The sequence below is a fragment of the Eschrichtius robustus genome, chromosome 13, assembly GCF_028021215.1.
Source record: "Eschrichtius robustus isolate mEscRob2 chromosome 13, mEscRob2.pri, whole genome shotgun sequence".
Classification (NCBI taxonomy): domain Eukaryota; kingdom Metazoa; phylum Chordata; class Mammalia; order Artiodactyla; family Eschrichtiidae; genus Eschrichtius; species Eschrichtius robustus.
In genome coordinates this window covers 62,750,930-63,039,287 of record NC_090836.1, presented here as the reverse complement: position 1 = coordinate 63,039,287, position 288,358 = coordinate 62,750,930, and the positions used below count along the sequence as shown (strand labels likewise).

The window sequence follows — 288,358 nt, the reverse complement described above, 5'->3', positions numbered from 1 at the left end:
GGAATTGAAACCAGAGATACTTCTTAAAGGATGAGGAGGAGTTATTTAGTGAATACCAGGGATGGAGATGGGAGAAGTGTGGAAGAGAAAGGCATGAGCAAATGCACAGAAGTAAGGACCAGCATAGTAGGTGGGGTGTGTGTGTGTGTGTGTGTGTGTGTGTGTGTGTGTGTGTGTGTGTGTGCATGCTCCCATACAGTTTAGTTTTGCTGGAATTTGACTAGTCCAACAAGGAGTGGCAGAAGCCCAGAGCAGGTCCTGGAGAGCCTTGTATGCATTATAAAGGGACTTGGATTTTATACTGAAGGTGAGTGGTTCTTAATCTTTGGATAATGTTCCCCTTTGAGAATCTGTTGACAGCACTGGAACCTCTCCAGAACAGCGGGGGGAGACTTACACATGTTCATAGATTAAAGGGCTTGCACTCAAGACACTTCTTATCTTCTGCTCCAAATACAAGCAAATGACAAAATATTAAATGAAATTAACTGACAATAAAGTTATTTTGTGTGTGCATTGAAAATAAAGAATAAGATGAAAACTGTAAACAACAATAACATTGTGCAGGAAGGGATTGTGAAAGATGACATGATTGGCTAGGGGTAGAAGTAGAAATACTGTTACATTTTGCTAAAAATTCTAGTTAAGTATTCATGTCAAAATTTTAGCAGAAGTCACCAAAAAGAATAAAAATGTAATCTACAGTTTTAAAATCATCATAGATAAAAGAAAACATAAAAATATTTATCAAATGGAAGGTAAGTAGGGAAGGAATCTAAAAAAACTTTGGATAAACAGAAACCACAAAATAGGATTGTAATAAAATCCTAGTATACTAGTGACCATAATAAATACAATTGGGCTAATTTCACCAGGCAGATTTTAACACATTGAATAAAAAGAATAAAAATTTTAGCCACATACTGCTTATAAGGGACACCCAAGTTAAATAATTAATTACCTAAATCAAAACCACACAGAAATGGATGAGGGAATATATACCATTCAAAAAATAACCAAAAGAAAGTTGATCTAGCTAAACTAATATCGGACAAAACAATGTAAGGCAAAAAGCATTTATGAGAATAAAGCAAGGGCACTACTTAAGAATAATAAGAAGATAAAAGGGAAGGAGATTAAAAAATATGAGGTACTGATGGAGTACTAGGTAGCCTGGGACAAGATGGGGTCAAGGGTACACAGGATGAACTTTAAGATTCTTGAGAAAGAATAGTGCAGTTGGTTGAGAATGGATGTAACCTAATTGTTGGCAGGCCTCTCTTGTGGTTAGAAAAATTGGGGTAGAGATGAGGAGGCGTGCATTTTCACTTGTGTCCAGTGGCTATTCAAAAAAAGCTCACTTTGAAGCTTTCCCAAGTTATTCTGGGAGGCTTGAAAGTGGTATTTCATATGCTCCCAGGACCATTCTCCCAGCTGCATTAACTGAGCTTATGGTCGACTGTTCAAGGATAAATTCCTAGTCTTAGTACTGGATCGGCTACCTCCTCTCAGGACCATGTGGTTCACATTTTTCTTATGGGTTTGCTGAAAGCAAAAATAGGAACTGCATGTACATAATAAGCACAAGGAGGCTGATTACTCAATGAAAGTTTACTACTCTTATTTTGACAAAACTACAAAACATCAACCAAGATTGTTCTTGTCACTGGAGGTTCACGTATTAAAGATCTTTCCCTGTATTAAAGAGGCTTACCCATTTTATATTCTACACCCCCCTTTTCTTGACATAGAATATATGGTTGTCAGTGGTATAGAATATATGGTTGTCAGTGGTCTATACCCCTTCTACAGAGGGCAGCCATGAATGGGAGCTAAGGAGCTGGTGAGCACATATTAAGGTGGCAAATGAATGTTAGGTTAGATTTAAATCTGGGGGGAAACTGAAAGCCTATTCCTTGAAATGACTGCTAGGCATCTACTCTTTGAACAGTACAAGCATTAGTTAGGACTTCTCCTCCAAATGCTAGCAGTCATAGTATGGGGCTGAAGTCAGCTATTGGGCAGATTTCAGGCATCAGGATAAATCCAGATTGGCTTTTCTCATTTGCTACATTGTTTCAATCCACATGACAGATGGTAGTGTCCTGGTATAAAATGATATCACTGGATTAGGATGACAGCTATTGGGGAGTTCAAATTCTGATCATACTTTGAAGGTAGAGTCAAAAGGATATTCTAGGGGAGGAGGAGAGAAGATGGCGGAAGAGTAAGACGCGGAGATCACCTTCCTTCCCACAGATACAGTAGAAATACATCTACACGTGGAACTGCTCCTACAGAACACCCACTGAGCGCTGACAGAAAACGTCCGACCTCCAAAAAGGCAAGAAACTCCCCCCGTACTTGGGTAGGGCAAAAGAGAAAAAAGAAATAACAGAGACAAAAGAATAGGGACGGCACCTGCACCAGTGGGAGGGAGCTGTGAAGGAGGAAAGATTTCCACGTACTAGGAAGCCCCTTCGCGGGCAGAGACTGCGGGTGGCAGAGGGGGGAAGCTTCGGAGCCACGGAGGAGAGCGCAGCCACAGGGGTGCAGAGGGCAAAGCGGAGAGGCTCCCGCACGGAGGAGCGGTGCCGACCAGCACTCACCAGCCCGAGAGGCTTGTCTGCTCCCCTGCCGGGGCGGGCGGGGGCTGGGAGCTGAGGCTCGGGCTTCGGTCAGATCGCAGGGAGAGGACTGGGATTGGCGGCGTGAACACAGCCTGAAGGGGTTAGCGCACCACAGCTAGCCGGGAGGGAGTCCGAGAAAAAGTCTGCAGCTGCCGAAGAGGCAAGAGACTTTTTCTTCCCTCTTTGTTTCCTGGTGCGCGAGGAGAGGGGATTCAGAGCACCGCCTAAACGAACTCCAGAGAAGGGCGCGAGCCGCGGCTATCAGCGCAGACCCCACAGCAACAGGGGCGCAGAGGGAAAAACGGAGAGACTCCCGCACAGAGGCTGGGCGCCGAGCAGCGCTCACCAGCCCGAGAGGCTTGTCTGCTCACCCGCCGGGGCGGGCGGGGCTGGGAGCTGAGGCTCGGCTTCGGTCGGATCGCAGGGAGAGGACTGGGATTGGCGGCGTGAACACAGCCTGAAGGGGTTAGCGCACCACAGCTGACTGGGAGAGAGACCGAGAAAAGGTCTGCAGCTGCCGAAGAGGCAAGAGGCTTTTTCTTGCCTCTTTGTTTCCCTGTGCGCAAGGAGAGGGGATTCAGAGCGCCGCCTAAACGAACTCCAGAGAAAGGCGCGAGCCGCGGCGATCAGCGTGGACCCCAGAGATGGGAGTGAGACGCTGGGGCTGCTGCTGCCGCCTCCAAAAAGCCTGTGTGTGAGCACAGGTCACTCTCCACACCGCCCCTCCCGGGAGCCGGTGCAGCCCGCCACTGCCAGGGTCCCGTGATCCCCGGACAAATTCCCCGGGAGAACGCACTGCGCGCCTCAGGCTGGTGCAACGTCACGCCGGCCTCTGCTGCCGCAGGCTCGCCCCGCCTCCTCCGTACCCCTCCCTCCCCGCGGCCTGAGTGAGCCAGCGCCCCCGAAGCAGCTGCTCCTTTAACCCCGTTCTGTCTGGGCGGGGAATAGACGCCCTCAGGTGACCTACACGCAGAGGCGGGTCCAAATCCAAAGCTGAACCCCAGGAGCTGTGTGAACAGGGAAGAGAAGGGGAAATCTCTCCCAGCAGCCTCAGAAGTAGCGGATTAAAACTCCACAAACAACTTGATGTGCCTGCATCTGTTGAATACCTGAATAGACAACGAATCATCCCAAATTCAGGAAGTGGACTTTGGGAGCAGGATATATTAATTTTTCCCCTGTTCCTTTTTTTTTTGTGAGTGTATATGTATACGCTTCTGGGTGAGATTTTGTCTGTATAGCTTTGCTTTACAATAGCTTTATTTTGCTTCACTATATTATAGCCTCTTTCTTTCTTTCTTCCTTCCTTCCTTCCTTCCTTCCTTCCTTTCTTTCTTTCTTTCTTTTTTTTTTTTCTCCCTTTTACTCTGAGCCGTGTGGACGAAAGGCTCTTGGTGCTCCAGCCAGGCATCAGGGCCGTGCCTCTGAGGTGGGAGAGCCAACTTCAGGACACTGGTCCACAAGAGACCTCCCAGCTCCACGTAATACCAAACGGTAAAAATCTCTCAGAGATCTCCATCTCAACATCAAGACCCAGCATCACTCAATGACCAGCAAGCTACAGTGCTGAACACCCTATGCCAAACAACTAGCAAGACAGGAACACAGCCCCATCCATTAGCAGAGAGGCTGCCTAAAATCATAATAAGGCCACAGACACCCCAAAATACACCACCAGACGTGGATGTGCCCACCAGAAAGACAAGATCCAGCCTCATCCACCAGAGCTCAGGCACTAGTTCCCTACACCAGGAAGCCTACACAACCCACTGAACCAACCTTAGCCACTGGGGACAGATACCAAAAACAACGGGAACTACAAACCTGCAGTCTGTGAAAAGGAGACCCCAAACACAGTAAGATAAGCAAAATGAGACGACAGAAAAACACACAGCAGATGAAGGAGCAGGGTCAAAACACGCCAGATTTAACAAATGAAGAGGAAATAGGTAGTCTACCTGAAAAAGAATTCAGAATAATGATAGTAAGGATGATCCAAAATCTTGGAAATAGAATAGACAAAATGCAAGAAACATTTAACAAGGACGTAGAAGAACTAAAGAGGAACCAAGCAATGATGAAAAACACAATACATGAAATTAAAAATACTCTAGATGGGATCAATAGCAGAATAACTGAGGCAGAAGAAAGGATAAGTGACCTGGAAGATAAAATGGTGGAAATAACTACTGCAGAGCAGGATAAAGAAAAAAGAATGAAAAGAACTGAGGACAGTCTCAGAGACCTCTGGGACAACATTAAACGCACCAACATTCGAATTATAGGGGTCCCAGAAGAAGAAGAGAAAAAGAAAGGGACTGAGAAAATATTTGAAGAGATTATAGTTGAAAACTTCCCTAATATGGGAAAGGAAATAGTTAATCAAGTCCTGGAAGCACAGAGAGTCCCATACAGGATAAACCCAAGGAGAAACACGCCAAGACACATATTAATCAAACTGTCAAAAATTAAATATAAGGAAAACATATTAAAGGCAGCAAGGGAAAAAAAACAAATAACACACAAGGGAATCCCCATAAGGTTAACATCTGATCTTTCAGCAGAAACTCTGCAAGCCAGAAGGGAGTGGCAGGATATACTTAAAGTGATGAAGGAGAAAAACCTACAACCAAGATTACTCTACCCAGCAAGGATCTCATTCAGATTCGATGGAGAAATTAAAACCTTTACAGACAAGCAAAAGCTGAGAGAGTTCAGCACCACCAAACCAGCTTTACAACAAATGCTAAAGGAACTTCTCTAGGCAAGAAACACAAGAGAAGGAAAACACCTACAATAACAAACCCAAAACATTTAAGAAAATGGGAATAGGAACATACATATCGATAATTACCTTGAATGTAAATGGATTAAATGCTCCCACCAAAAGACACAGGCTGGCTGAATGGATACAAAAACAAGACCCATATATATGCTGTCTACAAGAGACCCACTTCAGACCTAGAGACACATACAGACTGAAAGTGAGGGGATGGAAAAAGATATTCCATGCAAATGGAAATCAAAAGAAAGCTGGAGTAGCAATTCTCATATCAGACAAAATAGACTTTAAAATAAAGACTATTACAAGAGACAAAGAAGGACACTATATAATGATCAAGGGGTCGATCCAAGAGGAAGCTATAACAATTGTAAATATTTATGCACCCAACATAGGAGCACCTCAATACATAAGGCAAATACTAACAGCCATAAAAGGGGAAATCGACAGCAACACAATCATAGTAGGGGACTTTAACACCCCACTTTCACCAATGGACAGATCATCCAAAATGAAAATAAATAAGGAAACACAAGCTTTAAATGATACATTAAACAAGATGGACTTAATTGATATTTATAGGACATTCTACCCAAAAACAACAGAATACACATTTTTCTCAAGTGCTCATGGAACATTCTCCAGGATAGATCATATCTTGGGTCATAAATCAAGCCTTGGTAAATTTAAGAAAATTGAAATCGTATCAAGTATCTTTTCCAACCACAACGCTATGAGACTAGATATCAATTACAGGAAAAGATCTGTAAAAAATACAAACACATGGAGGCTACACAATACACTACTTAATAACGAAGTGATTACTGAAGAAATCAAAGGGGAAATCAAAAAATACCTAGAAACAAATGACAATGGAGATACGACGACCCAAAACCTATGGGACGCAGCAAAAGCAGTGCTAAGAGGGAAGTTTATAGCAATACAAGCCTACCTCAAGAAACAGGAAACATCTCGAATAAACAACCTAACCTTGCACCTGAAGCAATTAGAGAAAGAAGAACAAAAAAACCCCAAAGCCAGCAGAAGGAAAGAAATTATAAAGATCAGGTCAGAAATAAATGAAAAAGAAATGAAGGAAACAATAGCAAAAATCAATGAAACTAAAAGCTGGTTCTTTGAGAAGATAAACAAAATTGATAAACCATTAGCCAGACTCATCAAGAGAAAAAGGGAGAAGACTCAGATCAATAGAATTAGAAATGAAAAAGGAGAAGTAACCACTGACACTGCAGAAATACAAAAGATCATGAGAGATTACTACAAGCAACTCTATGCCAATAAAATGGACAACCTGGAAGAAATGGACAGATTCTTAGAAATGCACAAACTGCCGAGACTGAACCAGGAAGAAATAGAAAATATGAACAGACCAATCACAAGCACGGAAATTGAAACTGTGATTAAAAACCTTCCAACAAACAAAAGCCCAGGACCAGATGGCTTCACAGGTGAATTCTATCAAACATTTAGAGACAAGCTAACACCTATCCTTCTCAAACTCTTCCAAAATATTGCAGAGGGAGGAACACTCCCAAACTCATTCTACGAAGCCACCATCACCCTGATACCAAAACCAGACAAAGATGTCACAAAGAAAGAAAACTACAGGCCAATATCACTGATGAACATAGATGCAAAAATCCTCAACAAAATACTAGCAAACAGAATCCAACAGCACATTAAAAGGATCATACACCATGATCAAGTGGGGTTTATCCCAGGAATGCAAGGATTCTTCAATATACGCAAATCAATCAATGTGATACACCATATTAACAAATTGAAGGAGAAAAACCATATGATCATCTCAATAGATGCAGAGAAAGCTTTCGACAAAATTCAACACCCATTTATGATAAAAGCCCTGCAGAAAGTAGGCATAGAGGGAACTTTCCTCAACATAATAAAGGCCATGTATGACAAACCCACAGCCAACATTGTCCTCAATGGTGAAAAACTGAAACCATTTCCACTAAGATCAGGAACAAGACAAGGTTGCCCACTCTCACCACTATTATTCAACATAGTTTTGGAAGTGTTAGCCACAGCAATCAGAGAAGACAAAGAAATAAAAGGAATCCAAATCGGAAAAGAAGAAGTAAAGCTGTCACTGTTTGCAGATGACATGATACTATACATAGAGAATCCTAAAGATGCTACCAGAAAACTCCTAGAGCTAATCAATGAATTTGGTAAAGTAGCAGGATACAAAATTAATGCACAGAAATCTCTTGCATTTCTATACACTAATGACGAAAAATCTGAAAGTGAAATTAAGAAAACACTCCCGTTTACCATTGCAACAAAAAGAATAAAATATCTAGGAATAAACCTACCTAAGGAGACAAAAGACCTGTATGCAGAAAATTTTAAGACACTGATGAAAGAAATTAAAGATGATACAAATAGATGGAGAGATATACCATGTTCCTGGATTGGAAGAATCAACATTGTGAAAATGACTCTACTACCCAAAGCAATCTACAGATTCAATGCAATCCCTATCAAACTACCACTGGCATTTTTCACAGAACTAGAACAAAAAATTTCACAATTTGTATGGAAACACAAAAGACCCCGAATAGCCAAAGCAATCTTGAGAACGAAAAATGGAGCTGGGGGAATCAGGCTCCCTGACTTCAGACTATATTACAAAGCTTCAGTAATCAAGACAGTTTGGTACTGGCACAAAAACAGAAATATAGATCAATGGAACAGGATAGAAAGCCCGGAGATAAACCCACACACATATGGTCACCTTATCTTTGATAAAGGAGGTAAGAATATACAGTGGAGAAAAGACAGCCTCTTCAATAAGTGGTGCTGGGAAAATTGGACAGGTACATGTAAAAGTATGAAATTAGAACACTCCCTGACACCATGCACAAAAATAAACTCAAAATGGATTAAAGACCTAAGTGTAAGGGCAGACACTATCAAACTCTTAGAGGAAAACATAGGCAGAACACTCTATGACATACATCACAGCAAGATTCTTTTTGACCCAGCTCCCAGAGAAATGGAAATAAGAACACAAATAAACAAATGGGACCTAATGAAACTTAAAAGCTTTTGCACAGCAAAGGAAACCATAAACATGACCAAAAGACAACCATCAGAATGGGAGAAAATATTTGCAAATGAAGCAACTGACAAAGGATTAATCTCCAAGATTTACAAGCAGCTCATGCAGCTCAATAACAAAAAAACCAACAACCCAATCCAAAAATGGGCAGAAGACCTAAATAGACATTTCTCCAAAGAAGATATACAGATGGCCTACAGACACATGAAAGAATGCTCAACATCATTAATCATTAGAGAAATGCAAATCAAAACTACAATGAGATATCATCTCACACCGGTCAGAATGGCCATCATCAAAAAATCTAGAAAACAATAAATGCTGGAGAGGGTGTGGAGGAAAGGGAACACTCTTGCACTGTTGGTGGGAATGTAAATTGATACAGCCACTATGGAGAACAGTATGGAGGTTCCTGAAAAAACTACAAATAGAACTACCATACGACCCAGCAATCCCACTACTGGGCATATACCCTGAGAAAACCATAGGTCAAAAAGAGTCATGTACCAAAATGTTCATTGCAGCTCTATTTACAATAGCCAGGACATGGAAGCAACCTAAACGTCCATCGACAGATGAATGGATAAAGAAGATGTGGCACATATATACAATGGAATATTACTCAGCCATAAAAAGAAATGAAATGGAGGTATTTGTAATGAGGTGGATGGAGTTAGAGTCTGTCATACAGAGTGAAGTAAGTCAGAAAGAGAAACACAAATACAGTATGCTAACACATATATACGGAATCTAAGGAAAAAAAAAAAAAAGGCCATGAAGAACCTAGTGGCAAGACGGGAATAAAGACACAGACCTACTAGAGAATGGACTTGAGGATATGGGGAGGGGGTGGGGTGAGATGTGACAGGGTAAGAGAGTGTCATGGACATATATACACTACCAAATGTAAAATAGATAACTAGTGGGAAGCAGCCGCATAGCACAGGGAGATCAGCTCGGTGCTTTGTGACCACCTAGAGGGGTGGGATGGGGAGGGTGGGAGGGAGGGAGATGCAAGAGGGAAGAGAAATGGGAACATATTGTATACGTATAACTGATTCACTTTGTTATAAAGCAGAAGCTAACACACCATTGTAAGGCAATTATACTTCAATAAAGATGTTTAAAAAAAAAAAAAAAGGATATTCTAATGTTGCAAATGGTATATGGCATTACCTATTGCCCCCCAAACCACCCATATGTACACTTATGACGTTGTCCAATGTTTTAGAAATATCAACAGTTAACTACTGAACCCTTCCAGTTAAGTTTGGCAGATTGACCACCCTTGCCCATCAGCTCTCCCTCCAAAAACTTCATTAAAATATCAGTGAAGAATCAAAAAAGTATTAACCACAAGGGTAAATTCAACATAAGGGAAAACCATGGATGAAAGATTTCAAAAAATGTTTAGACAACAAACTGATGGAGGAGATTTAATGAACTTACCAGACTAGAAGAAGTAGAAATCCAAATACCTGCAAGAGGTGGGGTACCTATAAGAATTTATCTAATTTGCCTTGAAGAATGCCTAGAACATGGGCTGAGGTGTGATTGGCAACATGATTGGTTTAATATCTGTACCTCAACTGGTTGAACTTGCCTGCTCCCCTGCACTTCCCTGAGCAGTCAGAGAACGACTCTACCCACCTCCATCGTATGCAGCAACAGGTTTAGTCTGGAGAAACTAAGCCCAGGAGCTCTGGATTCAGAGACAACAGACATAGGATAAGATAGGGGAGAGTGTTTGAGCTAAGAATAGTGGAATTATGTAAACATCTACGTATTGAAATACTGGACTAGCAGGCAGCTTCTCCTGCTTTGCTCCTAGAATCCTAGACAGCCAGGTAGCTACCCTCCACCAACACACACCAATGCACTTCTTCCAATCAGCTTCTCATTTTTACATATAAAGGGGACGCCGATAATCACTGGACATTTGAGAAAAGACAGCTCAAGAGGCAGAGACAAAAACAAACAGAAAACAACTTGGACAAAAACAATCAATGGAACAGAGAACCAAAAAAAGTCATAGTTAATATCATCAAAGATAGAAGAAAAGATTATCTGTTTATGAAACCAAAACAGGATCTTTTAGAAAAAGAAAAATCAAAGAACAATTTTTAACTTTGGAAATTAAAAATATGATGAACCAGAACAGGTTTGCTTCAGCTTCTGCTGATGGCATGGCATGGCCCAAGAGCTTCTGGGAGACCAGAGTCTGCAGGAGGAGGTGCTGCCAGTAGGAGGGTGGGCATGGGCAGCGGTGTGAAGCTGGGCTGTGAGGCTGCAGAGGAGATGGCAGAGGCGGTGGAGGGTTGGATGCTTGTTGGGGGCACTGTTGAGCTGGTGGGTCACTGACCCAGGGAAGAGTCCATCGTGTTCTTCTGTGCTCAGCTCTCCCCAGGCCAGATGCTGCCTCTCCCACCTAGTGAAGGATCTGGGGGCTTAGGTCTTGGCAGTCTGGAATAAGTTCAGCTCTCTGAGCTACTGAAACTCTACTTGGAATAGGAACAGAAATTCCAACCACAAAAAAAGGACTGAGCTTGACGAAGGCTTCCCCTGAGAACAATAACATTGTGTGTTAAGGACAGAGACAGGTCAAGATTTAAGGGATTTAACCAACTTTTTTATTTTCAATCTTGCACATAAACTTTTATCTTGGTTGTCAATATTTTGGACAGATCCTTGGCTTTTATGAAGGTGAAACCTAAAATTTGTCTTGCACTGGAATCTGTTGTTTTTGCTGCCTGCCAGAAGAGTTGAAGAAGAATGCAATGATTCATCTTCTCATGAAGTAATCTGGATTAGTCAATGTAAATGCACTGCTTCTGACAGAAAATGAAGGAAAATAATAACTTTGGAAGAAAAATTAGAACTATGAAATGGAACATACTGCTGTATTAAACTTTTTTTTCTTACACAAGACTATTATACTTCTTCATATTTCAGAAAGGAAAGAAATATTGAGCCTTGATAAACTGGAAGCTCAGCTGAAAGCTTGCAATTTTCTACTAGTCTTTGCAAAAGCAAAGCCATCTGTATTAACTTTGTGTCTTCTCAATTTGGAAGTAGAAACATAATTTATTAAGTTATTGCAGTTTCTCCAGCTTGTTATAAAGTATTCAAAGATTGATGATACTGAGTCCTTTTACTGGAGGTAAGTAAATAGTTTCTAAATGACTAGCTGGATATTTTCTCTTGAATGTTGCAAGAAGTTGGTTTGGATTGTCTATAGGCACAGAGCCTACACCCTCCAAGACAGCAACTGTGATGTTCCTGAGTTGTCAACAATACCAGAAGATTGTTGTCTTGATGAAAGTGAATCCTTGGAGGATGTGAGTTTTAGAGAATGAAGTCTCAGCAGTTCTCTCGCCATCTCAGTGATCAAAGATGCACTGTCTTTTTCAACTCAAAAGTGGCACACTCTCTGTGTTTTCCATTCTAGAAATCTAATTACATTGTGTCAGAATTTAAAGTATACACATAGTTTATAAGCAATAAATGGGGAAGTAGGTAGTTTTTGGTCCAGCCCCTATCTAGGTAGGAATACAAAGACTGGAACACATGTTGTCTATAATTATTCAGATCAGATCTGGTTTATTTTCATATGCTAAGCTATCAAATGGGTTAGGACCTCTCAAATGATTGAAAATGATTTAAATTTTGCACTTTAGTTTTTTCTTTGAATAAAATAATTTTTAGTTACTTTTCCATATGGATAATATATTTTGTTGGTAAGGATGTAGGGAGGTAAAGAGAGAACCTTTTTTTTCCCCATGATGAAATATAAAGTAGAAGACTTTGATATCTGCTGAGAATAAAAGAGTCGAGTCTGAGTGAAGATGAGGTTTGAGGGGAGTGGTGCAAGTTCTGAATGTGTTTTGAGGGGAAGGTTGGAGGGAACTAATCAAGGAAAGTAAGAGTACTGAGGTTGATGCTGAGGTCCTAGCCAGGGCTGAAAATCATGAATTTATAGTAGTGCAAAATCAAAGAATTGGGAGATTTTTATCCAGTATTCTCAACTATCAAAATGTAGAAACAAAAAAGGTTAACTGTTACTGCTCCAGGATTTGGGTTTTGCAGTTGCTGCTGTTGCTGAACTTCTGAGGTCCAAGCTCAGTAAGGAAGGAAGTTAGCCTAGGATGGAACTGATAAATCCAAAGAAAATGGGGAATCCAGGGACTGGAGGGTTTGTGGAAATTGTTGTGCAGATTTGGTGGGAAGGATAGTAGGAGAGAGGTGAAAAAACAAAAATCTGTTTACAAAGTATAGAATATGAAACTTTGAAATTTCTGAGTGAGCTATTAAAATGTGTTCTTTAGAGGAGCGCTATAATGCAGAGGAGGAAAGGGTAAGGTGAAAGTGGTCTAGGGAATTTGAAACTAGGATGCCATCCTTTGTCTACATGAACCCTAAAATCTCCTAGAATTATGGCAGAAGTATGGCAGAAAAATACTGTGAGCCAGGTCTGAAAGTCTACATTCAATGAAATGAGCTTAACAAGGATGATACACAATAAATAGCCTTAAATGAGGATGGACTTTTACAGGCAGATGGAAGAGTAAAAGTCAGGAAGAAGAATGAGGGAATCAGGAGAATGTCACTTCCACTATCTCTCCATATATCCACTTTCCTGTGGACATCGGAAAAAAGAATAGCTTTCAGTAGAGAGGCTTACGGGAGTACTAAAAGTCACAATTAATCAAGGTCTGTCTTCCTGTAGCATCAATTTCCATGCTTGGTAAACAATTTCATACATCTCAGATTAATAGAAACTCAGATCCATTTTGAAGTAGGATGCTAAATTTATGTACATTAATGATAAAACAGCAAATGACAAAGAAAATTTACACTTATGAAATGCTGCTTTGGGCTAGTCCTATGGTTCCTTCCAAAGACTCTCTTTTCACTGTCACGTATGTGGAAAACTTTAGAATTATCTAGGAGGTAAGGGGAGGGGAAGAGGTCCTCAAAGAGAAGGACACAAGGCAGTTCATTATCCACAGAAAGGACTCTTGCATGGCAACGAATAAGGTGGAGGTTGTGTTGTTTAATAGAGAGAAAGATCAGGAAGAGACATTTGAAAACAGTAATAGTGCAGGTGCCCAGGAAAAGAAAAGAGGAGAAAGTGTAGGATGTTGCAATTTTTCAGTGATTAAGAAAAACAAGAATGAAGATTGTTCACAGGTGATTGTTCTCAGATATTTTTCCATTCTAACTTTTGCACAAGTCATTTTTGTGTGGGAAGTACAGTACCCTGCTTGTCTTAGGCATGTGGTAAGGACTACATGTGAGGAGATTTCAGCCAGTGTTAAGAGAGTTGATAAATCCAGGGTTTTTCATGGTGTTAGAAGCCGTGAGTCATTAGTTTAAGTTCCTTCATCATAACCCTCCATGTATCTTATAATTAATTGAAATGGTGATGAGATGACTTAACTTTAGCTCAGTAACTCTTTTCTGTCAGGTCAGAGATAACCAGTGAAGACCCCAAGACACGATTTTACTTTTTTAAAAAATTGGTTTTCATAATGCTTGTCTCTTCCACCTCCTTAGGAGAGACAATAAATGCATGCAAACTGCTAACACCGAGTTTCTCAGCAAATTTAACTTTTAAGTGCCCAAGTATCAGATCTTTTGGCCTTCAGCTCACAGTGTCTTAAATCCCGGTTCTTTTGTTGGAACTATTTGCTTTTATCAAAAATTACAGCAACACTGGTATTTTTTCCTCCTTAAGGGTTATTTTGTCCTCATGAGAGATCGCTGAAAATGCATCAGAGTAAAGACATAACCTCAGAACCCTTGAAGCTCTTTTCCTCTTTTGCCCAAATGATCCTGCTATTTTGAAATTTTGCAGCATTTTTCAACCAGAAAGCTTTGTGAAGAATACTTCCTTCCTCAAATGTTTTTGGATATTGAATTATAGTCCCTGTTTTCCCTGTCAGTGAAAGTGATCACATTATCTTCAGATAAACTAATTTCATGATTTATTAATAATCATATGGGGGCTTCCCTGGTGGCGCAGTGGTTGAGAGTCTGCCTGCCAATGCAGGGGACACGGGTTCGAGCCCTGGTCTGGGAGGATCCCACATGCCGCGGAGCGACTGGGCCCGTGAGCCACAATTGCTGAGCCTGCGCATCTGGAGTCTGTGCTCCGCAACAAGAGAGGCCGCGATAGTGAGAGGCCCGCGCACCGCGATGAAGAGTGGCCCCCACTTGCCGCAACTAGAGAAAGCCCTCGCACAGAAACGAAGATCCAACACAGCCATAAATAAATTTAAAAAAAAAAAAAAATTAAAAAAAAAAAATAATAATCATATGGCAGTAATTTGACCTGGTATGGCTATGAATGGTGAAATAAACTTTTTATGAGAAACTTTGGAATTTAAAGACGTATATTTTTGATCTAGCCTGAAAGAGCAGCAGTCATTTCCAGAAGGACTGAAGGCAAGCCAGTTGAAAAATATTGTGAGTTTGGAGCCACTGATAAAAGGGAATTTTTCTAAAAAGGCAGGCAGTGGCCTCAGGAAAGGAGACTTGCTAAGGGTACTGGGTACAGACAGGAAATAATAGAATTGCCAAATTGGGTTTTTGAGGATATCAGGATGAGACTTAACCTGGAGTTATTGAGTTTAAGTCTAGGAAGAAAGGACAGAGTAACACCTGGGGCTGTTATCAATGGTCTGCTAGCCCGAGAGGGTAATAACAAAGTAATGCTAACCCTAGCATAAACTGTTTAATTTTTATTTTTAAGAGATACTCTTCTCACCTAGGTACAATAAAGCATCAGCTGACATCTATTAAACAAAATCCATACTTAGTCATTTAAGCATCAACTGATTTACTGAATTTTTAAAAAGACTTAAAATTGTCCTGGAAAATTTCCCAACTGTATTGAGAGGTAGTGGTGATTTGTGGTGGATGGTTAAAGATGATGAGACTTAGATAATTTGAAAAAGAAACTGTGTGACATAAGGACTAGGATGAAGAAAGGCTATAGCTAAAAACAAAGCAGTGAAAGTCATATTATAAATATTAGAAAGATATTTGAATGATAGATTGTTTGGATTTTTTTCGAATGGTCACAGAAAAATACTATACATCCTCAAATAGAAAAGTAGCACTGATTTAGGAATCTTAATCAATGATGTCATGTTGGATGGGCGAGGATTATATAGACAATAGGGTGATGGTGGTGGCTATTGCAATTACATAAATACTACGTGAACCTCCCTTGCAGGGCAAGCTTTGCGATTATGGAAAAGTAAAGAAGGAATAGGTGTGAGAGGCTGTGGTTGTAGCTGATTTAAGCAAGCTGTTTCCACCATTGGTTTAAGATAGATGTGGTCTGTGTGATGGTGATTAGGTCTACCAGAGTCTATCCTGCCTAACTGAGGAGGCTTCTTGGATGAAAACTTCACCTAAGAGAAGAGGGAGTCAATGACTCAATCTGTAGATATTCAGACCAAAACCAGGCATTTTTCATCCTTGAGGAATAGTGATGCTGAGTACACATCATTTTTGCCAGTTACATTTGTCTCCTCTATGGATCTATATTTTAAAGTAAAAACTAAGTTTTTAAAAAAAGTCTCTAAGATGGGAACAAGCAACTCTACTGTGTTATCCTTTAGTAGAATATAACACAAAAAGTGGAAAGAAGCATTTTCCTCCAATTCAAAAATTTGATGCTTCTGGGATTTGAGTGCCACTATTGCAGCATCAGCAGAAATGGTGGGCAAGGCTGGGAACAGGGATCGTGATCCTCCAAGGCTACATCACTAACCAGAAGACACGCTAGTATTTAATGAACAAGGCTAAGGAAGAAAAGAGGGATAACAGTACAGGTGAAACGTTAAAAAATATGACTTGGTTTAAGTACATGCGAGGTACCTGGTGGAACTCCCAGAATTGCTTGGAAGGAAAAGAATTTTGCATAGCATTTGTCCTAAATTATGAAATAAGGGGGAAATAAGCAAAAAAAAGAAAAAAAAAGGGTGGGGGGGTGATATTTCAATTGATTTGGATTAGATAATGTGATAGAATAATGGCTCCACAAAGATGTCTAAATCCTAATCCTCAGAAACTGTGAATGTTACATGGTGAGAGGGAAATTAAGGTTGAAATTGGAATTAAGATTGCTAATCAGCTAATGCAGGAAATTATTCTGGATTATGCAGGTGGGTTCAGTGTAATCCAGAGGGTCATCGAGGAAGAAGGAGACAGAAAAAATAGAACCAGAGAAATGGCAGCATAAAAAAGATTCAACTAGTCATTGCAGGCTTTGAAGATGGAAGGGGACCATGAGCCAAGGAAGGTGGGTAGCCTCTAGAAGATGGAAAAGGCAAAAAAAATGAATTCTTCCCTAGAACTCTCAGTAAGGAATGCAGTCCCACTGACACCTTGATTTTAGCCCATTTCAGACTTCTCTCCTCTAAAACTGTAAGATAATAAATTGATGTTGTTTGAAGCCACTAAGTTTGTAGTAATATGTTACAACAGCAATAGGAGATCAATACAGATGTGAATTTATGGGAGTTGATGTGATTGATCAGGGAAGGAAAAGAGAAAAACAAATATATGAATTTTTTCTTTTTTTTTTTTAATTTAAGTGGTCAATTGGGATAACAATGCATCCAGAGAAGCCAGCCGTAATTGGCAATGGGAGATGTTTTGGGGTAGAAGATAATGAGATTCAACTGATTTATGTTGAGTTTGAGGTAGTAGAATGCTATGAAAGCGTAAATATCCAGATGAAAAAATAGATTTGGATTTGGAAATTGACAATATAGAGAAGTATAAGAATAGAAGATTAGTCTAAAGAGTATTTTAGGCAAAAATATGGTTTAATTTTAGAGATTTTCAGATTTAGAGGTAGATCAAAATTATAAAAAATAAAATAATAGAGCAATCAGAAGTGGAAGGGGAATCAATAAAGGACAGGGATGAATTTTAAGAGAGTTTGTGGAATGTAATTGGAGTCTGGTAAACATCTGTTGAATGAATAAAAGAGAAATATCTTAGAAACTAGATAAAGGCTAAGACTGGGGTGGTTAAACGTGGCCTTGATAGTCAAGAGCGGTGAAATTGCTCCTATAAAATAATATAGACTTAGAAATTGACTAGTTTATTACACATTCCAAAAAAACACAGATTAGAGTTTATGTCCTGAAAAGTATCATCTAATAGCAGTATATGTGAGTGCTTGTTTCACTATGCCCTTGCCCATGTGGAATGTTATAATTTGAGAAGGAGGATCTCAAGTGCATCCAACTAAATTGAGGTATATTTCTCGGTATGTTATCAGTCAGTCTATGACAAATTTTTATTTTGTATTTTTATACCCTTCATCTCCCAGCACGATCCCATCCCCTTATGCTTTCTTTCCTTTTGTGCTTAATTTTTGTCCTGCCAATTCATACTTCCATAAATGTCTTTACATGTGTCAAGGTAAAATATATAGTATTGCTTCATATAATGCATATATACTTATATATGTATATATAAATTATATGTTTCATATAAATATTAGATTCATATATTACTACATGTGTTGCATTACATTTCTTACTTTTTTCATTCAGCCCATATGGAACTGGATTAAAAAATAAATATATTGGAATTATCTTCTTTTAGTACTCACCTAGGTTATCTAGTCTTCTATTGATTGATACCTAGATTGCTTCCAATTTTTTTCTACTGTTGTACTTCAATGAGCATTTTTATTCATGCCTATTTGTGTACCTGAGCAAGAGTTTCTCTAGAGCTTGTTTTTGATTCTAGATGTACATACCCTTATTTAACTAACAGATTTTATTTCCAAAATGAATGCTACTGATTACGTCCAAAAATAGTGCATCAGGGTTTTTGCTTCCCTGAATCTGCAACAATACTTGATATTATTTGAATTTTTGCCAATATGATGAACATGCAGTGTAGCCATTGTTATTTTTACTTGCACTTCTGTGATTACTACTGAAGCTGGTTTCCTTTTTGTATATTTAACGGTGTTTGTGTCTATAAATTGCCTATTCATATCCTTTCTCAATTTTTTGTGGTTTCCTTATTTCTTTTATAGCCTTTTTTAAAAAATTGAAGTATAGTTGACTTACAATATTGTGTTAGTGTCAGAAGTACAGCAAAGTGACCCAGATATATAATTTTTTTTCATATTATTTTACATTATAAGTTATTACTGGTTTCCTTTTTTCTTGATAATTTTTAAGACTTCCTTGATATTCCAGATCTTAATCCTTTTGTCACTTTTGGATGTTGCAAATACCCTCTTACTGCTAACTTTATCTGAGGGGGCCTTGTCTGAGGAAATCTTTATTTTTGATGTAATATTATACATGATTTTTCTTTACCTCATTAATGCCTTTTGGTCTTATTTAAAAGTCATTCTCCATAGAGAGAGAAAAGATGTTAGAGTACACTTTCCACTAATTCTGCTTTTCTTTTCGCAATGTATCTTCGATCCATGGAGCTTATTTCTGTGAAGAGTCGTAATTCCTTTGTGTTTTACATAGTATAGTGAACCAATTATTTCAACATCCTTCACAAAATAATCCATACTTTATCCTCTATATAGTACTTTAGTCTTTTATCTTTTTACATCCAATGTTGCTCTTTGGGAACCTCAGGCCAATGATTCAAATTTAACATTACCATTTTACCCTACAAATGTTGAGAATTTCTCTGTGTTTAATGTTTTAAAATATTTCTGTACTATTTATAAATATGTATTATTTTATGTTTTCTGGTCTGCTTTGTACTCTATGAGGCTTCTCACCTGAGGGCATGTATTTTTCTTTAGTTATGAAGATTTCATGACTATTATATCTGTAGTTCTTTCCTCTCCATCATCTTTTCCTTTTTAAATTTTTGGCTGCGTTGGGTTTTCGTTGCTGCCTGTGGGCTTTCTCTAGTTGTGGCGAGCGGAGGCTACTCTTCATTGTGGTGAGCGGGATTCTCATTGCGGTGGCTTCTCTTGTTTGGGGCATGGGCTCTAGGTGCACGGGCTTCAGTAGTTGTGGCACGTGGACTCAGTAGTTGTGGCACACAGGCTTAGTTGCTCCGTGGCATGTGGGATCTTCCCAGACCAGGGATCGAACCTGGGTCCCCTGCATTGGCAGGCGGATTCTTAACCACTGCACCACCAGGGGAGTCCCTCCTCTCCATTTTCTTATTTATTTTTTTCTTTCTGGGATTTCTATTAGATGGAAATTGATACTTTGACCTTTAGTGTTTGTATCTTGTAACTTCCATTTTTATAGAGTAGGGCTGAGGGTTTGTACAAGTACATAAAAGTCTATCTCATTCATTTAAAAAGCCATGTAGGGGGAGGACCTTCAAGATGGTGGAGGAGTAAGATGTGGAGATCACCTTCCTCCCCACAAATACATTAAAAAATACATCTACATGTGGAACAACTCCTACAGAACACCTACTGAATGCTGGCAGAGGATCTCAGACTTCAAAAAAGGCAAGAAACTCCCCATGTACCTGGATAGGGCAAAAGAAAAAAGAAATAACAAAGACAAAAGAATAGAGACAGGACCTGCACCTCTGGGAGGGAGCTGTGAAGGAGGAAAAGTTTCCATGCACTAGGAAGCCCCTTCACTGGTGGAAGCAGGGGGTGGGGGGGAAGCTTTGGAGCCGTGGAGGAGAGCACAGCAACAGGGGTGCAGAGGGCAAAGCAGAGAGATTCCTGCACAGAGGACTGGTGCCGACCAGCACTCACCAGCCCGGGAGGCTTGTCTGCTCACCCGCCGGGACGGGTGGGGGCTGGGAGCTGAGGCTCGGAATTCAGAGGTCGGATCCCAGGGAGAGGACTGGGGTTGGCGGCGTGAACACAGCCTGAAGGGGGCTAGTGCTCCACAGCTAGCTGGGAGGGAGTCCGGGAAAAAGTCTGGAACTGCCTAAGAGTCAAGAGACCATTGTTTTGGGGTGCACGGGGAGAGGGGATTCAGAGCACCGCCTAAACAAGCTTCAGAGATGGGCGTGAGACACGGCTATCAGCACGGACAACAGACATGGGCATGAAATGCTAAGGCTGCTGCTGCTGCCACCAAGGAGCCTGTGTGCGAGCACAGGTCACTATCCACACCTCCCCTCCCGGGAGCCTGTGCAGCCCGCCACTGCCAGGCTCCCGTGATCCAGGGACAACTTCCCTGGGAGAACGCACGGCGCACCGTGACGCCAGCCTCTGCCGCCGCAGGCTCGCCCTGCATCCGTACCGTCCCTCCCCCCGGCCTGAGTGAGCCAGAGCCCCCTAATCAGCTGCTCCTTTAACCCCGTCCTGTCTGGGTGAAGAACAGATGCCCTCATGTGACCTACATGCAGAGGTGGGGCCAAATCCAAAGCTGACCCCAAGGAGCTGTGTGAACAAAGAAGAGAAAGGGAAATTTCTCCCAGCAGCCTCAAGAGCAGCGGATTAAATCTCCACAATCAACTTGATGTGCCCTGCAACTGTGGAATACCTGAATAGACAACTAATCATCCCAAAATTGAGGCAGTGGACCTAGGGAGCAAATGTAGACTTGGGGTTTGCTGTCTGTGACTGACTTGTTTCTGAATTTTATGTGTATCTTAGTATAGTTTTTAGCGCTTGTTATCTTTGGTGGATTTGTTTATTGCTTTGGTTGCCCTCTTTTTTTTTATTACTTAAAATTTTTTTTAATTTTAATAACCTTATTTATTTTATTTTATTTATGTATTTTCTTTCATTTATTTCTCCCTTTTCTTCTGAGCCATGTGGCTGACAGTGTCTTGGTGCTCCGGCCAGGTGTCAGGCCTGAGCCTCTGAGATGGGAGAGATGAGTTCGGAACATAGGAACACCAGAGACCTTCCAGCCCTACGTAATATCGATCGGCGAGAGCACTCCCACTGATCTCCGTCTCAACACTATGACCCAGCTCCACTCAACGACTAGCAAGCTCTAGTGCTGGACACCCCATGCCAAACAACTAGCAAGACAAGAACACAACACCAGCCATTAACAGAGAGGCTGCCTAAAATCATAATAAGGTCACAGACACCCCAAAGACACCACTGGACATGGTCCTGTTCACCAGAAAGACAAGATTCAGCCTCATCCACCAGAACACAGGCACCAGTCCCCTCCACCAGGAAGCCTACACAAGCCACTGAGCCAACCTTACCCCCTGGGGGCAGACAACAAAAACAACAGGAACTACGAACCTGCAGCCTGTGAAAAGGAGACCCCAAACACAGTAAGTTAAGCAAAATGAGAAGACAGAGAAATATGCAGCAGATGAAGGAGCAAAGTAAAAACCCATCAGACCAAAGAAATGAAGGGGAAGTAGGCAGTCTACCTGAAAAAGAATTCAGAGTAATGATAGTAAAAATGATCCAAAATCTTGGAAACAGAATTGAGAAAATACAAGAAACATTTAACAAGGACTTAGAAGAACTAAAGAGCAAACAAACAATGATGAACAACACAATAAATGAAATTAAAAATTTTCTAGAAGGAATCAATAGCAGAATAACGTAGGCAGAAGAACAAATAAGTGACGTGGAAGATAAAATAATGTAAATAACTACCACAGAGCAGAATAAAGAAAAAAGAATGAAAAGAATTGAGGAAAGTCTTAGAGACCTCTGGAACAACATTAAAAGTACTAACATTCGAATCATAAGGGTCCCAGAAGAAGAACAGAAAAACAAAGGGACTGAGAAAATATTTGAAGAGATTATAGTTGAAAACTTCCCTAATATGGAAAAGGAAATAGTCAATCAAGTCCAGGAAGCACAGAGAATCCCATACAGGATTAATCCAAGGAGAAACATACCAAGACACATATTAATCAAACTATCAAAATTTAAATATAAAGAAAAAATATTAAAAGCAGAAAGGGAAAATCAACAAATAATATAAAAGGGAATCCCCATAAAGTTAACAGCAGATCTTTCAGCAGAAACTCTGCAAGCCAGAAGGGAGTGGCAGGACATATTTAAAGTGATGAAAGGGAAAAACCTACAACCAAGACTCCTCTACCCAGCAAGGATCTCATTCAGATTCAACGGAGAAATTAAAATCTTTACAGACAAGCAAAAGTTAAGAGAATTTAGCACCATTAAACCAGCTTTACAACAAATGCTAAAGGAACTTCTCTAGGCAGGAAACACAAGAGAAGGAAAAGAGCTACAATAATAAGCCCAAAACAATTAAGAAAATGGTAATAGGAACATACATATCGATAATTATCTTAAATGTAAATGGATTAAATACTCCAACCGAAAGACATAGACTGGCTGAATGGATACAAAAACAAGACCCGTATATATGCTGTCTACAAGAGACCCACTTCAGACCTAGGGATACATACAGACTGAAAGTGAGGGGATGGAAAAAGATATTCCATGCAAATGGAAATCAAAAGAAAGCTGGAGTAGTAATTCTCATATCAGACAAAATAGACTTTAAGATAAAGACTATTGGGGCTTCCCTGGTGGCGCAGTGGTTGAGAATCTGCCTGCCAGTGTGGGGGACACGGGTTCAAGTCCTGGTCTGGGAGGATCCCACATGCCGCGGAGCGACTGGGCCCGTGAGCCACAATTGCTGAGCCTGCGCGTCTGGAGCCTGTGCTCCGCAACAAGAGAGGCCGCGATAGTGAGAGGCCCGTGCACCGTGATGAAGAGTGGCCCCACTTGCCGCAACTGGAGAAAGCCCTCGCACAGAAACGAAGACCCAACTCAGCCATAAATAAATAAATAAATAAAAATAAATTAAAAAAAAAATAATAAAGACTATTACAAGAGACAAAGAAGGACACTACATAATGATCAAGGGATCAATCCAAGAAGAAGATATAGCAATTGTAAATATTTATGCACCCAACATACGAGCACCTCAATACATAAGGCAAATGCTAACAGCCATAAAAGGGGAAATCAACATTAAAACAATCCTAGTTGGGGACTTTAACATCCCACTTTCACCAATGGACAGATAATCCAAAATGAAAATAAATAAGGAAACACAAGTTTAAATGACACATTAAAAAAGATGGACTTGATTGATATTTATAGGACATTCATTCCAAAAACAACAGAATACACTTTCTTCTCAAGTGCTCAAGGAACATTCTCCAGGGTAGATCATATCTTGGGTCACAAATCAAGCCTTGGTAAATTTAGAGAAAATTCAAATGATATCAAGTATCTTTTCCGACCAGAACGCTATGAGACTACATATCAATTACAGGAAAAAGCTGTAAAAAGTACAAACATATGGAGGCTAAACAATACACTACTAAATAACCAAGAGATCACTGAAGAAATCAAAGAGGAAATAATAAATACCTAGAAACAAATGACAATGAAAACACGATGACCTGAAACCTATGGGATGCAGAAAAAGCAGTTCTAAGAGGGAAGTTTATAGCTATACAAGCTTACTTCAGGAAAAACACAAACATCTCAAATAAACAACATAAGCTTACACCTAAAGCAATTAGAGATAGAAGAACAAAAGAACCCCAAAGTTAGCAGAAGGAAAGAAATCATAAAAATCAGATCAGAAATAAATGAAAAATAAATGAAGGAAACAATAGCAAAGATCAATAAAACTAAAAGCTGATTCTTTGAGAAGATAAACAAAATTGATAAACCATTAGCCAGACTCATCAACACAAAAATGGAGGAGACTCCAATCAATAGAATTAGAAATGAAAAAAGAGAAGCAACAACTGACACTGCAGAAATACAAAGGATCAAGGGAGATTACTAAAGCAACTATATGTCAATAAAATGGACAACCTGGAAGAAATGGATAAATTCTTAGAAAAGCACAACCTTCCGAGACCAAACCAGGAAGAAATAGAAAATATAAACAGCCAACTCACAAGCACTGAAATTGAGACTGATGAAAAACCTTCCAACAAACAAAGCCCAGGACAAGATGGCTTCACAGGCAAATTCTATCAAACATCTAGAGAAGAGCTAACACCTATCCTGCTCAAACTCTTCCAAAATATAGTAGAGGGAGGAACACTCCCAAACTCATTCTACAAGGCCACCATCACCCTGATACCAAAACCAGACAAAGATGTCACAAAAAAAGAAAACTACAGGCCAATGTCACTGATGAATATAGATGCAAAAATCCTCAGCGAAATACTAGCAAACAGAATCCAACAACACATTAAAAGGATCATACACCATGATCAAGTGGGGTTTATCCCAGGAATGCAAGGATTCTTCAATATATACAAATCAATCAATGGATACAACATATTAACAAATTGAAGGAGAAAAAACACATGACCATCTCAATAGATGCAGAAAAAGCTTTTGACAAAATTCAACAGCCATTTATGATAAAAACCCTCCAGAAAGTAGGCATAGAGGGAACTTAAATCAATATAATAAAGGTCATATATGACAAACCCACAGCCAACATCATTCTCTGGTGAAAAACTGAAACCGTTTCTTCTAAGATCAGGAACAAGACAAGGTTGCCCACCCTCACCACTATTATTCAACATAGTTTTGGAAATTTTAGCCACAGCAGTCAAAGAAGAAAAAGAAATAAAAGGAATCCAAATCAGAAAAGAAGAAGTAAAATTGTCACTGTTTGCAGATGACATGATACTATATATAGAGAATCCTAAAGAAGCTACCAGAAAACTACTAGAGCTAATCAATGAATTTGGTAAAGTAGCAGGATACAAAATTAATGCACAGAAATCTCTTGCATTCCTATACACTAATGATGAAAAATCTGAAAGAGAAATTAAGAAAACACTCCCATTTACCACTGCAACAAAAAGAATAAAATACCTAGGAATAAACGTACCTAAGGAGACAAAAGACCTGTATGCAAAAACTATAAAACACTGATGAAAGAAATTAAAGGTGATACAAACAGATGGGGAGATATACCATGTTCTTGGATTGGAAGAATCAACATAGTGAAAATGACTCTACTACCCAAAGCAATCTACACATTCAATGCAATCTTGATCAAACTACCAGTGGCATTTTTCACACAACTAGAACAAAAAATTTCACAATTTGTATGGAAACACAAAAGACCCCAAATAGCCAACGCAATCTTGAGAAAGAAAAACGGAGCTGGAGGAGTCAGGCTCCCTAACTTCAGACTATACTACAAAGGTATAGTAATCAAGACAGTATGGTACTGGCACAAAAACAGAAATATAGATCAATGGAACAGGATAGAGAGCCCAGAGATAAACCCACGCACATATGTTCACCTTATCTTTGATAAAGGGGGTAATAATATACAATGGAGAAAAGACAGCCTCTTCAATAAGTGGTGCTGGGAAAACTGGACAGCTACATGTAAAAGAATGAAATTAGAACACTCCCTATCACCATATACAAAAATAAACTCAAAATGGATTAAAGACCTAAATGTAAGGCCAGGCACTATAAAACTCTTAGAGGAAAACATAGGTCGAATGCTCTATGACCTAAATCACAGCAAGATCCTTTTTGACCTACCTCCTAGAGAAATGGAAATAAAAACAAAAATAAACAAATGGGACCTAATGAAACTTAAAAGCTTTTGCATAGTAAAGGAAACCATAAACAAGATGAAAAGACTACCTTCAGAATGGAAGAAAATATTTGCAAACAAAGCAACTGACAAAAGTTTAATCTCCAGAATATACAAGAAGTTCATGGAGCTCAATAAGAAAAAGAAAACAAACAACTCAATCCAAAAATGGGCAGACGACCTAAATAGACATTTCTCCAAAGACGTACAGATGGCCAAGAGGCACATGAAAAGCTCCTCAACATCACTAATTATTAGATAAATGCAAATCAAAACTACAATGAGGTAACACTTCACACCAGTCAGAATGGCCATCATCAAAAAATCTACAAACAATAAATGCTAAAGAGGGTGTGGAGAAAAAGGAACCCTCTTGCACTGTTGGTGGGAATGCAAATTGACCCAGCCACTATGGAGAACATTATGGACGTTCCTTAGAAAACTAAAAATAGAACTACCGTATGACCCAGCAATCCCACTACTGGGCAAATACCCTGAGAAAACCATAATTCAAAAAGAGTCACATTCACAATGTTCATTGCAGCACTATTTACAATAGTCAGGACATGGAAGCAACCTAAGTGCCCATCAACAGATGAATGGATAAAGAAGATGTGGCACATATACACAATGGAATATTACTCAGCCATAAAAAGAAATGAAATTGAGTTATTTGTAGTGAGGTGGATGGACCGAGAGTCTGTCATAACGGGTGAAGTAAGTCAGAAAGAGATAAACAAATATCATATGCTAACACATATATATGGAATCTAAAAAAAAAAAATAAAAGGTTCTGAAGAGCCTAGGGGCAGGACAGGAATAAAGTCACAGACATAGAGAATGGACTTGAGGACACGGGGAGGGGAAGGGTAAGCTGGGACGAAGTCAGAGAGTGGCATTGACATATATACATTACCAAATTTAAAATAGCTATTGGGAAGCAGCCACATAGCACAGGGAAATCAGCTCCTTGCCTTGTGACCACCTAGAGGGGTGGGATAGGGAGGGTGGGAGGGAGACGCAAGAGGGAGGGTATATGGGGTTATATGTATACGTATAGCTGATTCACTTTGTTATACGGCAGAAACTAACACAACATTGTAAAGCAATTATATTCCAATAAAGATGTTAAAAAAATAAAAAATAAAAACCCATGTAATACATTACAATATTATTAAAAATAATTTATTGATGGACACTTAGGTTTCCAATTTTCACTATCACAAGAAAGAAATCGTTCTACTACATACATTTTGATGCTCATCTGTGAATATTTCTCTTGAATTGTTTCTGAGACGTAGAACTGCTGAGACAATGGATATGTAAAATTTTATTTTGATAAACTGTCAAGTTGTTTTCCAGAATGGTTTCTTCAATTTATACTCTCACTAAAAGTGTACAAAAGTACTATTTCTTGTATACTTGCCAAGCCTTGATATTGTCACTGTAATTCTTGTCAAATTTATGAGAAACAATTCCTTTTAATTTGCATTTTTCTTATAACTAGTCAGGGTGAACATCTTTTTATATATATTTATGTAGACATTTGTTACTATCCTTTGTGACTTGCCTCCTTATATCCTGCCTATTATTTTTATTTTATTTTATTTTTTAAAATTGACTTTAGGAACTCTGTATATATTCTGGACAGCAATCTTTGTCAGTAATATAAGGTGCAAAGTTTTTCCCAGCACTTTGTTGAAATGTTAACTTTATTTATGATTTATTTTGTTTTAGGGAGGCTTTAGTTTTTATGAAATAAAATCTGTCAGTCTTTTCCTTTGGCTTTTGTGTTTTACTTAGAAAATATCCCTACCAATATTAACTTGTATTTTCTTCAGTGACTTTTGTAGTGTTAATTAACCTGGAATTTACACAGGCACACAGTTCTATTCTATTTTTTTTAAATATGTAAATCCAGTTGTTCAAATTCTAGTAATAGAATAGTCCACATTTTCATTTTTACTTGAAATACTGTCTTTACCACAAACTAAATTAAAATATAAACATAAATCTGTTTATGGATCCTCTTTGTAATGTATTTTAACTTCTGTCTTTCATGTCCTTCTTCATTAATTAGAAAAAGTTATAGCTATATTTGTCATAGAATTTCTACCTTATTCCTTTAATGAACTTTAGAATTAGTTTTTGGTTAATTTCTTTTATCATTGGTTGAGGTGATATTTAAACATAGGTTTATTTATTTGTTCCTCTATATCTCATGATACATCTCTTCCTTTTCCAGATCTTTTAGGTCTTCAGTAAATTTTCATAGTTTTATTCCTCACTCTTTGGGGTTTTTTAGCTTTTCATTATCATCCTTGATTATTTGTATTTTTAAAATTTCTGATTCTTCTTCAGAAACATTTGATAATTAAATGAAAATCCTTTTAAAAATTTATTAGATTAAAATGTGTACAGTGTATTTCTTATAATTTATAATCTCCTCAGGGTATTATTTATTTTATTTATATGCTTGTTTTTCTTTTTTTTTTTGATAAGGTTTATCACTACATTTTTAATTTTACTGTTATTGCCTCAAAGAATCAGCTCCTGATAACAGTCAATTCTGTTTTTGTCTTTATTTTAATTAACTTATTTATAATTTTTGTGTTTATCTTTTAATATTCTGTTAAGGATTATTTTATAGTGATTTTAGAACAAGAGATACATATGTTTTTAACTTATTTTTATTCTATATTTTTAAATAATGAAAGCTCTGAAATTCATACTTCTGTTATAGCTTTGCCTCCTATATGTTTTATTGTTAGATCTTAAGGATGTATTCTTCTTTTTAAATTAAAAATGTATAATTTAGTGTTTTAATATTATTTAATTTAAGCATGGGCTATTTAAATTAAATTAGCATTAGTTTATTCATTCACTGACTACTTGAGAGTCTACCATATGAAAAGTATTGAAATATGAAATTATGTGACATTTATAATGAACACTTTTGGAAGGTAAAAATATATATCTCACTGTGATTTAAAATTTCATTTCTCCAATTACGAAGGGAGTTTACCATTCTTCATGCATTTTATTGTCATTTTAACTTACTATTTGGGAAAATACATGTTTTTATTGTTTTTCCTTAATCTTTTATTAGAGAGGCATCTTTTCCCTATTGATTCCCCAAATTTCCTGATAGCTAAGATTCTGACACTTTGTTTGTAGGCTGCAATTTTTTTCATTTTGTTTTGTTTTTACTTTTTGAACTATTTCTTTTTAGTGCAGATAATTTCTATAACATTATAAACTGAGCTATACTTTACCTACAGTGAAATGCACAGATTTTAAGAGTACTATTAGATGAACTGGCAAGTATATAAATCTATGTGACCAACATTCTAATCATTGTAGAGTTCAATTACATCACCAGAGAAAGTCCGTTTCTACTACCTTCCAGTTGATCACCCCTCCCCTGCTTCCCGCTGACCACCATTGTTCTGATTCCTATATTCATAAGTTAGATTTCTGTGTTCTAGAAATGCATGTAAATAGAATTTTACTATACCTACTCTGACTATATCTACCCTGAATGGTGTCCGACTCTGTTCATTCAACATATGTCTGTGAAATTCTTCTATGTTTTTGAGTGTATCAGCAGTTTGTTTCCTTTTATTACCGAATAGTATTTTGTTGAATAAATATACCAAAATTTGACTATCCATTTGGATTGTTTTCCAGTTTTTGGTTACTATGAATAATTGGCTTCATCTATGGCCATTACCATCCTGAATGCACCTGATCTCGTCTGAATAACTGGCTCTAATAATTTTTTGTTAGAGATTTTTAGGGGACATATTGGAATTGAATTAATGCAAAGAGAATTTCAATAAATCACTAGAACCAACTCAGAAATTGCACAGATGATGGAATTAGCAGACAAAGACATCACAACAGCTATTTTAATTACAATCCATATGGACAAGAAGGTATAGAAAAACATGATCATGAAAAAGAGACAGCTGAAAAACACAAAGAATTAAATTGAACTTTTTGACATAAAAAATACAATATCTGAGATGAAAAATAAAATAGATCATAATATAGGCTGTTGATTTCCCCCCAAAATTCATATAGTGAATCTTCATCCCCAATGTAATGGCATTTGGAGGTGGGTCCTTTAGAAGATGATTAAATCATGAGGGTGAAGCCCTTATAGAAGAGGATTAGTGTCCTTATAAAAGAGACCCCAGAGAGCTCCTTTGCCCTGTCTACCATATCAGGCCCATCTAAGAACTAGGAAGTGGACCCTCACTAGACATTAAGTCTGCCAGTCTTGATCTTGGACTTCCCAGCCTCTAAAACTATGAGAAATAAATATCTGTTGTTTAAGCCAATCGTCTATGGTATTTTTGTTGTATTGCAGCCTGAACAGACTAAGACAAAAAACGATCAGTGAACTTGAACACAGAGCCATAGAAATTCTACAACATTATGCATAGACAAAAAAGGATGGAAAAAATGAACGGAGCATCAGTGACCTACAGGATAGTATCAGACAGTCTAGCATACATGCAATTGTGGGCTCAAAAGGAGAGAAGAAAGAGAGGGAATAAGAGAAAAAAATTTGAAATGATAGCTAACAATTTCCCAAGTTTGAGAAAGACTACAAACCTACAGACCTAAGAATCTCAACAAACTCCAAGCAGGGTAAACTTTTATGAAAACTAAACTAATCAAACTGCTGAAAACCAGGTAAAGAGAAAATCTCAAAAGCATCCAGAGGAAATAAAGAGAGAGGACTTCACTGTGGTAAAATTTAGATGAATATAACATTTGTGATTGGTAGCAGTTAATTGACTTAATACTTTAAACATAGATTATAATAAAAGTACAAAATGCAAATCCACACTTTTTTAGCCATGTACCATTATTATCTCATAAAATCATCATTAAATTACCAAGGGAATATAGTATAGTAAACAATATGTATCAACAATGAAACTTGGAAAAGAATATGGTTCTTGTTTCAAAGATTTGAGGAGTCTACAGGCCAGAGAGGAGGTGAGAATGTACTGAGAAGCCATGTCACCCCATAATTCACTGCATATTAAACTTTAGCCTATCTTAGAAAGAACTGAAGGAATTATTACCACTACCTCATTTTGAATGACAAGAGCTGGATAAAAGTGTGGGTTGCGGAGCAGTTGGTAAGAAGTATAACTTGGTCCTAATTAAACATACCACCAGAAATTTTCTGGATGCCAGAGTTTATACAGGGGAGGGAACCTGCTGTACAGATTATTGCCACATTACACTTTTAACTAAATCAGGGAGGCAGCTGAGGCTCGTTCCCGGTGAGAGCTGTCAAGCCAGTGAGAATAATTTTATGAAAAGGGCTAGGACTACTCCATAATTACAGAGGAGAAGCTCTTTAGCAATGAAGAGAAAATCCATGCTCTGATTGCATCCAAATATAATGTCCTTGATCACTAATCTTCCAAAGTAAAATTATAATAAACCTATGTTTTCCTTTTCTTGCTTTTATGATTTGCATAGGGACTCATTCAATTTCTTACAGTTCATCTCAACCTCAACATTATTCAAACACAAGCTTACCTCTCTAAGGTTAAGTAAACCAAAAAGCTGGCCAATGTATTGAAAAGTGTACACTTTAAATTGAGACTAATCTGAGGAAGTAAAACAAACACCCACTTATAAAATAAACTTACTCATAAGAAAATAGAGAAACTTTAAAAAACCTATAATCTATAAATGTATTAAAATTCAAGAAAACTAGAGTAAGGAGTCATTAAAGATGCAAGAAATATATTTGGAGATTAAAAAATATGACTGCTGGATTTTGAAAACGCAATAAGGGAAAAAAACTGTGTATTAGATTATACAGAATACTGATAATGTATTAGTATTTTTATCTTCCCAAATTAAATAGCAAACAATGTAATGATAAATGGAACACATATTACCTGAAAACACAAAGGACTAAACTTATACTGCCCATCTTTTCTATGGGTATGCTGCAGCCAGATGTCTTAAGATAATGTGTCAGTGTTTCATTATGTTAGTGATTACAGGTACATAGGAACTTCCCAAACTGAAATTCACAGAGAAAAAGAAAAATAAAAAAAGGCCAGAACATTCAAGACTATGAGACAACTTCAAAAAATATAACATACTTGTAATTGGAATAGCAGAAGGAGAAAAAGAAAACAAAGCAGAAGAAATATTTGAAGTAATAATTTCTGAGAACTTTTCAAAATTAATGACAGGGACTTCCCTGGTTGTCCAGTGGTTAAGACTCTGTGCTTCCAATGCAGGGGGCGCAAGTTCAACCCATGGTCAGGAAACTAAGATCCCTCGTGCCGTGCTGCAAGGCCAAAAAAAAAAAAAAAAAAATTAAAAAAAATTAATGACAAACACCATGGATCCAGGAAGTTCATAGAATACAAAGCAAGATAAATATTAAAACTCCACCTTGAGACATATTATATTCAAACTTCAGAAAATCAAGAGAAATTGAAAATATCCAGGGAGAAGAGGTGGGGGAATCTTACTACAGAGCAATAGGTATAAGAATTATGGTTGACTTCTTCTCAGAAACACAACAGAAAACTCCACAACGATGAGGTAGCTTGTACTGGTCAAAGCCAGAACAACTTGAGCAAAGAAATAAATAAATATTAGATTATAAGCCAAGCTATGAAATGTCCATGAACCATATGGATATAAATAAGTAAATCAATAAAGAAATGGGGAGAATAGGCAAATTTTCCAAGCAGAGGAATTCCAAGTAACTTATGGAAATACTCTGCTCTCAAGGAGTTGGGACATAATTCCTCACTTCTTAAGTGTGGTCTGTTATAGTGACTTCCAAAGAATACAATATGGAAACAGGGGAAAAAAGAGTAACTTTACAGTGGAAAAATCTGACAAAGACTACCTCAGCCGAGGGATCAAGGTTAACATCAACAGTGATAAGACATGTTGATCCTATGTACCACTGATATGATGGGATGAGAATGGGACTTTACCTCTGTGGTCTTTCTCCCCAAAACCCATAACCTCAGCCCAATCATTAGAAAATAATGAATCAGAAAAATCCAAATTGAGGGACATTTCACAAAATATCTGACCAGTACTCCTCAAAACTGTCAAGGTCATCAAAAAATAAGGAAAGCCTAAGAAATATCACAGTCAAGATGAACCTAAGTGAATATAACAACTAAATAAAATGTGGTATTCTGGATGGGACCCTGCAGCAATAAAGACAGGTTAAAAACTAAGGAAATATGAATAAAATATAGACTTTAGTTAATAATGATAATCAATATTAGTTCATTAATTGTGAAAAATGTACCATAATAATGTATGATGCTATTAGTAGTGGAAATGGGGTATGGGTATATGGACACTCTCTTTACTAATGTCTCAATTTTTCTGTATATCTGAAACTATTCTAAACTAAAATGCTTTTTTAAAATAATCTGTTCTGAGAGTAAATTTTTTTCTCCCCCCCCACAGTAAAATGTTTTCTTCTACCTGTAATTTTCTCCTGCATGTCATTTATATAGTAGCTTAAAATAGAAAAACCACCAAGATGGAGTCTTACTAATGTAGTTGGTAACTGAATATGCCTGAGAGAAAAAAATCAATGAGAAAGAATGTCCTTGTGTTATTACAGTCAGAGACCCTGCTGAAAACCACAAAATTCTTAGAAAGTGTCCCTATGGACAGAGCACAGAGAACCTCATGAACCTGAATTGCTGGGATTGGGGTCCTGAGTTTACCTTTTTTTGGCAAGTACAAAGGTGATTCTTATTTACACTAGAGATAGTGAATTACTGCTTTATCATGTGATGTGACACTGGACACATAATATATACTGCTTTAGAATCTTTAATCTCTAATCCTCAGATATAGTCATTTAACCCAAGGTTGCTATTCAGTCTAATAGAACCATGACCAGCTCATATTCCTCTATCTTTTCTGAGATTTCTGTAAAAGACCTTGCCTACATCCACAAACTGCCCTAAAAAGAGCTTATGATCCGTAAATTTCCCTGACCTGGATGCCTGGAGTATAGAGATGAACAAGACAGACATGCTTCTCATACTGATAGAGGTTTAGTCTGGTGAGAAAGACAAATATTAAACAAATAATTATACAGACAACTAATCAATTATAAAAGTGATAAATATTATGAATGAAGAACTAAGGCTATAATAGGGGAATCTGTCCAATGTTTATGTTTCTGTGTGGAGAGTGGTGTTAGAGAAGAATTTCATAATAAATAATGCTGAATTTGAGACATGAAAGGTGAATTGAGTTAGCTAGGTTAAAGCTGTTGGGCTTAAGGGAGTTTCAATCAAGAGAGTGAGTGGTTTACAGGCAGACAGAACAGCATGCGCAGAACCCATGTATGGAAAAACCCATTGGAGGATATCATATTAGAGACTGAGAATGAAAATTTAGTTATCCACTCAACAAAAATTTACTTGGTTTCTATTATGTGCCAGGTTTTGGGATGAAAGGTAACCCTCTATGGTAGGAGCACACAGAGCAAAAAGGGAAGGAAAAATATGTTAGCATTAAATCGCTTGCCATTAGTAACCTTGCTACTATTTCCTAATAATTACAGCTTTATTTCATAAAGCTTATAAATTATACCATTATAACTTGTTCTAGAAATGTTCTTCAGGTAAGACAGTCTTCTGGATTTTTCACTTTGTTCTCTGCCTTTTTGAATATTAGAGAAACATTAGCTTCTCTCCAGGCTTCTGGAAGCTCACATACCCACCAGAATTTCTCAAAGATTTAATGCCCATTATACATCCTTCAGCAAATTCCTTTGCAAGTTATTTTACCACTCTGGATAATTCATCTGGTCTAAGAGAACTGGCCTCATTTTGAGATGTTGCTATGTCTCTTTAAATATCTTATGTTCTGGCTTTCAACCTCCTCTTTTTGGTATATTTATTCTACCCTTTACATATGGTTATTCACCTTGCAGGAGAATACAAGTGCAAAACAGTTGTTTCATTTTCTTTTCATAATACCTATTTCCCCAAGCTGTTCCTTTTTTGGTTGTCTTTTTGCTCCAAAAATGAGCAAAAAGTTGTTTTAGTTGTCTTTAATATTTTTGTAATTTTAAATGAATTGTGAACAAGACTTCTTCCAAACATTCTTAAGTGCTACTATTTTATCACTGTCACTAATTTATTTGTTTTTTAAATTGAATGTATCAGAAAGCTTTCTTTGTGGAAATATCATTTTACTGTTTTTGCCCCCATATTCTTTCTCATCAGTATCTCTTCTGTATGATGTAAGCAGAATTACATCTTGTGGAGCATTTTGAAAACTGTTGATGTCTTCCTTTGTAGGTTCTGATGGCCTGCATTCATTTTCACTTTGTTATTAAACAAACTAATAAGCTTTTCTTCAAAATCGTGAAGAATGTTGTCTGAATATGCCCAGGATTTTCTTTTGTCATAATTTTAAACTCTAGGGTAGCATTGTTTCCTGTCCCCAAGGTTCTTGTCACTTCTACTTTACCAACCAATTTTTCCTTCTTGGTCATTATTAAGTTCAGAGTAGCAATTTCCCAAGTTGCTTCTACTACCCTCTAAAGGTAAAATTATCAGTGGAAGCAATTCAGTTACTAACTATTTTGACAGTCCAGGCTACTCCTACCAGTTTAGTGGCCTGAGAGAATCTTTTTGTAGCCATTTAAGTAGAAATATTATGATAGTTAACTTAGCTATAAGTTACAGAACAAAGACGAGTTATTCTTACTATAGCCCAGAAGGTTCTACATAATCCAGACTCTTTCTTTCCAACTTCAACTCATACTAATCTCCTGCTCTCACACTTTACTTTAGACATGATCTGTTGACACAGCAAGTGTTTTTCTTTCTTGGGGCATTCATTTATTTACTTCCCTCTGCCTGGACACTGTTTTTCCAACACTCTGCAGAGCGAGTTCCTTCTCAATCTTTAAGTTTCAGCTTAACATTTACTTTTCTATAATAACCTGCTGTTTATTCCCTTCATACTACTTATTATTATCTGAAGTTATCATACTTACCTGTTTGTTTACTATATTACACCAATGAGAAAGTAAATGCTAAGAGGTAGGAAAATTTTGTGTCTTTCCATTACTGCATACTCATGCATAGTAAATCCTCAATAAATAAATGTTAAATAGGTAAGTAAAAGGTATCCTGAAATGGTAAGTTCTTTGCAAAAATGAATTAAATAAAATTGTTGAGAAGTTCTTTGTTATACGTAATTACTCAATCAGAACAGCCAATTCATACTCCTTTTGAGTAACCTTTAGCAAAAGGTCATAGAGAAATGATTCTGGTAATATCAGGCAAAGAAATGCAGGCCCTATAGAACATCTAGAAAATTGGATAAAATGTAATATCAAAATTACTTGAAGGCACAGAAAATTAACAAGGTTGTGAAGAATTATGAAGCAGACAAGTAATCCTGACATTTGGGGCGCTACTTCTTTGGGTGATATATGCCAATTTTGAGAAATGGGTCTCAGAGGGTGAGGGGTGAGCAGAGCTTTAAACAGTCTTACAGGACTATAGAGACAAATTGGTATCCAGAATTTGTCAAGAAGGAATAGCATTGGCAAATCTCCCATCTTCAGTTAGAATTTGAAAGAATATACCCTAGAATAAGGTTGAACCAAAAGTAGAAAAGCCCGTCAAGAAAGCTGAACCCAGCATCAAGTCATTTTAATCCCTGTAAAGGGATGTAAGTGATCTATTATTATTAGCTTTCTTTGATGCATGAATCTAACAATAATTAGATGAATAAAGGATATCCTAAAAATATCAGATTTTTTTTCAAAATGAGCTAAATAAAATAGTTGGACACTTCTTTGTATAATTGCTAAATTAGAACAGCCAATCCATATTTTTGAGTCACTTGTAGCAAAAGATCATAGAGTAGTAACAGAGAAGCTAGCAAAAATAATTCCTCTGTAGAGGAAGTTAATGTCATCATAGGCCTCAGGTTATTTCCATAAAATTTCATTTATGATGCCTGTAAATATGATTTCAATAAAAAATGGAGTAACTCATGGAGGCAATCAACATAATTTAAAACCAAGAGAAACAATAAAATATAGAAATAGATCAATAAGAAATAGAGATAATGGAGTTACAGACATTAACTATGCTGTGCTTGTTCAAGTAATTAAAAAAAAGATTGAAAACTTTGACAGAGAATTTGAAATTATAAAACATAACAGAATGCAAATTTAAAGAAAAATTATAAAAATCAAAATTAAGTACCTAATGTATGGATTTAAACATGCATATTGTAAGAAAATTATTGTGATGATTGGTCAAAAGAAAATGTTCATAACAAACCAAGGAGAAACAACATAATGAAAAAAATACAGAAAGCAATACAAAAGATATAGGAAATACAGTGATAAGATCTAACGTAAATGCAATTGTATTAATGGAAGAAAATAAATAAGAGAGCAGAACAGAAACAATATTTCAAGACCTAATAGCTACAAAGATCTAAAATTAATGAAAGTCATCAACATACAAGTTCAAGAAGCCCTTCCAACACAGAAAAGGATGAATAATAAATAAAAAGAATTATCAAGACCCATCAAGGTAAAATTGACAGAATATAAACTGCTAATATATATAAATAGAAAGTTTTCAAAACAGCAGAAAAATAGAACAAGAATGACACCTGATTTCTCAATAGCAATTAGAAATGAGGATATAATGGAATGACAGCTTCAAAGTAATGAAAGGATATAATTGCCAAACTAGAATTCTAAGTCCATCATCAATAGTAGTATAATTGGTTATTGCATGTTTTCAGATGTGATACAATAAAAAAGTATGCTATATCATCTATTATTTCCAAAAACTGTAGTTGAATCTAATAATAAGAGAACAATCAGACAAATTCAGAATATGAGACATCCTGCAAGACAAATGGCCTCTTTGAAAACATCATGAGAAACAAAGGAAAGGCAACAAGTTCCAGATGAAAGGAGATTAAAGAGACCTAATGAACACATGCAAATGTGTAAACATCGATTAGATCCCAGAATGGGAAAAATTCAATATTGAATGTTTATTAGACATTATTGAATTATTGTTAATTTTCTTAGATATTATGGACATATAAGAGAATGTCTTCATTTATAGGAAATACATATTGAAATATTCAGAGGTGAAATGTCAAGTCATCTACAGCTTATTTTCAATTGATTCAGTAATATACACACACATATACACATACATATGTGTGTATATTTGTATATATAATGTAAGTCCTTATACATATAAATGTAACTAAATACATATTTAATGAGCAAGTTAAATTCACTGATAATAAAATAAATATAAGGTAATAAAACAATAAAGTATTTTCCTTCCATATCAATAGAGAGGATAAATTATGCTTCTTCACACAATTTACTAAGGCAGAAAATGTGAAATACATTTTAGGTAGCTTTTCTTAAAATATTGAAAAGAAAATATATGAAATCTAAAAGAACAACTGCTACATGTGTTGAAAATGTGAACAATCACAACATTCACCAGCTATCCTAGATATTAGAAACAAAATCTTAACGTTATTATATGTTAAGTGAGAACTGACACTTTTTTTCTGGAAGTAAAATGTTCAAGCCCTGTGGAGTCTCTTATCTCTTCCAGGGTAGCATATGTGTAGTGGACATGTTGTAGTATCATTTGACAAATTATATTTCTGGCTGTCCTTTCTGGCCAGAGTTCCATCGTTCCACTTTCATTGCAAGTATTTGTGCTCCAATAAAGTAATTTTATCTTCACAGGAAGAGAGTCAAGACTTTTATTTTGCTAGCCTGAGAATGGGGCTTCCGGGTACACTTTCTTAATGGATTATACAAAGTTACTAGCTTCACCTATGCTTTTTAGTCTAGCAGTTGCACAAAGAAATTTCTGTATTGCTTTTTTTCACTGTGTAATAGTCTAGTATGATTCCCATGAGGTAGATTCTGTGGAAACATTTTCCTTACTAAGAAAAAATGCATGTGAAATTAACTTGCTTCTAAATCCTGGTGGAAGTGATGAAACTTGATGTTTAATGATGTTCCCTTGCGATTTAAAGTGCACATTTCTAAGACAGGGACAAGACTACAATTAAATTTCTAGTTTCCTCTATTGCCTAGAGGGAGAGTTCATCCAAGTTGATCCAGGCATTGCTTTCTAATAATTTCTTTTGCATCTGCTATGACAACACAACACATCGTACTTTCTTATAACCACGGAAGTCAGAATTTTTCCCTGTATGTCTAATGTAATTTCCAAGCTAGCAATTTCATTTGGTGTTCTATTGTTGCAGATGAGAGACAGAGTTTAAGAAATAGTATTTGAATGAACAAAAATGCATAAGCATTTGTTTCATACTGGACATTTTCTCTATCCTTCATACATTGTTGCTGTTGCTCAGGGTATGGGAGTAAAACAAAACAGGAAGATGGTAATTGACACAGTTAATGGGAGGAAGGTTGAGGGGTTTTAGGGCTGAATATTCTGCTCTATCATCCCCACATTTTAAAGCCTGGATTCTAACGTATTTTTTCTATTTATAATTACAACTTCCCCAAACCTATTAGGTGAAGGACAAGAAAAAAAGGGGTACATGATTAGACTGTGAATCATTTTGCTTTTCATAAAACCACAAAGATTCAAGGAGGGGGAAAAAAAAAGTCAGGAAAAAAATAAAGTCATGGGCTTCCCTGGTGGCGCAGTGGTTGAGAGTCTGCCTGCCAGTGCAGGGGACACGGGTTCGAGCCCTGGTCTGGGGGGATCCCACATGCCGCGGAGCAACTGGGCCCGTGAGCCACAACTACTGAGCCTGCGCGTCTGGAGCCTGTGCTCCGCAACAAGAGAGGCCGTGATAGCGAGAGGCCCGCGCACCGCGATGAGGAGTGGCCCCCGCTTGCCGCAACTGGAGAAAGCCCTCGCACAGAAACGAAGACCCAACACAGCCATAAATAAATGGATAAATAAATAAATAACTTAGGATTTCGTTCCAAATAAATAAATAAATAAATAAATAAAGTCATAAGTAATTGCAGTATCTCACCGCCTGCAAAAGAGGGTTCTCTTTTTCCTTTTGACCTCTCCGCTGCACACCCTGCATCACATTAAGAAAAGTGACATGCTTCCCTGGATTCTGGGTGACTGATGCAGGAGGTGACTATGTCAAGACAGTTTCCATGTGATGATGAGTCTGAGCAGAGACTTGCATGACATAAAGGGCAATCCAGGAAGAGATCCATAAGAATAGCAATTCAGGCAAAGGAAACAGTTAATTAAATGGTCTCAAGATAGGAACTAGTTTTAGTACATTATGGAATAGAAATAAAACTACTAGGACTGGAGCTTAACGTTAGGTTTGCAACATCACAGGAATCCTTATAGTTTCTACCATGATCTATTGGATTTATTGCTTTTGAAGCTCTGAGCTTCAATGTAAAGTGTATGACTCCCCTGGGCTGCTATACTGGAAAAATTACATGGAGACATCCCATGAAAAGACCCTGAGACTATGTAGATGGCAAACTCTCAGTCAGTCTCAGCAGGTCCAGACCACAGTCATTTCAGTCTTCCCATCTGAGGCCTCAGATATCATGGAGCAAGGATGAGCCATCCTTTGCCATGGTACCTGACCCACAAAACCATTAGAGGTAATAATAAGATGGCTCTGGTTTTAAGCCACAAAGTTTTGGAGCAGTTTGTGATGCAGCTCTAATCGGAACAGAATTTGGTTCTGGAAGTGTAGCACTGCTGCCCAAAGCATTTTCCATTGGCTTTGGGACCCAGTGGTAGACCAAAGCTGAAAGGGTCTCAAGGAGACTGTTAGTGGAAGCTGGAAATAACCTTGAGGAAACCATTGGCGAGGGCTTGAAGGAAAGTGAGGAAAATGTTACTGGAGATTGCAAACAGAGGATTCTTGTCATGTAGTGGCAGAAAGTTTGACAGTACTGTTGCCTACGGTCACATGAGAAATAGAAAGGAAACCTAATGAACTCATAGATCTGGCAGGGGAGATTTTCAGGCAGAATGTACAAAGTGACAACTGGCTTCTTTTTGCTGCCTGTGATAAAATAGGAGAAGAAGAGATGCACCAAAGAAGAAGCCTCTAAATTTTTGAGCAGAATTTAGAGAAATTACATGAACCAGAACCTGCTGGATTTGAAAGTAAAACTATTTCTTTTCTCAATCTTTCCCAGCAAAAGAATACCAAAGTAAGAAATCAAATTCAGATAGGGCTGTAAGATCCTTTGTTAAAATCCCCAAAAGATATAAGTTGGTATGTCTCATAGATACTTTCAGTTAGACAAAAGCCATCTAAGGAATTTAAGGGCATGCCACATAGGTCTTCCCTGTTAAAACAATAGAACTCCTAAGACTGTGAAGGGTTTTGTATCCTAGCAGCCTCACAGGGAACCCAAGATTTAGATGGGCTTTGAGAAAAAATATATGAATGTATCTTTTGTTTAATGGAATAGATCCTAATTTGATGCACAAAGATTTAAAAAGAATTATATTAGATTGGACTAAAAGGGGCAGGGAAAGTTCAAAATGAAAAGAGACTTTTGGATTCTAACCTGCTTCAGATAAGAAGCAGGCTGAGAAGCATCCTTATATTTTGGAAGATTTTCTCTTCTTATGTTTTGAATATAGATGACATATTAGAATAGGACATTAATTGAAAAATAGTGTCACTAAGTTAATTTTAAAATTAGAAGGACATTGATCTATAAACTTCTGAATACCCATTAAAAACCTTTTACTTTGTAAACGTATTGTATATTATGGGTTTTGTAATTTTCCAAGGAAATAATACATTTCGAATTCTTAAGAAAAGGAAGCAGAGCTGAGAGCACTAGGATTACACTGTGAATGAATAAGATTGAATCATCAGAAATCCAATGGGAAAAGAATCCAATATCTAAAATTCTCAGTTGTAGAAACTCAAACTCATAAAGAGCAATTTCCTCCACATGGCTTGCAGCATTCAATAAAATTCAACACAAATATTATTGAAAATGACAACCTTTGCAGGCAAAACACCTGGATTCAAGTCTTATTTCCTCCAATTACTAGAGGTTTCATTTCAGGCAATTTTAATAACCTTTCTATACCTACATGCCTTTACCTCTAAAATGGGAATAGTCATTATCTTTAAAATGGGAATAATCATAGTACATATACTAAAGGATTGTTGTGAGAATTAAATGGAGGAATAAATGTAAATCATTTAACCCAGAATCCGGAAGATGGTAGTTACACAATAATATAATTATAATCATCAAATGCAATATAGTCACCATTGAAGTTATTTCATCATCATTATCATCTTCATTATCTTAATCATTGATCATTGTAAAGCAGGCATGAACCTGGGCATTGGGGATATAATTGTAGCCAAGAAAGCCTTGATTTCAGCCCTTATAGTCTAGCATGGGAGATAAGCAATTAAGCAAGTAATTGCAATTCTGACTTCTAAGTGTCCCGATAGAGAAAATAAAGCATGCTATGTGCATATGCATAGTACTGAATCCACAGAACACAACATATTTTAGAGCATTGAGGAAGCCTGCGAGGAGATAATAATGTTTAAACTGAGATCTGAAGGTTGAGTAGCAGTTAGACATGTGAGGAGAGATGGGAAGGTTCTAAAAAAAAGAACGGTACCTGAGAATATCCTGAGGTAGTTCGAAGAAGGAGAAAGCATCAGAAAGAAATGACCCAGGTGAGATGGACAGGGACATCTTAAGGAACTTGGGTTTATCCTAAGCGCAGGAAATAGCCATTGGTAAGTAATAAAATAGGGCAGGGCATCATGAGTGTCTTTATTCTCTGAAAGACCATTTTGACTGCAATAAGCAGAATAGATTTTTTTTTTTTTTTTTTTGGTATCAATACTGAGGGCAGAGAGCTCTGTTAGGGAGCTGTGGATATTATGCAGATAACACATGTTGACTGCCTGGACAGTTAAGAATGGAAGGAAGTGAGCAGACATGAAAGCTGCTTAGGAGAAAGAATTTTTTGAACATGGTGACAGAGTTGATCTTGGATGTGAGATAGAAAGGGATTGAGTCATGAATGTTTATTTTCCAAGTTTTTAGCTTGAGAATATCAATACCACTCATAGATTTCAGGAGGAAGTTGGAAAAGCTGAATTGGGGATTGAAGATAATGGATGATGAGTTTAGTTCTAGGTGTTCTGTTTGCAAAGCCTTTGGGACAATTTTTTTATTTTTTATTTTTATTTTTAGTTATTGTCCTCAACTATGCTTTCTAAGTTGGTTCTACTGCCTAATGCTTTTTTTTTTGTCATTGCCTAAAAGGGGACAAAATAATTGAAATGACTACTAGTAAAAGCAGAAAGTATTGTCTTTAGGGTTAGGGAAGACTTATGTATTGTGAGTATTCTCTTGGTTTAATATTTCATTAATAAATGTGTCACCCATCACAGTAATGAAACGAAATCAACTAAAGATGCTCTTAAATCTATTTAACTAAATGTCCAAATTTAATTATGGCAATAAAAAAAGATTCAGGACATTCAGAGAATACTGGACTTTTAAAAGATTATATATTATACTATGGAGTTAAAATTGATGCGTGTTTTTTTTTTTTTCTTGACAGAAATTTGAAAAGTGTTTTATATCTCTTGGAAACAATTAACTGTGTGTTTCAGTATGGGGCTTAACATTTTCTCTGAGAGGTTATTTTGTCATGCTAATTCATATGGAGTATTAAACTATTTTTCACCTCTGTTCCCAAAATTGCATGATATTCTATGCTATCCCATAGTTCCATTTCTTTAAAAAAAGAATAAAAATAAATTGAAAAGCAGGTTTCCATGCTCTGGTTAAAGAAGAATTTCAATAATATTTGTCTCTGTCTGGTTGCTTTTTAGAACTGCTCCTTTGCCCTGATATTATTTTCACTTCACTCAATTCTGTTTGAAACCTGCATATGGTAGCTTTTCAGAAGCCTGCTTTTCTACCTGTCTAGCTCTATTTCTAAATAATGAAGCTAAAATGGTGTGCTTATATTTGCTTTGGTCTTATTGCAAGTCTCTTTCAGCTTTCCTCATTCTTTGAGCTCATAATTTTATTTCCTGGGGAAACCCACCAGATTATTTCTGACCTTTTGCAAAACAATATTTGTGACTCATGGTTTCCATTCTTCTCCTCTTGTATTAAATAAATCCAAACAAAGTCCTTCTTAAAAATCTGGTTTACTTCCCTACTTTGATTTCTGCTTTTTTTTCAATATGCTGTTTTTTAAACAGAAGGAAGAGATACAGCTCTGAGATATTGTGATAATGGGTTATCAATTCACTAAACAATTGGTATACTTCAAATTTGGTATTTATTTTTTGTTATGTCTATTTTCTTCTATTTCCTATTCAAATCATGGTTCTACATATATTCAAATCATGGCTCTACTATTTATTCTCTGACTAGGACACAAGCATTGAGATTAAATGCCTGTGTGTTTGAAAGTTACCATCTGTGTCTTATTAGTCACGTGACACTGGGCAAGTTATTTTAAAATTACAGAATCTCAGTCTCCTTATCAGGTAAAATCATAGGTTGAGGATCAAATGAGTTACATCTAAAGCTCTCGGCCTTTTATTTTGCTCTTAAGTACTTAAAAATGTTTTGACTACTGCAGTTGCTAATAATTCTTTTTCCTTAATCACTCTGACAATCCCTGGCCTAATGTGAAGAAAACAAGTATTTCAACACTCGCTTCTTAGACTTACTGTAATAATAATAAAATAATACATATGTATGTCTATAGCTTGTCCTTAATAAATGTTAGTTCTCTTCCTGTTCCACTCCTCTCTAATGTATTCTGCAGATGCAATGTTCAGCTAATTTCTTGTTACATATTTATAAACATTCACTTCCATACAGCTTCCCATGGACATTTCATAAAGTGTAGGATGCTTTTTAAAAACACACATTTCCAACTGCAGAAACTGGTGCAGACCAAACCAACTGAATCAAAATCTCAGGGTGGAGACTTGCATTTTAAAAGCCTTCTTAGGGGAGTCTGATGCACTTTAAAGCATAGAACTCTCCAGCCTGGAGAGAGGGAGAACATGTAAAGAGAGGGAATCTGTAAATGTATACAACGTAGTAGAGTAAGTCACACAGATATGAAATAATTAGCAGGAGAAGGCAGGAAAGTACTAAAAATACAGATTATAAAATTTTAATGAAATATCTTATCTAGCATCCATGACCTATTGAGGAACATGGACAATAGGAAGTAAAGTGCACTTTATTGGTATCTGCCAATAATTTAACCCTTAGTAGTAAAACAGTTGGTTACTCAAGGAGAAACTACTGCATATTGACCATTTTGTAAGTTAAAATGACATCAAGTAGTGCAGCGTGAATAACGGGCTGTTCCATTTACCAAAGCTTACCTATCTATCTATCTATCGTCTAACTATCATCATCTATTTAATGAATGGTTGGCACAGAGGACTATGACCCAGAATTTTTCATAACGAGAAGGCTATTTTCAACTCTTGCTTTTAATGCTCACCAGTCAACATGATCCTATATTAGTGGGAAATTTTTCTCATCCTTCAATCTAAATGCCTTTTCTTAGCACTCTTGCATATTAATTTTATAAGCATACAGTAAGCTCAGATTGGCTAAATGTCTATGTTGTTATGCTGAGTATTTACGCAGAGCCTCTGGCTCTTGATAACCAATGCAAATATTTCTTACAAATTAAACGACCAAGTTGTAAAACTAGTAACCCATGAATTCTTTGTGTTTAGGTCTATCTTATCATAATTGTCACAAGTAACTATGTTGGGTAGTAAAAAAAAAAAGTGTCATTAAAAGATGGTTAATACATATATTTTTAAATTAAAATAATTTGATAAGAATACAGACATATTGCAAGGATTCTAGAGTTTTGGTTTCATTGTATCTTTATGGACTATTCAGTATTTGAGCTAGTTTTGACCTCTCAACAAGGCAGTGTGCTGTAACAGATAAGAGTTAGGATTGCCATCAGAAAATATAGGTTATGGTCCTGCTTCTGCCAATTAGTAACTATGTGATTTTGGGGTGAGACTTCTTCCTCATTTGACAGGAAAGTTACTATTCATAGATGCTTAAAATATGCCAGAAACTTTTTAAGTGTTTTATTGGCCTTATGCCATTTAATTCCCATAGTAACTAGAGTGTCATCTTCCTCATTCTAGAGAAGAGAAAAGTGAGGCTCAAGGAGATGGGTAATTTTCTCTAGGTCCGACATCTAGTGAGTGACACTCAGAAGATAAACTCCATTTTATCTGTCTCCAAGGCCTGTGGGATTAACCACCGTAAAATATTACCTCTCAAAAAAGTTATAGTTTAAGAAAATATATATCATATATTGTTAGGTTTTTTAGAATTCACAATACATGATATAAATGTTAGTTATTGTTAAGAGGTCAGGTAAGTAGGCTCCTGTTTTTTACTTTTCAGATGAAGGGACCTTAGAGGATGAATCAGCTTGTATAACAAACCATTCCAAAACTTAGTAGTCTCTACATAGTCTTTTCTTTAGTTCTTGATTCTGTGGGTCAGTGCATCCGGGCTAGGTTCAGCTGGACAGCTCTTCTGGACACATGCATAAGGGCAAGGCAGTTCTACTTCTGGAGGTTAGCTGGGTATCCTCCAGGGGCAGAGATGAGAAGTTTTAGCTGTTGGTGCGGGGTGCTTTATATCCTTTAGGGGTTTATTTCTTTTAAATCCTTATTGTATTATGTCCTCTTACTTGTTTTCTAGTACTATTTTTCTTTGTACCAAAGACGTGTGTGTGTGTGTGTGGTGTGTGTGTGTGTGGCCGGGGGGGGGCAGCTGGTATATATGTCTCTCATCATCAAGTAGGCCAGCTAAGGCTTGTTCTCGTAGCACTAGGGTAGGGTTCCAAGAAAGAGAGAGAGCAGAAGCACACAAGACCTTCTGAAGCCAAGGCTTTGAACTGGTACAAAATCACTTGCACTTTTTCTATTGGCCAAAGCAAGTTACAAAGCCTGTATAGATTCAAGGGCTGGAGAAACAGACTTTATGGGAGAAGATGCAAAATCACATTACAAAGGGGCATACCTAAAGGAGGGGATGGGAACTTCTGGCCATCTTAAAAATTTACTGCAGAGAAATTTTGCTTATGAATATATTGCTTTCTGAAGGTGAATAATATTTAAATAATCATTATACTGGACTTTAAAAGAGTTAATTCGTTAAGGTGTTAAAATTTGACAAGTACGTCATTCTGACAGTCACCATGTGGCTTTATGAGATCAATCCACATTTCTGGTGGTGATGTAGCACAGTTTCTGTAGCCTTCTGTGATGCTGACTCAAGGATATAAAGGAAGCAGTATTTCAATTGCTTCTCTGCCAGAGGTAATGTCCATACAGTCTTTTAAATCCTTGCTCTACACAGACCAACAAAGGAAACCACAACTGTTTTTTCCTCCTCAGTTTTCCATTGCCATCTTTCAAAGATTTGCTTCCCTGCCGTCCCACACACTTTTATGTGTCTTTTACAGCAGGATCAGTAGAGTTAGTTAGCTGGAGGGGTTTTCTGTTCTCTCCTGTCTTATATAATGAAACCTGGATATTTGTCTTAGGATCTTCCCCTCTTATAATGACCAGAAACAAAAATGCGAGACTGTTATTTCATTAATTGTTTCATTTATCAATTCTCCATTGATAAGGACATCTCACCCTTTTACCTTCCCACATCCTTATTTTCAAATTTATCCAAAATCTTCTCTAATTTCACATCTATTTCTTTATGAATCACAAGAAAATTCTGAATTCTTCTAAAAGATGATCCTTTTGCCAATGTGATTATTTCCAGAGAGCTTATATAACCTCAACTCAACTCATTAGATCTTTGTTTTCTCCTTTCCCCCCATGAGTCCTTTGCATCATTTTTCACTTTTCTTTTGGTTTCTATATAGAGCCTTTATAATACAAACTTAACATTATCAAGCTAAAAGCTTTCATTATTGATTTCTGCCATCTGTAGGAGTTAACTTTCTGGAAGTCTTGTAATTTAGTGTAAATATTTCCTCCATTTAAATTAACAGGAGTGGGCTTCCCTGGTGGCGCAGTGGTTGGGAATCTGTCTGCCAATTCGGGGGACTCGGGTTCGAGCCCTGGTCCGGGAAGATCCCACATGCCGCAGAGCAACTAAGCCTGTGCGCCACAACTACTGAGCCTGCGCTCTAGAGCCGCGAGTCACAACTACTGAACCCGTGTGCCACAATTACTGAAGACTGCACACCTAGAGCCCATGCTCCGCAACGGGAGAGGCCACCGCAGTGAGAAGCCCGCGCACCGCAACAAAGAGTGGCCCCCGCTCGCCGCAGCTAGAGGGAGCCCGCGCGCAGCAATGAAGACCCAATGCAGACAAAATTAGATGGGTAAAATAAATAAAAAAAAAAAAAATTAACAGGAGTAATTTATGTAAAGCATTTTGCACATAGTAAGCTCTCAATAAATGCTATTATAATAAATGCTGCTGCTACTACACTTACTATTACTAATTTATTTTAAAGCAAACCATATGCCTTTTTCTCCCTATTGAATTTACATTAAGCTATATAAGGAACTATCTAGACAATATGAGAATGCATGTTAGAATCTGAACATAATTTTTCTTTGCAAATTTTCTGGCAATTGAATTTACTATCACTGTTACTTTTAGAAATGCCTCAGTGACTGTGCAAAACTAGAATCATTCCCTCAGTACTTAAGCTTTACATTTTTTTTTTTGCATGTTAGTAAAGTTTATATTTTCACAAGGCTAGGTAGGTTACTATTACACATTTACTGTCATATTGTTAGTAAATTTCTTATAAATGTATACTTACCATATTTTCTTACATTAGTTTCCTAGACATTAGTGGCCTTCCAAAGACCTTTTAGTTCTTCACTTTGTTTAGTTATTTACTGTCATAACAGGTGGGAGTTTTCTTTCGTGAATTGTTTATATTTAATTGCCTGCCTTGCAGCCCTCTATATTGCTAAAACTTTTTCATTAGTAACTCATAACTCTTGCTCTTTCCATAAAGTCAATATCAGTATCTGTTTTTCAAAGAGACTTCCTCCTACATACAACCTGGTGTTTTACCTACTCCATGTTCAAGCCTATCAAACTATCTCCATGGACTATGGTCTCTCCCTTCCTTCCTTTCTTTTCTTTCTAGAAATACACACACAGACACAGAAACACATAATCCATTGGTGGTAAGGTCTGATATGGGTTGCTCTGTGTCTCAGCCTTCCCCTCAAGCCTCCCCTCCCCCCAAAAAGAGAGTCCTAACCTCCAGTACCTCAAAATGTCATCTTATTTGGAGATAGGGTCTTTACAGAGGTGTCAAGTTAAAATGAAATTATTAAGGTGGTACCTAATCCTATATGACTAGTGTTCGTATATAAAGGAGAAATTTGTTCACAGAGACAGGCACGCATAAAGGGAAAATGATGTAAAGAGACACAGAGAGAAGATGGCCATCTATAAGCCAAGGAGAAAGGCCTTGAAGAGGTCCATTTCTCACAGCCCTGAGAAGGAACCAACCCTGACAACACCTTAATCTGGAACTTCTAGCTTCCAGAACTGTGAGATAATAAATTTCTGCTGTTTAAACAATCCAGTTTGTGGTGCTTTGTTATGACAGCCCTAGCAAACTAATACAAGGCGCAATAAAAATTTGAGAAAGGGAGAAATTGGCTAAAGAGATCATTGCTTTGTTACTTGGATATCTGTAGCTTGTCTTTTTAGCTTCTGATAAACCTGAATGTTTACTTGCTAGAGCATTATGTTCCTGGAATAAACTTTTAAAACTTGTTTTGTTTTATATAACCATGATGTGGTGACTGGAGACCTACATTTCACTGAAAAGAGCAAGCCAGAGCCATGGATAAGACGCGAGAAACCGGACACACTTGTCACCTGTAAGTAGAGCTCTCTCCCTTCAGCTGCCATTAAGAAAAAAAAAATGCAATTTGTCTTAGATTTTCTCTCTCACTTGTTGGGAGGGGTGCGGCAGCGGGAAGAGAAAGGGTGTAGACAGTGGGGTGTAAATAAGGCAGACAGACGCTCCAGAGAGGGTGGGAATAGAGCTTCACTGAAGAAAAATAGATGAACCTGGTTGGTACAACAGAGCTTCCCCAGGTCCACCCACCACCCACCACCCACCGTTCCCTGAGCTCTGGGCTCTGGCGGCGGGGGCTGACGGCGAGCGGCGGAGAAGGGACAGCTCCAGCCTCGGCTGCTTAGCGGGGAGAAGCGAGACCTGCAGGTCCAAGTCGGAGCCGGGTGGTCTCACCTTCGAGTGGGTGAGCTCTCCGGACCTCGGGTCAGCTCCGCGGCAGCCAAGGCCGGCCGCTCTGCCGGCTCCCGGCGGGGTCGCGGAGCGTCGGCTTTACCCGCCCCGAGCTCCATGGTCCGCCCGGCCCCGCGCGATGGTGACTCTGGGCGCCGAGGTCGGCGCGGAGCAAGTCCCCAGCAGCTCGCACAATGAGGGCGGGCGGCGCGGCGCGCGGCCAGCGGGGGCTGTCTCCGCGAGCCCAGCGCCACGGGAAGCGGCCCAGCCACCTGAACCCGAAAAACGCCAACAAGTAGTTTCTCGTTGGAGAGGGGCGGCTCGGCTGGGTGTCGGGACTCCGTCCGGCTGCCCGGAGCACCTCGTCCACTCGGACACCATAGCAGAACCACTTTTCTCTCGGTCTCGTTAAGGTACCTAGAGGCGGGAGGGCAAGGGGCTGATTTGCCGGGAAGGGCGTGCTGACCCTGCAAGGCAGGCATCCCCGCTCCGTTCTACACTAGGATTGGAGAGGTGAAGCCCAGGGGAGAGGTGGCTGGGAGATCGGAAACGGGGACACTGTCAGCCAGGACTCCCAGCTCGGGGATGCAGGGGGTGTGCCTCCAGCAGCTTTTCCCCGGGCCTCGCTCCTCCTAGAAAGCACCCCTCCGCCCGCAAGACGTTTGTTTTTCTTGGGAAAGGGGGATGGGGTGGGATGCACTGATCACTTCTGCTCCCCAAAATGGATCCTAGTCAGTCTTTTCCTTTCCCAAGTAATAATAATTTCAACAACAGCAGTAATGTGAAAAGGAAATTGGATCAGGAAATTTGGGAGAGGTCTCCTTGGTGAAAGGCACCAGCGGGGACGTTTTTTTTGCTCTGACTTCCGCGTTCAGTCTATTTGCCTGGCCCGGGAAGGGGAGTAGAGGTCGCGCAAGGGGCACTTCCCGCGAGCCAGGCAACAGCGGGCTCTCCAGAGTTCACCGAGGGCTCGCGTTTAGTGGGGGCTCGCCGCCCAGCCTGGGGGTCTCTCACCCAACACTGCCAAGTTGCCTGGGCAGAGAGAACTCCCTGCCTAAGGGAACAGCCTCCCGGAGAGGGTAGGAGGGAGAGGGTCTCGGAATATGAGGGAGGAAAGGGACGGGGCCCCGCAAGAGGACGGGGGTGGGGAGAGGGGGAGGGGAGGACTTAGTAGAGAAAGATAAGGGGTTTGGGGAGAGAGAGAGAGGGGGAGAGTTAGGGGCTGGGAACAGGTTAGACTTGAGGGAGGACAGAGAGGAGAGAGGGTGAAGGGTGAAAAGACGAAGGAGACAGAGCAGAGGGAGAAAGGTGTGAGGCGGGTGAAAGGTGTCAAGGAAGGTCAAGGAAGATTCGGACTGCTATCTCCTCAGTTCTCTAGAAACCTGGGAAAGGTATGATGCTTGAGGCGGGGGCAGGGCTGGGCGCCAAACTCATCCTGGGAGGGCCCTTTGCCCCTCGCCTCTCTGTCAACCCTGCATCTTGGGACTCTCGGGCTGGGAGTGGGGGTGGGAGTCACAGCGCGGCTCCGCCGGCCGAGATCTTTAACTTAGCGCTGTGTTCGCCTCCCCCCAGTCATGTCTAAGGCACAGAGATGGGCAAGATCGAGAACAACGAGAGGGTGATCCTCAATGTCGGGGGCACCCGGCACGAAACCTACCGCAGCACCCTCAAGACCCTGCCCGGGACGCGCCTGGCCCTTCTCGCCGCCTCCGAGCCCCAGGGCGACTGCCTGAAGGCGGCGGGCGACAAGCTGCAGCCGTCGCCCCCTCCGCTCTCGCCGCCGCCGCGACCGCCCCCGCTGTCCCCCGGGCCGGGCGGCTGCTTCGAGGGCGGCGCGGGCAACTGCAGCGCCCGCGGCGGCGGCGACCACCCCCGGGGCAGCCGCGAGTTCTTCTTCGACCGGCACCCGGGCGTCTTCGCCTATGTGCTCAACTACTACCGCACGGGCAAGCTGCACTGCCCCGCCGACGTGTGCGGGCCGCTGTTTGAGGAGGAGCTGGCCTTCTGGGGCATCGACGAGACCGACGTGGAGCCCTGCTGCTGGATGACTTACCGGCAACACCGCGACGCCGAAGAGGCGCTCGACATCTTCGAGACCCCCGACCTCATCGGCGGCGACCCTGGCGACGACGAGGACCTGGCGGCCAAGAGGCTGGGCATCGAGGACGCCGCGGGCCTGGGGGGCCCCGACGGCAAGTCCGGCCGCTGGAGGAGGCTGCAGCCCCGCATGTGGGCCCTCTTTGAGGACCCCTACTCGTCCAGAGCCGCCAGGGTAAGGCCTGAGTCGCCCCCTTCCCTGTTGCGCCAACTTCTCCCAACTCCTTTCGCCACTTCCTGTTCTTTTACGCCGAGGCCTCTGGGATGGGGGCAGGGGGAGAAGAGAACAGGGTTCCCTAACCAGGAGGCGAGGGGCTCCTCCCGTGCAGGGTAAACTCAGGGACCCTGGCCCCGATCCTCCCTGCTTCCTGCCCCCCGCCCCCCAGCATCCCCCTCCTCTCCTTCTCAACTGCAACTGAGATTTACTTCAGCAGAGGGGACCGAAAGGGCAAATGTCAGCTACTCTGGGCGAGTCTGTCCGGACCCTTGTTCGGAAACCACTATCACACTTCCTGTTGAGTTTCTTTTTGTAACTCTTTTGTTCCAACGTTTTCTTTACCTCGGATGGCCCTTCAGGCCTTCTGGTCATCACGATTTGACCTTTCCTGTGAGACCTGACACTGCTGCACACCTGACTCCCCCAGAGCAGTGGCTCCAATTAGGGATCTAATCTGAGGGCAGTAGAGGAGAAATGGAATATATGTCTGTGGTTGGGCCGGGAGAGGGTGTGCCAGGAGGTTCATTTTGTGAAAATCTCCTGAATGTTGTTTGCGCCTGTCTCCTTCCAAGAGAGAGCAGTGCTGGGTTTGCTTGTCCCAGTGAGTTTTCACAAGGCTAGGTAGGTTACTATTACACATTTACTGTCATATTGTTAGTAAATTTCTTATAAATGTATACTTACCATATTTTCTTACATTAGTTTGTTTTCAGACTCATCCTGTAATTTTCTTATTTTATATGGTATAAAAAAAGACAGGAAGTTTTATTATCTTTCCTGATAATAATAGAATACATTTTATTGTAGACCGGGTTGCACAGCAAAAACTTTAAGATGTTCAGTTTTTATTATTGCTATGGTAATTGATTCTATTGATTATTGGTCAATGGTTAGACCATTAAACTGAAAATAGTTTTTTAAAAATCTTACTAAGATTTCATTGTAGTAATATTAAGGATTTGACCTGCATCCCTTTTAGGTGAGGAAAAGAACACAGATAGATTAGAGATTAATACAAGGTCAAAGAGCCATTAGAAGCAGAATCAGCTGAGAATCATAGACCTGGAAAATTTCTTTGAGGTCACCTCGTGAGGACCCTGTATTTTGTGGATGAGGAAAATGAAGACTGCAGATGCTCAGTGAGGGCCAAGGTCATACAACGAGTTATTAGCAGAGCCAAAATTATGCTGGAGGTCTCATGACATCCCCCCCCAGGCCCTTTCCACCACAACCACTGATTATAACTGACTGTCTGGCTTGTGAAATCTCTGCAAATAGTGTTGCTCTTGAGATTTAATGCAGCATAGGACAGTCACTAGAATTCTAACTTTGAAAGGTCATCTATGACATGTGTGTATATATATATATATTTTTTTCCAGGTCTTTGGCTGCATCTCCCAACATTAGAGTGCAAATATGGGATTCCAGTTTTCTTAAAATGAGCCCTGTTTTAACTTTCCATTTTTATTGACCAGTTGATATGTAATGTTTTCCTTTTTTTTCAGATTGGCTAACATTTGTGGGACTTGTCTTCAAGAAAATCCCTTTTCAAATTATTAGGGGTGGCCTGAAGAATACTCAGAAGTCACCATTCTATTTAAATGTGATTTAATATTTTTATATGGACCCTTTTAGTTCAGATGATTGACAGACAATGTTATCTGACTAATTTGATAAATAGAATTACATTGCGAGGTCACTGGATGAAATTATATTTTGCATGGACATGATTCTAGGAGACATAAAATCAATTATCAAGTGGTTTGTTTCAGCTGTGGTCTTACTGCCACAAGTCTCATTCTTAATAGAAGTATTTAACTTCTATAAGCCCTCTTACTTCTCATTTTACATTAGTTCATCTTTTATTGATATACTTGAGATGAACAATTTTAACTGTCCAAATTCTATTTTCAATTTGTTATACCTGTTTCAACATTGTCCTTATCCTTTCCCAACATTGAGGAGATTGGCTCAATTATATAATAGACATGTTTAATTTCTAACTTTTATGATCTAAAGTGGCAGACTGAAACAAGAGTGATAGGAACTGGATAATTAATTGAATTCTACAACATTGCATTTTTGCCTTTTGTTTTGGTTGGCATTTCCCACTCCTCTATTACTTTTAATTTATGATGTAAATACATATTTGAGAGGTCTAAATTGTTCAGGTTAACTTGGTAAATAAGTTTATAGTTTTCATTTATGAATTGTATCCTTAAGAATAGTATTCCAAAATAGAAATTTTTAAAAATTTAAATATAAGTTGTCATGGAAACCTGTTGTTCAGAAAATGAGATCAGGAAAGAAAAGGTGAGATTATTCCGTTGATGCCACCGAGTGATATTTACAAATAGTAAAAAGCAAGGAGGCATAGATGTTTTTGTAAAAATGTTCTGCATTGCATATTTCCAATTTAATGTCTAAGTTTTAGAAGGAAATGAAGCTTGTATGCGCTTTCCTCTGAAGGCATATAATAGTAAGTGAACAGGCACCAAGCAGAAATTCTTTAATAGAACTTCTAGATTTTTTAGAAGTTTGAAAAATAGTATAAGGGCAACATACTAGAATAAAAATATTTTAAATGATTTTTCCCAAGATTACAGAGCTAAGAGTGGTTATAAGTTTCTACTTCTCCCTCTTCTTTTCACTTATTTTTTGGGGGAAGGAGGGAAAGTGATTGAATTAGGTTCTGGTCTAGAGTGTGGCCCTTCTTTGGCAGCATGTATATCTTTGATTACCTGATAGACTTTTTTTTTACTCTCAAAGAGAACTTTAGAAAAGAAAAACAAAACAAAACAAAAAAACTGCCATAGAACCATATTTAAGATGTTGGCTCTTTGGTGTGGGTCTGGATCACTTCATATATGTTCTCCAGACCTTTATCCATATGCCACTATATGCAGATAATCCTGAACTGTACTTGGATTATGATAGTGAATCCACCATTTTTATAATCTTGAAAATATACACTTTATTAGTATTTTAAATTATTTTATTTCCACAGCATTACTAAAATATACTCCTTAAAACTATTCAAATTTAAACTTAAATATCTAGAATTGGATTCAGAATTGCAAATATGTAATTTACTTTTTATGGGCCATTTTTTCCTCCACCTCAAAGCACAAAACAAAACAGGAAAGAAATTATCTAAGTAGCTGTTTGCTAGCTTTAAGTGTAACATTTAATTTAAAAAAATTATAATAAGGCAAAGACAATTTGAGTCATATATTAAGATTAAAGAAAGAAAATGTATTAATTCTTGTTTTGTGAGCCTTGCTCCAGTTAAAAGAATTAATGGTCAAATATAGCTTGTTTATAAAATATTGTTCTTAATTATTAAAATTTTAGAATGTTTATTTAGTCAGTGAATACTGATTATGCAATCACTGTACCAGAAACTATGTAAGCTACTGGGAATGCATGAGAAGATATAGTGCTTTGCCCTCAATAAGCTCGCCACTCTATTTATAATAAAATATTTCCTAAAACATCTATTCAATTAAAAATGCAACAAAATAACAACAAACAAAATTCCAGAAATATTATAGATGTTTTCCTCAAAAAAAAATCTCACATGGAAATATTGCCTAGATGTGCAGGAAAATATTCCATCTAGAAATGATGGTCTCAGGAATTCCCTGGTGGTCCACTGGTTAAGACGCCCGTGCTTTCACTGCAGAGGGCCTGGGGTTCAATCCCTGGTTGGGGAACTAACATCCCACAAGCTGTGGGGCGTGGCCAAAAAAAAAAAAAAGAAATGATGGTCTTAAGGTATTGTTAGTCTTTATTTTATTATGTGAAAATGTTAGGCTTTTTCAATCTTGATTTTTCTGTTTTTCAAAGTGATTTATACACTCTCTTTTTGCAACATTATTGAAGAATATGGTAAAGGATGTACTTATACCAAACAACTGAATTATTTGCAGTGTGGTCGAGTGTCTTCATCCCTTCCATTTTAATTACAAGTTATGACCAACCATATGACAATGCAAATCCAAACTTCAGGCCCCTAAAAAGAGTCTGGTGTAATAGTCTGGTGTGTTTGCATTTGCTGTATAAACATCTAAGTGTCCTTTGACCTTTTCCAGGCCACTAATTGTATAGTTCACAAATTAATTTTATTCTTATATTCTGAACATTGGATAAGATCAGAGAGTGCCTCATTCAACATATAATTTTAAAAAAAGGTAACTCTAATAGAATTGTATTTTCAATAGTGTATTTGATCACAAACTAGGTGATCTGATCCATTGCTGGGGCATTAGGCATGCCAAAGGTGAATAGCTGGACAGATTAGGTATGACTATTTTCCGTTATGCTTTCCCAAGAGCTCATTTGTAGACCTGAGTTGAGAATACTAAATGAGAGTCAAGGAAATTTTTCTTCTCTGTCAAGAAGATTATTTTCAAAGCAACTGAGAACAAGGAAATGTGTAGGATTATAAAGAAATGCAGGTCAACCTTTCCCATTAGAAATATGTATCATTACTATTTATTTTTACTACTGCAAATAAAGTAAATGCAGTTTTCAGATCTCATATATTTTCCAAATTCTGAGTCATTTATCCTTTTTATTATGGCAACCTTTAAAGCATATCTAAATGAAATAGCAAAGGACACTAAAGGACTGATAAAATATAAACACAGATCTCCATAAGGAAATATATAGTGGCAACATAATCTAAACAATAACCATCAATATATGATATAAACTTAATTCAATTCTTTTTGAAGTATGAAGGGCTTTTCTTTAGGAAGAGCAGTCAAGATTTTTTTTTTTTATGACAAGATAGCATTGGTTTTTTGCTTTTCTCATAGGTTGAAGGGTGGTGATTGATTTTAATACCCTGTAGTCAATATTTTCTCAGAAAGTGACTAAAATGTGGGTGTTGGGAGGAGAAGAGACTAGAAGTAGGGAATATATGGAAACAGTATTGGAAAAATGCCTGAGCTGGAATCCATGAGACCTAGGCACTAACCTTGATTTCACAACTAGCTGTGTGACCTTAAAAGAATTTACTTCATCTTCCTGAGTTTTGATATCCTTCAGCCTTATTCTGAAAGAAAAAAATGGGGATGACACATTGGACTAGATAAGTATCCAAACTTCTTTCCAGCTCTAAGATTTTGAGGTTTGGAGGAAAAATAAGGATAGTGATTGCTAAAAATCCCTTGGGTGGGGGGAACAGTACGTCTGCACTGGTTTTGATTGTACTCTAGGGACCATCACACTAATAGGGTAAACTAGTATGGATTTCTTTTGTTTTCTGCATTTTAACTTTCTGCCCTTTTTTTTCCCTACAGCTGTTGGGTAGCTGCTGCTCTGGTTACCATAGAAACAGGTTAGCTCCTAGCTTCTTGTTTCCATTGAAAACAGCTTTCTCTCAACCACATATTGATCTCAGGAAATCATTTTGCTGTGGCTCTGTCATGAAACCCATAAAGATGATCGGCTCTGTCATTTCCTAAGTCTAAGATTCAGTGCAGGTGTATACCCATCCACCCACAAGGATAACTGATTAGATAATCTCTGTTTTATTTCCATTTGAAAAGTGCCTTGTCAAAGACACCAGCCTTTTCCCCTTCCCGAATCTTATACAGAAGGGAAAGTCTTATTCACTTGAGGATTTACAGATATGCCTAACACACTGAAGTGTTTACAAAATAGTGTCAAATTATTTAGTCCTAATCTCTTTCACAGCTCATTCTATCAGAGTAAGCATAGAGAATGGTATGCTGTCTAGCACAGTTCATAAGCTTGTATTTTAATGTACTCATTAATGAAGACTATTTCAAGAGAAATATATGTATGTATTATATAGGACACCATATTTCTCTTTTGAGAAAAAATAGTTTTTCTATTTCAGTATATACATATTTACATAAAAAGATATATTCGCTGTCATACTGTAGATACACACTCAGGGTTTGTATATGTTTGTATATGTTTATAAAATTTTGATATGGATAAATGAAGGAAGAGACTCATGGGAATATGGCTTAAAGTTTTGATTGAGAATATTAATTTGTGTGTGTGCATGTGTATATTTATATATATATATATATAAAATATATACTCTTGGAATGAGATTGGTATATATAACAGACTTATAGTGTGCATGAGACTTAGAATTGGAAGGAAACTGGTGATCACCTGACACAATTACCTCAACTCACAGAAAAAGCAGCTGGCTTGTTCATAGCCTTGGCTAGTTAGTGACAGTAGCAGGGCTAGAGTTTAGATCTTCTGACTCCTGGCGCTCTTCGCATTCAATCTTGATTGCTTAGTCTGGGTTGGGTTTAACGTTAGGTGCACAGATTTTAGATTTTGGGAAGCAGTAAGAATGTTGGGAACAGTTGGGGTAGGGTCTGTCCTCTTCCATGTCCTGTTCAGCAATAGCAGGGAAATTGTCACTGTTTTAGATATTCTATTTCCAGATCCCCTCCAGATGAATCCTTCCATTGCTGCCTTCTCTACCAGTTCTATATCTTAACTGTTCTACTACCTTTAAAGCCTCAAAACTCACCTGCCTATGCACTTACCTCCTATTTTTTCCCTTTATCCCTGTGTGTGTCTTTTGTAATATGTTTTTCTACTTTTATTGGACTTATTGCCTTTGGAATTTTTTAATGCAACCCTATTTCAACCTATTGGGGATGGTTAATGTGTTTTATAGAACATTCTCTTCTCACATGTAATTAACCAGATCATGGTTGGCTTTACACAGGAATAACTGGTAAATTAGAGTGAAAGATACTTGGAGTGGTTTTTAAGATCTGAAAATGAGATTATATATTGTTTGAGGTCAGCAAATATGGGACAGAAAAACTTTTCCTTCAACCTTTTTTTAGTAGACAGTTAGCCAAAGGTGGTGTTTCCTTCCCTGTGATGGGATGTAAAGCAGCATTATAATTTTGGGAGTGTTTGAAAGAATGCGTTTTATAGGAATCAAAACAGAAGTTTCTGGTAGTATTGGGAAAAAAGTACTCTATAATTGCTATGGTTACTTGACTGACCTTTTCTTCTGAAAGCTCATAATGATAGAGACATCTTTGTAATCTGACATTTCCTCAGTGTTCATGTATTAAGAAAATCCTATGCAGACACCTCAGTGTCATCTTCATTTTCTGTTTGAATACTCTGCTGGGTTTGCTATCAGATCTTGGAGCTTTGCCATTCTTTATGTATCTGACAAGGTTGCTGATATCTTTAAAAACTGGAGCAAAGGTCAAGATAGCCCTTCTTGGCAAGTGATCTGTGATTTAGTCTTAGCAATGGAAGGTGTTCTCCTTTGAGTTGTCTCCACGGAGAAAGTCCAAGTGACGAAAATAATGCCACCTTTTGACCACAGACATTCTCTTATTTTACACCAATACATTGTCCAGAATTTGAAAGTTATTCACTAAATGATAAAACGCAAAAATTTTTTTAATAAAATAAAGTGATCCTAGATAATATTGTCATGATATCCAAATAATATTGTTAATTCTAAATTTAAGACAACATGTTTATGAATTATGTTTAAGCAAAAACAATTTGGATGAATAGAACATTATTCACTGAGTAGTTTGTCAGATTGGGCTTAATGAAAGGGACAGAGATTATTCAGAATTGCTGTAAATTTTGTATTTGTGTTTGTAAATTATACAACAGAAATTCAGGTATAGGGTTGCTTATTTTTCTGTTTATTGATTAAGGATAAAATGCCATTTGCTAAAAGTGAATATTGTGTAATAACTGTATTGGAAACAATGGCAAAGTAATCATAGCAAGAGGAAGCTTCCTTACTATTGGGTTGGCCCAAAAGTTCGTTTGGATTTTTCAGTAAGATGTTACGGAAAAAACCGAACGAACTTTTTGGCCAACCCAATATATTAATTTGAATAAAATTGATATTTAGGAAAACAGAACAATGCATCATTATAGTTTGATTTACTGTTTAAATTGTCCTGTTTCTCTCTTGGGGTGAACAGCGAGAGGGCAGTTATGAAAATTATTAAAATACGCTTAATGAAACCCATCTTTCATATAAATTGAGTAGGAAATGGACAGAACAGAGATTTAGCTGGCCCTTTGTTTGTGCAAACAGAATCTAAAGTAGCAAGTAACATTTTTTTTTTTTTTTTTAGCTGGAACTTTATTATCAGGCCTGAGTGACCTATGAGGGTCACATAAAATGATTAGTGGGTGCATCAAAGTTGAACAACCATCATATTTGTATCATGATGGAGAAACATTTGTGAGCTTATGCTTAATTCCTAGGTTCAAAATGGTGTTGACTGTGCTTTGATATTTGGAGTACAATGCTAGGGATATAAAATTCATGCAAATTAATGAAATCAAATATATTTTAATGTACTAATAGGCTGCAATGACATTCAAAATGGATTAGTCTTAATTCAGACACAAGATTCTTTAGTTGTTTCACCTTCTCCTGAGAGTCCAGTGCTCAATTTTTAGTTGTAACATGTGCATACTATCAGTTCTTTAGTTTTTTTTAATTTAGTGATTGTTTTCAATACTCATTTATTTTTCTATTTATGTATTAATCATGGATTTAATTCATCTTAAATTTCTCTATATAGGTGATTTCTTGGTAACTTTACTTTTGAGTACTTGACTTTGTGCTTCACTGCTAGGTTTCTTTGTCAACAACATTTTGTGTTTCCTCTACCTTGGCTTGCATCACTTGGTTGATGAAGTAGTGTGCTGTCACCAGGTATTAGTACATTTTCCTCAGCTAAACAAACTGGAAGCATCAAAGATGAAAGTTTTCAAATGCTTTTGAATCTCTCTGCTGACAGTTATTGAGCTTCAACTATTGGCCAAAACTAGGTTAGTACTGAGAATGCAAGGGTTAAAATTTGGCATTTACCTTCAAGATGCTTGTATTCTATTGGAAAAGAACAACTGTATGTCCATAGTTACAATATAATGCATTAACACTATAATAGAGATATTGGTATAGTGTGGACACACAGATTTGGGAGGGACCCACTCTCCTATACAGAGGAGATGAGATTTTAGTTAACGCGCAAGAGATAAAGTTTTTTCCAGCAATCAAGGATTAGGTTAGGGGGCGGGGCCACAGGCTGCCCTGAGGCGTAAAGGCAAGAATGTGAGCAAGTCCTTGCTTTCCCAGAGTGCGGATTTAAAAAAAAAAAAAAAAAGGATTAGGTTAACAGAGTAGTGTGCAAACATGGAAGTTTGACAGAGAATACCATGCCATGTTATATGGGGCAATAACAGGATCAGAAGGCAGGAGAACAGGCTTCAGAGGAAGAGAGGGCTTCTGGGCTTATAAATGAGATTTTCTAATGAGATGGATATTCAGTCCAGGGCAGGAATAAACACTGTTATCTCAGTTTATTCCAAAATAGTGCTTCTGAAACTTAGATAGGAGTAATTTAAGATGATGACTAAAATTTTTACTTCACAGGTCTCACTGCAGTAGGATTTGGATAGGATTCAGATCAGATGAACATCTTTGGGGTTGTAGTTGGCTACTGACCCAGTACATGACAGGACTGTGATGTGACTGCTGCCAAAGCAAATACAATTTAACAATGAATTAAGATAATAGTCATGCTTGGACCATTATCGAAGTGTGTTTTCTAGATCTGCAGCTCTTCAGGGTGTTAACAGATGTTGTTGCCCCTCAAAAGAGTTCCATGGACAGATGAACTCGGAGACTAGTTTAGAACAAAGTTAAATAGGTTTTTATTTTTTAATTTTATTATTATTATTAATATCATTTTTACTACAGCTCTTTTTCAGGGCAAAGAGTTGAAGGACTAGCTGACAGTTGGTTTTGAGATGGGAGTGAATGAATGCGAAGTGAAGTGGTGTGAATAAAAACTCAGTTGGCTGAGTTCGAATCCTGACTGTACCACTTGCTTGCTGTATAACTTTCACAAAGTTGCTTCTTTAAGCCTCCCTCTTTTCATCTGGACTGGGGAGATAATAATTGTATCTGACTCAAGGAATTGTTAAAAGGGTGGATTGAGCATATTCATGTTCAGAAGCCAGCGTAGTGCCTGGTTCTCTAAATTTTAGCTGTAATATTATTATCATCATTGTCATCATCATCACTATTCTTTATGACAAGCATTGCTTATTTTGGGGGCTAGCGTGGTTGCAATAGCCCACCTTAAGGGAACTTTCTAGCATTTAGAATGTTCATAAAAAAATAAGTTCTCTGTTCCTGAAATTTTTCATATGGGTATTGGATTACTGTCCGGAAAATTGTAGGAGTAATTCTATCCCTAATGAGTAAAGGGTGATTAATTAGAACAATATCTAACATGTATGTATTATATACCAGGCATTTTACGAGTGGCAACGTAAAGCCCTATTTCCTGCCTTTAAGGAGTTGTGGTGTCCTGGAAGAGAACAGAAGGGAAATGATAGTGCAATGTCAGGAGAGCTCCAGTAGAAGTTAACATAGTCTTGCCAAGGTGGGAAAAAGACTTCCTGGAGGAAATATGCTTCTGTTGGTACCAGAAGATGAAGAGGAGGAAATAGCCAGACTTTTTAGAGAGAAGAGCTGAAGCAAAGTCCTAAAAGGGAAAGAAGGCAAGGCCTGTGCAAGATACTGTAAATAATTCAGGACAGCTACAGCACTGCTTTAGGGATGCGGAGATAGGGCAGGAGACAGAAGCTGAGGTTGGATCCAGAGGCTTCATAAGCTCTGTTGAGAAGGTCTGGTCTTCCTCTGGTGGTAGTGGGGCGCTTTTGAAGGATTTTAAGCGGAGCAATGGCATGCATATTTGTAATTGGGAATATTATTCTGAAACCTTTATACTTGAAGAGGGGATTGGTCTGGGGAAAATGAGTACCAGTTTCTCAGAAGAGCTACAGTTTAGCATGTTATTGCAGTAATCCAGGTAAGAGATACCCGTGATCTTAATTAAAACAGTGGCCAGAGGGATGAAGTAAAATGAAAATAGTTAAAGTGGAATTGTCTATTAATTACATGCAGTGAATGAGGCAGAGAGAGAAGTCAAGAATGTCTCCCTAGTTTCTGTTTGCACAATGGAACAAGACAACCTTTATGACTTTTTTCTAATTCAAGAGTCAGTGGTTATATGATTTGAGAAATCAGTAGTTATTCTTTCATGGGATTTAACACTATAATATTTTGTATTATGTTTTGTGATTTATCTTTTATACTTCAGTACCAATTACTCGATTATTAATAGCTATTTCATAGATTTTATAGTTGTGAAATTAGATGCAGAGTATGCCCCTTAAATTTTTTGGTTGCAGTAATTCACCACCATAAAAAGGTGGTGAGGAGTAAGAAGTCCTCTCTACAAGAAATGTCAGCTTTTTTGGTTTAAAGCCCAAGAAAATAATATTAATTTTTGCATAATTTCTATGAAATGGAAATGACTAGTTCAATATAGTAGCTCATGTAGACTCCAAAGCTAGAAGCTTAAAGTGAACTGGGGATTTAAAAAATATCAATAAGATTCTGTGGCTTTAAAATACTCTTTGGAAAATTGCTTTAAATAAATATTTCCTTTAGATAAAAGTCCAGGAAGGAGCAAAGGTAGTGAGGAAGAAAAACAGAAATGAAAACAGGCACCAAGGGAGTTAAACTGGGAAGAAGATGGTGTGTTCAGATCCAAGGCAGAGTAATTCCTTCTAAAGCATTAATGTGCCATGCTATTTTCTGGCTTACAACCTTGTTATCCCTTTCCGTTGGCTACATATTAAACTATATTTTCCTTAGCCTGGCTCTCCAGAATCTGCCCATCATCTATAAACGTAATAATAGCCCTCACAGCTCTACCAGTCAGACTGCATGCTTTGCCATTCCTGAATACGAGATGCATTCGCATTGTTGTACATTCGTGTACACTGTTTTCACGGCCTAGCATACTTTCTCCTCCTCGATTTAACAGGTTGATTCAATCATCTTTCAATAGCCTGTATAATTATCAAGTCTTACTTGACACCTTCTAAACTCTCTCAAAAGCAGTTCATTTCTTCCTCTGAGTTTCTATATAACTTTGTAGATACAGTATTACAGCATTTAACTGGCTGTATTAGTTTCTCTGAGTTGTTGTAGCAAACTACCACAGACTTGATGTCTTGAAACAACAGAACTTTATTCTCTTATAGTTCTGGAGGCTAGGGGTCTGAAATCCAGGTCTCAGCAGGATTGGTTTCTTCTGAAGGTTTTGAGGGAAAAATCTGCTCCATGGCTCTCTCCTAGCTTCTGGTGGTTGCTGGCAATCTTTGATGTTCCTCGGTTTGTAGACACGTCACTCCAATCTCTGCCACCCTTTTCACAAGCTGATCTTCCCTGTGTGTCTCTCTCAGTTTTCTCTTATAAAGACACCAATTTTTGGATTATAGCCCATAATAAACCAGTATGACCGCATCTTAATTTAATTAATTACAATACCTCTGCAAAGATGCTATTTCAAAATAAGGATATTCTGAGGTTTGGGGTGAACATGCATGTGGGTAGATACCATTTAACCCAGTACACTGACTTTTCCATTTGGGCAACACTTTTGTAGTATCCAATAAATCATTTGTTTTCTGACTTCTCCTTTTCCATTTCAGTATGTTCTCAGTTAATGGCTACAGTGTCTTCAGGAATCTCTGTGAAGATACTAGTTAGATAACTTTTAAAGTTCTGTCTCATTTCTGGTATTAACTCTGGTCCCTGTATGGGTATTTTTTTTTTCTATTCTTTCACCTTTGTTCTTTTTTATAGTATTTATTTTCTTGAAATATCTTTTCCTTTGAAAGAGAGTGGGGGTGATTATAGTGTTATGTGGGTAGATAGGCAGGATCATGCAGAAACAAGGAATTCCCTTCAGGGTGGGTAGGGAGGAGCAGGTGGGCAAACTAGGGATCCTCTCAAGGTCTAAGAAAGGAAGCTGTATTTGGGGAAAGAAATTTAGTGAATTTCAGTTAATGCAGAGTGACCTTTCTCTTTTCTTTTTCTCCATGCTCTTTGAGGAAATCTGAGGTACTAAGAAGTTTACTTTACTTTTCTCTATCACACCAACACACCTAATAGAAACTGTCTTCTCTTCTGTTGATTCTCTACATAATTTAGAGAGCTATTCTTGCTGGCTATATCCTGAGGGAAAATTCTGTAGCCAGCCACTAAAGTAATTTGGGAACTTGCAAGGAGTTGTCCCACAGCCAGCTCCTTGTCTTAGGGCCCGTTGCCTCTGAGTTTGAGGTTTCTCTGGTTTCTGGATCTCTTTGGGAAGAATTGGACCAACTCCCAGAAAAGCTTTCTCTTGCACCTGTATTGAATTCCATTCTCCCGCTCCCCTGAATCTGCATCTCGATTAGTTCAATTCTGTTTGCTTTATATCTTAGTATTTCTGGGTCAGTGATAGCAATGTTTCCTGTTTTCTATCCCTGTGATATTTTTTCATCATTTTTAATGAGACTTGGCCAAGGAGATGAGGTATACTATCTTCCACTAGAATTTGATTGTATGTATATAGGCTTCTTGCCCATCCTAGTTATGAACTTCTGCATAGGGGCACCATTCCGTTCTTGTTGTTGTTCTCCAGAGTAATGCACAGTGTCTGGTAGTTTTCTCAGTGGGTTTTTATTACCATATGAACAATTCCATTAGTTCTCTTGTCTACAAGGATGTATTCCTCTATGATTCTTCCCTAAAAAGTCATTGTTTCTTCTTACCTTCTTTGGGCCCACCTTCTTTATCTACTTTTTGTCTATTCTGGTCCCCAAATATATAATCCTAGTGAAGAAATTCAAAGCCGACGTATAGTGTGTGACTTTATCATTGCTATAAAAAGCTTGTTAGACTAACATTAATACAAAATCCTAGAAAATTATCACTTGGAGAACAGTGACACTTTAATTTATCATCTGCCCACTGAAAATACATTTGTAAGAACATGAACTTTGATGGTTAAACAGATGTTTGTGGTACTTAAAGTTCCCCAATAAAGTAACAACATCAAGCTGAAATAATGTTTACATATTAGTGTGCTTTAATTTTTTACACAGAGACATTGCCAATGGGACCAAATGCTTAGTCCTTATTTTATAGAGAAACATCTGACTGACGATAATAGATGGCACTGATTGTCCTGCTTATTACATGGAAACGGGGCCTTCAGTGAAGGGTGCTGTGTTCTAAGAAAAGACACTGAAGAATGGATGTTGTAGCAGCAAGAAAATTAGACAAGGAGAGCAGAAAAAAAAAAAAAGATGCTTATTCATCACAGTATTGTTATCTCATTTCATTTAATATAATGGAAATATCCACAGGTGACTTTTTCCTCATGCTACCTAGAATACACTTTATCAAACCAGTGCAGTAATGAAGACCATTACATCTAAAACCTAATTATGCTCAGATAGTCTCTCTAAATTGTGGTGAATATGAAGACTGAGAAAGACATTTAAAGAAACATATATACATTATAGTGGTCATGCAAATAGAAGGAATGAGAAAAGCCTTCATTTATACAAATATATTGTATATATTATAGAGATCAAGTAAAACTGTATTGTTTTTAGGAAAAACCATTGTGAGATAGTAGATAAAATAAAAATTATAAAATAAATCATAGTATTCAAAATGGTATAATTTTAGGACAAATTTATGTTTTTAAGCTAAGGGGTCATTGTAGTTTATTTATTTTTAAAATAAAAAATAGTCTTAAATCATAAAAGTAAATGTTCTTATTATGGATAATTAAGGGAGTATATAGTATACAAAAAAAGAAAATAGCCCTTTTGTCCCCCAAAGGCTATTAGAAATTTATTTATATTTATGTCCTCCAAGATAATTTTAGCCATAGGGGTATAGAGAGTTTTTTTATCCAATATTTAGTCTTTGTAAGCAGGAACACAGTACCTTCCGATTTTATTCAAATCTGGTTTTACATCTCAAAAAAGAATTTTATCGTTTACTTCATATATGTCCTATGTGTTTACTTCAAGTATTATACTATATATTTTATGTTTAGTTGGTATTGTGAATGGGATCTTGCTATCCATTACCTTTTAACTAGTTATTGATGGCATATGAGTAAGCTACTACTTTTAGTATATTAATCATATGTATAGTTATCTTACTGAATCCTTATTGATAGAAATAGTATTTCAGTTTATTGTTTTAGGTTTTGCAGATATGCCATATATGTAAACAATAATTCATTTTACAATTAATATATCTTTTATTTTTTTATTTTTTATTTTTATTTTTTATGTATATAATTGGTAACTATATTTATGATCATAATTTTCAGATATATTTGTACCTGTTTAAAAAATTACCACTATTACTTTCTGTCATTATTTCTCATTTTTGAGTCAATCTGAAAACACTTCTTTGTGATATGCTATATATTTTAAAATTTATTTTTGAAGAATGAGTTGAGTATGATATATTTTTGTGGGTATTCATAGATCTGAGGATATCTTTCTGTTGCATTGACCTATGAAAATTATCTTGGCTACGTTTAGAATTTTTGGATACACAATTTTGATTACTAAAATCTGCGATTTCTGTCTCATATTTAGAAATAATGAAAGTAGAAGAAAAAAGAGAATAGGGAAATTCCCTGTGCTATAAGCACAGGCAGGAGCACTAAACAAATCTTGGCCCCAAGAAGGACATCTCTTGCTGCAAGTTCCACTTCTACTTCCACCCTTAGTCTCCAGTTCTCTTGGTATTCTGCAGCCAAGATTCAGAATTGTCCTGAATTTCCTCCTAATCCATTTATGTTGTAGCATAATCTCTCTTAAGAGGCAGCATATTGTGATGGCTAAGAGTAGAGATCTTGGCATCAGACAGAGCTGGATTTGGATATGGCCCTATGACATATTAGTTGCATAACCTTGGATGATATAATTAACTTCTTTAAGATTTTGTCTCATTATTTGTAAAAGAACCTCCTCATAAGATGGGTATTATGAGGATTAAATGATATGAGAACTAAATGAGATACTGCATTTAATGTGTGTAGCAGAATGCCTAACATAAAGTAAGCCTTCTGTAAATGGTAACTATTATTATATGAAGCTTGAGAGCAGGCTGATGTGCAAAATCTTTAGTCTAATAATTGGTGGCATCTTTCAGATGCTTGTAGTATGCCTAGATCTGGGGACAGGAGAGCCTCTTTTCATTGGATCATAGGTAGAAAATCCAGGAGGCTGTGGGAGAGTTTCCGAGATTATTTGCATTTTTGTCAATAGCTTGTGGAGCACAGCTGACAACTTTCTATCATTGCCTTGACTATAATTCCACTAAGTTTAGACCCTGTGTTGAAATGATGTAAGATAATATTCCTGATACCATTGCTTACTTCTCTGAAAGACATGAAGGGAGTAAAGATCATGAAGCACAGGGGAGACTGAAATCACTTTTGTTTAGTGAATTATTGATGCCTAGGACAGACTGGTGCACAGAAGGTCCTCAAAGAGGTGTTTCCTGACAGACTGGCCACTGATTATTTCGTAAGTGGTGAGGTATACTTCCCAGCATGCAGTGCTCCAAAGGCTTCTACTGCTTCACCTGCAAATGCATCTCTGAGGGGAGCAACTAGAAACCTTTCTTCCCTCAGCTCTGTGGCTCCCTGGGATGGTTGTCAGACAAGAAGGAACAAGAGGGCCCTTGAGCATTGTTACACTGCTGGTATTGGAGAACATCACCACACTGGCAACTCTCTCCACTTCTGAGCTATCAAAAGAGTAACGACTAAGTAACTAATATTGTTACAGAAGTAGAATTCTCCCCTCTTATTAAGTAGTTCCCATTCCTTGAAAGATTATTGGTGGGCTGATTTGCCAAGAATCAGTCTACCAATAATCTTGACCTTCCTAGTCAGAGGTAAGGCCTGCAGGAACTGTAACTTTTAAGCTCAAGGGAGGTTTCATGTTTCTCTAATCCTGGCCAGTCTTCACTTCCCCCAACCCCCATTTCAAGAGTTTGAGCACAAGACACTATGAATGTTGATTCTTAACTATTCTCATCAGTAAATATTTTAATTAGTATAAACTCTTCCTGGATCCTGGCATGTTGTGAGTTTTTGTCCTTAATTTTCTGGGCTATTGTAACATATTATATGTTTTTATGCCTGTAGGGTTGTCAGATAAAATATTCAGTACAACACCTAGTTAACTTTGAATTACAGATAAACAAAAAATAAGTGCTTTTAGTATAAATGTGTGTACCAGATTGTGGGTCATACTTCTACTAAAAACATTTTGTTTCTTATCTGACATTCAAAGTTAATCAGGTAACCTATATTATTATTTGCTAAATCTGGCAATGCTACATTGCATTTTAAAGAGAATTCAGAAAAAAAATGTTCATGCTTGCATTTTGCAGTGTTTCTCACTGTTTTAGCTTTAATTCCAAACACAAATTTTCCAGCTGAATGTATTCATAGTACTGTACATTGTCTACTGTAGCTCTAGCACTAATTTTTGAAGCAGTTAGTGTTCAAATAGAGACAGATAACTTCTCCAGCTGTCCAGTGACACCACTGCCAGAACAACAACAAAGATGGTTGGGTCCTTGCCAGAGGTGATTTCTGTGGTCCCAGACATGGAGAAAGGGTAAAATTTAATACCATTTTCATTCAAATGTTATTGGACCATCATATCCCTGTATTTTTTTCTCTTCTTGTTGGCTTTTATACAACTTCTGCTTGCATGTTAATAGTCTCTTCCTAGTATATTTTACTCAAAAAAGGTATGATGATTGCAAAAAAGAGGACTTGTAATTATTACTAAATAATTGCTCATAAAGGCTATGTTATTTGAGGAAAACTCAGTAACTGCTAATGAGCTATATAGAGATGCATCTTATTTCAGGTGTGTTTTAAAATATATGGGTATATGCATTTTTAACTTCTGGAAATTTGATTTCTCATAATTTTATTTTATAGTCCTCAGGTTATTATATTTATGTTATTAGTTGTGCTATTTTCAGGCAGGCAATAGTCCGTGGGCAATTAAACTTAAATTAAACAGTCTGTTCCATGATGTACTTGGGGCAAAGTTGCATCTTGCCTCTGCCTTCAGTTTGGTTCCACAGTCATTCCCTTTGGCCTTCACCGTGTCTCTTCTGCAAATACCTCTCCTTGCAAGCAGAGCCAGCATGCCCCACTGTGAGTTCCGCATGGTTCAGTAAGTGAGGAATAGGCGGGTGAAGGAATACAGCCGAGAAAATAAGGACAAAGAAAGAGGTTGGAACAAAAGAGCATACGCTATAACTGTAATTCAGTAAGACTGATTTTTCTGGTGTTTGGTAACTTGTCTCTTGAAGTTGGTTCCAACAGAGGACTTCTAAAAATGCTTTAAACAATGGCAATGTCATACTAAGGGCATAATCTCCCCAATAGGAAGTGTGTTCTTCAGTACACAAGTCCTTTGAGATGGTGCATCATAAAAAACAAATTCTGCTTGAGAAATGAGTCACACTCTATCTCCACCTGTCGATTCACAGTGCACATTGTGCATTAAGCCTCTGAGAAATCCCATTTAAAACAAAAAGGAAAATTGCCTCTCTTCCAATTTTCTTCCCCAAAACATACAGTTTCAAGGAGTATCTTTCATAAATACTGTCCTTTGGGCACTTTTTAAAAGGAGGAGATGATATCATTGCTTATCTGAGTTTTGATTTGTGTGTTTTTAAAGCCATTGCTGTGGAGTCACATATTGCAGGAAAGGTGTTAAAATGGCTAATGAAAGGAAAATGACACCTGTGATTCAGGTATCTAAGTTAAACTGCAGGACTGAAATGGGAAAATTTTATGAAATGAGGATTCGGTTCAACTCTGTGTGCCTTTGAATTTGGCCACCATTCAAGATAATGTTTGAGGGGTTTGATCACATGGCTCCATAACAGAGTAAGGAATCAAGAGCTAAAAAATAAAAAAAAGTAACATGAAAGGAATGTCTTCATGCTTAACAGCAGACCTTTCAATCATAGAAAAGACTGGTGAAATGCTGTCAACTCTGTAAATAACCAAGATTGTTTCTCAATCTAGTAATCTTACTTTTAGGATGAATTATAAGAAAGTGTATTCAATATGAAGAAACTAATCTTTGCACAAAAATATTCCTTGAATAATTATTTTATATTAGTGAAAAATTTGAAATAACTTTAATTTCCAATAAAGGGAGATAAAAGAGATATGTAAATTATGACAATCCACATGATGAAATATTACTGTACTGTGAAAAATAATATATATGAAAAAATCTTAGTAATATGGAAAAATATTTATAAAATATTCTCAGAGCAGGTTTAAATTTTACTTATTTCATATATTATTAGCAACTTAAATATATGGTAAATAAATTCTGAGAATTAGTGAAAAGTTATTTATATAACTGAGCTATAGAGATTTGAGATCATTTACTTTTTCATTCTAAAAGGATTATGTATTTCTAAGTTTTGTACGGTGGTCATTTGTTAACTTTATAAAAAATATGAACGCACGAGTTTTAAAGAGCACATTTCTAAGGTATACCAGTGTGCACAAATGAAGCTCTTAGCACTGAAGATGTAGCAGGTCGGGAATTCCGTAAATCTTTCTGCTTTAAAGGAATGGGTAAAATTATCAAAAATCTCACCTCTAATGTCTAAACTCTAATGCACACCACAGAGAGAAATTATCAGTGAGAAAAATTGTGTCCAATTTAATTTTTATTTATTCATTGATTAGATATTTATTGAGCTTTTTATGCCTCCTAAGCGCTATTGGTACTGGAGATTATCTCTAGCCTGAAGAATCATACAGTCTAACTGGGATTTGGAGGTGCAGCAGACAGGTAAACAAATTACACAGTTTGGTAAATTCATGAGAGAGATACACAGAATGCCTTAAGAACCCATAGGATGAACATCTAACCCAGACCTGAAAATCAGGAGAGATTTCCTTGAGAAGGCAATACCTGAGCTGAGTCAAATGACAGGTTCAAAGTAGGCAGAAGAGTAAGAAGCAATATGTTCCTGATAGAGGGGGCAACACTGGGAATGCCTCGAGTTTGAGCTCCCCATAAGGCAATCATTTTGGCTTGAGTAGAGTACGGACGCATAGAGGAATGGTGAGGGAGAGCCCAGTGTTTTTCCTTAAAATGCACTAGATGGTTCTAGAACTCCAAGAATCATTCTCAAAGAGGCCTAAAGAAAATTTCCAATAGTCTAGGATTTGTAGGCTCTTTTGTACTGTGACTCCACTGATAATACCTCTATTTTCTTTATTGGCATCACAATGAAATTGAAATTAATAACTAAAGTAACATTTATAGGAGACTATGATAGTACATTTATTTAGTAGATAGCAGATTTTATAGCATTCTGTTTTCAGAAATACATACAAATTGAATAAGTATGTAAACTAATAAATCACATAAACTTAGTAACGTGTTACCATTGTGCCAGTCCAAAGATGTCTTTCATAATTCTGTCCTCTATTATCTGGTTAAATATAGCATCTGTTATAGCATTCCTATAAAGGGTTACACATCAAGTCTTTTTGTAACTCTTGATTATTCTATTTCTTCCATGAGAATTCGACAGATCTTATATCATTTCAGATGTAGAATTTGCTCTTAACATTCCAGATATGTTCTCTGTATCCTTCCAGCTCTATACCTCTGTCACTTCAGAGATAGCCTGCATTCACGTATCCATTAATGGATATTTACATACTAAAAATTTCCTATGAGAATATCAGCCGTGATTCTGAATAGTGAGGATTGGGCACGTAACCACCACAAGTATTTGAACTCTGTTTTGTCTCCGTGGATTCACAGATCATTTCACAGGCAGGCACTGAGATACGTGTGTCTCTTTAATCAATGCGTCTTACAGGACTAGATGAATATTTTGAATATAATCTTTCTTAGGTGCTATGAGATAATTAAAAGAGATCACTGTGAGATAATTAAACGAGATCACTGTGCCTGGTGACTCCTACCTACATTTCCTTAATTCAGAAAAAAATGCTGTGTGGCAGCACATTCTATCAGGCAATGTAAGGGAGTAAAAAGAAGTGCCTGGCAGAATTAGACCTGGATTTACATATCAGCTCTGCCAATTAAATTATTGATTTCCAGGGAGTTACCTCACTTCCCTTGCTGAAAGGGGAGATGTAGTAAGGGTTAAGTGAGAAAAATATATAAATTGACTTCACATAGAAGGTACTTATCTAATGGTTGATATTATTGTTAGTGATTAAATCCGGTGCTATTAACCCAGGTTCCCTTAGCCTAGCCAATCGACATCTGTGGAGACTCAACTAGATGATGAAGTTGGCACTACTAAGTATCTGCTCTTGACCAGTGCAAAAAATGTTCGGCTCCTACAAAGGAATGTATGATTATTAAAATTATTCATTTTGTGTTTCTACAAAATGGAAGACTCTGTGTCATTAATGGGGCTACACAAGTCCTTGTAGAATTTACATTTAGAAAACATGAACCAATTATTACAAGCAAATATGATGTATTATAACAGTGTGTATACAGGGAACATATAGAAAGTGGATCTAACCAAGCCAGGGTAATCAGAGAAAACCTACAGGAATTAAACTTTATATAGATTTTTTTTAACATCTTTATTGGAATATAATTGTTCTACAGTGGTGTGTTAGTTTCTGCTTTATAACAAAGTGAATCAGCTATACACATACATATATCCCCATATCTCCTCCCTCTTGAGTCTCCCTCCCACCCTCCCTATCCCACCCCTCTAGGTGGTCACAAAGCACTGAGCTGATCTCCCTGTGCTATGCGGCTGCTTCCCACTAGCTATCTATTTTACATTAGGTAGTATTTATAAGTCCATGCCACTCTCTCACTTCGTCCCAGCTTATCCTTCCCCCTCCCCGTGTCCTCAAGTCCATTCTCTACATCTGTGTGTTTATTCCTGTTCTGCCCCTAGGTTCTTCAGCACCATTTTTTTTTTTTTTAGAGTCCATATATATGTGTTAGCATAAGGTATTTGTTTTTCTCTTTCTGACTTACTTCACTCTGTATGACAGACTCTAGGTCCATCCTTTGAAGGAAGAGTGTGGATTAGGAGAAGTGGGTGTGAACAGGAAATGTGTGTGAGCTATGAGAGGGAGGGTATCAGGGGGACGAGGGATGAGTGCGATACTCTTGAGGAAGAGAATGGAGTTGAGCAAGGCTGGAGCTCTGAGAATCTGAGAGGGAGAGTGGGTGGCGAGATTGCAAAGGCAGATGGAGATAGTGGAGAGCCTGGTAAGCCACTTAAGGATGGATAAAAGGACAAGGGCAAGAAAGGAGGAACAACCAGTGAAGGAGGCATTACACAAATCGAGGCAGGATTCTTCTGTTTGAGCATTTTAGTGTACTTCCCCTTCATGGCTAATTGTCATACAGTGTTTGCCTATAGAAGTGCACACAGTGAATAGCAAACTTGAACTACAAGTTTCTTAAAAACAAAGCAACTTTTTACTGGACAATCTGGACTTTACTTATATTTTCTTAACTGGGAAAAATAGTAGCAGCTTCACTTTTTTTTGATCAACAAAATATTTTAAGACAAGAATATTATTCAGTTTACTTTCACATTCCAGGTTAAAATAGATTTCTGTTACTAAAGTTGTGAGACCATCTCAAGGGGAGCTGACATTTCATATTCTTACATCTCTTTATGGTGAGAAGAAAAAGATATCATTCAGTTGGACTTGAAAAGAAGCATAATGATTATGCTGAAATTCCTAACGTGTAGATAATATTTCAAAGACACATGAAAGCCTTACAGAAATTTCAGATGTAGTTTACTTTTATCTCTAGGATCTTTTCGTTTCCTGGTCTTTCCAGTCACTGGTTATTTTATTCCTATGACTGATAATTTTGGTGCATTGGGCACAATGGTTTTTGTATTTTTTTACTTTTTGGATTGGACACTGAAAAGAAAGTTTAAATATTTTTATTATGGTGGATATCTGCTATAATAGACTACAATTTGTTTTAGAAATGATCATGGTTACAGAAGCTCCTACTTGCTTAGCACAAAGGATTTGTCAAATCCAGGTTTGAGATATATGTATTAGTAGTTTGTGGAGAATATTTGAGCTAAGGTCACCAAAATCTCTGCATTATGTTACTTTATTACGAAACTTGTTGTAAGAAAACTTCTAGTAGTGGAGTCACTCCTTTCAATTAATGCACTGTGATTTTGGAATGTCTCTGTTAACATATAAATATGTTTCCTGAGAGGGGTAACATTGTTGGGTTCTTTTTAGCCATAAACACTACAACAAATTAGTGATCAGATTGCTAACTGTTCCATCAGTGAGGGTCTGGAAGAAGTAAGAAGCAAAAAACAATCTGTTTGGGGATAGAAGGTCCAAATGATAACTTCTTCATTCTGTCTCTCATGGTCTGCTGTTAGACATCGCGTGTCCCTAGCACCCAGTACAGTTCCTGGCACAAAATAGCCCACAATATCTTGTCCTCAATTCTCAAATCCTGGGGCAGAGGGGGAAGCTCTGGAAAGAGAACATTTTTTTAGTAACTGATTTGCAGTAAAACTTGTCCTGAAGTGAGGTGAGGCTATTTATAGTCTTCTTTATTTATCCCACTTAGTGTGAATGTTTTGATGGCTGCAGAAATATTAATGTGCTTGATTATGGTGTGCTGCCCCAGACCCTGCTGGAGGTGTTACATAACATGTGTTAAAGGTACTGTATTGCCTTTCTAAAATCTAAAAAAAAATCGTAATTCTGGAGTACATCTGGCCCTAAGGGTTTTGAGTAAGAGACTGAAGATCTTGGAAAGTATCACGTATTCAGTGCTTCCCACGAGTCAGGCGGGGCACTATGTGCTGACACCCGTCACCTTTTTAATACATGAGAGGCAGCTGTTGCAGAGTGGAAAGAGCAGGGATTTGGAAACCAAACTACCTGGGTTGGAATTTCAGCTTTATTCTTTAACCACCTGTATGCCTTTGGGTACTAGTCTTTTCCTCCCTTTACCTCAGTTTTCTCATCTCAAAATAGAGAGGTAACATTTCCCTAATAGACTTGTAATGGAGATAAAATGACTTACGAAACGCAAAGCAATTATAACTATGCTTCAGAGAATTATTATTGTTAATCATTTTGATAAAACTGTGATGTTGGCACAATGATCCTCATTTTATAGATGAAAAATTGAGATACAATGAAGTTTGATAACTTGCCTGTGTTCACACAGCAGGAAAGTCATTGAGAAGGGTTTGAATCCATATCTGTGATGTCATCAGATCTGCATTTTTCACTGTTGTACTCTATTGCTTCTCTGCAAAAAATGGTGCTTTAATGAACTGCTTGGAATGAAAATATTGAGAGAAAGAGGCTGCTTGGAGAAGGTCAAGTGGTAGGTACTCCAGTGGGGGGCCTCAGCAGCCATGAAAAGGTGGATGGGTATACTTAAGGGAGGAGACAGAAATCGAAGGCCGAGATAAAAGTAGTAAACAGTTTTTGCTGCTGTACAATACTGCTTAGGATTGGTCGCAGCTGCATTGCTGTGGATAGGCAGGTATGTCCTGTAGACAGAAGGAGACTGGAAAAAGGGCGATTTAAACATTGGAAAAAGTGAAAAAGCAGTATTGTTAGAAGTAGCGAACCAGTTTACTTTATGAACACAGTTCATTATTCTTAAAGTAAGGGTAAGGAATTATTATTTTCTTAATTCAAATGAGGTCCTCAATCCTTGTACCTGGGATCATAACTCGGTTGCATTTTAAATGAATTGACTTTTTTTTAAACATCTTTATTGGAGTATAATTGCTTTACAATGGTGTATTAGTTTCTGCTGTATAACAAAGTGAATCAGCTACACATATACATACATCCCCATATCTCCTCCCTCTTGCGTCTCCCTCCCACCCTCCGTATCCCACCCCACTAGGTGGTCACAAAGCACTGAGCTGATCTCCCTGTGCAATGCAGCTGCTTCCCACTAGCTATCTATTTTATGTTTGGTAGTGTATATATGTCCATGCCACTCTCTCACTTCATTCCAGCTTACCCTTCCCCCTCCCCGTGTCCTCAAGTCCATTCTCTACATCTGCGTCATTATTAAATGAGTTGACTTTTGAGTTTTGCCTTACGTTTCCATGGGAATCCTGAAAACCAATTCGTCAAGTTCCTTACTTTACCTTGAGGATCATTATCTTCAGTATTGAAGACTGTCCACGAAGGCTCTCTTTTCAAGAATTTATTGTAAAGCATTGTACTCAACAAGTTATAAGAAGAACAAAAAGTGTGCAACTATGTGTGAGTAAATAAGAAAATTGTGAAGAAATTTATGTTTTTGGAAAGGCATGAATTATCAAAAATACTAACTATGGAAGACCCTGAAAATTGCCAAAAATTACACTAAGAAGGCTTGAACCTGACTAGTTTCATAACAAGTTCTTCTAAACTTTCGAAAAATGGTAATTTTCACAATATATAATTTATTTCAGAGCATCAGAAAAGATTTTATAAAAAGATACCAAGTAAACGTATGAAAATCTTCCAGTTTTAAATCTGACAGTAAACCTTATACAGCAAACTTACCTACAAGTATAGAATGCAAAATTACTAAATGGAATACTTGCAAATTGAATTTAAAGATATTAAAACATTGATCTACCACAATCAGGTTGCATTTATTATAGGCATTATAAGGGTGAAAATCTATTATTAAAACAAGTCAAACCAACACATCAAATAAGAAATAATAAACAGCTTGCATGCCTTGAAATCAAAAGAAAAAAAAACAATTAAAACTTAATTGGAATAGTGTTTAACAATAAATTGAACATACCAAATTCATTAGTTTTCCTTATACCAAGAAATAACTTGTGATGAAACAGAACTAGTTTATACACGGACGTAACATATAAAAGAGGCTTCACATTGTTAGAAATTAATAGCACCGATTCAACTACATGGAGACTTACATGCATAAATTAACCAAAATACATTAGTAGGTCTGGGGGAAAAAATCAAATTGACTTCAAATCTTTTTTCTCATATAATTGGAATTGATATCCAATTACGTGGCTTTTTTTTTTTAATGCTTTGTAAATTTCTTCTTGTCCTCTGATTTAAGGAACATTTCTTTAGCTAGTTGTCATATTTCTTCTTCTATATTTTAACCAAAATAGGAAAAATAAAACTGAGATTGATAAAAATGATAAATGGTCTTTTTTCTAAGGAGCAATTATTTTCACTTTTTAAAAATTATTTGCCCTCTGAATGTTTATACACAAGTAAAACACTGTATCATTTCCTACAGAAAGCCTAATTTTTACTAGTACTCTGATTCAACCTTAGAACTGATTTAATTTTGTAGTAGTATATACATCAAATATTGTTGGAACACGTAGGTAAAATTTTTTAGAATTATGGGATTTAATTCTTACTGTTTCATAATCTTCTTTCCTTTAGTGTATTTCTGTGTATCATAATTAATCTTGAAGTGAGATTTCCTTCTGGTTTGTTTGTTTCCTATAGGGATGAAACGTTCAAGCCTAAAGATAAAATATGCACTGGGTTCCTATTACCTGATCTATTAGCTCATCTGTCCCAGAACTTTACTATTCATGACTTTTTTCCTTTTCTGAATAAGGAGATCTGAAATGCTTGCACCTTTATGAAATGGCAGTGATACTGACTATATAATGTAATTATTGTTAAAGAATAGATGGGGTGGATATGTTCCTTAACTCTGAATTGCTTGCTTCATGCTGGCAGTTTGGATCCTTCTGTATCAAAGGCAGAATTATCTTAGTGCTAAGCTGTGCTCCTAAATGTTTTCATTTATACTATCCCATTTTTCTTTACTACAGTTCTGTGAAAGCTTTTTTTTTTTGGAGGGTGGTGAATTTTTATTATTGTTATTATTCTGTTTGATTCAATTCCCATTTGAGGGTTACAGGGCTCTGAATAGTTGCATGCTTACAAAGTTGGTAAGCTGCAAAACCAATTTTCAAACTTGGTATATCTTGCTCCAAATCTAGGGTACTTTTTACTCTACAATGAAGTGTTTGAAAAGATTTTTAACAGTCAACAAAACACAATGTCAAGAAATGAACTTTCCACACTGCCTTCACCAACATAACCCTGCTAAATGAATTTGATGTCGATTACACTAAGCGCTTCAAGAAGCATTTTGTCATCCCCGTGGATCAATTTTCCAGTTTAATTCTTACCCACCACCTGATTTCTTTTTGGGAAGGCCTAGTTTCTAGTGAGAGCTAGTAGGCCTATGTATCCACACTAATTTGTGTGTTACAGTAGAACTGTATCGCTAAGCTTAGATGTAGGTTGTGATGAAAATAGAAGAGAGTCTTGACTACTTCATTAGTATTTCACGTCTGGGCCATACCTTCAGTGTGTTCCTGGGGATAATTGTATTACAAAAGTTGAGAGGATTAACCAGTATTCTCATTGGGCACTCCACATTCCAGAAGACATGGGCATCAATGGTAGGCCTTGTCACTCGATTCTTGGACAAGGTTTTTACTCTGTCTGCATATCACCTTTAGTGTGTTAATATGCAAGTCTGGATATCGTCTTTAGTGTGTTCATATGCAGACAAGGAACATTGTTGTTTACCTCTGTCCTCCACTTTGTTCCTTTATAAAATAATTCTGATTATTTTCAGGTAGACACCATTCTCTGTATACAGCTATATGTCTCAGGTGATGTTGACTCCAACCCAGATACAGTGGTGGACCTGAATGATCCAAGAACAATCCCATTTCTCTTATCAATGAATGGTTCAATAAAACAATGAAATTTTAGGGCAAGTCTCTAAGGAAACTTTTGGAGAAATTGTCTTCCTTCTAAAGAGTTTGCCTCAAGATTAGAACTTAATTTTTCTTTTCTGTATGACATTATGTCCAGATATCATGACTGAAACAGTTGTTTGATGAAGGATGAAGTGAATACAAGGGATCTTAGAGCAGAAAAATTGAAGGAACCTGGTCACTAGGGGAGCTGCTGAGTCAACCAACCTTGAAGCCACTCCTGGTTTGCATAAAGTTTAAGATGAATTTTCCTATATTTTAAGTCAGTTTTAGTCAGTATTTCTTGTTTATTGCAGCTGAAAGCATCTTAATTTACACAATTCCCAAATTTCCTTCCACTAATTCTTTAAAATATATATATATATATATATATATATATATATATATATATATATATATATATATATATAATTGATATTCCACAGTAAACTTATAGGATTAAAAGCACATTTCCTGAACCCTGTGTCTATTCATGGAATAATATTACTTCTTCTTGGTGTTTCTTCACTGCTCTTTTTGCCAGGAAGTAGGGAAAGAGATCAAATTTTATTAAATCTCTAATGTAAGTTTATTAAAACTTCTCCTTAGTTCTCACTTCATCCCATAGCAACTTGTCTTGGAAAGTAGCTCTTGTTTTTTATGTTTTTATGTTAACACTTGATTGTCATATTAACAAGACAAAATAATAAAAAAAATTTCAACTATAATTCCATTACTTTATGTTATGGGCTGAATTGTAGCCCTCCACAATTCACATGTTGAAACCCTAACCCTCAGTACCTCACAATGTGACTATATTGGAGATAGGGACTTTAAAGAGGCAGTTAAGTTAAAATGGGGTCAATAGGGCGGACCTTAATCCAATATGATTGGTATCCTTATAAGAAGAGGAAATTAGGACACAGAGACACCAAATAGGAAAAGAACCATGTGAGGACCCAGTGAGAAGGTAGCCATCTGCAAGTCAAGGAGAGAGGTCATGGAAGAAACTGAACCTGTCAATGCCTTGATCTTGGACTTCTAGCCTCCAGAACTATGAGAAAATAAATTTCTGCTGTTAAAGTCGCCCAGTCTGTGGTATTTTGTTATAGCAGCTGTAGCAAACCACTATACTCTAAAACAATTGTTTTCATTTCTTCCTGTTTTCCAATGTGTAAAGTCGAATTGCAGTGTATAATAATTTGGAGCAATGTTTTACTTAACTTTCTTAACACTTTCATATTGATGCAGTCTTCCTCTTTATACTTTCTGAGAGACACAGTATCCCATCAATATATTTCTTTTTTCACTACTGTGAATTAAATTATTGAGAACATTACTGAGGCATTAGTGTTAAGAACATATTTGAAAATACACATTTTTTCCATTTGAATTTTTTTGACAAACTCTCAGGACTTGGACTGCTATTTCAGAGGTCACAAATATTTTTAATGCCCTTTAATAAGAACTGCTAGATTAATATACAAAGAGATTATATAAATTTACAATATCATTTGAAATGAATCATTCTATCTGTTTCCAAAGTCGAGATGGTAGGGATTCATTGTTAACAGAAGTGGTGGAAGAGACAGTTCAATCAGATCAATAGATCACTCTTACTGTAGTAAGGAGAATGGGTTTATAGAAATTAAGGCAAGAATGGCAGTTGGGAAGTAGAAGGCTCCACTAGTGATTTATGGGGCCATGATGATTATTCAATTAAGGCAATGCTAGTGAATATGGAAAAGGGACTTGGATTTGAAATGTGTTAAGGACATGATCTTAACACGATGTCAAAGTGATTATGTGAAAGAGAGTCAGATAACTCCCAGGTTTTGGTCTGAGTGACAGGTGTCATTAATTAAGATTGTAAGAAAAGATGATAAATACAATTTAGACATGCTGAATTGATGTGTTTGTGGGACGTGCAGATGCATGTGTCCATCAGGCATTTGAACATATGCCTGAGGCTTAGGGAGAGTAAGGGCTGGAGTATATTAGAGGGTTCAGGAGAGGCATGTAGACTAATGAGAATAGCACCCCAAAAGTAGAACCCTAGGAGATGGCAAAATGTAAAGAGTGGGCAGAGAGGAGTCACAAAGTAGCTTGATAAATAATGGCCATGGAGGTAAGATATCATCATCCAAGAGAGAGCCAACCATCAAACGAAGGGGGTAAAACATTTACAAAGGATTCAAACAAAGGTCAGCATGACCTGTGCAGTCTAGAAGTCCAATAATATAAGGCCTGAAACGTGCCTATCCAATTTATCAACATGGAGATTATTGATGACTTTTGGATGAGCAGTTTCTGTGTGGGAAGCTTCCATATTCCAGTGGGATGAGAGGAAATAGTAAAGTCTAGTGTAAAATATTATTTCAAGAAGATTGTCTAAGAAAGGAAAGTAAAAGAGTTTTAGTAAGAACTGCAAATTCAGAGAACTGTGGATCTGGATTCAGGGAGGATATTGTTTGAAGTTGGATATGACTTGAACATGTTCAGAGCCAGGAGAGATCAAGAAATTGAAAAAGAAGGAAAATAAATAGATTTTGAAATGAGTCAAGGAAAAGGCAGAAAATGAAATGACTTACAGTAGACTCTCAATTAATATTTCCTAAATGAATAAATGAGTTGATACCAGTGGAGGGATTAATGAATCACACAAGAATCACTCATCCTCTGAGAATGAAGGTAATTGCATAGTATCAGGTTTAAATGTAGATAAAATTCTAAATGGGTCAGGAGATGAGCCAGTTTATGTCTGCGGTTTTGGTTTTTATGATGAAGTAGCAGGTGAGAATAGGACATTTGAGAGGATATTAAAGGCTTGTACCATATATATTAAATTACTGAGAAAAAGAGAATTTATCAGGAGGAAAGATTACTACATAATTATATGATTTGGGTTTGGAGATTTTTCTCAATGAAGAGAGATGAGTGTGGACAGGGGTGGAGAGGAGGGAGATCAGGGCAAATCTCTTGATTCTCATCTTTCTCAGTAAGATGACAACTAATGGGCATTGCCATGGGATATGGTATGTTGTGTTATTTTTCTTCAGTGTATAGTGTTGTTACCAGTTTTTGTATTTTTTAATGAGAGGATTTGAATTCAAAGCTGCAAAAATTGTGAATCTGGTAGAGTACAGTACATTGGGTACAGTTATCTGTTTTTTTAAAAAAATTATGGTAAAATATACATAACGTAAAATTCACCATTTTAATAATTTTTGTGTGTACAGTTTTATGGTATTAAATACATTCACACTGCTGTGCAACATTCACCACCATTTATCTCCAAAACATTTTCATCCTCCCCTACTGAAACTCTGTACCCATTAAACACTAACTCCCCGTCTGATTTTCCCCCACCCCTGGCAACCACCATTCTACTTTCTGTCTCTATGGATTTGGCTACTCTAGGAATCTCATATAAGAGGAATAATACAATATTTGTTCTTTTGTGACTGGCTTATTTCACTTAACATACTGTTCCGAAGTTTTCATTCACGTTACAGCATGTCAAAATTTCCTCCTCTTTTTAGGCTGAATGATATTCTATTGTATGTATGTATCACATTTTGTTTATACATTCATCTATGGGTGGGCACTTGGGTTGCTTCATATTTGGCTATTGTGAATAATGCTGCTGTGGACATGGCTGTACAGTTATCTATTCAAGCCCTTGCTTTCAGTTCGTTTGGACCTATACACAGAAGTGGAATTTCTGGATCATATGATAATTCTATGTTTAATTTAGTGAGAAATTACCATACCATTTAGCAGCTGCACAGGTTTACATTCCCATCAGCAATGCCCAAGGTTTCCAATATCTCCACTTTCTTGCTAACACTTGTTATTTTCTGTTTTTCTGATAATAGCCATTTTAAATGAGTGTGAAGCTGGTATCTCATTGTGGTTCTGATTTTCATTTCTCTAGTGACTAGTGATGTTCAGCATCTTTTCATGTGCTTATTGGCCATTTGTATATCTTCTGTGGAGAAATGTCTATTCAAGTCCTTTGCCCATTTTTTTATCGGGTGGTTTTTGTTGTTGTTGACTTGTAGGATTTCTTATATATTCTAGATATCATTCCCATGTCAGATATATGCTTTGAAAAATATTTTCTTTCACTCTGTGGGTTGCCTTTTCATTCTGTTGATAATATCTTTTGATGCACAAAAGTTTTAATTTTGATAAAGTCTAATTTATCTAGTTTTTCCTTTGTTTACTGTGCTTTTGGTGTCATATCTAAGAAATAATTGCCGTATCCAACGTCATGGTTCAATTCTCCTATATTTTCTTCTAAGACTTTTATATTACTTTATCTGTTTTAATGGTAAATCATCACACTAATTATTTTTTAATACTATGAATAAGAAAGTATAATGGCTGGCTGAAATAAAATTATAATAAATAATATCTAAAATTAAACTAATAAAAATGAAAGTAGCATATCTCATGGAAGAATTTCCCTACTTATTGAAAATCAGTTTACAATAAAACTGCACTTATATTCTTGCGATAATGCAAATAGTTTGCTAAACATTGATATGGGATAGGGATGAGCAAAGTTGACTGGGACATGGTCTGCTAAGAGACAGTAGATTTTGGAATTTAGTAGGTGATTAAAATAAAGCAGGAGTGGCCCATAAGGCTTGAAAATTCCAACTTTCAGTAAAATCACATGGGTCTCAAACTCCACAGTTATCTTGAGAATTTTTCTACAATTTTCTCCTTATCCAATTGATTGCTGCATTTAAAAATGTTTATCTTACTATTACCTCTTACCTACATATTTTTCCCATTCGCACACTGCTGCTCTTTTGATATTACAGAAATAGCTTCCACAATGAACTTCCTATCTCCCCTGCATGGATTATTCATGGGAAGATTATGGCATTGGGAAAGTTGGAGCATGTATTTTTCTTAAAAAATTTGGTATTAGGTATTTAAAAAATACATTGAAAGAGGCATTTTGGAAAAAAATCATAACTTTATTAGACTTCCGTACACTTATTTTATGGTTCAGGTTTTTTTCTAAAGTTATTTATTCGGGGTATGCCAACTACTCTTACACTATGTTGTTAATCTTGCTAAAGCACAACTCAGATAATATGCTTACTGACTTCAAATCATCCAAGGCTATTCTTATCTTCCACAGCATTTATGCATTTATTCATTTAAAAATATTGAGTAACTTCTATGTGCAAGTTGCTGTTTTGGGCACTGGAGATGCAGAAATGAACAAATCAGACAAAACCTTTACTCTTGTGGATTTTACATTTTATTGGGGGAGCAAATAGAAAATAAATGAATAATTAAATACTGCATATTATGTGGTGATAAAAGTATGAAGAAAAATATTTGACAAGAGATGAGGGCTTCAATGTCATAACTATCAAGAAGGGCTTCAGTGAAAAGAGGATATTTGAGCAGAGGCCTGAAGGAAGTAAGATAGGAAGTGGGGCAAAAAAAATTATGTGAAAAGTGTATTCAGGTAGAGACAGCGGGCAAGTGCACAGGTTCCATGCTAGAAAGTATGCCTGGTGCATTTGAGGAGCACCAGGGAGGCTGTTTGGCTGATGCAGGGATGGAAGAGAGCAGCGGTAAATGGAGTCAGAGTGTTTGAAGGGCCTGTAGGCTGTTATAAGGACTTCAACTTTTACTCTGAGTCAGACTCCATTGAAACATTTGAGCAAGAAGAGTGACATGACCTGGCTTCTGTTTAAAATGATTACTGTGGTCACTATTGTGAAACACATTGTAAGGTTGGGAGCAAGGGCTGAATCAGGGTTAGGGGGCTATTGTAAGAATATAGGCAAGACGTGGTGGCTCTCAACAGAGAGGAGGTTATAGAAGTGAGTTACAGCCCAACCTACATTTCTTGTCCCATTCCAGCTCAGATGAGAGGATGGCAGCAGTGGATGACAGTGCTTAGGGCAAGCATGTACAATAATGAGAGTAGTACCAAGGATGGAACCCTAAGAAACAGCAAAATGCAAGGGTAACTGCCATCCCAGGTACACAGTGTTTCAGTTAAGTCTGACTTCCTGATCTTTGGCCATTCTTCTGTACTTTTTGCTCTTTGGCCCTTTACCTGAGCATTGGCTTATATTTCCTACATGTCAAAATTCTATTACTGATTTAAAATTCATCTCAGAGCCACTGCCTTCATAAATAGGGTTGTCAAATTTAGCAAGTAAAAACATAGGAGGTCCAATTAAATTTGAATTTCAGATAAGCAATGAATACTTTAAAAATATAACTATGTCCCAAATACTGCATGGGACACAGTTTACTATTTTTTCATTGTTTATTAAAATTCAAATTCACCTGGGAGTCCAGAATTTTATCTGGCCAACCCTATTAATAAGCTGTACTTGAACACCGAAGTTTGTCAGGATAGGTTTTGTTTTGCCAAGGTAAAATGAAACTCCAAAGTCTTTGAGACTTTAGACAACAAAGTTTTGTTTCCTGCTTATACTACATGTACTTTGTGGAGCAGCAGAGAAGCCCTGTTAATTGTAGTTCTTCAGAGACTACCATTTCAAAGTTGCTTCTTACGATGCCAGAGGAGGAAAATAGAGAGCTTTGCAGAATCTCACATTAGCAATTAAATGCTCTGGCCTGGAAGTAACAAACATAACTGCCACTTGCAACTCATTGGCCAGAAATAGTCCTTTGGGCCCATCAGCTAAAGAGGAACCAGAGTCCAATTCTATCATGTCCTGGGAAAGAGGGGGCTGGAACTATGTAGAGAAAAGCACCAAAGGTGTAATCTCTATGTACAATTCCCCATAGGTGTGATCTCCCCTTTCTTGAGCCCCATAGGGATTTATTTGTTATTCCCGAATGATATTTATCTTATTTTAACCACTTTCTACTTATTTAATCCTTTTGGGATAAATTATTTGAGAGGCAGAGCTTAGAATTATATTGACAGAGAGTAGAACTTCAATTCATGTGTGTTGAATTGTTCTTACATTTTGTGCCTCACTTACCTCTCTCTAGTCCCAGCCCTGTGTGAAGGTGGGATTTCATCTGAACGTTGCTGTTGAGATGTCCAGTGTTGTGGTCTTCATTGGTCTTTCAGGTACACAGGCTCTCCTCTGCTTCTCATTTGCCTGACTGTTTTCCTGGAGGTACTGTATGGCTGGCAGGAAGCAGATTCCTCTGCTGCTGGACACTACAGATTCTCTGCTCCTTGCACCTCTTTACTACTGCTGTCTCCAGTTTGGAGGAATTAATTTGGTATTAATTTCTTTTTCTTAACCTTTTTCTTTTCTGCTATCCTTTCAGTCAGGTTGGACAAACAGATGTTCACACATAAGCACATGTGTACAAAACCACAGTTAATTCAATAGAACATATAGGAAAATATGTTGACTACTCAAATGAGAAACTTCTTTTTGAATCCATCTGGGATAAATAACCAAATTTTGGTGGATTTCTGCCAGAAATAGACTTCATTTTCTAACAACTGAGAAGACACATTTCAGTAAATACCAAGAATTGGGGAATGGAAGAAAATTGAGAGATTCAAACTCTAAGTGAAGACTGGATTTAAATGACCACTTTCATGTCTGAGGAGTGGATCAGAGGCAACACATGTACTATGTCAAGGAAAATTCGTTTGTACCAATAAGAGATTCAGACTGTACAACAGTGCGGCAAAGTTTTCATCTTTCTTGTGGTGAGAATGAGGCAAAATAAGATAGGTTCTTGCTACTCTTTATTTTATATTCACTAGGGGAATCCACGTGCCATGGAGAGCATCAAAAGTGATTAAGATGGTCATCCAATTATATTTCAGAACATTTAAAAAAGTAGTTTTATATATCAGCACCCATTTTATGACAGTTTAGTTGTGTGTTTAATAATTTTTAAGAATTCTGATCAAGCTTAATCAATGATCTAGAATATTCAGGTTTGCTATGATTTTGATTACCAGTTAAATTAAGGAACTAGGTTGGAAAAATGTCAGAGCTATGAGGAAGAATAATATTTAACCAAAATTCAATCAAAATCTATATTAAAGAAGTTACTGTCTTTAAAATGACTTTTTTGTTGTTGGGAAGGATTACGTATATTATGAAGATTAAAAAAATGAAACTCAGAAGAGGAGGAAATGAAAGTACGCTGAAAGTGATTGTATTTGTTAAAATTCTTTCCAAACTGGTTTTTTACCTTGTTGCCCAGAGAAGATAAAGTACAAATGAAGTTTGGTTGGTTAAGAAAATTATGTATATATTTCTTTTGATTTCACAAATTTTAAAAGAGAATTTTTATTTTGCACCCTAAATGATATTATCATTACTAATGGGACATCATTGAAGGTCTTGTTGTATACATTTTGAATAATTTGTGCTATTTCATTAGTTATAATTAATTCTACTAGTTTTTTCAGAGTTGTTGAAGTCTTACATCTATTTTGTGATAGTCAATGATTCATCCATTTATTCAAAAATATTTTTGTTCAGTGCTTACTGTGTGCCAGGCACCGTGCTATGTGCTAGTGTAGAGATTTACCTGGGAAAGACTATCAGGGCCAAAGACAAAGGCAATCCCAATTAGCTTTATGCTTGAAACAGATTATTTTAATTACTATGATTTATTTTTGATCACATTGGTTTCTGGGTTTCAAAAATGGAGGCTACACATAGTAAATTAACTGCCTGGTGGAGAGATAACTTTGACAAAAAATGTTTGCTCTTTCCTTTCTGGCATCTATCTCAACAGAAGATTGATGATTAAAAACGTCATCTACTTGACTTTTGCAAAGGAAAGCCTTTCTGTTAGTCTTATTATTTGCATTATATTTTTGAGCAAATCTTTACAAATAGTCATAACAATGGCTTAAACCAAGTAAGAGAATCTTTAAATGAAGATTGTGTAATCTTTTCTTCCAAAAATATTGAAACAGATTTTTAATATTTATTTTGGCTGAATTAAATACATTTGGACAGATTCTAGGTTCTAGCCAGTCATACATTATTTACAACCCCTACTTATACATTGAGTATACATTATTACATTATTTACAACCCCTACTTATACAGAATTATTTGGGAATAAGTATGATGAGGGAATAAACATTTTAAAAAATATTTGAGCAATTCTCCTTCTGCCGATATGGTTTTAAACAGAAAACGCGGTTGTCAAAATTAAAGTCAAACGATTATATTTATCATTTTTGAATCTCAAAACCATTGTGTTTTGGTTTTTACTTAATTATATTTTCCTAGTAAGTTTACGTGAAACTTACTGTTTGTATGGAAACAATGCAGTTTAAAATTATAGAGCATAGGAGTTAAACCAACTCTGGTTCTGCAGCCTGGCACCACCACTTTCTAGCTTCTTTATGACCTTGGGCAATCAGCTTCTCTGACTTAGTTTTCTAGTTTGCAAAACCGGGCTAGTGCTCTTATTTTGCTTTAGTAAAGGACTAAACACAGTACCTGGTAAGTAGACAAGTGCATAATAAACAGTCCATTATTATTTCCTATCGAATATATTTACCACGTATACCTACTAGACTTACGCATAGTAAATACTCAAAAAGAGAGATATAAAAGTCATTAAAGAATTTTTTTTCTCCAGTGCTTGATTGATTTGCCCAACATAACCATGACTTTCAGTTTTCTCAAATCATTCACTGAAAAAAACAAAAACCAGCATTCATTTTGTCAATTACAGGAGGGTAAATGATGAACAGCAAGAAGAGATTAGATTTTTGGAGACAGGTATTCCAAATCACTTGGATGTGGAACTCATTTTGGCCTTTGGCAATCTCATATAATACATTTTTAACAAAGAGTTGTCATTCAAATATGGAAGATAAAATGTAGAGATTAAAGCAACATTGGAAATGATGATTGAGAATTTAAGATAACTTTTTTAATGCATTATAGATTAAAGGCCATCAGAATGTCAGACGATCTTGAGATGCTGATTAAATTCTCTATAAAATAGGAGTTATCCGAAAAGAAAGAAGATTTAAAAAGGGAAAATAATAAAAAATTTACCCTGTAGAATGCATGATTTAATACCTCAGTCTTTCTCGCAGTACTTTTAAGAAAACAGAAATGCCCAAAGTGTAGAGCTGTAAACACAATGCATCAATTACAACTCAGATTGGTGAAAGAAAGACCTCTCTGCTAAGACAACTCTAGTTATCAAACTTTGTTTATTCCTAATTTCATGTGTCTTTACATATGTTAACCTCCAGGTTATTTTGTTTGTACAGTTTTCTCACTGTGTCATTCCAGTATTTACCTATGATTTTCTTTTCGTGTGTTATATTTATGAATGGTTCCTAGCTTGTAATTATCATTATTTCTAAAGAGGAAAATGTGACCCATCAGGAACTTCTATTTTATATTTTTGAGAAAAATGTTAGATTTTTAATCCATCAATTTACTCTTTGTAGTATTTATTAAATGAATTTTATTTTACAAATGAAAAAATTAAACAGTAAATAGATTGCTAAATAGAAACAAAAGGAGAAAAAACAAACAGATAATAGAGTAAAAATTCATCCATTGCCCTATGCTTGCTGATAACCACGATTACTATTTGGATGTATATTGTTTTATATTTTTCATATGTTCACATGTACATTAATGCACATACTACACTGTTTTATTTTACAAAAATTAAACCATATAATAGTTTTGTTCTCTCTCGCTCTTTTTTTACTTTACAATATACATGTACTCTCATTTCTGCCTGAATATACACCTACATGGTAATTTCAATGGTTACATAATATTCCTTAGAAAGCTACATTATTTAACAAATTCCCATTTTTGAACATTTAGAACATTTACGAAAGTCAGTAATAGATGTGTAATGGTTAAGAGCATGGTCCCTAAATCTAGATTTTCTTTGTTCAACTGTCAGCTCCGCCACTAATGGATGAGTAATTTGGGGAAAGTTTTTAATAATTCTCTTGCTGGGTTTCCTCTCAGGGTTAAGAGGATTTAATGGATCAATGATAAAAATCATAACATTTGTAAAATTGAGATTAATCTTGGGCTGGAAAAGCAGAGTGAAATCTTGTACACTGTCTCACTGCTGATGCAACAAAATCCTTCTAGAGGGAGAGGCCTGAAATAAACATTCTACAAGTCTCACCATTAGACATTTAAATCAGAGATGTATTGAATTGTACAGACAATGCAAAATATCCCTGATCTATTGCAGATCCTTATTGGATTAAGTATTTAACCCCTCAAACTATCTGCCTAACTGTGGAAAGGATGAAACTGCTCTGGGGAAGAGATTTTCAACTTCAGCCTATGTTTTCTTTCTTAAATATACAACTTTTGATATATAAATGAAAACTTAAAAGACAAGTGAAAAAGCAAGAAAATCAAGGGAAAATTACTAGACAGTAGAAGCAGACACACAGATAATTCACACGGTAGGGTTAGCAGACAAGAACTTTAACTACAATGGACATATTTTAAAAATAAAAGAAATATGAACTTTAAAAAGATGAAATTTGAAAAATGGAGAATTTTATATAGACTTTCAAACCATCAGAGAGAGTCAAGTGGATATTCTACTAATGCTAAACTTAGGAACTCATTAAGTTGGATTAAAAACAATTCGAGATATCAGAACACAGGTTTAATGAAATCAAAAGGCTGATCAATAAAAAACACATCTGGAACACAGAGGGGGAAAAAGAATAAAAAGAACAGAAAAAAACTTAATAGATATTTCGGGCATAATAAATGGTGTAAACTTTGGGAAACTAGAGTACTAGAAAGAGAGGGGAATGAATGAAAGAAACAGTATTTAAAGTGATAGTGGCTGAGGATTTTCTAAAACTGGTAAAACTTAGGTTCAAAAGCACATGAAAAATGCTCAACATCACTAATTATTAGAGAAATGCAAATCAAAACTACAATGAGGTATCACCTCATACTGGTCAGAATGGCCATCATCAAAAATTCTACAAACAATAAATGGTGGAGAGGGTGTGGAGAAAAGGGAACACTCCTACATTGTTGGTGGGAATGTAAATTGGTACAGCCACTATGGAGAACCGTATGGAGGTTCCTTAAAAAACAAAAATAGAGCTACCATATGATCCACCAATCCCAATCCTTGGCATATATCTGGAGAAAACCATAATTCAAAAAGATACATGCACCCCAGTGTTCATTGCAACACTATAGCCAGGACATGGAAGGAACCTAAATGTTCATCAACAGATGAATGGATAAAGAAGATGTGGTATATATATACAAGGGAATATTACTCAGCCATAAAAAAGAAAAAAATAATGCCATTTGTAGCAACATGGATGGACCTAGAGATGGTCATACCGAGTGAAGGAAATCAGACAAAGACAAATATCATATGATATTGCTTATATGTGGAATCTAAAAAAATGGCACAAATGAACTTATTTACAAGACAGAGTCACAGATGTAGAAAGCAAACTTATGATTACCAAGGGGGAAGGGCAGGGGGATAAATTAGGAGATTGGGATTGACATATACACACTACTATATATAAAATAGATAACTAATAAGGACCTACTGTATAGCACAGGGAACTCTACTCAATACTCTGTAGTGACCTATATGGGAAAAGAATCTAAAAAAGAGTGGATATATGTATATGTATAACTGATTCACTTTGCTGTACAGCAGAAACTAACACAACATTGTAAGTCAACTATATTCCAATAAAAATTAATTAGAAAAAGAAGTTCAGAGAACCCTAAGTGAGAAAATTAAACACACCTAGGAACACAATATTCAAATTTCTGATAATGACAGATAAAAAGAAACAATAAATATGATTTAGCTGGGTTTAAAAAAATAAAGAAATAAGACCCAACTGTATGCCAGGCACTGTTCTGTGTACTTGTGTAGCATCTAAAAAGCCATTACCTAACTCCAGACCACAGAGATTTACTCCTATGTCTAAGAGTTTTATAGTTTCACTCATACACTTAGGTCTGTTATCCATTTGGAGTTAATTTTTGTATAGGGTCCAAGTTAAAGAACTAACTTCCTTCTTTGCATGTGGATATCCCAGCACCACACGTTGAAAAGACAATCATTTCCCCCATTGTATTGTCTTAACACTCTTGTCAAAAATTAATTGACTGTAAATATAAGGGTTTATTTGTAGAATCTCGATCCTACTCCATTGATTAATATGACTATCTTTATACTACACTGTCTTGGTTACTATAGTTTTGTAATTAAGAAGTGTGAGTCCTCCAACTTTGTTCTTTCTCAGAATTATTTTGGCTATCCTAGTTCCCTTGAATTTCCAAATTAATTTTAGTATCAGCTTATCAATGTCTGCAAAAAAGGCAGCTGGCGTTTTGTTGAGTCTGTAGATCATTTGGGAAGTATTGCCATCTTAACAATATTAAGTCTTCTAATCCATGAACATGGGTTATCTTTCCAGTTTTTAGAAATTTTTAATTTCTTTAAAAATATTTGTAATTGTCAATGTACAAATCTTGAACTTCCTTTATTAAATTTATTCTCAAGTATTTTTTGATGCTATTTTAAATGGGATTGCCTTCTGAATTTTATTTTTGGTTTGTTTGTTGCTAGTGTATAAAAATGCAAGTTGATTTTTGTATATTTATCTTGTATACTGTACACTTGCTCAAATTGTTTGTTATAATTTTTTTCAGTGGATTCCTTATTATCATGGTATGTCATCTGTAAATACTTTTCCGATTCAAACGCCTTTTATTTCTTTTTCTTGCATAATTTTTCTGGTTAGGACCTCCAGTTTAATGTTGAATAGAAGTGGCAAGAGTGGACATTCTTGTCTTATTCCTGGTACTGGACTGTTCCTGATCTTAGGCTTTTGCCATTAAATATAAGGGGTTTCTTAATGCCCTTTATCAAGCTGAGGAAGTTCCCTCTATTCCTAGATTTTTTTGAGTGTTTTTTTATCATGAAAGAGTGTTGGATTTTGTCAAATGCCTTTTTCTATATTAGTTAAGACGATCATGTGGTTTTTGTCCTATATTCTATTAATAGAATGTATTACAGTGATTAATTTTTAAATTTTATTAAATTTTAATAGATTTAATCTAGCCTTGTATTGCTGGGATAAATCCACTTGGTCATGATATATAATCCTTTTTATATTTTACTCAATTCAGTTGTCTAATATTTTTTCTAGGACTTTTTTTTTTTTTGGTCTATACTTTTAGGAAGTATTGTTCTGTAGTGTGTGTGTATGAGTGTGTGTGTGTGTGTGTGTGATGTCTTTTTCTGGTTTGGGTATTAGGGCAATAATGGCCTCACAGAATGGGTTGGAAAGTGTTCCTTTCTCTTCTATTTTTGAATAATTTGTGAGGGATTGGTATTAATTTTTTAAATGTTTGGTGGAGTTCACTAGTGAAACTATGTAGGTTGGGTTTTTTGTTTGTTTTTGTTGGGGAGATAGTTTTTAAAATTACTACTTCAGTCTCTTTACTTATTTTAGTTCTATTGAGATTTTCCATTTAGTCCACTGATAAAATATGGGAAAAGAATCATTAAAGGATAGATATTATAAACACTTCTAATCAGACTCAAAGATAACAATGCAGACTTCATTTTTTCAGTTTCCCTTAGAATTTTCATAAATGGGCCCCATGGATTTGGGGGACACTACTAGGAAATGTACAAGTTCACTATCTTGACCTGAACAAGTTAGAATCACTAAGAATAATTGTTATAACTGCAGTAGGTTGGTAGATCTTTTGGTGGTGAAGTTAGGGAAACACATAATTGAAAAATTGACAGAGTTTTTAAAATGGGCTTTCTAAGTATTAATGAATATCCAACAAAAATTTTGAATAATTCATGCAGATGAAGATACTTTTATTTCAATCATTTCTGATCTATGAATAATACATAGAAAACTCCAGGTGCCATACTATTGGGTGTCCTCATAAATAAAAAATAGATTTGGGAGGGGAAACAAAACATTTATTACAGGTCCGTGTTTAAGGAACTCTAATTGACTTACCCAGAGAACATTTATGTTCTTCTTGCACATGACTGGTGGTTCCATTACCCAAATTCTACCTGGCAGCAGTTTGGTCCAGAGGAATGCACTCCAGTTAAGGATCAACAGTTATGCCCAAATGCATTAAGTGAAAGCCTGCAGGGACAGTGGCTACTAGCAAAGGATCAGAAATTCAAATTGTTTCCAGGAACCAGAATTTTCTCGTTAGGGCACAGTGTGAAATGTGTTAGAATATGTGTGGAGCTGAGAGTATAATTTGACCTGTGATACCCCAGGATAGTCATGTGATAATATAACCAGAGTAGTCCCTAAAGTGGATGCTGACTTATTGTTCAAAATGAAGTGAATCAAATTCGGTTTAGACGGTGGTGTGTTGCATTGGGCTGAGTGAACATAAGAAGGGTCAACACACACACAAAGTCCAAACCATTTCCTCCACTGAAAATATATTTTAAAAATACAACAAAAAATAAGTGTGAGGCTAACTAATAATGTTCAGAGGCTGGGCTTGTGTTCTCCTCAAATGACCAAAGAAAAGCCGGTTATACAACAGGGAGCTTAAGTCATGTATTAAAGGTAATTCTTTTTGAGAGTTTTGAGAATTCCTGAGTTCAGGTATCATTCTGTTGCCCTTCTTTCATATTTTTCTTGCAAATTCCAACATATTTTTCTTGCAAATTCCAATCAAGGGGAGTGTGGGATTTTCCCCAAGGTAGCTTTAGAATAACTGGGGTTTGCTTCACAGTAGCAGCAACAGTCTTTGCAGGAAGTCTGATGGCAGTTTTGAAATGAGGTCACAGTTTGGAGAAGTCTAGCAAAACTATAAGTGTTGTAACATAAACACTTAGCATTTCAAATTTTTAGGTTTCAGGAAAATAACTCATCTTTCCTTTTACTTAATGTAATTTATATTTTTCAAATCATTGACGTTGCAGTTCTCCGAGTGTAATGGTGAGATTTTCTAAATTACATTCAAGATTATATCAACAGCTTTTTAAAAAACAAATGGAGCAAAAATGATTGGAATGAGTAAGTAGCAATAGATATTTCTTATATGGGCTATATATCTATCTCATATTTTGAAGTTTAACAATCCATAGACCTATGTGTGTGCTTAATGCATATTTAATGCTCAGAATTTTTCAACTGTAAGTGACTGGTATTAGAACAAATTATTAATGTGTAGAAACTAAATGCAACTGTTCCCAGTGAGAAGTGTTCTTTTTCTCCATCTGGTAGACTTTTGGCTTAGAAATCCCACTTGAAAAATTAGGTTTCTCCCAACAACTCTTTGTTTATTCCCTGCAGTGATTTCACAGTAACATCTCTTTTACCTGGAGATGACCTATCAGTCATTTTTACTTTGGGGTTTCTGGTCAAGGAATTGCAGACAAAAAGGAAATAAAATATCAGCTTTAGTGATTAATGGAAAAACACAGGATGACAGCAACTCCCACTTTTCTTCTTTCATCTCCTCCTTATCCCCTCTCTCCCTCCTTGCTGGGCTTCTCAGGGAAGCTACAATACGAGCCTTAGGTTTTGAGGCAAATGGAGCATGTTATCTTCCCCTGAACTGAAAGCAGACTCACATGCTCAGGCCCGCCTGCATGGGGAGAGAGAGACAGGTCTGGATCTGCAGATCCACTTTTACAACGAGTTAAATAGGTTGGCTTTGTGAGGACAAATTGTAAGCGATATCCTCCTACCTTTATTTACAGGAAATAAAGAGGAAGTAGGTTGTGGCCTTATCCTTTTAAATCTCTAGTAAAATACGCCTCCCATGTGAATGTCTTGAGATGGGGACTGCTAAAGGCGCTGGAAATATTTTCTTCCACTAATCTGCAAGTAGGCAGAGCGGGTGAAGTTACCTCTTCTGAAAAATGAAGCTAAAAGTAAGGGAGAAAGAGAGGTTTTCTGATGATGAGGAGGCAACACAGATGTCATTAAGTCTGTTCTTTCTCCTCAAAATCTAACACTGCACAGGACAAGCCTCTTTTCGTAGAGCTTTAGCAGGCTTGGTTGTGTGTAAGTGTGCATATGATTTAAGGTGGGAAATCAGTCAAGGCAAAGGGACTTAACAGTGTTCAACAGAGCAGAGCATGGCCTCTGACAGTGTGATAGCAGGAGAAGAAAGAACAAAAGTATAGAAGTAATCTAATATTTCGAAAGGCATTTGCCACCAGGTGCCACTTTGTGTGCTGGCGAAGAGTCCCATAAACTTGAGCCAATGCTGGTGGCCTCAGGATGTCATGGAAAAGAGTTATCATTAGGTTGAAAGCAGCAAACCCTGATCATTTAGAAAAACTCGAAAAGCAGACCTTGGAGTCCACATAACCTAAATCTTTCTTAAGTGAAGAAACTGAGGTCAAGCATTCTGTTGAAGAAGCTGTATTTAATAAATTTTAGAAAGATGTTTATAAAACATTAATTTTTTTAACAAAAAGTTTAGTTTTGAGACAGGTAAACTGGCTCAGTGGAATACTTGGTCATGCGGAGAGACCCACTATCAGAGAGAGCGAGAGAGAGGGGGTATCTTAGTCTGTTCGGACTGCTATAACAAAAATACCATAGACTTGGTGGCTCATAAGTGACAGAAGTTTATTTCTCACAGTTATGGAGCCTAGGAAGTCCAAGATCAAGGTGCTGGCAGAAAGAGGTGTCTGATGAGAGTCTGCTTCCCAGTTCATAGATAGCCATCTTCTCAGTGTCCTTACATGGTGAAAGGGGTGAGGGAGATCTCTGGGGTCTGTTTTATAAGGGCACTAATTCTTTTCATGAGGGCTCCATTCTTATGATCTAATCACTTCCCAAAGGCCCCATCTCCAAATACCATCACACTCAGGGTTAAGTTTCAACATACAAATTTTGCAGGGACACAGGCATTCAGTCTATAATAGAGAATGAGAACATGACTGCAATGTCTTTGTTTATTTTCTATAATCCCAAATAGAACCTCACATAGCACTCTACTCATTGTGGGTCCAGTCATTCTTGGCTGATGAATATTGGATGGTGTACAGGTTGGGAATATTATAAGCACAGAATTCACAACTTTGAAGGCATTTAGTTACTGTAAAGTTTCAGTTCTATTAACGGTATCACTTCCCTTCTTCAGCATGTTTTCGTATCTCTGCCTGAATATTGCTTCTTAATTGCCAGTGCCTCTCCCCTCCTCCTACACTTTAAGTCATAGTAATCTACCATGGGTAGGGGAACAAGGCTGTGTTTTCTTAGTAAGAAAATTAGAGTTAAAATGTATTTCCCAGTTAGAAACAGCATTACATGACTCCAGGGGGTTGCAATTCACATTCAAGTCTCTAGAATTGGGCAGCTGACAACCTCCGTGAGTGTATGTGACAGCTCTAGACTGTAAAACTTGCCAGAACTATAAATTTTACCAAGGTGTTTAGAGTAATCACTTTTCTTTCTTTACATTGCTGGAGGAGAAAAGGCAATAAACTTCCCTGCTGAGCAGAAATCAGGATGCGTTAACTTCATGTTGTTCAAACTTTGCAGAACTTTATTCTGTAAAAGACCCTGATGTTCGATAAAATGAAGTTTTCATTTAAGTGATATCAGTGTGCTCCATTTGACAGATTATTTTTATTTATTTGAACTCTTTGTTTTGGGACTACTACTTGAAAGTAGCTTCCTATATGGCTTTGGGTAAAATTAGTTCCTACTTGAGTAGTTATCAGTTACATTTTAAAAGTGTGCTTGTAGGATGAATCCACAGATGTTTACAACAATAGTTTAGATTTGATACTTTGGTTTAACTCTGAAATTACAAAGTTCTACACAATATTTATTGTTGCTGCCATCAGGCTTTTTTCAAAAGCAAAAGCAGTCCTGAGTTTATACTTTAAGATATTGAGTATCTGTTAATCTCTGAAACATGAGATCTAATTTATGGATGTGTCTAAAACCTTTAATGATGTGGGCTTGTTAAAACCCAAATATGTAGGTTTGCCACCTCACACAACCTAGTAATAAACAGGAATGAAACTTATTCTGTTTTTACTTTTAATTTTATTGTATTTCCTGTTTAAGAATAGACACAAATTCCATTAAAGTTGTTTTGGTCTCATTTGCTTTTCATGGGAGATGCAAAATTTTCAAATCAATAATGTCCTTGAAAGTTATACTGCATGTTTTAAAATTGTTTCTTGTGGTTATTATCACCTACCATACATATCACTTGTGAAACTATGATAATGCATTTAACTGAGATGTTAAATGCATGTATTTCTTTTATATCTTAATGAAGCCTTGAGTACATTTATCTTATGATTTAGCAAATGAGGATCTGAATAGAGAAGATCTCAATGTGTATTTGACAACGATGTTATCCGAAAAGCATGCTGTTTCCGAACAAATCACCTTCATGTTTTTGCAGATTGGATCCTGCTTTAGAAGTTGGTTATAATTCTGGATTTATTAATAGAAAGAGCACATTCCATGCCATAGTACAATGGGTAAAGTGTTTGAATTGTGAGTAAAGGTCACATTTTCACCCCATACTTCTAAGCCTTTTAAATAAGAATTTTTGTCATTCCTGTTTCATTTCTTGGGTCTGATTAGGACAAGACCAAATTAAATTTTGCTCAGTATTGACTCTCTGACTTGATTATATTCAAAGTCTCAGGGGACTAAAATTAAATCTGTAGAAGATAGCCCTGCTGTTAATAAAAAGCCTCTTATGTGGCCTTTGCCTTTGAAGTGTTACTAGATCCATTTTCAGATGAAGCTTCTGAGAAGGTTTTTGGGCAAAAAATATCAAAGTAACTTTGTTGGCTGAAGCCTTGTTATGGTTTCAACATTTCACAAGACCCTGTTTCCAGTGCTTGAAAAGCCAGATTGATTTTTTTTTTTAAGGAAATGTCATAACCATGAAAAACCCTTGGTTTGGATTTCAAAGTGCCAGGCCCTCTTGGTAAGGAAAACCAAGGCTTTACGCAATGTAAGGATCAGAGGATATAGACTGTTACTTTGTTTTTGCCATTAACTAAAAAATGTATGGCTGCTTCCTTTTTTTCTCTTTGAAGCATATCTAAAAATATAATCTTCAGTGATATAGTGAATGATTTCCAAATATACGTATGGTTTAATTCTTACTAAAGGTGGGCAGCAAAGTTGTGTCAGTAACTTTTTTCCCACTTTCAATTAAGGTTAAAAGTTAGATTCTATCAGTTCAGAAAATTAGAACTACAGTTTTTTGGCTTATAAAGCAACACTATTTTATTACTGTTCTATTTCACAGCTTGAGTTTGGTGGATGACAGACTTAGATTGAGACAATAAATTGATAAACTAAAAGATTGGTAAAAATTTATGTATTCATTACCGAACCCTGTGAGAAAACATAAATAAGTCTCCCACTGACTTCTATTGACTTCAAATGTAAATTGTATAAGTTAGGTCCATAGGATCAGATTAATGACAAAGATTGGCCAAATTCAAATGTAACTTGAATCAGTGATCTGCCTGAGTGAGTTATGACTTAGATGGACTTGACATCAATAAAGCCTCCCTGTCATTTAATCTAGTCGTTGTAAGAGAGAGAAGTTTCCAGAGGAGTGGGTGAATCAAAGGTTTATGAAGTTTGAAGTTTCCATTGAAAATGTCTCTAAGTGATGAAGTAATTATATTGCTGATTTGCAGGACAGAGTTCAAGCTCCCAAATCAGAGATGTCAATTAAGATCACCACTGTCAGTAGTCAGCTGGCATGGAGTCTCATTTAAAGTTCAGCATCTCAGATTCCTTTTCCCTATTTCTTTATCTTTTTCCCTCACTTTTGATGATTGGTGCTAGTAGATTACATAATATTACTCAGGCATAAATGACCAGAAGCTGATTAAAATGGCTAAAGTGTAGTCTTGTTATTTGGATGCCTAGACCCAAAGAAGTATGTAGATTAAAGAACTCCTTGAGGGTGGATATATTAGTTAAGATTGGATTTGGCTATAAGAAACAGAGTAACCAAAAGACAAATTAAAGGCTTTATTTTTCTGATTTGCCAAGAAGTCTTGAGATAGAGCATTGCTGGTTCAGCAGCTCAAGGATGTCAAAGCCTAGGTTTCTGCAAATTTTTAAGCCTTTCCCCCATAACCACAAAATGACTGCTAGAGCTCCAGCCATGATGCCCACAGTTCAGGGAGGAGGAAGGACATGAACTAAGAACAAAAAGCAGAAGGGGTAATACATCCAAAAATGGATCTACCCAGTGATTCCCACTTACTTCTCATTACCACAATCATCCCTACCTTCAAAGTTAAGTAGGAAAATGTAGTGCTTTGCTTTAGCTGGGCACATTGCTACCCCCTACAAAACTGAAGTTCCGTCAGTGAGGAAGAAGGGAGAATGCAACCATCAGGCTCTGCACAGGGAGGAACCAGGGTAGCACCTAGGATCGTCCCTGGACCATGGTGGACTCTCAATAAATATTTCTGAAATTAAGTTGATTTATATGGAATAGGTGATACCTTACAGAACTTTAGTTTTAGCTAAACCACCCCCTGGCTCATAACACACTGGCTACTTTCCTGGAAAAGGACCACATGGTAGACTTATTTGGGTATGATAATGATATTGAAAAATTCTAAATGGGCTTATGGAACCCATGACATATTATACAATTGGTAGGCTGTAAAGTTACATAAGGAGCTTAGACTTATCTGAGCAGGGTATCTATACTTTTTTTGAGTTTTATTATGTGCAAGATACTAGGTTAAGTGCTTTAGATAGTTTATCATTTTGTTTCACAATAAACCTTCAAGGTAGGTATCATTTAAAGATGAAGACATGAGGTTTAAAGAAATTAAGTGAGTTTAGCTGAACATAAATCAGGATTTGAATTCAAGACCCAACAACTCAGAGCAGGGATGAAAAACTTTCTCTGTAAAGGGCCAGATGGTGAAGATTTTAGACTGCAAGTGTCATAACTCTCACGTGTGAAAAAATATTATTTTTGTTTTCATATTTTTCAACCACTTAAGAATGTATAAGCCATTCTTAGCTTGTGGACTGTCCAAAAACGGGCAGGAGTGTCAGCTTTGGTCCATGGGTCTTAGTTTGCTGACCACTGCTCTAAATCCTGTGCTTTTGACCTTGGTGCTATACCTAACTGCTATAGATATATCCAACTGGCATTTCCTAGATGTCTGCACTGTCTGTGACATCTCCACCCTCAAAAACTACGAGGAGGAAATATACAACTACCACTCTTGGTGACCTGAAATCAGACCTTTAGAACATTTTTTCTAGATGTTGAAGCCTAACTCCACTTTTAAAATATACATAGTGCTACATCATAGGTACATATTTTTTGTTGATGCTCCCTGATGACAACATTTTCTCCTTTTTCAGATATAAGTAGTCCCATTTCTTTGGGATTTCATATTGTCCTCTTCTGTAAATGTTACCTACCTTGAAGCCTTATTGCAAGAAGAAATGATAAACTATATCTAAAGCACTTAGCCCAGTGACTTGAACCTTCCTAACCTTGTCATTATGTAATGGTGCTCTGCTTCTCTTTAACTGCTTGGCAATGTTTAACTTATTAATTCTTCTCCCGTCTTCTTCCCTGCTAAGCACCCTTTCAAGTTAGGGTCACCTGCAGTCTTAACAAGCCCTCCCGTTTTCTATCATCAGTGGGTAAATACAGCATATGAACTCATATGTCAGGATTAGATATAAAGCCTTGCCAACATAAACACACATTATCTTCATATAGTCCTAATTTCTCAGCTATGAACTGTAACTTTGAAGGAAATCTACATTAATTGGTTGGGACTCCATCTTTGTGCAATCATGCTGGTGCTGAGTTTATTCCCTTGAATGATGTGAGTTTATTTTTCTTTGTCTTTCTTGTCCCTGACATTTGTTTAAAACTGGATTTGAGACTAGCTTTTGGGGGAAAAAAGAATCACAGCTATTCTTAGTTTTCCTTTGTTTCTACTTTGTTCCTCTGCCCCCAAATCAGCTATTCAATAGTAAAGTGCATGAGAGAACATGGCTTCATTACAGACACCATAGAATACAATTTCCTCAATTTATATAATCGGCCCTAACCCAATTTGTGCATTGATAGTTGTTATTGCAATATTTGAACCAGGGGCTTGTGCAAAAGAGGGGAAATTTTCTTGAAAGAGAGTTGGAAGACAGGACTGAATCTAGTGTCTTTAATTGCCCTGAACTTGTGTGAGCTCCAAAGTGTTTGGTGATAGTGTTGAAACTCTCTTTATACTTAGCACACAGCATGGCATATCAGTGAAAAAGTGTGTTGGAACTTGAAAAGTACTTCTTGATATAGATAATAAAGACAGAACAATTGACAGAAGCAAATATTAGTTTTTCAAAATGCTTAAAATGTGAAAGAAATATCACATAGCAGTTGCCATGTTGTAACTATTGTAGAAAACCACAGACTTCTCTATTATCTATTTATATACTGTGTATTTAGTTTTATAGCACCAGTACCATATGATTTATGAAATGACATCAAACAAAAATAGCTCAGAATTATAAAAGCTTTAAGTGAGTTTTCCTCTCCTGCTTATTTGGGTGACCAGCTCACACATTTCATGACTCAAGACACACCATTGCCAGTCAGATTTCTTTTTTAAACCATGATTGCATCTATCTCTGCAGCAGCAGTACCAGATGGGATTGGGAAATTTAGTCAGTCTGATTTATCGTCGCTTATCCTACACACGTCACAAATGCCAGAAACTAAGAGTCCTAATGCCTTGACATTTGCCAAGGTGTAAAAGCTGGATAATGTGAGAGCCCCTGAACCTCCAAGAGAGAATCAGGCTGGGAGTCTGTAAATAGACAACTGTGAGGACAGGTGTGATGATCCTTGGAAAGGAGATCTCAACTAAGGCCTCCCAGATCTCAGCTGCTCTGTCTGTAACAGCCAGTTTTATCTCAAGAATATGGCTTGTTTGAGACGCCAGTCTTTCAGATGCTCCCATCTAAATCTTACACAATTATTTCTCCTGATATGACAAATGCAGTAATTGCACGTTTTGCTAAATAACTAAGTATTAGGATGGACCCCAAGGAATCATCTACTTCAATGTACTCTACCCAGTCAATTCTCTCATGAAACTACTCAATGGAATGAAAGTAAGTTTCCTTTATGAAGAGTCCTGATAGTAAAACGTTTTTATTGTGAAATACACCGTCCCTATATGAGTGTGTAAAGTTACATGCATACTTCAGAAAAAAATGATAAAATAAGCATCACTGTCACATCACTGAGACTAAGAAATGGAAAATTGCTTGTATGCTAGGAACCCTCCATGACCCCTTGTCCCGTCACATACCACTGTATCTTCCTCAAAATATCTATTATTCCAAATCACAGTTCCTTTAAATGCATCTCTACAATATATGGTTTACTGTTGACCTATTGTGAACTCTAAATAAATGAAAAGTATCTTTTCTTTTGACTTTATCTCAACATAATATTTTGAAATTCATCCATGTTTATTGTTGTTGTTTTCCCCGCTCTCCTTTTGCCCCACCCTCACCCCTACCCTTGCCCCAGTCTTTTGGGATAAATGGAGTTTTCAAATTTATTTTTCTTATTGTATATTTCTCCTCTAATTTTTGGAAGTTATGTGTACTATGACTATTTTTCTAGTGGCTACCTTAGTACATATAACAGGCATACTTTACTTGAGGCCTCTAAATTCTTATGCCATGTCTTTTCTCTGCAACAAATCAATACCTTAGAATTCCTTATCTTGAACACTCTTATAACAACTTACGTATTATTATGGCTCAATATTTTAATTCTAGCCTATTTACCCTCTACCCCACACAAACATACAATTAGTGATTTTTACTGCTAATGTAGACAATCAATGTTTGTTTAAATTTACCCAAATATTTATTAATATGTTACCTTACCATTCTTTTTTACATCTCAAATCTCACATCTGAGATAATTTTCCTTTGGCCTGAAGGATATAGATGAAAATTTCTTTCAGTGAGGGTCTTTTAGTACTATACTTTCTCATTTATTACTTGTTTGAATATGACTTGAAATCTACAATACTGGAAATAGAACTGTGTTAACCATTATTTGTTCTCAGTAAACCAAGGGATCCATTCTTATCTGGATTCTATTGTTGTTCAAAAACCAGCAATTATTTTAATAATCATTCTTTTGAAGATTGTCTCTATTTTTCTCTCTCACTGATATTAAGATCTTCCCATTCATTTTGGTACTTTTTATTTTAGCTGTATCTCTTTTTATTTTTCTGCTTAGGATTCATTGAGCTTCCTGGATCTGAGGATTGAGTCCTTAACCATTGTCTTGGAAATGTCTTCAGCATTATCTTTTTGACTATCATTTGCTCCCCTTTCTCTTTATTGGCTACTTTTATGACCTACAATTATACATACATTAGATTTTCTTTCACTCCATGTCTCATATTCTCTTTTTCATATTTTCCTTCTCTTTAACCCTCTGCATTATATTCTGGATGATATCTCAGGCGTTTATTGTGGTTCACTAATTTTCACTTAAACTAATGCATTTAGTTGATCCATCCAGTAAGTTTTTAATTTCGTTACTATATTTTCCATTTCTGTAAGTTCTGTTTGTTTGTTTTTCAAATATTCTTGATTCATCGTCATATTATCAAACATTTTATTTAGGATTTTAATTGCTTTAAATGTGATAAATAAGTATATGATAATTCCAGAATCCGTTGTCTATTTTAATTTGTGTATTATTTATTTATCTGTATATTCATCTATCTAATCTACTTTCGCTCTCCCTCCCTCCTGCTCTCCTTCCCTCTTCTGTCTATCTATATATTACATTCCGCTGGTTCTTGTTTTGGCTCAGGTTGTGAATTTTGACTGTGAGCTATTCATTTCTCTTGGAATTTTTACCAGTGGGGATTCTTTGAGGTCTGGTTTGAAGTTGAACTCTTCCAGAGAGATTTTATATTTGTTTCTGCGAGTCATATGGCAGTGCACCAAGCCAGGACACCCTGACATTCTCTACATTCTCTACATTCTCAGGATCTTGGGTCTAAACAGATAGTGTGAATTCCAACTGCAGACCTGGGTGAAAACTAATCTGTGGCTACAGATCCTCAGGAGAAATTTTAATTTTTCTCTTCACCCACATCCAGCAGCTAGACAGTCATGTATCTTTCCAAATGTAAGGGTTTATTTCTCCTGTACTTAATCTTCTTATTAGTTTCCCTGCATTGTGAGAACCTCAGGTTTTACCAGTCTTGTCCTTTTGTGCACTAATCACAATGGAAGCTCAAAGTCTTCTGGCTTCAGGTAAAAATTGTCCAGGTAAAAATCATCTTTGGTATTTGCTCACCCCCCAGAGCTCTTGCTTCCTCTTTTGTATTTTTCGCATGAGCTCAGTGATGTGTTCAACATAACATTTATTACACACACATGCACACACACTTTTATATATAATTTTAATTCCTCAGTCAGGAGTATCAGGCAGGGTATATAATCCATCATACAGATGGAACTAGATATCCTGGGTGTTAATTTAAGGACTACAAATGCATACAAGATTGATTTTACCCCTAATTTTACTGTAGGGTTTTGAAGGTTATGTTTTACATAGCTGAGTTGCTGTTATAAGGTGCATTTTATTCTTGTAACCATATGAAGACAAATTTAGCGAATGAAGTAAAATTTAGTGAATTGTTGATATTCAGAGGGGCATAACATTAAAAGTGAATGTATAAAGTATTGATATATTATTTATATTAAACAATATAATATATAAATAATTTATAATATATAAATATATATAATTTATATATATTATTTATATATAAAATCTTTATTAGAATAATGTGGTCATGTAATATTTTTTGTTGTTGTTGAAGCCGGTATTTCGTATGTATATGCGAAGATATGCTTGGCCAGTAAGCCTTTACAGAATTTTTAAAACTTCTGTTAAAAATCAAAGAATTGTGAGGATTACACAGTTTCATTTGTTTTCTTTTATGAATGATATGTTTATGATGCCCATAAAAAGGCATTATTTCTATGCTTAGGTTCAGTAGTAAAAGTAGCTAACTTTTGTTGAGCACTTCTATGTGCTAGGGACTGTTCTAAGTTTTTAAAATTTATTTACTCAGTCCTCATCATGAATCTTTGAGGAAGGTGCTTTTTAATACCTGTTTTATATATGAGAAAACCGAGGTCAGAGAGTCTGAGTAGCTCACCCATATTTACACAATTACTTGCAGCCACGTCAGATTTAGCACCCAGACAGTATGGCTTCAGGATCCAGTTTTCTTAAATGACAATACATTTACTAATTTACAATGCATTTACATTACAAATATTCATTCTCTGAGTGACTTGGAAGATTGAGGATATTATTTATGTAACAATTCATTCCTTCTTTTGAAAATTATTTCTTGAATGCTTACTATGTCCCAAGAATTGCTCAAAGCACTTCGGATGTTCCTGTTTTGATGAAGCTCACAGTTTAGTAAATGGATAGCCATGCAATCAAATAACTACATACCTCAAAATGCATGTACATATTAATGGTGCTTAGAGGAAGGATCAACTCAGTCTGCCTGTGAAAATCAAAGAAATTTTAAGAATGGTCTTGAGGGACTTCCCTGGTCCAGTGGTTAAGAATCCGCCCTCCAATGCAGGGGACACAGGTTCAGTCCTTGGTAGGGGAACTAAGATACCATATGCCGCGGGGCAACTAAGCCTGCCCGTCACAACTACTGAGCCCGCATGCCACAGCTAGAGAGCCCGCGGGTCGCAACTACAGAGCCCGCGCGCTCTGGAGCCCGTGTGCCACAACTAGAGAGAAGCCCAAGCGCTGCAATGAAGAACGGGCACACTGCAACAAAAGATCCTGCATGCTGCAACTAAGACCCAATGCAGCCAAAAATAAATAAATAAAAATAAATAAAGAAATTAAAAAAAAAGAATGGTCTTGATATTTTTAATAGGCATTTACCAAGTTAATAAATTGGAGATGGTGGTGATAATAGTTTATAAAAGCATTTTGTGCAGAGCAGTATAATATAGAACTCTAAGCTCACTATTACTAGAGACTATACAGTGTGTTAGTGTGGACGATGAGGGTGTAGTGAAAAAGGAATAAAGTGTTAAGCAGAGGTCATTGAAGTTATTTTATTTTTTTGAATCACCCAAATAATTGAAACTGAATGATTTTCTGATTTTTTAAAAAGCAACATAGGTAATAGCACAAAGCCAAACAGAAATACATACTTAGCAGAAGTGAGCTCTAGTAGACTCTGGATAGAAGTGCAGTATTTTGATTTATGTTTGAGGTTGTGATAAAGTTGCCTTCAGGGGTCAGGCAGGTAATAGGCAGTGGGTTATAGTAAGATATGAGGGCACCGTGGTCAATTAAAAAGTCCTTGCCCAACCTAAAGATATTTAAATTTAGTGTTTCAATAGCACTGTATCTGCTTGTTGAATAAAATGGCAATTCTTACTGAATTTTCTCAGTAATCCTCATTTGTACCTCTTAGTTATGATGCCCATGATTTGAGTAAGAAGGTGTTGAGTTTTTTCTGTCCAAACTTAATAAACATATGTATGTATTTTGATTTATTATCTTCCTTTTAAAACATTATTAGGTAATTATACCTGATTTTTTATTTCTTAGCAGATAATTAAATGTCTTCCAATGAATATTTTAAATTCTGGGACACAGGTCAAAACATAAATTAAAACAAATATTTGCTATTTCACTCACAAATGTGGAGCACTAATGAAGATTAAAGATGACTAATATGAGATTTGAGCTAGAATATCTGTGGAAAGACATGCCACAACTAGTGATAACTTTTTTTCATTTGTATGGCTTAGAAGACTAGTAAAGAAAACTTCCACAGATGTAGGTTCTATCCACTTTTAAATGGTGTACATTTTCTTGGCTTTTACCATATTACAGAATAATTTTTGGAGGAGAGGAAAATATGTGATCTTCAGAAGACTAAAAGGTAATGAGAAATAGACAATATACAGTCTTGATCTGTGAATGAAAATGTGTAGATGCAGGATTTGCTTATTTTCTACACATTAATATTATTAATACAAGGAGTAGAGTAAGTGGGAAAACCATAAAATAAAATGCATACTTCACACACACACGTACATACACAGTTCCTCCAACTTTTCCACACCATTACCTTTTTTAGTGACTAGATAAAGATTTCCTTAAATTACATCCTTGATTCATTGAGTTACTGGGAATTGGTCATTCATCACTTGCAGTTCACATTTTAATATTCTGGTAGACAGTGATAAGATGATATCAATTTTCAATTTCCACCAAGAATCTTTTTTTTTTTTTTTAGTAAATCAGTTATCAAAAAGCTTTTCACACTCACTGACGTCGTGAAATGCCATGAGACATAAGAAGTTTTATAAGAAATAATGCTGCTTTAAAAATGTTTGCATTGGCAGACAGGAAATCCTCGAACTGTTGAGTTGAAATTGAGGCAAAAAAACTGAATTGGTAGTGCTGATTCATTCTTTCTTCTCTAGATAGATATTAAAGAGAATTAAGCCAAAAAAGGATTTCACTGTTCTTTGAAGAATTGGACCAAAGTTTGATGAGAAACTATAAAACTACAGCAGTGTTTGCCAGTGAACTTGCATTCTGCTTTTGGTAAAAACAATTAAATAATGCAATTTTATTTTACCTATAAAATGCAACATAAAACACATAAGAAGTCTTTTTCTTTTAATATGCTAAGTGGAAATATTAAAATCATAGTCACCAAGTTAATTTTTTGATTCAAATGACTATTTTTAACATTAGGAAGATATATCCAGAAGAAAAAAAAAAACGGACAAAACAAAACACTTACTCTGTGTTATGCATACAACTAAGGCAAGGCAGACCTCCTGACCTAAGCATACATAGTTTAAAAGCAAGTCAAGGAGGAAAGACATTTCCTGAGAGCTCATTTTAAGTGAATAATAGGTACAGATTGGATGTCAGCCATAGAAGAGCTCTAAAGTTTTGTCAGTTTTGGATGGAGGTTATCTCATTTACTTTTTTACTAGCCATGCAAAGGATTGAATTGGGACTTTGTTAAATTTACATGTGACAATGAGTCATAGATTTGTTTCTTTTTAAGGATGTGTGGGGATAACAGCCATGTCTTTCGATAACTTGTATTCCAGAATATTTAGATCCCTGTGGATACTAGCACATACTAATTAAAAATACCGATGATAATTAAAAAAATAATAGTTATACTCACAGACAATACATTTGATGACTCTTATCTTTGTACAATAAAACTAATATTCTCCTTTTTTTGTTTTAGTGACAAGTAAAACTATTATAATTATTAATACAATGTCAGCCTTATAAAAATGGGTATTCACCATGAATTGCAATGTTTTCTTAGGCAATCTTTACTCCCACACAATAATTCTTTACCTTCTGTGTCATTTTTATTATCAGATGAAAAGTATGTCTACATGCATATTAGAAAAAATATTGCTGACACTTAAATTAGTTTTATATAATTAAGACTCCCATCAAAACATATCATGCATAATAGGAGTTTTCAAGCTGACTTACGGAAATTTGGGGAAGGTTTTTGCTACTATTTTTGCAAAAAGAAGCAAAAATCAAGGTGAAAAATACAAGAACTCACTAGACACTTCTGTTAAAGGCAGTGATGGAAAGAGAAAGGAATATAAAATAAACATGAGAACCCAAGAACAGATGGCACTGGGGAATTCTAAGCCAGAAAATCAGAGATTTCTCTTAGAACCTTCTTGGGCGTGTGAAGGTCAAGGAGAGCAGGGGATCAAGGATGGGGCCTGCTATTCTAGGGAAAGGTATGCAGAAGTGAATCTGAAGATAAATCTCTGACAAGTCAATCTACATAAGGAGCAGGCTGCTAGGACCTCATCCAGATCAGTTACCAAACCTAGCCTCTACCATCCTAGTCATTTGGGACAGCTGAGTGACAGAGTTACATGTGATAGAAATTCTGGAAGGCAGGCTGTCCTCTGAGAGGGTTGTAGGACCAGGTACTAGGTGCCTAGTCACAGAGGTAGATTTTCAGAGGCAGACAAATTCTGTATCTGGGTGGGCACTAGAACATGAGGTATGGGACATAAGTATGGGAGTTACTTTCATCATAAATCTCAGAGGTTTTGGAGGTCACCTAGATCAACAACCATTTTACATATGAGGAATCTAAGGCCTGTAGAGTCCTTAATCATAAAACAGGATTAAGGAAACTCCTGGAATGAGATCTTGGATTGCCTGATTTCCCGGATGAGTGTTCTTTGAACAGCATGACTGCTTCTATAGGCCTGCAGGTCTGACTCTTCGCAAAGCCACTGAACTGCTTCAGCAGGGCTTTGTACATCCTCTTTACTAGAGACAGAGTTGATCTGAGAGTTGAGAGTGGGACTAAAGTTATTAATTAGGGTTAAAGGACTGTAGCTTTTAAAGTAAAACGAGTGTAAGAGTTTAATTACTTTATCACTTTGACACTCCTCCCAAGAGGTGGGTGGCCATGTTTCCATCCTTTGAATATGGGCAGCCTGACTTGTGACTACAGCAAAGTGTCACTATGTGACTTCCCAGGCTAACTCTTAAAAGGTAATACCAACTCTATGTAGTTCCTTTGGGACCTAGCTACCATGCCATGAGAGAACCCAAGCAGTCCAGGAAGGGGCTTAATATCCCTGGCTGAGGTCCCAGCTGACAGTCTGCACCTATCTTCAGGCTAAAGAACCATCTTGAAAATAGACTGTCTAGTCCCTGTTCAAATCTCCAACAGCTGATGCCACATGGAATAGAAGTGGAGTGTTCATCTCCAAACGGCAGGTCCATGAGCAAAATAAATGACTGTTGTTTTAAGCCACTAAGTTTTGGGGGTGGTTTGTCACGCTGGATGCCATGTGCTTGCTTACTTGACTGAAGTTGTCAGTGAGACCCTATATTCAAGAGAGCTTTAAAAACTGTTTAGCCTACAGCTTTCATTGTTTCTATCATTTTCTTTTCAAAACTTAAAGTTGGACTTGTGAATGACAAGTCTACCCAGACAGCGTAACAAGAAATTTACATTTGCAGATTTGTGCTTTCTGGAACCACAGTTGTTTTACTATTTTTTTGTTGTTGTTTTATCCTGAAGCCAGACTGCCCTGGGTTCAAATATTTAATCTGTCATTTATGGTGGATCTTGGATAAGTTATTTAACTTTTCCTCGTCTCAATCTACTCACCTACGAAATAGAGCCAATATCTCTCTTACAAGACTCTTTTGTGGCAGTTGTACAGGAAATTTATTTAAGGATTAGAAATTCAGTTTCTAGAGTCTGACCTGGATTTAATTCAAACATTGACACCTAAAAGGTATGCAGCATTAGGCAAGTCACTCAGCATATCTAAAACTGAACTTCCTCATTTGTAAAATGAGAACAGTATAAGTACCTACTACAGCATTGTAATTTTGTGAGGATAAAAGAAATAATTCATGTAAATTGTATAGCACAGTATGGTACATAGTAAATGCTCAAAGCATGTTAGCTATTATTTATTATTACTGGAATTAAATCAGATGATCCTTCAAAGCATACAACTATTTTCTCCTCAGATACATAGTAACACCTGCTAAAGAGTACTGTCCTTCTTCCAACTCCTTCTCAGGACCTCAGAGCTCACTGAATCCACAACAGTAAATTTACATTAGTCACAAACTTACTCAAACCTGGAAAAATTGCTTTAAAAGTGAGAAGATAGATTCAAATTCCGAATGACTTTGATAGTTGAATAAATTTTTAAAAAATGGAATGCTTAAATGGGAAATCACTGATTCAATCCGAATAAAAGTGAAGAAGAGCTAGTAGCCATAGTGGCTGAGAAGCTCCATATTAGTCAATAATATAGTACATACTGTTAGTAAAAATGCCCATACTCGAGAAGGTTTAAAATTAATGTGCCCAGCAGCTACTATAATTACTGCTTGCTAACGTATTTTATACTACTTACTATTTAAGCTCATTCTAAGAAACTGTATCAGTTTATTTAATCTTCAAGATAATCTGAGGTTGGAGAGGTTAACTGCATTATAGTTGTCTCTGGCTAATCATAAGCTAGGTTGAAGGAGCCTCACTCCCTTGAGATGAATGTTGAAATTTTTGAGAGGATTTAGAAGAGTGCAGTGAAAGTGATTCAAGGGTTTGAAAATAAAACATCTTGAGGAACAGTTTAGAAAACTGAAATTTAGTCTACAGAAGGGAAAAAAAAAGAGATGTCATTAGAACAGCACTCAGGTGAATGGAGGGTTATGTGGTTGTGTGAAGGCGGTAACCAGTTTTCACGAGGATTACCCAGAGACAGGGGCAAAGCTAATAAGGGCAAGTTTTAGCATGAGTAACATAGGTTGGATGCAAGAAATGTCTTTCCCTCACTGAGACACTACTGAGTGGAGCTAATGGAAGAGACAGAACTTTTTCTTCACTTGTTTTAAAGCATAGTTTTATTTTTAGAATGGCATTAAGTGGTGTTCTAGAGGAGATAAACAATCTCTTATTTATTTTTCTCATCTTTCTGGGTCTATGACATTAATCATTCCATGTTTTTTAAAGATTTATTTATTTATTTATTTATTTTTTACTTTTGACTGCATCAGGTCTTAGTTGAGGCATGCGGGATCTTCGCTGAGGCATGCAGGATCTTTCCTTGTGGCACGTGGTCTTCTCTCTAGCTGTGGCGTGCGGGTTTTCTCTTCTCTAATTGTGGCACGCAGGCTCCAGGGCGTCTGGTCCCTGTAGTTGTGGCATGCGGGTTCCAGAGCTCGTGGGCTCTGTAGTTTGCAGCATGCAGGCTCTCTAGTTGAGGCACACAAGCTCAGTAGTTGCAGCATGCTGGCTTAGTTGCCCCATGACATGTGAGATCTTAGTTCCCTGTCCAGGGATCGAACCTGCGTCCCCTGCATTGTAAGGTGGATTCTTTACCACTGGACCATCAGGGAAGTCCCAATCATTCCATTTTTTTAAGCAATGATAGATTATATATCTCTACTTCTAACTTTTATTTCACTGAGTTTGTGATTATTCGTTTGTCTAAGGTTTTTATTTTTCTTTTTTGCCTATTAAGTAGCAGATATCTTCTTCTGTTTGCCTGCCTTTTGGTCCTTTATTCTTGAGCAGATATGTATCTCAAATGTGTTTCCACTGACATGTACTTCAAAGGGTATTTTTAAAAATTGATGAAATCTGAATCAATCAGATTTACTACATTGTAGGAAACAAGGTCAATTGCCAAGGACGGAAGGCATTGATAGACTTAGTCCAAGTTTGCTTTTATAATTTTTTTTTACTATTTTTATTATTACTTTTACTACTTTACTATTTTTAATGTTATAATTCTTATATTCATATGATTCTTTATAGTTACTAAATAACTGTAATACATTTTTGTTAGATTGTGATAATTACTATCCCTGATGAATCACACCCCTGGCTTCTACATGTTTGTACAATCCCCTGCTATAGTGACTCTAGGCTTGGCCATGTGACTTGCTTTAGCCAACTGGATATTCATCTGTGTGATGCAAGCAGAGGCTTGAGAGATGCTTGCACATTGTGACTTGCTCTTTTGGAACATGCTGGAAAAGTTACATGGAGAAGAGCAAAAGTGCCCAGAACAAAAGTCCCAGTGGAACACCAGACACGTGAGTGAGATGGCTGTGGACCATGCATGCCCAATAGATCCCCCTCATGAGTGAACATAGGGGAGACGATTAGCAGACTCCATTCCAAAGCAGAATACTAAGTCAATAGATGGTTTTTGTTTAGACGCCTAAATTTCAGGGTGATTTGTTATACAGCAATAGGCAACTGATACACATATTGCTATTTGAAGTATGTGGGGATATCAACTCAGTGAAGCAGTTAGGGAAGATTTTGTTGTCTCAATTTTATACATGAGAAATCTATAAGGTTGCTATTAGGTTTTCTTCTGCTATGATACTTTATTAATTCCTTCAGCAGATTTAGAAGAAAAACAAAGTCTAATAATTATGTTATAATTAGGTTCTTTAGAAATTTTTTAAAATTCTAGGACAAAATATGAATCATATTTCCAAGGTCAAAGTTATTCTATTTTATATTTGAAAAAGTAGCCATATTTCTGCTAAGACATTTCTTCCTCAGTGCTGGAAAAGAGTTGTATTAGCCACCATCAGAACATACACTTAGAGGAAAAGAGAGAAAACCTGAGTGAGGGTGGTATTTATGGATGTGGAATAGCAGTTAGAGTTGAACTAAATTTACACAGAAAGTTTTGTTCACATAAGAAAATTTCACCCTCAGTCATGATCTCTTTTTTTGAGAGAATTTTGTGCTCTTCCTGCCTGCCAAATTGTATTTCACTTGCTGCTGTTTTTAAAGTAGAACATTGCTTACAATTTTATCAGCTTATTTCTAACCATAATTCACAGCTTCCTTTGAGGAAGAGGTAAAATTTTGATTCATGTTTTATTCTTTTTCATTTCCTTTTCAAGGCATGGCCTTATTATTATATCTGGGCCAACTTGGATGCTTGAAGTGACTGATTTTTGTGCAGCAGAAGGAAGTGAAGTGAATTGGTTATTTTAACTCTAAAGAGAGCAAAGGCAGTCAAGCTGCTCTTAAAGATGTAGACAGTAAATAATATGATTTGTTAGGTCCCGAGGTCTCTAGGACATCATGCTAGAATGCCTTCATTGCCTTGGCTTTTTCTCAGGTGAGGAGCACAGGCAGGAATCTCCTTGAACCTTTTCTAAATGGGATCCCATTTTTTTTTAAAGTGAAACATTTTTGGCAACTTCCTCTGCTTTCCATCGCTCTGTCTGATTTCTTGTTCAAAGTCAACTTAGTAAAAGCAATGAGAATGTCTTGTTTTCAACTTTAGTGTGCATAAGGATCACCTGGGAAGTCTATTAAAACATAGATTCTTGCTTCACTGAAAATCTTCTGACTCAGTGGATTTCCTGGGGGGTCCAGGAATCTGTTTTGTTTTGTTTTTAGAAAAGCATCCAGGTGATTCTGAAATGGCCTAAACCATAGTTTCATAAACTCAGGTATAATTATATTTTTGTTATCTTCTAATTGGTATTGGTAAGTCACACATGTGTATAAACAACATTTTAAGACCTATGATAAAGATAGTGAGAACAATTAAGTGATAAAGTTTTTTATAGTGGATACAAAACAAGCAAATGGCTAAACAGTGGATATTTTTTCCCTTGGCAAAGACAAAATGCAACAGCAAAAATTCAGGTGGTTGCTGCTCTCTCATGTCAGGAAATAGTCCAGATATGCAGTCCTCCTAAAATAAGCATTGCTTTTAGAAATGGAATTAGCAGGATTGTGTTTATGTCCATATCAGTGAGTCATTCCACATGAGGGCACAGCATGGGTGACTACTGATTAATGACAACCCATTCTAAGCAGCCACTACATTCCCATAGTGGCCTTTCAGCAATACTCATAATCTTGATGAATTAGATTTTTCTTTTTAGAAAATGAACTCAATGCTGTATTTTCATTTTCATAGCTATTAAAATAAATGTAAACTGCTAACAGGCACATTTTTGTGTACCAAGGTTAAATCAGAGGTATTGGCACTCTGTTTCTTCCCATGCTGAAGAGGTGAGAATATTTGATGGATGGATATTTGCTAATGGAAATGTGAACTGAGGAAGAAAATTTAAGCTGACTTTATGTCTCATTTATATCCTTTTTTAAAAGGTCATATTGACTGTAAAGCTTTCTTCATTCAGAAATAAGAGTGATCTGTGCAGAAATGTTTCAGCATAAAGATATATGTAAAAACAGTGCACTGGGACAAAATATTAATGATAATCCTGCTATTTTTAATGGATTTGACCATGTCATCATTTCTTTTATCCATACAATTTTTTCAGAAATATGATTAGTTCAGTTTTTTCCTTGGTCTTATAAAGAATTTAGTTATGACAGATAAACAACAATAACAAAAAATATACAGACTATTCACAACTGAACATAAGATCCTGGGACTTTGGGGAGAAGCCAGGAACACACTGATGCAGTTGTAAAAAGCCTTTATTATAGGGATGGTGCATAAAACCAGTAGGTTATATGATTTTCCAGGTGGTGCATGCAGTGTGTGAAACGAGTTGAGGACGGGATCCTTGAGAAATTAGTATTCGACAAAAGGAAAAAAAGCCTACTGCTGGAGACTTAAAAGGAATGATCAGTGAGATAGGAAAGATCTAGGTGAGACAGTATCCTGAGGGCCAAAGAGAGAAGAAAAACCCTAAAAGAGTCCATTAGATTTAACTATTAGGTGATCACTGGTGACTTTGGCAAAGGCATTTTTGGAAGAAACTTACTGTAGTGAGTTGAAAGAAAAAAAAGGAAGACAGCTAGAGTAAGCTATTATTTTGATGACAGTGAAGACAATGGTTATATATCTAGAAGAGAGAAAGGATGATAGATGGAACTGAGTCCTAGATGATATGGGGAGATCTGAGTGCTTAAATTGACAGACTAATCTTAACTGGAGGGGCAGCTTTCCTCTGAGATTAAAGGAGCTGAAGCTAAGTTTAATGTATATAATGAAAAATGCTTAGTTTTTTCTCGATAGATTACACACTTGTCAAAGAAGAAACCATGTTAAATTAGAATATCAACATGCTCAGGGTACAGGTAGGGTGCAATTATCCCTTGTACATAATTAATGACCGAAAATGGGGAATTATAATGAGCCAATTACTTTAAAGAGCTAAGATAAGTCATTGGTCTGAGGAAATGAGTGGACAGAGATATGTCCATTGTGATAGCCACAATTCTGTGATGTGTGGAGAGGGGAAGCCATTTGTCACAGAACAAATGTAGAATGTCCTTACATTTTCTTCCTTTGATTTTCAATAATAAGCTCTATCAAAAGTTCTGCAATTATAAAACTATTGCTGTAACATCTACAATATTTCTTAGTTTATAAATTCTCTCTTGGACTAAAATTTATTTTCAGAAAGATGTCTGAAGTTTGGATATAAGCATTTGTTTGTTTAGCTAGCTATTTCTTTCTCTCTCTTATTTTCTCTAGAGAGAATTTTAGGACTTTAATATGAGGAAAGTTGGATATTGAGTCTCCATGCGGTAAATGTTTGAATGTCTGATTGAAATAACACAAACCTGCCCTGTAGCAAAAAGGACACATTAATTTAACTACTGCCATTATCACATTCAAGCAGAACTGTGAGCACATAATGGTCAGGGATTCAGTGGCATTTTTTTCTTGCATTTTTGCCAGAAACAAACACCTGGAATGTTGCCTAATGAACCCAGCTACTCTCCAACTGTTTTGTCCTGGACTTATTCCCATTTGCTATGTAACTGTGGATAGGGATTCTAAAGAAAACAGGTATTTGTGACCCTAGGTCATAAGAATCAGTATAATTTTGACTTAGTGACTTGGGCTGTGTAACATTTGAGAGAGCAAATAGGAAAATATTTTCTATTTATTTAGAGAAAAATGGTCTGATATTGGTTATGAATAAGTTTACTAGAAGCCATTCTTTTTTGCGAGTGTAATTATAATTATATGAAACCTGGTTAATCAGGCTAACTGGGGAGAACTCCAGTTTGAATCTGAATTTTAGAACATTTAAAGCAAATGTGATTTTGTTACTTGCAAATGAACATTGCATTTAGTATTAGACTGAAAGTGTTTTCTAAGGGTAAGCTTTAAGAAACTTCCTGTATTATAAAATGATTATAATTTTATCAGTAAATTATCTGTGAATAGTTGTTTCTAGAAAGACTGATACTACTTTAAAAGAATTTATAATCTTAGTGCCTTGCAAAATCCATTCTGAGTCTAACCCAAAACATTGGATTGGTCTATGAAAGGAGAATAATAATGTCCTTTATGGTCTGTGGATGGGTTGGGACTGGCAATGTTATAAACATGTGCAGTACATATTTATGTACATTGCAACAGCTTCCAACAATGAACTTAGACATTGAATCATTTTTAAGTCATCACAAAGATATCCATGCTTATTTTTCTGCCATTCTAACATCACGTTTAAAAAATAATAATTTATGCCCAATAGAACTGCATTTTTCTTGTTTCAGAGAATACAGATATCAGAACTTCTGTGTTATAAAAAATTCATGTGTGTCTATTAATCATATGCTTTCATGGTATGAGTAGAAACATAATGTAAGTATATATTTGGAGTATCACAATACTTTATTCAACAAGTAATCACTTGATGTTTATTATAGGCAGTTCATTATGCTTTAATTTTAATTATACCATTTTAAGTGGATAATGGTTAACTTGCCAGGTGACTCTGACAACTGTCCAGGCACATTTTAATCACCATTGAAGATAATAATAGACAGCTTTTCATTTGTATGACAAGTTTTATTTGTTTGAGGAAATTAGGATAAATATTAACAAACACCCACTATTATATGCTCTTGTAATAGTCTTGTATCCCTTCACCTCTGCCACCTTTTTCCTTTTCTTTCTGTTTTTTGTTTATTACTATTATTATTATTATTATTTTAGTTGTTCATCCCAACTATTCTGCTTAAGGCAAGAGCCATGTCTGCTTGGTTTATCACTACGTCACTGCTGTCTAGCCCAGTTTCTTGCACAGGGCATAGGTTCTGTAATATTTGTTGGATGAATGTATTCCCATTTTATCAAAGAATGAATTACAGAGAAATCAAAATATGTGCTCAAATTTACAGAGACAGAACCAGAATCTATTTCTTATATTTCTGGTTCTTATTTCCCCCCCCACCCCATTGGGCCATATCCATGCTGTTTGCCTAAAATTGTAACCAATAAAATTGGAGCTCCAATACATATGGAGCTCAGTGACTGATCTTCAATTGTTGAAGAAGTCTCACAGAAAAAAGTGATATTATTTGTCATCTCAACTGAGAGAAAATTGAGGAAAATGATTCAATTCTAGCATTGGAAATATGAAAGGGTACATAAGGAAGGTCTTCCTGGTAGTGTCTTAGTGTAAACTTTGGAATTGGTTTGAGTGGATTCTTGAAAACTTTCCTTTTATAGACATCATTAATTGCAATTAATGCTCATCTATCCTAAATGATGGGGAAGTAATGCCATTGAGCTCTGAGCTTAGCTACAAAACCCCCTACATAAACAATACTCAAGCAATATCAGTATTGGTTTATAAATCTTTCTGTAACACAAGTCTTAATTTGTATGATGATAGCAGCCAGATCTTGAAGACATTTTTTTAAGCATGAAAGACAAATACTGGACAAAATCATTTCCTCTTCTATAAACTTGTATAAGTTGTTTTATTTGAAGTTATTGAGTCTTGTACATTCTTTAAAGCTGAAAATATTAATTTAGTACTTTTTATTTCTAAAGGTAGATCCAAATAGATATTTCTTCAGTGATCGATGAAATCAGGAAGTCATTTATATCTTGTAACAAATGTTCATAATTCTCCAGCCAGTAGGAGTTCTAGGGGGAATAAAAGCCAGTCAAATAGAAAACTCCAAAAAAAAAAAAAAAATCACTGTTGGATGTCTGTAGTACAGTGTTGCTGAAATTCTCATCATTTGTTTAAAAGATCATGATCTGTAAATGTATGTCTCCATGGCTCTTAGACAAATTGAAAATCTCTAAAGGAGTCTTGCAGCCAGAAATGAACAGTTGGTTAATCAGGGAAAGGTTTTGGCCCTCCAGTCTAAATATTGGTTGAACTCATTTTCCTTTGATAAGGGACAAAAATTTAGATCAGGGCAATTTTTATGAATTATAGTCCTCATTCAATACAGGAGCTAACTTGCAGTGCCTGTTGCATTTAGAAGAGAAGATATTACAGTTTGGGGAATTATCCAACCCCTAGCACATACGCTTTATTTCCTTATTTTGTTTTTGCCCAGAATATCTTTCAAAATTCTCTTCCTGTTGGAAAAGAAGATTTTATTTTATAATTTTGTCTTAACATTGCTTTAAGAATCTGCTTGAGTAAGAGTCATCTTTTAATTTAGTTTGTTCAAAAATTCCAACACTCTCCTTAGGTATACTGACACTTCTGCCAAAACCTCACAAATAGACTCAAGGGAGATGAAAGCTGATCCACACTGGTTTCAAAGCAGAATTTTGATGCATCCGAAATTGAATTGTGCTTCAATTAAAACAGATGATCAACAATTGGGCAATTATTATCATAAGGAAATTACTAATGAATGAGGCTTTAGATAAGGCTTATAAGAAATGAAAATTCATTGTTTAACAAATTCCAGCCTTTTCCCATTATATAATATAGGATAACCAAATAAAATACAGTACCCACAGATGTCAAAGAGAAACATTTCGGGGTTTTAATACGTGTAGCTTTGTATCACATAGAGTGCCTAACAGTGTATATCCTGATTTTAACTATTTAACTTCCTCCCCCATAAAAAATATTCTTCCTTCTTTTGCATTCCTTAATGCTTTCTCTAGAATCATTATCACCAATTTTCTTAAGCTACAAAACGTAGCATCACCATGAACTTCTTCCTTTGTGTCATTCTCCAGAGTCAATGGTATACACATCAGAATAAGTTTATTTCTAGAGTGATTTTTAAATGCAATCCTTCAATATTTCAACAGTTTTCACCCTGTTTTAGGCCCCAATCATAACTTTTACCCTGTAATCCATCTATTACACTGTTACTTGGTGATTTTCTCATAACATAACTAACTGATTATGTTCCTTTTTAGGAAAAACAACACAAAACAATAAAAATAGTAGAGGTAAATTTCTTAGTATGGAATTTATGCTTTATGACTTTCTAAACACATTTTCCAAACTCTTGATTTTCTCCTAATTTAACTATATCCAGGCCATAGGGTACTGATCCCTGAGAGAAGGAAGGTGAGTTCTACCATTGCCCCAGATGATTCCCTGGAGATAGTTTCCAGGCCACAGGCAAGGAGTAAGAATTCAAAAAGAACCCAATAATCTCTTTCAGTAGAGGATACAGAGTCTAATGTGTGGGGATGTCAGGGCTGCTGTAATTTGCAGAGCAAAATATGAAAGAGGGTGGAACTGCACAGATTGTCTCAGACATATGCAAAGGAGCTTCTTTCAATTTTTGGTTGAGTACTCATTTGCATATGCAGGGAAAGAACTACTGGAAAGTGGAAGGTGGAACAATCCCAAAGGTCACATAGGACTGGGCATAGCTCATGCTCCAACAATGAAGAATGGAAAGACCTAATACACAGGGAATTCAGTAGAATCACCAAAAATCACAAAGAAGTAGGATAATACAGCCCAATAATCAGGGGGAAAAAATCAGTGAAACATAACGAAATAAATAAGTGAAAATTAAGTCATAAGAAAGTAAAAAGGATAACCCACATATTTAAATAAAATATTTGCAAACTAAATATCTGATAAGGGACTGGCATCCATGATACATAGAGAACTCTTACAACTCAGTAACAAAAAGGATAAATAAATTTATTGATGGGCACAGGATCTGAATAGACATTTCTCCAAAGAAGATTTACAAATGGCCAATAAGCACACCAAAAGATGTTCAATGTCATCAGTCATTAGGGAAATCCAAATCAAAACCACAATGAGATAACCACTCTACATCTATTAGGATGTCTGTAATAGAAAAAATGGACAATAACAAGTATTGATGAGGAGACTGGAGAAATTGGAACCTTCATACATTGTTGGTGAGAATGTAAAATGTAGCCACTTTGAAAAAGAGTTTGGTACTTCCTCAACTGGTTAAACACAGAGTTACTATATAACTTAGCAGTTTCACTCCTAGCTATATACCCAAGAGAACTGAAAACATTTGTCTACACAAAAATGGAGACATGAGTGTTTATAGCAGCATTATTCATAATAAACAAAAAGTGGAAACAACCCAGATGCCCATCAACTGATGGAAGGCTAAATAAAATGTGGTATGATTTGGTCATAGAAATGAGTGAAGTACTGATATGTGCTGCAACATGGATGAACTGTGAACACTTTATGCTAAGTGAAAGAAGCCATATACAAAACACCAGGAGAGCTTCAAGATGGCGGAGGGATAAGACATGGAGATCACCTTCCTCCCCACAAATCATCAGAAATACATCTACATGTGGAACAACTCCTACAGAACACCTACTGAATGTTGGCAGAAGACCTCAGACTTCCCAGAAGACAAGAAACTCCCCACGTACCTGGGTAGGGCAAAAGAAAAAACAGAGACAAAAGAATAGGGGGCTTCCCTGGTGGCGCAATGGTTGGGAGTCTGCCTGCCAATGCAGGGGACACGGGTTCGAGCCCTGGTCTGGGAGAATCCCACATGCCGCGGAGCAACTGGGCCCGTGAGCCACAATTACTGAGCCTGCGCGTCTGGAGCCTGTGCTCCACAACAAGAGAGGCCACGATAGTGAGAGGCCCGCGCACTGTGATGAAGAGTGGCCCCCGCTTGCTGCAACTAGAGAAAGCCCTCGCACAGAAACGAAGACCCAACACAGCCATAAATAAATAAAAATAAATAAATTTAAAAAAAAAAAAAAGAATAGGAATGGGATCTGCACCTCTGAGAGGGAGCTGTGAAGGAGGAAAAGTTTCCACAGAATAGGAAGCCCCTTCACTGGTGAAGACGGGGTGGGCGGGAGGGAAGCTTTGGAGCCATGGAGGAGAGCGCAGCAACAGGGGTGCAGAGGGCAAAGCGGAGAGATGCCCGCACAGAGGATCAGTGCCGACCAGCTCTCACCAGCTTGAGAGGCTTGTCTGCTCACCTGCTGGGGTGGGCGGGGGCTGGGAGGTGAGGCTCAGGCTTCGGAGGTCAGACCCCAGGGAGAGGACTGGGGTTGGCTGCGTGAACACAGCCTGAAGGGGGCTAGTGTGCCACAGCTAGCCAGGAGGGAGTACGGGAAAAAGTCTGGAACTGCCTAAGAGGCAAGAGACCATTGTTTCGGGGTGCTCGAGGAGACGGGTTTCAGAGCACCGCCCAAACGAGCAACAGAGACAGGCGCCAGCCGCAGCTATCATCACGGACCCCAGAGACCGGCATGAGACAGTAAGGCTGCTGCTGCAGCCACCAAGAAGCCTGTGTGCAAGCACAGGTCACTATCCACACCTCCCCTCCCAGGAACCTGTGCAGCAAGCCACTGCCAGGGTACCGTGAATCAGGGACAACTTCCCTGGGAGAACACAACGGCATGCCTCAGGCTGTTGCAACGTCATGCCAGACTCTGTCACCACAGGCTCGCCCCGCATTCTGTACCCCTCCCTTCCCTGGCCTGAATGAGCCGAAGCCCCCTAATCAGCCGATCCTTTAACCCCGTCTTGTCTGACTGAAGAACAGACACCCTCAAGTGACCCACACGCAGAGGCGGGGCCAAATCCAAAGCTGAACCCCAGGAGCTGTGCGAACAAAGAAGAGAGGGAAATTTCTCCCAGCAGCCTCAGGAGCAGCGGATTAAATCTCCACAATCAACTTGATGTACCCTGCATCTGTGGAATACCCGAATAGACAACTAATCATCCCAAAATTGAGGTGGTGGATTTTGGGAGCAACTGTAGAATTGGGGGTTGCTTTCTGCATCTAATTTGTTTCTGGTTTTATGTTTATCTTAGTTTAGTATTTAGAGTTTTTTTTTTTTTATTTAAAAAATTTATTTATTTATTTATTTATTTATCTGGCTGTGTTGGGTCTTCGTTTCTGTGCGAGGGCTTTCTCTAGTTGTGGCAAGCGGGGGCCACTCTTCACCGTGGTGCACGGGCCTCTCACTATCACGGCTTCTCTTGTTGCGGAGCACAGGCTCCAGATGCACAGGCTCAGTAGTTGTGGCTCACGGACCTAGTTGCTCCGCGGCATGTGGGATCGTCCCAGTCCAGGGCTCGAACTCATGGCCCCTGCATTGGCAGGCAGACTCTCAACCACTGCGCCACCAGGGAAGCCCTAGAGTTTATTATCATTGGTAGATTTGTTTATTGATTTGGTTGCTCTCTTCCTTTTATATATATATACATATATATATATTTTTTCTCCTTATTCTCTTTTTGTGAGTGTGTATATGTATGCTTCTTTGTGTGATTTTGTCTGCATAGCTTTGCTTTTACCATTTGTCCTAGGGTTCTGTCTGTCCTTTTTTTTTTTTAGGATAGATTTTAGCTCTTGTTATCATTGGTGGATTTGTTTTTTGGTTTGATTGCTTTCTTCTTTCTTTCTTGTTTTATTACTTTTTAATTTTTTTAGTTTTAATAATTTGTTTTATTTTTTATTTTAATTATTTTATTTTATTTACTTTTTTCTTTCTTTCTTTTTTTCTCCGTTTCCTTCTGGGCTGTGTGGCTGACAGGATCTTGGTGCTCTGGCTGGGTGTCAGGACTGAGGCTCCAAAATGGGAGAGCCGAGTTCAGGACATTGGTCCACCAGAGATCTCCTGGCTCCACGTAATATCAAACAGCGAAAGCTCTCCCAGAGATCTCCATTTCAACGATAAGACCCAGCTCTACTCAACAACCAGCAAGCTACAGTGCTGGACACCCCATGCCAAGCTACTAGCAAGACAGGAACACAACCCCACCCATTAGCAGAGAGGCTGCCTAAAATCATAATAAGGTCACAGACAGCCCAAAACACACCACCGGATGTGGTCGTGCCCACCAGAAAGACAAGATCGAGTCTCATCCACCAGAACACAGGCACCACTCCCCTCCACCAGAAAGCCTACACAACCCACTGAACCAACCTTACCCACTGGGGGCAGACACCTAAAACAATGGGAACTACGAACCTGCAGCTTGCAAAAAGGAGACACAAACACAGTAAGTTAAGCAAAATGAGAAGACAGAGAAATACACAGCAGATGAAGGAACAAGGTAAAAACCCACCAGACCAAACAAATGAAGAGGAAATAGGAAGTCTACCTGAAGAAGAATTCAGAGTAATGATAGTAAAGATGATCCAAAATCTTAGAAATAGAATGGAGAAAATACAAGAAACGTTTAACAAGGACCCAAAAGAACTAAAGAGCAAACAAACAATGATGAACAACAAAATAAATGAAATTAAAAATTCTCTAGAAGGAATCAATAGCAGAATAACTGAGACAGAAGAATGGATAAGTGACCTGCAAGATAAAATAGCAGAAATAACTACTGCGGAGCAGAATAAAGAAAAAAGAATGAAAAGGATTGAGGACAGTCTCAGAGATTTCTGGGACAACACTAAATGCACCAACATTCTAATTATAGGGGTCCCAGAAGAAGAAGAGAAAAAAAACGGACCAAGAAAACATTTGAAGAGATTACAGTTGAAAACTTCTCTAATATGAGAAAGGAAATAGTCAGTCAAGTCCAGGAAGTGCAGAGAGTCCCATACAGGATAAAGCCAAAGAAAAACACACGAAGACACATATTAATCAAGCTATCAAAAATTAAATACAAAGAAAAGATATTAAAGGCAGCAAGGTAAAAGCAACAAATAACATACAAGGGAATCCCCATAAGGTTAACAGCTGATCTTGCAGGAGAAACTCTGCAAGCCAGAAGGGAGTGGCAGGACATATTTAAAGTGATGAAAGGGAAAAAGCCACAACGAAGATTACGCTACCCACCAAGGATCTCATTCAGATTTGACGGAGATATTAAAACCTTTACAGACAAGCAAAAGCTAAGAGAATTCAGCAGCACCAAGCCAGCTTTACAACAAATGCTAAAGGAACTTCTCTAGGCAGGAAACACAAGAGAAGGAAAAGAGTTACAATAACAAACCCAAAACAATTAAGAAAATGGTAATAGGAACATACATATCAATAAATACCTTAAATATAAATGGATTAAATGCTCCAACCAAAAGACACAGACTGGCTGAATGTATACAAAAGCAAGACCCATATATGTGCTGTCTACAAGAGACCCACTTCAGACCTAGAGACACATACAGACTGAAAGTGAGGGGATGGAAAAAGATATTCCATGCAAATGGAAATCAAAAGAAAGCTGGAGTAGCAATTCTCATATCAGAGAAAATAGACTTTAAAATAAACACTATTACAGGAGACAAAGAAGGACACTACATAATGATCAAGGGATCAATCCAAGAAGAAGACATAACAACTGTAAATATTTATGCACCCAACATAGGAGCACCTCAATACATAAGGCAAATGCTAGCAGCCGTAAAAGGGGAAATCGACAGTAACACAATCATGGTAGGGGACTTTAACACCCCACTTTGACCAATTGACAGATCATCCAAAATGAAAATAAATAAGGAAAAAAAAGGTGTAAATGACACATTAAAAAAGATGGACTTAATTGATATTTATAGAACATTCCATCCAAAACAACAGAATGCACTTTCTTCTCAAGTGCTCATGGAACATTCTCTAGGATAGATCATATCTTGGGTCACAAATCAAGCCTTGGTAAATTTAATAAAATTGAAATCGAATCAAGTACCTTTTCCGACCACTACTCTATGAGACTAGATATCAAATACTGGAAAAAAACTTTAAAGAACAGAAACACATGGAGGCTAAACATTACACTACTGAATAACCAAGAGATCACTGAAGAAATCAAAGAGGAAATTAAAAAATATCTAGAAACAAATGACAATGAAAACACGATGACCCAAAACCTAAGGGATGCAGCAAAAGCAGTGCTAAGAGGGAAGTTTATAGCAATACAATCTTACATCAAGAAACAACACATATATGAAATAAATAACATAACCTTACACCTAAAGCAATTAGAGAAAGAAGAACTAAAAAAATCCCAAAGTTAGCAGAAGGAAAGAAATCATAAAAATCAGACCAGAAATAAATGAAAAAGAAATGAAGAAAACAATAGCAAATATCAATAAAACCAAAAGCTCGTTCTTTGAGAAGATAAACAAAATTGATAAACTATTAACCTGAGTTATCAAGAAAATAAGGGAGAAGACTCAGATCAATAGAATTAGAAATGAAAAAGGAGAAGTAACAACTGACAGTGCAGAAATACAAAGGATTATGAGAGATTACTACAAGCAACTATATGCCAATAAAATGGACAATCTGGAAGAAATGGACAAATTTTTAGAAAAGCACAACCTTCTGAGACTGAACCAGGAAGAAATAGAAAATATAAACAGTCCAATCACAAGTACTGAAATCGAAACTGTGTTTAAAAATCTTCCAACAAACAAAAGCCCAGGACCAGATGACTTCAGAGGCGAATTCTATCAAACATTTAGAGAACCACAGCCAACATCGTTCTCAATGGTGAAAAACTGAAACTGTTTCCCCTAAGATCAGGAACAAAACAAGGTTGCCCACCCTCACCAGTATTATTCAACATAGTTTTGGAAGTTTTTGCCACAACAATCAGAGAAGAAAAAGAAAAAAAGGAATCAAATTGGAAAAGAAGAAGTAAAACTGTCACTGTTTGCAGATGACATGATACTATACATAGAGAATCCTAAAGTTGCTACCAGAAAACTACTAGAGCTAATCAATGAATTTGGTAAAGTAGCAGGATACAAAATTAATGCACAGAAATCTCTTGCATTCCTATACACTAATGATGAAAAATCTGAAAGAGAAATTAAAGAAACACTCCCATTTACCACTGCAACATAAAGAATAAAATACCTAGGAATAAACCTACTCAAAGAGAGAAAAAACCTTTATGCAGACAACTATGACATTGATGAAAGAAATTAAAGATGATACAAACAGATGGAGAGATATATACCATGTTCTTGAATTGGAAGAATCAACATTGTGAAAATGATTATACTACCCAAAGCAATCTATGGATTCAATGCAATCCCTATCAAGCTACCAATGGCATTTTTCACAGAACTAGAACAAAAAATTTCACAATTTGTATGGAAACACAAAAGACCCGAATAGCCAAAGCAATCTTGAGAAAGAAGAACAGAGCTGGAGGAATCAGGCTCCCTGACTTCTGACTATAGTACAAAGCTACAGTAATCAAGACAGTATGGTACTGGCACAAAAACAGAAATATAGATCAATGGAACAGGATAGAAAGCCCAGAGATAAACCCATGCACATATGGTCACCTTATCTTTGATAAAGGAGGCAAGAATATGCAGTGGAGAAAAGACAGCCTCTTCAATAAGTGGTGCTGGGAAAACTGCTGGGACAACTACATGGAAAACAATGAAATTATAACACTCCCTAACACCATACACAAGAATAAACTGAAAATGGATTAAAGACCTGAATGTAAGGCCAGACACCATCAGACTCTTAGAGGAAAACATAGGCAGAACACTCTATGACATAAATCACAGCAAGATCCTTTTTGACCCACCTCCTAGAGAAATGGAAATAAAAACAAAAATATACAAATGGACCTGATGAAACTTAAAAGGTTTTGCACAGCAAAGGAAACTATAAGCAAGATGAAAAGAGAACCCTCAGAATGGGAGAAAATATTTGCAAAGGAAGCAAATGACTAAGGATTAATCTCCAAAATATACAAGCAGCTCATGCAGCTCAATATCAAAAAAACAAACAACCCAATCCAAAAATGGACAGAAGACCTAAATAGACATTTCTCCAAAGAAGATATACAGATAGCCAACAAACACATGAAAGGATGCTCAACCTCACTAATCATTAGAGAAATGCAAATCAAAACTACAATGAGGTATCACCTCACACCAGTCAGAATGGTCATCATCAAAAAAAATCTACAAACAATAAATGCTGGAGAGGATGTGGAGAAAAGGGAACCCTCTTGCACTGTTGGTGGGAATGTAAATTGATACAGCCACTATGGAGAACAGTATGGAGGTTCCTTAACTAAAAATAAACTACTAGATAACCTAGCAATCCCAGTACTGGGCATATACCCTGAGAAAACCATAATTCTAAAAGAGTCATGTACGACAATGTTCATTGCACCTCTATTTACAATAGCCAGGACATTGAAGCATCCATGGACATGGAAGTGTCCATGGACATATGAATGGATAAAGAAGATGTGGCACATATATACAATGGAATAGTACTCAGTCATAAAAGGAAACAAAATTGAGTTATTTGTAATGAGGTGGATGGACCTAGAGTCTGTCATACAGAGTGAAGTAAGTCAGAAAGAGAAAAAGAAATACAGTATGCTTACAGATATATATGGAATGCAAAAAAAAAGAAAATGGTTCTGAAGAACCTAGGGGTAGGACAGGATTAAAGGCACAGACATAGAGAATGGAGTTGAGGACACGGAGAGGGAGAAAGTTAAGCTGGGACGAAGTTGGAGAGTGGCATGGACATATATACACACTACCAAATGTAAAATAGATAGCTAGTGGGAAGCAGCTGCACAGCACAGGGATATCAGCTCGGTACTTTGTGACCACCTAGAGGGGTGGAATAAAGAGGTTGGGAGGGAGACTCAAGAGGGAGGAGATATGGGGATATATATATAGATATATATATATATATATGTGTGTGTTATGCTGATTTACTTTGTTATAAAGCAGAAACTAACCCACCATTGTTAAGCAATTATACTCCAATAAATATGTTAAATAAAAAGCAAACACCATAAATATATTGTATGATCTATTTATACAAAATGTCCCGAATAGGTAAATCCATAGAGACAAAAATTAGATTAGTAGTTGTCATCTGACTGAGCGGAAGATGAAATGGGAAATGTTTGCTAATGAGTATGGAATTTCTTTGTGGAGTGATAAAAATGTCCTAAAATTAGATAATGGTTATGGTTGCACACTGTGTAAATATACTAAATACTATTGAACTGTACACTTCAAATAGTGAATTGTATTAGTTGTGAATTATTTACATAAAATTATCATTGAAAATAAATTTATAGTATGAATAGCCCAAAATTTATTAAAGAAATTAAATTTATACCTAAAAAAATCTTTCTATCAAAACATTCCAGACCCAGATACCCTCACTGATAGAGCCTATAAATCATTTTAGGAAGAAAGAGTATCAATTCTTCAAGAACTTTTCTGGAAAATAGAAGAGGAGGCAATGTTCCCCACTTCATTTTATGAGGCCAGTTTTATCCAGATTCAAAATAAAAGACATTACAAAATAAGAAAACTACAGATCAATATCTCTGGTGAAGAATCATTATAAAATATCGGAAAATTGGATTTAACAATATATTAAAAATATATATGCTGACCAACTGAGATTTACCCCAAGAATGCAAAGTAGTTTTAACATTTGAAAATGAAACAATGTAATTCACCTTATTAACAAACTGACAAAGGAAAATGATATAATTTTCACAATAGATGAAAAAAAAAAAGCAATGACAATTCATGATAAAGATTTTCCCCAAATTAGGGATAAAAGAGAATATCCTCAATCAGTTAAAGTGCATATAAGAAAATTCTACAGCTAATATCACTCTTTCTGGTGAAAACATGAATGCTTTCCACTCAGATGGGGAACAGTTCCCTTTTACCATTTCAGTTCAATAGTTTACCACTTTGGGAGAGGGCTGAGTATTGAACCACTTGATTTAGCCTCTGGGGGAGAGCAGTAGAGAGCTCTACTGCCATGTTTTGCTTCCTTCTTAATATTTTTGCTCATCCCTCTCTTGTGTACCGTTTAAAAGAATGAGTCATATTGTGCAATTGGAAACATGTAGGATATCTTTGTTTGCCTCTCACGTCCTCTTCCCGACCTCCCCCTCCTAGAGATGTCTTCAATGGGCTCCTTCCTTGCTCTTTGTATCCCAGTAGGGTTCAGCCAGTTGGAAGTATTGGCAAGAGACCAGAAGAAGGCCAGAAGTCTCCGTATTTCCCTCCTTGCTGGACCTTAATTTGGTAATAGCTGTATCCCTTGACCAAAGGTTTCTCCCCTGTAGCTGCAGCTCTCCCTGACACTGTCCCTTCATTTGTCTTCAGGCCTAGGGATAGTAACCACTTTCTGCTGTTGCCAGCTTCAGGTGATTCAGCATCCTTCACGGATTTCCTGAACCTTTCCCACAACTGTATAAATAGCCCCCCATTCCTGCATTAAATGATCCTCAATTATCCAATTTTGAATGGTCCATCTAACTGATACAGAGAGAAATTAAGATATCACCTAGTTCAAATGCAGAGGTACTAATTACAATTCAAATACATCTGGCTCTGATGTTAGCTTTGCTACTATTCATGCGAAAATGTGACTAAAGAGAGGACGATATCACCGGTATGTTCATCCCATGGCTTTCCCCAACTCACTGGCTGAAGGTGTTTCTGGGGTCAGTACAGTCTTAGGGTTCTGCTTTGCCCCTTGCCCTCCCTACTTATTTACTATTTGTAGAATTAATGCTCCTGAGCTAGGAATAGAGCTGATTCACTTGGCTTATATGTGCTGTCTTTCTACATACGGAATGATTACTGACTTGGTCCTAATGGTCCCTGTACAAGTGAAATGTGGTTGTACCTAGGAGTACATTTGAAAAATTGAATAGCATCTGCATTCAGTTTTTAGCAGCTAGGTTATTTTTGCTCATTATGATCAAGTTGAACTTCATAGAATCAATGGGTTTCCTTAACACTACTTTAATTATGATGAAATATATTGTCCTTGGGGTTAAAATTTGTCTTTACATTTTAGCTGATTGTGGGAATGTATATTTTAAAGAAAATCTAATGAATAATCAATCATAATCACTGTAATATAAACACTAGAAATATCCTTTCCCCCATTCATCTGGGAGAGCAACTAATTTATTATAGATGAATTAGAAAAATGTCAATTTAAATTAGTTTTCTCCACATGTATCTTGAAAAGAGTACATATAATCTTTTTTTCTACGTTATACTAGAACTAGGTCTACTGAGTATTATTCTGAGGATTATTGAAGGAACCAGGTGAATATCAAATCCAGTGCTTATACTTTTTCATCTTGACTTGCTTTTGCAGTCTGGTGTTTTACTCATTTATCTATCAATTCTTATAGTATCCAGAACATGCATTACATAGACTGAATTTTGTAATTATCACTTGATTATTAAAGCCCATTAACTTTCCAGGTTTAGTATCTATTTCGCTCATATATAAGGCCTAGACTATATTTTTTGGTACTAAATTTCAAAATTATATCAGATTTAGTAAAATCTGAAAGGAAAAATTTTCCATTTTATGTAAGAATACTCATATGAAAATCCAACTGCTAAATGGTAGAAATTTTGTATACAGTCTACACATGAGTGGTAGGGGTCATGCTAAGATATTTACAATTTCAGAACCCTTAACGAAACCATCTATGATAAATGAAAATAAAAATCCTTGGTTACAGGTAGCTAACTATTAAAAGAAGAATTATTAAGCTTTTTGGTGTCTGGATAAAAGTGAGGTGTATAATACATTTGATAAAGACTACAGTCAATCTTGTAGTAACTTTATTCATTTTCTTTAATAATTCAGAATTTACAGTGATTCAGGATTCAAAACAACCTCACATGCTAATTCATCAACTAGAGATTCAATGTGAGAGGGAGTCAGTAAGGAATGAACGAGAGCAATGCCGAGCAGCAGTGATAATGCAGTGGCAGGAAGCATGGATTAACAGGGGAGCTCTCATTAAATTTATGTTACATTTCTTCAGCAGTGTTGCAGAATCATTTAATTTGATTTAATAAGCCTATTTTAGAACATTCAATGTATCACTTCACTTTGTGAAGAATTATTAATTGTATAATAAAAATATACCATATAACGCTTTTATTTTGCGTTGAGAATTTGCTTCCCTTGTATAATTTGATTCTCTTAACATCTCAGAGACAGGACGGGGAGAAAAAGCAAGGGTGAAAACCAAGGTTTCTTCTCAAAACTTGTAATTTTGCTAATAATAATAACTATCTGTTTCACCTTAACATAGGATGTTTCCTTGGTCAAATGCCACTGGCAGAATTTTGTTTTGTTCCAATGCTTTTGTAATAAAAATTGGCAAGCATAAAAAAATTGAAGCAATTTCACAGTGAGCATCCATGTATCCACCACCTCCCTTCTGCCATTAACAATATATTATACTTGGTTTGTCACATATCTATCCATTTATCCAACCCAATGTCTATCCATCAATCTGCTTATTTTTGATACATTTCAAGGTAGATTACAGACACTTACACATCCGACTAAATATTTCAGTTGCATTTGATTTTTAAATAGAAATAGCTAATATTTGTTGAGCATATATTTTAGACCAAGCACTAGGCTAACAATGTTACTTGCAGTATCTCAACGGTACTCCCAACAAAGCTATGAGGAAGGTATTGCTTTTATTAAATCAACTTTCCAGGTGAAAATACAGAGCCTTAGCAGGGAGACATAATTTTCCCAATGTTTTGCTTAGTTGTAGAGGTTGATTGACTTGCAAGGTTGATTAGAAAACTTATACAAGTTGATTAGTAAACTTTCTGAGATTATATCTTTGCGGTAGGGCTGGAATTTGAACCTAGAGAGTCTTGATTCCAGAACCAGGGCTTCTGTATTAGTTTTTTATTGCTGCTGTAACAACTGACCACAATCCTAGCAATCTTAAAACAACATCTATTTATTATCTCACAGATTCATGGGTCAGAAATCTGTGTAGAGCATACCTCATCTGGGTCCATTGTTCAAGATCTCTCAAGGCTGAAATCAAAATGTCACCTGGGCTGGTTACTTATCTGGAGGCTCTGCAGGAGATTCTGTCTCATTCACGTGTTGGCCAAATTAAGTTCCATGCAGTTGTAGAACTGAGGTTTTCCTTTCTTTACTGGCTGTCAGTCAGGACCATTTTTGCTCCTAGAGGCTGGCTGACTTCCTTAAACTTTCTATATAGCCCCACTCCAGCAATGATGAGTTGAGTTTCTTTCACGCTTTGAATATCCCTTACTTTTCTTCTACTTCATCTCTCTACCTCCAGCCAGAGAAAGCTCTGTGCTTTTAATGACTCATTTGATTAGATTGGATCCACTCAGATAATCCAGAATAATCTCTGTATTTTAGTGTCTATAACCTTAATTACATTTGCAAAGTCCCTGTTGTTATGTAAGGTAACATATTCACAAGTCGGAAGACACTGAGGAGTTCATTCTGCCTGCTACAATCACAGTTACATGCCATTGCTTTCAGAAGTCCTCTATTTTGAAAAAGAGATCCTGATTATCCAAAAATTTTACTAAGAGTGAACTATAAAGAATGTAATTAATATTTGAGGAGAAGATCTGTGAGAAATTATTATAATGTTTACATTTACCTTTTGATTTCTGCATATATGTTGAAAACCGAATATACCAAGATATCAATAAAAATTTTGGTAATCTTCCTTGTAAAATACTCCCTTCCATAGGCTATGAGTCATTTTGTATTTATTTGAGGCATTCTAGCTGACTTGTTGCATTGCACATCTGAAAATTTATAATCATCTAGTCTTGTTTATTTTGGTGGAAGTATACACAGTACCACAGCTGCTCTGAAGCCTGAGGTCTTTTCTCAACATATGTTTATTCTAGTTATATCCTGAAGGGTATTCTACACATAATTGCATTGGTGCATCCAAGCAGCAATAATTTAGAAGGCACAACAGAGGGAAATGATTTTATCTGTGAATGGAAGATATTGGTCGTTCATTCAGAATTGCCAATGAACTAAAGTGGATTCTAGGGTGAACTAAATCTGAGCTTCCCTATGTGGCTTTCTTACCTCACTTTACCTGCCCAGCATATGCATTGTTTTTTATTAGTAGGAGATCTTTCACAAGATATGAAAATCCCTATATGATTTTAAAAGTGAAAGTATCCAAGTCAAATAAAAAATTCTTGCCTTCACAAATATGGATAGCATATGCTTTCATTATCCACATCGATGCAGATGAATTAGTTCTTCCCACATCCTTACAATAATTTCTTGTTGATGGTTTTATCGCTTTCTATGTTATAATAATCTCTGTAAGCTCATTTAAGTCATGACTTACATGGCTTTCATATTTACAGCCCTAACATTTCCTAATACTGATTCTAGTAAAACATGTGCTCAATTTTGATTACTTAATCACATCATTCATTTTTGCATAGGGCTATTGTGGACCTATGTTATGTTAGTCATTGTTAAGTCCTGGGATGAGAGAGATACACTGGAAAAAGATACTTTAAAACTTTGTGGAGTAGCAGAAAAGAACAACATATAAATAAATTATTATAATACAGTAATGAGTGCTATGATCAAGAGTATTAAAGAAACATGGAGGAGAAAGACCTAACTGAGGCTAAAGACTTGAAAGATATAAATATATGTGTGGTGTGTGCACTTTAATACAGGTATACGAACTAAGACTGAAAATGTGTTACAAGCACCTCAGAACTGTTTAGGACCATTCCCATACTTTTGAAAATTAAGCCTACTGGCATATCATGGATACTACACAGAACTTAAATAGTGTTATATAGACTTAATGATTTTAGGACTATGCATGAGATTTATTTCTGCATATGTCTTTAGGTAAGTTATTTACCCAGTCAAGCAAATATGTAATCAAATTATTATTCTACCATAATTTTTTCTGCCTTCTATAATATATTAAAGTACAGTAAGCTCTTAGGCATCATACCATTCTACAAATATCTTATTAGTATAATGATTATCAGGACCATTCAGAATGTTCTGTTTCTAGCAGACACTTCCTATCCCCATTTTTTCTGCATGATTTCCATATAGTGGTACAGATTACAGAAAATCATTCTATTTCTTCTCTCAGTCCTTTTTCTGTTTTCTCTATTCACTTTCCTTTATTTAAGATGTATATATTAAACACTTCTTGTGCATCAAGCAGTGTGGTATACATTGAAAAGGGAGCCAAAACAGTGAGAACACAGTCTTGCCCTTAAGGAAATTAGAATGTAGGCAAGAGTCAAAATATAAACACCAATGAAAGCACAATGCTCTCTACTACTTAATATTCGGCACTTAGTAAACTGAGTGGTAGGGAAAAGTAAGCTCAATGTAAGCCACTTTATCCATGAAAACTATCAGTGGATATATGTGCTGACTTGTTACCAAGGCTAACTGGCAACCATGGCAGAGTTATAGTGGGACTCTTTCATAGAATGTTAGTGCCCTGACTCCCTGGCTGGAACATATGTTCCAAGAGGAGTTGTTCATCCCATGGTGTTGATGTGCTTGTTTGTGCTGATCTGCCACTATTTTCCCATTTCCCTTTGAGATCCATAGCCTGCCTTTATAAGGTAGTAGTTTTGCAAGAGTTATGGGTGAAGTATATAACCATGAGAGAGAGCAAGTATAGCTAGCTTTTGAGAATTTCAAGTTGACATCTTGGCAATCTCAGTGTGATTCATGCTTTAAATTCATTCATCCCTACTTATATCAATGGACAGATCATTCAAACAGAAAATCAGTAAGGAAACACTGGTCTTACATAACAAATTAGACCAGGTAGAGTTAATAGATATATACAGAAAATTTCATCCAAAAACAGCAGAATACACATTTTTTTCAAGTGCATGTAGAAAATTCTCCAGAATAGATTACGTGCTAGGCAACAAATAAGCCTCAATAAATTTAAGAAGGTTGAAATCATGTCAACCACCTTTTCTGACCACAATGCTATGAGACTAGAAATCAACTACAAGAAAAAAAACCGCAAACACTGCAAACATGTGGAGTCTAAACAATATGCTACCAAACAACCTATAGGTCACTGAAAAAATCAAAGAAGAAATTGAAAAATACCTGGAGTCAAATGAAAATGGAAACAGGACAATCCAAAATGTAAAGGATGCAGCAGAAATGGTTTTAAGAGGGAAGTTTATAGTGATACAAGCCTGCCTCAGGAATCAAGAAAAATCTCAAATAAACAATCTAAATTTACACCTAAAGGAACTAGCAGAAAGAAGAATAAACAAAACCCAAAGTTAGTAGAAGGAAAGAAATAATAAAGATCAAAGCAAAAATAATGAAATAGAGACAAAAAAAAAAGAATAGATCAATGAAACTAAGAGCTAGTTCTTTGAAAAGATAAACAAAATTGATAAACCTTTAGGTAGTCTCAGCAGGAACAAAAAGAGATGGCCTAGATAAATAAAATTAGAAACAAAAGAGAATATACAACCGACACTGCAGAAATATCAAGGATCATAAGAGATTACTGCGAACAACTATATGCCAATAAAATGGACAACCTAGAAAAAATGGATAAATTCCTAGAAATGTACAATCTCCCAAGACTAAATCAGGAGGAAATATAAAATATGAACAGACAGATTACCAGTAGTGAAATTGAAACATTAATGAAAGAGAAAGAAAACTCCCAACAAACAAGTTCAGAACCAGACTGTTTCACAGGTGAATTAAAAAAAAAAAAATTTAAAGAAGAGTTAACACATACCTTCTTAAACTATTCCAAAAAATTGAAGAGGAAGGAATGCTTCTGAACTCATTCTATGAAGCCAGCATCATCCTGATACTAAAACCAGACAAACTACCACAATAAAAGAAAATTACAGACCAATATCACTAATCAGCAGAGATGCAAAAATCCTTAACAAAATATTATCAAACTGAATTCAACAACACATTAAAAGGATCATGCACCATGATTAAGTGGGATTTATACCACAGATGCAAGGATGAGTTAATATTTGCAAATCAATGTGATACACTACATTAACAAATTGAAAAATAAAAATCATATGATTACCTCAATAGATGCAGAAAAAACTTTTGACACAGTTCTACATCCTCTTATGATAAAAGCTCTCAACAAAGTGGGTATAGAGAGAACATACCTCAATATATAATAAAGGCTCTATATGACAAACCCATAGCCAACATCATACTTAACAATGAAAAGCTAAAAACATTTTGTCTAAGATCAGGAACAAGGCAAGAATGCCCACTCATGCCACTTTTATTCAACATAGTATTGGAAGTCCTAGGCACAGCAATCAGATTAAAAAATAAAAGGAATCCACACTGGAAAGAAAGAAGTAAAACTGTTTTCAGATGACATGATACCACATATAGAAAATCCTAAAGATACTACCAAAAAACTATTAGAACTAATAAATGAATTCAGTAAAGTTTCAGGATACAAAATTAATATACAGAAATCTTTTGTCTTTCCATACACTAATAGCAAACTATCAAAAATAGTAATTAAGACAATTCAGTTTACAATTGCATCAAAAATAATAAAATACCTAGGAATAAATCTAACCAAAAAGGTCAAATCTGAAAACTATAAGACATTGATGAGAATATTGAAGACAATACAAATGGAAAGATATCATGCTCATAGATTGGAAGAATTAATATTGTTAAAATGACCATACTATGCAAAACAATCTACAGATTCAATGCAGTCTTATACCAAAGGCATTTTTTCACAGAACTGGAACAAATAATTCTAAAATTTTTATGGAAACACAAAAGACCCCAAATAGCAAAAGCAATCTTGAGAAAGAAGAACAAGCTGGAGGGGTCATGCTCCCTTATTTCAAACTAAACTACAAAGCTACACTTATCAAAACAATATGGTACTGACACATAAACAGACATACAGGTCAATGGAACAGAATAGAGACCCCAGAAATATTCACATTTATATGGTCAATTAATCTGTGACAAAGGAGGCAAAAATATACAACGGGGGGAAAAACAGCCTCTTCTACAAATGGTGTTGGGAAAAATAGACAGGTACGTACAAAAGAATCAAACTGGACTACCTTTTCACACCATATACAGAAATAAAGTCAAAATAGGTTAAAGACTTAAATGTAAAACCTGATACTCTAAAACTTCTGGAAATAAAGATAGTAAACTCTTTGAAATAGGTCCTAGCAATATTTGTTTAGATCTGCCTCCTCAGGCAAGGGAAACAAAAGCAAAAATAAACAAATGGGACTACACCAAACTAAACTAAAAAGCTTTTGCACAGTGATGGAAACTATCAACAAAAGGAAAAGGCAGCCTACTGAATAGAAGATATTAGCAAACAATATACCCAATAAGGGGTTAATATCCAAAACATACAAAGAACTCTTACAATTCAACATCAAAAAAATTCAATTAAAAAATGGGCAAAGGGCCTGACTAGACATTTTTCCAAAGAAGACATACAGATGGCCAACAGACACATGAAAAAATGCTCAACATCATGAATCATTGGGTAATGCAAGTCAAAACCACAATGAGATACACCTCACACTTGTTGGAATGGTTATCTTCAAAAAGAAAAAAAAGTAGTAAGTGTTGGAGAGGATGTGGAGAAAAAGGAACCTTTGTGCACTGTTGGTGGGATTGTAAATTGGTGCAACCAACCACTATGGAAAACAGTCTGGAGGTTCCTCAAAAAATTAAATGTAGAACTGCAATCCATAAATTTAACTTATGGGTATTTATCTGAAGAAAACAAAAACACTAATTCAAAAATATAAATGCACCCCAATGTTCATTGCAGCATTATTTATAATAGACAAGATATGGAAGCAACCTAAGTACCCACTGATCAATGAATGGATAAAGTGTTGTATATATATATGTGTGTGGTGTATATGTGAATATTTATAATTTATAATTTATATTTATATTTAAACATAATGGAATATTACTCAGCCATAAAAAGAATTAAATATTGCTATTTGCAGCAATATGGATGATCTAGATGGTATTAGGCTAAGTGAAATAAGTCAGACAGAGAAAGACAAATACCGTATGATGTCACTTATATGTGGAACCTGAAAAACAAAACAAAGAAACAAAACCAAAACCAAAACAGACATATAGATACAGAGAACAAACAAGTGGTCGCCAGAGGGGAAGAGGGTGAGAGGGAGAAATAAGTGAGAGGATTAAGAGGTACAATCCTCCATCTATAAAATAAGTAAGCCACAGGGATATAATATACAGTATAGGAATATTGTCAGTAATGTTGTAATAACTTTGCATGGGGACAGATGTTTATTAGACTTACCATGGTGATTATTTCGTAATGTATGTAAATGTCGAATCACTACGTGGTACACCTGAAACTAGCATTATATTGTACATCAACCATATTTCAATAAAAAAATAAACTAAAATATCTCCTATGACTCTTCAGGTTTTCTTTAAAAAAAAAAGCTATTTCTGCTACCTGGATAATAATTTCGCTTGTAGAAGTCAGTGAAGAGGATTTTCAAGTTGGTGACAATCTGACCTTAGTTTCATGAATCTATAAATGGAAATGCCGAGAGGCATGAAGCCACACATTTGATTAGCAGGTGAGAGGCTAATTGCATCTTCTCTAGAGAAAACAGGGAAATAAATAAAGCGTGAATCAATAGACAATGGGACTCACCACTGGTGATTATCTGATTGTATGCATTTCTCTTTGCCTCCTATATGAAATTAATTAGTTTAAGGCTTAACATTCTTTTTGAATAACATCACCAGGGTCTGAGAACCCTCTTGAGGCTTGAATATCTATTATTTTTCTCTTGTAGGATTTGAAAGACAAAACCCTAGATAGGTTTTCTTTTCTTATTAACAAAGAAGACTGGTATCGAGTATGCATAAATGTTAAAGTCTAAAATTCCTGAAGTGCAAATATGAACTACTCTTTTTGGTAACAACGTTTTCTTTGAGTCTGTAAATGGGGAGAGTAAGTGCTTACACTTAAAAGTACAAGGGACTTTCATTCTCTAAGCATTAATTGTTTTAAACAACACCTATTTAATGGTAGAGTTTGTTGACTTGCTGTTTTAACTGATTTTGTAAACTAGGTGTTGGGATCATGAAATTACGAGGAACTTTGAAAGGTCCACATACCCTGGCATGTTTGAAAGTATGCTGAATATGAAGCTGGCTTGTAAGAATTTATTTACACCCTTCAGTCCTCACATTATTTTGGTCATTGACAGTGTTCTGCAGAAATAGGCTTAGATAATTACATGCATTTGTTTTCTTCTATGTTGAATATATTTCTACTTATGAATGAGTATAATAGAACAGATTTCCAACATGGGCCACAGAGGATTGAACATCTTTTATTGACTAATTTTATGGTTATTATGCTGAAGATTTTCCTTTATCATTCCAATGCCCATTTAAAAATCTAAATTGTAAATATTTGGGGGTTAAAGATATTATAATAAGAAAAGTAGACTAAGTATGAGAAAAAGTAATAGAAAATAGACCATAGAGTGTACTCTGTAATACGAATTTTCTGCAACATTGTGTTTGAAGCTGGTACATCCTATTATATTACTAGACATTTTCATTGCTACACCACTTTAATATTGAGAAGTTTTTCATCATTATGTCCTTTATTAATGAAATAATAATGGTTTTGGCTTGACATGTTTCTTTCTTAGTTTAGAGAAAAGTCATATCCATATATTTTTAGATGATTATAGTCTTCGTTCTTCTCCAGGTAAATGCCATGAAAAAGTTTTAATATTTTACTTAAAGATAAGAAGGGAACTCCATTAGCAATTCCATAATTGATAATTTATTTGAAAAGGTACATTGAGTTGTGAGATAGAAATATTCCCTTGAGTTTTTTTTTTTTTTTAATGGACTCAACATTCTTCTCATTATATTTGTCTTCCAAACATGCTCACATCTGCATTTTTTTTTCAAATGTTAAATTCTGTCTTTTTCACTTGTCTCCTTTTTTTAGACAAATATGGTTTGCTCTCCCTTTTTTACTTCTCCATCATTTCTAGTCTTTATTATTTTCATTCCTAAGGGCAATGTGTATATTTGCCTCATCATCCTCTTTAAAGCTTTCCAGTTTAGGAATGAGAATCTATGTGTTTTGATTACTCAATAAAGGACTAGTTTTTTTCCCTATCCTTTTTCTTTATATTTTCCAATTCACATGTTCAATTATTATTTCCAAACCATCACAAGACAAATAAAACAGACCAATGAGACTACCAGTTTTCTCCATGGTTCTATAAAGCCACAGGCAATTTTCCTTAAATATCAAGCTCCTTTTTCTCTTCCTGTCAGCAGTTGGAGAACTGACCTTTTTCTCTGAAAGCAAGTGAGAGATCCTATAATTTTCTATATTGTTTGAATTTAATTTGAGCTACATTTTCAACTAGCACTGTTATGTAGCTACTAATTCTCACTTTGTTAAAGTGTGGCTTTCACTAGAACAGAAAGATTGTTACTACCTGTTTTCTGTAACTTCCATGGTGAGTTCTCATTCATAAATCTTTGAGACAAGTGCCAAACCCAAAACATTAACTGAGACAAACTAGAAAGCAAAAGTCTTTAACAATATACAGTATACAGTACATAGAATATACAGTATAATATACAATGGTATATTGTAGAGTAGGGAATGCTTAATACAGCAGTGCTTTAGTAGGCATGATGGAAAGTTTGTTGAAATGTTTGGTTATTATACATGAGTTTTTCTTTCAATATATCTGGGTGATTTTGAAGAATTGACTCTCGACCATGTGATTTAAGAACACTGGGAAATCCTTCCTGCCCCCAAATGCTTCTCCAAAGACATATTTCTAATCTTCCTACTGCTAAGAGTAATCTTTTTTGTAACAAAAGCCTTATCCTGAACTTTATTGTTTATAATCCTTGGATGTCCCCATAGGATTCAAGATAAAGTTCAGAAACTTCAGCTTTAGTGCATGACCATGACCCTTCATTTTAAGCCTCTACATTGAGCCTTGCGCATCATCCAGAGCCATTTTGAATGGCTTGTGATTCCTTCCTTGTATCAGGCTGCTTCACACCTGTGCCTTCTTCATGCAGTCCTAAGTGTCTGGAACATCCTCCTTCTCATATCACCAACTTCCTAATCCTACAGAACTCAGCTCATTTGTCACATTACACATGAAACCTTTATAGAATGTTTTCTCCAAACTCCTTTTGTTTCCATGGCATCCTGTGTAAACCTCATGTATTATATATCACTCCACTGTAATCAATGGTGTTTAATTTTCTATATCCCCTGACGTAAAATACTTAGAGATGTAAAAATAGCCTATTCACGTTGTACCCTTAACAGCTTATTCAGTGACTGGCACATTGTACAGTGTTCAGTAAGGGTTTGTTGAATGAGTGTGTGAATGAATAAATTAATGCTGATATTTCAACATTGGAAATCATTTTCCTGTTTTAAGGACTTAATTTATCAAGTTATTTTCTTTTAAAATGCAAATTATCATAAGTAAGATGACACACTAACTCAGTTTTACCTCCTTCAATGCAACAAATATTCTTTAAAACTAGTTCATGTAGCCCTGGGCTAGGCTATAAAGATTAATTTCCTTACTATTTTGTGTAGTAGTAAGGTCTTGAGTTTGAGAGAAGAGGGACTTGGGTTTCAGTTTTGGCTTCACAGCTTGCGAGATATCCATCTCTTGGCCTTATTTCCCTTATCATTTAAAAGAAAGAGAATGATGTCCATGTTTCAGTATTGTTATAAGGAGCAAAATGAAATGTCTCTCTCTGTGTCTATATCTATCTATCTATCTATCTATCTATCTATCTATCTATCTATCTATCTATCATCTATCTATCTATCTCATTTCCTAAGGGTAATATTCAAGTAGAAATTTTATTTGAACACTTTATTTTCCAATGCATGTTTCTAGGAAAGGAAGAATTCTGATGAGGAGTGAGAAAAATAAGTGAATTTAGTTTGAGGGTGCTGGCCGGTAACCTGAGTATGTATGAGTTTTGTAACACTGCATACAAAAGGGTTAAAGGAGTACAGAAGGGGTGTTTGGCACACAAAATGGCAATGACATAAAATTTCTCTCCGTAAAAATTCTTCCCATGACTGACCCTACACATTCTAATAGTCTTGGCTAAATACCTTACAAAAGGTGATATTGAAACAGAAGCTATTGTTCATATTCAGAATGATTATTTTCTGATTGCACCATTTCATAAGGATATGCAAATAGTGCAGCTAAGAAGCATCTGCTCCTCTTTTCTTCACTTAGTTTGGTTCTTCTGAGAAACACAGTTGGTTACTTTTGATTGTAAATATATTGGTAAGTTTCTGTTAAGAAGAATAACAGTATAATCATGGAACCCTAAACTGTTGGTTGATTAGCTAAAATAGGTTGGTCTGATTTTGGCTCAAGTTCAAGACTTCAAAATTATTTTCCAAAACATTCAATTTACATGTGTAATTTTGCATGCTTTGTTAATCTGTTTATCACCCACACTGTGAAAAACTTGCTGCAGGAGAATGGTAGCCGCATGAGTCTGACAAATGGCATAGTTATTCCCACCATGGTGGACTATACACCAATCATATGAACATCTTTGTTGTTCTTTGCCAGCTTGGTCATCATATTTGCCCACAACAATTGATGCATTTTGATTAATGTCTCCTCAATAGGAATAGTAATAAAGATATCAAGGATGGTAAATTTCAGTGGGAAGATTATGAACTTCTTTGCAGAATGTTGTAAAATATTTTTTATTTTTAAAGTTTTATGAGCCTGGTAGGAGATAGAGATTTAATCACAATATATGCAAATTCTACATCTTTAATCCTTCTTTGATATGTAGAAAACATCTTTATCTTCAAAGACTCACCTGTGTCATGGCCCATTTCTATAGAATCGTAGTTCTGCAAAGGATCCCCAGAGCTCATTTTTTTGTCTCTGTGTATGATTAAATATTTAAACTATCTCAGATAATTAATTCTTAATCACTTATTAAAGCATCTTAAAAGCCTCCTCTACCATCAGTTCATATTTATATCTCATAAAAACCTTCTCATTGAAATCTAAACTCTTGTTCTGGCCTCAGTGAAGCTATAAAACTTCTATATAGTAAATCCTCATAGAGCTGAAGATTGTGATCAAGTAAACTTGCAGACTTTTAACTTAAAAAATTATGGTGTAAAGGCATTTTGGGGTGTTTAAATCCCTTGGATATGTTTTGTGAAGTATGAATAGTCATACATTTGGGTTTTTTTGAAGCATAAAAATTGATCAGTAGAGGACAGATTGTTTTCTCTTCTGGAGTTATACACAAGGTGAAAATTGATTCAGGGGAATGAGGATGATTTAAGTTCATACAGAACCAAATCCTGTATACAGAAGGTAATCAAATTTCATGTAGCAAGAATTGAAAGGTTTGGACTCTTTAGTGGAATTTTGTACTTGCTTTCTTTAGCAATCTTAGGTGAAATTTTATTCCCTTCACTAGATGAATGGGGAACATATAAGGCTTTAGAAAGTGTAGTGTTTACTGAAGGATAGCTCCATCGTGTTGCAAAAGTGGTATTCAGTTTTGGTTTTTGACAAGTAACCTTTGCAACCTCCTCTGGTCAGCTTCCTCTAGATCCAATGTTCCAAGTGCTGCTGATTTTGAAGTTTCTCCTGCTTTCTATGTGATTCTGAGAGGTGCTCACTGATTCCTGGGGTTTCTAAGACCATCAGATCCTTAAGGGTTTCACCATGGTAGGAAAGAATTGAAGGAGAAAGAAGTGTGGAGGGGTGCATACCCCAGGGGAAGAACTGTACTCAGATTGTATTGGACTGACATGCAGGTCAGGGAATCTGGTACCTTTTAACCCTTGACTTAATTTGTCTAGAATCAAGACCTTAAACTGTGTCCTCAGATAAAATCGTGTTGTTCCCGCATGAAAGGAAGGAGGGGATGTTGCTGTGTTGGTTTCCTTTGCATTCATTCCTAATGAATGATTAGGGACGAGAACCTCAGGTAGAAGTAAGGATTACAAACTCACTGCCTATTCAGCCCCAAAAGAGGCACTTGGGAAAGGTAGTTGCTTAGAATGGTGGGTGGATACCAATCTGTTTGTTTTGCTCTTCTCCTGAAGCGTATTTTTAAAACATTTAATTAGAAGAAAAGTATTTCATTGTATCTATTTTAGTACTATTAAGAATAGAATTGGTTTTAAATGATACTCTAAGATTTATATGTCATTGATTCTGCACCAATTAAAATAAACTTAATGTTTAGGCTTAATACGCAGTAAAAATTGCCTTAAAAATAGAATATTTTGTCATGTGTGTCTCTCTTATACCCAAATTTGAAGCTGAAATCTTATGCAACTGCTTTCATTTTTGTCCTAAAGTGGTACCTTAAATTTATATAATGATGTTAGAGAAACATTCATCCTTTAAAAATGAGCAAGACCTATATACCAATCTTCACTTTTTTCTACAAAATTTGTACTTGCTTTTGAAGAAATATATTTAATTTAATGTAATTATCTGATCTAGTTAGGTAGGGATTTTATTTCATCTAGGATTTGCTAAACACTCAATTTAAAAAATATAATACTTGATAAAATATCTTTATAAATTATCAAGACAGATTGGCCTAAGACCTGAATTAAAATATCCTCTGATTAAAATAAATCTGAGTTTCAAAGAATAAATTTCTTTTAGTAAAACTATGACCTACAGCACTATCTGATATTTTTCCAGCTTTCTGGTTTTAACTAGTATCTGATATTTCATTATACAATCTTAGCAAATGTTAGAAGATAATGAATATTCCATAGATGAACAAAAAAATGTTTGTACTTCCTGGTTTGCTTTGATGCCTTTTAATTGTATTAGTGCTTATTTGGCCTAACAGATCAAATAAGAACCTTCAGTCCTTGAATTTTTCTGTTTTACTTACTAAAAAAATATACCTAATAGATTTTCCTGTTTTGGCAATGATTTACTTTGATACTGAAGCCATGTGGAAGAGGTGAATCCTATTTTCCTTACCTTATTTATTTATTTATTTTTGGCTGTGTTGGGTCTTCGTTTATGTGCGAGGGCTTTCTCCAGTTGCGGCGAGCGGGGGCCACTCTTCATCGCGGTGCGCGGGCCTCTCACTGTCGTGGCCTCTCCCGTTGCGGAGCACAGGCTCCAGACGCGCAGGCTCAGTAGTTGTGGCTCACGGGCCTAGTTGCTCCGCGGCATGTGGGATCCTCCCAGACCAGGGCTCGAACCCGTGTCCCCTGCATTGGCAGGCAGATTCCCAACCACTGCGCCACCAGGGAAGCCCTCCTTACCTTAAATATAGGATTAGTGATCAGTTCATAAAGATTAAATGGATGTCATACATCACACAGCCACAGATGGGAAGACTGGGACTTGAACTTTGGTCTTTGGATTCTGAATCTGTCATCTACTTATTACACGCTGTTCTTATGTTTTGCTTTAAGGATGTGTGAGCTAAGTTTTCTAGAAGGTTGAGATTTAAGCAATGGAATGCAAAGTATAAAGACCCTTAGGATATGTACTGTGGAACTGAGATTTTATTGAAAATGTGTCATGATGTATGCTCAGTTAGCTGAGCTTTTTCAAAGTCACTTAACACAGCTTCAAGAAACAATTTTACTCATGTGACTATAGACTATAAAAAGATAGCTAACGTTTCCTGAGTGTGTGCCAGACATTGAGTCAAGAAATAAGTCTACATCATTCAATGCAATACTTGAAAAAGTCCTAATAGAAACATACAGTTATTGACCTGAGTTTATAGGTGACAAAATGTCTAATGAGCAGCAGAGCCAGGATAAAAACCCAAGTATGTTGAAGGTCAGAACCTTCAGCTTTGAAGTTCTGTTTCCTGTTCTTCTGACTTTTTAAAAACAGAACTTTCTGTTGATAAGTCAACATACAAAAAAGGGCACTCATCAAGGAAATTTAACGGAAAATACTACATATATTACAACAAACTTAACTCTTAATTCATACCCTATTTTTCAACATTGGTAGGTGTAATGGGAAATGTGGCAGCTTTGGATTCCCACCTATGTGGGTACTAAAATGGGTGCTGTTTTTCTCCACCACATAAATGGCTCTGGGACTCAGTTTCCGCATCTGTAAAACAAGATTTCATATCCTATAGGGTTGCTATAAGATTTGGATGATGATTTTTGTAGGGTGGTCATGACTGTATAAAATAGCTCCTATTTCTCATCTCCCTTCACACTAACAAATGAACTCTACTGTCCATGAGTCTAGGGAGGGCAGAGATAGCTCCATTTTTCTGGCAAGAAGACTAATGTTCTTGCCTTGATGGTGGTGGAACATGGCTATTATTTCCCCAGATGCTCCTTCTCTTTCAGTGTACCATCCTTCTAAGTACTTTGGTTGGGGACAAAGTACTTAGTGTGACTCGAGCAGTGTCCGCAGCAACCTCCATGTGACGCTTCCGGTCACTCACTTTAGAGGCTGAGTCAGTGTTCAAGGAGCTAATAACCCAGAGCTCTGTGTTCTGACCTTTTCTCCGTCATGAACTTGTGGAGTCCTTTGGATGAGATCACTGAAGCACAAAAGGACCTCACTTTTCTCCTTTATACAGTGGAGGTAGCCAAGGATCCCAGTGAATATCAGAAATGGAATGGAGAATTGTACTCTGACATTACAACTGAGCTGACAAATGAGTTGCACTTATTTTAATCCATCAAATACGGTCATGGGAAATGAATGCTTCTGTTCCATTGGAAATTCCAGAAGAAATAAGACCAAGCTCTCCAGGCACAGCTGCAGAGTAACTGAATCACATGCTGAACATTAACCAAACTAATACAACATTCTGATTTCAACAGCTCATAAAAAAAAGTGCAGTTAAACAAAGAAGAGCACTTATGGCCCCGTGACAAAGATAATCACTTCCTCAGGGGCTTTCCCTGACTCCCTCCCACCTCCGATATTTTTTACTAGCACATATCGCAACTTTTATTCTCTAGTTATATGTGTGATTACTGGCTTAGCATCCTCTCTTTCCTGAGGGCAGGAATCATGTCTGTTTTTCACTGCTATGTTCTTAGCATCTCACCTTATGCCTGGCCCTGTGCTCAGTAACTAATTGTAAAATGAGAAAAAGGACTTGTTAGCTAATTGTCCTAAATCAGCTGACTCAGTAGAGAGAATACTTGGCTTCTCTATGAATCCCAAAAGGGAGAATTTTGGAAACAAAGCAGGTATAATAAATAGGAAATCCATTGAAATCAGCTATGTATTTAAGAACCAAATGGGGAAGTCAATAGCATTGGTTATAGAGGTGTGTAGTATTAGGAGCTAGGGGTGAGGTGAATTAAGAACTGGAAACATCATAAAGGCTAGGAATAGAAAAATAGAAGGTATCCACGGCCAGTCTTGGCACTGTGGGTCATGTGGCCCAGAGAGAGGTGTACACAGAGGACTAGAGTAGAGAGAAGCCTGCACCGTACAGTAGGCTGCTGTTGGTGAGGTTCCATATTAACTCAGAGAAGGGGATAAAATACAGCATCACCTACTGTTGAAAAATACATAAAGTAAATCTTTTGTGGATTTATAATCAGAGCTAGTGTTTAAGGAAAAAAATGTTACAATGATTAAAAGGAAATGAAAAGATGTATGCAGCTAAGAAATGAGAGCATAATCTCAGTCTTCTGAAAAGACATACGTGGAGACCCTCTCAGGTAATTCCCACAATTTCTCTTAAAGAGATGCTTTCTGAGGACCACCAAGTGACTGCCTTTCCTGGCAGGATAGTTAATAACCAAATACCAAGGAACGTTTTGTAAAAGACTCTCCTTGTTGCCAGAGTCTTTCATCAAATTTAGCCCTTTTGTATTTGGGGGTCAGGACATTTCTTTGATGGCTTTGGCCTCATTTGTGGCTTCAGTCCATGCAGCTTCGGAATCTTAAAAGGGTGCCATTCCCTAAGACATAGGATATAGTATATGAATTTGTTCCAGCTGTGAAAAGAACTGGCTGGGCTCAAGGCATGGCATTATAAAGAAGCGCCGCTGCATGTAATCCCAGCTGTAAATCCTGCTTGATTTAGAATATGGGGTCAAAGGAGGCCAGCAGGGGGAGGCTAAGGCTCCTGGTGGGTGGCCAGGTTAGGGTACTGTGTCTGCCAAGCCTGACTGCCAGAATGCCCAGGAACCTATGGTCTGTGCTCCAACATAAATCAATCCTGAATATTGACGAGACACTGCTGCCGTATTGTGGAGTCTCTGCAACTGTTAAAATGATAGAATATTTGGGGTTAATGGGAAATGAGTTATTCTGAACATCTCTTAAATGCAGATGGCTGGAACTATTCAACTGAAGCTCATAAGAGACTAAATTGGAAACATTTAGACACAGAGAGATTGCCAATGATGTAGAAGAGTCGGCGTATAGATCCCTGGAGCTACATCTGACCTCGGAGCCTGTGTTCTTACCCCCAGCACTAAGCAGCTTTCTGGGGAAAGACAACATTTTCTAAATGCAAGCTTGAGTAGAGTGATGGAACTAGCATGGTCTTGAACGACAGAAGAACTGGCTTCAAGTTCTGACCCAGATGACCAGTTACTGGCTGAGTATTCTTGGTTAAGTCACTAACCTCTCGGAACTTGTTTATTCATCTCTGTATTAGAGATAATAATAATTATTATTATCCTACATCACAGTGATTGTTTGAGGATCATACGAGGCATTGTATGGGAAAGCACTTTACAAATAGTAAAGTGACATATAATATTAGTTATTTTTAACCAAACTCTTTTCACTATCTCTATTAGAGATAGAGAATATCTATCTCCCTAGTTGTGACTTGGTTTGGTCAAAGCCACTTTTTAAAGAAAACCTAAATTTTGAACTTATTTGTGAAATGGCTCATTTGGCAGTCTCTGCAACGAGTTTTTGTTGTATTCCTGAAAACGAATGTAAGCAGCTTCAAGATCCATCTTGCAGTTACTAAGTTGTGCATTTAATATTAATCTATTCAGAACGGCCATTGAGTGAAATGAAAAGGCCTGAAAGGGTACAATGGGAGGGGATATCCAGCAAACACATTCCACATAACATTTCAATGTAATTGGTGCATTGCTTTATTCTTTGTAATTTCAATGTCTCACTATGATTTAGCTGGACTCTTGTAAGGCCTGGTAACTTAGAGTGAAGTTGATAAAAAGTAAGGTGCAGGTACCACATTTGGCTTGTAAGCAAATTCCCTTTTCCTGTGCCTGTAAGGCATAAAATTTGGGATATCATATTCATTCAGTACATTCTGTCTAGTTAGAAGTTCTTTCTCTCACTGTGGTAGAAAGGGATGTAATGCAAAACATAATCTCTTTCTTGGATTACGGTACTGGGCCCTTAACTGAACTTTTAGCCCTTTTCTTACCTTATTTTCTATATATTAGCTTGAGTAGGTTTTCTAAAGTTTAAATTGTATCCCACTGCTTCCCTGCTTAAAACCATCTAATGGATTTCCAATGTAACCAGAATAAAGTCTACCCTCTTGACCATGACTTATAATGCCCAGCCTTTCCTTTTGACTTCTTCCTAAAATCTCCTGCTTACTCACAATATTCCAGCCACTCTGGGTTTCTTATTACTCCTTGCCAGCTTGTTTCAGGTCTTGATCCTTGATTTCCTTCTGCTTGGGATGCTTTCTCCAGGGCAGCCTTCTCAGCATTGAGGTTGAAATGCAAAGGTCACCTCTTCCAACAGGGCAGGTTGTAAACCTGCCAACCAACCCACTCTAGACCCTACCACCCCAGCTTATTCTTTTTTCTTATTAGTAGTATCTGAAGTTCTGTTATTTGCTTACATGCTCATCATCTGTTTCTCCCCAGTGGAATGTTAGCTACTATACAGTAACAGTTATGTGTTTTCCTTGGCTGTGCCCTTGGAGTCTGGCACACCATAGTATTCAGAAATGGTGCTTAGTAAATGACCAATGATCATTTAACTGAAAGTTCCTAATTCACTTATCCTTTCTGAGATTTGGCTTCTTGATTTGTCTACAGAGAATAATAATTATCTGCTCTATCTAATTCTCAGGGATTTTGTAACACTCTCTGAAAATGTTAGCATTCACCTTTTAAGGCCTTGTGTTAGGACTGAGGTACAAGGATGAAGGATAGGGCCTGTTTTGAAGAGAGCACCATGCAGTGAGGTAGGCAAGGACATAGACAAATAACTTTGACACATGTTGATCACTATGCAGGATCAGTGCTTTGTACAACTCCAGGGGTGCCATTCAATTTGTGGTATGTAATACCCAGCTTCATTGCCCTAAATTATGTAATGCATTGTTTTAAACACTTTTAAGCATTAACTCTTATGATATTCATAAAAAACTGATGAGGATGATAGTTAAATGTCCATATTAACAGTTCACTATAATATAAGAGAGTGTATATATGCTATTCTTACATATGTTATTACTATTATTTAGGTATTGCATGAATTTAAACTTTGATTATTTACCTCTCTGCTTTATCTTTCCAAACCTAGAAGCTTTAATTTTTAGTTTGTTCTCAATTATTGCTGATTTCCTTGTTTTTTAAAAAAATTCCCTGAACCCTCTTCAGTATTACCTTGGTTAAAGAATAATGATTAAAACTGTAGTCTGCAGTGCTTGGTTATGTAGAAAAATAGCATTTGACCATAAAAGTAATTTGGACATTCCGAGACTATCCATGGTTCTGACAATTGCCACAAAAGAAAAAAGTCAGCATTACAGTTTTTTTGGAGGGCGGGGGAGGGTGAACAGTTGTTATGGGTAGCTTATATAAATTGTCTGCTGTCTTTTTGGAGGCTGCAGTCAAGATAATAAAAGCAATACAGGACCAGCCTGTTGACAGGGCAGCTTGTATCTTGCCCAGATTTTCTCCTTTGTATATTTTGAAAGGAGCAGGCAAAACGAATTCAAAACAAAACCTTCTCGGAGCATTAGAAAGAATGAAAAACATTAAGCTTTTACACCCAGAAACTTCTCAATGTATGAAGATAAATGTGTAATTAAATCTGGAAGTCATTTCTTTCTTTTTGTTTTCTCTTTCTTCTTCTTTTTTTAAAAACTGCAGTGCAAAAAAAAAAAAAAAAAAAAAGAAAAGAAAGCTCAATTGCCAGTGATAACGAGAGTCAGGGAGTAACTGTGCCCAAAACAGAAGAAAAATTGTGTTGCTATGTGAATGGAATTTTAGGGAGAGCAATTGTAAAGGAAAGTTTTCTTATGCTAAGCTGGAAATTATAGCTGAAGCAAGTGAGATGCCACCCTTTACTGCTAGATAATTAAGGCAAATCTGGTTTTTTTGGAGGTAGATGGGCTGCAGGGAAAAAGTTGTATCAACCCTGAGTTGGAGACATGTCTATGGGGGTCAGTCTGTGGGGTCTACTAAGGAAAGTGGGTGCAGAATATGGGCTGAGGTTGCCAAGACAGAGGATGTTAGGAAAGGGGCCATCTTGCAGCTCAACATTTCCTACATTTATTACTGTTTTGTTCCACTTTTAAATATTGTTTTGTTATCTAGTGATCTGAATTTCAGGATAAAATATGGTGCTTTGTCTCTTATTCCTACTGTTCTTATTTGGCTATTTTTAAATGCTGGTTTGCTCTTACAGTATTTTCCTCTGCTGGAATATGTATAGTCAGCCAGTTCCCTCAGAATGTTCATTTCACTTGAATCTGAATAAGAAAATGATACTATGTGAATTGGAAGAATTCCTAACAGTGATTCTTAGTAGCTGCCTTTATAGTCTTCTTTTTGAAATCTAATAATATTTCCCTTTGCTTTATTATTGTTATTATTTTATAATGAGCAAGTCCAAAAATATAACCAGGTGGAAATATTCATCTGATACTCTCTTTGAGGAAGGGAGTGTGAGTCCCATTTGAGCCCATCTATCCCTCCTTCTGTATGTCTACAGAATCTGGATTTACATGCTTAAGAGGGATGTCTTAAGGGAAATGGAGGGATAGATGGGCATACAGATGGCCAAGAGGCACATGAAAAGATGCTCAACATCACTAATTATTAGAGAAATGCAAATCAAAACTACAATGAAGCATCACCTCATACAGGTCCGAATGGCCATCATCAAAAAATCTACAAGCAATAAATGCTGGAGAGGGTGTAGAGAAAAGGGAACCCTCCTACACTGTTGGTGGGAATGTAAATTGGTACAGCCACTATGGAGAACAGTATGGAGGTTCCTTAAGAAACTAAAAATAGAGCTACCATATGATCCTGCAATCTCACTCCTGGGCATATATCCGGAGAAAACCATAATTCAAAAAGATACATGCACCCCAGTGTTCATTGAAGCACTATTTACAATAGTCAGGACATAGAAGCAACCTAAATGTCCATCAACAGATGAATGGATAAAGAAGCTGTGGTATAATATAGAAGGGAATATTACTTAGCCATAAAAAAGAAAGAAACAATGCCATATACAGCAACGTGGATGGACCCAGAGATTGTCATACTGAGTGAAGTAAGTCAGACAGAGAAAGACAAGTGTCATATGATATCACTTATATGTGGAATCTAGAAAAATGGTACAAATGAACCTATTTACAAAACAGAAATAGAGTCACAGATGTAGAAAACAAACTTATGGTTACCAAGAGAGAAAGGGAGTGTGGGAGGGATAAATTGGGAGATTGGCATTGACATATACACACTACTATATATAAAATAGATAACTAATAAGAACCTACTGTATAGCACAGGGAACTCTACTCAATACTCTGCAATGACCTATGTGGGAATAGAATCTAAAAAAGAGTGGATCTATGTATATGTATAACTGATTCACTTTGCAGTACAGCAGAAACTAACACAACATTGTAAATCAACTATACTCCAATAAAAATTAATTTAAAAAAAAAAAAGGGAAAAAAAATCCAGATTCTGCAGCCAGGTTCAGAATTCACAGTGCAATGACCTCAAAACGGTGGGGTTGAACTCTATTGTGCTCCCTTTTTAAAGTTATAATCCCATGATCTTTGGGTTCTGCAAAATGCATCCAACTTTCTTATTTTGCAAACTGGAATTAGATGAGTTTATGCTGAAAACCTATCACTTTGCATAATCCAAAGCACAAGACTCTTTGACAGGCAAGTCACTTAGTATATTTGTTCAGCACTGTACCAGGCACAGCAGGGAGCTCAAGAGAAAATAAATCATAGTTGCTGTTCTCAAGGAATAGGTAATTTTCTTGGGTAGTTTAAATAGATGCATTCAGAGCAGGGAGTCCAGGGATGAGTTTCAGGTATGCACAATTGTAATTGTAATGTAATTGTATTCATTATTTTTCTGGGGAGAGTGTCTAGAGCTTGCTTTAGATTCTTAAATAATTTTGTTTAGGAAAAGGATTAAGAGTCACACAAGTAAAGAAAGAAACAGGTTCCAATCTGTGCAATTCTGATTTTGAGTGTACCTTAACTAATTTGGAAAGGCATTGTAGCATGCTGAGCCCTGAAGAATTTAATATGTAGAGGAGAAACCTAATAGAATTCCAGGCAAAAGCACTGAAAATCCTCTAACTCCTTAACTTGGAAAAAAGACATGGGACAAACTGTTCTGATGTAGGAGTATAAATAAATAAATAAATGAAATGAAATATATGAAATTGTATAAAACTGGGTATGGATTTTGGCTTTGCCATTTAATAGCTGTCTGGTCAGAATCTCTCAGAAGGTTAGTTCCGTCATCTGCAAAACTGAATAGTAATACCTACCTTATAGAAGTATCATGAATATTTAGTGAGATAATACATAAAAGGCTATGGGCAGGGATCCTGGTTCATATTAGAAGTTCTATAAGTATCACTTCTTTTTTTTTTTTTTTTAAACATCTTTATTGAAATATAATTGCCTTACAATGGTGTGTTAGCTTCTGCTTTATAACAAAGTGAATCAGTTATACACATACAATATGTTCCCATATCTCTTCCCTCTTGCATCTCCCTCCCTCCCACCCTCCCCATCCCACCCCTCTAGGTGGTCACAAAGCACCGAGCTGATCTCCCTGTGCTATGCGGCTGCTTCCCACTAGCTATCTATTTTACATTTGGTAGTGTATATATGTCCATGACACTCTCTTACCCTGTCACATCTCACCCCACCCCCTCCCCATATCCTCAAGTCCATTCTCTAGTAGGTCTGTGTCTTTATTCCTGTCTTGCCACTAGGTTCTTCATGGCTTTTTTTTTTTTTTCCTTAGATTCCGTATATATGTGTTAGCATACTGTATTTGTGTTTCTCTTTCTGACTTACTTCACTCTGTATGACAGACTCTAACTCCATCCACCTCATTACAAATACCTCCATTTCATTTCTTTTTATGGCTGAGTAATATTCCATTGTATATATGTGCCACATCTTCTTTATCCATTCATCTGTCGATGGACATTTAGGTTGCTTCCATGTCCTGGCTATTGTAAATAGAGCTGCAATGAACATTTTGGTACATGACTCTTTTTGAACTATGGTTTTCTCAGGGTATATGCCCAGTAGTGGGATTGCTGGGTCGTATGGTAGTTCTATTTGTAGTTTTTTCAGGAACCTCCATACTGTTCTCCATAGTGGCTGTATCAATTTACATTCCCACCAACAGTGCAAGAGTGTTCCCTTTCCTCCACACCCTCTCCAGCATTTATTGTTTCTAGATATTTTGATGATGGCCATTCTGATCGGTGTGAGATGATATCTCATTGTAGTTTTGATTTGCATTTCTCTAATGATTAATGATGTTGAGCATTCTTTCATGTGTCTGTTGGCAATCTGTATATCTTCTTTGGAGAAATGTCTATTTAGGTCTTCTGCCCATTTTTGGATTGGGTTGTTTGTTTTTTTGTTATTGAGCTGCTTGTAAATCTTGGAGATTAATCCTTTGTCAGTTGCTTCATTTGCAAATATTTTCTCCCATTCTGAGGGTTGTCTTTTCGTCTTGTTTATGGTTTCCTTTGCTGTGCAAAAGCTTTTAAGTTTCATTAGGTCCCATTTGTTTATTTGTGTTCTTATTTCCATTTCTCTGGGAGCTGGGTCAAAAAGAATCTTGCTGTGATGTATGTCATAGAGTGTTCTGCCTATGTTTTCCTCTAAGAGTTTGATAGTGTCTGGCCTTACATTTAGGTCTTTAATCCATTTTGAGTTTATTTTTGTGCATGGTGTCAGGGAGAGTTCTAATTTCATACTTTTACATGTATCTGTCCAATTTTCCCAGCACCACTTATTGAAGAGGCTGTCTTTTCTCCACTGTATATGCTTGCCTCCTTTATCAAAGATAAGGTGACCATATGTGTGTGGGTTTATCTCTGGGCTTTCTATCCTGTTCCATTGATCTATATTTCTGTATTTGTGCCAGTACCAAACTGTCTTGATTACTGAAGTTTTGTAATATAGTCTGAAGTCAGGGAGCCTGATTCCCGCAGCTCCATTTTTCGTTCTCAAGATTGCTTTGGCTATTCGGGGTCTTTTGTGTTTCCATACAAATTGTGAAATTTTTTGTTCTAGTTTTGTGAAAAATGCCAGTGGTAGTTTGATAGGGATTGCATTGAATCTGTAGATTGCTTTGGGTAGTAGAGTCATTTTCACAATGTTGATTCTTCCAATCCAGGAACATGGTATATCTCTCCATCTATTTGTATCATCTTTAATTTCTTTCATCAGTGTCTTAAAATTTTCTGCATACAGGTCTTTTGTCTCCTTAGGTAGGTTTATTCCTAGATATTTTATTCTTTTTGTTGCAATGGTAAACGGGAGTGTTTTCTTAATTTCACTTTCAGATTTTTCGTCATTAGTGTATAGAAATGCAAGAGATTTCTGTGCATTAATTTTGTATCCTGCTACTTTACCAAATTCATTGATTAGCTCTAGGAGTTTTCTGGTAGCATCTTTAGGATTCTCTATGTATAGTATCATGTCATCTGCAAACAGTGACAGCTTTACTTCTTCTTTTCCGATTTGGATTCCTTTTATTTCTTTGTCTTCTCTGATTGCTGTGGCTAACACTTCCAAAACTATGTTGAATAATAGTGGTGAGAGTGGGCAACCTTGTCTTGTTCCTGATCTTAGTGGAAATGGTTTCAGTTTTTCACCATTGAGGACAATGTTGGCTGTGGGTTTGTCATACATGGCCTTTATTATGTTGAGGAAAGTTCCCTCTATGCCTACTTTCTGCAGGGCTTTTATCATAAATGGGTGTTGAATTTTGTCGAAAGCTTTCTCTGCATCTATTGAGATGATCATATGGTTTTTCTCCTTCAATTTGTTAATATGGTGTATCACGTTGATTGATTTGCGTATATTGAAGAATCCTTGCACTCGTGGGATAAACCCCACTTGATCATGGTGTATGATCCTTTTAATGTGCTGTTGGATTCTGTTTGCTAGTATTTTGTTGAGAATTTTTGCATCTATGTTCATCAGTGATATTGGCCTGTAGTTTTCTTTCTTTGTGACGTCTTTGTCTGGTTTTGGTATCAGGGTGATGGTGGCCTCGTAGAATGAGTTTGGGAGTGTTCCTCCCTCTGCAATATTTTGGAAGAGTTTGAGAAGGATAGGTGTTAGCTCTTCTCTAAATGTTTGATAGAATTCACCTGTGAAGCCATCTGGTCCTGGGCTCTTGTTTGTTGGAAGGTTTTTAATCACAGTTTCAATTTCAGTGCTTGTGATTGGTCTGTTCATATTTTCTATTTCTTCCTGGTTCAGTCTCGGCAGTTTGTGCATTTCTAAGAATCTGTCCATTTCTTCCAGGTTGTCCATTTTATTGGCATAGAGTTGCTTGTAGTAATCTCTCATGATCTTTTTTATTTCTGCAGTGTCAGTGGTTACTTCTCCTTTTTCATTTCTAATTCTATTGATTTGAGTCTTCTCCCTTTTTCTCTTGATGAGTCTGGCTAATGGTTTATCAATTTTGTTTATCTTCTCAAAGAACCAGCTTTTAGTTTCATTGATTTTTGCTATTGTTTCCTTCATTTCTTTTTCATTTATTTCTGACCTGATCTTTATAATTTCTTTCCTTCTGCTGGCTTTGGGGTTTTTTTGTTCTTCTTTCTCTAATTGCTTTAGGTGCAAGGTTAGGTTGTTTATTCGAGATGTTTCCTGTTTCTTGAGGTAGGCTTGTATTGCTATAAACTTCCCTCTTAGCACTGCTTTTGCTGCGTCCCATAGGTTTTGGGTCGTTGTATCTCCATTGTCATTTGTTTCTAGGTATTTTTTGATTTCCCCTTTGATTTCTTCAGTGATCACTTCGTTATTAAGCAGTGTATTGTGTAGCCTCCATGTGTTTGTATTTTTTACAGATCTTTTCCTGTAATTGATATCTAGTCTCATAGCGTTGTGGTCGGAAAAGATACTTGATACGATTTTAATTTTCTTAAATTTACCAAGGCTTGATTTGTGACCCAAGATATGATCTATCCTGGAGAATGTTCCATGAGCACTTGAGAAAAATGTGTATTCTGTTGTTTTTGGGTGGAATGTCCTATAAATATCAATTAAGTCCATCTTGTTTAATGTATCATTTAAAGCTTGTGTTTCCTTATTTATTTTCATTTTGGATGATCTGTCCATTGGTGAAAGTGGGGTGTTAAAGTCCCCTACTATGATTGTGTTGCTGTCGATTTCCCCTTTTATGGCTGTTAGTATTTGCCTTATGTATTGAGGTGCTCCTATGTTGGGTGCATAAATATTTACAATTGTTATCGCTTCCTCTTGGATCGATCCCTTGATCATTATATAGTGTCCTTCTTTGTCTCTTGTAATAGTCTTTATTTTAAAGTCTATTTTGTCTGATATGAGAATTGCTACTCCAGCTTTCTTTTGATTTCCATTTGCATGGAATATCTTTTTCCATCCCCTCACTTTCAGTCTGTATGTGTCTCTAGGTCTGAAGTGGGTCTCTTGTAGACAGCATATATATGGGTCTTGTTTTTGTATCCATTCAGCCAGCCTGTGTCTTTTGGTGGGAGCATTTAATCCATTTACATTCAAGGTAATTATCGATATGTATGTTCCTATTCCCATTTTCTTAAATGTTTTGGGTTTGTTATTGTAGGTGTTTTCCTTCTCTTGTGTTTCTTGCCTAGAGAAGTTCCCTTAGCATTTGTTGTAAAGCTGGTTTGGTGGTGCTGAACTCTCTCCGCTTTTGCTTGTCTGTAAAGGTTTTAATTTCTCCATCACATCTGAATGAGATCCTTGCTGGGTAGAGTAATCTTGGTTGTAGGTTTTTCTCCTTCATCACTTTAAGTATATCCTGCCACTCCCTTCTGGCTTGCAGAGTTTCTGCTGAAAGATCAGATGTTAACCTTATGGGGATTCCCTTGTGTGTTATTTGCTGTTTTTCCCTTGATGCCTTTAATATGTTTTCCTTATATTTAATTTTTGACAGTTTGATTAATATGTGTCTTGGCGTGTTTCTCCTTGGGTTTATCCTGTATGGGACTCTCTGTGCTTCCAGGACTTGATTAACTATTTCCTTTCCCATATTAGGGAAGTTTTCAACTATAATCTCTTCAAATATTTTCTCAGTCCCTTTCTTTTTCTCTTCTTCTTCTGGGACCCCTATAATTCGAATGTTGGTGCGTTTAATGTTGTCCCAGAGGTCTCTGAGACTGTCCTCAGTTCTTTTCATTCTTTTTTCTTTATCCTGCTCTGCAGTAGTTATTTCCACCATTTTATCTTCCAGGTCACTTATCCTTTCTTCTGCCTCAGTTATTCTGCTATTGATCCCATCTAGAGTATTTTTAATTTCATTTATTGTGTTTTTCATCATTGCTTGGTTCCTCTTTAGTTCTTCTACGTCCTTGTTAAATGTTTCTTGCATTTTGTCTATTCTATTTCCAAGATTTTGGATCATCCTTACTATCATTATTCTGAATTCTTTTTCAGGTAGACTACCTATTTCCTCTTCATTTGTTAAATCTGGCGTGTTTTGACCCTGCTCCTTCATCTGCTGTGTGTTTTTCTGTCGTCTCATTTTGCTTATCTTACTGTGTTTGGGGTCTCCTTTTCACAGGCTGCAGGTTCGTAGTTCCCGTTGTTTTTGGTATCTGTCCCCAGTGGCTAAGGTTGGTTCAGTGGGTTGTGTAGGCTTCCTGGTGGAGGGAACTAGTGCCTGAGTTCTGGTGGATGAGTCTGGATCTTGTCTTTCTGGTGGGCATGTCCACGTCTGGTGGTGTGTTTTGGGGTGTCTGTGGCCTTATTATGATTTTAGGCAGCCTCTCTGCTAATGGATGGGGCTGTGTTCCTGTCTTGCTAGTTGTTTGGCATAGGGTGTCCAGCACTGTAGCTTGCTGGTCGTTGAGTGAAGCTGGGTCTTGATGTTGAGATGGAGATCTCTGAGAGATTTTCGCCGTTTGGTATTACGTGGAGCTGGGAGGTCTCTTGTGGACCAGTGTCCTGAAGTTGGCTCTCCCACCTCGGAGGCACGGCCCTGATGCCTGGCTGGAGCACCAAGAGCCTTTCGTCCACACGGCTCAGAGTAAAAGGGAGAAAAAATAGAAAGAAAGAAAGAAAGAAAGAAAGAGTCTATAATATAGTGAAGTAAAATAAAGCTATTATAAAGCAGAGCTATACAGACAAAATCTCACCCAGAAGCATATACATATACACTCACAAAAAAAAAGGAAAAGGGGAAAAATTAATATATCCTGCTCCGAAAGTCCACCTCCTGAATTTGGGATGATTCGTTGTCTATTCAGGTATTCAACAGATGCAGGCACATCAAGTTGTTTGTGGATTTTTAATCCGCTGCTTCTGAGGCTGCTGGGAGAGATTTCCCCTTCTCTTCTCTGTTCGCACAGCTCCTGGGGATCAGCTTTGGATTTGGACCCGCCTCTGCGTGTAGGTCACCTGAGGGCGTCTGTTCCCTGCCCAGACAGGACGGGGTTAAAGGAGCAGCTGCTTCGGGGGCTCTGGCTCACCCAGGCCGCGGGGAGGGAGGGGTACAGAGGAGGCGGGGCGAGCCTGCGGCGTCAGAGGCCAGCGTGACGTTGCAGCAGCCTGAGGTGCGCCGTGTGTTCTCCCGGGGAACTTGTCCCCGGATCACGGGAGCCTGGTGGTGGCGGGCTGCACAGGCTCCCGGGAGGGGCGGTGTGGAGAGTGACCTGTGCTCACACACAGGCTTTTTGGAGGCGGCAGCAGCAGCCCCAGCGTCTCACGCCCGTCTCTGGGGCCCGCGCTGATCGCTGCGGCTCGCGCCCGTCTGTGGAGCTTGTTTAGGCGGCGCTCTGAATCCCCTCTCCCTGCGCGCCGTGAAACAAAGAGGCAAGAAAAAGTCTCTTGCCTCTTCGGCAGCTGCAGACTTTTTCCCGGACTCCCTACCAGCCAGCTGTGGTGCGCTAACCCCTTCAGGCTGTGTTCACGCCGCCAGCCCCAGTACTCTCCCTGCGATCCGACCGAAGCTGAGCCTCAGCTCCCAGCCCCGCCCGCCCCGGCGGGTGAGCAGACAAGCCTCTCGGGCTGGTGAGCGCTGCTTGGCGCCGAGCCTCTGTGCGGGAGTCTCTCCGTTTTTCCCTCTGCGCCCCTGTTGCTGTGGGATCCGCGCTGTTAGCCGCGGCTCGCGCCCGTCTCTGGAGTTCGTTTAGGCGGCCCTCTGAATCCCCTCTCCTCGCGGAACAGGAAACAAAGAGGGAAGAAAAAGTCTCTTGCCTCTTTGGCAGCTGCAGACTTTTTCCCGGACTCCCTCCCGGCTAGCTGTGGTGCACTAACCCCTTCAGGCTGTGTTTACGCCGCCAACCCCAGTCCTCTCCCTGCGATCCGACCGAAGCCCAAGCCTCAGTTCCCAGCCCCGCCCGCCCCGGCGGGGTAGCAGACAAGCCTCTCGGGCTGGTGAGTGCTGCTCGTTGCCGAGCCTCTGTGCAGGAATCTCTCCGCTTTGCCCTCCGCACCCCTGTGGCTGCGCTCTCTTCCGTGGCTCCGAAGCTTCCCCCCTCTGCCACCCGCAGTCTCTGCCCGCGAAGGGGCTTCCTAGTGCGTGGAAATCTTTCCTCCTTCACAGCTCCCTCCCACTGGTGCAGGTGCCGTCCCTATTCTTTTGTCTCTGTTATTTCTTTTTTCTTTTGCCCTACCCACGTACGGGGGGAGTTTCTTGCCTGTTTAGAGGTCGGACGTTTTCTGTCAGCGCTCAGTGGGTGTTCTGTAGGAGCAGTTCCACGTGTAGATGTATTTCTACTGTGTCTGTGGGAAGGAAGGTGATCTCCGCGTCTTACTCTTCCGCCATCTTCTCTCCTTCCTCAGTATCACTTCTTTTCTCTTTTAGATTCTAAGTTCAATGACATTTGGTGCAGATCGCAGTAAATGGGGTAGCTGGCCATGAAAGACAGAAGTTGAGTATTGACTGGAGTTTTTTGAGACAGGGTCATGGAAGCATGCAAGAAACTGATTGGATTCCAAAAAGCAGCAAAAAGGGTGGTGGGCATTTTAGAGATGGAACAATACAAGCAAATGTACAGATAAAGGAAACAGAAGATGTAAGTAACTCTAGATGTAGAGAGGATTCCAGGTCCTTTGAACATACCTGGAGGAAGGCTCAGTTCCACACATCACTTACACTTTGATCGAATGTTACCTCTATGGCTTGTAATCCCCAATCTGAAATATTATCCTCTAACATTTTCTTGTCCTCATATATATTTTTCTTGATCATGCTTATACCAATAGCAGCTGTGCATTATAAAACACAGGCTCAAGAGGGCAAGACTTAGTCTATTTTGCTCACTACTGTGTATTTGCTGCTAAAACAGTATCTGGTATTTATTAAATACTCTCTATATATTCCTTAACTAAATTAATAGCACCTGCAAGATATTTAGGAACAAGAACCCACCATATTTGCTGACAAATTGGCTATAGGATACAAAAAGGGGGAAATATCAAAACTGGCAACCATCTACAACTTTATCTTTACATTTTGGATTTTTTTTGTTTAGTGATATCTGTCATTAAAATGTATCTGTTCATAGCTGGTTTTGAATCTCTGAACTCTCATTTTGGTTGACTGCTTTACATATTATTCCATCAGATTTTGTAAGTCTTTCATTCTGCTTCAAATTAAAAATTTAGCTGAATGAAGTTCAAATGTGAGTTAGAGTAATTAAATTGTCTGATTTTTCTTTTGATTTATGTATGAAATTAAACTTTCATACACTATGTGTGTGTGTGGGAGTTACTTTGGGTAAGGAAAAGTAGATTTAAAATAAATAAGCCATAATTAAGTTGGATCCTGTTGATTAAAAAAAAAATTAACTCTTTCCTAGAGGAGATTTTTAAATGGCTAGATGCTCTATGTCTTAGCATCAACACAGTATTACTATGATCCAGGGCAGGAGAATGGACTAAGAATGTCCTGTAATGGACAAAATAAACTTCAAAATAAAAATACAAAGTGAAAAGAGGTTTATTTATTTATTTATTTAATTTTAAAAAACATCTTTATTGGAGTATAATTGCTTTACAATGGTGTGTTACCTTCCGCTGTATAACATAGTGAATCAGCTACATATACATATACCCCCATATCTCCTCCCTCTTGCGTCTCTCTCCCACCCTCCCTATCCTACCCCTCTAGGTGGTCACAAAGTATCGAGCTGATCTCCCTGTGCTATGCGGCTGCTTCCCACTAGCTATCCATTTTACATCTGGTAGTGTATATATGTCCATGCCACTCTCTCACTTCATCCCAGCTTACCTTTCCCCCTCCCCGTGTCTTCAAGTCCATTCTCTAAGTCTGCGCCTTTATTCCTGTCCTGCCCCCAGGTTCTTCAGAACCATTTTCTTTTTTTTTAGATTCCATATATATGTGTTAGCATACGGTATTTGTTTTTCTCTTTCTGACTTACTTCACTCTGTATGACAGACTCTAGGTCCATCCACCTCACTACAAATAACTCAGTTTCATTTCTTTTTATGGCTGAGTAACATTCCATTGTATATATGTGCCACATCTTCTTTATCCATTCGTCTGTCGATGGACACTTAAGTTGCTTCCATGTACTGGCTATTGTAAATAGAGCTGCAATGAACATTGTGGTACATGACTCTTTTTGAATTACGGTTTTCTCAGGGTATATGCCCAGTAGTGGGAGTGCTGGGTCATATGGTAGTCATATTTTTAGTTTTCTAAGGAACCTCCATACTGTTCTCCATAGTGGTTATATCAATTTACATTCCTACCAACAGTGCAAGAGTGTTCCCTTTTCTCCACACCCACTCCAGCATTTATTGTTTGTTGATTTTTAATGATGGCCATCCTGACTGCTGTGAGGTGATACCACATTGTAGTTTTGATTTGCATTTCTCTAATGATTAGTGATGTTGAGCATCCTTTCATGTGTGTTGGCAATCTGTATATCTTCTTTGGAGAAATGTCTATTTAGGTCTTCTGCCCATTTTGGGGTTGGGTTGTTTGTTTTTTTGATATTGAGCTGCGTGAGCTGCTTGTATATTTTGAAGTTTAATCCTTTGTCAGTTGCTTCATTTGCAAATATTTTCTCCCATTCTGAGGGTTGTCTTTTCATCTTGTTTACAGTTTCCTTTGCTGTGAAAAATCTTTTACGTTTCATTAGGTCCCATTTGTTTATTTTTGGTTTTGTTTCCATTTCTCTAGGAGGTGGGTCAAAAAAGCTCTTGTTGTGATTTATGTCATAGAGTATTCTGCCTATGTGTTCTTCTAAGAACTTTATAGTGTCTGGCCTTACATTTAGTCTTTAATCCATTTTGAGTTTATTTTTGTATATGGTGTTAGGGAGTGTTCTAATTTCATTCTTTTACATGTAGCTGTCCAGTTTTCCCAGCACCACTTATTGAAGAGGCTGTCGTTTCTCCAATGTATATTCTTGCCTCCTTTATCAAGGATAAGGTGACCACATGTGCGTGGGTTTATCTCTGCGCTTTCTATCCTGTTCCATTGATTTATATTTCCGTTTTTGTGCCAGTACCATACTGTCTGGATTACTGTAGCTTTGTAGTATAGTCAGAAGTCAGGGAGCCTGATTCCTCCAACTCCCGTTTTTCTTTCTCAAGAGTGCTTTGGCTATTCGGGGTCTTTCATGTTTCCATACAAATTGTGAAATTTTTTGTTCTAGTTTTGTGAAAAATGCCGTTGGTAGTTTGATAAGGAGTACGTTGAATCTGTAGATTGCTTTGGGTAGTATAGTCATTTTTACAATGTTGATTCTTCCAATCCAAGAGCATGGTATATCTCTCCATCCGTTTGTATCATCTCTAATTTCTTTCATCAGTGTCTTATAGTTTTCTGCATACAGGTCTTTTGTCTCCTTAGGCAGGTTTATTCCTAGGTATTTTATTCTTTATGTTGCAGTGGTAAATGGGAGTGTTTCCCTAATTTCTCTTTCAGATTTTTCATCATTAGTGTATAGGAATGCAAGAGATTTCTGTGCATTAATTTTGTATCCGGCTACTTTACCAAATTCATTGATTAGCTCTAGTAATTTTCTGGTAGCATCTTTAGGATTCTGTATGTATAGTATCATGTCATCTGCAAACACTGACAGTTTTACTTCTTCTTTTCTGATTTGGATTATTTTATTTCTTTTTCTTCTCTGATTGCTGTGGCTGAAACTTCCAAACCTATGTTGAATAATAGTGGTGAGGGTGGGCAACCTTGTCTTGTTCCTGATCTTAGTGGAAATGGTTTCAGTTTTTCACCATTGAGAATGATGTTGCCTGAGGGTTTGTCATATATGGCCTTTATTATGTTGGGGTAAGTACCCTCTAAGACTACTTTCTGGAGGATTTTTATCATAAATGGCTGTTGAATTTTGTCAAAAGCTTTCTCTGCATCTATTGAGATGATCATATGGTTTTTCTCCTTCAATTTGTTAATATGGTGTATCACATTGATTGATTTGCGTATATTGAAGAATCCTTGCATTCCTGGGATAAACCCCACTTGATCATGGTGTATGATCCTTTTAATGTGCTGTTGGATTCTGTTTGCTAGTATTTTGTTGAGCATTTTTGCATCTATGTTCATCAGTGATATTGGCCTGTAGTTTTCTTTTTTTGTGACATCTTTGTCTGGTTTTGATATCAGAGTGATGATGGCCTCGTAGAATGAGTTTAGGAGTGTTCCTCCCTCTGCAATATTTTGGAAGAGTTTGAGAAGGATAGGTGTTAGCTCTTCTCTAAATGTTTGATAGAATTCCCCTGTGAAGCCCACGGGTCTTGGGCTTTTCTTTGTTGGAAGATTTTTAATCACAGTTTCGATTTCAGTGCTTGTGACTGGACTGTTTATATTTTCTATTTCTTCCTGGTTCGGTCTCAGAAGGTTGTGCTTTTCTAAGAATTTGTGCATTTCTTCCAGGTTTTCCATTTTATTAGTATGTAGTTGCTTGTAGTGGTCTCTCATGGTCTTTTGTATTTCTGCAGTGTCATTTGTTACTTCTCCTTTTTCATTTCTAACTCTATTGTTTTGAGCCTTCTCCCTTTTCTTCTTGATGAGTCTGGCTAATGTTTTATCAATTTTTTTTATCTTCTTAAAGAACCACCTTTTAGTTTTATTGATCTTTGCTATAGTTTCCTTCATTTATTTTTCATTTATTTCTGATCTGATCTTTATGATTTCCTTCCTTCTGCTAACTGTGAGGTTTTTTTGTTCTTCTGTCTCTAATTGCTTTAGGTGTAAGGTTATGTTGTTTATTTGAGATGTTTGTTGTTTCTTGAGGTGGGATTGTATTGCTATAAACTTCCCTCTTAGAACTGCTTTTGCTGCAGCCGATAGGTTTTGGGTTTTCGTGTTTTCATTGTCATTTGTTTCTGGGTATTTTAAAATTTCCTCTTTGATTTCTTTAGTGATCTCTTGGTCATTTAGTAGTGTATTGTTTAGCCTTCATGTGTTTGTATTATTTACAGGTTTTTTTTTTGCTCTAATTGATATCTACTCTCATAGTTTTGTGGTCGGAAACATACTTGATACGATTTCAATTTTCTTAAATTTACCAAGGCTCTATTTGTGACCCAAGACATGATTTATACTGGAGAATGTTCCATGAGCACTTGAGAAGAAAGTGTATTCTGTTGTTTTTGAATGCAATGTCCTATAAATATCAATTAAGCCCATCTTGTTTAATGTATCATTTAAAGCTTGTGTTTCCTTATTTATTTTCATTTTAGATGATCTCTCCATTGTTGAAAATGGGGTGTTAAAGTCCCCTCCTATGATTGTGTTACTGTCAGTTTCCCCTTTTATGGCTGTTAACATTTGCCTTATGTATTGAGGTGCTCCTATGTTGGGTGCATAAATATTTACAGTTGTTATATCTTCTTCTTGGATTGATCCCTTGATCATTATGTGGTGTCCTTCTTTGACTCTTGTAATAGTATTTATTTTAAAGTCTATTTTGTCTGATACGAGAATTGCTACTCCAGCTTTCATTTGATTTCCATTTGCATGGAATATCTTCTTCCATCCCCTCACTTTCGGTCTGTATGTGTCCTTAGGTCTGAAATGGGTCTCTTGTAGACAGCATATATATGGGTCTTGTTTTTGTATCCATTCAGCCAGTCTGTGTCTTTTGGTTGAAGCATTTAATCCATTTACATTTAAGGTAATTATCGATATGTATGTTACTATTACCATTTTCTTAATTGTTTTGGGTTTGTTATTGTAGGTCTTTTCCTTCTCTTGTGTTTCTGGCCTAGAGAAGTTCCTTTACCATTTGTTATAAAGCTGGTTTGGTGGTTCTGAATTCTCTTGGCTTCTGCTTGTCTGTAACATTTTTAATTTCTCCGTTGAATCTGAATGACATCCTTGTTGGGTAGAGGAATCTTGGTTGTCGGTTTTTGCCTTTCATCACTTTACATATGTCCTGCCACTCCCTTCTGGCTTGCAGAGTTTCTGCTGAAAGATCAGCTGTTAACCTTATGGGGATTCCCTTATGTGTTGTTGTTTTTCCCTTCCTGCTTTTAATATTTTTCTTTGTATTCAGTTTTTGATAGTTTAATTAATATGTGTCTTGGCATGTTTCTCCTTAGATTTATCCTGTATGGGACTCTCTGCACTTCGGGGACTTGGTTCACTATTTCTTTTCCCATATTAGGGAAGTTTTCAACTATAATCTCTTCAAATATTTTCTCAATCCCTTTCTTTTTCTCTTCTTCTTCTGGGACCCCTATAATTCGAATGTTGGTGCGTTTAGTGGTGTTCCAGAGGTCTCTGAGACTGTCCTCAATCCTTTTCATTCTTTTTTCTTTATTCTGCTCTGCAGTAGTTATTTCCACTATTTTATCTTCCAGGTCACTTATCTGTTCTTCTGCCTCAGTTATTCTGCTATTGGTTCCTTCTAGAAAATTTTAAATTTCATTTTTTATGTTGTTAATCATTGTTTGTTTGCTCTTTAGTTCTTTTAGGTCCTTGTTAAACGTTCTTGTATTTTCTCTATTCTGTTTCCAAGATTTTGGATCATCTTTGCTATCATTACTCTGATTTCTTTTTCAGGTAGACTGCCTATTTCCTCTTCATTTGTTTGGTCTGATCTGTTTTTACCTTGCTCCTTCATCTGCTGTGTATTTCTCTGTCTTCTCATTTTGCTTAACTTACTGTGTTTGGGGTCTCCTTTTCACAGGCTGAAGGTTCGTAGTTTCCGTTGTTTTTGGTGTCTGCCCCCAGTGGCTAATGTTGGTTCAGTGGGTTGTGTAGGCTTCCTGGTGGAGGGGACTGGTGCCTGTGTTCTGGTGGATGAGGCTGGATGTTGTCTTTCTGGTGGGCAGCACCACGGCCGGAGGTGTGTTTTGGGCTGTCTGTGACCTTATTATGATTTTAGGCAACCTCTCTGCTAATGGATGGGGTTGTGTTCCTGTCTTGCTAGTTGTTTGGCATAGGGTGTCCAGCACTGTATCTTGCTGGTCATTGAATGGAGCTGGGTGTTAGTGTTGGGATGGAGATCTCTGGGAGAGCTTTGGCCTTTTGATGTTACATGGGGCCGGGAGGTCTCTGGTGGGCCAATGTCCTGAACTCGGGTCTCCCACCACAGAGGCTCAGGCCTGACACCTCACTGGAGCAGTAAGACCCTGTCAGCCACACAGCTCAGAAAAAAAGGGACAAAAAGAAAGAAAGAAAGAAAGAAAAAATAAATAAATAAAAATAAAATAAAGTTATTAAAATAAAAAATGTAAAGGTATTGTTAAAAATAAAAAGTATTTAGAAAAAAGAAAGAAAGAAAGGAGCAACCAAACCAAAAAAACAAATCTACCAATGATAACAAGTGCTAAAATCTACTTAAAAAACAAAAACAAAATCAAAAAAATGGACAGAACCCTAGGACAAGTGGTAAAAGCAAAGCTATCCAGACAAAGTCACACAAAGAAGCATACACATACACACTCACAAAAGGAGAAAAAGGGAAAAAAATATATATATGAAAAAAAGGAAGAGAGCAACCAAATGAATAAACAAATCTACCAATGATAATAAGCTCTAAATACTAAACTAAGATAAACATAAAACCAGAAACAAATTAGAAGCAGAAAGCAAATCCCAAGTCTATCATTGCTCCCAAAGTCCACTGCCTCAATTTTGGAATGATTCGTTGTCTATTCAGGTATTCCACAGATGTAGGTACATCAAGATGATTGTGGGGATTTAATCCACTGCTCCTGAGGCTGCTGGGAGAGATTTCCCTTTCTCTGTTTTGTTCTCACAGCTCCTGGGTTCAGCTTTGTGTTTGGCCCTGCCTCTGTGTGTGGGTTGCCTGAGGGCATCTGTTCCCCACCCCGAGAGGATGGGGTTAAAGTAGCAGCTGACTAGGGGACTCTGGCTCACTCAGGCCAGGGGGAGGGATGGATATGGAATGCGGGGCGAGCCTGCGGCCGCAGAGGCCAGCGTGATGTTGCAACAGCCTGAGGCGTGCTGTGTGTTCTCCTGGGGAAGTTGTCCCTGGATCGCAGGACCCTGGCAGTGGCAGGCTGCACAGGCTCCCAGGAGGAGTGGTGTGGATAGTGACCTGTGCTTGCTCACAGGCTTCTTGGGGACTGCAACAGCAGCCTTAGCGTCCCATGCCTGTCTCTGGTGTCAACAATGATAGCCGCGGCTCACACCCGTCTCTGGAGCTCATTTAGGCAGTGCTCTGAATCCCCTCTCCTCGCACACCCCAAAACAATGGTCTCTTGCCTCTTAGGCAGGTCCAGACAGTTTCCCGCACTCCCTCCCAGCTAGCTGTGGCGCACCAGCCCCCCTTAGGATGTGTTCACGCAGCCAACCTCAGTCCTCTGTCTCCCTGGGGTCTGACCTCTGAAGCCCGAACCTCAGTTCCCAGCACCCAACCACCCCAGCGGGTGAGCAGACAAGCCTCTCGGGCTGGTGAGTGCTGGTCGGCACTGATCCTCTGTGCGGGAATCTCCCCGCTTTGCCCTCCGCACCCCTGTTGCTGCGCTCTCCTCCGCGGCTCCAAAGCTTCCCCCCTGCCCACTCCTGTCTCCGCCATTGAAGGGGCTTCCTATCGTGTGGAAACCTTTCCTCTTTCACAGCTGCCTCCCACTGGTGTGGGTCCGTCCCTATTTTTTGTCTCTGTTTTTCTTTCTTTTCTTTTTCCCTACCCAGGTACATGGGGGAGTTTCTTGCCTTTTGGGAAGTCTGAGGTCTTCTGCCAGCGTTCAGTAGGTGTTCTGTAGGAATTGTTCCACATGTAGATGTAGTTTTGATGTATTTGTGGGGAGGAAAGTGATCTCCACGTCTTACTCCTCTGCCATCTTGATGGTCTCCCTGAATAAGAGGTATTTTCCCCCCTCATGTCTCTATTGTATTGTGAATTTGCAAAAATGGGTTTCTGCGATTTAGGTGACAGTTTCTCATAAATAGTGGGCAGCCCGTGTATTCGTAGCCATTCTAAACTCCATTGGAATTGAGGGTGGCTACGACATTTGGAGCTGGAGATATGGAGGTTGGGTTGCAGTGTTGGGAAGTTAACAGGCCAGGATTTCTGGCATAGGATGGTGTGATTCCTTTATAAATACAAGCCCTAAATGCAATACTATTTTGGAAGATTATAGTGAACTAAATTCTCTATCTTTCTTCGAAAAATTACAATAGTCCCTCCTTATTCATGGTTTCAGTTACCTGCATCAACCGTGCTACAAAAGTATTAAATGGAAAATTCCAGAAATAAACAATTCATGTGTTTTAAATTATGTACCATTCTCACAATGTCCTGTCCTGTCCTGTCCCTGCCCTGGACATGAATCGTCCCTTTGTCCAGCATATTCCACCTGTTAGTCACTTAATAGACAGATCTACTGTGGCAGTGTTGCAGTGCTTGTGTTCAAGTCACCCTTATTTTACTTAATAATGGCCCCAAAGTGCAAGAGTAGTGATGCTGGCAATTCAGAGATGCTAAAGAGAAGCCATAAAGTGCTTCCTTTAAGTGACAAGGTGAAAGTTCTTGACCTAATCAGGAAAGAAAAGAAATTGTGTGCTGAGGTTGCTAAGATCTACGACAAGAACAAATCTTCTACCCATGAAATTGTGAAGAAGGAAAAAGAAATTTGGGCTAGTTTTGCTGTCACAGCTCAAACTGCAAAAGTTATGGCCACAGTGCGTGATAAGGGCTTAGTTAAGATGAAAAAGGCATTAAATTTGTACAATAAGATATTTTGAGAGAGATAGAGAGACCACATTCACATAACTTTTATACCCGTAGATTGTTATAATCGTTCTATTTTATTATTTGTTATTGTTGCTAATCTCTTATCGTGACTAATTTATAAATTAAACTTTTTCATAGGAAAAAGCATAGTGTATATAGGGTTTGATACTGTCTTTAGTTCAGGCATCCACTGGGAATCTTGGAATGTATCCCCCACAGATAAGGGGGACTACTGTGCAGGGGAAGTAGTGGGTTTAAATTCGGTTGATCAGAGACTGCATATCCAAATGACTAATACATTTGGGATCAAGTTTGGGAATTCAACCTTCAAGAGATAATGCTGAGATCTTTTCTTATGAAAATTAAGTACATTCACCTTACTGGTCCAAATCCCTTGGTATGGTAATTTTGATTAGTGTCAGTACATTGATTTTAAAACAATTAAATTCATCAAATAGCAGGCACTGTCATATGTATATATTCACTTTGAACATTCCATATGTTCAAATATTGGTACATATATAATTATAAGCATAATTTTCTACCATATAACGTGCTTCTTAATTTTGGTGTCTTCTGAACTACGGATGGTTACTTATTGCTTATCTTTTGAGATAAATAGTAAAATGAATACAGGTTTCCTACTTATACTAACTTGATTCTGCTTTGTGTAGATTTGAGAATTTTCTATAGCATTTCAATTTCCTATTATTTGAATATCAAGGCAATGCTGATTGTTAAGGAAAGAACTAATACTTGTATACTCTAGGCGTTTTATAGCAGTATCTCCCACGTTTTCAAATTTTTAGTTTTGCCATGGTGACTTTTTATCAGTATTCATCTTTTGTATTGTTACAATTAATTCAAAAGTTATGTACTTAAGATTTCTATTAGACTGTTGGTCTCCTTATGCTTAATTTTACAGCTGCTATGTATTTTGATGGCTTGTTATGTTTTGTGATACTTGTGCTATGCCCACTTCTGGGCAATATTGTCTATTATTAACAAAGTTCAGGCTTGCATTGATTGTACATTCCAATTGTACAAGTAAGTGGAGAAAATACATAGGAACTTGCAGTTGAGGAGGAAAAGAAGATGATATTGGCTCAAAGAGAAATTTAAAAAAGGAGAAAACGGGGGGAAAAGTAGAACATCGTAGAATTTTTAAATGAGATAGAATTAACACGGAATGGCCAGACTTGAGGTAGTAATAAAACACACGGGGACAGGCCGATTGTAGGAAGGGTTAACAAGAAAAGCATAAAAAATTGGAAAATGTAAAAAATCTTTTGGTTCTTAGAAGTTCTATTAAACTAAATGTAATCTTCAGTAGTCATTGCTATCAAGGAGGCATTAATTCAGAAAACTTTACTTCAGTTGAAATATTGTTCTTTTCTTAATATTTGATAGTTGGAGAATAATTTGTGAATTATGAATAATTTTCATAAGCAAAGAATAGAATTGGATACTTTTTTTTAAGATATTAGCAATCTTTTGTGGCAGTTCATTTTTTTTCACATTACATAAAGTTATAAATAAACTTAATCAAAAAGAAATTATAACACTGTATAGCACAGAGAACTCTGCTCAATATTCTGTAATAACCTAAATGGTAAAAGAATTTGAAAAAGAATAGGTACATGTATATGTATAACTGAATCACTTTGCTGTATGCCTGAAACTAACACAACATTGTTCATCAACTATACTCCAATACAAAATAAAATTTTAAAAAAATTTTTATAAAAGAAATTATAACAGACATTTTGTATTTTAATAGAAAACGTTTCTAAAACTTAAAGATACAAAATCTAGTGTGAATTGGATGGAGAATTCAATATTTTCATAATTTTCTTCATCTTGTCTATAGAATGTTTATTTTTAAATGATGAGAGTATTTTAAAAGTGTCTAATTTTTCACACAACACTGATGGGATAGTTTGTCGAGGAACTTTAAAAATGAAATCGCTGTGTTTCCTGTTTATGTGTTTGCTATAATACCCTAGGGAACATTAGATTTTGGCTGTAAGGAAGGGGGTGATTAACAAGTGGCCCATGGACTGAGTTTAGCTGTAGATCTGTTTTTTTGGGCCAACCAGTTTTAGTTCACATAGCAGAGTTCCTCACTGTTTTAAAATTTTTTTTAGTTAGTTTCCAAGTAATTTCATGTAAAAGCAAAACAAAATAAAACAAAATTGAGTTAATAGGCATCTTTTGAAAAGTTGGAAGATAGGCTGCACTGGCCCACACTCCCACATGGCAGTGTTTCCCTGAAGCGCTGTAATCAGCCTGTGTGTTCCAATTCACAGCAGTGCACATCTTTCCCTACTATACCCCGACCTGTCTTGATGTACTTAATTATGTCAATTACCTGAATTCTTTAGGCATTTGCGTTTGTGACCTGTTCTAGTGAACTAATGTAACAATGATGAATTATGACCATCTCTCTTTCTAAAAACTCCAGGCTCTTTATTATTATGAGTGTTATGGTAGTTAACTGTAGAATGTAATTAATGGACACTGATGATAAAGGCAGCTAGAATGAAATACTAAAAGATGGTTTGGAAAGTAGAAGTTCCTTTTTTATTTTGTATTTCTTTTATTTTAGTGTAGTCATCCCTCAGTATCTGTGGGGGATTGGTTCCAGGACCCCCACGGATACCAAAATCTGCAGATGCTCAAGTTCCTTATATAAAATGGTGTAGTATTTGCATACAACCAATGCACATCTTCCTGTATACTTGAAATCATCTCTAGATTACTTATAATACCTAATACTATGTAAATAGTTGCAAATACTAGTAAATGCTAGGTAAATAGTTGCTGGCTTGTAGCAAATTCAAGTTTTGCTTTTTGGAACTTTCTGGAATTTTATATTTTTGAATACTTTTAATCTGTAGTTGGTTCAATATGCAGATACAGAACCCGCAGATATGGAGGGCCAACTGTGTTTACCTGTATTTAATTACATCTTCTTAACTTTACTGGTTTATTCATTCATTTACTTTTTTACCTTCCAGTTTCTTAAGATGAGCACTAAGTTATTTTTTTCAGTTCCTACTTATTAATAGTGATGATACTCAAATCTATCAGATTTCCTCTGAGTAGATCTTTAGCTCTTTCTAAAACAAATCTTTTTATTTTTAAAATACATTTTGTAAATATAGTTTTGGTTATTTCTTTGACCCAAGGGTTAAGAAAAACATTTAGAAAATGCCATTGTAGTAAGGTTTTTAGTTGTCTTTTTATCATTTCTAAGTTTATTGGTTGATTCCTATTATTTGAATATCAAGGCAAGGCTGATTGTCAAGAAAAGACTGAATATCTGTATACCATAGGCATTTGTTAGCAATGTCTCTCACAATTTCAAATTTTTAGCTTTTGGCATGGTGACTTTTATCAGTATTCATTCTTTGTATGGTTACAATTAATTCATTGCTAAGTTTATTGGTTGATTGATTAATAATAGACATTCATATATTTTCTACTTTGTGGCCTTTTATTTGAAGAATAAGTACATATTTTTCTTGATCAGTTCGATGCAATTGTAAGGAAAAATTACTCTATTGATTTTATCATTTCTAAGTTTATTGGTTGATTTATTCTTTTTAAAGTATACTGAATATTTTTAATTCCTAAGTACGTGATGCATTTTTGTAAATATTCCTTGGTCATAAGACATGAAAAGAATTTCAGTGCTTACAGTATAAGACATAATTAGATAAATACAGAGATGGATAGAAAATATAAATCAACATAACTGAGCTTTTTAGTTGTATTTTTCAGACCCCTCATTCCTTAACAAAATGTTTTTGCTCTGTATTCTGTTCTATTCAGGAAGCTGTAAATTAGCATCTCACACTATAATTGTTTATCAAGGTCACCTTGTACTTTGAGTAAGTTTGAGTTTTTATGTTTAACTGCAGAGTTTATAGAAGAACTTTGTAAGTTGCGTCTTTATGATTACATTACATGCCTCTTGTCCTATTTGATGCTTTGACTTTAAATTCTACTTTACTGATATTGTCACTTCTGCTTTGCTTCTGTTTGCATTTGTTTAATAACTGACCCTCATTTTATTTTTAGACTTTTTGTTTTATGTGTACTTTTAAAGAAAAAAAAACAGAGGGGGTTTTTTGTGTTTTTTTTTTTCGGCCCCTCTTCTGTAATAGGGGAAAACAGCAGTCAAGTCAGTCACGTTTAATGTAACTAATGATACCTTTATTGCATGATTTTTATTTCTGCTCTCTGAATTTTTCTAGTTATGTTCATTCTTATTTCTTATTTTACAAACTGATAGGGAATTTCTTCTGTCTAAATTGATAAATTTAGAGCTTTTAATATATCTTTCATTTCTGCTGGTGCTTACATTCCCATTCTAATCATTAGTTTTTATATTCATATTTTGTGATTATTATTTAAAAGAAGAAACAAGTATAATGTGCCTCTGTCCATAAAATCCATATTTAAATGCACATATTTTAAAAATGCATATATTTCCCATCTTTCCCTAAACCACTTCAAGTCTCTAGATTTTGAGGAGATAGCTTAATATTCTTAATTCCAGACTTAATTAGTTTTCTCTTTTAATGTGTCACTTTAGCTTTTAAGACTCATTACTTAGTGACAATGCCAAATCTTGACAACTTTCAGTGAAAACTCGTACACTACTGGTGACAATGAAATTGGCATTACCTTGTGGAACATATATTTATTAATATCCAAAAAACTGATATATTTATCTTGGTATGTTTTCTAGAGAAACTATTGCACCAGGAAATATAAATAGAATTGTTTATATCAATGCTGTTTGTAACTACTAACGACCAGGTTTCTCCAACAAAAAAATAGACAAACTGTGCAGTGGGTTCATGCAATGGATTATATCCTGCAGTGAAAGCAGATCATCTACATAAAAATATTCATGAACTTAATGAGCATATTACTGCATAAAAAGTAAGGTCTAGAAAGTTGCATAGTCTGACACCAGTTTTTATAAATCTTAAAAGCAAGAAAAGCAAAGAATGTATCATATAGAAATATACATATATATTTTTTAAAACATAAACTCAAAAAAGCAAGAAAATGATAGTGGTCTCTGCTGGTACAGTAAGGCAGAGGTATTGTAGCCTACAATCAAGGTATTGGAGCAGTTAGGTGTTTGGTTCATGAATATTCTTTTTCTTATTGTTCTTTATAGCTTTTATATATGTAACATACTTTACAACTAAAAACATTACATTAAAATATTTCCAAAAAAGAATGCATATTTACAACATATCAATCATCAGCCTTATCATGGCTATCATCTCTGTTGATTTATCTGTGTGCTTTATGAGGTTCCTGTCTTACCATTCTTCCCTTCACCTTTTCCTATCCCAAGGTCTCCAGTCTTGCTCATGGTACCTTCTCATATTTTCCGCAAATGGGAATACGTGAGTGACATGAGCTCAGATTCCCTGCGTATCCAGAGATATACTTCTTTTCTTTTCCCAGGTGACAGGAGTCTCATCTGGGTATGGGTTATTGATTACAGTCCTTTCTCAGGGGCCTGTGAATATGAACTTCTTTTACCTTCTGGGATTTCAGATGAGTTTGAATGCTACTCTGATTCTTTTTATTGTGAAAGTTACTTTGTATGGAAGCTTAAAAGAATTTACCTCATTTTAGGAATTTGGGATAATTTACCGGAGTACTTATAAAAATATGTTTTTTTCATTAGTCTTTTCTGAGACGTGGTAAATCTTTTCAATCTGCAGTTCAAATGTTTCTTCAGTTGAGGAAACGTTTTGTCTATTGTTGGCTTGATTATTCTCCCTCCTCCAACTGTTCCTTTTCCTTCATCTGAAATTCTTTTTTTTTTTTTTTTTAAGAAGCACTTCTCCCAGGTGTGGGATAGGGAGGGTGGGAGGGAGGGAGACACAAGAGGGAAGGGATATGGGGATATATGTATACGTATAGCTGATTCAGTTTGTTATAAATCAGAAACTAACACACCATTGTAAAGCAGTTATACTCCAATAAAGATGTTTAAAAAAAAAAAAAAAGAAGCAATTTTCCATACCTTTTTTTTTTTTTTTTGCTGTGTTGGCTCTTCGTTACTGTGCCTGGGCTTTCTCTAGTTGCGGCGAGCGGGGGCTGTTCTTCATTGCGGTGCGTGGGCTTCTCATTGCGGTGGCTTCTCCTGTTGCAGAGCACGGTCTCTAGGCGCTCGGGCTCAGTAGTTGTGCCTCGTGGGCTCTAGAGTGCAGGCTCAGTAGTTGTGGCGCACGGGCTTAGTTTTTCCGCGGCATGCGGGATCTTCCCGGACCAGGGCTCGAAACTGTGCCCCCTGCGTTGGCAGGTGGATTCCTAACCACTGCACCACCAGGGAAGCCCTTAAATTCTTATTACTTGCATATCAAACCTCCTGTATTTTTCCTTCAGACTCTTAACTGTTCTCCCATGACTTTTCATATTCTTGTATCTTTTTTTGTATGTTTTGAGATATTCCTGTTCATTGATCTTTCCCTAAACGTTGTCATCTTCTCTTTCATTTGCTTTACTGATTTTTTTTTTAAATTCCAGATTATTTTTTAAGATCTAAAGGATACCTTTATATAGTCTTACTGCTTTTTACTAGTTTCAAGTCATCATCAGACTCTTCTTAGTGAATTGTTTCAAAGCCTTCAGTTTGGGATCATCTACTTGAAAGTCCTCCCAGAGGTTTCTGGGTTCCATTGCTTATTGGTAGCCATCAGATCAGATTATTAGGGTCCTGTAAGTGCTGGCCAACAAGGGAAGGGAGCCCAAAAGATTTTTGTTCCTTTAGGCCTGTGGTGAATAGACAGGGGACTTGAAATCTGATGAGGCACCATGAAGGAACTTCTTGGGTGCTCCTAGACCTGCTGGGGTGCAATGCAAGCTTTAATACTCCACTAACTTCAAAGACCGTTAGCAATGTAGCTCCAATTATGGCTTCTCTATAGGTTCTCAGACCCCACATAAGCATGACTTCCCTAAAATAACTCACAGATTTTCAAGGATGAAGTTATTTCTGGGTGTATGAAGGTCCAAATAATCACCCCAGACCAGTGGTTTCTGGACTCCCATCAAAACACAGAGGAGAGGGGCTTCCCTGGTGGCGCAGTGGTTGAGAATCTGCCTGCCAATGCAGGGGACACGGGTTCGAGCCCTGGTCTGGGAAGATCCCACATGCCGCGGAGCAACTGGGCCCGTGAGCCACAACTACTGAGCCTGCGCGTCTGGAGCCTGTGCTCCGCAACAAGAGAGGCCACGATAGTGAGAGGCCCGCGCACCGCGATGAAGAGTGGCCCCTGCTCGCCGCAACTAGAGAAAGCCCTCGCACAGAAATGAAGACCCAACACAGCCATAAATTAATTAATTAATTAATTAAAAAAAAAAAAAAAAAAGAGGAGAGTGAACAGTTTGTCTTCAGTGGCTGCTGTCTTGAACCATAGAGCAAGAGGGAGTATGGTGGGAGCATTAAGGTAAAGTTTAGGAGACACTGCCTCTCCAGACTCTCCCAGAGCTTTCTATAAGATTGATCAGTTTTACATGAAAGATAATACCTTTTATGGGGTTTACTATGTGTCGAGCATTATCTACTTTTAATCACCACATCAATCACTCTAGATATGTAATAGTTGCCCCACTTTAAGTGAGGAAACTGAGGCTTAGATAAATAAGTAACCCTCTCACAGTTGCATGAGTAAGTGGCTCAGATTTTGACTGCAGTTTGTCTGGACTTTAAACCTTGTACTCTTTCCAAGAGGTGACTGTCTTACTTTCTGAGTTACCCTGAACTTAACTGCAGAAAAATTGTGAAAGTTGCTATAATATTCCCTTCTTTCCTTCTAACACATATGTGAAAGTATTGCTAGATACTAGGGATGGTATCTACTGTAAAGTTAAATGGCTGTATCTGATAGCTTGATTTCAGTTGAACTTCTGAGAAAAAATGCTTAAATATCCATGCCCAACAAATCTATCTCAGCCTTGAAACTACCACATTGGATTCATGAAAACACCATTTCTTATTTGGTTTAGAATGGAATTAAGCAAAGAATCCATTTACAAGAAGCTGCGAGGGTTTGGGGGAGCAAATTGTAATTGCTGGCTTTATGAAATTTAGCAGCTGTTTTGGAATGGATAAGGGCAATTAAAGGCTTGGTCATGGTAAACAGTAGTCCCAATTCTAAATGTATTTTTAAAATAATTGCTTCTAAGGTGAAATGGATAAGCAACAATATTAGAGAAATTGTTCTAGAAGCTGTCGAGGGGTAAAAGGGAAAAGATGGCAGCGTCTCCTTTTCTTGCCGCTAAATAGTCTTCAGTTCAATAGTCATAGAAAAGATAGGGTAAACAAAAATATGTAAATATTAGTAATTATTTTGTATATCTATAATCAGAACCAAATTTTAGTCACTGTTCTTTCCTCCTCTAATTTTTAATTAAATTTGTTCTCAAATTCACTGTCATATGATAATATAAGGAACTAAGTAGTTGGGGAGGTGGGATGCCTAAAGAAAGGACATGGATGTTTCTGAACCTATTAAAAATTATGAAATAGAAGGGAGAAATATATCATCACAGTGAGGTTGGGAAAGGCTATATGAGGTCATAACCATGGCAGCAGACATTTCATTTTGTTTTGTTCCAGACCCCTTCCTGAATGCTGTTTATTTATATTATCACAAGTTACCCCATAATAACTCATTAAAATTAAAAATATATATATATTTTTTCTTATTTGATGGATGTGGAAACTAAAGATTGGAGAGGTTAAGCAGCTTGCCCAAGGTCACATTGGTCTATTGCATATCAGCTTTTTAAACCACTAGTCATTCTGAGTCAAGATTCAGGCTGTTAATTAGTTTTTCTTGGATGTATTCAGTTAGCTTCGGAGAGGTCATTTTCTAAAGAGGTAGGTGGAAAATAACCCAAAATGCTGTACCAAATATCTGCTCAATATTTATTTATTGATTTATTCAGCAAACATTCTTTTTCACTATTGACTGAAGTAATGTGTCAGCTCTCAGAGGTCATAGGCCTAAGGACAGTTCTGGTGATTTTATTTTCTACTCTGCAATTGTCTTCTTTCTCTTCCCTGTTTTGTTTTTTTATTTTCTTTTTCATCTTTTGTGATGTGAATACAGAATTTAAAAGTAAATTAGGTTTATATGCAGGATTCTGCTTGCTGCTTTCAGAAAATAAGAGTATCTGGAGAGCTCTGTGTTTTAATATGCATCAGGTAAAAGTAATTCTTTTGCAGTTTTTCCTGATAGTTTAGAAAAGGTAAAAATCAATGACCTGGGCCTTATTTTTCTTTGTTTGCTCTTACAGCTTATTCTAAAATTTATATTCTTTATGGTTGTCATCATCACATTCCTTTTACTCTTCTGATTTTTTTAAATTTATTTATTTATTTTTATTTTTTTATGGTTGTCTTGGGTCCTCGCCTCTGTGCGAGGGCCCTCTCCAGTTGCGGCAAGAGGGGGCCACTCTTCATCGCGGTGCGCGGGCCTCTCACTATCGTGGCCTCTCTTGTTGCGGAGCGCAGGCTCCAGACGCGCAGGCTCAGTAATTGTGGCTCACGGGCCTAATTGCTCCGCGGCGTGTGGGATCTTCCCAGACCAGGGCTCGAACCCGTGTCCCCTGCATCGGCAGGCAGACTCTCAACCACTGCGCCACCAGGGAAGCCCTACTCTTCTGATTTTTAACTTAAAAATTATAGCTGTGTTATATGAAAGATATTTGCAAGAAACATATTCAAATAAAAAGACACACTTCATGCTTTCCTTCCGCTCTTCAGCTGAAAACATAAATCTAGCAAAGACTTGAGAAGATTGAGTGGCCATGTCATTAATCGAAGATTAGTCTTAGAGAAATTTTTCTTTTTCTGACAGAAGTTAATAAAACAGACTCAACATTTCAGATAATACATAGAAGATGGAAAATATTATTTGACTTCTATATGTTTTTGATTTTATAATGAACTTTATAAGAAAAGCTTTTCATAATGAGTGATTATTCCTACTCTTTCAACTCTATTCACATCCCTGTGTTATATTATTTTTTGGTTTATCTTCTTATTATGAAAGAAAAAAAGACAACTTTAAATTTGCTGACAGAAAACTGACATGATTCAAAAAACGACTATTTTTTAGTATATATTGTTGTTTGATTAATGTTGGCTTTCCTTAAATATTAACATGTGTGGAAATGAAAACATATTTTTGAAATCGAATATATAAATTGTTTTGTTGCTGATATCAGCTTACACCATAGTAATGTAAGGATAATATCTAAACTAAAAGATGTATTAAATCACATAATTAATGGACCCAGCCCTGTGCCTGCTACATAGCTGATGCTCAGTCAATATTAGTGGTGATTGTATTTGTATTATATTTTATTCACTTCATATTTTGTTGAGAAAATAGTACCAATCTGAAAGAAACCTACATGTGCTTCTAGGCACCTGTCTGCATCTATTAGCCATATCCTCATCCTTTGCTTTCCCTCCTGTTTCCATGAACTTTCCCATTTCCCGTCTGATAACAATCTCTCCTCTTGTTCAGTAAATCCAGTTCATCTCCTCTTCTCAGTGACACCTCTCCAGCAATTCTCCCTTCTCTCTCGTTTATCATTGCTTTTTCTCTTACCCTGGAATAATTTTCATCAGCATAGAAACATACTATAATTTCTTCCTGCCACCACCTTACTTCTCTGCTCTTTTACAGAAAATTTTCTCAAAAGAGTTGTCCATTTTTTCTCTCTACATTCTCCATTTTACCAGTCTTGCTTGAATCTACCACTCTCAGGCTTTCAGCCCTCAATTTCACAGAGACTGCTCTTTTCAAGGTAACCGAAGTCCTCTAATTGCTAAAACTAAGGTGAAAACTAAGGTGAAATCATTAATCCTTGGCAACACTAACACTTATCAACAGCATTTGACACAACCGATCATTCCATCTTGCTTGAAACATTGGTTTACAGGTCATCTGATTTCCCCTTGACCTTCTCTTTGCTCCTTCTCAGTCTCTTCAGCTGTTTTCTCCTCTGCCCAATGTCCTAATGATTGAGTCTCTAGGAGATAGGTCCTCAAAACTTTACTCTCTCTAGTTCCCCCTGTAGGTGATCTCTTCCAGTCTAAGAAATTTAAATTCCATCTATATGTTCATGCATATAGTCCTCTTCTCCAACCTCTGCATTCTTGTATTCAACTGCTGTAATTGACATCCTCTGCCTGTTGCCTTATAGTCATCATTGCAGACTTAACATGACCCCAAATGAAATTCTGGTAAGCTCTAAACCAGCTTCTCTAAAAGCCTTCCCCATCTCAAGATATGGCAACTTTATCCTGTGACTCCAAAACACAGGAGTCAAGTTTAACCTCTCTCTCTTCTTTTACTTCCTATATCCTATTCCTCAGGAAATTCTATTTGCTCTGCCTTCAAAATATATCTGGAATTTGATACTTCTCTCTATCTCCACTACCACTAGCCAAATCCAAACCACTATCATCTTACCTGTTTTTGTACAATAACCTTCTAACGGATCTTCCTGCCTTGACATTTTCCCTCTTAGTCCATTCTTGACCAAAACACCTTTCAGCTCAAAATCCAAAAATGGCATCCCATTACTCTTAAAGTAAAAGCCAAAGTCCTTCCAAGGTTCTTTGGACCTAGGTTTCCGCTTATCTCTGACTTCACTTCTATTAGTCTATTCCTTTGTTCATACTGCTCCTGCCACACTGGTATTCTTGATGTTACTCATAGAGGTTAAACACTTTTTGGCCTTGGGACCCTTGCAGTTGCTGTTCCCTTGACTAGAATGCTCTTCCCCCAGGCATCTACATGTTTCACACATTCACCTCCTTCAGCTCTCTCTTTAAATGTCATCTCTGTAGTGAGATTTAAAATATCAATAGGAAATCTTCACTTCCTATACACCTAGACTTTCTTATTTCACTTATTTACATTTTTTTCTCTAAAGCACTGACATGCCATATATTTTACTTATTGATGATGCCTATTTTCTGACTTCCCCACTGGAATACAACCTCTCTCAGGTCAGGGACCTTGATATGTTTTGATTCTAGGTTCATCTCAGGCACATAGATCAAGACCTGACATAAGGTAGGCACTCAAAAAATGTTTGTTGAATTAGTGGATTATAATAATTGCCATTAATATTGAGAACATGCTTTTATTACTTAAAGGGCCGTACAAGCTAGTGGTAAGATTCTTGAGACTGGAGCCATACTGCCTAGGTTTGAACCCTGGCTCTATCATTTACTTTGTATGTCCTTAGACAAATTACTTAATTATCCCATCAGTTTCCTTACCTGTATATATACTGCACAAGGAGTATTATTATTATTAAATTGATATATAAATTAGACATGTTTCAAAACTGTGCTCAGGTTGGTGTAAAAGAATGAAATTAGAACACTTCCTAACACCATACACAAAAATAAACTCAAAATGGATTAAAGACCTAAATGTAAGGCTAGACGCTGTAAAACTCTTAGAGGAAAACATAGGCAGAACACTCTATGACATAAATCACAGCAAGATCCTTTTTGACCCACCTCCTAGAGAAATGGAAATAAAAACAAAAATAAACAAATGGGACCTAATGAAACTTAAAAGCTTTTGCACAGCAAGGGAAACCATAAACAAGATGAAAAGAGAACCCTCAGAATGGAAGAAAATATTTGCAAATGAAGCAACTGACAAAGGATTAATCTCCAAAATATTCAAGCAGCTCATGTAGCTCAATATCAAAACAACAAACAACCCAATCCAAAAATGGGCAGAAGACCTAAATAAATATTTCTCCAAAGAAGATATACAGATTGCCAGCAAACACATGAAAGGTTGCTCAACATCACTAGTCATTAGAGAAATGCAATTCAAAACCACAGTGAGGTATCACCTCACACCAGTCAGAATGGCCATCATCAAAAAATCTACAAACAATAAATGCTGGAGAGGGTGTGGAGACAAGGGAATCCTCTTGCACTGTTGGTGGGAATGTAAATTGATACAGCCTCTATGGAGAGCAGTATGGAGATTCCTTAAAAAACTAAAAAAAACCCTACCATATGACCCAGCAATCCCACTCCTGGGCATATACCCAGAGAAAACCATAATTCAAAAAGAGTCATGTACCACAATGTTCATTGCAGCTCTATTTACAACAGCCAGGACATGGAATCAACCTAAGTGTCTATTGACAGATGAATGGATAAAGAAGATGTGACACATATATACAATGGAATATTAGCCATAAAAAGAAGCGAAATTGAGTTATTTGTAGTGAGGTGGATGGGCCTAGAGACTGTCATACAGAGTGAAGTAAGTCAGAAAGAGAAAAACAAATACCGTATGCTAACACATATATATGGAATCTAAAAAAAAAAAAAAAATGGTTCTGAAGAACCTAGGGGCAGGACAGGAATAAACATGCAGACGCAGAGAATGGACTTGAGGACACGGGGAGGGGGAAGGGTAAGCTGGGACGAAGTGAGAGAGTGGCATGGACATATATACACTACCAAATGTAAAATAGACAGCTAGTGGGAAGCAGCCGCACAGCACAGGGAGATCAGCTCAGTGCTTTGTGACCACCTAGAGGGGTGGGATAGGGAGGGTGGGAGGGAGGCACATGAAGGAGGGGATATGGGGATAGATGTATACATATAACTGATTCACTTTGTTATACAGCAGAAACTAACACAACATTGTAAAGCAATTATACTCCAATAAAGATGTTAAAAAAAAAAACTATGCTCAGAAGTAAAATATATTGATATAATGGTGGTCATAGAACTAGTTTGATCATACTTAATTATTAGTATTGTTTCTTTCACTTCCTGTTTTGTGGGGAACACATTGTACTGATCCCTGTATATGAATGTCATGTTGTGCAATTAGTGTGGGTTTTGGAATCTGATTTGTGGTTCCAGTTCTCCCACTAGCTGTGTGGATTGAGGTTTCTAATGTTAAATTTTATCCACCTCATTTTTAAATGGGAGCATTTTTGTACCATAGAGATCTAGTATTATAAGCAAATGAGGTAACAGATATATTGGACTGGCCAAAAAGTTCGTTTGGGTTTTTCATAACATCTTTTGTAACCCAGTAGAATGTCCTACAGAATGGTTGATACTAAGTAAATCAATTACTCAGCAACCCTGGCACTGAAGAAGGACCAATCCCCAGGACATATAAGTGCTGTCCTTGCTTTGATATCTTATAGAAAGTTACTGGTGGAATTTTATGAGTGGCTATATTTTCAGGTTTCAAGAAAATGGATAAGGACAAATCATAGGCTTTCCTTAATAATTCTACATAACAATAAGGAAAGAAAAAACCCTACACTTTTGGGAACCATAATCGTGGATATAGAACCCATATATCTAGTCTGACTCATGGTTGGAAATTTCCAATTACATTCTTTGGCTTGTTTTCCATGGAGTTAGATTTAACCCTTTTAATCATTTTCATTTAGAGAGCTTATGATTTGCCCTTGGAGATTATTTTTCAAGCAATTCAGTACCCTCTTAGGGAAAGCTGGAATGTGTCTCGACATTCTCAATTTCACCTCTTGGCATCCAGGCTTTGTCTGTCAGGCTTGCACTCAGTGGAGGCATCTCACGTCCCAGTGCTCTTCCTCCAGCTATGAAGACCTGCGCTGAGGAAAGTGTTAGTTACAAATTTTTATATCACATGGGAAAAGTTCAGATCAAAACATTGCATTCCATAGATTCCTATATGAAATAAATTATCTTATAAAATGGAAGACTTTGTTCTCTATTAAAAGATCCATTATCAGTAAACCTGTATGGGAGGGGATATGTTCCATGGGCAGTGGCACTTTCTGAAAACTGAAAGTTCACCATGTTATAAGCCGAATTTTTTCTGTACTTCCCCTAATTAGCTCCATTAAGAGACAACTCTTTGATCTTAAAAATAAAACACAACATAGACATATTGCTTACTCTTAGAACTCTGGTCTGACTTGGAGGGCCCTCTGGGCTATTGCTTAAGAATTGAGGAGCTGGGGGATTAGCAAATCCCATAAGAAGATGCTCTTCCATTCTCAGCAGCCAGGAAGGGCCACAGGAAAGGAAGTGTGGTATGAGAGGCACTACAGAGTTAATCGAGATAGGAGCCCTGAGAATTTGTGCTTTCTAAAGCCCTACTGCTCTTTTAATATGCATTATATGTCCCAACATTTATTGTTTTATAAGTTTCTTCCTTCCAGCTTTTCTTGTTTCTTTGGAGGTATCTTTTTATCTTTCTTTTTTTTCTTGTTTTAGTTCCCCATAGGTTTTGCCAAGGAAGTTCAAATCACACATGGTTCTCTAAAGTGATACTGAAAAGCTCTGAGTAAACTGAAATGTTCCATGAATCTTATGTCTATGCATATCTTTCTATAATGACTTTTTAAAAACTAGCCCTTTATTGTTAAACCACAATTAGCATAGATCTATTTTTTGAAAAGATGTTTATTGAAGTATAATTTTCATTTTAAAAAAGCACCCTTTTCAGGTCAGAGTTTGATGATTTCTGGTGAATGTATACAGTTGGAAGCAGCACCTCAATCAAAATATAGAAGATTTCCATCACTCCAAAGTGTGATGCCCTTTTATGTTCCATCTTTCTTCCTTCATCGCTTCCAGCCATCTCAGCCCCTGGAATTCACTGCTCTCCCTATTCCACATGTCAAATAGATAGAATCATACAGTGTGTACTCTTTTGTGTCTGGCTTCTTTCAGTCAACACAATGCTTTTGATATTCATCAGTGTTGTTGCTTTTTATTGCTGTATAGGTTTCCACTGTATGGATGTGTCACAATGTGTTTATCCATTTATCTGTTGATGGAAGTTTGGGTTGTTTCCAGTTTTTGGCAATTGTGAGTGAAGAATTTGTGTACAGGACTTTGTTTGACACAAGTTTCCATTTCTCTTGGGTAATTACCCTATGATTTATTGGGTCATATAGTAGATATGTTTGTGACCTTGTAAGAAACTGTCAAACTGGTTTCCAAAGTAGTTGCAACATTTTGCACTCTCACCAGGAAATTTTTGAGAGTTTCAATTTTACTGCATCCTTGTCAGAAATTTGTATTGTCTTTTTTTGTTTGGTTTTAATTTTAGCCATTCTAGTAGTTGGCTCATTGTGGTTTAATTTGCATTTCCCTGATGACTAATAATATTGAGCATTTTTCATGTGCCTATTCATCATATTCATCTCTTGTTTGATGAAGTGTCTGTTCAAATCTTTTGTTCTTTTTTAGATTGGACTGTTGGTTTTCATATTATTGAGTTATAAGAGTTCTTTACATATTGTAGATACAAGTTCTTTAACTGATAATGTATTTTGTAAATATTTTCTTATAGTTTGTTGCCTCTCATGCCATGTTTTTAGCATGAAAACAGGAAACAGAAGATTTTTACTTCTGATAAAGTCCTATTTATGTATTTATCTTCATAAGTCCTGAATTTTGTGTCCTATCTAAGGATGAGTCTAACAGAATTTCAAAAAGATTTTTTTTAAAGTATTTTCTTCTAGAAATTGTGTACTTTTGCTCTTACATTTAAGTCTATTATCCAAATTGAGTTGATATTTATATATGATTTTGGAGATCTGCTTTATTTAAACACTTTTACTGCTTCATAATTCCTACTATTTTTCATGTTGTATTTCTCTTGATACCTGATTACTTAAACTCCTAATTTCACCTTTATCATTAACTGCTTCTACAGAGCTTGTAGATCTAAGAAGAATAAAGAATATTAATTAAATGTTTAGATTTGTCAAGTTTTTTCCTAAGACAAAAATGTATTAAAAATAAGTGCAGTCAAGTTTTTGTGCTATAATTTGGGATTTTTTATAATCATTGTGAATACACTCCATTAAGACTTTCTAAATGTATAGTCTCTCTAATGAGTAAAGAAGGGGGACCCCTGAAATGGTAGTAGCAATATGATTCATAAAATAGTAAAATATAGTACTTCATGATACCCAAAAATACATGTGTTGTACATACATTTTACATAAATATTATTTCCACATAAAATAGTTCTATATTCAGTATGCAAAGTTATATATATATTCTTTTGTAATATCTTTAGGGAGCTTTATTGATTCATGGAGTTTTACATTTTCTTACTGCCTTTTTCAGGTGGTTTGGATTGCTAGAATATGTTTTGCTGTGTGCACGTGCACAGTAAGTACATAATACCATAATAACAACAAATAAACCAAAGGAGGGGCAAACCTCTGATGTAGACCTGTTTGAGGAACAGGCTGACCAGGATTTGTCTGAAATTCATTGAATTTTTTTTCTAGTTTGGCTCATAGATATTAAAAAGACTATAGAACTAACCTAATTATTTAAAGCATGTGTAGAAAAGGAAACATTTTTATTAAATTAAATCTTATGATAAACCCCAAGAATAAGAAAAATAAGCGCAGAGTGATTCTAATGAAAAGAGGAGTGAAAATCCTACCCATGTGAACTTTTCTTTCTCCTTTTTTTGTAACCTTAACCTTCCCCTACAATACCTTCATAGAACCCAGAGGTTCTGGAATACAATTTGAAAAAACATTCATCTAGTCTATTCTCAATTGGTCTGTGTAAATGGAGGGCCAGATAGTTTCCAAAGATCACGGCATCATTTGGGGTCAGAGAAAGCTCTTCTGATCCTGGTCTATTGCTTCACTTTTCCACAGCAAGTTGTTTTGTTTTATTCATTCTGACAAATATTATAGGTCTTAAGAAACATGACATTCTTTCTTGTGATATACTTTGTTTGTTTGTTAATTTGAAGTTATTCAATAGAGACTTGAGAATGAAATGGGAATAATAGAAATCCAGTATTTGAGTACAAGCTGAGTTGTTTATCTTGAGATGATTGGTCATTCAACAGCTATCTAAGGAAGCCATAATAACTCAATCAGGGTTGAATTCTTATAAATGCAATATTTTTGTATAAGAATCTTTAAATAATGTCTTCTTTATAATCTTCATGTTCATTGAGTCAGAAGCTTTTCTGTATGACCTTCAAACAAAGAAAATATATGTCTACAATTTTTAGTTGCAAAGGATATAGCAGGAGTACAGAATCACACTAATAAAGCTATGATCGAGAATGACTGATAGACAGCTGGGCAAGCAGCTGGGCCTTTCATGGACAAAACAAAGCAAAATGTACAAAAACTGAACTTTATTTGACTTTGAACTAAATTCAACTCCAAAATCCCTGTATGCATTGTACAGTTGTGTGTTTGCGTGTGAAATATTCAATTTGTTTCTCTCATTTGAATCTTAGAAATGGAAAGTAAATTTATCTCAGCGCAAATGGGACCTTGCATATGTGCCAGCCCTCTAGACACTACTCGTAATTTTTTGAATTAATACATTCCAGTTTCCTATCACATTTTGCATAAATAGTAATAATGTTTTGCATTTCTTAGCAATATTTCTGCTTCAGATTTGTATCTTAAGGTAAGGTTATTAATTCATAAGTTTTCATTAAAGAATGTAGAAGATGTTGACAACTTTTGCTCGTTTTCTTCCCTTAGTGAGGAAGAGTTCTTGAGAGAGGTCAAACAATGAATCAGCAGGACACTGAGAACAGAATCTGTCCAAGTTCTCTGAGGGCAAAGCCCCACTCTGTGGATCAACAGCTCTCTTATCCTTTCTCAGACCACGCTTGGCTTATGGTTTTGTATAGCTTCAGAATTCTTCCAGTATGATTTCTGAGAAATAATTCCTTGTACCAGACCAACACAATTTAAGAATTCCACAGAGAAAGCAGATTTAAGATAGTTTTAGAATGTTCAAAAAGCTTCTCTGTAGTTCTCCATGGAAATAAAACCTGAATCAACCAACCGAAGTAATGTGAAATAAATACTTTACAAATAGCAACAGATTGCACAGTAATATAAGCGCCCAGTAAAACATGTAAGTACTTAAAGCGCTTCTCATACTTCTTATTAGGAAGAACAGAAGCAAACTTCTCTTCTATTAAATGCTGGTAATGTGTTTTAATATGAAATATTCAATAAGATAATCATGTCCTTAAGTTGCCCTTATCTGGATGAGAACTGCATCTACTTAAGGAAATTCAGATTGGAACTTTATTGCTATAAATTCACCACCTCTTTAAGGCTTGAAAATGAGCACGACTTCTGAATTGCACATATTCATAATAATGTAAATAATAAGCTTTCCTACTACAGAACTTGAGTAGGCAGAAAGTAGTAATTTAAACCAGTGGTTCAAACTGAACCATTTCATAACTTGATGCTTCTTTTATTTCCAAAAGAACAAAAAAAAGGACATTACTAGTTTTTTGAATATTTCATATTGAGAAAAAACAGAGGGAGAGAAATAGTTACAAATATCACCTCTATTTTGTAAATGATGAAACTTAGTTTTTGAGAGGTTAAACTTTTTTTCCCAAGGCCAAACATGTGGTAAACAGTAAAGCTTCATTGAAATGCTGGTTGAGCTCTCTTCAAAGTCCTTGTTGTTAAAAATCATGCTATATATAAGCTTCTAATGCTTTTTTTATAAGGTAGAATTACTTCATTACTGTACTTTTATTTTCTCTTCTCATTTTTATGGGCCTTAAAAATAGACTTTGTTTATCTTTGAGCAGTTTAGGTTTTCAGAAAAATTGAGCAGAAAGTACAGAGTTCCCGTATGCTTCTCCCCTCCTCTCTTCCCATTTCCACATCTTGCATTAAAATGGTACATTTGTTACAATTGATGGGCCAATATTGATACATTATTATTATTTAAAGTCCTCAGTTCACAGTTGCTCTTTGTGTTGTGCATTCTACAGTTTTGACAAATATATGATGACATATATCCACCCTTATAATATCACATAGAGTATATTCACTGTGCTAAAAATCCCCTATGCTCCATCTATTCATCCTTCCCTCCCTCCCCCAAACTCCGGGGACTATTGATCTTTTTACTCTCTATATAGTTTGGCCTTTTAGCAATTTGCATTTAAGTTTCTTCCATGTCTTTTTCTGGTTTGATAGCTCATTTTAAAAATCACTGAATAATATTCCATCGTACGAATGTACCACAGTTTATCCATTCACTTATTGAAGGATATCTTGGTAATTTCCAAGTTTTAGAAATAAAGTAAAAGCTGATATAGGCATTCATGTACAGGCTTTTGCATGAACATATCTCATTCTTTATTTAGTAACTTTTTTTTTTTTTTAAACTTTAGCCATCCTAATGGATGTGAAGTACGATCTCGTGTTTTTTGTTTTTTGGGTTTTTTAAAAAATTAATTAATTTTTTGGCTGCGTTTGGTCTTCGTTGGTGGGCTTTCTCTAGTTGCGGCGAGTAAGGGCTACTCTTTGTTGCAGTGCGCGGGCTTATTGTGGCGGCTTCTCTTGTTGCAGAGCATGGGCTCTAGGCGCGCGGGCGTCAGTAATTGTGGCACGTGGGCTCAGTAGTTGTGGCGTAGGGGCTTAGTTGCTCTGCGTCATGTGGGATCTTCCTGGACCAGGGCTCGAACCAATGTCCCCTGCATTGGCAGGCGGATTCTTAACCACTGAGCCACCAGGGAAGTCCCTAGCTACTTACTTTTATTGAAGTACAGTGGATGTAAAATATTATATAAGTTCAGGTGTTGAATATAATGATTCACAATTTTTGAAGTTATACTCTATTTAGTTATTATAAAATATTGGCCATACTCCCTGTGTTGTACGATATATCCTTGTAACTTATTTTATACAAAATGGTTTATACCTCTTAATCCCTTACCCCTACATTGCCCCTGTCCCCTTCCTCTCCCCACTGGTAACCACTAGTTTGTTCTCTATATCTGTGACTCTGTTTCTTTTTTGTTATATTCACTAGTTTGTTGCATTTTTGGATTTTACATATCAGTGATATCATACAGTATTTGTCTTTCTGTCTGACTTATTTCACTAAGCATAATACCCTCCAAATCCATCCATGTTGCTGCATATGGCAAAATTTGATTCTTTTTATGGCTGAGTAGTATTCCATTGTAGGTATATGTATATATATTATGTATACATACATATTATATATAATATATATATAATACATACATACATCACATCTTCTTTATCCATTCATCTGTTTATGGACACTTAGGTTCCATCCATATCTTGGCAATTGTAAATAATGCTGCTATGAACATTGGGGCGTATGTATCTTCAAATTAGTGTTTTTGGTTTTTTGAGATACATACCCAGGAATGGAATTGCTTGGTCAAAGGTAGTTCTATTTTTAGTTTTATATTTATAGAAATTAAATTATTCTCCATAATATTAAAGTGGAAATTCCTTAAAGGCCTGAAATTAATGAGGATATTATTTATACACTAAACATTATGAGTTATATTTGATTTTAAATTCGTCTCTCAATCTATGAATTGCAGAATTTTTTCAAATTCCTAAATCTGGGTAAACCCATTTCCTAAGTGCTTAAGGATAGTAGGTTAATGATAGTAGGGATGCATATGTGCTTCTGCAACTTTTTCTTATTCTTTTGTTGTTTACTACTCATCCTTTTTCTCCTGTAATTGCATAATTAATCACTTGCCTTTTGTCATTCAGTCTTTCTTCTGAAGAAATATACCATTTTTTTCTTTGATAAAGATCCTTTGAGTAACAAATTGACCATGTGCTTTTTTCCCATACTCAACAAAAATATTTTATTTAATCACTTAGAACTGTAAGGGGACTTAAGACAATTTTTAGCAGAAGAATATCTTAAATGTTATGAGAAAACGCAATGAATAAGGAAGATAAATACAGAGTTGCTCTGGTAGAAAGTGGGGAATTCACTGGGATTCTTTCCTATTTTCTCCACTTCCCCAAGTGGAGAAAATCTGTTCCTAAAATATTTTCTAAAGTCTGTTCCTAAAATATTTTCAGGAAATATTAAATAATGTAAATAATAAGCTTTCCTACTACAGAACTTGAGTAGGCAGAAGGTAGTAATTTAAACCAGTGGTTCAAACTGGTTTGAACTTCCCCAAGTCTGTTCCTAAAATATTTTCATGAAATCGACAATATTAGAAAACATTAATCTAATTCATTCTTCTCAGTTTGAATCTCTTTTAAGCATGGGAAATGAAAGTTTATCTTTATTTCTAAAGGGAAATAAAATTGAGCTGAGCTGTTTGTGTTTGACTTGGTTGGAAGTGGTGTAACAGGAGCGCAAATTGTGGGATTTGTCCATTGTGGTGTATGGAGAAAATTAAGGACTTCAGCCAAGCTGTAGATGGCCTGTTGTAGGGAGAGGGTGAAATCTGAATTCTATAGAGTCATCCATAACTTTACTATTTTACCAAAAGCCATTCTAAATTACTTTCTCAAGTAAATTATTTGAGCACCCCAATATTACTTGAAATAGATTTCTGTACCCATCCACATTACTATCTAATGGAATAAGAATAAAATATCATAATTATGGTAAGGAAGTAAAAATTAGGAAATTTTTTAAAAATTAAGATCACTTGGTAGATTAAGCAAACAAATATTTAAGAACATGATTAACTTCACTCATTCATTCTTTCAACAAATATTTATTAAGTGATTGCGGTTGAGGTCTTTGAGGGACTCTTATAAACAACATTAAAAATTTTTTTGTTCTGAAAAATAACACAAGAATGAATAGACAGAGATCCCAACATATTACCTCTAGTAGTATTAAAGGTGGAAATGGGGAATGTAGCTCATGTGCAAGGGCAAAATGGGTTTCCTAATACTGCATTCCAGAATTAGGCAGATTTACTGTCCTGTCATGGGATTGACTAGATCAGGCATTAAGTAGGAGTCATGTTCCCTGTGGGTTAGGTGGCTTTAGATAAAATAAAGAAACATTCATTCAATGTAACAGGAGGAGACCCAAGTTTATATGTGTACAGATGTAGCTAGGTTGCTGAATATGGTTGCGTGAGGAGGTGGAATTTCTCTTTTGATTGCTTTCATTTTCTTTTTAGAAAAATAATATACCCAAACCATCAAACTGAGAGCAAGAAAGGAGAAGACACTGGAATAATAAAAGGAAGCAATAATAATTGTTTGGGAAAGTAGAGGAATATAAGAGAGATTTGACTAGAGACCGCACAGGAAACACAAAATGTCAGAGTCCTGTTAATAAATTATTAAAAAATTCAAGACAGTGACAGCTATGCATAAAACCAAGCATGGTTCCTAAGTGTGGGCCTTGTGCAAATACACCCATGCATTTTAAGGTGACTAAAAGATTACAGTAGAATTGCCTGCCAGCACTGAGGGACAACTTAACATAAATTGGACATGAGAGCAGAAAGTATGGTTATGTAATTTTCTTTGTTAATGATCAGCTATAAATCATTCTCCATCCTTATATTTCTCCTTTACACTTCTTCTGTTATCTATAAATCAGAGATGAATAAACACAGATCTTCCTTCAGTATATAAATGTGCTGACAATGTATAGTCCACTCTATGTGAAGCATGATGCCTTTAAGACTTTGTTCTATCAAGGGAACATTAGGTGTTATTAATTTCTGGTTTTACCCATTATTACTTTTAAAAGAGCTAGATGTTCCTTGACTACATTGGTCTGTTTCCAAGCACAGCAGGTCACTTATCCTCTATCTCATTGTAACTTCATTTTCTGTAATGTCTTTGCAGTGGGGATTTGCATTTGAGATAGAGAGATGCAGTAAGTCTTTATCACTGCCCATTTCTGTTGACAGAGTTTTTATTTGATTATTGTTCCCACATCAGGACTGTCATGAGGACAGATGTAGCTAATTAATCTTTACCAGTTCTGATTCAATTAAAAATTCCTGGAAACTTCTCAATGGCTGCTTGAATTGCCCTTATGGAAACCTTGCTGTCAGAAAGGTGAAAGTTCTTGCTAAACAGAAACAAGGATTTTATGAGTCAGACATTTCCCTGGATAAGGGAAGGTTATATATATAATTGATTTAAATGAGAAGGCAAAATATTACTGAACATAATTATGAGGGGGTGGAGGAGAATTTTGCTATTCAGGCTCAACTTTTAAGCTAAGACAATATGAGAATAGGTGTATTTATTTATAAGCAGACAAGAGGAGAATAATTCTTCTATATCACCTTTAACAAATAGGCTATTACTTCACTCAACTTGAGAATGACAATTCATTCAACTATGTATTATCTTGGTAGCAATGTGTTTTGGTGGTCCATTCATAAAATATTAGTTGATGGAATATTTGATGTTAGTATAGATGGAATAGATAACTTTTTATTTTTAATATGTATTTTACGTATGTTTAAATTTTATTTAATTGAAAAATCAAAAGACAACTTTAAAAGAAAAATCATATTTAACTTTACTTTTAACAAGCAGAAAGTTGTACCCACCCCACCCAAACTGTGAACTAGTCACTAAATGAGCAGGACTGGTATGCTGAACCTTAACCCAATTGGGGGGCAAGAGTTTGCTTTTTTGTGAACTGGAAAATAACCAAAATTTTAAAAGGAGGACCTAATAAAACACTACACTGAGATTATGCATTATTATAAATTCAAAACGTACTAAACTGCACTCTTAAAGTGGAACCTTCTAGTAAAGCAGCCTCACATTATCGGTTTCTTGCTGGTCAGTACATATATGTTTACTAACTGGAAATAATAAGGATTATAAATTAATCTTTTTCAGAAAAGCTTGAATCTTTTGTGGGTAACCATGGGTCTTAGTTGCCACTGGTCATTTAAATTAAAGCAAAATTAGTGCAATAAGCTCTAGTCAATGTCAAGTTGTGCTGGGTTCTCCACACCTAAATATAGGCCACGCTGTAAATTAAGTATCTTTGACAACTTCATTAGCCCTTTTAATTTAAGAATAATTTACTTTTATCATGTTGTTGTCTATACTTCTAGATGAAATTAGTGCTTCTATCCCTGAGTAAACTAAAAAAGAGCTTCAAGTTTTTTAATCTTCCACAAATCCATGGGTGATCAATCAGTGGTAAAAAGGTCTAAAGAATAGATGTTGCATCTGGAGAAATCAGGCTTGTTGGGCCATTAGCTTCTTACAGAGATTGATTTTTCACAAACACATGAGAGAAGGAACATATTTTAACATAACTTTTTCTTTTTATGGACATAAACTGATCCTGTAACATATGCAGAGTTGACACTACCGAGACAATTATTATTGTGAAAAAAGAGAACAAATTTTAAAAGAAGACTTTCCTGAATTTCATTTAATTTATGAATTGCTGCCATTCCATCTGAATATGCACATTTCTCTTTATGTTTATGGTTGCCAAAGTATTTTGGGTCTATGAATTCATAAAACGATATAAAGGAACAATTTCAATTGCTGTATTGGTTTCTTTCCACTCCCTATCCTCATTTTTTTTAGAGGTTTCAAGTATAGGGGAAGGAACAGATAGCTATTCAACCAATTAAAAAAACTGAAGGTCAAATTACAACCACATACTGGATTCATGACCTTTTAAAGTTAGCATCATTCTTGTGATAAAGATTTGTGATGAACTGATTGAACAATATATGCAAGAATGCCTTCTGGCATATGATAAGCTTATCCACATATTAGGTTTAATTTTGAGCATAGCTATTAATTTGTGCCTTTTATTCAAAGAATGTTTTCTTCAGGACTAAATGTAATATTTGATATGTGTTTCCTTTAGAGATTGTGCAGAAATATGAAGAGGTAGGGGAAGGGAAGATTGACAATTATTCTTTTATTTTCCTTAACCATACTATTTTAATTTTTTTATCATTATTGTTTAGAGTTTTGTGCAACTGATTATCATAATCATCACTTTCCCAAGGGAGAGTCTCATTTTTCAGGAATAGATGTCTTTGTTCAATTTGCCTTGAAGATATTTATACAAGTTGTCATCAATGAATTTTAATGCAAACTTGAGTAAAATATATTTGAATATGTTTGCAAGGCAATGAAAAGTAAGCTTTCCCTCCAGAGAAGTGCTACACTTACACTGATTAAGATACTTTTACAAATAAATTTACGTTGGATATATAAGCAACAGTCTGTTTTCCTATTTAAACTATCAAAACTTTGTCAAGAAAATTTGAAAACCAGATATGTTATGCTACAGGGTAATTACACATGCTGACTATACCCTAAAGTAAGGACTTCAATTGTTCAGTGTGATTTAGAGGAGAGGATGGAGATGGGCCACGTGGCCTTTCATCTGCCTTTGGCTTTGTCATTTAATTTCTTTCATTGTAAAACATATAGTGCGGTGTTTTTAAATTTTGAATACCTAGGAGTTATCTGAGGAGATTGTTAAAATGCAGATCGGGCACTGCCTCCAAAATTCAAATTCTCCAAGGAATTTGTATTTCAAACAAGCATTTCAGGTGGATCGATACAGTTGATCCAAGGAGCACATTTTGAGGCACATGGTTATAACGAAATAATGTTGGTATTTGAGGGAAATCATACAAGAGTGCAACATGTACATTATTTCCCTCAATTTTAACTAGTAACCACAATTAAGTTGTTGAACATTTGCCATAAATGACAAAATAATTGAGATCTTATAAGTTCTGGCTTACAACCAAAGTGGATAGTATTTGCATACATCTTTTTTAAAAAAATTTTTTTAACATCTTTATTGGAGTATAATTGCTTTACAATGTTGTGTTAGTTTCTGCTGTATAACAAAGTGAACCAGCTATACGTATACATATATCCCCATATCCCCTCCCTCTTGTGCCTCCCTCCCATCCTCCTTATCCCACCCCTCTAGGTGGTCACAAAGCACTGATCTGACCTCCCTGTGCTATGCGGCTGCTTCCCACTAGCTATCTATTTTACATTTGGTAGTGTACATATGTCCATGCCACTTTCTCACTTCGTCCCAGCTTACCCTTCCCTCTCCCTGTGTCAAGTCCATTCTCTATGTCTGCATCTTTATTTCTGTCCTGCCCCTAGGTTCTTCAGAACCATTTTTTTTTTTTTAGATTTCATATATATGTGTTAGCATACGGTATTTGTTTTTCTCTTTCTGACTTACTTCACTCTGTATGACAGACTCTAGATCCATCCACCTCACTACAAATAACTCAATTTTGTTTCTTTTTATGGCTGAGTAATAAAGGACACAACTTTATATTTACCTACAGTCTTTATGGCATTCTGTTCTGTTATGGTTCTCAAAAATAACCATAAATATTTTTACCACCAGTGAGAGAGGATTCTCCACATATTCTAACAACTTATAAACTTTGTTTCAAAAACAAAATGAAACAAAAACAAACACATAGTTTGCATTATAGAAACTGAAGACCTTTTAATTAGAGTAACTTAATACCTGACTTTCCACCTATTTTCTATGAGGATAAAAGTTCTATTTTAAGGACCTCTTATTTTATAAATTGCTTTTTAAGCATTTTTTAATGTTTTTTCAAAACAAGACTGTTGTGTGAGGAAAACTGAGATTCAAGAGGATTCACTTGCTAGGACAGCCTCACAAAGATGTTACGATGTTTCAGAAAATTTGATGCTTTGTTAATAACAAGTTGCCTTTATTAAATCAAAAGGCAGCCATTTTATTGATGACTGTTCCTAAATTGTTGCTGCATGAAGAGCTAAAAAAATAAACTCAAAGAATTAAAAAGCTCAAATGAAAGTGAAGAATGAAAATTGGTGAAGGTTGTCAAAAGGTACAAACTTCCAGTTATAAGAAAAATAAGTACTAAGGATGTAATGTACAACACACGATTAATATAATTAACACTGCTGTATATTATATGTGAAAGTTGTTAAGAGAGTAAATCCTAAGAGTTCTCATCACAAGGAAACAATTTTTTTTTCTATTTTTTTAATGTTGTGTCTATACGAGATGATGGTGTTCACTACACTCATTGTGGTATCACTTCATGATGTATGTAAGTCACATCATGATGCTGTACACCTGAAACTTCTATAGTACTACATGTCAATTATATTTCAATAAAACTGGAAGAAACAGAAACGAATGAAGATTTAGATAAGCCTTATAGTAACAATATTCCATCATTTTTATTTAGTAGTAATGGGGTAACATTACCAACTGGATAGACTCAGTATTGTAATGTGTTGGAGCAATAAGGCATGCAGGCTTCAGATGCAATCTTTGCATCAGGAGGTAGATGAAGTACAGTGAAAATTTTTGCACTAAATTCAGAAATCTTATAAAAACACTTTAAGGTCATTTATAGCATTAGGCTTCAACAGCCTTTGAGTAACTTTTAGTAGTAATGAGAAGGTCATTGGTATCCTGAGGCTACACCCCAGTGATATGACTGGTCATGGCAAGTGCATGGTGCCTTGTCTGACCTATTTTTCTTCACCAGTGAAATGAAACATAGGGATCTTTAGCAATTTGTCTATGCAGACTTCTTCGAAAATGCTACCAGAGACGTGGAGGTTAGAGCCAAATGAATGATGATGTTGAAGAAGATGATGATGATATAAACAGCAGCAATTTATTACGTGGCTTAATTTTAAGCTCTAAATTATCCCTGAAAGTAAATATTCTTTTTTTTTTTTTTAATTATTTATTTATTTATTGGCTGCGTCGAGTCTTAGTTGTGGCACCCGGGATCTTTTGTTGCGGTGCGTGGGCTTCCCTCTAGCTGTGGTGCACCGGCTCCAGAGCACGTGGGCTCCGTAGTTGTGGTGTGCGGGCTTAGTTACCCCGCGGCATGTGGGATCTTAGTTCCCCAACCAGGGATGGAACTGGTGTCCCCTGCATTGCAAGACCAATTCTTAACCACTGGACCACCAGGGAAGTCCTGTAAATATTCTTTCCTTCACTTTATGACAGAAGAGCTGAGGGTCACAAAGATTAAAGACCTTGAACTTATTTTCAGGTATTTGGAAAAGGTTTCAAAATATGCCAACAGGAGTTACCAAGCCATTGTGAGGGGCAGCAGTAGCATGTGTAAGGGTTTATGAAGTTCCTTAAAGCTATGCTCAGGAGTTTGCCTTTCATTTTGTAGTTGGATCTGTCATATTATCTGTGTTCTAGTAAGGCTGCTATGGTTTTTGTTTGGAAGATAGATTAAAGTGAGAAAAAGATTGATAAGAGTGCATGAGGGTAGAGAGGAGGAAAAGACAAAAAAGAATTACGTGATTGAAGAAATAGCACCGTGACCATTTTAGAGGTATGAGGAGAGGAAGAGGAAGAAATCAGAGACATGATTTTGAAGATTATGTTGACGTGACTGTGGAGATGGTGGTACCATAAACATAAATAGAGGAAGAAGGGAAACAGAAACCTTGGAGAACTGTGTATGGCAGATAAGTAGAGTTTCCAAAAGCAATGAGCTTGAGGATATTTAGAAACTTCTGGCAGATATGTCAGGCTATTGAAATGAGGATTTGGAGCTCCTTATAAGGTAGCATTCAAAACCTCCCTGGTTATTTAATAATAATGACAATATATTATTTAAAAAATCCATTCTCGTTTATTAGAAAGTCACAAACTGGACTTTTATGCATGGAAAAGTGAAAGCTAAAAATAGTTGCTTCTAAAACCTATTTAGGGGCTCTCCAATAGCTGTTTCATATCTGCACTTGCCTATATGGCAGCCACTAGGCACATGTATTTACTGACTACTTGAAACATGGCTGGTGAGAGTGAATTTTAAATTTTAGGCAATATATTAAATATCTTATTTATAAATTTAGATATTTATAATTTATATTCATAATGTATAAATCTAGATATTTTATACATATTTTAATTACATATTTTAATCGAAAACAGAGTGCATTATTAACAATTTGTAGACCACAATTCCATTTGTAATATTCCACCAAATTCATCACTGATAAGGAAAATGGAAAAAAGTGCCCAATTAAATGTAAAATTGTTAAATGTTGCATGTTCTTTTAGCTGCACATCTCCCATTGACATTAATAAAACATGTAGGTAAAACAGTGTTCAATATTTTAAAATTCATAAATTGTACTTTAAATCTACCTAGGTTGCATTTTTATTTTCCTGGTTTCACTATAATTAAGATAATCTTTCAAAGCAGAGCCCAATTCAATTACTGATGCAACTGGAGTCTATTTTATAGTTATATTACACAGAGTTCTAATAGAGGATATCAATTTAGGAGTATGACATAGTGAATGTTGAGAATACAATGGCAGGTTCTTATTTAACATAAAAGTTTATGCGTTGATGGACTGCAGATTAAATATATTCCTTTAGTGTGTTACAGTAGAATTATATAGGCACTTAATTTTCAGTAGAACGTTACAGAGAAAATAAATCACCAGGGTGTACCCAATCTCTGTTCACTTTTTCCTTTTGCAATTAAAAATATCTATATCTATGTCTATATCAATGGAATGCTGACATAGAACATAAAGATGTATCCTTAACTTATAGTCAGTTAAGTAGTCAGTCTTCCAGAATTAGCAAATTAAGCTCTTTGGGCTTCCATTCAAAAGATATCACATTTTTTTGCTTGCTCCAGCCTTTACATACTGTGTCTTCATTATGGGGTGGCAGAAGCTATCATCTAGCTACTGAGAGCAAAGACTTCTGTTTCAGACACATTTAGGTTTGTGATTCAGCACTGTTGTTTACTAGTAGACTTAGACAAATTATCTCCTTGCAAGGTTATTTTGAGGTATAATGGAAATGTATGGATGAATCCAGTGACAAATTTCACATTTTCTTTTTTGCATTCTCTACAATTTTTACTTTGAATTTCTGTGAATGAGAGCAAGCACTTAAACTTGGGAAGTAATGAGTGTGGAAGCTTCTACATTTTCAAAAACTCTCTAGTCCCCCTTCCTGATCTTTTTTTCGCTCTCTCATGTCCAATGCTGTAGAATTTTTCATTAGTTTATGTAGATTTTTAATTAAATTATATTTGATTCCATAGCATTTTCATCAGTTTTTATAAAATTTAATTGAATTATGAATTTACAATAATAAGGAAAATTTGCAAAAACAGCACTGCAGACTAATGCAGAGAGTACTTGGAGAGCATACAAATTTTCTGGTGTGTATGGAGGGCATGTACTTGCAGAGTAGGCATATAATTTATCATCCATGCCTAGAAGCTTTTGAGGGTAAAAGAAAATATAAATTATGACAGTCCTGGACAAACTGAGGCCTATGGTTACCGTAGTTAGAGGGTGTGTCACTAGCCATGCTGTTTGGATCCTTTGGACATCAGCTCATATGTTTTACACAAAGAACAGAATTTTGGGTTAATCTAAGCAATTAATTAATTAGAGGTTAAGAGAGCTTCCACTGTAACTTTATGCTTGTGCAATATATTAAGAGTTCACATTTATCGAGCTCATATTATAGACCTGACACCAAGTGAAATGCTCTCATGCATTACCTCATTAAATTCTCAAAGCTTATGGGATAAATTATTTTTACTTACATTTCACAGATGTGGAAATTGAAACTTAGAACTTCATCTTTGTACAATTTGCTAAATTCCATTGATTTCACTATATGCCAGACACTGTGCTAAACACTTATGTTCATTGCCTCATTTAATCCTCATAATTATCCTATTGGATCAATAGTGTTTTAACCTCCAGTTCACAGGCGAGAGATAAAAATGCTGCCCAAGGTTATACAGCTGATAAGTGTCATAGACTGGATATAAACCCAGATCCACCAAATAAAAAGCCTGTCACTCAATTATTAAGCTAATTTCTGTTACCATGAAACTTTTGGTTCTGTCACTTGGGGCAATCAAGAGCTTAAGGGAAAAGGAAGAGGATGGTACTGGTGGCCAAAGGGTTTCATTTGAAACACTTTAGTCGGATTATTGGGGGGAAGAGGCAGCTTTCCACTAGCCTATCTTCACGTTCTCATGCCTGGTCCACTCCCAGCCTGTGCCCAGGATTTGCATTATTATACTCCATGGTAACATGTGCCCATGGATGGGGATCTGCAAAGTAACCAGCAGTGCTGGCCTGGGTTTCCCCAAGATTTAATTAGAAAGAGTTTAATGTGGACAAGTGGAACTAAGGTCATGGGCCTCAAAAAGAAAAACCAAATGGTAATTTCCTTGAGTGATAAAGGTCACGAACCTCAAAATAATGAAAGTACTACAAAATATTAATTAATCAAAAAAGGTATCATGTCTTTACACAATTATTAGAGGTTTAAAAATTATTGAAATGACCAATTGTAGGAACAATTGCTTATAAAATGATGCTGAGACCACCAACTAATATTACTCTACATATTTAAAATAATAGCCAAAGGATTTATAAATCTAAACCTCTAGAATATTATCTTTACTAACAGGAAGAGAGGGCATGCAGTAATGCTAAGGTGAATGTTACAGATGAAAAGTCTCATCATGATTTTGCTTTCAGTTAGCTCTTAGGCCTTAGAAGAATCCTGCTACACCTCCAAACGCCAATGCTACCTTTAATATGGGGATGCAAACATTAACTATTTTAACTCAAGGTTATTGTGAAGATAAGTGGTTCAACACTTTGAACATTCTTTCATATGGCGCTTCTCACATAGAATAATAATGATTTGTTATGCGTTTTCCTTCTCAAACTCCAAAGCTTCGTAAGCGCAAAGACTAACACAGTGTCATTTATCCTTGCATCCCCAGTACATAGCAAAGAACTTGGTACAGAGGAAGTATTTTGACGGTTTCCTTTTTGTTGAATGACTACATGAGTAAAATGAAATGTGTCTAAAAGTGCTGTTGAACATTAAAAAGCATCGTAAAAATAAATTTTATACTTATTCAGCTCCAGTTTATTGGTTGCGCCAATTACAGTCATCCCTTTTGTATCCGTGGGGGATTGGTTCAAGGACCCCGGGGATACCAAAATCCGTGAAGGCGGATATAAAATGGCATAGTACTGCGCCTTCTCTATCAGCCAGTTCGGAATCTGAGGATTTCAATCTGCGGTTGGTTGAATCTGCGCTTGCGGACCTGTGGATACGGAAGGCTGACTTAACTAAATAAACCCACTTCACTTAGAATGTAATGTAAATAATTTATATATTAGTGTCTAACGTGGGAATTTCAAATGTTCATTTTTTTCTTCATTTCTTGAACTTTCCTTTATCATTTATCTTAAACTGCATTTTTTTTTTTTTTTTTTGGTAAACGAATCTGCTTTTAAGGGACTATATTCTACTTGTTTGAAGGTGAACTAAATACACCTTTTAGCCCTGAATCCTGGTGCTGACTCGTTGACTCCTTGAGCTTGTCTATTACGTGACCAAATGCAGGTTGAGAACACATTAGAAAGATCTAACTTAGTCATATACATTTTAGTATTTCAAGAGGAGAGCACCAAGGTGGTAGAATATGCCAAGCAAATGAAGGTAGAGAAACGCATCTTATTTCTCATCTCGGCTAAATTATTTTCATTATTTTTTTGTTATGCACGTTCTTCCATTTCACCTAAACTGCACACTTGACAGATGGCAGGGACTGCAGAGGCTCAAAAGCCACGAGCCGTGTGTGGCATATTTGGCACAAAATCATGTCTTCTAATGACCAGATTTCTCACCCATTGCCCCCTCCACTCTTTCTCCCACCCCACCCGACACGCAGGCCAGCAAAAGCCCTTTCCAGTAGTTTTAGAGCAAAATGATGGCTTCTTGAATTTTGGGGTAGAGAAATTTTAGAGTCACTACTGATACTTCTTGCACCCTAAATCTTTCCTAGAATATGAATGGAGCATACTGAAGGTGGAAACAATATTTATCTTAAAAAGCTGAATTATATTAAAATTATAAATTTTAGAACCAGCATGGGCATGAGTTAAGCTGATACCTTCAGCAGAAAAGGAATTTCACCAAGAAATGTTTAGAGAGTGGGAAATCAGGTCTTTTGAATCTTAATGTGATATTCTTCCATCACAACCATTACATTAATGGCACAACTTTAAGTTCATCTTTAATTTTCTAATTTTCTTGTTACTTGTATTTTGAGATATGAGAATTTAGGAAGTTACTAGATAAGTGATCATAATCAGTTAAAAGGAATCTATCTTTAGGAGTACTAGTGTGAGAGACTGGCAATAAAGACATTTTATTGGACCAATAAACTTCCTAGAGACGCTTATTACTTGAAAAATGACCCTTAAAGACACTAAGATATATGTGACCTAAGAGAGTTAATGGAATTTTCAAATATCTCTGTAGATGGTTAAGAGCGTAGGCTCTGACTTCAGATGACAAATGTTTGAATCCTAGCTCCGCCACTCCCTAATTGTAGGAGCATAGGGGTGGTAATTATTTTAATCATCTAAAAATACTAGAACTAGGACGAGGCCTTATTTTTATGAATTCTTATGGCATTTGGGGGGGTGTTAAAATCCTACTGTTCCTCATATTTAACTGGTGTATTTATGTGTGTGTGCGTATTTTATGTATTAGATAGCCAGATAGATAGATACAGATATAAAATCAATTAGATTATGAACTCCTGGAGAGCAAGGTTTCCTTTTCATATTGTATTTGGTAAAGAAGATGCTCTTTAGATACTTTTGGGTGAATTACTTTCATGTCCACATTTTCCAACTTTCTTCGTGAACGCACTTGAAGTGGTTTAATTCTAGGATACTTCAAGAGAAGTATCAAGCACTCAAATCAAAAATTAAACAGAGGATTCTAATTAAAAGGGTATATCCAATTTAGGAACATCGGTGCTTACATATTCCACTTGGTTCAAGAATACAGTACAGAGGGAATAAAAATGAATTAAATTCATTGAATTTAACTAAATGTCATTTTATTTTATATGTCTTCATGTTTCTGAATTTTTACTAATTGCAGTACAGTGCATTTCTAGTCTATAAAAAAAGGGTAAGAAAAACATTAGTAAATCATGTATTTATTATAGTAAAATATCTTCTTAAAGGGTTAAAAATGCTAAATTTAAGTATTTTGTACTGATTAACAAACACAACAATTAACTCACATTGTCATTTTCCTGGTTTATTTTTAAATAGTAATAATCACACTGATTGTAATACTTATATAAACTTTCTTAGATTTTATGCATACTGCCAGAGTCAGTATTTACATATATCTGTCAAGGTAGAAGAGCAGTTATTTTTAGCCCAATTTTATAAATGAAGTAAATGAGGTGCAGAAAATTTTAGGAACTATTTCAAGGCTTTGTGCCTAGTGAATAACGAAGTAGGATTGTAGCTCTTATTTTCATGACTTCTAATTTATTATTCTCTTTTGGCTTTAACGTGTACCCTTATTAATTTTATCAAGTTAACTACTAAATAACTACATTCTCCACACATTGACCAGTTAAATGCACCCAGGTTGGTTGTCTCTAAGGATTTTTTTTGCAAACCTGAAAAATTTTAAATATGATGCTAATTAATTACCTATAAAATTAACAAACAGAAATTAAGTTGTGATTGGAGAAGTCTAAAAGGGTCTTGATTTTTTTCTGCTCTCTATGAATTAAAACAGCTAACAGAAAACAGCAATGATACTCTTCTTGGTAAGATGATGCTGACCTTTATTCATAATTTTTTTGTCTTTACAAATGACTATTTTAAAGAAAGTATTACATATTAATTTTTTTAATTCTAAATTTTCTAAATTTTTAAACAAAATAAAACAAACAGAAGAAAAAAAATCTAATCCTCACTACCTATAGATAACCACTTCTAAACTTTTGCTGTATATAGATATAGGTATGCATATAAATATATATGCATACCTATATCTATGTATTTCTCAATCTGTAATTTTATCTCTATAGATATATTTTATTACTCTATGTAGATATCTCTACCTTTATTTTATTTCCACGTCTATCTTGATAGGTATATCTGTCTCTGTCTCTCTCATTTTCTCTCTGGTTCTATCTCTATTGTACAGATGTCTTTCTATCTCTCTCTATAGATATCTCTATCTCTGGATGCAAAAATGAAATGTGTGCTGTCTTTATATAAACAATATAGAATCATCCTCAATATTAATTTGTACCCTGAGTTTTTTTCAGTTAATTTGTGAACATTTTTTTCATATCATTAAGTATTTTTCCAGAATACCGTTTTACTTGGTTACAAAGAAGTTCAATATATGAATGCCCCAGGATTTACCTAAATTATTCTTTATTTATTACCTTTACTGAGGTAATGTCCATATTTTTATTGTGAAAAGCAGCACCACAATGAATATTCTCATAGCAAAAATTTTTGACACATCGAAGCTTAATTCCTTTAGTTGATTTTCTAGAAGAATTTCTGGATCAAATAGAAATTAAATTTTTAAGATTTGGGGTTTATATTATAGATTACATTATAATCTTCTGAAATGTTGTACCAGTTTATACTCCAACCAGAAGAATAAACATCCCTGAATTTTATAAACATTGGTTCAAAAATGTATTCGATTGGCAGCAAATATTGTTTGAATTGCGTTTTTTTAGTATGAGTGAAGCTAAACATTAAAAAACACACATGGAATTTGTATTTCTTCTCTGTGAATTCACTGCTTGTGTTCTTTGACTCATATTTCACCTTAAAAAATTGTATAATTAGTTTAAAAAATAGAGTTTTTCACATGTTAAGTATGCTAATCGACGTCACATATGTTGCAAATGTCATTTTCTTCTTAGGTTGTTTATTGTATTTTCATCATTTTCTTCTTAGGTTGTTTATTGTATTTTCATTTTACATGTGATATTAACAATCTGAATTGTCTTTCTGCACAGTGGTAGTAACAACTAAATTTTAATTATGTACCTACACATAGGGCAGTATCTACCTGCACACAGGTGATAACCACTCCCTCATAAGGAAGTGTCTACTCTTATATAGAGCAATCTCTCTAATTTTAGGAAGTTTGAATTCTCATTAAATGGTAGAAATATTAACTATATCTTGGTCAATGACCATTAAAAATAAATACTCACAACATGTTGAAATGCAAAGAGCAGAAGACCTGGTTGGAAGTCCTAGCTCTGGTAGTTAAAAGCTGTTTGATTTGAGCACATTATTGAACATGCTTGAGACTGTTTCAGCACCTCTGAAATAATTAAAACTATACCCATTTACGTTAAGGATTGTTGTAAGTCTCAAATGAGATTATTATGTAAAAACAACTGGCAAAGTATCTGGTATATAATATAGTGCTTAATAAATAATGCTGTCTGTCCTTCCTTCATCTGTGTGTTAAGAGTGCTATTCATTGTATTTTTCTAGAGGTTGTTATCTATGAAAGTTTTTTCTTTTACAGAAAAAACTGGTGTTGGTGGTAGTGGCAGGGTCAGGTGTAGAAATCTCACTTCCATTGTCATTCCATAATTTTAAGTAAAATTATTATTATTATTATTTCATGAATTTTATAGATGATTACAGTGCCTTCTGATGTATCATTAGTTTCCAGGATTTAAAACTTCCCTAAGATAATTTCTTACTCCTCAAAATTGTAATACCTTGTGTTTGTATAGCACTTTTCAAAGTTGTCAGCAAACAGTGCTTTTAATTAATCTTCACACCACTGAGGTAATGGTAAGAAATAAGTATTATTGTGCCTCTTTCACACATTCTGAAAATACTTAGCAGAAAGGCAACTTCTTCAAGCTTGAGCAGAAATTAAGTGGTTCTCAAGAGATTCTATGGAAATGCATACCCAGGAAACTGGAATCAACTTAGTTTTGTAACGTAATCATTTTGAAGATGCGTGTGAGTGGAAACCAGTAAAAAGGTCCGGTCCACGTGGTATTGGCTTTGGGTCCAGCACAGGCTTCTAGGTACCGAACAATTATATCAAAGGATATCTACTAATATGGGTTATATTTGTTTTCTAAACTTAGCAGATGTGCGTCATGATTTTCAATTTGTGTGTTTCCACTGAAGCATTTATGCTTTTCTTTTCTTAGGTATAAATAGTTCTCATAGTCTTTTTATATTTTTCAAACGATTATATAGGCATGACTCCGTTACCTGCAATGGAAGTTTTTATTGCTAGCATTTTCCAGGATAGCTGAGGAAATTTATTACAAGAAGTGAAACAGCCTGTTTGTAGATAAAATATTTAGCAAACTATCCCCAGCAACCAAATTATTACAAGAAAGCTGTAAATCTATAGAAAAAAGATATTTTGAGGTTGGTCAAGTCAGTCTCAGGTCGTATTATTATACTTTACTATCTTTATAAATCTTGTCTTCTGCCAAAGGGACTTCTAAGGTCAAAATAAATGTGTTGACATACCCGAGTCGTGATGTGAAAAAAAAAAAATTCTCTGGGATGGGATTTGGTTTAGTTTGAATGCTGTTCCAGGAAGTTTAGAGATTATTGGGAAAAACTTGTTAAAGTTACACTTCTGATAGAATGGATACTGAAGACAGTGTGTAGAGTTACAGGGAGGCTATAGAATATAATTACAGACAAGAGAAAGGCATTCTGAAAACCACTGATTTTACGCTGTGCTAGCATATCTTCTTTCAGGGAGGAATTTGCCATGAGAAGATGAAGAAGCTATAATCGATCCATCAATTTTTGTCAGTTAATGTGACTTCTGATATGTGCTCAGCCCTGCACTACGTGCTGAGGGTTATACCATCATGCAGGTGGTCAAATACAAACTCAAACAACTGTCTAGGAATGAAATTCTAGTATAGGCACATATCTCAGTGCTCTGCCGGTGTGTGGGGGGGAGTGGGGGCCGAGTGGGGGCCTGGCACATGGCCGGAGGACAGAGGGTTAGAGAGCGGCTCTGCGTGTGAAAGGGGCCAGGGAAAGCTTCAGTGCAGAACTGTTCCTTGAGTTTGTTGACCTTGAAAAAACAAAAGAGCCAGTTATTTTACCAGCAAAATGAGTTTATTTGGGAAGATCAGAGGAATTGCAATTTGGGCCATGCAAACTATGGTGAACCACAAGCAAATCCGAGGAGACAAATGGGAGGTCAGCCTTCAGCAGGTATTAGGAGGAAATTGGGGAGGCTGTGACAGCTCTTCATCAGCTGCAGGTGGTGGGAAGCTTATTGTTGCTGGGTCAGAAGGGAATCTTTCTTCCTGCTGGGGTCTGTAAGCCGTGGTGAGTGATGTGTGCATGAGAGTTCCCCCTCAGAGCTTCCTGACTTTAATTTAAATTTTTTTCTTCTAGTTTTATGGAGATATAATTGACATACAGCACTGTACAAGTTTAAGGTATACAGCACAATGATTTGACCTTATACACATGAAATGATTACCACAATAAGTACAGTGAACATCTATCATCTTATACAGATACAACATTAAAGAAATAGAAAAAAGATATTTTGATGAGAATTCATAGGATTTACTGTCTTAACAACTTTCATATATAGCATACAACTGTGTTAATCATATTTATCATGTTCTATGTTACATCCCTAGTACTTATTTATCTTATAACTGGAAGTTTGTAACTTTTGACCACCTTCATCCAATTCCTCCTTCCCTCCACACCCCCTGACTATGGTAACCACGTATCTGACCTCTTTTTCTATGAGTTTGTTTGTTTGTATTTGAAGTGTTAGTGATCTACAACATTATGTTAGTTTCTGGTACATAATATAGTGATTCCATATTTCTATACATTTCAAAATGATCACTGTGTTAAGTCTAGTTGTCATCTGTCACCATACAAAGATATATAATTATTGACTATATTTCCCATACTATACATTTCACATATGTGACTCATTTATTTTGTAGCTGAAAGTTTGTACCTGTTAATCTTCCTCACCTATTTCTCTCCTCTCTCCACCCTCTCCCCTCTGGTAGCTACCTGTTTGTTCTCTATATCTATGGCTCTGTTTCTGTTTAGTTATGTTTGTTCATTTGTTTTTAAATGAGGTTTCCTTTATTTATTTTCACAAGGTAATTCTTCAAGGATAATCGTATCTAAAAAATTGATCTGTTATGTGTAATTTAGTACAATTCTAGCCCAGTATAACATTTCCATTTATAGAGATGTTATATGTATTCAAAAATGCCTTTTGTTTTTGTTGTAAGTCTGAAGCTCTAAAGTTGGATTGAACTCTGTGTTCAATGTGGCTATTTGGTTTATATCAAGAGACAACTTGAGTAGTTTCTTAGTGTTTTGCTTTTTCTTCTATATTACCACTCTAAGTGGAGCTTATGCATTATGGTGAATACACACATTTCCTTGCTCACATATTCAAGACAAGACAGTTTCTAATCCTCAATCTTGGTGCACAATGCCACAGAGAAAGGATTATTTGCACAGTGCATCTGTTTCTGTCTTAGCATGTTATTTAATTACTTTTTCTACATTTTTGATTTTTAAAAATTATTTTCAATGAAATTCGTAAGTTGTTTTGGACGAGTAATTCATTGCCAACAGAATTGATCCTGAGATTGAGCAAGAAAATAGAAAGAACAGAGGCAATATATTTTTAAATTAAAAAAGGAAAAATTTCATGTAAAATTAAACTGATTGGAAGAAAGTCTTTACTGAAGAACCAGTACAGTCATTGACCCAGCCTCCTTCTCTTACAGTCACTGCCAAATCTAGCATCGCATTTATTCCTTTTTATTCTCATTGCTGATGAAATGTAGAAAGTCTTCAGAGACAAGAACAGGAAAACACATTGTCCCCGGTAAAAGAGTTGCATCCACGAAAGAAATGCTTTGTATCAAAGAGGGATGCTATACTTTTCCCCTCCATCTATCTCTAAAATGTTAAAAAATATGTCAGAGAATTATCTTAACTTTTGATTATTTGGTTATCTTATATTGAGAAACTCTAAGATCTGTAAAATTCAGCTAGCCATTTAGATGCTTAGATTTATTCTAGATTTTGATGTTCAGTAACTGAGTTTTTGTTTTATTTCTGTTTAGAATTCTGGCCTTGTGTAGAGACTGCTTATTTTTATGATACTTGTTAAGATTTACCTTGCAGTTAGTTATGGTGATCAGTTTATAAGCATCTATACACTCATACAAACATACCCATTTTAAACACATAGATATACTACCAACGGGGTTCAGTATGCATTTATACATTCACTCATTCATTTAGTCAACAAAGTATTCCAGCGTATGTGTTACATGCCAATTACAATAAATATGACGGTTCTTAAGATCTTGAGACCTTAGATTGTTTTTCACAGTTGAACTTTTTTCCTTTTGAAATTGAAATTTTACATATAAATCTTCCTATTCAGGGGATGAAGAAAATTGCATTCCCTAAGGTAGGGCACTGGAGAATTTCTGGGGAATCATGGAGAAATTGTAGCTCTAGGGCATTTGGAAATGTGTCCATAGGAAAGATCAAAGCTTTGATCTTTCTTCATGTTTAACAGTGGAAGAGGCACAGACCATAAATATGGTTTAACATATTCCTATATACTGTTACCCACAACACCACAAACATTTTCTCTAAGTTGCAAACACCATTTGGTGTTATATATTTTAGGATTTATGTAAAACATATAATTCTCATTTTCTCTGCTCTCCTAGTCTAATTTCAGCTTCTCATGGTAAAATATGAAGCTTTTGTGTTTAGTACATGTTTATCTCAGTGAAGTAAGAAAATACACTTTAATAAAATTCTCTGTGCTCTTACATTAAACTTGGGTATAGATAGAATCTACAGAAATTTATGCTACCATTACTTAGGTATTCTCTAGTCATACCCAAGTGAATTAACTTGTGGTATTCAAAGACCATCTTAAGTGAAGACTGCTGAAACTCTAATATAGCAGGGATGTAAGTTATGTTAAAAGTATCCTCACTATACCTTCACGTCATTCCTTTTGCTTACCAGATTTACTCTCCTGGTTAATATAGAAGCTGACTGACTAGATTGGAATCCCAGCCCTACCTATGTGAATTTGCACAAGTGAATGTCTATGTGCTTCACTCATTTATAGAATGAAGGATTTCCTCGAGGATTACAGGGGTTGACACATGTACAGAACTTAGAACAGTGCTTGTTATGTAGTAAGAGCTTTCAATATGTGTTGACTATTATGATGATGAAGACTGATTGCACTGAAGGAAATTGCTATCACCATTCAACAAGTCATTCTGTATTCTCTACGCTAGTATCACATTTTCTTGAAAGTCATTACAATGATAGAATATAGGTTTATTTGGAAATGTTGAACTGAATGTTCAAAAGCATAAGTTTGAGCAAAGCCAGGAGTTAAACTCCTTTGTATTTATATATCCTGAAAACGAGTTATAATAAAGTGCCCTCCAACCAGGGTTGGTCTCGCACTACCCACTACTCTGGCTTTCTGAGCCTGTGAAATCACACACCCAACATTCTTGAATCTTTATTCAGACTACTTTTTCCTAGCACTTATTCACAGTTTATGGTTTCTTATTCTTGACCATTCTGCCTAATGAATATTATATACAAGCTACCTAGGATGGGCTGAATGTATTTTGTGTTATTAACCATAGTCACTCAAAAATGGAAGTAACAACACAAAGCATGAATACAAGTGACAAGAATAACACAGCCAGAGAGCTTGAGTTCTGAAGTAGAAAGGGGAGTGTAATAATAAGGATAATCAGGGGTCTCTTCTTATAACTCAGAGAGTAACTGAACATGTACTATCTTTTTGCAACACCAGCCTCCTACTGGGATACCTGGATACTATGTATTTCTGCTCTTAAATGTTCTACTCTCCATCCTGCTTTCCTTTCAGAAGTACCAGAGGAAGTGGGGTTTCAACTCATTTGCCCCTTTACTTGTAAATTTGTGTAATACATTTTGGAGGTCTTATTGTATCATTACTTAGATAGTCTAACAAAGGACATTGCCTAAATAAACCTAGACTTCCCTTCTAAAATTCTAATGGTTACCATGTGAATAAATATATTATAAGACAGCGGACAGATCCGTGGTTACAAATTAAGGTATCTCTTGGAATGCTTTACAAGAGAGGAAATTTTTCTCCTTCAAGGTTAAAATGGATTAAACAATAAAAGAACAAATGAGTACTGCCAAGAAGTTGATTTGCATCAGAAACCTTACCTTGTTTTCTCAATTAAAGTTACTAGGAGCCATGGAATATCCCATTAGGAAACAAACAAATTTGGTCAGACAGCATGTGATGAGATATTACCAAAATGACCTTGTGTGGAAAGTAATTATTGTATGAGTCATTTAGATCCATAAAGATAAGAATTTATTAAGTCTTAGAAAATTGACTGCTTTTAATGGGGTTTATCATAGAGATATGGTTGCCTTTTCATTTAAATAATGAGGACAAAAGTGATTTTTTTTTCTCACCAAATACTAATGAAACTAGGACTGGCATTAGCAAGGTGTACTATTGATGTAATAAATCTATTATTAAAAGTTGGTGAAACTAAAATTTTTATGAATTGACTCATGGTGTTTCCATTGATTAGATTAAATTTGTAGCTATTTCAAACCACAAAAAATCTTACTCTTAAGCTTTATTGGAACTCAATAATGCTTGTGATATATTTGGCTAGGTAGAGAGAAATAGATATATATAGCTGGAAAATAAGATATTAAAATAAGCTTGTAAAAGGATGTGGAAAAAAGACCCTATACTGTACCTCTTCCTAGGTATACTTCTTAAGTTATTAATGTAAGTAATGGTATATAGTTTATTTTATTTAGAGCATGAATGCAGCCGTAATTCCATCAATTTTTTAAAATTATGAAGTCAGGAGTTTCAACATTTAGGTCAAAACTCTAACATTTTGGAAACCAATAATACAATCATAGCTGTCATCTGCCTTCTACTCAACCCCAACAGATTCCAGACTGGCTATGTGTTTTTCTTCTATAAAGAGGCTTCCATTAATTCCATTTCAGTCTTCAGATTAGAAGGTATACATGTTGAGGAACTTTTGCGTTTTATTCTCCTGAGACTTGTATTTAATGTTTGGAAACATTCACCTTTCCTACAGAGAGATTAAGGAGATTATTCAGATCCTGAAGGGGTGTTCTCTTCTGAAGGGATAATGTGAGGAGCAATCATAGCATCTCTTGACGGAGCAGAGTTTAACCACCAACATTGGCCTGGTGGGGTGGGGGTTAGGATAAATAGATAAAACAAGAGAAGAAAACAAAACAAAACAAAACAAAGACATTTGGTTAGTTCACACTTTAATCAGAGTATAGATCTGATTCTATCACTCTCTTGCACAGAGCTTCAATATTGTTTTGGGCTTTGAGTTCAAAGTCTGTAGATTAAATTTAGGTCCCTAAATTATTTCTTTTTTGTCTGATCTTTCTAGACTCACATTCTTCTGCTCCTCCACATAAAACTATTGCTCAATAATACTACATATCTTGCTTTCTAACATTTCTATTCCTTCTCTTTCTTGATCCAGGAACACCTTTCCCTCCTTCAGTGATCTGGACTTTGGTTCAAGTGAACCCTCCCTGTCCTCCTGAGTTAGGCCTCTTTCTGTGCTTCTATAGGCACACGGTGTTTCTCAAACACAATACTTATATCTTTACAATAAGTATTACTTTACCCATCTCACTTGTTTAGCACTTCAGTCTCTTTGAGGTAGAGAATATATCATATACATCTTTGTGGTATCAGTTTCTCATATCTAATGTTTGCAAAAATGTAGGTGTATAATTAATGTTTATGAAATGAATAAGAGCTGAGCGAGGCTCAGTTCTTAGACCAGGCTGATACTTTTGAACTTGAAAGTGGTCTCCAAGATCATATCCAAATCCTGAATTACACACAGGACCCAAGAGGTCAGGACTTCAGTGACAGACTGAGACCAAAACTCTAAATGAGGCTGAAACTAAAAGTGTTAATGCAGTTATTGCCTTGAGGCAACTTGATTTGATGTTAAGTTTCTAGAAGGGCAAGGAAAGTAGACATGGTGAAGTAGTAGCAACTTCATAAAGATTTGGGTATCAGAGAGAGCATTCTAGAGAGAGAAACCAGGCTATGTATGACTCTCCCCTCCTCCCCTCCTCCCTGTCATTGGCCTCAAATCTGTCTGTGGGGCTGCTCTACACTTTCTACCCTGGAAGCTGGCCACTGATGAGTTTTGCAGAATTTCAACAGTGACTTTACCCAAATGGCAAAAAGAACAGCTGTGAGCCAGCTTTGGTTAGCCTCTCTTTCCTAGCTTGCTGATTTCCTACTTAATTTCTCTTATAACTAATATTGTAACAGATTTTCTTTTTTATTTAAATAGATTCCTATGATAATCCTAAAACCAAACCACTATTTTCAACTCTAAATCTATTTTTCTGTTGGCTGTTATTTTTTATGAGCCACCTTTCCTCTCAAAATGCTTACAATTTCAATAGGCAGACAAAAAATAAAAGTGCTACTATATGTGAAATTGACATAAGGAAAAGTCACTTGTCCAGAATGTTTAGGAAGAACTTCAATACAAAATGGCAACTTTAATTATGTTAAGTACCTCTAGTTTTATTTGGATTTATTGAGTTAAAAATCATCAATTGAGAGGCATAGCAATATCTTAAGGATGATTACTACCTAGGTCTAGGTAGCCCGTAAATTTATATGTTCTCTGGAATTTTAAATCATTGCCATGGTTTATTTACTGGAGGCATTCGAAAGTCATCTATTTCTGTATTTTTGGAATTTTATATTCTTCCTTCTCTAAAGAGATATCTTAGTTGCACATAGTTTATATGAATAATTCACAGTCTCCTAAATTTAGGTGCAGCATTTCTAATTGTGCATTAAACAAAGAAACAAACAAAATACTCAAAATAAGATCATTTGTACCTACTTGAAACTAATGTAATATTACAAGTATAGAGGGAAAATTTTTGTTAAACTTGTTGACAACACTCAATTGAGTGTCATTGTGAAAGAAGTTTAATTTTGTGAAAATCTTACCTATCTAAGGAAGTGATACAAAATTACAAAGAGGATGGATTTCAGAAATTGGTATAGAAATATTCCTTTGACTTCAAAAGCTTTTTAAAAATGTATTTCCTACTTTCAATCAAAAGTTTTTTTCAGCAGAATTTAGCCAGCCAAGAACTTATTTTAGAAGTATGTTTATTTAAAAAATAACAATATTGTTATTGTTATTACTGAATGGTAACATTTATTTCAGAGAAGCTAGAGAGTTGTACAGACATTATATGCTTAGACTGAGTAATCAAAGATATGGCAGTAGCTCTTTTATGATGATAGAATGTCATGTCGTAACAGATAACAACCTGTGCAGAATTATGAAACCAGGAAATGAGCTGCAGGTTAGATCAGACTTGTTTTTCTTCAACATAAACAGTCATTTTTGTAATGAGGGATGTATTTGTATTACCTTGAATGGGCACCATTCTGCCCACATCAGTAGAAACTGTCTTATCGAAAGATCCTAAATCCCCTAATAGTCTACAAGTTATATTTATTTGGCAGTTTTGACAGATTTGTGTTTTAAAATCATGTCAGATCAAAGCCATTTCAAGATCTTTGGTTCAAAACCCTTTACTGAAATAGCATTAAAGGTCTGATTGAAACTGACAAGCAAAAGAAAATTGCAAGTTAAGGTTGTCATTCCCAGGCATTCAGCAAGTTCCAGAGAAATTTTTGTGTTCTATAAAAGAGTTCCTGAAATGCTAATTATAAAATGACCTTTTGTATATAGGACTTACTTGATTTTTCTATTGGTTTTCCCTTTTAAATATCCTGACGTTTCATATCTTTGGGTTTCTCAGATGTTATCCATTTTTTCTATGGGGGGAGATTAAGCATCTGTAACACACACACTTAATAGGACTTCCTGAAGGATCTCAAGAAGGATCTTCTTGAAGGATATATTTCTGAAGTATCATTTTTTTGTAATTATAGAAGAATAAATCTCTTCTTTTTACCATTATTTGGTTTTATTTCCATAAATATCAGTTTGAATCATCTATGTTGAATCTATTTACCAGTGATTAGCATAATTAGCATAATTTTAAACCTTAATTGAATCAAATTAGATATCACATTGTCTTGCCACAGTGCTCACAAATGTCAAGGTCACTTTAATTCTTCTCCCTTTTGATGACATGATGTTTAGTAACAGCTATGAACAGTTAGGTAACAGGGGCAGCAACAGAAAGACAAAGAGAGCTATATGCAACTTCACAACCAGCTCCATGACATATTAATTCTATATCAGCTATGTTACATATATGAAGTTGACATTAATTTAAGGAATACCCCTACTGAGCTTTCATTTGAAAGAGATTTATATAAAAAAAACTCTGTATCTGGCATTCTATTAACCAGCACCTTAGCTAACTCTCACTTGGATGGAGGGTTAATTGTTTTCATGATGATAGCCCTGAGGAATTATCAATAGAGTATTCTTAAGTGTCTGCTGAAGGACAAAAGAGGTTTATCTGGTGGGGTACACTTTTAGTAGGAAGCATAGTTCATTGTTTTCTAATTCTTTGAAAACATATAATATGCATGAGACACATAGGATAACTTCCAATAAGAATAAGTTATGAACCTAACCATTTAAGATAACAAAGAATGTGTTGGGTTTCCTTTTGAAGTGTTTATATTAAAAAAAATAAATTTTTAAAAAGTGTACCAATATTTTTAGCATACTTCTTTACTCATAAACCTGGTGTGTCTAAGAAGAAGAGGGGAATGAAACATAATATTTATTAAGTACCTCCTTAGTAAATGTTAAGGACTATGGTTTAGGTTTTGCAGGTTTTGCTGCATGTAATGGCTCCTGTCATGGGGTATAAGTGGGGATCTGAAATCCCCTCTCTCAGTTCCTTAAACCATGAGACTTTGGTGAAGCACGGAAGCATTTTTAGAAATTAGTCTGCCCAGAGCAAATGTTTATTTAAATTGCTTTCAAGACATCTTATGCTAGCAGAGACCCTGGCATTATGCAGTGCCTTTTACATAGATCAGATAATTTTGAAGCTCAAATAGTAACTATATAAAGAGTTTATTATCTCTCTTCTTCAAGTGGGACACTAATGTCCAGAGTTACACAGATAGTAAATGGTGAAGATATGATTCTATTCCAGTCCTATAAAATTTATTTTCTATTATACCATGAAAATGTGGTTAGGTACAGGAAAACCATGAGAAAGATGAAAAGAAAGAACTTAGCAAAATAAATATAAGAATTAATGTGAAAAATACATCTGTTGCTAATAAAATAGACTATTAATTTTAAAGCTTGTATTTTTAACATGTAATTTTCTCCCTCTACATTTATATGTTCTATGAGTATATTTTAGCACCTTAGTCTGAAAAATAAGTTTTTCAGAATACTTGTACTCTCCATTTATTTCCCACAAATGCTGTTTTAATCAGTATTTATAATTTATAAAGTCATTTTCTTTTAAACTAAATTAATACACAGACATCGTACAAAGGGTACATATAAATTAAATGTATTATAAATGCATTTACACATTTGTATATTCTCATTTTATAATTCTGTATTTAAGAATATGTAAAGGATTTTTTTAAGTCCTATTTGTGAGTATCACCTTGAGGACTGAGATAAAATGTCAATGTAGGTATCAGACTGTGTGGAAATTTTTCTCTGAAAATTTTTAATTCTCCTTGAAAGAATTTGCCTTTGCCATTTTTAATATTATGCAAGTTAAAGAGTGACTATGCTTTGTCTAAAAATGTATCATAAAATATTTCTTATACTAGCAAGAAGAATAATCTTATTTATTAATATTCTTTTATTAAGTGCATTTTCTTAAGTTAGCTCATAGAGCTTAGCTAATGATTGTTAACAGCCACATTTCTATACATGAATAAAGGAGCCAGAGAGAGAAATCTCCCACTCATGAAATTTGTTGCAGAGGAGTCACTTAGATCCTGTTTATTGTTTTCTTGATGTATAGTTGGGGCTACTGAAGTTGACTTTACAGCCTCAAAAATTGACCCTCTGAGGCCCACCTGTACTCCTCTGGGTCTCCCTGAAATAGGAAAGATGCAGACAGTTTAGCTGAGGCATAAAGATAACTCCTTATGGTCTTGAAGCTTCATTTATCCCCTAGGTCTGCAAGAAGCTTCTACCCAGAGGCTGAAGGTGGAAAGGAATGCTTTCCTTTTCTTGTTATACCCAATAAAGGGACTTCCTTTCCTCTTTTTCAGTATTTGGTAATAAAGAATGGTTAATTAAGCCCAGTTATGATTAGATTGGAAGAACTGAAATAAGATCTTTGTAAACCACCGAAATTTGTCCACAGTAGTCATTGTGCAACAGGCATATTGTATAGTGGAATTTTGGCCCACTGGAATCATTCAACAGAAACAGGACACTAAGCCTGCAATGAAAATTGTTTTGATTTTTAGATTATATAAAAGTGAAGCTATGTTTTAGTTCTTTTGACATGTTTCAATGGTCCTTTATTTTAATTCTTGAAGATATTTTCACAGAGAAGTGTGCTTACTCCTGTATATTCAAACTCTTCCTTTCCACTGATTTCTTTCTTTCTGCCTATTTTGAGTATTCATACTCAAAATATCTTCTAAAAGAAGAGCAAAAACCAAGCAAAGACAAACAGACCTTCCTTTCACTATTCCACCCCTTCAGCATTTTGCTTTCCTGTTATGGTGAGTTTTGTGAAGAAGAGTTAGCCCTTCTTTCTTCTATGCCAGTCTTTCCTAAACCTAGTTTGCTTCTGGGCCCAATACTCCCTTGAAAAGATTCCCATTCTGGTCACTGATTACCCCCCATTGCGGAAGTCCAAAGACCCATCTTAAGTTTTCTTTTATTTCTCCCGGATATTTGAAACTGTTAATAACACTGTACTCCTCAAATTTTGTTCCTCCTTTGGCTTTTTGAAAATTAAACTTATCAGTACAAATATAATCATTTTGTCAGTAAACAATTCCCATAGGAGTAAAGCACTCTTAATTTGTCTGGATAGCTTCACCTCTTATAATTTCTAACTTCTGCTTTCTACAGATTAACCTCATTAAATAATTCCTAACAAAATATATCTGTACATTTTGTTTGTTTCACCTCAGAAATATATCTTGAACCTATTTCCTTACTCCATCCTGATGGCTGCTGCCATGGCTTTAACCCATGCCCTTGTCTTCTCTTGCTTAGTTGATTAGAATATACTCTATTTAGTTTTTTTCTCCAAATTCCTTCCTTCTTATTAATTAAAATTTATTAAAAAATAAAGATTGATTATGTCACTACTGTGCTTAAAACTTTCCTTGGATGCCTGTGGTGAACAGAAAAACACACAATGTTTATTATGGCATCTAAGACCATTCCCTATTTAGATCCAACTCATCACCCATCATTTACTTCACAAGTAACATGCCCCCACTTTCCATACCATGGTTTACCCCTCCAAGTATGCATAATTGACTAAACTCTACCTCAGACTTAGTAGAGACTTTTAAAACTCTGTACCGCTTCCACTTTTTTCCTTCCCTGGGAAGTCATTTTCCAGCTTCTTTGCTTAAGAGGTAAACACTATGATCATTCCATTAGACCCAGTTTACTTTAGTTTAACAGAAGTTTTGTAGGGGCTCTCTATGTGCATAAGACTGAGAATATAAAGAATAAATGATTTTCTCTGCTCCGAAAGAGTTCACAGTCTGTAAGGAGAATGTGAGAGATATTGACTAATTGATAGAATATCATGGAAACCCAGGAAAGGAGTAGCTAATCAATGACACAGGAAGTTACAGTGATAGTAGCTACTACTTTTGAATACATTCTCCATAGTGATGATTTTTCAGATCTTTATATATTTAGAGAAGGTAACTAAAGATTAGAATCTATTTTCAGTGCTGCCATAGGATTTGGGGTATGATTCTTCTTCTAACACAACTAGCCATGCAGAAGAGAGTCAGGGAAAGCTTTTCAAAGGAGTAGGTGGAGTCTAATATTTTCTCCACAGTGAAGCCTTTCCATATTCCCCCAGGAAGAATTCACCTTTTCTGTCTCTCCATTCCCATAGAACTCCATTTATATCTGTCATGTTATATCATGTTATATCTGATCTATCATGGATCTTACCTATTGTAGGTGTTCAACAAGTGTTGGTTAAATGCACATATAATGAATTTCTTGAATAGGACATAATATACTGCATTGTTTTATAATTTATCTGTTTACTTGTGTGTAAAATTTTTAAAATAACTGTATGTAAATACCTTGGTGGGTTAGAGACTTTGCCATAAACTATCTAGGTGACTCTGGACATGAGACCTAACTTCTTAGGCTTTTTTCATCCATAAATTGAAGAGGTTAGACAAAAAGCTTTTAAAGTTTTTAAAAGTCTAAAATTTCCTTTTCTGTTAATTTGTAACAGATAAAAACTAATTGGACTATATTTCCTTGGTATATTTAAGGTAACAATATCACTTTTAAACCACATCTTGTTAAATTTGGAAATCTTTATTTTCAATTAACTAGTAAGAACGAAAATACATAGGTTAATTCCAGGTCCAAAATATGTTAGATTTATTGAAATTAATATTTTAAGTTTATTTATTAAATGGTGAGTGATTACTTAAGGAGAAAGAACACACGGCTTAAAATCAGGTCCATGTAATATAACTACATCATTCAAGTAGTAACAGAGTGCTATTTATTTCAGTAACATTAATTGAAGTTAAGTGAGTTATTTGATTTGGTTATTATCCATATCTTTCATTTTTATATGCAAATGAATTATTTCAACTGAGTAGCAATTATGGTCCAAAGGCTTAAATTATCTAGGAAATTTTAATCTAGACAAAGGTTGTGGCATTCGTATAATCCAACTTATAAGTGATCTTGCTCTGTTGAAAAAAAAAAAAAAATTACTATTTCTTCCAATGGTGTGAGGAGCACGTTATAGTTTAAGCTTTGTCCTTGTAGGAAAATATTAATCCTTACTGTATTAGACATCATATAAAAACAACATTTGTAACATAACCTAAGGCAAACTAGAAATTTTATTGTGACACACTAGACATTGACTAACTATAAAAAATAGTGCCAAATATATGGTAAAGAAATCAAAAAATGATAAAGATGGCTGAAAAGAAAATATTAGTATACAGTTAGGTCTTCTTGAATTAATCTTATATTTCTATAAAAGAAGAATAATGTCTTATATTTAGTAGATATTTGATGTTGTGTTTTAAGATAAGATTTTGATAATATATTTCACAGTTAAAAAAATTGGTGCAAATGGGATCTATAGCAAATTGAAAACATGAATATGATTTTACTTAAGAAAGTCACGAGAAGCCTGATCAAATGCTGTTTTTGAGCAATTATAAAAATAAAAATTTAGAGAAAATGAATAACTGGCAATATCATACATATTTATAATATTATAAATATAAAATTTATAAAAACTATAAATAATTAAATTTAAGTAAAATCACATGGTTATCAATTTCTAAAAAGTTAGAATTAGGTCAAACTGGGGCTTTACCTGAGGCACACCACCACACTGAATGACTACATTCACACTGCTGTTGGGGTCTTTTGAAGAAACTGAGCCAAAAAATATTGATTGTTACTGTTTGCATCCCTACTAGGGATTCACTGAATCCCAGTGATTCAGTCTTGCATTACCAGTGAAATCCATTTTTCAAGTACTGATAATTATATTTAATTTTGTATTTTATAATGTAAATGCTAGCTAATAAGAAAATCAAATTAGTGAATAAAGATTATTAGATGCTCAAATGGTGAAGAAATTCACTGATATTAGTTTCTCTTTTCCACCTATCTAGTTGCCTATGTTATTTGGGGAAATATACACACAATTTCATAAGTTTTATATAACTTTTGTATGATATTTGTTGGTCCTATGCTAGACACACATGTATATATAATGGAGTATATACACTCACAATCTAAATAATGCATACGAAAAAGTTTTGCCTGGTGTAAAAGTTGTAAATGGCGTACTTCAATGGAGGTTTAAGTGCAAAATTCAAGCGTGCAACTTCAAAATTTAAAAAAAGAGAACATTTTCTGATCGGTTAAATTCAAAGTTAAAAGGCTATACACCCTGTCATAAGAAATAAACTTGGAAATGACATTTTTGAACATAATTTCTATTGTCATTTCTAAGTCCACTTTTGAAAACATCTGTCTCATTGAAAAACAATTGCCACTGCTGACAACAGCGAGCAAAAATTCAATGGAAAGAAATTGTAATCTAATAACAACAGTAACAAAAAATTAGGCATCATTTCTATATCTTCTCTATAATGCACATAATTTAGAGAAATATTTATTGTCTTCCTAATACAATTATGTGAAACACTTAATATATACTTCTTGATCAGAAGAATTTAGTGTACTCAAGCTTTTTTCCAGGAAATGAAAAGTTATAATTATTTCAAGAAAAATTGGGACACCTTATTAAAATAGTCACAGCCATAACATGGAACTGCATCGTGAAAGATAAAAAGTGTTATAGGGAGGTGATATTGCTTATCCAATGTGGCTTTTTTTGGCTTTACAATCTTTTAGAATCCAAAAAGAGACACTGTGTATAGCACCTTAGAGTAGTAACGTAATGGAATAAAGGAACAAAGGAACGAATGAAATTATTTCAAAATGGAATTTTAGAGAGATTAAGTGACATACATATCAATTTTTGCTTCTCGGTATTTATCTATCTTGGAATCAGTCTAGTTTTAACAATTTAATAAAAGTTTCAAACATGATGGGAAGATTTTTTATTATATCCCCATGTTAAGAACTTATAGTTAGGAAATCACTTTTATAACACCAAGAAAATGAAAATTATGTAATTTTAGTTGTAGTGTTTCAAAGTTCATCCAAATTATTATGAATCATTTGTTGGGAAAAATAATAATTGACTGTGAAAATTAATACATTGGCAAGCTAAGGAAGTGTAGACATACTTGATTAGTCTTGCCTCTGCATCTAATTTTTCTCATCCAGCTTCTTACATGCCTGAACATGTTTATCATAAATTGTGAAAGGATTTGTCCTGTCTCTGGTCCATACGCATGTTCTGCCAAAACGTATAAAAAGAAACTTAAGGATCTCAAACATTTTCTCGAATTGACCACCAATGACTCAATGATTGTTTATTGAATGAAGTACTTGAGGTGATTTAGTTCATGACATGACAAGTTACTGCTTATTCAGCTCTGCTCCCCCTTCCACCCTCAACCTGTTGCTAACACACTCCTATCAAGTTCCTCCTTCTTTCATTCTGGGTTTTGAAAATCATTTTTGTGTGCAGACTAATCGCCCTTCCAGGATCAGACAAGGCAGGTGGGTGCTCTGAGAAGGCTAATAATTTGGCACCAATTCAAGCCAAATTTCTAATATATAAATTGAACATTGAATAACTTCTAATTTCCAACTTCTCATAATACTCACTTAATATGGAGTTTTCTCCATCTCATTGCACTGCCTGCAATTTTTTCTTGCTTCGAGACCAACACCCCACTATTCCTCAGTTACCCTCCACTCCTGAATCTGACTCTGCGTCCTTGCTTTCAGATCTCCTTCCCCATTGTATGTTTCCACTTTCTTAACATCTATTCTAACTCCTTCCTGTGCCTACAACAACCTGGACCATGATGCTCTTCTCTTCTTTCACCTGGTCCCAAGAAACCCACAGTCCATTCTGAGTATGAATTAACTAATTCCGTATTGTGGACTGAATTGTGTTTCTTGCTCACCCTGCAAATTCATATGTTGAAGCCCTAACTGTCAATGTGGCTGCATTTGGAGACACAGCCTTTAAGAGAGTAATTAAGGTTAAATGAGGCCATAAGGGTGGGGCCCTAGTCCAATAAGACTGATACCTTATTATAAGAAGAGGAAGAGATACCAGGAATGAGCACACATAAAAGAAAGACCACATAAGGACACAGGGAGAAGGTAGCTATCTACAAGCCAGGAAGAGTGGTCTTACCAGAAACAACCTGCCTTAATCTTGGACTTCTATCCTCCAGAACTGCAAGGAAATAAATTTCTGTTATTTTATTTAAGTCAGTGGTCCCCAACCTTTTTGGCACCAGGGACCGGTTTCGTGGAAGACAATTTTTCCAGGGACTGGGTCGGGGGACGGGGTGGTGGGATGCTTCAAGTGGTAATGAGAACAATGTAGGGGATGGTTCAGGTGGTAACGTGAGCAATGGGGGGGCGGCAGAAGAAGCTTTGCTTGCTGGCCTGCCGCTCACCTCCTGCTGTGTGGCCCGGTTCTTAACAGGCTGCGGACTGGTACCGGTCTGCAGCCCAGGGGTTGGAGACCCCTGGTTTAAGTTACCTAGCCTGTGGTATTCTGTTATGGCAGCTAGACCAGACTAATAAACCCAGATTATAGTTCACTTTCCTGTCATTATTCCACCTCCTTGCCTAGGTGAAACCTAACTTTTCCTGAGATTGCTTTTAATTAGCAATGCCTGCTTTTGCCATACCTTGAAAAGAAGTACTTTTCACTTTCTTCCCTGCTGCCAAGTTCATACCATGTTTTGAAGCTTTCCTCATTTGAAGTAAAGTTGGCCCCTGTAGTTTATGCATTTAGGCTATCCCTTTTCACTGAAATTACCCACAGAATTTTTGAACCTCTTCCAATCCCTCTTGTTAACATTAGACTTTTTCACCTAGATTTCTTTTAGTAAATGCTATTCTCTGAATCAATATCTGCAGAAACTCACAGTTCTTGAATTAATCATTTTCAGAACCCTTTAATTCCACTCTCCATATGTTATTTGATGGTCTTGGAGTTGTTTTATGTAAAGGCCCTGCACTCTGGGCAAAGGAAGGCTGTGGTGCTTTTAAAATATTCCCCTAATTCTTGATATTTCTCCCTTCAAAAGGCAGTGTTTGATTTCTCCCTTCTGAATGTGGGCTTTAGTGATTTGTTTCTAACAAATAGAATGTGGAGAAAGTGATGGTACATAAAGTAACTTCTGAGACTAGGTCATAAAAGACATCACCTTTCCTTCCTTGTTCTTTCTCTCTCTTGGATTCCTCACTCTGGTGTGGGCAGCTGACATGTTGTGATGTTATGAAGGCAGTCAAGGAGCCCTATGGAAAGGCCCACATGGTAAGAAACTGGGGCCTTCTCTCAATAGACAGTAGGAATTTAAGTCTCCTACCAACAGACTGTGAGTGTGCTACCTTAGAAATAGATCTGCTAGCCCCAGTTAAACCTTAGGTGACCACAGCTGCTGGCTGAAATCTTGACTACAACCTCATGAGAGGCTCTGAACCAGAACCCACCCAGACACACCCTGACTGATATGAAATTGGGATAATAAATATCTGTTGTTTTAAGTTGCTAAGTTTTGGGGTAATACTCACATAGCAGTAGATGACTACAACTTTCATGTCTGGAAGCATGGGAGCAAGGAGATTAATTAGAAGATTGTAGTGATTTCTCAAAGAGATGATTGTCACTTGGATTCCAGTGAGTTAGTGAATTAGACTCTGAAGTGAGGAGGAAAGGGAGGTGCCAAGATGACCTCTCAGTTTTGACTTGAGTACCAGTGTTCCATCTACTGAGATAAAGAAGATGAAGGGAAGAACAGATTTGAGGCGAAAGAAATTTAAAAATTTGGTGAACCTACTTGACACCATGTCTAGTGGCAATGACAAGAAAGCAAAGCAATTGAGCAAGAATGCAGTCTAGAGCTCAGCGAGGTCAGGGATGGGGATATAAATTTGGAATCAGAAGCAAATGGATGTAGGTTTTAATCATTGGACCATATCAGGTCACCTAAACATAGAAAGGGATCTGGAGCCAAGCTGTATGTTGTTCCATCATTTGGAGATCAAGTGGAAGAGAGGAAGTAGCAAAGAAAACTGAGAGTATTGTCCAGAGAAGTAGGGAGAAAATTGGAAGAACATGGAAAATCACTTAGTGAGAGTGTCTCAAAGGGAGAGGGCCTTTAGTATTTACTGCTTCTGAGAGTGAGAACATAAAAATATCCATTGGAATTGGCAACTGACTTGCGACTGATGACCTCTACAAGAGCTGGCTGCTCTAATTGGAGAAATATGAATGGAAGACAGACTGAAGTGAGTGGATGGCTGACTTTTAAACATTTTGTCTCCTTCTTATTGAATGAACAATTTCTATCTTTATTTGAGGCATTTGTTTCTTTTTATCTTTTCCCCCAAATAGATTACATGCTTTTTGTACATAAGAACTTGTTGTGGTTTCTCCAGAATCTCAGGGCAGAGAGCCGTCAACTTAATAGTTGAACAAGAAATATTTATTGAATTGAATTAGACTCTTGCACAACCAACAAAATATAGAACAGAGAAGAAAGAAAACTGTAGGTCATTAAAAACATCCCATGAAGGATTACTATAACCCTTTGAGAAGGACTTATTAGGTATGGGGGTTCCTTCTCCAGTCCTAGTTCATTCAAAAGCTTACCCTGTCTTAAAGAAATTTTCACATTTGCAAAATCAAAATCAACAAAGCCTGTTGGATATGCAAAAACTGTTAAGTGGCATTAGATGGCTGATTTGCTTAGTATTCCTAAAATGTGTCCTTGATGCAAACAAAACAAAAATGACAAAGCAGAACAAAATAAAACAAAACCTAGATAAAATTTGGGCTGTTGCCAAATGGTTGAAGTTCTGAAAAGAAGAAATAAGGTAATAAAAAATGGGATGTTAACAAAAACCTAAAGCACAGTCACAGTTGTCTTTTCCTGATTGACTAAAACTTTTAGCACATATTTTAAAATAAATGTTTTACCTTTAAGAATGAAAGCAATTCAAGTTGTGAGTGTCATTTCAGAGCTTACAGCATTTTTAAGATTCTACAGTGTGGAAAAGAGATACTTTGGGTTTCTTTCTAAGTCAGCATTGTGCAAGCTCAAGAGAATATTAACTGTAGGATTTTCTAGCTCTATTAAATATTCAGAAGCTTCCCTTTTGTTGTCTCTGTATCAAGGGCAAGTCCTGTAAACCTTGCTTTGGAAGCTCTGAAATGAGCTAAATAATCTGTGAAAACCACCATTTCTTTCTCTAGCGAGAATATATATTTTTAAAAAGTATGTAAAGGAGGAGAACCCAGCTCATACATGTCCATTCATGCAAGTTTCAGACTTTTTTAGATACTTTAGGAACAAAATGTATAGTTGACTTTGTCCAAATAATGAACACACAATTGCTTTCTATCCTGACACCTGTTTGCTTAGTTATTTTTGCTTATGTAGAATCAGCATTTGGTTATTATATCAGTTATTTTATAAGGACCTTGAAAAAGTATTATATATAAAGATCCATAAGATAAATCAGGAATAAAGCTTAGGAATTTCATTTTCCTGGCTTTGCTGCTTTTGCACTATTTTTGAAAAAAGTTTAGCATGTGTGCGTGCATGAGTGTTTGCATGCATATATGTGTATAAAATGCTATTTATTGGAATACTGTAATATTTCTTTTCTAAATATTTGTGTTCAGTAGAGTTTAAGATTCTTGTTTTGAAAAAAGGTGAATTCAGAGAAGCAATATATGTTACAAAACAGAGAGCTTTGACCTTAGTCTCTACACCTCAGTTCACTTTTCTTTAAAATGAGATAATGGAATCTACTGTGCAATATGTTTGCAGGATTAGAAGAGATGCAAATTATTTTTTAGGACAGATGCCCTCACTGAATTTTACCTGTTAATATTATTATTGCTCTTGGTTTTAGATTGTTATTTTTATTATTTTTGGTTGTTATTTTTAAATGACAAAGGCAGTGTTGCTCTTGGCATCTTAAAACTATCCCTAGTTTTTTAGATTATCACTTATTAATCATATAAACTGTCATTGGTGGCGTAGCCCTGAATTTCTTACTTTCCTGATGTCTCTTGAGGACAATGGACACTGAATTAGATTTGGGAGGTAGAATTAGTTAAAAACAGTATAAAACAATTGTGTAGTTACCATATTTTGCTGATTGGTTATGGATAGAAAATGTCTATGATTTAGACAGTTTTATAGTATTTGGGAATTTTTGGTATTAGCTTTCATTACTAAGCTCTTATCTTCACAATTTCAAAATTATGGTCTGGTGCTGTATTAGCTGAATAACTTTTTATATTTTCTAGAATTGGCCCTTTTTTTTATTCTTATAGCAAGTAGAGCCAAAAAATTAAAAATTTGTAATGATCTCTATGAATAAAACTGGCTTACCCTTGTGAATGCAGTAATGTGTGTGTGTGTGTGTGTGTGTGTGTTTGCGACTCATACTTTTCAGCACCCACTAGTTTGTTAATCCCTTGCAATCTGGATTCTCTCCTATTTCTTCACTAAAAGTGCTTAATCAAGGGAAACTAAGGATGGCCTAATTATCTCATTCAAAAGTCCTTTCTCCATTTTTATCTTCTTTGAACTCTGCAGAAATTGGCATTGTTAATCCCTCTCCCTTGAAGCATTACCTTTCTTTTCTTACCTCTGACATTGCCCTGCTCTTGTCACTCAAACTGACAATCTGTTCCCTTATTAGTTCCCTTATTAGTCTTAGTTTATACTTTTCTTCCTAATCTATTATGTTTGCTGTTTTCATAAGCCTTCTTAAACATCCATTTGGGGGAAGTGGTTGGGTGTAAATAAGTGAACCGAAGTTGTGTTAAACTTTATGTTTGGCGTGGCCATAGTCTTTGCTATTGTCAATATTTATTAAGCACCACTCAGCACCATTGACATAAAATAGGAATAAAAATTCCTGCTGTCACAAGCTTGTGTTCAACCAAAGGAGAAAAAATAAAATATTACAGAAATGAGGGAAGTGCTATAGTAGAGATATGAATAGGAACCTAACAATAAAGTGCTTAATTTTGCCTTAGATTTCAGGGATTTCTTTCAAAGACTAAGTGATCTCTGAGTTGAGTCTTGAATGTTAAGTAGTTCTTTGCCAGTCACACAAAGCAAAGAGGTATATTTCAGACAGAAGAACTGCATGTACAAAGGCATGAGGATTAGAGTGCCTGGTACATCATAGAAGATGGTTGAGGTTCACAGTAGAAAGGTGTGTGAGGTCCACATAAAGAAATTTCTTGAATGACATATTAAGAACATTGTGTGTTATCCTGTAATTGGGAGCCATTAAACTATTTTAAGCAGATGAGTGACATAATCACATTTGTTCCCTTAAAGGAGTGCTAATTCCTAGTAATCCAAGACAAGCTAATTAAAGGAAAATTAAAAGATAAGCCACTGGCATTGGGAATGGAGAGAAGGGAGAAGAATACTAACTAGAGGTATTTCAAGTCTGAGAATCTACACAATTCAGTGATTCAACAGCGAAAGGTGTTGGGAAAATAAATAGGGAATCTAGGTACCAAGCTGGTTAATGGGTAAATGATGGTTCAAAATAACAGAAAATATAATGGAACAGGAAGATCAGATTTGAGCAGTATATTAGGCAGGTAGAGTTTGAAGTTCCTTTAAAATCTTCAATAATAAAATGTATAATAGTGTGATGGTTAATTTCATGTGTCAATTTGACTGGGCTAGGGATGCCCTGATAACTGGTAAAACATTATTTCTGGATGTGTCTATGAGGGTTTCTGGAAGAGATTAGCATTTGAGTCCATCCACTTGGGTAAAGAAGATCCCCCTCACCAGTGTGGGAGGGCATCATCCACTCTGCTGAGGGCCAAAAAAACAGAAAGGTGAATTAGTTCTCTCTGCTTGAGCAGGGGTGTTTATCTTCTCCTGCCCCCGAACACTGGCACTCCTGGTTCTTGGACCATCAGACTCAGACTGGGACTTACATCATTGGCTGCCCTGGTTCTGAGGCCATCAAGCTTGGACTGGGATTATGCCACTGGCTTTTCTAAGCCTTCAGAGGGCAGACAGCAGATCATGGGACTTCTCAACCTCTGTAATCTTGTGAGCCAACCCTTCATAATAAATCTCTTTTTATATATCTATATATGTCCTATTGATTCTGTTTCTCTGGAGAACCTGGACTAACAGAGCCATTGCTTTGATTACCTCCATATTATTTGTTAATTAACTGAGACTGAAGAACTGTATGGATTTGGAGAATTATGATTATAAATCACGAAGAAAAGGTATAACCTGAAGATTGACATTTCATGCATTGATGGCAGTTGGAATTGTGGAAGTAGATGAGATTACCAGATTTCAATATTTAAACTGTGGACGTAGATATTTCTGATTATTCCAGATTTCTGTAAATACCGAGAATTCCTTAGGTTAGAGTTCAGTTCATTCATGACAGCTTTAAAAGTATTAATATGATAAATGCATGTTTTTATTTATCTAGTAAAGCAGCTAATTGTATTGAAAATCACACTGGAGACCTTGTGATCTTGTATAGAGTCACTGTTGGGTCCTATTAGCTATATATAGAAGAGCCAGGAGATACCTATTTTCCTGGATCAGGATACAACTCAGTGATGTGAGCAAATGTATTTTCAATAAAAAATAAATTTTTAAAAAGAATAGCATCTCTGAAAGAGAAAAAATAAAGTGAGAAGAGTGGCATTGTTTTACATTTTTGCAAATCTCTTTCATGTCTGACTTAATAGAAGATGGCTGGATTCTCATATCTCCTTGTGCATTCAGTCTGTTGTAATACCACATGTCATGTAGCTTCTGGAAAACGTCCCTGTAAACTGGTGTGACAATGACAATGAAAAAGGCAAAAATCATTTTAATATCATTACAAAACTAATTTTGATTTTGTAGACCCAAACAAGGTTCTGAGGACCGCTAGAAGTCCCCAGGCCACGCTTTGATAGCTGTTGATATAGTTAAATCGCTAAGGCAAGCAACATTAAGGTCGACCCTACTGGGTTTCCAATTACACAGCCAATCAATCCCCTCCCGATTTTAAATATGGCTTTTCTGCATCTCATAACGAAATTACAAGTTACACATAGGCTTTTGTTTTGTGGAATATAGAATATTGCCTCTGCCCTCTGGGAAGAATTTGAACTATTTGCAAGATGCCCAAGATCTTCAGGTAGAGGAGGAATTGAAACTCTAGTGTCCTCTATCCACATAGGGATACCTGCGGAGGTAGACTAGAGTGTACTGGAAGGTCCTGACACAGGCTTTGTAGCAAGGAAGGGCAGATGTCCCCTAAAAAAATCATCTTGAGGAGGAGGGAATACTAAAGTCCTAACAAATATGTAAATCTGTTTGGGGAAGGGCCAGATCCATTGGAGCTATGCCTGGGCTTGGAAGACTCTCAGGACTCAGTTACCTTGGCACAGGTCCTGTTTATAGAAAGGATTACTGAGCAAGCAGATATGGAAAAAAGAGAATAATATATGTGAGACCGAAGCTTGGGACACTCTGTGGTGTACAGCAGAGGTGACACTGCAGGGTAGACAGCCGTTCATGTCACTGGGTAGAGTGTGTTTTAACCACACCACCATAGTGTTGAAAGAAACAGATTTATGAGTCAGCGAATCTTTGGCAGGTGTTTTAAAGCTAGTCACCTCCCGTCACCTTCAACTAATCCTCCCTTAACCTCTCTCACTTTCAACTGAGTAAAATCAAGGATCCTTAAATAATTCATTTTGGAAAGTAATTGTTAGTCTAAAGAAAGAGGTACTGGGGTACATAGGGCTTAAAATGTGCCCCCTACGTAAAATCCTAGATCATGGTGGTGTACATCATATCAAGACAAACTGAATCATTTAAAAAATAAATTTAAGACAAATTAATATATGCTAAAGATGGAAAATTTGGTTTGGGGAGAGTTTTCGACAATTGGAATTTAGGGTATACAATTCATGTTTATGTTGTGAAATGACTATATATAATCTGTTATTCTTATGACTCAAAGGGTATAGAATTTTTCTCCAGTCTAATGAAACAGTTATAAAAAGTATTTTCATGAAGTATGTTAATTGTACACTTTACATTTCATTGTGAGACTTAGAGAAGTAAAATGATATTGTATATTCATATTTGATGACTTTTAATTCTAGTTCCCTAACTTTGAATACAACAATCCATTATGATAAAACTAATATTATGTACAGGCCTCTCTTGCCTGTATCCTGGAAAATTATACTTGGGTGTGAGTGGATAGGCCTTGACTGTAAACAAACAACTAAAATTTCAGTGAAATCAGTCTGTGGCATAGGAAAAAAAAAGGAGAGAGAATGGTATATATATTGGATAAAGGTACCAAAAAACATGATTGAAGATATTTATTAGGGGCCACATAAGTCTCAGTAGCCAAAAGAAATATTGGGGTATATTTTCTTGATTTACGGAATCTAAATCTTATATTGTTCTATGTCTTTTGGGTTTTTTGCCTATTTCTATGCCTATCTATATATTTGTGTCTATATTTAATCTATACCTACTGTGTATAATACACATATTATCCATATATATAACACATTTTATATGTAGATATAGACATAAAACATATAACTTGTTATAAACACATACATGATTATATACAGTTACCTGTAGCTTAATCTTCTTCACTGATTTCTGAGTTTAGTAATCATGTATGTGATCAGCTTTCTTCAATCTAATTCAATACGATAAATGCAGTTAAGTTTGTGGAACTGCTTTTAAATGGTGAAACTTGGATGAAGAGAAATTGATTTTACCGGCTTCAGAAGAAGTCAAAGTAATTGTCAACTCTGCATGGAACCAGCAGACACTGGTCTCTAGTTTTCCCTGTTTGGCTGGCCTTTGAGGATAGACTTACTAATGAAAGAGACTTTTTCTCTCTCTAGAGACCACATTTCTGTAAACACCACCACACTTGTTAATTACGGCAAAAGTAGTACATGGGACTTGAATACATACATAATTAAGAGCAACTGCTGAGGTTCAGGTGCTGTAGAAAAGAAAAATTGCAAATGTATAATTTCTATGGACAAATAAAATCAGCTTAATGGTCATTGAGAATGAAGATCCAGGTTTAATCCTCTCTTGGTCATTACTTTCTTTGAATTTTGTTTTAAAATTAAACTTAAAATACATGATTAAAATTTTGTGAAAAATGTAAACTTTGCAGGCATTTATAAAATCAGTTATGATTCTCCATTAGCAACACACTCACCTGAGACCACTCATACCCAGACATCACCACTGCTGAGGATATAGTGTTTCTATTTATTTGCATACACTAGTTGTACATAAAGAAAGAAATGGGATTGGACTGTGTATTGTTGTGCCACAGCCATTTAGAATAGAATCTGATACTTAGTATTTACTATGAGCCACTTGTTGTTTAATATGTTTCATTAGTGATCATTCTGGGTCAGTATGTATTGAACTACATCATTCTTTGTGATGCGATTTTATGACAATACCATGACTATGAATATTTACATTTTTCTGGGTCTTTTCGGGTACAAATAACGCTTAAGTTAATCCCCTACATATATCCTTGTACTTTTATATACATATTTTACCAGAGTAAATTTCTAAAAGTGGAGATTTTGGATCAGGAGGCACTATGAGCTCTGATACTTTATCATTGGAAGTCCTTGCTCTTCTCGTGTATTGATTTCATTTAAGAGAGGAAAGCAGAATGAGCACAATAGGAATGAAGCATTCCCATTTGGAAAATATATAATGCTCTCGAAATACAAACTAAAAATAGGTGTACCTCATGTGGGATTGTAAAAACAAATTCCTTAGCATACATTTAAGTAACTTGTCTTAAAAATCTTCTCATAATGTTTATTTCCAAGTATTAAATTATCTCATTGACTTTCATTAAAAAATAGAGGTGAATTTAATTTTTCTTCAGATTTTTTCTCCCTTTAAGTTTTGCAATGAAGGTCCATATTTCTAACTGTGAATTAATAAGATGAAGTGACTTTTAAAAGACAGATTCTGTGTTGCGGCGAACAGAATTTTTACGTAACAAATAAATATTTTAAAAAGTGCTGCTTTACTAATTTCATAAGAACTGAGCACCTACTTCTTGTCATGGGTTAGGCCTTGTCCTTGGCTCTAAGGATAGATGTTAAGTCCTTGTCTTTGAAGAACTTGTGGGTGTGTAGATTCAGTAACAAAAGTGTGTGAAAATTGCTACAATATCATCAGTGATCCTGGGCTAGGGAAGCATGGAGAAGGGTCACTTAATGAGTCTGGTTCTCATTATGTTTGTAAGTTCTGGAGCTTTTGAATTAGTTATTGAGTTCAATTTTATTTATTTATTTATTTATTTATTTATTTAGCTAGCTAGCTATTTATTATTGAAGTATATTTGCTATACAATATTATGTAAGTTACAGGTGTACAATATAGTGATTCACAATTTTTTAAGGTTATACCCATATACAATTATTATAAAATATTGCCTATATTCCCTGTATTATACAGTATATGTTTGTTGCTTATTTTTTACCTAATAGTTTGTAGCTCTTGATCCCTACCCCTATATATTGCCCCTTCGCCCCTTCCTCTCCCCACTGGTAACCACTAGTCTGTTCTTTATATCTGTGAGTCTGCTTCTGTTTTTTTATATTCAGTAGTTGCATTTTTTAGATTTGACATATAAGTGATATCACATAGTATTTGTCTTTCTCTGTCTTACTTATTTCACTTAGCATAATGCCCTATAAGTCCATCCATGTTGATGCAAATGGCAAAATTTTATTCTTTTTTATGGCTGAGTAGTATTCTAGTGTGTGTGTGTGTGTGTGTGTGTGTGTGTGTGTGTGTGTGCACGTAAATATCTCTACAACACATCTTTATCCATTCATCTGTTGATGGACACTTAGGTTGCTTCCATATCTTGGCAATGGTAAATAATGCTGCTATGAACATTGGGGTGCATGTATCTTTTTGAATTAATGTTTTGGGTGTTTTTTTTTTTGGATATATATCCAGGAATAGAATTGCTGAGTCATATGATAGTTCTATCTTTAGTTTTTTGAGAAACCTCCATACTGTTTTCCACTGCAGCTGCACCCATTTACATTCTCACCAACAATATACGAGGGTTCCCTTTTCTCCACATCCTTGCCAACACTTGTTATTTGTGTTTTGATGGTAGCCATTCTGACAGGTGTGAGGTGATATTTCATGTGGTTTTGATTTGCATTTCCCTGATGATTAGTGATGTTGATCATCTTTTCATGTGCCTGTTACCCATCTGCATTTCCTCTTTGGTAAAATGTCTATTCAGTTTTTCTGCCCATTTTTTAGTTGAGTTGTTTGCTTTTTCTGTGTTGAGTTGTAGGAGTTGTTTATATATGTAGGATAATAATCCTTTATTGGTCATATCATTTGTAAATACTTTCTCCCATTCATTAGGTCGTCTTTTCATTTTGTCAATGGTTTCCTTTGCTGTGCAAAAGCTTTTAAGTTTAATTAGGTCCCATTTGTTCATTTATGTTTTTATTTCCTTTACATTAGCATATGGATCCAAAACAGTATTGCTGTGATTTATGTCAAAGAGTGCTCTTCAATTATATCTCAATAAAACTAGAAGAAAAAAAGAATAGTTCTAATAAAAAAATAAATGTTCTGTCTATGTTTTCCTCTAGGAGTTTTATAGTATCTGGCCTTACATTTAGGTTTTTAATCCATTTTGAGTTTATTTTTGTGTATGGTGTTAGAGAATGTTAGTTGTTGAGTTCAGTTGCATATATTTTAATGCTAACCTGAAAGAGAAAATGATGAAACATAAAAATATACCGCAATTTCCCCGTTTCTCTCAGCCTATTATATATACCTGGAGATTCTACTTGAATGTTTGCTTCGAGGTTGATTGACATAATACCTTCTATGTAGAACCTGGACGCTGAGGACTTCTACTCCATAACTGCTAATTGGAAAAAAAAAAGGGAGAGAGAGAGAGTTTGTGGCACTCTATGTTGCTAAGCATGGGCACTGAGCTTCTGGAGAAAAAGTAACTACTCACTGGACACACAAGCCAATATTTTAGTAGGATATTCCCAGCCTGAAACTGCCTTGGGTGAAATATCAGTTCTGTGAATTCAGTCAACATGCTACATTTTGTCTGGAAAGCTTTCTAACATTTTAATTAGTATTTAACATGCCTCTTTTTATTTTCATTTAATGCTTGTAGGAGTCTGTGGTCTTATCACAGGGGAAAAGGAAGAGAAAGATGGCAGTATAAGTTTCTTCCCCAACTCCCTGGTAAGATACAATCTTCATTAACAGAATGAATGGAAGCTAACATTGGCAACATTTGGACCTGTGAGCCAATTCAGTTTGCTTCAGCTGTAAATTTGGCTTTTTTGCTTCAATATGCACACTTTCACTTTTCATTTCTGTTATTTCCTTTTTTCACATCATTTTTACCCCCACTAGAATATAGTCTACCTTATTATTTTGTTAATTTATTATTCTTTTATTAACTTTTCCATCCTTCTATTCATCCATCCAGCCATACTAAATACTAACTTGTGACAGAAGCAGGAGGTACAAAAATGAATATGACATCGTTCCAGTCCTTAAGCAGTTCCCAGTTCAGTGAAGAGGAAAACAAATAAAACCTTCTTTTTCCCCATTTATTTCCTTTTTAAATTTTTTTTTTTTAATATTATTCAATCTAACCTCATATTTACCCATCTCAGCTTAACTCAGTGAGTCAGGAACAAAAGAAGACATTTTCTATATCTAAGACTCTTAGATTTAAGTTCAGATAAAGTGCACAAGTTCCTTGCTAAAGGAATCCAAATGTGGCCTCTGGGTAATTCTAGATCTTCAAGGTTTCTGGAGTCACCCTTTCATTTGATACTCAAACTAAGTTCCTAATAAACTGAGATCCTATTCTTCATTCCATGGGAAGCTCTGTCTCCCAATATCTCCAAGGACTTTATTGGGAGCTGCATTTCTCCTTATTACGTTTTACTTTTATTTGTTACTCTCTTATGGTTTTGAATCTCAGTACGTATTTCGCCTCCCGTGGTTGACTGATGTCCTCTTTTTGTTCTCCCATGGTCCAATGCCTTCATTACTCAAAGCACCTTCAACACCAAGCTGTTTTGTACAACCACCTTTTGCTGAAGGCATAACAGAGCAAGCCTCATCTTAGAATTTAATATTCTCCATTGGTCTCCCAAAGTTCTGCTGCTGTACCTGTGGGGGATTTCTCAATTGTTTGTGCTCATATTATGGGCCTCTCCTCCTTCTCTTTAGAGACATTTTCCACTTCCTTCTCTTCAGAATTCAACTTCCTTCCTAGGTCCTCACTTGCAGGCTGACAGAGGCCAACTTCCAATTTCCTACCATGTTATTATGAAGCATACTTTCGTTCTCAGTTACAACTCTTGTTCTAGACCATACCTAGTGTCCTTAGCCTTTATAAATAAAAAATGACCTATCTAGCTGTTTTTTTAAGCAAAATAATGATGTACTTCTAAGGTGAATACTGTATATTTCCAGGAATATCAAAGTTTGTTTCCATTCTTTATACCCTTTTTAGTTTCCTATTATAATGTTATCACACTCCAGCAGATTTACAAAGTCTTTAAAAGCTAAAGATATACTGAGTTATAAAGATTACAATGAAGAATAATACAAATACAAAAATCATCATGTAGTTCTTTAAATAATGCTAATAAAAATATTTATAAATGCAAGTTCCAATGACATAAAAACAGACAATTTTTGGTTTCTAAAGTTTTGTGTCTTAGAATTGTGTATACTTAGAAACTATTCCGTTGCTTTGTTTATTCACAGGTATTTGTGTAGAAGCCAGAATTATGTCACAACACACACACACATACACACACACACACACATACACACACAGACCCTAAACATCCCATTACGTAGGAGGTAGTGGACTATTCTTATTAAGGTTTAAGAAGACTCTTTTAAGAGTCTACAAATTCTTGTAATTTAAAAACTGCTCCAATTCATTTAATAATGAATTATCAATCTTGTATTATCAGTCTGTTGAAAAAACACTGGAACAGTGGTTTCAAATTTTACTATGCATAGCAATCACCTAGGAAGCTTGTTAAATGCAAATTCCATCTCCCCAAACAAGAGGATCTGTGTCTGACATCTGGCGTGAAGGTAAGGAATTTGCATTTGTGTAAAGCTCCCCAGGTGTGTTCTAATGAATGTGAGCAAATTCCTTTTCTGGGAATATGGGTGGGCAATTTAAATAATTTCCAAGTACAAAATGATTCATGTTACTTAAATCCCAACCACCAAGTGTGGTATCTTAAGACTTCTTTGACCTTTTCCTGACAACATAACTCATTTAATGAACATAAACACCAGGTTCTAGTAATTCTTACTGAGGTAATAATTATATTTTTTAAGTATACTAAAATATACATAATAATGATTTCTGATATTTTCATAGTGCTTTAGATTAAAAGCCACCTTAATATATATCTTTTATTTTCACTTCATCGCCTGTCAAAAACAAGGGTAGTTGGTAGATAGGCATGGAAAAATAAGTCAAAGCCTTGAAAATGACATGCCTTATAATACTATATGAATGATGTACTAACTGACACAGTGCATAGAAACAAGTCCATAATTTGGAGTGGTTCATTTCTTTTTAATTGAGGTATAGTTGATGCACAATATTATATGTTTCAGATGTACAGCATTGTGATTCACAACTTTTGAAGGTTGTATTCCATTTACAGTTATTAAAAAGATTGGATAATATTCCCTAAGCTGTACTATATATCCTTGTAACTTATTTTATACATAGTAGTTTGTACCTCTTAATTCTTTACCCCTATCTTGCCCTTACCCCCTGGGGTGGTTCTTTGAAGCAGATAATCTCAGGCCAAAGTTTTCTTTTTTTTTTTTAGTCTTTTTGTGTATCTCTTATGTATTTGGCGAGATCTGTATATCTCGTCCATTGAAGATCAACCAGGGGAAAAAAAAGAGGTGGTTTCAATCTCTTCTTGAAACTTAGACCTTTTCAATGTCATGGTTGAGATGCAGGATATTAGGGAAGAGCTTTGGGTTTGGGATATACCCTATTATTTCTAAATAATGGCCTCCTTCCACTTGACTGATGACCTCCTCTCCCTGAATAATTCATTTGTTTAGACATTCAAGGAATAGTCTCTTGGTATTCATTAAGCATGCTTAATCTAAGAGCATTATCAGAGAGCACCAGGAATCTGCCAGCTTCTTTGAAAGCCTCTGGTGCTGACAAATGGCAACAGTGCCATTTGCTAAAACAACTGGGTTTCAAGTTTTCAGATCTTTAATATTAAGAAGTATGTGATCCCAAGATAAATAAAGGTTTCAACATGTTTGTATTCTACATTTGAGAGTTTGGTAGTTATGGGAACAGAATCGGGGGCAAAACTTATCAAGTTAGTGTCTCAGGTCTATCACTTTGTAATCTTATGACTTTGGAGAAGTGACAAACTCTGTGACTGTAAAAGGTGATGGTGTAGTGTTGTTATGAGTGTTGACGTGAGTTAATTACATAAATTGCTTTGAAGAGTGTCTGGCGCTAGTAAGAACTATATAAGTGAGAACTTTTATTATTATTCTATATTAGTAAGTGTGTATTCATATATTATTGACCAAAGAAATGTTGAATTAAAAAAAAAAAAACCCGCAACTTTATAACATATTACTTTAACATTTGGAGTTCTTTTTCAGGACAGGAAGAAGACTGCCTTTTAATTTGTTCCTTAACTCTTTCTCTCTCTTCAGTCTTGATGCCTACTCTTCCTAGATTTGCTTTTTTGGACAAGACTCTGCCTTAAGTTGATATAATATAAATGGTAACATAGCTCAAATTTTTTTTTTCATGTTCATACCTCATGACAATCTGAACATTATAGAAGAAACATACAGTTAAATATGGGTGGCTACCAAATTTCTATCAGTGTGGACTGCACCTTATATTTATGGTTGTAAATCTTGATCTAATATGTGAAGATTTCTAGGATGGTAAAAAATATCTGGAGCCATTGTCTACATTTATTTTTTTTTCAGCCTGTTGCCATTTAACATTCTTTTGCAAGGATTTTTATGCTCTTTTCACAGGTATAGTGTCTTACACAAAAGAGTCAAGTTATTTTCCAACATAAATCAAAACTTTTTACCTATATAAGCTGAAAACAGAACTTGAAACATATCATCAGTGCAACTCTAATGAATGTTCCCTACACATGTCTTCTTACACTTGAGTAACATGCCAAGTGAAATCTTCAAATATATGTTTACACTTTTTCTTCTACAGGGATTGATACATTTAGATTTGGATTGAAATATATTATGGTTAGATCACTCTGTGTTTCTTCTTTTATTTCTTTTTTTTTTCTCTACAGTTTATTGCTTTTGCTTCTTTATTCTTCATCCTGGTTTCAATCACAACTTTTTGCCTGGAGACACATGAAGCTTTCAATATTGTTAAAAACAAGACAGAACCAGTCATCAATGGCACAAGTGTCGTTCTACAGTATGAAATCGAAACGGATCCTGCCTTGACGTATGTAGAAGGAGTGTGCGTGGTATGGTTTACTTTTGAATTTTTAGTCCGCATTGTTTTTTCCCCCAATAAACTTGAATTCATCAAAAACCTCTTGAATATCATTGACTTTGTGGCCATCCTACCCTTCTACTTAGAGGTGGGACTCAGTGGGCTGTCATCCAAAGCTGCTAAAGATGTACTTGGCTTCCTCAGGGTGGTCAGGTTTGTGAGGATCCTGAGAATCTTCAAGCTCACCCGCCATTTTGTAGGTCTGAGGGTGCTTGGACACACTCTTCGAGCAAGTACTAATGAATTTTTGCTGCTGATCATCTTCCTGGCTCTAGGAGTTTTGATATTTGCTACTATGATCTACTATGCGGAGAGAGTAGGAGCTCAACCCAATGACCCTTCAGCTAGTGAGCACACGCAGTTCAAAAACATTCCTATTGGGTTCTGGTGGGCTGTAGTGACCATGACTACCTTGGGCTATGGAGATATGTACCCCCAAACGTGGTCAGGCATGCTTGTGGGAGCCCTGTGTGCTCTGGCTGGAGTACTGACAATAGCCATGCCGGTGCCTGTCATTGTCAACAATTTTGGAATGTACTACTCCTTGGCAATGGCGAAGCAGAAACTTCCAAGAAAAAGAAAGAAGCACATCCCTCCTGCCCCTCAGGCAACCTCGCCTACTTTTTGCAAGACAGAATTAAATATGGCCTGTAATAGCACACAAGGTGACACATGTCTGGGCAAAGACAATCGGCTTCCGGAACATAACAGATCAGGTAAGGCACAATTTCAAATGCATGCCATTAAATACTTTATAGACCAGTATGTCCCTGAAATAGAAGACAAGCATTCTCATTTTCCACAAATGTTCATGAGTTTTCCGTTCTACCCCTTCACAAAAAATGTGTTTGTGTCAGGCTTGTAGATAGCTAGATTATAGCTTTTCTAAATGAATCCTAAGTAGAAGTCTGCATAGCTGGCTATAGAGTTCTCCTGCTTTAGTGGGAATGCCCTTTGCTGATGGTACCAATTTTTCTTTTGCCTGTTTGTTGCTTTTGTGCCAATGTTTCTTTGTTTCCCTGCACGATGTGATGGTACGATACTGGACATTTTCCATCCTTCATTCTCAAAATGTTGATCTCCATATCATTTGGCTTGGCGTGTTTGTCTCAGTTTTATCTCTGCCACATGGGGCCATGCATTTTAACCTAATTCACAATAAGAAGATATGTAAGAAGAATGGACGTTTACATTTCAAAGGCCTAAACACCAAAGAGGTGATATGTAAGATGTCCCTTTTCAAAGTAAATAGCTTCCTCAGTAATATTATGGAGGGTTCATTAAGTTTTCATTATTCTTAAATTAGGATATTTCAATATAATCCCTTTGGATTGGGTAAGGTGCTATGTAATATAATCAGCCCAACATTATTCAGGGGATAGATGATCTGCTTTGGCTAATCAATGGCAAGGTTGAATTTCTCTGTAGATTTCCTTTTTTATGCACTCTGCATTGGGCTTTGTTCCCTCCCAGAACTCAGTTTTGGATGATTTACTGCTTCAATTAGTTGAATTGCTATTCCTCTCTATTGTCATAGATAATCTAGGGTTGATTGTAAATTGACATTCAGTTTGCCAAAGTGATAGTCAATAGTGTCATCTCTAGTCTATTATGTCTACTACAGATGAAATATTTTGTAGTTTACACAACTTAGATTTTGTCCACTATGAAAAGTTAAGATATATGCATTCCCTATAACTTAGGTAGGTTTGATCTTTTTCTTGTAGAAAAATGACTTACTAGAATCCCATGTGAATAATTTTGCGTTATTTAGAAATAACACCAATTAAACAAAGCAAGCAAGCAAACAAACAAACAGAAAAGGCAAGTGACATTTTCACAGGTTCCCTCCTTAGCTTCCAAAAGTTATTATGAGGTAGATGGAAAAAAAAAAACTGGCTGGAACTGAACTGCTTTTTAAAAGGTTTTATTTGCAGTCCTTATGTTTATTTAGTAGATTGTTTTGCAAATTCTGTCAATATGTATCTGAGAATTGTTATGCCAGGAATGTCTTTATGAAAGATGAAATTTAGTTGATGTTGCTGCTCTCATTAGACTGCTCTCACGTACTTGCGCAGAGCCCGTATGAAGGGCATGGAAAGGAGGACACACTCTCAGCCTGGGCAAACATTGTTATAAGCTAGTATCTAGGCTGATAGGATGTGAAAGTCTTTGGCAAGCATATAGAAGTAAACAGTTGTTTCAAGGGCATTTGAGAAGTTGATCTTTTTCCACTGGTAGGCTCAAAAATATTATGTCACCTCAAAATAGAGAAACTGGACATAAAGTTTGTGAACTTCAGGATTATTTTCATTACAATTTTTTGGGGAAAATTACTTTCAGAAAATAATAAAAGCATGTGTCTTAAAGCACTGCAAAGACAAATATTTACTTAGGAGTTTTTCCTTCAGTAGGCTCCACTTTCAAAGATGTCTATTTGCATTAACTAGATAACATGTCAAAAATGGAAAGATATTAATTTGTGTGCTACTTCATTATCACACTTATTTTGAATTCACATTGATTTTGTAAAAGTTACTGTCCTATTAGATAAAATCCAAAATGAAGTTAAAATTTCCCAAACAACATTTCTCTCCTTTTCAATACATTTCCATTTTGCTCCACGTAAATTTTTGTAATGAGTGATGCAAATTCTTTCTCTTATCATGATGTGATTATTGTGTTTTGTATATCGAGTGACTGTACTATGGACATTCGGCGTAAACTCTTTGTACTGTCTCATTTCCTCATCCATCACTGTCTGTCAATGGGCATGGTGCTGTGACCAGTGTTATCAGGTGACGACAGTACAGGAAGTGAGCCGCCATTATCACCCCCAGAAAGGCTCCCCATCAGACGCTCTAGTACCAGAGACAAACACAGAAGAGGGGAAACATGTTTCCTACTGACGACAGGTGATTACACGTGTGCTTCTGATGGAGGGATCAGGAAAGGTAGGCATGCATTTAATCAGATCCTAACAGGTGACTTAGCAATTAAATGCTGCAAATATATGGAGTGCTGTAAAATGCTCTTTCATTATTTTCTAGGAGCAACTGTGCCATCATGGTACTCTTTTCCTCATCATATCTTCTCTCTTTATAAACATTTAAAAATACATAACAGCCGACTTGATTGTCATATCTAAAAGGCGTTTCACCCTTCTTTCTTTTTTTTATATTTTGGTTTTTCATTTGTCTATGGGCAGAATTGTAATGAAGTATTTAAAAATTAAGTCACTCGTCTAATTATTTTAATACAATGGATTCAGCAGTCTTTAAAAGTTATCTTTTTTCCTACAATGAATTAAACTCACTAATTTACACTATGCATATATTTGATAAGTAATTAATAATTTAAAACAATAATAAAGCTTTTCTCAAAGTAAAACATTAAACGTACTCTAGTCGTCTCTTATCCAGTATTTGGGCAATTTTTCCCAGTGGTTTACCTGAATGTCAGAAGGTTGCTAAGGTACAAAATCCTCAGCCATATAGAACAATATACCCAATCACTGGAAAGGCTACTTGTGTACTTACAAAATGTATTTACGGAATTTTTCTTCAGGGCAGTAATAATTCTAAGTTTATTATTTTTTTAATTGACACTGAACAGTGCCTGGCACATAGAAGATACTTAATAAATATTTGTGGAATGAATACATTGTATTGGACAGACATCTTTGTTAAGGAATATAACAGAATACTGAAGCTCCACTCCAGCACAGTTTCGTTTCCCTAGATTGTGCCAAGTGTCTATGACTATTCCTTAGGTGCTAGTTTTTGTCTTTGTTTTTGTTTTAGTAAACTTTACGAACTGACAATTGGACCCTTTTCTTCTCCTTAAGAAATAGTTTTGTGACACTTATAACCCACCATTGTCAAAGTGCTGGTATGCTCTTAGATTACCTCCTACTTTGAGAATTCCAGTGGCTTTAGTGCCATGGTTATTTTTCTCTGTTTATTGACAGAATTGAGAAAGAACTACTAATTTCTTATGAAGGAATAATAATTTCTTATGCAGTTGACTGAATTTGAACGAAAAGCCACTCCAAAACTTTCATGTTAGTGCAAGTGCATTTTAAAAATATTGTGCTTATTTGCTATTCATTGCAGTTTCTTCCTATTGAATACTTTACCATTTTAAGCCTAAAATATTTATTTTGTGATGACTGCTTTCTTTGAAATAGCTCGTTACCCATGTTGTGCTTCTCTTTCATTTCTCCTGGGCACTTTATATTGTTCTTTCTGTCTCCATACCTGTGAGTCCTGAAAGAGAAGACAAAGGACTCTTCTTTTGTTTCTTTAATATGTAATATTTTAAATCCTTCTTCATTCTAAGAACTTTCAGTCTCTACATCTATCCCTTGCACCAAAATGTATTTCAATGATCTGAATAGATTTATTTGATTTTTTGCTATTTTACATTTAAATATCATGTTACAACAATTTTTAAATATTTTATATAGATAGTTAATATTCTATCATAGTATTTGAGCAAAATATATGTACATATATTAAATAATAATATCTAAATAATAATATAGAACAGTATTTTAAGTGCATTGTAATCTTAAATCACTATACATGTGTATACATATATACTTATATATGTATATATGTATTTGTATGTAATATGTGGTTAGATTTATGTGTATTTTGAGCATCATTCAATAAAGTATCACATGCAATATTTATACTAGGGTTACATGTTTAAGGATCTAGATAGAATTTTTTTTTCCAGGTTAGAAAATATTTTGAATTTTAAACTGTCAAAGGGGATCACATATGAAAAAAGACTTTGCAAATTATAAAGCACTATATAAATATAGTTTTTCCATAAAATAGCAAAGTTTCATGAGCAAAGCAATTCATAAGATATTCAGTTTATATGAGAAAACTATACATTCAATCTTATTTCACAACTACAAATTTTATCAGTGAGAACGTCTTTGAATACTCATCTATGAGCTTTTTATTCTTTGTCATTTCTCACCATAATCAACTTCGTTTTCATTCTTGCTTAATTCTTTTGCAGATTTGTGTTCTTTTCCTAGGTCTGGTAACATTTCTGGCTAATTTCACTTAATCTTCTCAGTGTCTTATTTTGTCATGTCTATTAGAAATCCATTTATTTCTTCTCCTTTTTCCTTTATGTAGATTAGAGATGTCTCCTATTACTCCTACTCAGATATTTATTTCCTACATGATTTCTTCCTTGCCTTTCAAATTGTTTTCTACACTAACCTGATTTTAGAGTTATGAAAATTCTCCCCTATGTAGATGAGAAAAATGACTGGATTCCCATTGTATTCTTTTTCTATCAACAAATGTAAATGTAGTTGGGCATACATTAAGAAAACATGTGGATTCCCTAAAAGAGTAAACTCCCAAAACTTAGAACCTGTGTCTTCATTTATATAGTAGTTTTATGAAATCATTTTACATGAACACAAATATACCCATTGGTAGTACATGAGTAGGCAGTTTCAATACTGCCCCAAACTAATATGTGCTCTTAAAAGCTGTATAAAATGTATACCATGTATTGGGTTCAACGTTGTTTATTCTCATGAATTATATTTTTAGTCATTCTATTCAGTAGAAGTTTGATAAGGCAAAATTTTATCAAATTTTCTGTTCATAAATGAACCTGCAGAATAAAGGAACAATATATTTATATGAATAACATAATTTTACTAATTAAATACTTGTTACTAAATTATAAAGGAAGCCTTCTCAAATGGACATTGAAATCATAGTTATTAAGAATAAAAGACCTATAAATAGAATAAATAATATTTATATTAATAACTATAATTCAGAAAAGTAAAAATTGAGAATGGCAACCAAGATTTACATGTAACTAGCATGATTAATGTAAATTGTCAAACAGATTTTTTACCTTTTTGGAAGTCTTATAGAGAACATGGTGACTGTGAGGAACAAAAGGTACATTTTTATAAGGATGATTTTTAGTTATTAACAACCTCTTTCATACATATTCACTAGTTTGCTTTTAATCAAAACCAATCAATGTTTATAGTCTAGTTTACATTTTTCGGTTATACTAAAAATCCAAGTCAACTTGTATAAATTATTCTTTCTACAATTCCCAGTTATATTTCCAATTGCATTACAGAAGAGTAGTGATAACTAGCCCACCAGGCATGTGAAGATCCCTATGTAAGAAAAAATGACTTGCAATTCCTTTTTAATTATTTAAGACATTCTCCCATTAACTATTCCATCAGCCACCAGAGGAGAGTGAAATATATACCACCTCCCAGGCTTTATAGCTCAAAATACTAACAAAATATATAGGCAGATAATTTTCTCATTAGCAGAAATTATGTCCTAGAGAACTTTATTGTAGTTAATGGATGACATAAATTTCCATTTACAAAATATCAAAGAAGACATCTAATCTGCTGAAAGTTTGTGGGTGTATATGTAGGGAGAGGTTCCTATTATTCCAACCTTACCCCACAGTAGAGCTATTTTGTTTTCCTATCTACAACACTTTTTCAGTGGATTTTTCAGAACATTTACTTGCTAAGCTGTATAATATAACTACTTTTTCAGCTAATAGTTGCCTGGCTTTTAAGACAATTTTACTTCTAACTTTATACTAGGTACTCCCTTCCTCATTTACCTGCCTCTAATCTTTTCTAATAAAAAATACTGCAATATATGAATCCTTCCAAAGGTGACCTTGATGGGGTGTTGCTTGAGTAGCTAAGGCCAAGCAATAGGTTAGAGCTTGTGGGAAGTATCTTTCATTCTGTAAGTTCATGATGATCATGAACAAAAGATTAGAATGCACGATAATAGAAAGAAAAGGTGGATTAAGATCAAATTGTTCTCAATTCCTGGCAGAGAGTCAGCTGAAAATATCAAATCAAAATCAGACTTTAATTTACTAAAATTATCACTCAATTTGTATTCATTTCTTTTCTTTTCTTTTCTTTTTACTTTTTTTTTAAAATACAAGGGATTAGAAATGGGCATTCATTCTACATCATCTAGATAATGGCATTAAAAACCATTATTTAGGAATCATCCTTTTAACCTCATAAGGCTGGAAGATTAAATATGCTGGAAAAGAGTTGTCCACTTAAAGTTAAGCATGCTTTATTAACTTGGTAATAATAAAAAGTGAAAAGAGAAAAAATAGCTCATTTTTTTTTAAGGAACATATTCTGAAATTTAAAAATATTTGCCAAATTTATATCTTACTTAAGTTGCTTTGCCTAATTCTTAAAAGCTTTCTGATATTGTGTATGCCAAAATTACATCAATACAAACTGTAATCTGCGAACGAATAGATTTTGAAGTATTGCAACAGTAATTTGTGATAGCTGGTTTAATCTTTTGGAAGTGACAGCTACAGTGAGCTTCATTTTTTTTTTTTAGAGTAGTAAATTGTCTCAATATTGAATTCTTTGTAAACAAATTCTTTGAGCTCAGAAATAGCACTTTTGATTACCCTGCATGATATTGTTTGTCTTTGTCTATTTTCTGGTTGAATTCAACTGATGTCTGTGCATTTTTTCATAAAAGGATATGAAAAATCCCGAAGCTTAAACAACATAGCGGGCTTGGCAGGCAATGCTCTGAGGCTCTCTCCAGTAACATCACCCTACAACTCTCCTTGTCCTCTGAGGCGCTCTCGATCTCCCATCCCATCTATCTTGTAAACCAAACTGCATCAGTCGGCTAAATTGTCTTAATTCAAGTACTGTTTACCCCATAATGGAAATAATTAAACATAGACTTACTCCAAGCTCTATTAATACAGTACCAATCCTGCATGATACTACTATCTGAAGTCAGAAATGCCATTTGGGTAGCCAACAAATCTTATCCTGGCTTTAAATGAATCTTATCCTGGTAGTGCTACTACTTCTCCATATTAATTGCCCTGATCTCCTTTCGCAATAAAATGACAGATAGCATCAGATATTGGCCAGTACCCTAATACATAAACATATCTTCAGGGAGATATATTTAGACCAGTGTGCTTCCAAATGCCAACCACTTCATGGGAACTTCATTTCTTGTGACTCTCTAAACCATTCTGAAGATGTCTGGGATCCTATTTTGATTGCTCACAACATGACTTTGGTCAGCTCATTTGCATGGACCATCTTGTCTCTATCACCTGAAAGCAATGTCGCAAAGTTCGGGGACCATGGATGGCTCGGGATATGTGTACTTGCATCGAACCATCCTGCTGATGTGAAAGCACTGGTCGACTGTTCTGCATGTTGAATTGTGGGGCATGGAGGGCGAGTTTCTCCTTGACATTTTTTTTTTTCTTATTCTTTGAAAAAAATATTTGTTTTAAAAGATTTAATTTCTTGATTGATTTACTTTTGTTCCAAAATGCTGTATTGGAGTTCTGAATGTCTCTGGTTGTTTGCACACAGATAACTGCAAAGAGGTTGTCATTACTGGTTACACGCAAGCTGAGGCCAGATCTCTTACTTAATGGCTTGGGGAAGGCACAAAACATGAGAGAAAGGTAACTGCCAGCCAGGCTTGCATTGTTTAGATAGGAATTGCTGCTTGGTACTAGAGTCATATTTTCTTTTAAATCCCAGAATTTGTCATCATTTTCAGAGGCAGAGTGCCAAATATCATTCAAAGCTCTTGTCATTTTTACCCCCTTCCTTTATTTTAATTATTAATTTTTTTTTTGCAAACAACAAGGAGCATTGTTGTTCACAGGTAGCTTTCTTGACCAGCCTTAAATTTCTGACTCACAGGATTAAACAGATTTTCAGGCAGTATTTAATCAGGTGCTTTGTCCTGTATGTTGTTCTGTCCGTTTGTCTTAGCTCCCTGTCTTAAGTGTATATGCCATCTGTCTCCATGAAGCACAGAAATGCCTTGATAAGGTGTTCATGATTTTAGTACTGGGTCTTCTCCCCTGCCCCTTGCCTTCTTTGTTACTTGGAACAAGCCTCTCTGCTTGTTCACTCCAATGAAACCCCCAGGGTGTCTTATTCAGTCCAAGTGGAAGAAATTCTGTTTACACATCCCTACAAATGCAATAGCAGTAGTGTGTCTGGTGTACTGCACATGAGAGGGAGGAAAAATGTCATACTATAAATTGAGAGATAAACAATATTTCTAAGGCATTTAGGATCCTAGAGACTGCTAATTCCTAATGCTCATGTTTATTTTCAGTTAGGAAGACAATTGTCACTTTTATGATTGGCCACATAACAAGTACTACTTTATATTCCCAAGTCCTAGAGCATGACCTGCATGTCAAAGACCTTGTACAGCAATGTATTTACCCAGACATAAACATCTGATATTTAGAGATTCAGTGATGCTTTTGATAACACCACACATAGAAAGTTATAATTACACACAGCTTTATGGTAAAGAAATTAATATACTGTCTGGTGCTGCTGTTATTGACTGCAGTGTTGTACAGAATTTATCATGGATTTTTGACTGCTGAAAAAGGGACTGTGGAATTTAGCCATACCAAGGACTGTACTGGAAACAGATTTCTGCTGCTGAATGTGCCCTGATGTGACCAGGTTGCACTTGGAAGAGATCCTCCTGTCTTCATGAGGCATTAAAAGTTTGTAAAAGAACTGTGGCTGGAACTCATTTGGTGCTCCCCATATGAGTGGTCTGCTTGTGGACTGGCCAGCGTCCATGAAACAACTGTAAATACCAGCGTGTGTGCATGGGTCAACAGCTTTGGCCATCTCACATCAAAGGAAGCCAAATTCATGATCAACATCTCTGGAGCTTCAAGTAAGGCCCGTACCTCTGTGAATTACCACCTCATGGAGTTGCAGTAGATTGTGCTGTGAATCTTAAAAGCAGGGATATTGGTGTAGTATAGGTCTGTCTTAATTTCCCTTATTTCTCCTTTGTTGGTTGGATCCACAAACACTAACTGTATCATTTTTTTAACAAACCACTTATATGATCAGCTTGTCAGATTATGTTGTGAAATTTTCAGTGCCTATTTATCAAAACTGACCTATTTTGAATCCCACATTTGTTTAAGTTATGAAAAATTGTTTGACTTAAAAAACTCACTAATATTACTTATAGTTTAAGTGCTTTGTCATTGTTACCTCAATTATTAATATTACAAAAAATAAAATTCTGGCAATGAGAGTATTTTTTTATTAAATGATCAAGGAACAATGTCAGGATATAGTAGAATATTAATTGAATTATATCCTAAAATGTATATTTTGCATAAAAGAGATATTCTTCAATCAATTACTTTTTTGTGTTTTGTGGCAAATCAAGCTTGTACTTGTCTTTAAAACTGTTGTAGTTGAAACTGTATAAGAATTCTTCATCTTGCTTAATCAGTATTTCCAGAATCTATTAGTTCCCCTGGGATTCTGAATATAACATATAACCTAATTATGAACCTCTGTATCGTGGACCTTTTGTGAACATCTCAAGGTGCATGCACATCCTTGTTGATAATCGATGGAAATGTAAATAACTGAAATGAAGAATAAAAGGCAAATAAGCTGGGGATAAACTTGAATTCTATCTGATTAAATTCTTCATATTCTTTTCTTGGCTCTTCTCTTTGTTTTGGAGTTTTCAACAGGCTTTACTATTTTTATGCATCATGATACCAAACCAAATACTCATACATTATAAAAAATTTGAGATGAAAGGATTTATAAACATACATAGCTCACATTTTCATTTAAGTCTTAGGCATGTAGCCAGTGTCTTCCTTTTCTAAGTGCTTTTTTCTCTTATGATTCGGAAGTGGTAAAATTATGAATTATTATGGTATTTGATTTTTATATGGCATTTTATGACTAATACTGAATTTTCACTTACACTTTCCAACTTAATCATCACAGAGATTCTGGAGGTAAATACTTTTTGTTTTCATTTTATTGGTGGTGAAGTGAAGGATCACAGAGGCAAAACTGCGTCACAGATAATTTCCCCTGTCATAGTTTCTTATGGTTTAAATATTTACTGAGCCTCTTGCTGTAAATACCTTATCTTCCAAAGATGGCTTCTGTCTCACTTTTGGGTAATGGACCACGGTTTCAGTAGCACACCACACGTAGCTGACATTCCATTTGTATTGGGGGTTATGTGTAAATTTATCCTGTAAATTCTATGATGCCAACAGGATTAGAGGAAAGGTAAAATGGAAAAGAGAAATAAGGTTGGGTAATCCAACACTTTCCCATAATGCATCAACAGAATCTTTTCTAGGTCTAAAAGTGCTCAGTGTTGATTATTAAGAGACTATTAAGAAACTGGGATTCAGAAAAGGAAATCTGTCTAAATATAATTACTGATAAAAAGTTTTTAATGATGGTGTCAGGATGTAGGATTTACTGTAAAAAGGGAAAATATGTAGGATGGGGAAAGAATACATTTAAATAGATGATAATTGCCATCAAATTTTGATTAAAAAATCAAGATTAAATAACCATGAATGAAAAGTGAAGATATTCATTTTATCTTTGAAATAAATCACAAGACAGATGAATTGAATAGCAACAGTGAACTTAATTTGGAAAGAGACAATGAATATATTAAAAGCCTATAGTACCCAGCAGGGACTTTGGAGGATTTATAACATGCTTGAAGACATTTAGAGCTAAATGAATCTGTTAAAAAATTGAAATCCTTAGCAGTTTATGATGATTAAAATATGTGGTTTAAAATTTTCCGTACTGAAAAAAATTGTCATCCTTCCTTCCAATTTCCCCTGCCAAAATTTAATGAATTGTTTAAATACTTGGACACTATTAAACTATAGATTTATACAAATTTTCTCTAACATGGTTGCCGTGTCATTAATATTGATCTTAAATTTTGTTACTTCCTGTTCTCCCCTAAAATAATTGTTTTCATTATTGTCTAAAAATTAAATAATTTAATTGAATTAGTATTACATGATTTCTTTTTTTATTTATCAAACCGTCACGTCAAAGTGACAGATCAGTGAATATGCATTTTGAACGTTAAAATGTTCAAAGACTATGGATTTTCCATTGAGGATCCCAGGTACTTAGCACTCAATTTTTAAAAAATGAACTATATTTTAGAGCAGTTTTAGATTCATAGCAAAATTAAGCAAAAAGTACAGAGTTCCCATTTATCCCCTGCCCCCCACCACGCACAACATCCCCGACTATCTGCATCCTACACCAGTGATATTGGTTACAAGTGATGAACCTGCATTGATGTATCATTATCCAAAGTCCATAGTTTACATTAGAGTTCATTCTTGGTGTTGTACATTCTATGGAACTTGATAAATGTCTAATGACAGGAATCAATTATTGAAGTATCATACAGAATAATTTCACTGCCCTAGAAATCCTCTGTGCTCTAACTATTTACCCCTTCCCTCATCTTGGCAACCACTAATCTTTTTACTGTCTTCCTGGTTTTGTCTTTTCCAGATGTCATACAGTCAGAATCATATAGGATGTAGTCTTAGACTGGCTTCTTTCTCTTAGTGGTACACACTTAAGGTTGCTCCATGTTTTTTCATGGCCTGATAGCTTATTTCTTTTTAGTGCTGAATAATATTCCCTTGTCTGGATGTACCATAGTTTATCCAGTCACCTACTGAAGGACAACTGGGTTGCTTCCAAGTTTTGGCAATTATGAATAAAGCTGTTACAAACATTTGTGTTCAGGTTTTGTGTGGGCATATGTTTTCAATTCATCTGGGTAAATACCAAGGTGCACAGCTGCTGGTATTTACACTCATTTTTTTTTTTATTTGGTCCCCTGACATATTTATCAGAATTACTTTTCTCCTAATTCATCTTCTTACTGTCAATCATGTGAACCACACAGGAGTTATTTATAAATCTTTCACTTCACTTCAAGCTGTAAATATGTTGATTGATTATCCACCAACAGATTTTTCTCTGTAAAAGTAATTTTTTTTACAAAAAATAGTAAAAGCTCTTATAGAAATCAAAAAAATTAAAAAAATTAACTATAATTCCATAATTTTCCACTCCACAAAACAAATGTTTTTGTTTTATCAATTTGCCTTTTTTCCCTTTTGTTATTTCCACTTTATAATACTAATGTGTGTGTGTGTGTGTGTGTGTATTTAACCTATCACTCAAGTCATGCTGCAATTTGGCCTACTACCTTTCTAGCCTCTATTCATTCTTGCTCATGTGCGGTGTTCTATGTGCATGTTCATGGAAACATCCCAGGGCAACACAGATGAGTAAGACATCATTCCTAGCATTGAAAACTCCATCTACTATGTTGATCTCTAATTCTGGCTCTGCATCAGAAAAACTGTTGGTGTCCTTTAAAAAAACTAATGCCAGCACTCAACTCTAAACTTTTGAAATTATATCTGGAGATGAGTCCTAGACATACACTGTTTTTAAAGAAGACTTAGCATATATATTATTAACAAATGAAACAGAACAAAGAAAAAATTAGCATGAATTAAGCTATTATAGATTTTAGAAATATCATGCCCCTATTTACTGTATAGCTAGTCTTTTACTAGCAGACCAACCAAGTACTTCATTAGGAAATTCTTTTTTTTTTTTCATAGTCCTTAAATGTGATTCCAAATTTGAGGAGCCATTTTAAAAAAATTTTGTGCATGTACTATAAATCCATAGAGTTTAAATCTTCATTTCTCAGTATATTTCTTATAATAAAAAATGAGATAAGGACATTCTATGTAACTCAAGATCAAGTAACTTACTTTTGAGGGAAACTCAATTTTTTTGATCTTTGTTATAAATTTGGTAAACACTTAGACTTTTGTCTATGAGCCAGGAAGAGTTGTCACACCAAAATGATTAAAATTTCTTTGGCATTAGTGAAAATTTCACATTTATCTTAGGAGTGGTGAATAGTGACATGAAACAGCTAGCATATGAAAGGATTCTTAATGTAATTTGAAGGTGATAGTTTCTGAAACCTTTGATTAAACCTTTCTTTAATCAGTGGTCTCAGTGTTTTTATTTCCTTTTGAGATCTGTTAGCAATGAACTGAACTCTTATTTAAAACCAATTCTTTCTTAATGGCCAAGAGAAAGTATATTACTTAAAGATATGCCTAATTTTCTGATCAAAAATAAAACAAAACAAAACCTGTAATTTTATTGCAAAGGATTAAGCATGAAGTCAGTACCTAAGGACTGAATGTATATTTCATTATTTTTTATTTTTTTTATTTTTTTCCCTGAAAGCTCTCATTTTACCAGTAATTTTGTCTCTCTGGAAACAAAGGGCACTAGTTTAAACATTCTACAATGATGTTTTCTCCTGTTGCAGTAGCTGTTCCTTATCACACTGAGTGCTGGCAGGAAGCTTAAAAAAATCATGGGAATTCTGGACGGATGGCTGGTAGAGAGCACCAGAATCTAAGATAATAATGATTAAAACACACACGTACATACTGCTGGATATTCAGAGACAAAGAAAAGCCAAAGATAAAGCAGCAAACCCTGAATATTGCCTGAAACAAGGTCATTTAGTGTGAAATAAACAAAAGGACAAGTCAAAGGTAAAGGAATATTTATATAATTCTGCTTCATAAGCCACGTTAGTACAAATTCTGCACAAAAGGACCAGACATTCTTTTCACTGGAGACCTTGAAAGGTTTGCATTACATCACAGGGGGCTAGAGAAGAGACCATCAATTTTCACATTCCCTAGCGAAGAATGAATTTAGACAATTTTCTCTTAGATGCTCTGTTTTTATTTGCTTCTTTCAATTTTGACAAAGAAATATCCTTTCTTTACTTTTACATTAATGTTAAGGTTAAATGTTTTCAGAACCAACTGATGACTGTCAAAATATAAAATACCACTAGCTTTATATTTGTTTTGATTTGTGTAAAATGTATTTGTACAAGTTTTTAAAAATTTATTATAAGAGCCCCACATGACAGAGTACTACTGAGAACACATTGCCTTTTAATGTGAAACTCCTTAATGACACAAATGAGATTCCTAGGAAAAATATCATTATAAGGTTTATTTTCCAAAATTAAATTTCTTCAGGCTCAGATTTATCTACTTGTTTTTTAGAACTGATAATGCATAACAACCATAACATTGAGTGTCAAAATATTAAGGGGAAATAAGATTATTTGCCTTTAATATCACCTTTTCTTGGCACCAAATGTTCTGGTATTGACATGCGGTATGTTGGACCTGTGGAAAAAGGATACACAGAATTACTCCTTAGAAAGCATCTTCTGACCTAAGTGGTTCACTCGAGATCCATAGGCAGAAACTTCTACAGCCTCACACCATTGAATAATCCTTCATCCAACTAAACCAGGTTTAACTATGAGACTGTTTCATGACATGAATGTTATCTTTTGAATTGCCAACTGATGGTTATGACCAAGATGCCTTAACATTCCCCTCAAGTCCACAAAACATGTTTCTTCCTGGCCATCGGCCCCTGACAGCCCTTTTCTTAGAGCATTTACTTTTGAAAACTTGCTAGTGTAAATTTTCTCTGCCCCTTGGAAGTGTAAGTCTTCTCCTAGCTCTTGCCAGTTCTACAACCCAGGAATATCTTTCTCAAGGGCCGGGGAGCCATTTCTTTGACATGTAATAATCACGAAAGATAGCACCTCTAACTCCTAGTCTCTGTGGGAAGGTAGGAGCCTAACTTTCTTAAGTGCCAATTAGTAAACGCCGAATCACATTAACCAACCTCCCCTCTAATGTCCTCTGGTACTTTTCACTATCTCACCTCGGGGCTTAAAATCTCTACCACTTTTGTTTCAGTGTAGTTGAGTTTCATCTCTTTCCTTTATTGCAGTAGTCTTAAATAAAATCTTCCCTGCCTGTTTAACTAGTATGACGCAATTTGTCTTTAACAGTTCCTTGGTAGATATTATAAGTTGTGGTGAATCACAGAAAAAAAAAAAAAACAAAACTTCGAGGACTTACATGGGTTGGGTAGGAGTGGGGAGGAATTCCAACCACTCTGTTAGTCACTTTAATTTTGAAATAAATCTTTAGAAGATTTTAATAATATCATAAATATAATTTGAAAATGAATAAAAATCAGCTTCTTTCCTTTTTTGAAACAGTTAAGTTTCCTTTTTTGAGAGGATTAAATTGAAAGGGAGCTGTAAGTAAACTGATGTTACTGTCATTCATCTCTTTTCATTTTACTGCCAAAAATATGATAAAATGATCTAATTAGATCTGCTCTTTTTCTGGACACTGTCCCTTGGAGTCACCCAGCAGGCATTCATCACTCTATCTCTACTGCTTGGCACACTACCAGGCTCACTGAAGAATCTCAATACATATTTATTAAATTGAACTGTTACTAAGACTGATTTTTCTGAAATTTGTATCTCACTATGTTCTTTCCTAGTTGTACATCTATCAACATCAGAATAAAACGCAAACTTTTAAGCTTGCCATTCAAGACATTTTATCATTTGGCTTCTTTTTACCTCTCTATAGTCAACAATTTATTCTTTTCTTTGGTTCCTTTGTTCAGTATCTCCAGGGCCTCACAGAGTCTCTAGGATATGGTAGACACCGTGTTCACCATTGTCCCTGGACCTCTTGCGGCCCTGCCTTACCTATCAGTCTGGACCTTCTTGGACACTAATAGCTATCTGGATTAGACTTCAATTTGGCACAGATTCTATGGTTACTCTATTTAAAACCTCTTTTATATTTATCTAAAGTTTCTCAACAGCAATGCCAGAATTAACTCTCAGGATCAGAAATTCACTTTACAGATCTCCTCTGGTGCCCCCTCCCCTTAATTAGCACAAGTAATTAAGTCCTACTGTGTTTTGTAGATAAACCTACTTAACCTATGGTAAAGCAAATGGCATTCAGAGTCAAAGTAAATTTGAGTTGGAATCTTGTTCTCATCCTTTACTAACTATATGATTTAGGACAAGTAATTTAAACTATAAATTTCATAGAAACTTGTAACTTCTGAGAATAATATCTACATCATAATTTTGTCATGAGTTTTGAATGAGAAAATGCATGTAATATGCTTAGCACAGTACTGTATCCAGAGATTCTGCTCAGTAAATGTGAACTGCAATTATGATTATAATTATTATTATGTTATTTTTTCTTTACAAAGAATTTTTATAGTGTAGTAACTTGTAATTTTTTCTCTAGTGTTGATTTTTTTGTGTGTGGTAGACATGGGACAAAATTTTGACAACAGTTTCTAAACCCATTTCCAATTGCCTTTAAAGATAATGAAATCTTCCTTTCAAATTCATCCTGGCATCAACATGAACATACTTTCAAAAGTTTGTAAAAAATTTTTTACAGACTAAATCTACAGAGATGGAGGTATTTACATTTTATAACAGCAAATAGAAGTCAGCAGAATCTCTTTGGTGATTTAAGGTTTCAATATGATTGGAAAGTCTTAGCATATTTCCTGAATAATATAAAAATATTATATGTATATATATAATTTCTATTTAATTCTGCAAAGTAGGCTTAAGAGATTCCAAGATTACCCCCAGGTCACACTAAGACCACCCAAAATTAGACATAATCTTTGGGTGGTGTTGGTACTTCCCTAGTCTATTAAGAATTCTTTAGAAAATACCAAATCCACAAAAGTGGAATTGTCTGTTTATTTTTCACATTAGGAGGAGGTTTTATTCTGAACTGGTTAAAGTAATGGTTTTAATAACATGGCTATTCTCTTAGTCATTTCTCACAATACTGTGAAAGTGGAAAACATGCCCTCATTTAGCTTGAGAAGGGGGGAAGCAGTGGCCAATGTTGTTAACAACAGCAGTAACACAAGACTTTGGGTTTGTTCTTTTCTGAGATAATAATGAACAATGATAGAATAACTCTTCCTTGAGGGTTGTGACTTGGCATATTTTTCCTTGAATTAAGGAGAATAGAGTACATTTGGGAAAAGAGAGAACTTTATTTAATGCTTCTGAAACACATTATTTACTAATTTAAAAGTTACATTCAAAAATCTATAGCACTGTCTCTAAAATATTCATAATCTGTGAAAGACTCAATTATTGAAGAAAATGGCTAGGCACAGAAAGTATATTTCTATTTATTACTTGTAGATTTCTTCCTTAGAAAATAAATTGATGAACTTTTTATTTTTGGTTCTTAGGAAAATGAATTTTTAATTTATGTATAAGTTATAATGTTTCTGGGAATTCCCTAGTGGTCCAGGGATTAGGACTCCTTGCTTTCACTGCCAAGGGCATGGGTTCACTTCCTGGTTGGAGAGCTGAGATCCTACAAGACAAAAAACAAAAATAAAAAATCATAATAATATAAAATAATAAATATTTACATATCAGGTTTCCACTGAACAGCCAAATGGATAGTTTAAGTATGCAGATGTATATATGAGCCTGGTTATTAGGAAAAGATATATTGGGTAAGAGGTCTGGGATGAAGACAAACATTTGGGAGTTGCTGGCATAAAGATGGCATTTAAAGCTATCCTAATGGGTGAGATCACCAAGGGGGTATGTGTAGATGAGAAAGTGAAGAGATCTAAGGACTGATTCCTGGGGCACTTCCACATGGATAGGTAAGGAGAGATTGTAAGGACTAGCAAATGAGATTGAGAATGAGCAAACAGGTAGGACAAAAACTAAAAGAATGCAGGGACCTGAAAATTTAGAAATGAAAGAAATGAAGGAGTAAGGAATAATCAATTGTGAAAACTGATCATCAGATTTAGCAGTGAGGAGGCTATTGGCAGCCTTGACAAGATCAGCTTCGGTGGCAGTGTGGAAGTGAAAGTCTGATTAGAATAGGCTTAAGGGAATGGAGGAGAACTAGAGATAGCACATAGAGAAACTTTCTTGAGGAAACTTGTTACAAAGGAGAACAGAGAAACAGGGCAATTGCAGATGAGAAATGTGGAGTTGAGTGATTTTTTTAAAATAAGGTGGAAGAACTGACAGCATATTTCTCTTTCGCCAAAAAAGAAAAAAATGAGGCAATATTCTTAAATATTTTGCAAACTAGTTCTGCTTATTTTTAGACAAAGGGAAATGTCTTTAAATTGTGCTTGACATGAGTATAATACATGAGCTCTGGATTGAAGGTGATTTCAAGTGGCTAACATAACATAAAGTTGAAATGGTACTTTTTTCCTTTTATCCCTGGTGATAAAATCTATTTTCAAATTAAACTTTGGTTGTGTATGTGGTTGTCTTTTATAGGAGAGCTTAAGGTTTGAAATACAGGAATTTGTTCTTTGGTATTTTAACCAACAATGTATTGGGTGTATCTATCATTCAATTGACTGATTGGTAGCTGAGACAGACCCTGGAATTTAAAACTGATCTTTTGGATAACTAAATTAAACACTTAAACCAAGAGAGTATAGGTTATAATAGCATAATTGGGCAATTAATAGGAAAAGAAAAAGTATTGAACAACAGCATCTACGTTCCTTATGCCAATCCTTCCTCTATCTCATCCTTTAGAAGAGATCTCAATTTAGGGTCTAAAGATGGATTTGCAGTGAATGTGCTTGATCTTTCCACAGGGGAAGAGAATAAAATAAGTGCTTGGAGGGTGAAAGCTGGAACTGTCCACTCTGGGGGAAGGTGAAATTCCCTAAGACTGGGAAGGAGGCAGGCTTTGGAGGTTACCAGGAATAACAGATAACTGTACCCATTTTATCACCATAGCCCAGAGAGGCAGCACTAACTGCAGAAAATGACAGCATGATGTACCTAGAGAGCTTGGAAAATAGGTAGCAGGGCTACCATGTTAGACAAAGATCCCCTTAACAAAGGCTGGCATTTCAATTAAAGGTGTGCTCAGCTACAAGAAAGAGAATTTTAAAATATTTTAAACAAATAGGTGCTTGTTTCTTGGACATAAAATTTAGTTCATAGGTGGTTGGTTCTTGGCATTGTGCCAGCTACTCAGCAATGCTTTCAAGGACACAGGCCCTTGCTGGCTCTCTGTTCTGCCAATCTTAGCATGTTGGCTCTTATACTTTTGCTTTTCATTTGGCATCTGTACTTCCAGCTTCACGTCTCTTCCAGGAAGCAGAATGGGGAAGTAGCCGTATGCCAGTGAGTCATGTACCACGCACCAGGGGGGAGTAGCAATACCAGTGAGCTTCTGTGTTCAGTTCATTGCCTAGACTGTATCACATGGCTAACCCAAGCTGCCATAAAGCCTGGTAAATTGAGTCTTTAGTATTTATAGTTTCTTGTGTTCCAGGAAAGCGAAGGAGAATAAAATGGAAGTGAAGAATGAGTCAGGCAGCATATAGCTGCTGTTGCCCTTGGCATGTTACCTCCTCCAAGGGAAAATGCCAACTTAAAATATGAGCATGCTTTCAGCTTTCAGTGAGAACAAAAGACCAGGGGCCCTTCATTTTCTGGACTGCATAAGATCCTGGGATTTTCATAGAATCTTAGAGACAAAAAGAGAGAAATGCCCCAACAATGACTATATTTGAATTTCTTGCCACAGTGACACAAAAAGGCATAGAGATAGATTTAATCTGATTGCCAATATATAGTCATTTATGCTTCTTGTGCCTGATTTATGTGGTGGAATTAAAACTATCTGCCGAGAGAGATTGGTTGAAGATGGCAGAGTAGAAGGACATGTGCTCACTCCCTCTTGCAAGAGCGCTGGATTCACAACTAACTGCTGAACAATCATCGACAGGAAGACACTGGAACTTACCAAAAAAGATACCCCACATGCAAAGACAAAGGAGAAGCCACAGTGAGATGGCAGAAGGGGCGTAATCACAATAAAATCAAATCCCATAACTGCTGGGTGGGTGACTCACAAATTGGAGAACACTTATACCACAGAAGTCCACCCACTGGAGTAAAGGTTCTAAGCCCCACATCAGGCTTCCCAACCTGGGGGTCTGGCAGTGGGAGGAGGAATTCCTAGAGAATCAGACTTTGAAGTCTAGTGGGATTTGATTGCAGGACTTTGACAGGACTGGGGGAAACAGAGACTCCACTTTTGGAGGGCACACACAAAGTAGTGTGCGCATCGGGACCCAGGGGAAGGAGCAGTGTCCCCGGGAGAGACTGAACCAGACCTATCTGCTAGTGTGGGAGGGTCTCCTGCAGAGGCGGGGGATGGCTGTGGCTCACCATGAGGGCAAGGACACTGGCAGCAGAAGTTCTGGGAAGTACTCCTTGGCATGAGCCCTACCAGAGTCTGCCATTAGCTCCACCAAAGAGCCAGGCAGGCTCTAGTGTTTGGTCGCCTCAGGCCAAAAAACCAACAGGGAGGGAATCCAGCCCCACCCATCAGCAGACAAGTGGACTAAATTTTTACTGAGCTCTGACCACCAGAGCAACACCCACCTCTACCCACCACCAATCCCTCCCCTCAGGAAGTTTGCACAAGCCTCTTAGATAGCCTCATCAACCAGAGGGCAGACAGTAGAAGCAAGAAGAACTACAATCCTGTAGCCTGTGGAACTAAAACCACATTCACAGAAAAATAGACAAGATGAAAAGGCAGAGGGCTATGTACCAGATGAAGGAACAAGATAAAAACCCCAGAAAAACAACTAAATGAAGTGGAGATAGGCAACCTTCCAGAAAAAGAATTCAGAATAATGATAGTGAAGATGATCCAGGACCTCAGAAAAAAAATGGAGGCAAAGATCGAGAAGATGCAAGAAATGTTTAACAAAGACCTAGAAGAATTAAAGAACAAACACCTAGAAGAATTAAAGAACAAACAAACAGAAATGAACAATACAATAACTGAAATGAAAAATACACTAGAAGCAATCAATAGGAGAATAACTGAGGCAGAAGAATGGATAAGTGACCTGGAAGACAGAATGGTGGAATTCACTGCTGTGGAACAGAATAAAGAAAAAAGAATGAAAAGAAATGAAGACAGCCTAAGAGACCTCTGGGACAACATTAAACGCAACCACATTCGCATTATAGGGGTCCCAGAAGGAGAAGAGAGAGAGAAAGGACCAGAGAAAATATTTGAAGAGATTATAGTTGAAAACTTCCCTAATATGGGAAAGGAAATAGCCACCCAAGTCCAGGAAGCACAGAGAGTCCCAGGCAGGATAAACCCAAGGAGAAGCACACTGAGACACACAGTAATCAAATTGACAAAATTAAAGAAAATGAAAAATTATTGAAAGCAACAAGGGGAAAATGACAAAAAACATACAAGGGAACTCCCATAAGGTTAACAGCTGATCAGCTGATTTCTCAGCAGAAACTCTACAAGCTAGAAGGGAGTGGCATGATATATTTAAAGTGATGAAAGGGAAAAACCTACAACCAAGATTACTCTACCCAGCAAGGATCTCATTCAGATTCGACAGAGAAATCAAAAACTTTACAGACAAGCAAAAGCTAAGAGAATTCAGCACCACCAAACCAGCTTTACAACAAATGATAAAGGAACTTCTCTAAGTGGGAAGCACAAGGGAAGAAAACGACCTACAAAAACAAACCCATAACGATTAAGAAAATGCTAATAGGAACATACATATTGATAATTACCTTAAACATGAATGGATTAAATGCTCCAACCAAAAGACACAGGATCACTGAATGGAAACAAAAACAAAACCCATATATATGCTGTCTACAAGAGACCCACTTCGGACCTAGGGACACATACAGACTGAAGGTGAGGGGATAGAAAAAGATATTCCATGCAAATGGGAATCAAAAGAAAGCTGGAGTAGCAATTCTCATATCAGACAAAATAGACTTTAAAATAAAGACTATTACAAGAGACAAAGAGAGACACTATATAATGATCAAGGGATCAATCCAAGAAGAAGATATAACAATTGTAAATATTTATGCACCCAACATAGGCGCACCTCAATACATAAGGCAACTGCTAACAGCTATAAAATAGGGAATCGACAGTAACACAATAATAGTGGGGGACTTTAACACGTCACTTACACCAATGGACAGATCATCCAAACAAAATTAATAAGGAAACACAAGCTTTAATAGACACAATAGACCAAATAGATTTAATTGATATTTATAGGACATTCCATCCCAAAACAGCAGATTACACTTTCTTCTCAAGTGCACACAGAACATTCTCCAGGATAGATCACATCTTGAGTCACAAATCAAACCTCAGTAAATTTAAGAAAATTGAAATCATATGAAGCATCTTTTCTGACTATGACACTATGAGATTAGAAATCAGTTACAGGGAAAAAAAACCTTTAAAAACAAAAACACATGGAGGCTAAACAATATGTTACTAAATAACAAAGAAATCACTGAAAAAATCGAAAATCAAAAAGAGGAAATCAAAAATTACCTAGAGACAAATTACAATGGAAACACGACGATCCAAAACCTATGGGATGTAAGAAAAGCAGTTCTAAGAGGGAAGTTTATAGCAATACAAGCCTACCTCAAGAAACAAGAAAAATCTCAAATAAACAATCTAACCTTACACCTAAAGGAATTAGAGAAAGAAAAACAAACAAAACCCAAAGTTAGTAGAAGGAAGGAAATCATAAAGATCAGAGCAGAAATAAATGAAATAGAAACAAAGAAAACAATAGCAAAGATCAATAAAACTAAAAGCTTGTTCTTTGAGAAGATAAACAAAATTGATAAGCCATTAGCAAGACTCATCAAGAAAAAGAGGGAGAGGACTCAAATCAATAAAATTAGAAATGAAAAAGGAGAAGTTATAACAGACACCGCAGAAATACAAAGCATCCTAAGAGACTACTACAAGCAACTCTATGCCAATAAAATGGAAAACTGGAAGAAATGGACAATTTCTTAGAAAGATATAACTTGCCAAGACTGAACGAGGAAGAAATAGAAAATATGAACAGACCAATCACAAGTAATGAAATTGAAACTGTGACCAAAAATCTTCCACAAACAAAAGTCCAGGACCAGATGGCTTCACGGGTGAATTCTATCAAACATTTAGAGAAGAGCTAACACCCATTTTTTCAAATTCTTCCAAAAAATTGCAGAGGAAGGAACACTCCCAAACACATTCTATGAGGCCACCATCACCCTGATAACAAAACCAGACAAAGGTACTACAAAAACAGAAAATTATAGACCAATATCACTGATGAATATAGATGCAAATATCCTGAACAAAACACTGCAAACAGAATCCAACAACACATTAAAAGGATCACACACCATGATCAAGTAGGGTTTATCCCAGGGATGCAAGGATTCTTCAATATACACAAATCAAACAATGTGATGCACTATATTAACAATCTGAAGAAGAAAAACCATATGATCACCTCAATAGATGCAGAAAAAGCTTTTGACAAAATTCAACACCCATTTATGATAAAAAACTCTCTGGAAAGTGGGCATAGAGGGAACCTACCTCAACATAATAAAGGCCATATATGACAAACCCACAGCAAACATCATTCTCAGTGGTGAAAAACTGAAAGCATTTCTTCTAAGATCAGGAACGAGACAAGGATGTCCACTCTCGCCACTATAATTCAACAGTTTTGGAAGTCCTAGCCACGGCAATCAGAGAAGAAAAAGAAATAAAAGGAATACAAATTGGAAAAGAAGAAGTAAAACTGTCACTGTTTGCAGATGACATAATACTCAACATAGAGAATCCTAAAGATGCCACCAGAAAACTACTAGAGCTAATCAATGAATTTGGTAACGTTGCAGGATACAAAATTAATGCACAGAAATCTCTTGCATTCCTATACACTAATGATGAAAAATCTGAAAGAGAAATTAGGGAAACACTCCCATTTACCACTGCCACAAAAATAATAAAATACCTAGGAATAAACCTACCTAGGGAGACAAAAGACCTGTATGCAGAAAACTATAAGACACTGATGAAAGAAATTAAAGATAATACAAACAGATGGAGAGATATACCATGTTCTTGGAAAAATGGTACAGATTAACTGGTTTGCAGGGCAGAAATTGAGACACAGATGTAGAGAACAAATGTATGGACACCAAGGGGGGAAAGTGGTGGTGGTGTGATGAATTGTGAGATTGGGATTGACATATATACACTATACACTATATACACTATTAGTGTATACACATATATACACTAATATGTATAAAATGGATAACAAATAAGAACCTGCTGTATAAAAAAATAAATAAAATAAAATTCAAAACCAAAACAAAACAAAAAACCATCTGCCACCCAGTTTTATGATATGTTCTAATAATGACTCTGATAACCTAAAATCCCAATCACAAAACAAAAATCAATTACTGATCTTTCAATTGATAGTACAGAAGTAACAAAATATCTAAAAATTTGCACATAGGTATTTAGATATTTGGTGATTTTATTAGCATGCTTTTATCTCCAAATATTTTCAATTAAACATGATCCAAATGATTAAAACTCAGTCCCCAACAAATGTTGACTACTAAAAGCAATAAGTAGGAATTATACAGTGTCATAAGCCAAAACATTTTTAATAATGTCTTTTATTTATATAAAACAGCATGCACTTTAAGACATTTGCAGAAGCATTATACTATTTTCATTGATATGTCATTAATTTAGAGTTATATGATTTCTATTGTAACTTGCATAGTACTTAAATTCTATTTTGCTTTATTCATTAACAAATAATCATTGAATCCCCAGTTGTTCTCCTAGGCATAGTGTTTTCATACACCAAAGTCTTTGCTTTCATAGAATTTATATAAATAAATGTTATCTCTCATATGCTAGTTGGTGATAAGGGGTGTAAAATAAATAGAAATGTGAAGAAAGGGAGTGGATGATATAGGTGCCATGTATATTGGGTAGCCAGGGAAGGCCTGGTCCTGGGAGAAATCTGGGGCAAGGGTGTTTATGGCTGAGAGGACAGAAATGCAGAATTGTGGTTGGTATGATTAAGGAATAGCAAGGAACCAGTGTGCTGGAGCCAAGTCAGCAAGAAGAAAAAAGGCGGGGGATAAGATGGTGTATAGAACACCTAGGGACATTTAGGCCATCGTAAGAACTTCATTGACGAATCAAACAAAAACTCAAAATTATGACTTTAACTGATCTATGAGTTGACAATTGTTTTCATAAGATATGAGTACGCAGTATAGAGCAAAACATGTTAACATGCTTTTACAATACTCTTTGGATAAAATTAAAATTCATAGTAAATGCTTTATAAGTAGCATATATACATAAATAATTAATTCATAAATGTAATTGTTTTCAGTGGTTGTAAAAGTGTTGATATTTGTCATCTTTTGAAGTTGAGTCTTGGGCCTCTACACACCTGTAACTTTAGGTTGCCTACTCAGAGAGGGTGCTAAGCTGTTGTGTGGATAGTGCAGACAGAGCTGCCTACACAAGGTGATTCAGCTCATGTCAAACCCAATTCTTGCTACTCTCACACCCCATGATTCAAAACCATTTTTCCCACAAGCCCCGCCACAGGGCTGGAAATTACCACATTATTCATTCATCTGAGGTGAGGCACTGGAGGTTGCTGGTAATTATTTAAACACCCTTTGAGAAGAAAGCAAATTAATCATTACCTATTAAAAAATCCCCTCAAATCCTATGAGCTGAGCAGTCACCTAGTAAGACACTGTGGGGATGGGGCAGAAGTGAGGTTTCATGAGAGTGTGAATGTCAAAATTTGTGAATATGGCATTTCCACAGGGGGGATCAAAATGAGGGCACTGGAAGTAAAGAGGAAAGTGGTTAACTTATTCTCAGAGTAAACTCTGCTCACTCTGCTATGGTCTAGGGGAAAACATTGAGATTCTGGAAGCAGAAGAACTGGGTAGGTTGTTTCACTTTCTGTGAGGCTGAAGAATCAAACAGAAAATGTATATGAAAGCACTTTCCTAAGTGATAATCAGAAGCCTGTTGCAGTGCTTAGACTCACTTGAAACAAAAGAACAACAGAAGTTTGAATATAATGATATAGAGTAAAAAATATTTCAGGCAAATATTAACCAAAGGAAACTAGATTAACAATTTTAATAACAGACTAATGAATTTAAGATGATTTTTTAAATGTATAAGAAACAAATAGATATGTTCTTGTAAAAAAACAATGGGTCTAGAACACAAGAGCTGGAATGGATATATAACTACATACATTATTTTCAAACCCACTCACAGAAATCAAGTTTGTTTTAAGCCTCAAAGGAAGCTTCATAAATTCGAAGAAAACATCTTAAAAAATCGTCTTCTTTGTTCATAATACAATAAAATGAAATTGATAATGAGAATAGCTGAAAATGCAATACATCTGTAAACTTAAAAGTATACTACTAAATATTCTTGCCTGAAAGAGGATATCATAAGATAAATTAGAAGATACATGGAATTAATTGCGTAACAGTGAAAGCACAGTATACCAACACTTGTGTGACACAGCAACATTCTGCTTAGAGAAAGATTTTTAGCTTTGAGTTCATTTATCATAGAGCAAGAAAGAATAAAAAGAAAAAATTGAGATAAGCATTCACTTCAAGAAGTTAGTAAACCAATGACAGAATGATAGAGAAAAAAATCCAGACATAGAAGAAGGTAACTAGGAGAGCATTGAAACAGAAAGCAAACAAAAGTTTAACTAAGCAAAACCTCGTTCGTGAAAAGATTAATAAATAGACAATCATCAGGTAACTGGTCAAGAAAAACAGAAGCAATTTAGATATAAAATCCAGAATGAAAAATAAATGTCTAATTACAGACACAATAGTAATTGCAAGATAGCAAAGGAAAATTATATGATAAATTTTGAGTATTGAACAGAAATGTTTAAGTTTGGGGAAAAGATGTAAAATGCCAAAAGGTGCAAGACAAAATAGAAAACTTGGGTAGACCACTATCTACTAAAAAATTCACATGATGATTAGAGCCTATGCCACCTTCTCAATAAGAAGTCGCAGGTCAATGGCCTTTAGTGATGAGTTCTTCCAAAAGTTCAAGGAACAGGTTATCCTCATATTATATATTTTATTACAGAATATGGGGATAGAAGTTTTCAACTGAAGTTAATGTAACCTTGATTCCAAACTGGAAAATGAAAGAACAAGAAAAGAAAAGAATAATAGACTTAAGTTATGATCATGCAAAAGTCAAAAAAGTATTCAAAATATTTCATAATGGTCAATTAGAGTTTGGTCCAAGAATGCAAGGGCTATTCCACATCAGAAAATTTATCAACTTATCACATTAATTGAAGGAAAACAGTGATCTCAATAGAGTCAGAAAAAAAATTGATAAAATTAATACTTTGAGTAATAATGAAACATTGCTTACATTGTGTGGCATATATGAAGCTTCACAAAAAAATTAAGGAATCTTGACTACTGAAATAATATGGTATAAAGACAGATAATATGCTTATTTACTAAAAACCCTTTATCTCAAGTGTTGTGGACTGTTTAATGACTCAGAATGGCAAAATTGTGAGCCTTATATGAGCTCCATTTTTACAAACAGAATATAAAGGATATTGTTCTACATGGCAGTTCAGATGAGGTAATTGGGCATCAAATATTCCTCTTGAAAAGTTTATTTAGGCACAATGGGTATCTATACACAGGTAAAAAGACCTGACTTTTGGACATTTTTATTTAAACCATCAAACTGCCACAACCCAGTTCCATACAGGCACAGTATTCACCTGTGTTTCTCTCTCTTTCTCTCTCTCTCCCTCCCTCCCTCCCTCTCTCTCTCTGTCTTTCTCTCTCTCATGTTTGGCCATAGGGATAAGGCTATCAGTAAAACAGTACAATGTTTACTTAAAAAATGAAAAACAAGTCACTTTACTTTTCAATATTTTTCAGTGTGTAACTATTGTAAGTGGATAGCTGTTTTCCACAAATAGAATAAAGCTAATATTATTTGCTTGAACTTTCCAGAAGAAAGGGTAATAAGAGAAGATTCAGAATATTTTTGCTAGGCTTTGTTGTTTTTCCATTTGATCCGGGTTTATTTCATCCTGACTTGACAACCTGATGGATTCTTTCAAAGGCTACCAGCCCAGAAGAAAATATCTCTTAAAATATTGTGAAATTGTGTTTCTCAGAAATACCTTTTCTTTTTTAACCTTTTTAAAAAGGTTAACCTTTTTAAAAGGTTCATCATCAATCTAAGGAATATAACCCATATATGGTGGCAGGAATTGCTTGCTTGCTTATTTATTTATTTATTTATTTATTTATTTATTTATTTATTTATTTATTTATTTTGGTGTTGGTTTCATTATCCCTCATGTTTCCTGTAAACTATGGCATGGCATTTCTTTTTCACCAAAAGGACATTACAAAAACATGCGTTTTCTAATTGGATCATCAATATATTCTTCCAAATAGATTTTGAAAGTATACTCTGAGGTACACAATCAGGGTAATGGTTTTCATGATAGTCCTTCAAGAAAATCTGTTTATTTTATCCTTGTTTTCTAATTAAAACATTCTGCCTGTGAATTTGGGGCTTTTGAGTTGAAAGGTGAAAAAATTGATTACTATGTTTATTTTTACTGCTAATTTTTAAAGAATGCATCTCTCAAACCCCTATCCATGTTCCATAATGCAGCGCTTTTGCCCACAGATGCTACAGCATAGTAGTAAGACTGTCACTCTTTGCAGATGACATGATACTATACATAGAAAATCCTAAAGATGTCACCAAAAACTACTAAAGCTCATCAGTGAAATTCATAAGGTTGCAGGATACAAAATTAATGCACAGAAATCTCCTGCATTCCTATACCCTAATGATGAAAAATCTGAAAGAGAAATTAAGGAAACAATCCCATTTACCATTGCAACAAAAAGAATAAAATACCTAGGAAAAAACCTATGTAAGGAGGTGAAAGACTTGCATTCAGAAAACTATAAAACACTGATGAAAGAAATAAAAGATGTCATAAACAGATGGAGAAATATACCATGTTCTTGGACTGGAAGAATCAATATTGTGAAAATGACTATACTACCCAAAGCAGTCTACAGATTCAATGCAATCCCTATTGAACTACCAATGGCATTCTTCACAGAATTAGAACAAAATATTTTACAATTTGTATGGAAACACAAAAGACCCTAAATATTCAAAGCAATCTTGAGAAATAAAAATGGAGCTGGAGGAGTCAGGCTCCCTGACTTCTGACTATGCTACAAAGCTACAGTAATCAAGACAGTATGGTACTGGCACAAAAACAGAAATATAGATCAATGGAACAGGATAGAAAGCCCAGACATAAACCCACACACATATGGTGACCTAATTTATGACAAAGGAGGCAAGGACATACAATGGAGAAAAGATAAGTGGTGCTGGGAAAACTGGACAGCTACATGTAAAAGAATGAAATTAAAACAGTACTTAATACCATACACAAAAATAAATTCCAAATGGATTAAAGACCTAAATGTAAGACTGGACACTATAAAACTCTTCGAGGAAAACATAGGAAAAACACTGACATAAACCACAGCAAGATCTTTTTTGACCCACCTTCTAGAGAAATGGAAATAAAAACAAAAATAAACAAATGGGACCTAATGAAACTTAAAAGCTTTTGCACAGCAAAAGAAACCATAAACAAGACGAAAAGACAACCCTCAGAATGGGAGAAAATATTTGCAACTGAAACAACAGACAAAGGATTAATCTCCAAAATATGCAAACAGCACATGGAGCTCAATATCAAAAAAACAAAAAATCCAATTAAAAATGGGTGGAAGACCTAAATAGACATTTCACCAAAGAAGACATGCAGATGGCCAAGAGGCACATGAAAAGATGCTCAACATCACTAATTATTAGAGAAATGCAAATCAAAACTACAATGAGTTATCACCTCACACCTGTCAGAATGGCCATCATCAAAAAATCTACAAACAATAAATGCTGGAGAGGGTGTGGAGGAAAGGGAACCCTCCTGCACTGTTGGTGAGAATGTAAATTGATACAGCCACTATGGAGAACAGTATGGAGGTTCCTTAAAAAACTAGAAATAGAACTACCATATGACCCAGCAATCCCACTACTGGGCATATACCCTAAGAAAACCATCATTCAAAAAGAGACGTGTACCACAGTGTTCATTGCAGCACTATTTACAATAGCCAGGGCATGGAAGCAACCTAAATGTTCATCGACAGATGAATGGATAAAGAAGATGTGGCAATGGAATATTACTCATCCATAAAAAGAAATGAAACTGAGTTATTTGTAGTGAGGTGGATGGACCTAGAGTCTGTCATACAGAGTGAAGGAAGTCAGAAAGAGAAAAACAAATACTGTATGGTAACGCATATATATGGAATATATGGAATCTAAAAAAAAAATGATACTGATGAACCTAGTGGCAGGACAGGAATAATGACGTAGACATAGAGAATGGACTTGAGGACATGGGGTGGGAGGGCAAAGCTGGGGTGAAATGAGAGTAGCATCGACATGTATACACTACCAAATGTAAAATAATTAGCTAGTAGGAAGCAGCAGCATAGCACAGGTAGATCAGCTGGGTGCTTTGTAAAGACATAAAGAGTGGGATAGGGAGGGTGGGAGGGAGGCGCAAGAGGGAGGGGCTTAAAAAAAAACCCAAAAAACAAAAAACTATAGATGTAGACAAGTATGTTTAATATGTACTACATACATCAGTTTCATAAATAAAAACCCAACCACTCTGTTGTTCATTAACTTAGAAATTGCCATCTCTGGGCACACAAACTTAATTTTCTACATTCTCAGAAAGAAAAAAAAATGATGAGAAAATGAGTAACATTCCAGAGGGATATTCAACTTTTTCTTTTTTTTAGGAGGACAAGCTATTTTTTCACACTAGAAGCATCTATAAGCATAGAAACATTGATAGGTTGCTCATAACCTTGACATCATTTTAAGAAAAATAGTTCAATACTTGAGAGCTGCAACATAATTAGGTCAATGATACAAATTTAAAACTTTATCCTTTAGAAATATCATATAATTCAGATTTTCTCATCTTCAGACTAGTCTTTTCCATCTTTTTAACACTCAGGCCTAGTCAGGACCAATAATTCAGATTATTATTAGAAATAATTGGAAGTTATATGCCTTTGGGAAATTGTTATTTATTTAGACAAGTTAGTTAGATGACCAATGTGTCTCCTCCAATTAGTTGTGAACTACCTAGGAGGAAGAGATACTTCACGAGCTGTTTTAATTAGCAACAACAATAAAGGCTATTACAGTCCTAGGATGAATCCTAGATACAGACTTTGGGGCACACATATAGGTACATTCAAATGGGTTTGACTCTGAATCTGGTAAGCAATAAGAGAAGAGAATCTGGGAATAGGGGAAAAACAGTCCTGTAGATGAGAAAGCCTGGTGAGTGATATGAGCAGAGGTTAAGCAAAGTGATCCTTCTCTGCAGCTTTACTGGAAGCTCTGTCATCTCTAATGCTGGGTTTTCCAACGTTTCCTTTATGGGAGTGCTTTTATTTCAGGATATTGCCACTGAGTAATGGAAAACCCTAACTACTGTGCAGTAAACTAGCTGGTGTGGATTTGATAACAATGCCAGTCACTGATGTGCAAATCGTTAATGAAGGTGAGAATTCAGAGGCTGAAAATTGCTGATAGACACATAAGTAAAAGCTTGTGTAGTAGTTTACCTTTACACTGTAACAAATTTTCACAAATGCAGTGATTTAAAAGGACACAAACTTATATTACAGTTCTGGAGATCAGAAGTCTAAAGTGGGTCTTTTGGGGCTACAATCAAGGTGCTGGCAGGGCTGTGTTCCTTCTAAGTTGTCTAGAAGAAAATTTGTTTCTTTGCCTTTTATAGCTTCTAGAGGCCACTTGTATTCCTTGGCTCAAAGCCCCTTCCTGCATCCTCAAAGCAAGCAGTGTAGCATCACTAAATATCTCTGACTCTGACACTCTTCTTCTTTACTTCTAAGGACCTTTGCAATTACATTGGGATAATCTAGAATAATCTCTCTACTTTAAAATCAGCTGATTAGTAAATGTGATTCCATTTACAACTTTAATTCCCTTTGCCATGTATTATAACATAACATATTCATAGGTTCCTGGAATTATCACATATGTATCTATGGGGGGACATTATTCTGCTACAGCTTGAAAAACAATGGTGGAATGAGATCAATCATTGTATCTTCCCTTTGGGGAAGGAAAGCATTTGCAAAATTAAAGAGTCATTTTGGGAAATATCATAAAGACTGCATGGAAACAATGATATAGTCAGGAGACCGATAGAGACAAATTTGAGGGCGCAAATTGGAACTGAATGAGGATTATGTTTTAAAGTCAGGAACAAAGGTAAAAGTGTGTGCACAGTGTTAGGTAAATTTGGTAAATAAAGGTAAAAATGATAGAATTTGGTAAATAAATTCAGTAGAATAACATTAAAAACAAATTGAAATTTAATTAACTCTTCAAATTAGAGTTTGAGAGTTGAGTTGAGAGTTCAAATTTGAACTCTTCAAATTAGAGATTTGAGTATGAAAATTTTGCTTCCTATTTACTTTGTAGTTACCTTATTTTAGATGCTGTCTATGGTTCATTTTATGATGATAGGGTCTTTATTAGAGATTCTTACCTAGATCATACTGTGCATCTAACCAGCATCTTAATCTGGGACCTGAAAATTCAGCATTGAAATTTTCTTAGGGAAAGTCTGGATAACCAGTGCCTTTAAAAAACAAAAACAAACAAACAAACAAACAAAAAAAACTATTACATTATTCTTAAGGCTTTCCCTTGGCCTGCCCTCCATAATTCTTGAAACCAGTTGACAGCAGCTGTAGTTCTTTCAAGTGAGCTTCAGGTAGAGGGAAAAGCCCTAGCTTCCATTTTAAAGCTGGATTTCTGAGAATGATTAACGTTTCAAGTGAATATCACAACTCATTAAAAAATCGCTGGCTGGAAAATAGGATCTGGAAATAGCAACCACAGTAAAAGTAGGTATGCTCTAGAGAGTGTACATCATTAAATTATTCAACATCTTAATTACATTTCCTTTCTCTATCCAAGAGCCTACTAGGAAATATCTTGTGACTGTTGTCACTGCTTCTTAATGATCAAAACTGTCAAAATAGATATTTTTCTGTGCTATATTTTCTGGGCTTTTTTGCGTGTGTGATAATGAGAGAAAAGGATGTAACATCAGCTAAAATGTGAAATATCCAAAAGCACTAGGTTCTTATGCACAAATATTTGGCACTGAAATAAAAAACTGAGACACCCCAAAGTGTTTATTGTGATAATGTTTTTAAAGTTCCTGGAACAGCATATGCTCTAGTTTCTTTGATATTCTTAAGCAAGGAAATAGTATGCAAGTCAAGTCTTTGTGTTTTTACTTGCATAGCAATTCATTCTTTCTCTTCATCATTGCTTTGAGGGCATGGAATGTTCAACATGAAGCTCCCCAGCTCTTTGACCTCACTACCAATGAGTTTCCTTTCCACTCCACCACCCGATTCGTTCTGAGGGGGAATCTTGCTGCCACCTGTAACTATTTCATCTCCAGTCAGAATTAAAGCGGATCCCACTCTGATCTCAAAACTTCTCCCATTCTAGCTGCTTTGATCTATGACTTCATTGGTCTCTCAAGGCCACTGATCACCTGTACTTCTTGCCTGACTTCAAATATCTCCAATTTCGCTAGAGTCTACTATCCATATTTCAACACACTCTTGATAATACTCTCAATTCCTTGGCCTCTTTGGCTGTTTTGTCACATGCATCAAACAAACCCCCAACTGCAAATAAGTTCAACCACTTGCTTTCTCAGTAAATGCACTTCACCAATCACATACTGTTGAGACTAGTGTTGCAGCTAGAAATGAGGTTTTTCCTCTCCTGATAACCAGGAAAATAAAGGGAACACTGAACAGGCTAGAGAAGAAACATAAACTGGCCTGAGTTAATCAGTCCTAGTTTTATTTTAACTGGTACAAATCTGTTGTGTCTGTAGTTAAATTTGTCCTTCACAAAGCTAAACTGTCACCCCTAATCCTGTGTAATTTAAGTAATTTACATCCTGTACCTGGTATTTACTCTTTACTCTCCCTATAAACTCTTGTAGCAAATCACCCCTGTAGCTGTTTACATTTCAGAGGGGAGGTCGTAGACCGTAGACCGATAACCCAGAGGCTAAGGGACCCTATTACCGGGTTGCCTGACTCCAGCGATGACTGTTTTGAAATAATGCAAGAAGAAGAATTCAAGACCTTCACCATTTTGATCCTTATCAGTCACTTCCGACTGCAAACTCCCCATTAAGAATCCCTGTAATTCCCCAGACAGGTGGGGCACAGTTCTTGAGGCTCTAGCCTACTGTGTCTTCCCTTTGCCTGGCAAAGAAAATAAAAAGCCTCTCTATTTCTTATCTTCCAATTCTCTGTCTCTGTATTTTTATTCGGCATTGGTGCACAGGGAGCCAGATTTGGCAACACTAGCCACATTGTACCACAACACAGCAAAGTGATCACCAAATTAAAATAGGTCTGAATGCAATTCAACCATTCTACTATCGAACATATGCAAATCACTGAGAAATTTATATTTATATCATCCTGAAATTTCTGAACTCCAGAAATATATTTCCACTAGGGTTCCAATATCCTTAATTGGATGCCTCAAAGACACCTGTAAGTCAACATCTATGAACTCACTATTGTCCCCCTAAATTGGATCTCTTCCACTGCTTCCAACATAAATTTCCATTGCCCTCTCCTTTCCTCCAATGTAGAGGTCAGCACCATGAATAGATTTTACGTCCTAAATATTTCTCAAATTGGTCTTCTCTCCATCTCCACTGCTATTGCCCTAGTCAACACAGTATTGTCTCCTTCCTACTGCAATTGTCCCCAAAACCAGTGTTGCACCATTAAATTTCTTCTTCACACTGAAGCCACATGCTCTACGGTATGTAAATTTAGCCATGTTGATCTCTTGTTTTAAAACCTTCAAAGGTTCCAACATATTTGGCAGGGCCCATAAACAAGGCCTTCAAGACCTGACCTTACCTTCACAGCTTCATTTTTCTCCATTTTTCCCTTTGCTATCAGAACTCTAGCCTTACTTAACATTTTTTTGATTATTTGTTTGTTTGTTTGAAGTATAGTTGACTTTAATATATTAATATCAGTAGTATAACATAATGATTTGATATTTTTACAGATTACCCACCATTCAAAGTTATTATAGATTATCATACTAAGTGAGTAAGCGAGACAGAGAAAGACAAATATCATATGATATCGCTTATATGTGGAATCTAAAAAAAAGATACAAATGAACTTATACAACAGAAATAGACCCACAGATATAGAAAACAAACTTATGGTTACCAAAGGTAAAAAGTGGGGGGAGGGATAAATTAGGAGTTTGGGATTAACATATGCACACTACTATATATAAAATAAATAACCAACAAGGACCTACTGTATAGCACAGGGAACTATACTCAATATTTTATAATAACCTGTAAGGTAAAAGAATCTGAAAAATAACATATATATCTATATAAATATATATATAACTAAATCACATTGCTGTATACCTAAAACTAACACAACATTGTAAATCAACTATATTTCAATAATATAAGTATATTAAATACATAAAATAAATAAAGTGCAAGGATATAGTATACAAAAAAACCCAAAGTTATTATAATATTGTTGACTATATTCCCTGTGCTGTACCTTACATATCTGTGACTTATTTATTTTATAACTGGTTTGTACCTTTTAATCCTCTTCACCTATTTTTCTCATCACCCACATGCCCCTCCCCTCTGGCAACCACTAATTTCTTATCTCTATTTGTGAGTTTGTTTCTATTTTTTTTTTTAACATCTTTATTGGAGTATAATTGCTTTACAATGCTGTGTTAATTTCTGCTTTATAACAAAGTGAATCAGTTATACATATACATATGTCCCCATATCTCTTCCCTCTTGAGTCTCCCTCCCTCCCACCCTCCCTATCCCACCCCTCTAGGTGGTCACAAAGCACCGAGCTGATCTCCCCGTGCTATACAGCTGCTTCCCACTAGCTATCTATTTTACGTTTGGTAGTGTAAATATGTCCATGCCACTCTCTCACTTTGTCCCAGCTTACCCTTCCCCCTCCCCATATCCTCAAGTCCATGCTCTAGTAGGTATGCATCTTTATTCCTGTCTTGCCCCTAGGTTCTTCATGACCATTTTTTTTTTAATTCCATATATATGTGTTAGCATACGGTATTTGTTTTTCTCTTTCTGACTTACCTCACTCTGCATGACAGTCTCTAGGTCCATCCACCTCACTACAAATAACTCAGGTTCATTCCTTTTTATGGCTGAGTAATATTCCATTGTATATATGTGCCACATCTTCTTTATCCATTCATCCAATGATGGACACTTAGGTTGCTTCCATGTCCTGGCTATTGTAAATAGAGCTGCAATGAACATTTTGGTACATGACTCTTTTTGAATTATGGTTTTCTCAGGGTATATGCCCAGTAGTGGGATTGCTGGGTCATATGATAGTTCTATTTTTAGTTTTTTATGGAACGTCCCTACTGTTCTCCATAGTGGCTGTATCAATTTACATTCCCACCAAGAGTGCAAGAGGGTTACCTTTTCTCCACACCCTCTCCAGCATTTATTTTTTGTAGATTTTTTGATGATGGCCATTCTGACTGGTGTGAGATGATATCTCATTGTAGTTTTGATTTGCATTTCTCTAATGATTAATGATGTTGAACATTCTTTCATGTGTCTGTTGGCAATCTGTATATCTTCTTTGGAGAAATGTCTATTTAGGTCTTCTGCCCATTTTTGGTTTGGGTTGTTTGTTTTCTTAATATTGAGCTGCATGAGCTGCTTGTAAATTTTGGAGATTAATCCTTTGTCAGTTGCTTCATTTGCAAATATTTTCTCCCATTCTGAGGGTTGTCTTTTCGTCTTGTTTATGGTTTCCTTTGCTGTGCAAAAGGTTTTAAGTTTCATTAGGTCCCATTTGTTTATTTTTGTTTTTATTTCCATTTCTCTAGGAGGTGGGTCTAAAAGGATCTTGCTGTGATTTATGTCATAGCGTGTTCTGCCTATCTTTTCCTCTAAGAGTTTGATGGTATCTGGCCTTGCATTTAGGTCTCTAATCCATTTTGAGTTTATTTTTGTGTATGGTGTTAGGGAGTGTTCTAATTTCATTCCTTTACATTTAGCTGTCCAGTTTTCCCAATACCGCTTATTGAAGAGGCTATGTTTTCTCTACTGTATATTCTTGCCTCCTTTAACAAAGATAAGGTGACCATATGTGCGTGGGTTTATCTTTCTATCCTGTTCCGTTGATATTTCTGTTTCTGTGCCAGTACCATGCTGTCTTGATTACTGTAGCTTTGTAGTATAGTCTGAAGTCCAGGAGCCTGATTCCTACAGCTCTGTTTTTCTTTCTCTAGACTGCTTTGGCTATTTGGCATCTTTTGTGTTTCCACACAAATTGTGAAATTTTTTGTTCTAGTTCTGTGAAAAATGCCATTGGTAGTTTGATAGGGATTGCATTGAATCTGTAGATTGCTTTGTGTAGTAGAGTCATTTTCACAATGTTGATTCTTCCAATACAAGAACATGGTATATCTCTCCATCTATTTGTATCATCTTTAATTTCTTTCATCAGTGTCTTATAATTTTCTGCATACAGGTCTTTTGTCTCCTTGGGTAGGTTTGTTCCTAGATATTTTATTCTTTTTGTTGCAGTGGTAAATGGGAGTGTTTTCTTAATTTCACTTTCAGATTTTTCATCATTAGCGTATAGGACAAGAGATTTCTGTGCATTAATTTTGTATCCTGCTACTTTACCAAATTCATTGCTTAGTTCTAGTAGTTTTCTGGTAGCATCTTTAGGATTCTCTATGTATAGTACCATGTCATCTGCAAACAGTGACAGCCTTACTTCTTCTTTTCCAATTTGGATTCCTTTTATTTCTTTTTCTTTTCTGATTGTTGTAGCTAAAACTTCCAAAACTATGTTGAATAATAGTGGTGAGAATGGGCACCTTGTCTTGTTCCTGATCTTTTTTTTTTTTTTAATAAATTTATTTATTTATTGTTGGCTGTGTTGGGTCTTCGTTTCTGTGTGAGGGCTTTCTCTAGTTGTGGCAAGCAGGGGCCACTCTTCATTGCGGTGCATGGGCCTCTCACTCTCTCAGCCTCTCTTGTTGAGGAGCACAGGCTCCAGACGCGCAGGCTCAGTAGTTGTGGCTCATGGGCCCAGTTGCTCCGTGGTATGTGGGATCTTCCCAGACCAGGGCTCGAACCCATGTCCCCTGCATTGGCAGGCAGATTCTCAACCACTGTGCCACCGGGGAAGCCCGTTAAACATTTCTTATATTTTCTCCATTCTATTTCCAAGATTTTGGATCATCTTTACTATCATTATTCTGAATTCTTTTTCAGGTAGACTGCCTATTTCCTCTTCATTTGTTAGGTCTGGTGGGTTTTTGCCTTGCTCCTTCATCGGCTGTGTGTTTCTTTGTCTTCTCATTTTGCTTAACTTACTGTGGTTGGGGTCTCCTTTTCGCAGGCTGCAGGTTCGTAGTTCCCGTTGTTTTTGGTGTCTGTCCCCAGTGGCTAAGGTTGCTTCAGTGGGTTGTGTAGGCTTCCTGTTTGAGGGGACTAGTGCCTGTGTTCTGGTGGATGAGGCTGGATCTTGTCTCTCTGGTGGGCAGGTCCACGTCTGGTGGTGTGTTTTGGGGTGTCTGTGGCCTTATGATTCTAGGCAGCCTCTGTGCTAATGGGTGTGGCTGTGTTCCTGTCTTGCTAGTTGTTTGGCATAGGGTGTCCTGCACTGTAGCTTGCTGGTTGTTGAGTGGAGCTGGGTCTTGGCGTTGAGATGGAGATCTCTGGGAGATTTTCGCCGCTTGATATTATGTGGAGCTGCGAGGTCTCTTGTGGACCAGTGTCCTGAACATGGCTCTCCACCTCAGTGGCACAGCCCTGACGCCTGGCTGGAGCACCAAGAGCCTGTCTTCCACACGGCTCAGAATGAAAGGGAGGAAAAAGGGAAAGAAACAAAGAAGAAGATAAAATAAAATAAAATAAAGTAAAATAAAATAAAATAAAGTTATTAAAATAAAAATAATTGTTAAGAAAAAAATTTTTTAAGTAATAAAAAAAAAAAACAACAGGCAGACAGAACCCTAGGACAAATGGTAAAGGCAAAGCTATACAGACAAAATCACACACAGAAGCATACACATACACACTCACAAAAAGAGAAAAAGGGGAAAAAATATATATATTGTTGCTCCCAAGTCCACCTCCTCAATTTGGGATGATTCGTTGTCTATTCGGGTATTCCACAGATGCAGGCTACATCAAGTTGATTGTGGAGATTTAATCTGCTGCTCCCGAGGCTGCTGGGAGAGGTTTCCCTTTTTCTTCCTTGTTCGCACAGCTCCAGGGTTTCAGCTTTGGATTTGGCCCCGCCTCTGCGTGTAGGTCGCATGAGGGCGTCTGTTCTTTGCTCAGACAGGACAGGGTTAAAGGAGCAGCTGCTTCGGGGGCTCTGGCTCACTCAGGCCGGGGGGAGGGAGCTGTACGGAGGAGGCGGGGCGAGCCTGAGGCGGCAGAGGCCGGCGTGACGTTGCAGCAGCCTGAGGCGCGCCGTGCGTTCTCCCTGGGAAGTTGTCCGGGGTTCACGGGAACCTGGCAGTGACGGGCTGCACAGGCTCACGGGAGGGGCAGTGTGGAGAGTGACCTGTGCTTGCTCACAGGCTTCTTGCTGGCGGCAGCAGCAGCCTCAGCGTCTCATGCCCGTCTCTGGGGTCCACGCTGATAGCTGCGGCTCGCGCCCTTCTCTGGAGCTCCTTTAAGCGGTGCTCTTAATCCCCTCTCCTCGCGCACCAGGAAACAATGGTCTCTTGCCTCTTTGGCAGTTCCAGACTTTTTCCCGGACTCCCTCCCGGCCAGCTGTGGTGCACTAGCCCCTTCAGGTTGTGTTCACGCAGCCAACCCCAGTCCTCTCCCTGCGATCCGACCTCCGAAGCCCAAGCCTCAGCTCCCAGCCCCCGCCCGCCCCGGCGGGGGAGCAGACAAGCCTCTCGGGCTGGTGAGTGCTGGTTGGCACTGACCCTCTGTGCGGGAATCTCTCCACTTTGCCCTCCGCACCCCTGTGGCTGCGCTCTCCTCCGTGGCTCCGAAACTTCGCCACTCCGCCACCTGCAGTCTCTGCCCACGAAGGGGCTTCCTAGTGTGTGGAAACCTTTCCTCCTTCACAGCTCCCTCCCACTGGTGCCGGTCCTGCACCCAGGTACGTGGGGAGTTTCTTGCCTTTGGGGAGGTCTGAGGTCTTCTGCCAGCGTTCAGTAGGTGTTCTGTAGGAGCTTTTCCACATGTAGATGTATTTCTGATGTATTTGTGGGGAGGAAGGTGACCTCCGCGTCTTACTCTTCCGCCATCTTGAAACTCCTCTCCTCCTGTTTCTATTATTTTATTCTTTGTTTTGTTTTTTAGATTTCACATATAAGTGAAAAAATATAGTATTTGTCTTTCTCTGTCTAACTTATTTCACTAGGTGTAATATCCTCCAGGTCCATTCATGTTCTTGCAAATGGAGAGATTTCATTCTTTTTTATGGTTGAGTAATACCTATTTACCACATCTTCTTAATCCATTAATCTGTCGCTGAACACTTAGATTGCTTCCGTATCTTGGCTGTTGTAAATAATGCCGCAATGAACACTGGGGTGCATATATCATTTCAAATTAGTGTTTTCATTTTCTTTGGATAAATACCCGAGTGGAATTGCAGGATCATATGGTAGCTCTTTTTTAGGTTTTTGAGGAACCTCCATACTGTTTCCCATAGTGGCACCAATTTACATTCCCACCAACAGTGTTCTAGAGTTCCCTTTTCTCCACACCCTCCCCAACACTTATTTCCTGCCTCTGATGACCACCATTCTGACAGATGTGAGGTGATATCTCATTGTGGTTTGGACTTGCATTTCCTTGATGATTAGTGATGTTGAGCATCGTGTCATGTGCCTGTTGGCCATCTGTATATCTTCTTTGGAAAAATGTCTATTCAAGTCCACTGCCCATTTTTTATCACAGTGTTTGTTTTTTTGATATTGAGTTGTACGAGTTCTTTATTGGCTATTAACCTCTTATCAGACGTATCATGTGCAAATAAGGAAACTATCACCAAAACACAAAGGCTGCCTATACTGAATGGGAGAAGATATTTACCTTTGAAGAGGTTATACTGTTCCACTGTTTGAATGCTTCCTGCCGATTTCATCTTCCCCACCACTTAATTTCTTTTTTCTTCATATTTTAATTCAGTTATTACTTGCTCAGGGAAATTTCCCTGGCATATACAAGCAAGTAAATGCCCAATTTAGAAGTTTAATAGTATCACCAGCTTTTTGACATAGCTCTTATCACAGGTTTAATTTTACAACCTTGTATGCTGCTTAGATTGATTTCTCACTGAATACAAGGTGAGCTCTCTATAGATACAAAATACAATGGAGTTGCATGAAACTCCTCTAATACTAGTAGATTAGCCTATTAATGCCATCCTTGGTCTCATCCTGAAATATATGCAAGTGCCAGCCTAAATTTTGAGAGTGTGGCTGATAAGAAGTAAAGAGATTCTTTTGGCCATTGCTACATGACCAAAAGTCAAATCTGCCTTGTGGTTTGTCCAACAGAGATTTTAGCTATATTCTTTAACCACTGCAATATACTACTTTAAACAACCCAAACAAACAAAACTCCTTTTCCATTTTCTTTCTCGTTGATTAACCAATCATTCTAATTATTGGACCTTTTCCAATCAACTTCAATGTTATCATGACTAGATTGAAATTTTATTGTGAGATTACATGAATGCCAGCTGCTTATCTGCTTGCCTTGACTGCTACCAAATGCATAGCTCTTAGCTCCTTGTTGATTATTTGCTTCATTTCTACTTGGATAGATTACCTGAATTTTGTATACTGATTGAAAATTTAGGTTAGAATCACAACAACCCCCACTGTG

At 36.2% G+C, this 288,358-nt stretch overlaps 1 protein-coding gene and 1 pseudogene across 1 annotated transcript; both read left to right on the top strand.

Moving 5' to 3' along the window:
- The first annotated feature begins 10,774 nt into the window (after positions 1-10,774).
- Positions 10,775-11,966, top strand: LOC137775835 (cyclin-G2 pseudogene; annotated as a pseudogene).
- A 38,801-nt stretch (positions 11,967-50,767) lies between these two features.
- On the top strand, positions 50,768-253,063 carry KCNC2 (potassium voltage-gated channel subfamily C member 2). Its single transcript, XM_068560441.1, has 5 exons — positions 50,768-50,863; positions 52,023-52,722; positions 245,120-246,047; positions 248,121-248,285; positions 252,894-253,063. Exons 2-5 carry the CDS (start codon positions 52,042-52,044, stop codon positions 253,028-253,030), a joined length of 1,911 nt encoding a protein of 636 aa, XP_068416542.1. The 5' UTR covers positions 50,768-50,863; positions 52,023-52,041; the 3' UTR covers positions 253,031-253,063.
- The last annotated feature ends 35,295 nt before the right edge of the window (positions 253,064-288,358 follow it).

Excerpts from the sequence above, each read along its gene's own strand:
- KCNC2 (XM_068560441.1), top strand. The coding sequence starts at position 52,042 with ATGGGCAAGATCGAGAACAACGAGAGGGTGATCCTCAATGTCGGGGGC. Across the intron at positions 246,048-248,120 it reads TCCGGAACATAACAGATCAG|TGTTATCAGGTGACGACAGT; the intron begins GTAAGGCACAAT and ends TGCTGTGACCAG. Across the intron at positions 248,286-252,893 it reads TGATGGAGGGATCAGGAAAG|GATATGAAAAATCCCGAAGC; the intron begins GTAGGCATGCAT and ends TTTTCATAAAAG.